This window comes from Myotis nattereri (assembly GCF_964212035.1).
Source record: "Myotis nattereri genome assembly, chromosome: 11".
Classification (NCBI taxonomy): Eukaryota; Metazoa; Chordata; class Mammalia; order Chiroptera; family Vespertilionidae; genus Myotis; species Myotis nattereri.
In genome coordinates, this window is record NC_138086.1 from 72,705,628 (window position 1) to 72,907,547 (window position 201,920).

Sequence of the window (201,920 nt, forward strand, 5' to 3'; positions counted from 1 at the left end):
TGAGATTTCTGAAGTCAGCATGAGCTTTACACTTTCCAGCTAGGTTCCTGGTCCCAGCAGCTGGTTACAAACAAAAAAGTACATGACAGGTGCTGTGGGGTGGAGGGAGGCTCAGGCTGGTTCCCAGCTGTGCAGCCTCTGTGGTTGCCCATTTTGAGAAGGATTTGGGTGGGCACAGACCTGAAGATGGTTCTTGTGCAGGTAATCCTGGCAAATCTAATGGGGTGTATGCCAGTCCAGCAGGCACAGAAGTACACGGCCTCATCTTCTTTTTCTAAGAAATTTATTCTCAAGGTGGAGGTGGAAGTGTGAAAATCTTTACTTGCCATAAGCTTGTTGTTCTTCCCACCAACAACAGTTGTGGAGACAACATACATTAAATGTTCCATACCCTGATCTGGTTTCTGCCGGTACCAGTGAATGGAATCACTGCTAAAGGTGCCAGAGGACACCTTACAAGGTATCTGGGCACTCTTATAGATTGCCCTGGAAATGGATATTTCAGGCTGCTCCAACTTTAACTGCCCAATGCTAACTGAAAAAAATAAAAATAAATTCCATGAACAAATGTCAGGTAAAGAGGTAACAGTAAAGAATTTCTTGGGTCTGTCTGGTAGACTGAAATGATGGGGACAACTCACAGGCCCAGAGGGAGAGGAAGATGACAGCTTCCAGTGGTGGCATCCTGTGCACCAAGCAGCTCCCAGGGAGAAGGGAAGACACGGAGGTCCCTGTTTGCAGACCAGTGGCAGGGGGCAGGGCTGGTTCTGGTTTCTCAGAAGAAGTGGTGGCTCAGATGCTCCCGTGGTTCTTCGTGACCTGCTACAGATATGACCAGTTCTAGGGCTCGCTATGTCCCATAAGTGCTGGGTAAGAGGGTTCATGATCTGGAAAGAAAATATTCTGGGATAAATGTGTCCATCTTGGGGTTGGGCAGGATTGGTTCTCATAGCCACTCAGCTGTTCCCCATGAAATACTATGTCATAGAAACATCGCTTGAGAAATATTAAGACTTACCTACTGTGTTCAGTCCCTACACCTATCTTTCTGTGATGTGCTGTTGATTCAGGACTTGGGTATGAAACCTGACCTTTATTTTTCTGTTACACAACAACACAGAAATCAGACATTGAAATGCCTCATTGACATATTCAGAAGCATGGAAGTACTTTTGTGCTTTTTAAAATTAATTAGATGTCACCACACAGATTATGACTCAGGGCACCCAAATTTCATTTATAATGTTGCTGCCTCCATGAAGGGACTGGACTGCAGTTGCTGGCAGAGTTGGGAGACGGAGCAATCTGGGCACTCAGCTTCTCATTCTGGATCTTGGAGCTGTCTCATGAACATAATTATCCCACATGGAGGAGTATTTTCACAGCTATATTATGGTTAATATGTAATAATAAGCTTTTAAATTATTGTGGCATTTAATATCTATTGAAGAATTGTTATTTGTAAGATATTACTCTAAATGTTTTCTTATTTATTTAATCCTCTCAACCAGTGGCAAAGAGAAGTGACTCATTCAAAGACCCAGATCTTGGAGACAGAAGAAATCACATAGGTAACAGTTGCTCATGAAAGAAAGTCTGAGTAAAATGATATAAAAAATGACAGTAAAAGGCACCTCTTCTATAATTTTACTTTTTATTTCTCTCTACTTATTTATGAATTGAAATAGAATTACTTGGTATTATATATAAATAAACATTTTAAGTAAGATTGAATATTTGTCTTTATATTCTCTTCTTTTGGCTAACTTTTGTTTTCATCAATATGGAGGTGTTTCAATAATCAATGTGTTATAAAATAACCAACGATTGTTTAACACCTTCCTATACCACTTAACCCTATCAGACATTTGTTGGCTTACTTGAACTTCATATCTCTCTTTGCACATATGTTCCTTGGCTGTATACGTATCTTTTTTTTCTTTTTTCAGAGAGGAAGGAAGGGGAGATAGAAACATCAATGGGAAGAGAGAATCATTGATCAGCTGCCTCAACAAGCTCCCTACTGTGGATCCAGCCCGCAACCAAAATGTGTGCCCTGACTGGGAATCAAACCCTGACCTCCTGGTTCATAGGTCAATGCTCAACCATTGAGCCATGCCACCAGGTTACATGTACCTTTTAGAGCTATTCAGAGATTTCTATTACACATTACATTACAACCAAACGCTCAAATATTAGTACCTGACGTATCAAGAGTGATCAACGATATCATGAAGTCTTATTAGCATTATTATCAAACAAGAGAAAATTACTTTATTAAGTATCCTATCTAATAATAGACAAACATGGTAATTGACCATACCTTCGCTACACCTCCCATTGGCAAATCATCGAGATATGCAAATTAACTGCCAACAAAGATGGCGGTTAATTTGCATACTGTAGGCAGGGCGGGACAGCGCAAGCCGCCAGCATGAGCTGCCATCCAGGAGCCACTGTGCAACCGCAGAAGCCGCCTGCCTGCCGTCAGTGTGCGCGGCCCTGTGGCCGGTGGGGCGGGGCGTGGCAGATCACAATCTGCCTGCCCTGCACCCTGCCCCGCCCCACCCTGCCACCCGTCAGGCCTGCAGTCCATATGCAATCTGCCCACCCTGCACCCTGCTCCGCCGCCCAGCCGGGCCTGCAGTCCGTGTGCAATCAGCCCACCCCGCGCCCTGCCCCACTGCCTGCCAGGCCTGCAGTCCGTGTGCAATCCACCTACCCCGCGCCCTGCCCCACCGCCCGCCGGGCCTGCTGTGGTGCAGCAGAGGGCCTGCCATCTGTGACCCAGCGTGGGATCCGGGTCTGCCATCTGCCACCCAGGGAGCCGGCCTAAGCCAGCAGGTGGTTATCTCCCGAGGGTTCCCAGATGTGAGAGGGCACAGGTCCGGCTGAGGGACACACCCCCACCCCCCGCCAGGGCACAGATTTTTGCGCACCAGGCCTCTAGTGTTTATGATAAAACCATATGAGCTCATTTAGTAAAATATGTAAAGTTAATCAAAATGCATAGAAGAAATAAAGCCACCTGGTCCCTCAGGGATACAATTCTCACTGTTTTGCAGAATTCCCTACCCCTTTTATTTTTCTGGTATCAGTACAGCTTTATTGTTGAGAGGTTACTATATACTCATTAATTTTTCTTTATATTATACTGTGAATATTTTTTAATATTACTAATCAATCCATAAATTATGGTTTTCAATGGCTGCATAATAGTCTATCCATTGAGTGTAATGTAAAATGGCCTCCCTGCATTAAGAACTAAACCAGGATCCTTAGAAGAGGAGATGGTGTGGATGCATGTGTTGCCACCACCTTAGAAATGATCAAATGGATAAGGGAAGGTGTATGCCACAGAAGCAAGGTGGCGTCCATATTCTTTCTGTGGGGCCCAGGATGTACTGAATAAGAAGAATGCATGGATTGCATAGATTAAAGTGCAGTCATTTGTTTCAATTATTTCAGAAGTGCATTATGAAAGGACAAAATTTTTATTTTATATTTAAAAAAAAAATTGATAACTTTTTGACATTTTTTTGTATTCTGTGAAGACTCCAGATCACTCCAATCCTGGTCACATGATTCAGTATAAAATAGTACATTTTGTCAGAAAATGTTTCACCAAGGTCAGTTTTGTCTTCTCCATGGGTGTTGGAACAATGCACAGCACTTCTTTTATCCTCTTATGATCTAGAGGTCAGACTCTGGAACTAGATTAGATGGGTCCAACCCTACTTTGCTTCATATCAGCTGTGTGTCTTGATAGGTTGCTGGGATACAGAATAAATATTTCACGTACCCCATGAGTAAAATGGGGCTCATAGTAATAATGGAAGAGACCTCATAGTAAGAAAGGAAGGTTGAAGAAGTTCCTATGTACAAAGAACTGAGAACACTAACAGAGATCTCTCTGACAGCAGCAGATTATTAGCTGTTCTTTCCCTTGACCCATTCTCAGTCTGGTGCATAAGCAGAATCAAGGGTTACTCACAGAAGGGTAGGCTCTCCTAATGGCCCCAATGGCTGTGACCTCCTTTCTGCTGACATCATGTTCCTACAGCCATGAATGTGAAGTGAGGAACTATCTTCCTCCGCCCCCAGCAAGAGGATACTTGCTCCATCCCAGATTTACCTCGAGTATTTTGCTTCTTATCGAATTGTGATGTTTATGCTTTCAAGGGAGTCTCATGATCCAGTTAAAAACACATGGACCTCTTCTCTTTGATCAAACATTTAAATTCTTAGAGCTTTAATGTCTTTATCTTTTAAATGGGTAAATAATGATTATATTTCTGGGGTGTGATGATAATTATATGTGGTAATGTGTATGTACCATATCTAGGCATGCTGGTGCACAGTGATTCCTCCCTCAGCCTGAGTCACTCTGTTAGTGGAGGTCTTTGGATGGTGATATGATCAATGGGGCCTGTGTCTACTCATTCCACGATGAGACTTTAACTCACAAGGAAGTAGTTTAAATGAAGATTTGGGAACATCATGGTCGGAGATGCCTCCTGCTCAAGGTGGGGCCTCATGTGTGAGGAGCACCGTTGGCTTCCTGGGAGCTCAGAGGTGCAGCAGAGAAGGCGAGGTGGAGGGTGGCGGCCCAGGCAGGGGTGAGTTGTGTTTGCACCTTGAAGGAAGGCTGGGTGGGGCCCACGCCCGGAGGAGGCTGTTGTTGGGCAACTTGGCACCTCTAGTGCTGTGGGTCCCACCGGCACAGTAGTCAATGCCCACATGTTTGACTGTGACGTTTATGGTCAGGGCTGAAGTAGATTTTTGAAAACTTTTTCTTGCCTCAAATTTGTTGCTTTTCTTAGCTAATTGAACTGGAGCGGGGGTTTTGTTGGGATGATTAACTTCAATTGTGTCCTAATTTGGTTTGGTTTCTATTGATACCAGTCTATAACTGTATTGTCAAAGGCTTCAGTGGACATCATACAAGAGATGAGCCCTTTTTCAACTGTTCTGAAAATTGGCATCTTAGGTGGATCCAGCTGTAACTGCCCATGTCCAGTTGCAAACAAAAAGTGGAAATTCTCCTGAACATCTGACATAGATACAGGAAACAATGAAAAATCTCTTTCAACTCTGATCCATGTTGATATAATTGAGAAGCAACTCACAAGCTCAGAGTGAGAAAAATATGAATGTTTCCACAGGGATATCCTGCTGTCTGCCAGACTGTGTCACCAAGGAGGAGGCAGGAAAGTGAGGACTCAGGCTGTCCAGGTCAGTGTGGGGAGGGGAAGCAATGGGTCAGGTTTTCCTTTGAGGTTTCTGAAGTCAGCATTTGCTTTACACTTTCTTCTTTTTAAATATATATTTTTATTAATTTCAGAGAGGAAGGGGAAGGGAGGGAGATAGAGACATCAATGATGGGAGAGAATCATTTATCAGCTGCCTCCTGCACTCCCTACCCTGGGGATTGAGCTGCAACCAGTGCATGTGCCCTGACCAGGAATCAAACCAGGCCCTCCTAGTCAGTGGTTGGCAAACTGCAGCTTGTGAGCCACATGCGGCTCTTTGGCCCCTTGAGTGTGGCTCTTCCTAAGCCTTAGGAGTACCCTAATTAATAACAATGTACCTACCTATATATTTTAAGTTTAAAAAATTTGGCTCTCAAAAGAAATTTCAATCGTTGTACTGTTAATATTTGGCTCTGTTGACTAATGAGTTTGCTGACCACCTAATAGGTCATAGGTCGACACTCAACCACTGAGCCATTCTGAGTGGGCTTTCTTTACACATTCTAGCTAAGTTCCTGGTCCCAGCAGCTGGTTACAAACAACAGAGTACATGACTCAAGTTCCATAAGGAGGGAGGCTGAGGCTGGGTCCCAGCTGTGCAGCCTCTGTGGTTGCCCATATTGAAAGATGTTGGTGGGCACAGACTGATGATGGTTCTTGTGCAGGTGATCCTGGCATCTCAAACGCTGTGTAGTCCATCCAGCAGGCACAAAAGTAAACGGCCTCATCTTCTTTTTCTAAGAAATTTATTATCAAGGTGGAAGTGGAAGTTTGAGAATATTTACTTGCCATAAGTTTGTTGTTCTTCCCGAAAACAGTGGCTGTGGAGGCCACGTATATTAAATGTTCTATACTCTGATCTGGTTTCTGCCGGTACCAGTGAATGTAATCGTTGCTAAAGGTGCTAGAAGACACCTTGCAAGGTATCTGGGCACTCTCACCCTTTGCCCAAGAAATTGATAGTTTAGGTTGCTCCAACTTTAACTGCCCAAGGCCAACTGCAAGCAAAAATAAAATAAAAATAAACTTCCATGAACAAATGGCATGTAAAGAAAGCCCACCTTGTAGACTGAAATGATGGGGAAACTCACAGGCCCAGAGGGAGAGGAAGATGACAGCTTCCAGTGGTGGCATCCTGTGCACCAAGCAGCTCCCAGGGAGAAGGTTAGACACTGAGGTCCCCGTTAGCAGACTTGAGGCAGGAGGTGGGGCTCAATCTGGTTTCTCAGAACAAGTGGTGGCTCAGATGTTCCTTGGGGTTCTTCATGATCTGTTACAGATATGATCATTTCTGGGGCTCCCTGTGCCCCATAAGTGCTGGGAAGACTGGGCAAGAGAGTTTATGATCTGGAAGGAAAATATTTTGTGAAAAACGTGTCTGTCTTGGGGTTGGGCCGGGATGGTTCTCATAGCCACTCAACTGTTCCCCATGAAATACCATGCCATAGAGGCATTGCTTCAGAAATATGAAGACTCACCTGCTATGTTCAGCCCCTAAGCCAGTGATGGCGAACCTATGACACGCGTGTCAGAGGTGACACGCGAACTCATTTTTGGGGTTGATTTTTCTTTGTTAAATGGCATTTAAATATATAAAATAAATATCAAAAATATAAGTCTTTGTTTTACTAGGATTGGAAATATCAAAAAATTTTTATATGTGACACGGCACCAGAGTTAAGTTAGGGTTTTTCAAAATGCTGAAACGCCGAGCTCAAAAGTTTCGCCATCACTGGTCTAAGCCCATCTTTCTGTGATATGCCGTTGATTCAGGACTTTGGGTATGAAACCTGACCTTTATTTTTCTGTTACACAACAACATAGAAATCAGACACTGAAACACTTCATCGACATTATTTAAGACTAGATGCCCAATGCATGAAATTCGTGCACAGGTGGGGTCCCTAGGCCTGGCCAGAGATCGAAGCACAAACGTCTGGCATGAAATGGCAGGTCCCAGCTGACTTCTGGGCCCTGGGCAGCACCTGGCCCTCTGGGCCTACACTGGCCTCCGGCTGAGTCACGGTGCCCGAGTCCCCACATGGAGAAGTGGTAAGTGTGGCTGGACACTGCGGGCCAGGGAGCAGTGTGGGCCTCTGGGCCACCCAGTCGCACCGCATGGAAGCCAGGCAGTCATTGTACTCTCTCCCGGCCCGCCGCGCAGACCAGCTCCTGCAGGAAGCCATGGGGAGCCTGACCAGCCCCTGCGGTCCCAGTGGCTGTGGCCTGGCTAACCCAGAAGATGCTGTGTGGGTGCGGGGTGGGCTCCTCAAGGGCGCCTGGCACCTGTGCAGGGGGCTTTCCCTGCACATGAACCCTGATGTCCCTGGGGAGGGTAACAACGGGAGTGGAGTGTGCTCGGAGGACACCCTGTGTTCTCACTGCACCTCAGTCCCTGTCACCCCCACCCCCAGGTAGCCTGCAAGAGGTCACAGCACATTACCAATGCCCACCATGTTCTGCACTGCCCCCTGGTGGTCAGCGCACGTCATAGTGAGCAGTCGAACTCTGGGTGGAGGGGAACAATTTGCATATTAGGCGTTTATTATATAGGATACCATATTCAGAAGCATGGAAGTACTTTAGTGCTTTTAAAAATTAATTGAGATGTCACCACACAGAGTATGACTCAGGTCATCAAATTTCATTTATAATCTTGCTGCCTCCATGAAGGGACTGGACTGCAGTTGCTGGCAGAGTTGGGAGACGGAGCAATCCGGGCACTCAGCTTCTCATTGTGGACCTTGGAGCTGTCTCATGAACATAATTATCCCACATGCAGGGGCACTTTCACAGCTATATTATGTTTAATATGTAATAATAAGTTTTAAAATTAATGTGGCATTTAATAACCATTGAGGAATTGTTATTTGTAAGGCATTTTTCTAAATGTTTACTTACTTATTCAGTCCTCTCAGCAACAGTGCTGTGAGGTAGCTCTTATGATAAACTCCATTTGGCATTGAGGACAGTGGCAAAGAGAAGTGACTCATTCAAAGGCCCAGATCTGGGAACCAGGAGAAATCAGATAAGTAACAGATGCTCATTAAAAAAAGTCTGAGTAAAATCCTATAAAAAATGACAGTAAAAGGCACCCATTCGATACTTTTACTTTGTATTTCTCTTTATTTATTTATGAATAGATATAAGATTGCTTGGGATTACATATAAATAAACATTTTAAAGTAGGATTTGAATATTTGTCTTTATAGTCTCTTCTTTTTGTTAATTTATCATTGTGAGCAATATTGAGGTCTTTTAATAATCTATATAAATATTATTTAATGACAAAACATAAACACCTTCCTATTCCCTTACCCCTACCTAACATTTGTTGACTTACTTGAGCTTCATACCTCACTTTGTACATATGTACCTTGCCTGCATAAGTATCTTTTCGAGCTATTCAGAAGCTTCCATTATAACATTACATGAGGGTAATGCCCAAACACTCAAATATTAGGATCTGGTCCATCATGAGTCTTCAATGATATCATAAAGTCTTGTTAGTATTATTATCATACAAGTGATAATTACTTTGTTAAATATTTTTGTAGAAATATATATTTTTTGTAAAATATATATATATATATTGTAAAACTGTGTTAGCTCATTAAGAAAAATATGTAAAGTTAATCAAAGTACATAGAAAAAATAAAGCCATCTAGTCCTTCAGATAATAATCACTCTCACAAATTGGAGGATTCACTTCCCCCTTTTATTATAATTCTGTCAACACAAACAATCTTATTGTTAAGAGGTTATTGTACACTCATTAATTTTTCTTTATGTTATATTGTAAATATTTTTTATTTTATTAATCAATCCATAGAATATTGTTTTCAAAGGCTGTATAATATTCTATCCTTTGAGTGCAATGTATTTCTGGTGTCTCTATCCCTGTTATTCACCACTTAGTCTGACATATTTTTATATGTCAGACTGCTGGAAAGTTTTCTTCTCAGCTCTGAGCACAGGAGTGCCTCACTGTCAGCACCTCACCACTGCTCTCGGAGGCCCTTTGGGGACTACATGAGACAACCATGTGAAGAAGGTAGCAGCGGTGTGTTGACAAGCTTGTCTGTACTTTCCTGCTGAAAGGGCTCATGATCTCAGATTCTTTGTGTTTCTCTCAGGTCTTTCCCTTTCCCTTTTCTCCTATTAAAAGTTTAGATAAGCAGTAAGGCCTTATGTCGGTTTAAGAAATCTATTGTGGTGCACACTGGGAGAACATGATGGTCAGGAATCCCAGGGACAGGATGGACTCACAAAAGGCTGCGTGCATCAGAGGTGGAGGAGCAAGGCCAAGAGGCTGATTCCATGTCAGCCTTTCCTGTCAATCTCCGTCTTTTGTCCAATGGCCTCCCTGCATTGATAACTGGAACCAGGGTCCTTAGAAGAGGAGGTGGTGTGGATGCATATGTTGCCATGATCTTAGAAATTATCAGATAAATAAGGGAGTGTGTATGCCACAGAGGCAAGGTGATGTCCATATTCTTTCTGTGGGACCCAGGATGTACTGTATATGAAGAATGCATGGATGAAAGGGCAGGCATCTGTTTTACAATTATTTCAGAGGTGCATTATGAAAGGACAACATTTTTATTTTATATTTTAAAAAACAAACTGATAACTTATTGCCATTTTATGTGTTCTGTGAAGACTCCAGATCACTCCAATCCTGGTCACATATTAAGTGCGAAGTATTAGATTGTGTCAGGGAATGTTTCACTAAAGTCAGTTTTGTTTTCTCCATGGGTGTAGGAACAATGCACAGCACTTCTTTCATCCTGTTATCATGTAGAGGTCAGACTCTGGAGCTAGATTATGTGAGTCCAATCCTACTTTGAGAATTTGTTGATACTTCTGTAAAAGTTTTCTTGTATTATTTTATTTATACAACATACTAGAGGCCTGATGCACGAAGATTTGTGCAAGAATGGGCCTTCCTTCACCTGGCTGCTGGCACCACCTTTGCTCCAGCCAGAGCCGCCTTTCCGCCTTTGCATGCTGCCTAGAGGCCTGGAGCGGTGCAAGCGTCCCGCCCTGCCTCCAACAGCTTGGCGCCTGCATATGCAAATTAACCTGCCAGCTTTGTTGGGCTAATTTGCATACTCACTTCTGATTGGCTGGTGGGTGTCACAAAGGTACAGTCAATTTGCATATTTTCTTTTGTTAGTGTAGATATCAATCTTGAGAGGTAGTGGTATTATTATCTCCCTTTGAGCATGGCAGGAAGGTGGACAGGTGAACAGAGGTGCCAGACCAAGGTGGGGCACTGGTCGCTATCATTTGGGCTAGCCTCTGTTGGTTACTGAAAATTTTTTGCTCCCATGCTCCACTGTCCTGCCTACCTTTCACACCTGCTGCCAGCAATGGCCCACTCGCACTTGCGGCCAGTGCCTGGCGCCGGCCCTGATTGCTCGGTGCTGTCAGCGGGTGCGTGTGGTGGCTGCTGGCCCCGATCACCCCTCAGGGTTTCTCCACCTCCCCCTGCTCCTGAGAGGCAATCCAGGCTGGCAGCCACCGCTTGCACCTGCTGCCAGTGACGGCCCTGCTCACACCCACTGCCAGCACTGGAGCCGCTGCTTGCACCCGCTGCCAGCGCCTGGTGCCTGACTCGATTGCTCAGCACCATCAGTGGGTGTGAGTGGTGGCTGTCGGTCCTGATTGCCCCTGAGGGTTTGTCCACCTCCCCCTGCTCCTGAGGGGTGACTGGGTCAGCAGCTGCTGCTCACAATCACTGATGGCACTGTCCCCGCTCACACCCACTGCTGGCGCTGGCCCCAATCACTCTGCGCCTCAGCAGGGGTGAGCATGGCTGGTACCGTCAGTGCAGGAGCGGGCTGTTGGCAGACAGGGGACAGAGGGCTGCAGTGGGAGAGGCCATGCAGGGGCACGGAGGATTGGCCATGACCCACCCCTGTGCCCACCACAGCCTCTGGGCCCACAGTTCCTTTCAAGGTACACGAATTTGCGCACTGGGCCCCTAGTGTGATAATAATGGCTCCAGCCATCCCTTCCCCTCTCAGCCTGAAACTGGGTGGTGAGACGAGGGACAGTGGCACAGACTGTGTGCGCTCAGTCCCCAGAAAAGACTTTAATTAGTTTGGACATAGTGTCAAATGAAGCTTTGGAAGCACAACTCCTGGAATCAGCTGGAAGCTGATGCGCAAGCATAAGCCAACGTGGCTTCCTGCGAAGCTGAGGAAGAGCTGCAGACAAGGTGAGGCCGAGGCCAGGAGCCCAGCTGGGGCAGCGGGTGCTGGTTGCAGTTGCCACTGTGGGGAAGGATGTGGGTGGGCACGAATCCAAGGCGGGGATCCTGGGTGAGTTGCCTCCACAGTTCTAGCACTGTGAGTCCTACCCACAGAGGACTGTGTGTACCACCCAGCACAGTAGTAAATACCCGTATCTTCTTTTCCTATGAAATATATGCTGAGGGTTGAAGTGAGAAGTTGAGAATTCTTTCTTGCCTCAACTATGTTTCTCTTTCCATCTACATGGCTTCGAGCAGGGCCTTTTGTGGAGCTCACATAAATCAGATGCTCCAAAGCCTGATTCGGTTTCTGCCGGTACCAGTGAATGATGTCCTTTTCAAAATTGGTGCTTGTTATCTTGCAATCTATGTCAATACTTCCCCCCACTTCTGTGGTAATGGATAGCTGGGACTGCTCCAATGTAGATAACCCAAGGCCAACTGTATGCAAAAGAAGAGAATTTCCAATGAACTCTGATCACATAAGAAACATTAAAGAATTTCTTTGCTCACTCATCTAGACTGAAATGGTCAAGGGGTGTGACTCACGAGCCCAGAAGGCCAAGAAGGTGAAAGCTTCCAGCAGGGGCATCCTGTGGACAGGCCGTGTCCTCCAAGAGAAGGCAGAAAGTGGAGACCTGGGGGCAGGGCGCCTCAAGTCAGTGGCAAGTGGGTGTGGCCTAACTGGGGAGAGAAAAGGAAGTGGTGGGTCAGGCAGGACCTTGGGCCTCTCTTGCTGGCTGCTGGTCTGAGGTTACTCTTTTCTGTGGGCCTCCTGGTCTCCAGAAAAGGCTCCTGGTCTCCACAGAGCTCTTTGGCATGAATGCAAAGGGGCCATGGAGGCACCTTGGGACATGCTGGTACAGATGCTTATTGAAGAAAGTTAGAGAAAGAAGATAAAATTAAAAACACCCATAATTATATCACAAGACCAAATCTGTTATCTGTATGGTGTTAACGTCTGGATTTCTTCTTTGCGTGTATGTGGATAGCAGTATGATTTTGTGGACTACAGTATATTGAACATGTGCAGGGTTGTGTGTCCTTCTCCTTTCAGTTCACCTGATATTCTGAGCTCCTTTCCATGTCATGAAAGCATCTCGTAAAAATATGTTTTAATTGATTTTAGATAGAGAGGAAGGGAAAGGGAGATAGAGAGGAAGAAACATCTACGTGAGACAGAAACTCGATCGGTTGCCTTCCATACACATTCCAGCCTGCAACCTGGGCATATGCCCTGAGCCGCAATTGAAATGGTGACCTTTGGGTGCCTGGGACAATGTTCAACCAACTGAGTCACACCAGCAGGGCTTAAAGCATTTTTTTTAAAAATGTGTGTAGCTAATCATTTTTTCATCTCTGTCACTTAGAAGCTGTCTGACCCTGTGCAAATTTCTTAATCTCTTTGTGCCTCAGATTCCTCACCTGGAAATGGATGCAATAATAATGCCTATTTCAAAAAGTTATGCAGATTATATAACTAAAGGCACCTAGTACAGTTTCTGGCATATAGTACATTTGTAGTAATTATTAGATATTATTGTTATTTACTACTATCATCTAAAAACTATCAACTGATTCCCTTATGGTTGCCTCTGAAATCTTTGTATGTATTAGGGCTCCTTTATCCCTGGACTGCACTTGTCCCTGAAACTTATGTCCAGCCCTGTAATATACTGTGTGGGGCAGATGTGAACTTAGACTAGCTTGGGTCATTTTTGGGAGAAAAGAGAGGAAAAAGCTGGCTCAGACGGCTTGATTTTTCTCCTGAGACCGCTGTCCTACTTTCCCTCTTGTCCAATACATACCATTTCTGAGATATAATACTGGGAAATTGATTATTGAGAACGTAGAGGGTGTAGTCCAGAAGGCCTGTGGTGATTATAAAGTTGTTTACATTTAAGCTTTTTTCCTGGGCCCTGTGCTGCTCTGTACCTTCCTGTGGCTTCCCAGGAAGCAGCAGCGTCTCCTGCTAGGCTGCAGCAGGACTGGGCCAGGCACAGGTTCCAGGGAAGTTGAGTGTAGCCCAGAAACCTCAACCAAAGCTTCGCATCTTGCTTGCTTTTCCCAAAGGCTCTATGGCTGCCAGGGGCATGTGGTCTCTGGGAACTTCTGGTTCAGACCAACTCCACATGGCTGCCAGCCTTTGAGACTTCCTTTCCTCATGAATGGTCCGGTCATGGGGCTCAGCCTGGAGCCCAGCTCGCTGGGCAGCCAACAACGTTATCTGATAAAGAGTGTGCTGGTCTTTCTCAAGAAGCAGCTGCCAAAGGGGGCACTTTGGAGAGTTTGGCGTGAGGCCACGTAATTCGGTGAGGGCATGTTGCTTTGCTTAGGCACTGCCACTTGGAGGATGTGTGTCCTTAGGAAAATCACTGTGAAATGAGAATAAAAATTCATACTCTGGATGTGTCCTCCACCATGTGCCAGGGATTGGATCAGGTTGTGTTTTTTTAATCAATACTATTTAATTCAGTCTTAAATACCATAATTCTTATAACAACTTAATCCTTATATAATACTTCAAAGTAGTTATAATCAACCACATTTGACAGTTGAACTCTTAAAAAGCTTTACCTGCTCTGGGTCACGTAGGTAATGGATTCAAACCCAGATCTAACAAATTCCAAAACCCATTCAATATATATATATATATATATGTAGATTTTCTTTTTAAACTATAGAGCATAATGGACCACGAAGAATATTCCAGAAAGATTGCAGAAAATCAAGAATAACTCTCATATGCCAGCAAGCAAAGAGCACAAGATATTCTTGAAGAGTGTTAATTAACTTAATATGGTGGACCTCAAAAAGTAGAAAATTCCTCTAGCACAGTGGTTCTCAACCTTGGCTGCACGTTAGAATCACCTGGGAATCTTTTTAAAATCCTGATTTCTGGGCCTCATCCTCCAGAAATTCTGTTTCTTTGTTACTAATGTTGTGGCCCCACCCCACTTCCCCCACCCTCTGCCCACCTCCACCCAGCCCGGCATCCTTTCCCTCTGGCCATCACCACACTGTTATCTGAGTCTATGGGCTATGTTCTTTGGCGAATCCCTTCACCTTCTTTCATCCAGTCCCTCTCTCCCCTCCCCTCTGACAGCTGTTAGTCTGTTCCATGTATCCATCCCTCTTGTTTTCAGTCCCATGCTTCATGCTTAAAAAGTATGTACAGTATTTTGATCGCATGTAGTTACACAAACTTCTAGCATCCCCTTCTGGCCATTGGAGGTATGTTATACATGTAATATTCCTCTGTATTGGAGCCCCTGTAAGTGATGTCTATTAGCAGCAAAGACTCGGCATAATGAATACAAGTGCCCTCAAACACAAGCAGGAAACAGGTTTTGCCAGTTGTATTCTTAATGTGCTTGGTAGTTGTAGGTAAGTGATTCCTTTTTGCCAGGCCCCAATTTTGCCAGCCTCAAGTGAGAGGATTGGGTGATGTTTCAAGTGTTTCCCAGTTCTAATAATTTGTGGTTCTGAATTGAACTGATACTGGAGATATTGAAATAACAGGTGCAGCAGAATGAAAAATGGAAGCTTATTTTTATTTTGATCAACCATAATGCAGGTTGCTTGCTTCCTCAGGACTTGATACTGCTCTAGGAGAATTCTATTCCGGGTGGATCTCTTGAAAAAAACCATATTAATTCCTATGAGTCCTGTGATTCCTGGGCATTGACGTGTTTACCTGGCCTGCTAATCTGCCACCAAGCCTAACCACCCCTTGAGGCTCTTACTCCCAAAGAAGGGTGTGAACACAGCTTTGGAGAGAGCGCATGTGCACACACTCAGGTGCACTTGTAAACAACTACAGTGGACTCTAAAGGCTGAACTGTGTTAATTCTTACAGGTAGTTGGTTCTTGGCCTATCTAGAAATTAAAGAGAATACCCTTAGTACATTTAAATATGTATACAAAGTAAAGTCTCTTGGGATTTTTGGAATTCTCATCTGTCTGCATCACTCCATTATGCTTCAGATTTAGTTTTTAGTAGAGGCTCAGTGCACGACATTCCTGCACTGGTAGGGTCTCTAGTGGCTGCCAGCTGCCAGCTGGGTACTCCCTCCCTTCCCCCAGTCAGTCTCGCCCCCTGATCCAACTCTTGGATGACCTCCCAGTCAAGGAGACAATTTGCAAACTACGCTTTTATCATATAAGATAATTTTTAAATATTTTAATGTGTCATGGTTTTTAAAAATCAAAAGGATACATTCAATAAAAAGGAAAAAAATCAAAATGATTTTCAGCAACTTAATATGCCTATCTCTGAAGGATGTGGTAGTTGTTTGAGGTTGGAATATGTCTTGGCTAAAAATAAATTCTCCTGCCTCCTTCCATTTTCATAACACTAAGCTCTCGAGGGCTTATTTCAATCAATGCCCGACTCCAGTGCTCTTAAATGCAGGAGCATCCTCATTCCAGGTTTGCTGGGAGAAGAACACTGTCTCGAGGGTGAGGGCAACCCCAAGACCAGTGCACAATGGCCGGAACCAGTTAGATGTCAGTTGGCAGCCAGTGTGCACGGATTTTCCCTGAAGAAGAAAAATGTCGCATTTTCAACAACCACTGGGGGGAAAAATCCCCTTGGGTTATCTTTATCTTAATTGAGTAGTTGAATCCATTCTCTGAGATTGAAGGGTTATGGGAAATTAAGTCTCAAAGCTTAAATTAGAGCTTTTAATGGGCTATCCTGAAATTAGCACTCTCTGAGTGTCTGCATGGTGTATATTTTCTGGTTTCTTTTCGTGTGTTATTTTTAACTTTAGTTTTGGTATTTTTCCTGCCAGATTTCTCAGTGCATGGCACATGATCATCATTACCCTGTGCCTGTCATGTTATATAGTATATATATTTGTTATTTATGTCATTCTTTTTCCCCCTCATTCCCCATTCCAATTCCCCCAGGGATGCTCACTCTAACGTTTGATGTATGTCCTTTGAGCCTATGTAACAGTATCTGTGGAAACTATAGGGTGCTGTTTGTCACGGGTGTCTTTTTACATTGATATGAACAGCTCATCATCCTTGTCTGTCTTGTCTGTGCACCTAGTTTACGTTTCCTATCTCCTGCTCATTGTTCCACCGCTTGCATGGGCCGTGTTTTTCCATCCATTTCCCAGTGACGGGCACGTCAGCTGCTGCCTGACCCGGTTGTCACCAGCGGTGCTGTGACGGACACCTAAGAGGGTCACTTCATGCCCAATAAGCATGGAATCCCCAGGCTTGCTGGTCACAGGGAATAGCATACACATTTTCATGAAACACTGCCACGGCAATGCTACCCAACATCTTCATTTTTAGCAGCCTGGTGACCACCAAGCAGTATCTCATGGTTCTCTGAAATTCCTGGCACTGGTCTGATTAGTAGGAAGCTGAGGGTCTCTTTTTACAGCTGGGATCCATGGAAGCATCTCTTTCAGAGACTTGCTTATTCATGTCCTTTAGGCAAAGCAGAAAGGAGATTGAAAAGCAGAGGATTAAGGCCCACGTGAGAGCCAGGCTGCCTGGGCGAGTGCCTGGGAACATGCAATGGATGTTAGTTATTTTATTTACTATTAACAGAAATTCATTAATATTGTAGATATAAAAAATAAAATTATAAACACCATTAAATTATTAAAAGAACATTAAGGTTATAGCAATTGTTATTAGCTCCTTGTTGACTTGAATGTGTTTCTCTTACACCTTCTAGATAATTATACTTTGTAAATTTGGGCCATTATACAAATTGCCTCTGCTCACTTTGTCCAAAGTAAAAAATACTGTAGTTAAGCTTTTTTGGTAGTATATTTTGCATACTTCGGAGACTTTTCCCACTTTAATGTCACAAAAACATTCTATGTTTTCTTCTCATATATAACTTTAGTCCATGCGGATTCTACGATTAGAATTTCTGGACTTCCCTGATCGAGTTGCTCACACAGTCTCTTGTGCATTTGCTCAGTGCACTTGTATATAAGGTCCCTGGAGCTGACCCAGAACACGGAGCAGGTTGATAGGGAGTTTGTCGGTTACTGGGGGAAATGAAGGGCTAAATGAAGAGAGCCGAATAGGTGCAGGCAGACGAGGGAGTGGTGAGGAAGGCTTTGTTGAGGAGGTAGGGCTGGAGCTGTGCCTTGAGGGAAGGGGGAATTGCAGAAGCAAACATGACGGGGAGTGCATTCCAGGAGAGGGCATTACACTGGAGCAGAGTGTAGAGGCGTGGTGGGAGGGCAGGATGGGACAGTGAAGAGACTGGTCTGAAGGAAGTAGAAGACAAGTATTAGTGGAGACAAGCAGCGGCACAGGATTTGATTTGACTTACAATAGATATTTATCATCAGTGTCGGGGCAACAAAGGGGGTTATATGACATATACTAGATACTCATCATCAGTGTGGGGGGACAAAGAAGGGATGGTAGTGTTTTGACATCAGTGTATGTAAGATGACTTAAGGAGTGCAGGCAAGCTGGAAGAAAGGGCATGGGAGATCAGGGAGACAAGAAGGATCACGGGTCTTGCTAGGTAGCAACGGTTAAAGGGCAATGTCTCCTGACATTGTGAGGGAAGAAATCGAGGCAGGTGTGTGTAATATGGAAAACGAAGTAGAGAGCGGCTCCCACGTTGCAGGCCTAGGGTTCTGAAGCAGGGAAACCTCCATGGTATGCTGCTGGGGTGGGGAGTGGAGGGGGGGGTGGGGGGGTAGGAGGAGGTGCCATGAGCGCAGTCTTAGTAAATGTGGCCCCAGTGCACAGTAACTGACACTTCGCAAGAGCTTGGCAAATGTTTAATGAAGAAACGAACATGCAGACTTGGAGCAGACATGGACGCCGAGTCCACAGGAAACATTCTCTGGAGGCTGGAATACAAACTGGGGGGTGGAGATTGCTATTGCCCCACCCCACGCCCCACTCCAGCACCCACTGGGCACAGCAAGAAAAAATGAGGACATTGAAGGAGCAATCAGAGAGGTAGGAGAACAAAGACAATTAGTATTTCAACTCTTGGAATTTGGAAAAGTTTGGTGGCATCATCCAATGCCACAGAAATCACTTCGTGGTCACTGGGAGGTGTTTGGCAAGCCGGGCACAAGGACACCGAGTTTTCTGATCTGTTGGCAGGGGAGGGTTAGCAGCGTGTGGCAATGGAATGCATCAGGAAGTGTTTGTCCAGGGCCCACAGCGGGACCCACCCTGCAAGCTCCGGCTCTGGCCCCGCCTGGAAGAATGAGCCAGCTGAGTGGTGGACCTGAGATCAGAGGAGACTGGGAGTTAACTGGGGTTTTGGAAACCAAGAGGAAGTTTAAATATCCTTTGAAAGAAAGTCCTCTCGATTTGCATAGACTTAAGGGTTGTGTTTGAATTACTTTTAAAGTGAAAATGTCAACATGTGCTGCCATTAAACAATTAAGAAAAGGATAGCCAATGAGTTGCAAGCTATTGGGATGGACTGTGAAGCTTATCTCGGCATTATTTGATTTGATTTGATTTGATTTGGCTTTCATGAACAATCTATCGCACTCCCACTGTGAGCACTGGGGGTAGAGGATGGGGTGTCTGAGGGGGGGGGGTGGGGGTGCTGCCGTGCCCAGCCAGGCTTCAGAGCCTGGCGCTGTGTGGTGGGATAATCGAGCAGGTCTGAGGCAGGTGGGGTCCAGGATGGGGCTCTCGATCCTCTGAGTTTGCTGGGAGAACTGGGTCGCCATCTTCTCCATGTAGCTACCGAATGTCCGATGGGAGTGATCCGGGTCCTGCGAAGAGGCTGCAACATGCTGGGAAGAGCGGGCTTCGCCACATCGGGTAACCGTGTGACCAGCTCCTCTGCAAGGTCTGGCACAGAATGTGTGTAAGGTTCTCCGTTGGGTTTCAAGTAAAAACCAGAAGGCAGCTTGGGCTCCTGTGCAGAGTAGCGGAGTCCCAGCAAGGCCATCAGCCCATGTCTAAGGCTTCGAGGTGCTGGGCCGTGCAAGTTGTGTGGCATAAAGCACAGAGCTTCAGTCCTCGTTAAACTCATTGACTTCCTGTAACGTTTGCAGCTTCCTAAGGGCTTTTTCTTTAGTGGACCATGAGAATGAGGCATGGGTCCTGCTGGCAGTTGTCTAGTAGCCTGGTTACAGCTCCTTCATGTGGTAAAGGAGGGCTCCGGATTCTGGACCTGCACCCCTGGCAGCCCCACACAGCACGGATGTGGTGTTCTGCTCCCTCAAAAGCTGCCCCAACTTTGTCAGAAGGAGCCGGCCGTGTGGAAGCACTGTGACAGCATGGTGCATAGAGCTCCTCCCATCCCAGGGCCCTGGCTATGCCGAGATACTGTTAAAATCCAAATTGCCAGAGAGCTTAGCAAGTAGATACATTGCTCAGGTCTAAATGCATGTCTGTAGGTGGTACTGGTAGGGATGCAAGCAAGGTGTGTGTTCAATAAAACCCACAGGCTTCCTTTTTCTTATTCTGTGAAGGTCCTTTAAACTATCTGAAGGTCCGAGTGCCACTGGGTTTGTCAGAAAATCCTAAAATACGAAGAGGAGGGTTGGGGAGGGTTCTGGGGTCAAGGCCTTTTGTGATAAAGGCCTAGCAACAAACTCACCAATACGTGACCAGGTGACGTGGCACAAGGTGGATTGGTGGCCTGAGAACTTGAATTAGGCTAATTGAGAAAGGGAGGTGGAAGGACCTTTCAAACTAGTGACCATAGGAAGTCCTTGAAACTAACTCCTCACAGGTCCCTTAGAAAATTCACTGAAATGGAAAAGAACGTTCATTCCATATCTATAGACATTTCTGGAGAATACCACCACCCATCACCTCCACTTCATCCTCTTAATTTTCACTGCTTTGGAAAATTTAGGATCTTGAAAATTCCTGGAACAAATAATCTGATTACATCTTTGGTGTTACAAAGTTTTTCATAGACTACACACTAGGGCAGTGATGGCAAACCTTTTGAGCTCAGCGTGTCAGCATTTTGGAAAACCCTAACTTAACTCTGGTGCCGTGTCACATATAGAAATTTTTTGATATTTGCAACCATAGTAAAACAAAGGTTTATATTTTTGATATTTATTTTATATATTTAAATGCCATTTAACAAAGAAAAATCAACCACAAAAATGAGTTTGCGTGTCACCTCTGACACGCGTGTCATAGGTTTGCCATCACTGCACTAGGGCAAAGCAGCTCATTTAAAGCGTGCCATTTTGGAAGAACTTGTTAAATTCCTCCAGGAATGTTACAGATGTGAGCTAAACTTATTGAAGGAGCTACGTCCTGCCAAGCTGTTCACTTTGGGATCGGCTATGGGAGGAGCATGAGAGAAATTCCGGGGGAACCACTCCAGGAGATGGGACAATTACCTTTGTAGACATCAGGTGCATTTATTTTAAGAACTGCTTTTTCAGTTGTAGCCTTCAAGCTCTTTGGTGAACCCTCAATGTGAGGGATGGCTTTCTCCTACACATCTCACAATGCTGCACGTTATTTGCTGAATCATCAGTTATGCTGCTGGGCTATGCATGTTCTTTTCTTGCATTAGACTAGCATTCATGATGACCCAGCTTCCCTGGAAATCAGCCTCCTCCCACCCCAAAATCTTGGGTGGATCATTGCTATTGCCCTATTAACACCAACATCAAAGTCAGTAATCCACCGGGAGAAGTCAAACCGTGAATCATAGATACATACCAAAATTCAAAGTCTAGCAATGTGCATCCTTAATCAGCTTCCACTATGTCTAAAATTATACTGGCAGAAAAAGAGTCTACATGAAACGAAAGGTTTTTGCTGTAAGCATTCTCTTCCTTAAACAATGATCCGCCTGATCTATTTTTCTTTGTATGTACCTAACAAACATAAATATGTCAAGAAGAAAAGTGACCAAGAAATGAGGCTGGTGTGAGAAGAAATCGCTGATTATGAAGGTCGTCAGATTCTCTGTGATACACAGGCCGGGGGCCACAGCCGCCACCTCTGCGGGGCCTTCGTCCGCAGCTGTTATTTGTGCTGTAGTGATTGTCCGGCCGCGGGGACGGCCCAGTGACCAGCAATCACTGGAATGAAGGGGTAGAGGGAAGCGAGGGGGCTGTGGAGCACAACCAAGGGTTACAAGCAGATTTCTGCACAAATAACAACTCCAACATAACCGTTTCAAGTAGAGCACCCGACTGAGACCAGCTTTCCGAACAAATGACTCATCAGAAGGAACTGGGGTGCTTGCTGGAGCGGACCAAAGGTTTATTCGGAATGACACAGCACTGAGAACATTATCGTTACAGATGATCTGCGAATACAGCGTACATCACCTAGCTTACTGTAGGACAATCTGTGAAGATGAGCCGCATAAATATAAGGAGGTGGGAATATAGAGGTGCTTATTTGTAAGTGTTCTTTTGGGGTGGGTTTCTAGGCCCCGTCATCTAGCCAATCTCTTAAAGGCAGAAGTTAGGAAGTTTGCTGCTCATCCCCACCAGCCTGCCTCCAGCCACAGCAGCCGGACACGTAGAGAATCAGACTCTGCTTTCTCCGAAGGGACAGCACCCCGAAAAATGCACGTTACGAACACAGATACTGTCGACTGTTTTGGCAATGGGGTGGCTGGTGTTGTTCTGAGGCAAAACTGCAACTGCAACGCCAGACAGAATAAGAGCAATGCATGTATCAATGACACTGGAGAGGCAAAGGGCTACAATGGAAAGAAAGCAACTATGCGTATGTCCTCTGGCGCATACACATAGATCCAGGAGTGATGGGAAGTAGCTCGTGCACTGTGTCCATATATATGTATATATATATGGAGAGAGAGAGAGAGAGAGAGAGAGAGAGAGAGAGGTGTTGGAAAAGAACACTGAAAACTTTTGCAGCACTTTCGTTTTAAACACAGTAAACTTGTAAGAGAGAGAGAGAGGAGCGTGCGCACGTGGGCACACCTGCCCTGGGGAATGAAACAACCTGTACTACAGGATAGTTCAGCACGTCTTCTGCAGGGCAGCCACTCCATACCACACACTTGGTACCAAAAGTTAAGGTTCTGGTCTGGAGAAAGCTACTTTAGAATCGGTGGGAAGGGGTCAAGTACAAGAGTCTCCACAGCTCGGACACAGCACAAACAAACTTGTTCTGAATAACATGGGAACCAGTGAGGACTTTCTCCTTCGTTTGCTTTTTTTTTTTTCTTACACTTTTTTTTTTTTTTTTGCACACATGCTCCATTGATATATCCTTCCAACCTGTATCTGGCATCAGTCTGCAAGTCACAAGAGTGTAATAGCAAAAGTGAATTCTTCAGGTTTTCATGAAGGTTTAGAAACCTCAAAACCAGGGTCTTCCTACAACCCTCTGGGCCCTACTCCAGGCGCTGGGTGAAGTTCTCTGGGAAGAGGCCTTTGTAGGTGGCGAGGTCTCTGTACTGGAGCCAGTCCGATTCCTTCACTCCCACCAGCCAGCCCGCATCCTGCAAGACAAAGACAGGGCTTTCAAGGTCCGAGCGCTGGGAAAGCCTGCACGGCCAGCCATTAGACAAAGTACTTTGTGTAGTTAGTGCTGTGGCTCCGCACCAACATGTTAGGTTACATGTAAACTGCTGTGCTGAGGTCCGTGGGAAGGCTGACTGAAGGTTGATATTAATATATAATTTTTTAAAATATATTTTATTGATTTTTTTTTACAGAGAGGAAGGGAGAGGAATAGAGAGTTAGAAACATCGATGGGAGAGAAATATCGATCAGCTGCCTCCTACACACCCCCCACTGGGGATGTGCCCGCAACCAAGGTACATGCCCTTGACTGGAATTGAACCTGGGACCCTTCAGTCCGCAGGCCGACGCTCTATCCACTGAGCCAAACCAGTCAGGGCTTATAATTTTGTATAAACTATAGTTAATTGATGGCAACTGGATTATGACTTGAGTTAAGGAAAAGAAAAGGGTTAGAATTACAGCCAGCAAAGTTCAGCCAGTGTGGCTCAGTGGTTGAGCGTCGACCTATGAACCAAGAGGTCACTCTTCATTGACCTATGAACCAGGAGATTACCAGTCAGGGCACATGCCTAGGTTGTGGGCTCGATCCCCAGTAGGGGGCGTGCAGAGGCAGCCGATCAATGATCTCTGTCATCATTGATGTTTCTGTCCTTATTTCTCTCTCCTTCCCTCTCTAAAATCAGTTAAATATATACATATTTTTTAAAAGAATGATAGCCAGCACAGAGAGGGACACATGTGAAAGGATGTCACGCACAGGAACACTTCTTGCCCTGTGGGTCACAGTGAAAAAAAGGCTGGCGGACCCCTGGGTTAGAATACAGTGCTGACAAGGCCATCAGAGTTCTTGTATTTCATCCTGAACCACTTGCTAATAACAAACAACTCTGTCATTCCCTCAGCTCACATCATGCAACCTAAATAAACCACACATACCGGGCTTATCAAATAATAACGGCTAGGTATGTTGCCTGATGTTACTGTTCTGTTATTATTGCTGTTATAACATCTATATTTTCAAGTTTATATAAAGTACAAAGCAGTCTGTTGTCATGATATTCTTGTTGGGAACATTCGTATATTCTTTATAAATTACTGCTTATAAGCATGTATCTATTTTATGGAACTGCAGACATTTAGTCAAAGAAAGGTTAAATAACCCATCCGTGTGGTCATACGGCATGGGAGATGACGTGTAAAACTGAGGAACGGAGGCGGCCATCTGCCCTTGGCCTATGAAGATAAGCAGATCCTACTTGGGAAAACCTGAGCTGAAGGAACAACATGAACATACAGACCATACAGAGCAAAGCTAGCGGGGAATGACTATCTTTATTATGTTAACCAACACACGAAAGAGATCCCTCTTAAGATGAAGGATGGCCAGATTTAATCTGAACCAATTCCCAATGAAGTTCAAGTACATCAGATAAATGGGAACTCAAAAATTAAAGAAGCTGAATACATTCTCTTGTGATATAATCTGAGACTATAAATTGATGCTTCTATAGAGAAGAAATATAAGCATTTAGACAGGCCAATTTCTGAAGGCAGAAATAATAACAGTGGGAAAATTTGACAATAAAATAACTGATAATATCCTAGGTGATGACAAAAATTATTCTCTTTAAAATTATGATGTTATATGTGTGAAGGACAAAGTTATACATAAAGTAAATATTTTCTTTCTATTTTATTTTTAATTAAATTTATTGGGTAAGCATACAAAAGGCCACGTTTCCCCCGCAAGTGTCTATATTTTATATTTGACTTTATTTACACTGAGTGAAAAATCTACTGGTGCCAAGCAGAGTCAAGCACTTTAAAACTGTTTCAACAAAGAACAAAAGTAAAGGACTGACACAAACCTATAATCAAGATATCTGTAATACTCCCAATAAAAATAAATGCAATAAAAAGATACATTGCAAGACATATACCTGATATAAAATTTATATAGTAAATTGAACTATTATTAGCCAGTATCAATCTTTAGCTGAGGTAAATAGAAAAGTTAAATTTTAACTATTTAAAATATGTGGTAGACTAAGAATTTCCAGTTTTGCTAATGGTAAAATAGCTTGTTGCAGACAAATGCTTCTGCACAGAGCAATTATAAGCACTAGAAAAACTATATATTTTTATAGACCTAATGTACGTATGTATAGATATATGCAACTATTTTAATATAGAAATGACTATTTGTTACAGAAAATATAGTATAAAATATAAGTTTATATAATGGGCTTGTTATAAATAAAGGGGTTGTACTTATATAACAACCATTTGAAGGCACTGAGAGTCACCAAAAGCAGGCAGAAATCAGAGACGGTTTAATTCTTGAAAGTAGGGTGCTGCGCGGGTGGGACTGTGCTGGTCCAGCCTTTCCCCTGAGAGTTCTCCTCAGTTTGTGTGATGCAGGGCATTCAGGGATAGAGTTAAGGGCTGTCTGAGCAGCTGTACTTTTATGGGGGATATCTTGAAAAAAAAAAAAAGAGAGAGAGAGAGAGAGAGAGATACATGGAAAGTCCCCGAATACACGGAGAAGCTTCTATGAAATCCTAAGCTGCCCCCAAACTATGAATGCATAAGGGGGATGCCCGAGGAGCCTGGGGAAAGCAGGAAGGCTGGAAAAGATGAGCAGAGATTCAAAGGAATGGCCAGGAGACAGAGTTTAGAGTTCAAACGCCATCAAGTTAGGGGGCTTGATAAAGCTGTCAGGATTTCTATTGAAATTCCAGATGGGGCATGTCTTAGGGGTAGAGACAATGGCCCAGGACTAAGAATTTATCCTAAGAGTATGGCAAACATGAAACAGACCCACTCCAACAAAGTGAGTAAAAGAAACTTCCATGGATTCAAGGTAATTATCCAGTGGCTTGAATGCCTGCTGGAAGAAGTAATCTTCAGAGATAGAAAACAGAGTCCAGACTCAATAATGAATTACCCACTGTAAGAAAATTTCCACAGGTGAGAAAAACAGGAAAATGTGACTTACTGACAAAAGTCAACCAATAGAAATGTGTCCTGGGATGCCTAGCTTTTGGAATAGGCAGTGAGGAATTTAAAGCGGTCATTACAAATATAGTTATGTACTTAAATTAAAAGATGGTAATAATGAGAATAGATAGGAAATCTCAGTAAAGAAATGAAAACTATATAACAGAACAACATAGACATTATGGAACTATGTAGATAATATCCTAAATAAAAAAGTCACAGGACAACCTTAAAAACAAATTCAAAGTAGTGCAAAAAAGGGTCACTGTACTATTAAACAGAGTACCAGAGAGAAGAAAATACTGAACAAAAAAGAATAGTCTTAGACATAAAAAGTCCAACATATGTATAATTGTTTCTTAGAGAAAAAGAGAAGCAAGGAAAAAAGTGAGAAATAATAGCTGAAAATCTTTCAAATGTAGTGGAAAATAATCAGGATACAAGTCCAAGGAGCTCAGTGAACCTCAAGCAAGAAAAGTATGAAAAAACAAGACCTAAGCACTTTATAGTTGAAATGATGAAAACATGATGCGGAGACGTTCTTAAAATCAGTCAGGGAAATGTAATGACTGCTTTAAATTTCTCACTGCTAATTCCAAAAGCTAGACCATCCCAGGACACATTTCTATTGATTAACTTTAACCAGTTAGTTACATTGTCCTGTTTTTCACAATATTAGTTGTGTAGAGACTGGAAAACAATGGAACACTATTTTAAAAGAGTGTCTGCATTTCCTGAAGACTGAATTTCAGAAAGACATCCCTAAAAAATGGATACATAGTAAGAAATGGTCATCTATGTGTATGAAAAATAAACAATGTAATAGGTAATAGCATCCCAAACATAATTTTGTGATGTACTGTGGTCATAAGCCCTTAGATCCTCTTCAGCATCTCAGAAAATGCAAACAACTTCAGGAAGTCACTATGCCCAACTGAACCTTAGGAAAAAACCAATAGAGCTTCCAGCACTTTCCAATCTCATCCTTTACCTGGTCAGCTTCCGAATCGGAGGGCACCACCAACACCACGTCACCCCTTTGTAAGGTAAGTTCATCAGAATTTGCTGCCTCGAAATCGTGCAGTGCTTCCACCTGCAAGGTTGTAAAAGAACTGACTAATGTTAGGAAGAAAAACAGGGGTCAGGTCAGATGGTCCCCAGGCATCTCAATAGCATCCCCAAGCTGATAACAATGAAGACTGTATCTCCCCAAGGGAGGAGAAGGCTCCTGAAGGCAGAAAGGAAATCCTCTCCTTTACTCAATACATCCTACTCTTACAGACTGAAACCAAGGCCCCTGGACGCATATTTAGTAATGCAATACCTTCTGCTAGAGCCGAAATGCCGTGCATTAATTAAAGTTTAATGCTTCATAATTTTGCTAGAGATTTGCATGTAATTATCACAGATGCTTTATTATTGTTTTTGAACTAAAAATGCCTAGCTGAATGTTCCTCTAACCACAGCTTGTGTCGCATTGGGAAAACCGTCGCTTGCATGTTATAATGAAATCAGGATTTAATCAAATCCTGTGCTCAATCTCCTGTAAATGAACTTCCTTCTTTCCCTGTCCTACCTTTTAAACAAGATAACCTATTTCTAGTTTCCTTTTTTGAAAGATTTCTTTAAACTTTAAGTATAGGAAATTTTTAAAAAGTAGAATAGTAAAATGAGCCCCATTATGCAGCTTCAATAACGATCTATAATCACACCCAGGTTTATTTTTCCCGTGTCCCTCCCCTCAACCCTACCCATGATATTAAATAATCAGCTCTTAAAATGTGTTGTTTGCATGTAGAATCATAAAATTTCAGAGCTGGAAATTACTATCTTATCCCCAAATTCATTTTTCTGATGAGAATACTGACACCCAGAGAGAGGGGTTACGTGGTCAGTGAGGAGGTTGGAGGGCCCAGCCGGGCCCGGCCTCCAGGGGCAGCCTGCACCCTGATTCCTTGTCCTCTGACACAAAACACAGTGGGACACATGCCTTCACCTGCCACAGGCTTAGTGTTGTCTTCACATAATTCATTCCTAAATGCATTATATCCACCCCGTCCCCACAGGAGGTAGCAACGTAGCAACAGTCACTGCCCAAGAAGCAGAGAGAAGAAAAAGATCAGGACTTGTCAATCCCACCCCCACAAACAAAAATCTAATACTTCTGAAAAGACAAAGAGCTGAAATTTGACACGTAAAATCAAACGATGGGACTTATAATTCCCAACAATGTTCTATTACGGAGGATGAGCTGCCTTTCACACGTGGTTGAAGCCTGTGTTTCTCGGTATCTGCTGGGTTGGTTTTTGTAAGGGCCCTTCAGTGTACGAAGGCTCTCTGAGCAAGACCTTCTGCCCACAAATTCTGGCCTCTTTTCTCTCTTCCATTATATAGAAGCCCATTAACATATTTATCCACTTTCTTTTAAAATATTCATTGGCTCCGGGCTCTGTGTCCTGCACTGTAACCAGGTGCCAGAGCTGAATGGGTGATTCCTGTTTCCTGCCCTCGGAGGTGTGTATAATCCAGCTGGGAGCAGGTGAGCCCAGCACGGGAGGCCCCCACGGAGCTCTGTGGGGAGCAGAGGGCACTCAGGTGGAAGGCATGCACCCAGCACTACCAAGGGGCACAGCGTTTAAATCTCCTTTGCTAAATATGGAAAGACATCACTGTAGGTCCCTTGCCCGCAGCACAGAAATCCTGCCCGTTGCAATGTGATGTTGGGAGGGAGGGGAAAGCAGTGCAGAAAAGGAGTCTGTGTGGCAAAAAAAAAGTAAACGTAAAAATCGGGAAACCAAAGGTGTGAGCAGAAGGGCCTCAAAGCAAAGGAAGGACAACTGGCCGCCCGATTTAAAAAACGAAGAATGGAAAGACCTTGTAGAGGAAGCCGGGAGGCACGTCCTGAGAGGCCTGGCTCGCAGGCGGAGCGGAGGGCTCGGGCTGGGAGTCCTCAGGGGCCTTCTGCTCAGCAGCCGGCTCGGGCACCTCACTGGGGGGGCCTGGAAGGGCCGAGTCTTGAGTCGCCTCCTGGGACTCTGCACCTGTCATGATTTCGTGTGCTCCCTCCTCTTCGTTGTTGGAAGCGGGCTCTATGATGACTGCAGGGATGACCTTCTCCTGGGGGAAGAAAAATGTGGTGGTCCTTCGGAAACACTCTCCCTGCCACACCCTCCGTGGCTCCCAGGTTCCCCACCTCCCTCATTCCCCAAACCCGATGTAGGCTTTCTGGCCCTTGGGCCTTCTGCCTTGCAGGACCTTCCTCCTTTCTCTCTCTCCTGAGAGAGATACCCTTCGTGGGATGAATTTCTGGATCCTTGAACAATCACCCAGTTTGGAGTGAGGTTTCTGTGTAAACTGGGAGGAGGGATAGGAGACTGCAGGGAGGGGGCGGAGTCATGGCGGGTGGAGGAGACAGTCCTGGAAGGAAATGCTGTGGGACTCCAAGGAGGGGCTCATTCTTGCCCTGGCCCATTTGCTCCTCTCCCAGAGTCTCATGGGACTCCCAGAGAGCCCGAAACCACATTGTCGGTAAAGATGTGGCCCCAGCTTGCTGGTTATGGTCAGAGCCACACCCCAGTCACAGTTTCCGGAATCATGACTCCCGCCAACCACTCCAACACTCTATTGTCAGGGACAGTAGACCAAAGGATCAAGACCTCCCCCTTATGTTTTGACAAAGGTGAGAGCAAGGAGGGAGAGGGAGATTTAACTCACATAAGGAAAGTCTAGAGATATTGATGGCTTTTCAGATTAATAATAATAATATAAGTTCTATATTCCCTCAGGCGTCAGTGGACAAAAGCACGTCCATTCTTCAATTTGGAGAAAATAATACACTCGTTCAACAAGTATAACAATATGTACAAAAGTATTCCTGGCACAGTGACAAGGAAATATTACAATGAATAGAACTGAGTTCTTCTCCAAACACCAATGCTACTGGCTGGGTTTCTAGTGGGAGGAAAGGGGCAATTCAGCTTCAAACTTCGAGTAACCCTGGAGGGACTTCTGGAAACTGACTCTGAGTAAAATAATCAGAGAAATGGAAAGCATGCATGAAGCCCACTCTTCATGGTTAACCTTCTAGAAAGTAGAGGATCCCAGCACGGGGGTTGGGAGAGCTGTGCTTGCTCCGGCCCCTGGGCTTGAGGCTCCACAGTCTCGGCTTAGGTGGCTGTGCTGCCTTTGAGCACTTGTCTGAGAAAGCCAGACCTGGGCGAAGCCCAGCTTCACGTATGTGTCCAAAGGCTCACATGACCCATTTTCCTTTTGAAAGTGCAACATAAGGATGGGCTTTTGGTAAAAGAAGCCTAATTTGGGGTGAATTTGGAGGTACTCTAATAATAATCACCACCACAAAGTAATAATCATAGCAACATGATTCAAGTATGAATATTGGGTTCTCAGCATGTGGTTGGCACCAGGCTAAGCACTTTCTGGCCATTTTCTCCCATAATCCACACAGCCACCCCATTATTCTAGTCTATTCCCTTTCTCCTGCCTCCATTCTCATCCTTTTTGTCGTCTGTGCTTCATTTTTTTCTCCATCACTTTACTGCATAGTCTCCTTTACCTCTATCTGTGCTTAATTTCAGCCCAGTCACCGTAGCCCTGGGGGCTTGCGTGGAACCCCAGAATACTGACACTGAGAAAATGGTGTGACCACTCTTTCTGAGAATTTCCACCCCTTCCCTCCCCCCTCCCCCGGCCCCCGCGGAGCAGCATGCCACAAAATGGCTACAAACCTATTCACATCCAAGAGTTATGGCCATTAACCAATAGACAGAGCATGCCAACGGGCACATCCCCCAGCACCCCCACGTCACCAGGCACTTACCGGAGGCGCTGCAGCTTCTGTTTCCTCTGGTGGACCTCTGTCACTGTCTGCAACCTCTGCAGCTTCTGTATCAGCCTTGGGCTCCTCTAAACTTGCTCCTTCCCCAGCAGGGAGCACGGCCTCCGGCTCCTTCTCTGCTTCCACTGCTGGGGCGCCCTCTGCTGCCGGCACGGAGGGTGCATCAGTCAGGTCAGCATCAGTTCCAGGTAGGATCTGCAAACCAGAACCAACAGGAGGGGTCTTTCTCCAGGGCCGCAGTAAGAGTCAGACTGGGCTCTGTCTCTTCTCTCCCCTCGGCTGAGGCTCATCAGGTTTTGAAGCTTTCTTTATAGTCTACGGAGGCCTAGGAGTTAGAGACAGCAAGCAGACTGCCATCTGTTTGTCAAAACTCCAACTCCTCTTTTTTTAAAAATATAATTTTATTGATTTCAGAGAGGAAAGGAGAGGGAGAGAAAGACAGAAACATCAATGATGAGAGAGAATCATTGCTTGGCTGCCTCCTGCACGCCCCCTACTGGGGATCAAGCCCCACAACTCGGGCATGTGCTCTTGACTGGAATCGAACCTGGGACCCTTCAGTCCACAGGCTGAAGCTCTATCCACTGAGCTAAACCAGCGAGGGCAATACTCATGTTCTTAGAAATTTACTTCCTTCTTTTATGAGAATTTCTCATTATGAGAATTTGGCTCTCCAAAGTGTACCATGATTTAAAGTAGAGTCACTAGCCACTGTGTAGCATTTATTTATCTTTTTCTACCCTGTCATTAAAGTACATAGGTTTCAGAAAAGTAATCCTTTCACCTGAATTGAGGCATACTAATTTGAAGTGAATTACAAATGTTGATAATTTTTGAAGTGGGATAACAGATTTATATTTGGTGGATGGCTGAACATTTCCATAAAGACATTTATGTAAGAGAATTGCACCTCTTGTTTTAAAGAAACATGGGCCTTTTAATGGAGGTGATTGTTGCCGTCGAACATAAATTAGGAGGGTATCTTGATTCCAAGAATACTGAACAATTCCTTGTAGTTTTATTGTTGGAGAAATGAACAAGCTTCTTCAGGGTCCTGAGTACCTCCCCAAGTTTCTTCACATCGGAATCTATACCTAAAGACTGCACACACAATGGCTTACCGGTGGGCTTAAATGCAAAGAGCAAGCTGTGTTGCCACAATTCTAAGTTATTTGTGATTTCTGTCTGTCTGGAAAATCACACTATGGAGTGTCCAGCCCACCGGTTTCCATAGCTTCACACCAGACGGACTCTATGTACATGCAGACAGTGTGAACTGACAGTGAGTACCACCACGTGCACACATGCGCACATACATGTTGCCACAGATCTGAAAGCAGCCACCATCACATCTGATAGGCTATTTCTCCAAGTGGTTATACATAAATCCTTCCATACATATATGTTCCGAGCACATACAACTAGTAATTGGATTTTATTCTCAACTGAACTGATATAGCTTCAGAGAGAATATATTTCTGTGAAGCATTGGTGGTGTTCTCAAAGGTAATTTTCTAACCCTCTCCATACAAATAGAATGTTAACCAAGAATTCCTTATTTATCCCTAGGGCTCTATACACCTATCAACTTGACTCTATCAAATTTCACTATCATAAGATACACATTATCTTTCCTTTGGTAAATGGTTTAAACAGGCTTCCTTGGCTGGATTTGATATAGACTTGACAGCATGGCTGCTGTGATGCCAGCCACCAGCAGGTGGAGGCCAAGTGCATGGTCTCTCTGTGCTCTGACTTTCCTTGACCAAATCGGAGCCAATTGCAGGTCAGCAATTGACCTGATATCTATCTCTCTCTCTCTCTCTCTCTCTCTCTCTCTCTCTCTCTCTCTCTCTCTCTCTCCACACACACACACACACACACACACACACACACACACACACACACTCACTCACAGGCATAGACCATGTGGAAAACAGTTGATAAGAATGATGGCAAATCAAAATCACCAAAATATTGGTATTAACAATGCTGGTAGAGTCAGGGTGCCAAGGAAACTGCCACTTGACTAGGAAGAGGAAAAGGCAAACAATTTGAATGACCTACTTAGGGAAGGGAAGAAATTAACAGTCCTCCATGCTTCTCTGAGTCCATGAGTGATGACTTCTGATTTCTCTAGTCAGATTTTACAGAGCCTATAGACCCCTGCAGAAAGAGGGGCGTGCCCACTGCCTAGATCCCCTCCCTCTTTCTGCCTCTGGCTTTGCTCTGATAATCAGTGGTGACCAATTCTCCCTTTATGTCTGGGATCTGTGCCACATTTTCTGCTCTTACCAACGTATTTCCACAGCATATTTACTGACTGCAATAACAGAATAACATTAAAATACAATGGTACACAAGAATCCTTTTGCTTAGATTAAGTGTTAACGATAGATAAAATCAAGGCAAGGTTGAAAAAGTTTTCAGTAATAGGGTTATTCCTCTTTTATTATATTTATGCATTCCAACTTGTTAGCTACTTGTAGATTTAGAAAAGAAAAACATTTTCTAGACTTTCCTTGCTACCGTAGATGTTACACCTGCTAGGAAAAAAAAACCCATAATGATTAATGACTATTTTTTTAAATGTATTATCCAGGGAGAACAGGGGACTGAAACCACTCAAAGTATTTCAAGCCTTTGTTATTTGATGTTATTATATTTTCCTCTTCACTACAAATGTTAAGGGATGCACCATTATCTTATCTTCTGCCAAAACTATACTATCTGTTGGCCAAATATATTTATAGTGGAAAACATTTAATATAAAGATGAATTTAAAAAATTTCTAGCTGCCCTTAGGCACATGATGATTACCTGTGTGCCCAAGTCCCGGACTATTGCCAATGTGCACCTTATTCACACAGAAACCACAAGGGTCAACAGGGGACCCATCTTTGAGATGGTGAGCGGTTCTCACTTTCTCACTCAGATCTGACTGCTTCACTACTCGGCTCCAACAGCCTCCTTGGGGGGAAGTGATAGGGTTATGGCAATCCTGTCAGAATCCTTTTAAACACCTCGCTGCATTAGAAGTTTTTCTGGAAGTGGAATGAAATTGATGCAATGCAACAATGGCCTCAGCAGCCTGCAAAGCAGGGAACACAACTTGCTGACAAAAACACAAGCAGTCAGTCCCTCAGGAGATGGTGTCATGAAAGCAAGTCAACGAGGATAGACTCCCAACAAGTAGGAGTGGGACTGGCTGCAGGAGAGGCTGTAATCTCTGGGATCTGTTTAATTGATTGCTTTATTTTACTTCTTCATTGTGTTACTTCCTTGGCAATATGACCTCTGAACAATGCCTGAAAAGCAGCTTGCCACTCATGTCACTGGTCTAGATGACCACTGCAGAGAGTCCCTAGTATGAAATTCCATACTTTTCTATAGGGCAGGTTATTTTAACTGAAAATAGGTCTTTTCTCTGATTAAAAAATAATGATGTCATTGGTTTAAAAATAAAAGAAATAATTTAATAGTAAGATTTTGAGGTATTTATTTTTATTCATTTCTATGCACACAGGGGCTTTATTTGTCTATTTAATTTGCAACATGTAGATGATGTTTCATAGAAAAATTCTATCAATAGCTATATAACACTTTATTTCCTTTTCTATTTAACAGGTTATTTAACAGTTCTCCTGTAATTGAACTGGTTGGTTTCCAGTTCTGAGAACTGTTATAAACACTGTGAGAAAAATCTTGGTTTGTAACCATATTTACAACAATTTTATGAGCTATACACTTAAATAATTTAACTAGCCCTGGCCTGTGTGGCTCAGTCGATTGAGCATCATCCCATGCATGTGAAGGTCACCAGTTTGATTCCTGGTCAGGACCATGCCCAGGTTATGAGTTCGATCCCCAGTAGGGGGTGTGCAGGAGGCAACTAATGATGTTTCTCTCTCTCTCTCTCCTTTTCTTTCTCTCACTCAAAATAAATCATTTAAATACTAAACATGCTCCCCCTTTTTTGGTGATGTCCTACATAAGGACTTTCGGGGAAGGGTTGCCCACATTTTTATTATGGAAAAAAGTCAACAGTGAGAAAAAGTTAAAGGATCATACAGTACACATCCAAGTACCCAGCACCTAGGATCCCCAACTGACATGTTGCTACCTTTGTTTCATCACATCTTCCCATCTGTCCACACTGACTTTTTTTTTAAATCCTCACCCGAGGATACTTTTCCATAAATTTTTAGAGAGAGTGGAAGAGAGAGGGAAAGACAGAGAGAAATATCGATGTGAAACACATCGATTGGTTGCTTCCTGCATGAGACCGACCAGGGCTTGGGTCAGGGAGGAGCCTGCAACCAAGGTACGTACCCTTGACTGGAATTGAGCCCAGGACCCTATGGTCCACAGGCCAATACTCTATCCACTGAGCCAAACCAGCTAGGGCCACACTGATTTTTATTCATCGTTCAGTCAGTCATGATACATCTTCAAAAAACGATTTTCAGGAGTTCTATGGATGCTATATACCTTAAATATTTGGTAATGTTTTCCTGCTGCTTTCAAACATGTTTGACTACTGCCTTTAGAATTGTTAAAATGTGTTTTTTTGCACTAAAAATCTGTATATCCTTCTGACAGCTTCTGACGTTTACTATTGGGAAGGACAGGTCTGAGGCCTAATTGTTGTTTTGTAGTGCATTTTCTCCACAATCTATATGTCTGCAGAACTTCTTTTGCAAGCGTCAAATTTACAAATTTTAAAGGCTAACATTTAGGTGCGAGTCCCTCGTGAATTTTGCCCCTTTTTGGTGATTCTCCGGATCTGCATGCAGGGTTTCCTTCAGCCAGGGAGGTCCAGCTGGAGCACGGGCCACGGTGCTCCCTCTCCCGCCCCCACAGCTTCTCCGCAGGAGCAGTAACCACCCAGGAGCCGTGTCCTCAGTCTCCGGGCTCCCACCCGCCTCCTCTGCGTGTGCTTCTCCTCTCCGTGTTGGGTGAGCTCCTCCAGTTTGTCCTCATAGCACGGCTCACCACACGGCTGCCGCCGGGTTACCACGCGTAGGCAAATTTTATTTCCAATCTGTCATCACCGAGACCCCTTCTCATCTACCTCATGGGCAACTCTTTTTATCTCATTGAGATGTTGCCTTACCTCATCTTTCATTTCTTGTTTCAAATAATCAAGGTCCTCTTGAATTTTGCTGATAACAAAAGGAAGACATTTTTTCAAATTTTTCTGATGTATTTTGGGTAATTTTTTTGTTGTTGTTCTCCAAAGAAAAGTTTGACTCTGTATCTATTATGCAATGCTTTCCTTCCATTGTATTCCCTTCTCTATAGGCCCTATGCTTCTTTATGTGTTTGTTATCTAAAATTAAAACACATTTCATGGGTTTGTGTAGTTATCTAAAATGAGGTAAAATCTCTCCAGGCCGGATGTTTAAAGTAGACATGGAAACATTTGTTCCATTTGACTCTCCTGGGGACTTGTAGATATCCTTTCAGAATAGGACAGTGATGGCGAACCTTTTGAGCTCAGCGTGTCAGCATTTTGAAAAACCCTAACTTAACTCTGGTGCTGTGTCACATATAGAAATTTTTTGATATTTGCAACCATCGTAAAACAAAGACTTATATTTTTGATATTTATTTTATATATTTAAATGCCATTTAACAAAGAAAAATCAACCAAAAAAAAAAAATGAGTTTGCGTGTCACCTCTGATACGCGTGTCATAGGTTCGCCATCACTGGAATAGGAGGTGGGGCGGGTTCATCAGGTGTCTACACCCAACCATCGGTCTTGAATCCCCCTAATATTTGTCACAAGCTGTACTGGTGTGTGAGTTTCAGCTCCAGGTGGTCTGGAGGCTTCAGAAAACTGCTTCCACACTCATGGGGGCGGCCCCAGATGCCAGCTGTCTTCTATCCAGGGTGGGGATGGGTGAAAAGCTCACATAGTTCTCCATACCAGGCTTAGTTATTAGACTTTAAGAACCATTTCCTGCCTTGGTTTGTGAAAAATTCTCCCGGGCTAGCCTAATATTTCTAGAATATAGTACTCTCGAAGTTTTGACTTTCTTTGTATATTTAAGTGTGAAGAGCATTAAAATGAACAAAAAACCCTGGTAAGAGTGAATCTGAGACCATTTTTGTGATTTATTCTTTAATACTTTCAGTTTTCTCATACACTCTTCATTTACGTGTGCCTGGGATGCACTTCATTTCATTAAAATTCTCCTGGGGTAAATGCCACAAGTGGTAAGTAGAGAATACAAGATACATATATTTTTAAATTTTAGCTAAGACATGGTTCTTCCGTGGCTAAAGGGCATAGAGTCAGAGAGCATCCGTCGTCTGACCTTTGCTCTTGGCAGAGGCGCTCGGCTGAAAGATCACTGAATTCTGGGCTCACCAGTGGACCCCGAACATGGAGTGTGATCTTTCTGAGCCACAGCCAGGCTTTCAGTATATTGTAGCCCGTGAGGGAAACTGACATTTACTAGGAATCTACAGCGTTCCAGGCATATCCCAGGTGTTTGACATTTACAGCACATTACTTACCCAGCAACCCTATCAGACAGTATTCCCATTTCCTAGAGCAGTGGTTCTCAACCTTGGCTGCACATTAGAATCACCTGAGGATCTTTTTAAAATCCTGATTTCTGGGCCTCATCCTCCGGAAATTCTGTTTCTTTGTTATTGGGGGGGGGGGGGGTGTGGGGCGGGCGCACAACATTAGTCACAAAGAAACAGAATTTCCGGAGGATGAGGCCCAGAAATCAGGATTTTAAAAAGATTCCCAGGTGATTCTAATGTGCAGCCAAGGTTGAGAAGCACTGTCCTAGACAAGTCAAATAATACTTACAGTTGAAGTAACTCACGCAGCCAGTTAACTGGAATCAGAACCGTTTAAATTCTGTGATTTTTCACACCAACCCACATCCAAGTAGACAATGAGAGTTCCACAGGGGTCCTGAGACCTGAGCGCCTCCAAGGACCCACTGCTTCCTACTGGCAACTCCCAACACCAACCAGGGGCGTTCCACAAAGAACTCGAGTGTGTTCTTACACACAGCCAGCGCATTCACTTACATGCTGGGAATGCTGCTCCTTAAAATGAGATTCAGAGATTACAAGTAAAATCTTTCTTCACTCAAACACATGTAGCATCTGAGCATCTAAGCAAACATGTCATAAAATCCCTCTTAGTTAATAGCAAATTATGATTAAAAAAAAAATCAAGATTGGCTGGATAGACTTTCACTACGTTATTTTTGCAACTAGGCCTGTAGACTTCATTGTTTAGAAAGATATGTACAGAATGGGGGACATGGAAGAGAAGGTGACCCAATCTTCTCCTGGCTCTATCCACTGTACAACACAGTTACAACCGAGGACGCTTAGACATGCGGCACTTGGACACACACAACTATGTTTACAAGCTAGAGGTGAATATGTTCCCAAAGCTGAAGGGCCCTGGGGCTCATCTAGCCCAATGCATTTTATTATTATTATTATTATTATTATTATTATTATTACTTTTGTTAATCGTCACCCGAGGATATTTTTCCATTGATTTTTAGAGAGAATGGAAGAGAGGGGGAGAGATAGAGAAACATCAATGTGAGAGAGGCACATCGGGATCAAACCTGCAACCAAGGTATGTGCCGTTGGCCGGAATGAAATCTGGGGCCCTCCAGTCTGCGGGCTGATGCACTATCCACTGAGCCAAACCAGGGAGGGCCCAATGCTTGCATTTTACAGTGGGGAAATGTGATAGAGTGGCAGTAGCACTGGAGGTGGAGCTGGAGACCCGAGTTTTAGTTCTGATTCTTCCACCAATTAGCATTGGAGCTGGAGTGACCCCCAGAGTCCCACTGGGATGTAACAAAGAAAGATCATGTCACAGTGGGAATTGTGGCTACAGGCCACCCTGGCTTTTTCTGCTCATCTCGTATTCTGGATCCAACTTGCGCTCTTGACTTGTCTGAACATCCTAGCAATTGTATAAAATTACAAATTTTTCTTCAGGATCCATTTTAAAGAAAAGCCCAAGATACAACTAGGGTCATTACGGCCCCAAGAGAAGATTCCTGTATTAAAACCAGGCTGGCGGCTAGCACTCCTCTTCACATGAACTATATTTAAAGCACCGAAGGCCATCATTTTCCTTCAGCATGACCGCAGGGTGAGTTCTCCCAGGGAGCGCGGACTCCGCTGGTGTTCCTTTCAAAGATGACACCTCGTATTACACACTTCATTTGATACATCTATGCGCTTCCTTTCCAATAAGAAACTTTGTGGATATTTTTTCCCCCTGACCTTCATCTCAATCATCTTTTTCAATCTACTTTCCTGGTATGGCCTGCAGTCCCATCATAAACCCTTAGCAGCCAGATCCCAGCGCAACTCGGCTGCTGGCGGCAGTGTTGTCATGGCAACATCTGTCAGCATTAGCTCCAGACTTTCTTTAAAAATTAAAGTCTGCCGCAGAAATGCCACGGTTAATGAATTTTTGGTTATTCTGGCCTTTAAGGTCATGGAAGAACATCTAATAGCAATGCATATTAAAACATTAACCTTTTAGTTGGAGATTTATTTGCAAAGTGTGTGGGACGAGCGGATTTGCCTTTTGAAGCAAAGGTAAATGTTGTGTACTGTAGACTCAGGGGACTGAGCAAGTACTGGTTGTGGAAGCAGCCATTAAGAACAACCTCAATGGGGGAGGGGGTCATTACTTATAGAATGTGGAACCATGTGCAGGAGCAGCAAGTGTTGGCTTTTAAAATGCGTCTTGCAGATAAACATGCTTGTGTAGGACCAACTAAAGGCAATGTCAGCTGTTGGGGGAATAAAACAACAAACACAAATGTAATAACTAAAGTTTTCTTGAAAGCCCCTGGTTTCTTTGTGCACCACTGCTAACATTTCCTGTGTTTGAAATTACATTTGCCTCTTTCAAAAAAAACACACACACCACAAACTTCACCTTCCAGAAAACGAATTCTGTCAGGACTCAAAGTAATGACTGTGTGGTGGCATTTCAGCAGCAGAAAGGATGGCCTCGAAAGGCCATGCCAATCCAGTCCTGACTCATGACAGCTACAGCCAGCCTCTTAATCGATGCTTGGGACACAGTGGAGATTTTTATGGTTTTACAACCAAACATCACACATCTAGCAAGGCAAGAGACCTTCCTTAGAAAACATAGTTTTTAATGTACCTTCGGTTACTGTGACCAGAAGAAGCTGTAAGTCTACATTAGAGAACAAAAATACATTCTATATGATCTTACTTTCTTAAGTAGAAGAGAGAGCATGAGGAAGGACTGACTTCATCCAAGGGTGCCAATTTTAAAAACAGGGAAGAGAGCCACTTTTAATGAGCTTAGGAAAATGGAACTGCTGCAAGCTGCCCCCTTTATTATTATTTTTCAGTCGATACGAGGATGAAAAAATAAACATTTTCTCGTTGGAGAGGGTGGCTCACATAGTGAGCTCTGTATGTGCTGTCTTACATCATCTCTGGGTCAGCAGGTGCCTGAATCCTTCATATGACTTTCCAATTTGCCTTGTACTTCACAAGGAATTTAAAATTTTTATTTTTTTCTGAAGTTCACCTATCTGTAGGGGATAAGATTTTTGAGAATGAAGAATTCTTGCAAATATCTATGTACCCAACATTAAGGAAGCTGGTTTTAGTGATGGTTGGTGCTTGTACCATAAAGTTTATTAAATATTTTACATATCACCTGTGGTTTAAAAGTTTATAATCTTTATATAATAGTCAATATGATATAGTAGGTACTTGGTAATTGGTAGCTACTAATATTATATTTTGGAAAAACAATGAACTTGGATTATGAAAAAAAAAAACACCACCAAAAACTTAGAATGGGTGTGAGAGGGGATCATGGAGAATCAACTGTCAAGCTTGTATTAACACATGAACTTGTCTATTTCACATCTCCAATCTATAGCACAACATCAAATACCCTTGTTCAAAATCATGGGCATTATGAACAGTAAGCCTTACATCGAATAGTCTGGGTCATGGAATCAATGTGGTTTAAAAGCACAGGTGAAGATGAAGTCTGGGCTGCTATTCAAAACAAAAATTTGATGAGAACTTTTCAGAATTGAAGTAATTTATAAATCAATATCTGAACCTATCCAACATTTCCTTAACTCCCTGGTATCATCCATATGCTTTTTAATATATATATATATATATTATTGATTTCAGAGAGGAAGGGAGAGGGAGAGAGAGATATAGAAACATCAATGATGAGGGAGAACCATTGATCAGCTGCCTCCTTCACACCCCTTACTGGGGATCGAGTCCACAATCTGAGCATGTGCCCTGACTGGGAATCAAACCTTGACCTCCTGGTTCATAGACTGATGCTCAACCACTGAACCACACCAACCAGGCTCCATACAATTTTAAAATCAATTATCTTCTTAATTAAACCGTAGTCAAAAATCCAACTGTGTCTTTCCCTTCCTCTGTTAAGGCTAAGGTGGGTGGACAGATCCTATTCTGACACCAGGTGAAAATGCCCCATTGGCATTGGGTTACTGCGGTCTCGCATGATCCTGGGAGTGACAGCTCAGAAGCAGGGAGCCAGCACTCCCCAGTCTGAGTCCGGCCAGAGGCACTTCCAGGAGGAACTCAGTCTGCAGGACGCATTTCTTGTTTCTCCTCCAAGACTTGGTCCAGTCTATGTCTTTCAATGGAAAATAAAATTATGTTTCTTGAGTCATTCTTCATTTGTATTTTTCATCACTATCTTGCCCTATTATTTATTTTTCTACTAATTAATAAACTGTAGATTTGACGGATGACCTACTCTTTTTCCCAGCAAAATGACCTAAAATACCAACAGCAAGAAACACTTTCATTTCTCTAGTTATTTCATCCAGGCTATGTAATGTTGGGAAACAGGGAGATTGGCTGCCTTCTTTGAACAGATTCTATAAAGGCTGTAGTAAACGGCACCCCGATTAAAAGTCTTGGGAGACATTTTAACTGCATTTCATAAGTAAGCGTTTCACTCCCCATCGGTATTTTGAATTACATTTTCCTTGGTATTAGTTTATGCTTTCACAGGTGTTACACAATCCAATTCCACATGGTGCATATAGAGCTCATCCCAGTTTGCAATGAGGTGTGGTTTCATTGGCCTTAACCAACCACACAGCTAATATTGTAAGAAATCAATATGTAGACGCAACCAACGAAATTATTATCGTTCTGTTTATCACCTGCAGGTTGCTCTCTAATTGAAGGCACATCTCTAGCAGTCGCAGGTAGAGCACCACATTAATACTAGTAGTTTTGATTATTTGCAATTTCTACAACCTACCTACCACGAATGGGAGAGTATCAGAATCAAGGCACCCTTCCTTTTTAAAGAAGGTAGATAAGATCAGCTCTCTGGATATCTTTCGTTTCAAAAATAAAAGAGAACAGAGTTTCACTGTCAAAGGAACAAAGGTTATTTGAACCTGTCAGGTATGGAGGTGATTTAGCTCAAGTGAAGCATGGATGAGAAGGGAGAAATGGGATCATGAGATGAGCATGGCTGTGACAGGAGTGGCCGGCGGTGGGTGGAGGGAGGTGGTGCTCACCACTGCCCCCTCTGGCTCCTCAGCCTGGGTGTCCTCAGCAGGCGCAGCGGCAAGGGGCTCCTCTGCTTTCGGCTCTGCTGGTGGAGTCTGTTCAGACTCAGCCTTTCATTGTTTGTGTTGAGAGTTAGAGGAAAAAGATGAACAGATGAATAGATAGCAGTACAGAATATTGGACCATTAAGACTTTCTTCATCATCCCACAGGCAACTAGCTTCACCAAATCTGTGCTGGGAAAAAGCCCTACACTTGGCATCATGGGCCTTTACCGAACTGGAAAGTCTAGGAATGAACGCTACCAACTTCTCTCTCTTTTTTTTGCCATCATCGAGGACTGTCATTTCCCTTGAAGTTAGGACAAGACTTACCATTTTGGCTATTCATTTTACTTACAATATTTAGGCTACTCCCTTCCTATGGCATCTGTAAGAGATGCTAAAATGGCACCTTGAGTCACCGTTGCCAGCTGGAAGAAGTGAGTAAGAGCTCACAGGGCACACACAGCACTGGGAACTCCCAGCTCTACCGCTTTGCATTACAGCAGAAAATGGCAGGGTCATCCCAACATGGAGATCAAAATGCATTAACTTGCACAGGATGGTAATCTCCATGGTATCAATTAGACCTTTCTAATTGTGTGGAAAACAGGGAGGTTTTCATCCTGTTGCATAGACGTCATCCTGATTCCAGCTCCTACAGTCTCTTAGCTCTAGACTGTTTTGGTTTTAAAATTAGCAATATTAAACAACAGTGGGCCGTTAAAAACACCACAGCCAGTGCATGTGACTATGGCTACTGAAAATGTTCTCTTTTTCAATTCTGATTAATATAAATAAGCATATTTATTTAGCAGGACTTTTTTTTGATTGCATGGGTGACCATTTGAGGGCACATTAAGATTTTTTCCATCAGAACATTTAAACTGTAAGAGTTTTCAAGTGTTTTTTAGAGGACCAAGAAGTCACCAGTAAATACTCTGAGTGGAGAAATCAGTAACTCTGTCAGGTACTCACCATAAGCAATCAAGTCACCTTTAGCTCTCTGCCCCCACCTAAGCTCATCATGACACTGAAGTTCCAAGGGGAAGTGATGGGGAAGTTATGCTGAGATTAGAGGAAATGAATAATGAATAGCTTAGTGTTAGATAAACAAAGTATTTGTCTTGTGGCCCCTACCAAATCCTCCACTGCGATGCACGCCATGATCACAGTGCCTTTCTCTTTAAAGGGCAGAATAAAAGGAAGGACACATTGGTAGATAAGTGTGCAGAAATTTTATATTTTATGTGCTTTTATAACCTTTAAGAGGTATTCTAATACAATTTTTAAGAGAGAATAAAATAAAATTCAACTAATATACTCTCAGAAGTTCCTTATGGGAAAAGATTTCTCTCAAAAGAATGACCTTCATAATGGAACAAGTTTTCATAGCAGCAGATACTGTAAGTCAAGATGATTTTCTTTGAGAGCATGCTATCAAATGACCTACACACGAAGGACAGGCAGGGCGACCTGACAAACCAGGAAGCATTCTACCTGCAGGTGGGCTGTCCCTCTGGGAGCTGATTCTATGAGATGAAGAAGTTTGAAGCCCAATGCGGAGTCAAGAGAAGTTTCAAAGGATGAGTTAAATACATACCACTGTGCCTTATAAAAGTTAAGATAGCTTAACATGAATAAACGATTTGCATCAGAGCCTGGGTTTCTTGGAAGTCTGACGTAGCTTTATGTGAGGCAAGATAAGTAGGGTGAGTTCATAAATGAGTCAAATTGCATTTGCTTGCTGAAATCAAACAACGCAACAGAGGCATAGCATGAAGAGGACGTCGAACCAAATATGTCCCCACAAGTCACAACATTTCCCCTATAATATCACACCAGTATTACAACTTAACACCTAAAATTCGGGGGGGGGGGGTAAGTGAATATAACTCACTGAGTGATGAGTAAGGATGGAACAGGATACATCATGACTGTACATAAAATCAGCTACTCAACTTTGGAAACACAAGTCGCCCTTCTATTCCTTCTAAGGTAATGTAAAATTGTAAATATTCTGTCAAGATAGAAAGGAAAACCCAGGCAAAGTGGGAATGATATCTCAGAAAAAGATCTAAAACAGGCATCAGAATTGTGCCCTCGTTCAACCCCTTTCTCCTATAGGCTGCATCCCTTGACAGACATTGCAAATGGGCGGAGTCCTTGCGCTCCCCGGTTAGGAGCACTGGTAATGATTTCCTATCATTTGCTCAATTAGCCATCATCATACATTAGCAGAGAGGATACTCTACACATTTATTAAGGCAGCAGGACGCCGCAATGGTTTAATTCAGAGTCTCAGAAATGGAAATATTCCTTTAGAGCAAAACTAGTCGTGTAAACTTGGCCCAGACTTTCCGATCTCTTCTGTGAGAAGACAGAAGGTGAGTCAATGCAGAGGAAGAGGGATGGATCAAAGATGGGGCTAAGAGTCTAGTCACATTCCAATATGTCATTTGCCTTCTAGTCTTACTTCTCCAATCTTGGGAGAACTAATGTTGTGAGAACTGCAAAGGACCAAGGAGGTAATTCTGAGCCCCGGGCAAGGTGGGCAGATTCCAAGGGTTTAAACCAGCACTCAAACAATGTGCTGTGGGGCTGTGCAATGCAGTCTGGCAAGGTGTGCCACTGACTACCAACTTCAACCTCCACCTCGCTCAGAACAGCCAGTGATCAAATGCTGGGAAACTGCCCTGCTCCTGGGGACATCCTGTATAATCACATCTCACCAGGAGATGCAGGTTCACTGTGCTTTCCTAGTTCCCCACAGGGGGAGTCAATGCCTGCAGCACATGCATCGCTCGACATGACAAGCTGGGTTCCCCAGTGGAAAGCAAGTGGAAGATACCTGCTTCAGAGACCACATATCAAGAGAAGGGAAGGGCAGGCAAGAAGTTCCTCGAACCAGCTGTCCGAAGTAGGAAGATGCTCAGAGAAACTTTAAAAACACTGGGTTCTGGGTTCTATGACTGGACTTTTTTTTTAATTAAAAAATATTTTTATTGATTTCAGAGAGGAAGGGAGAGAGAGAGAGATAGAAACATCAATGATGAGAGAGAATCACTGATTGGCTGCCTCCTGCATGCCCCCTACTTGGGATCAAGCCCACAGGCATGTGCCCTGACTGGGAATCAAACTGTGACCTCCTGGTTCATAGATTGAAGCTCAACCAGTGAGCTACACCAGCTGGACATCAAAGTAATAGATGTAAGTTTATGATACATTGTCTTTCCTTTATACCAGTATTTCCCCATTTTTCTTAACCCATTCACAACTGACAGTGAGAAATCTCATCCTCCAGTATCAGTATCATCACCCAGGCTGAGAACCACCAATAAACATAAAACGTGAGTCTTTCTGGTGCCATTATTAACACCAATGTGATTTGTATTTTAAACATTTCAATCTTTATTTGAAAGCCACACAGATTCTACCTTTCATTTGGTTACCCAAAAGGCAGAAGTATGACGATCCATGACAAGCTATTAGAGACACACTTGCCTTTGAAAACATATCAAATGAACTGTTAAGACAAACTTCTCAGAATAGAATTCCTTACTTAGAAATATAATCATCTAAAACCAAAAATTCATTCTACTTAAATCCAATTCCAAGCTCCAAGTGTAAAAGCCAGGAGCTGGGATAATTATACACTTTTCCATGGAAAGCCAGTGAGCTGCAAATAGCCCTTGTGTACTAATCCTCAAAGATTCAAAATCCTCTGTAGTGTATCAATGACACACTGACAAGTGAAATAACTCAAATTTCATCATTTAACTTAATTACTGAGCTAGAAATGCTAACGGCAACATCCATCATGTAGGATTTCCTCAAAGATAAGAGTAACTCTGCTTCCTACTCACTCTCTAGCTAATCTTTTCTTTCATCTCATCTCTCGTCAAAGTAGGAGTCACGTCTCTACTATGCATTACGTCTACAATTCGAAAAAAGACTGGAGATAAGAAACGAGGTAGCTTCAGGTTCAAGAAAAAGCAACGCTCTATTGTGAAACATGAATTTCTGAGGTGATTTCATTCTCAATCCTGTAGCTTAAGTTATATTCACGTGGAAACATCCATGTCCTTCATGGATAGATGGCGTCCCACTGAGGCCCATACTTAGGAGACCGGATTTGTGCTTTCTCTGTGCCTTTATAAATAGAAGCAGCCACATTCAAAGTCACACTGAGATTTTTCAGAAGCTTTCCTTCCTATTTTCTAGAAAAGAGGGGCTGTAGAAACTACATTCTGAATATTCAAGCTCCAGATAACTTAGATTTATCAACCTTAGAACATTTGGGAGTAACTATCAACTTCCCCAAAACACAAACCAAAATCAACTTACCAAGTTGCAGATTATATTCTGGTCTGTCTGCATTGTAAATAAGGGAGTGTCCTGGGGCTGAAAATCAAGGAGAAAATAAAAGATTAAAAGTATTAAGGTTCTAGCTAATTTTCTATAAAACAACGAAGATATCATTTAAATTAGTTCTCATTAACTGTGTCAATAAGCACACTATAAAGTTTTAAAAAGTCTCTTTGTATTATAGTCAGAAAAGCAAAAAAATGAAAAGAGTAATTTTAACAGTAGTTATTCTAAATATAAATCTGAGCTAGCAGAATACGAGGCTATGACAAGAGACATTAAATAAAGGGCAGTGTCCTCAGGGGTGTCTTTGGTCTGCAGCTTGTCCTCTGGACATCTATACCGACTTAGAATTTAGTGGCTGTAAATCACAAATTTAAACTTTTCAAATGTTGGAAACTCAATCTTATTATCATACCTCAGTGTGACTTCTACAGGTTAATGATGAGCCATAACTTAAAAAACTTCAAGACTTGGGCACTAATAGCATTTATATCTTAACTATAATATTGCCACAGATTGTCCGGATGGCTATGGTGGAACAATATCAGAGGAAGGGCATGAAGCAGAGGGGAGGGGAGAACTGTGGAGGAAGGACGATGAAAGTGTTTTTATGTCCTTACCTTCCAGAGAATGAGTCAATAGATAATGCTTCAGAAATCAAAGAGTAACATTATAAGAAAGTCATGCATCCATATGGGGGGGAGGGGGGTGGGGGATGTGAAACCATCTGTTAAAAAAATGTGGCGAAATATTTACCTCTAAGAAGCACGAAATGGAGAGGGAATATGATGATCAGGAGTTTTTAAAGAAAAAACTCTTATAGCCCCACCTGTGTGGCGCAGTGGTTGAGGGTTGACCTATATGACCTGGGAGATCAAAGTTTGATTCCTGGTCAGGGCACATGCCCAGGCTATGGGCTCGATCCCCACTAGGGGGCGTGCAGGAGGCAGTTGATCAATGATTCTCTATCATCATTGATGTTTCTATCTCTCTATAACACTCCCTTCCTCTCTGAAATCAATAAAAATATTTTAAAAAGAAAAATAACACTTATAAAATTTTGCACTCTTTAAGTTATAACTGATAAAAATAAAAATTTTTAAATGAGAAATGAATAATTCCTATGACTCAAACTTTCAAGAGTTGTATGCAGATGGAAGCAATGCACAATCCTTTATGTTTGTCTCTATCTGTATTTGGGTGTGGGTGTGTGTGAGTGGGTTTTATCTTTTTATAGGTAACATGGGGGAAAGTAATCAAACTTCTGAATGAAGAAATTCTAACTGTTAAAATTTGAAATTTTTCATGTCTAATATTCTGAGACAAAGCAGTAATCACAGACAAGCTTCTGTTTGAAGTCTCCCTTCAAGGTTTCCAGACCTTAATCCATGAGCTCCATAGCCAAGTGGTCTTGCCTGTTATATGGGTTACAGCTGTGCATCTGTCAGGACATATACAGTGAATGGGACCGTCCGTCTTGTGGCTCCTCTCCCATGAATTTGCAAGGAAAATACTGCCTTAGAGAGCCAACCTATGATATCTGATCTTCCACTTGCTCCTTTCTGGAGAACCATTGAAGAGGGATGGTTCTGTGTAGTATGTCTCATATGAATCTTTATAAAAAGGCTCCTAAAATGTATCATATTTTCTAAAAACCAATTTTATCAGTTCAAAAGGATCCCATCTCCTCTTTTCAAACAGTTGAACCTAGTGGATCTCTCAGATCAGGCCAACTTCTAGTTTCTAGTAGAGGAATCAGTAGAAGGCAGGAGCCCACAGTAGAGCTAACCATATTAACGATAGCTAATTACAATCATGGAAGACTCAATATGTGCTAGGCTGCTGGACATATCCCGTTTAATAGTCAAAACACCCGTACAATGTTGAAAATACTACTGTTTCCATTACTGAATTTGTAAGTAGTGGAATTTTGTGCTGACACAATCATTACGCCATACCAGTGACACTAAGGTCCTTGTTTTAAAAATTTGCATTATTCTCAACAGATGGATTTTGCCAGCAAGTTGATTACTTACCTGGGTGAATCCATTAAATGAACCATCAGAAGCCTAAACAGAAATAGAAATCAGAGTACATTATTTTTTCATCAATTTTGTAGGATCAGTGAATGCCCATTAGATAAGTTGGAAAATAATGACCACCATAATTTTTAAAATAATATAAGAGGTGTAAGTGCTTAGGAAATGTAAATGGCTGAACTGTATTATTTTAAATAGGCTGACCAGAAAAAAGAAAGCTATTTTTACAATTAATGCTGGTGTATGGCTCAGTGCTAACAAAAACCCACTTGCTTAATAATGAGAAGATTATTCTGGAGAAGAGCCATAAGGGATTAAATAGCTCTTTTTTTCCAGGATATTGATAGACTCTAAAAGAGGTATTTTTAGTATTTTTCTAACACATCATTTTGTTAGATTTTTTTATGACACCTGTCACTAGATTCTATAGTTTTAGGCTTGGCTAGAAACATTTCATGTGTACTTATTGGGGTAACCACTTAGAAACAGTAAATTAGTATGTTCTACATATTTTTCATAATTGAACAGTAAAAATAAAAATTAAACAGAGTAAACGGATAAATAGACTTTCATTAATTCCAACATAATCATTGTTTTTCTTGTTCTTTCTTTTTTTAAATATATTTTTATTGATTTCAGAGAGGAAGGGAGAAGGAGAGAGAGAGAGAAATATCAATGATGAGAGGAATCATTTATTTGGCTGCCTCCTGCATGCCCCCTACTGGGGATCGAGTCCACAACCCGGGTAATTGCCCTTGACAGGAATCAAACCTGGGACCATTCAGTCTACAGGCCAATGCTCTATTCACTGAGCCAAACCAGCTAGGGCGCTTTCTTTCTTTCTTTGGTCAACCTATTTGTGTTTGGTTTGCACAGATTTCAGGAGGTAAGAGGTACATGAATGACAGTCTGTCAGGGAGACAGGCAGGCCTCAGAGAAGACAGTGATGGACAATGAAGTGGGCAGGAAACATAAGGAAAAATAGAACCTACAGAAGTCTTTGTCTAGTCTATACTACATACTAGGTAAGTACCTCTTCTTTATCAGGCCCAATTTCTTGGTACAACAATCCATATCTCTGATTAGCAATTTCATCTTCAGATAAATCTGAGTTGTTGTTGCCATCATCTTGGGGACTAGTAGAAGTCTCGGTGCTAACATTCTGGGAGGTTCCCAGAAACAAAAGTCTAACTGTCTCTTGGCTTTGTTCCCAGCAGCTATCAATGGCTTGTTCCTCACATACATCTGCCAGTAAGTCCACTTGCAGCCCTTTCTTGCTCTCAACTATATCTAAATGTTCCCAGAATTTATCTAAGCCTCCCATATCACGGATAAGCCAGTGGTTAATAGAATCAAGACAACTGGCAAATCCACTTGCTTGTCCATCTGGTCTACCAGAGAATTCCAATATATCCATATTATTCATTGCTGAATCCAAAGTTGGCTGCAAGATTTGACCTGGATCTGTTCCCCAAGGGTCTGTTTTCGCGATTCGTGGCAAGTTAATGGTATGACTACAGTTCCCAGTCACTGTACTTGCAGACCCCTCTATTAATGAATCTTCTGCCTTACACAAACACCAGTCTCTTCTGTTTACATTCATCTCCAGAGCATAATTAAGATCTGTCCTAGACCGAGCTGCCAATTCATGTTTCATTGATAAATGAGCAGCCTGATTTCCACCCCTATCATCTTCAGGTGCATGTAACACAGGCTCACATTGAATCTCTTCAGCATCTGTACCCCGCTGTGCTGAATGGTATATCATAGCCTGGTTAGGAGGGTCTACTAAATTTTTCTTTATATCTTTTCTAGATAAATCCCATCCCTCAGGACTGGCATCTTCAATATTAGGCTCAGAGTCTGTCTGGAGAGGCAGATTCAAACAATCTGTGTGATTGCCAGGCGTGCCTCCAGAGCCTTCTATAATTTCACAGTTACTTGTTATTACTTGAATCCTCTCATCCAGCACTTTGTCTCTGTCAGTAAATTCATCTGCCATGTCTTTTTCTGATATGTCAATTTTCTCAAAATGCCTTTCATTGATCTTTACAATTTCCTTACACCTAACTCTTAGATCTTTCCTAGGTTCCTCTTCACTGATTTTTAAGGTCTCCTGGTCTCGCTTTCCTATTGTCTTAAGAAGATCAACCATCCCGCTTCCTGTACTTTCACACGCTTTCTCTTCACATCCCTCTGTACCTTCTCGTGTCTTGATAGCAATAGCTCCAATGTCTACCTTTCCACATGTCTCCACACCTGCCCACACAGAATCTTCTGTCTTCTGTTTCTCTTCCTCTTCTTCTGACTTCTTAAGATCTTCTTGACTTTCGTTGATGAGGCCACCGGTTTCCATGGCTGGCATCTCTGAGTCAGGTAAGTCATAAGGCTGCTCCGTTTCCATACAAGCAACAATGGCACATTCAGCCTCAGGCATGGGCTTTGGGGACAGTTGTCCATCTCCGCATGGAGGGGCTGGCCCTGGGACATGCTCCCCCTGTTCAGCTACAGTGTGCCCGTCAGCAGACGGAAACATCCCGGTGGGTAATCCCATGTCTTGCTCTGCTTCAGAGAGACATGCAGAGTCTTCCTGAGACCCACCGTACGTAGTTTTCTGGCTGACTCTCTCTGTACTAGCATCAGGGCCCCAAATAAATGCGCCTAGGTCAATCTGAGATCTTTGAATTTCTTCGGCCAACCCACTCTCTGGAGTTTCCTCCAAGACCAGGTTACACAAGGAAAGACTTTTTGAAGAGTCAGTCTTTAGAGTATGCAGAACAGCAAAGGAAAAAAAAAACACAAGATGAAATAGATCATGGTAAGAGTTGATGAGAAACACAGAGTTCTTTAGTAGAGTAGCACCAGTTACACAAAACTAGAGAGTATTAAATTAAATAAGTGGCTTAAGGTTACATCTGTGACTAGCAATGCCACAGGAAAAAAAAAAAAAAGCTTATTGTAGGTAATATACCATGTATATAATGCAGATTAAATTTTTAAAAATCCAGAATTTTCTGGATATTTACCTACCGGCTGGACCAAATCAGCGCTTGTCTGTATAAGTAAAAAAAAAAAAAAAAAAAAAAAAAAGTAATAATAAAAATCGTAAGACAAGAGAAAAAAAATTGCTCATACATTAAAATCCCATGCTCTCCAGAGTCAATGTTCTGCTAACGGCTGTGGCTTTCACTGGTTTGAGATGAAATTTTATTGGAATGAGTTCAGTCCCAATACTGTCGAGATTACCAGTATACCACTGAAACATACAGAAGGCCTCTGCCATTTTCTAGTATCAGCAACGTTTTATGGCTATTCCATGACTGTTGCTCTAGCAGCCTCTGAAATACAAAGTTTCCCATAAATCAGCATGAGAACAGCAGCAAGCTCTAGCAACCACGAAATTACCCAGCACCACCTGCTCTGACACAATATCAGGGTAAAGTCTTCCCCAACCAGCCTGCACTTGGTTCTGCCTTTGAGGTGGTTTTTGGATGGAGGATGATCTGATACTAGCTACTCTGCCTGGAGGATTCTCCTCAGGTTCTCCCCACATCCTACGAGCTTTGTCTGGATATAAAGAAACAACACTGGGGAGTGGAGAGGACCAAGAAACGGAGTAATTATGTCCAGGGAGCTATTATTTCGCAATCTTGTCACTTCTACCATTTCTAGCAGGTTTGCCCTCCAAAATAGTCAATATTCATTACAGAAGATACTTTCTCCCTCACCATATCCTTTTCAGGCAGGGAAAGAAAAATATGATATAGCTCCAAGTAAAGATATGAAATACTGGAATAACAAAAAAGTAGCATTTTCCTCTTACTCTCCATGAAAATTAACACACAGTTGAGACTAGAATCCAAATGTCCTGAATACCAATCCATGCATCCCTTTTTGCAAATATACAAGTCAAACATAGTATAGCTCTTGTCTTAAGAGCTTCCCCTGATGCTTTAAGGATCCTACGTAGACTATAACCCTGCTCCCGCGGCAGGGACTGGGATAGCCAGCGTTTTGTTTTTAGGGAAGAAAGTAGCAATGCCACTTTGGAAGCCCACAGGCTCATGAAGAGCTAGATCTTCCAAACTTTCCTGTTGCTGTATCACTAAAAAAAACAAAACAAAAAAACAACAACATGAAACTCAAGTTGAGTTCCAAAGACGAAATGACCAGAGCTGTTCTAAGACAGCGTAGTAGACCAAGGCTCCAGCCCGAGGGATGTGCGGCTCTGTATGGGTGTAGCCAATCTTCTAATTTCATACCACAGAGGCTGCCATCACAAAGCTCTGTTTGCGCCTTTTCTCAGCTCTGAATTCTGGAAGCACACATCCTTGCACTTCTACCTTTTATTGATACATCCAGACACTGGGCTAAATATTCTACAAACAGTATCTCTCTCAATCCTCACATAACACTCTGCAGTAGGTATCATAAGGTAGGTATCCCTTACTCTACAGATGAGAGAAGCTGAGGCTGAAAGACTTTTAGAAATTGCTCAAAGTCCTATTGCTATAAGTAATAGAGTCTGGACTCAAATCCAGGGTTGTCTGGCTCTGAAGCTCAAATTCTTATTGATTATGCTTCATTAAAAAGAAAAATGGGGCCCTAGCCGGTTTGGCTCAGTGGATAGAGCGTCAGCCTGTGGACCAAAGGGTCCAGGGTTCGATTCCAGTCAAGGGCACATACCTCGGTTGCAGGCTCCTCCCCAGCCCGGGCCTGGTTGGGGCTCATGCAGGAGGCAACCAATCTATGTGTCTTTCTCACATTGATATTTCTCTCTATCTTTTCCTCTCTCTTCCACACTCTCTAAAAGTCAATGGAAAAATATCCTTGGGTGAGGATAAAAAAGAAAAGAAAAGAAGAGAAAATGGTTCCCTATGCAGAGTAGCCAATGCTTTACGTTTTCCCATTTATACTTTTCTTGGGCTCTATAGGCAATAACAAATGTGCACATCCTTCACTACAGCATTTCTAGCCACCAACAATCCCAGGAAGAAGCATAAAGGGGCATCTCAAACTCTTGCTCATCCAGGAGTCTGGCACATGGGCATCCTTTTCCTCACCGTTATTTCTAGTGCTGGTAATACCTGGGACCATCAGGGGACTCCATCCTTGTTTAATTCCATTACAGATGAAATAAAATATAACAAGGTTGCTAAATTTCCAGGGACCCAGATACATCAACATATAGAATTCTTAGCACTCTTACCGTCCATAAGTCCCAGGGCAATGTCTGAAAGCAAAGAGACAAAAATACTGTTAGTATACAAATCCCACGCATGTAACAATTACTGAGATGATAAATGTTCTTGAAATAAAATAATAAGCATTTTGAAGCATTTAGGATAGCACTGTTCAATACAACACTCTTCGGTGATAACAACGTTCCCCATCTGTGCTGTCCAATATGGTAGCCACTAGTCACACGTGGCCTCTGTGAACTTGAAGTGTGCTAGTGTAACAGAACCAAATTTTTCATTTTACACAATTTTATTTTATTTAAATTTAAACAGCTAAATGTGCCTCGTGCTACCATATTGGATAGCGCAGTTCTACCAATACGCCTTTTGCTACACAAGTAGGAAACCTTATCTGAAACATGGTGAATGGGATTACTTTAATACACACACATATTAAATGATGTAAACAAGGTATCTAGATACCAGTTTATCACTTCTTCGAGGAAATGTGCAGATCCTAATAATTGCTAATGCTATTTCCTCTTTCCCCTACACCCGTGGTCGGCAAACTGTGGCTCTCGAGCCACATGCGGCTCTTTGGCCCCTTGAGTGTGGCTCTTCCTAAGTCTTAAGAGTACCCTAAATAAGTTAATAACAATTTATCTACCTAGATAGTTTAAGTTTAAAAAATTTGGCTCTCAAAAGAAATTTCAGTTGTTGTACTATTGATATTTGGCTCTGTTGACTAATGAGTCTGCTGACCACTATATTCTAGATGAGCCTCGACTGGGCTGACTGGGCACTTCAAGTCTCTGCCACGTATCTGTTCCATGCCAGTAGCTACCTCAGGAATGTCCTCATGGAGATGACAGAAACACAAGAGTGAGCAAGGCCTCTCGAGGTATAGACTTAGAAGCAGCATACTTGCACTTCTGCTTCATTCTATTACCCAAAGCCAGGCACATGGTCAAGTCCAGAGACAGAGGCAGAGGACACTACAAAGTTAAATGCCCAAGGGGGTGGATGCAGAGAGGGTAAAAGATCATTCAACCCATCAGCAAGACCTATCAATTCTACCTTAGAAATACTTTCCACACCTGTCCAATACTCCTTCTATCTTATTGCTCCCACCACTTCAGTTCACCATGATCTTTCTTACCTATCACCACCTGACTGCTCTGTCCAAATCTTTCTTGTCCATTCCTTCCCAGACCATTCTCAATGCAGCAACGAGAGTAAACTTAAAAAGAAAACCTGCTCTGACCACTCATTTAATTAAGTCTGCCAAATGGTTTCCTATTGTTCTCAGGATTAAGGTGAAAATCCTGAGTAAAGCCTGAATTGTTTTCAATTTTCAATTGAGAGGTTATTTTAAAGCAAATAGGTGGACCTGGTGAAAGGGAGAAAGAGTGAAGAGGGAGTGGGGGAAAGAGAGGCTTTGTAATGACTTCCATGTGAGGACAGCCTGGGACCCCTGTCTCCAACCTCATCTCCTTCCATCCTTTCTTTCACTTTATGGTTGGAACACATCATAATTCCCCACCTTGTACACTATTTCAAGCCTCTGGTGTCTTACTTGGACTGCTCTGTGCCCAAGTAGAGAAGTAGAGGTCTTTATACCTCCTTTTGGTACCCCTTGAAAACCCTCTGCCTTATGCCCTAAAAATAAAAAAAAGAGAGAGGAGAAGAGTGCAGATTGGTTTGGCTCAGTGGATAGAGTGTTGGCCTGTGAATTGGAGGGCCGGCAGTTCGATTTCAGCCAAGGATGAGGGGGAGGGGCTTTTTGGAGAGGAGAGAGGGAGGAGCTTTTTGGAGAGGAGAGAGGGAGGAGCTTTTTGGAGAGGAGAGAGGGAGGAGCTTTTTGGAGAGGAGCAGGTTTTTGGAGAGGAGGAGGCTTTGACTGAACCCACGTGCTTGGTGTGAGCCTGTTCTCACTGCACAGCCTGGTTGGTGTCTGGGTTAGCATCTACCTGTACAAGCCTGTAACCACAGCCTTTTCTGCCCATGTCTTTGTGACTAGAACTAATCCATGTTTATGTACTTGTTTTGAATCACTAAATGCGAACAGCAAGTTAGAGAATCTGGCACTCCCATCTTAAGAACAGGACAGTTTCCAGATGGGACTACAGATGTCTCCGTTAGAGTTTGCACTACAGAACGGAGGCCCTGTGGTTCTGACTGAACCCACGCGCTTGGTGTGAGCCTGCTCTCACTGCGCCGCCCCGCCCGCCCTGCATCTCTGCACAGCCTGGCTGGTGTCTGGGTTAGCATCTACCTCTACAGCATCTACCTGTACAATGACAGAGAGGGAGAGTAAAAAACAGCTCCACTGAAAACCACAGGTATGCATACAGGGACTCCTTTGCATTGAATATGCATTTTCTGATTATCCAGGTGGTTTAGGTTTTCTTGCTTTATAGCCCCTTAAAGCTCCTAACAGCATAATGCAGACTGTATTTTCTCCAAAGGAAGGCAGCAATGTAAAACGTCACGTTCATCAAGCCTTGGGATCATGAAAGGGTGTGTTAGCTTGTGTGCACACAGCAGAGCTCACAGGCGAGGTGTTCTGCTAGCAGCAAGAACATCGATTGAAAACATGGGATCAGGTGATGGGAATGGAGGTCACTTTGAGTGAAGGGGAAAGGAGGCAGCAGAATTGCGCAGCTGTGTTCCTTATGTTACCTCAGCCTAAGACTTCCTAGCAAAGGAGGAGAGCTGTGATTAGAGCTGGATCACAGGACAACTCCACAGTGTGGTGATTCAATTATTACAGCCGCTGGGAAGCCAGGACAGTTGCACAGTGGCACACACAACTTTCCTAGCTGCATAATGCTTTTTCTCCAGAATCAAGACTTTAAAGATTTAACCAAGGTCACCTTTTTTAAAAATTCTGAAAGAATCTTAGTCCTAGATCCACACAAAGTCCCACAACTTATGGATTCATTTAATCATGAGTTGATATAAAAGAGGCGTCTCTCGATTCAAACTTGCAGACAGAAATGCTGTGGGATCTCACCCACTAACCGCCACAGCATCCACTGCAGAACTTTCCCTTCTGCACTAAAGTAATGAACACCAGAGAGTAAGGCCGAGGAAGCCCATGATTTCTGCTGGCTGTCTGCACAAGAGCTCCGAGAAGGAAGTATTCTGGCCACCAAGACAGAACCGTCGAAGGTACTCTGAATAATCACTCTGAGATAGATGACTCCTGGGCAAACTGGAATGCATGGTTATTCCAGCTCTAGACAGAGAAAGCTAATGGTAGAGGGAACTTTAGAATAATTGATATTGATAAAGTTTCCATTTTACCCTTCCTTCCCAGCTTATTAAAATTTATGGAATATCGTCTCCAAACACCATACAAACCACTTCATACCTGAGACATGGGTGAGTGGGTCGCTCCAGCAGAACCTGCAGAGGCTACCTCAGGCTTGAAAGGGTCAAAGTCCAGATCCAACAGAGTCTCCTCTTTCTTCACCTCAGGGACTTCATTCTGTTCAAACAAAACAAAACAAAATATGCACAGCCTGAATCTGATAAGACTTCATCATATAACCCACATAATCCTCTAATATCAGTCAATATTCCAATGGCAGTTTACTGTTTAGGTGGCTCATCCACATGCTCCCAGAGTCACTAGCTACATGTGATGAAAGGGGAAATAACCAACTCTGGCCAAGGAAAACCTGAGATGCCCAGGAACATGGCCCAGGTTTCAGTTGCTGTCCTTTGCCAGCTCCAAGTTCAGCCAACATAGAGAATGTCTGAGAGGTGTATCCTATTGCCACAGACCTAAGGAATCTTCTTGTCTGCTAGTTCCTATATCTCAGGTCAAGAATTACAGATGATCAGATGGATAAAATGGGCCAAGGCATCAACTCATTACAGGAACTCACAGCTATGATGTCCCCTGTGAAGCTAAATTTTATAAGGAAGAAGGGATCATTGTCTACTGTGATCACATCCCACCTGGCTCACCCCCAATGGTACCCTATCCCTAGAGTTAGTTATCATGTATCCATTCCTCATCCATAATATTGTTTTTCTGGACTGTTGAGTATGGGGGAGGGAGAGTGAAAGGAAGAAAGGGAGGAAGAGAAGAGAACTATGTCCCCCCAATGTTCATCACAAAATGAGCTCTTCGCCCAATAACATTCTTGGATTAGAGAGAAGGTAAGTCAAATAGGACATAGAACAAAAGTCCTACTATGATAATAGCAAAAATTTATAAAAATAAATATTATCATTTGGTCATTTATTATGGTATCATGATATAGGAAAAATAATGCGGGCTTGAAGCTGGCCTAACCCAGGTTCAAGTTACACAGTATGAGGCAGAGCTGAAATAAAGTCCCCATAAACTAGACCATGGTAAAGAGAATTAGGATTGGTTTTCACACAATTCAAGTTACATGTGTTTGATATTTAATATAAGCTTCAATTTTGACCATCTGTTGTATAAATTGAAATTTCACAACAATGGATAAAGTATTATATGAGAACACAGCTATGTAGAGAAAAACTTTAAAGAACAGGAGTTATTTTAATTAATATCGGTCATAAACATAAAATAATTTAACTCAGGAATGTATGGAAAGCTTGGGACCATAATAGATAATATATTTTTTTAGTTTATCTACACTCACTGTAGAAGGAAATCTACTTAAATATCATGATGTTAGCTCTTTTTTGAGTTATCTGTTTTGCAGCATGATTACTCCTCACATATATACTTTTTAAATTTCACGAGGATAATGCTTTACCGAGATCCCACTTTCTTTACTAGTCACAGTCACAAAACTGTCAACTGATTCCCTTGGCCCCTCTTCAAAGTCTGCATGAGTTTTGTCACCGACTTTTATATTGGTTGGTACAAATTACATTTCTAACATTTTGAAAACACATATTACACTTAGAATGTGCTAGGCAGGCACTGTGGTAATAATTTTATACCTATGAACATTAACTCGTGTTCATGCACTTTGCTGCAGTCTCATGACAACACCACCATTGCCCTAAAAGAATTACTGTACTCTATTCCCCAATCCGCGATTTACCTGGCTTGTCTGATCATTACAGAAAATTGAAGGGCAGATGGCATCCTTTTCCCATTTGGAGATGAGGAGACTGAGCTGCTGAAGGACGTTATCTATGGCCCTGGGTCCCCGCCTGCAACGCCGCTGATCCATACAGCAGTCCGATACCTGTGACTCCCATGCTCTTCCAAGCTGCCACTGAGATCCGCCCCCACCTCTCTCTAACGGGGGTCCTCAAGATCTGCAGAGGAATTCTCAATGCTCTGTGAGTCCTCCATAACATTTCAGGCTGCACAAATATATCCAAGCCCCTTATGAGCCTAATGGATCCCCTTAAGGAGGCTCAAATGGGAATTCAGAGATCACAGGTGAGAAGAGGCATTAGACTACGATTGCTATGCTGAGCCTTTGATTGAGATAAATAAATCTGGGTGTGCAGCCCAATTTTGCCACTTACTAGTTGCGTCTCTCTGAGCAATTAATTAAGCTTCATTGAGCTTCATGCATACAATGAAAATAATTTTATCTACTAAGATTACCAAGAGTGAGTGACAAAGACAACAAATACCTTGTACATAAAATATAGGACATACTCAACATGGAAATGGGAGCTAATGTAGTTAATTACTATTAGTAATCATGTATATCCATGTAAAATTATTATCAAATAGCCATAATACTAGTTTGGTTGCCTTTAAAATGTGTAGCTGATTTTTTTCAGGCTCAATGTATATTTGTTTTTTCCCCTTAATCTTGAGAGTTATACCTTAAGACACTCACATCAAAGAGTAATTTGATAGAATTACACAAAGAGCAAAAAGGGGTTGCCTGTTTATGTCTGCCCTGGAGCCACACAGTGTTGCAGAAAGAGGACAGATTTGCTCATCTCTGAAACAGGGATAATGACCTGAAGATCACAGGAATGTCACGTATGTATCTGGGAAAACCTTCTCAGTGCATCTCAGCTTCCTAGTTTTCGATACTCTGCTTCTTGGCAGCTGGCATCTCATTTTCTCCTGAAATTTCTGTTTATTTTTGAATCGTTTCTCTGTGCATGACTGAAAACACCACCATTCTGATGAGATAATCTATTCACTGAGAATATTTACCTTGACATATAATCAGATCAATATACCTAATATCCTAAGCACACATGTCCACGTGTCTAAGTCCAGTCGCCCTAAGTATAGAACATGTACAGTAAAGTCACATTATATTTAAATGGACAATTGTAAATGGTCCATCATGACATACACTTGACCCAGTTGACTTTTGCCCTGGAAGAAATCTGTTAATTCGCTGTGGTACTTTGTTCATAGCCACAAAACTGTATCATGTGGAAGGAATCCTGATGCTGTAAAACAGTGGTTCTCACGTGTGATCTCAAGACCAGCAGTGTCAGCATCAACTGGGAGCTTGTAGAAAAGCAGATGCTTGGCCCCCAGCCCAGATCTGCTGATCAGACACTGCTGGATGGGACCCAAACGGCTAAAGCAACACAAAATGGCTACATCCTATCTACCGAGGAAGAAGCAAGGAAGGGAATTGTTAGGCTGCGCCACGGAAAGGCAGCACCTGTACATTTTAAAATAAAACCAGATTATGTCACTCAAGAAGCTAAAAAGTGATTGAAATATGAAAATTTGCTTCACTCCCTCCCTTGACATCATGACATGAGACTAACAGCTATTGAGTCTATGGAAATGCTGCCATGTATCCACCTGCAAGAGCAGTGATGGCGAACCTATGACGCGTGTCAGAGGTGACACGCAAACTCATTTTTTTGGTTGATTTTTCTTTGTTAAATGGCATATAAATATATAAAATAAATATCAAAAATATAAGTCTTTGTTTTACTATGGTTGCAAATATCAAAAAATTTCTATATGTGACATGGCACCAGAGTTAAGTTAGGGTTTTTCAAAATGCTGACACACCGAGCTCAAAAGGTTCGCCATCACTGTGCTAGGGCCATGCTGCTTCTCAGATTCAGAAAAAATGACAGAAACGCCTTTCTGCCTCCTCCCCATGTTAAAAGAAAATCATATAAAGGAAACGGAACTCCCAAACTGCACCCCCAAAATGTCTCCAGTAGGTAGTTTTTGCAAAATCGCCTGGCAGATTGATAAGATGGATGGACGTGACGTACAGCCAGTGAGTTATAAAGGGTACTGGGCCGGAGAGGTTCCCCCTCCCTTCCCAGCAACTCTGCAGCCTGCACAAGGACTGGCCATGCCAGCAAGTGCTCTACCAGCTTACTGTCTCCCTGCAGCAGCGGCTGGAGAAGGTTCTGTTTTGAAAGGTGCTTGCTGTCCCTCTCCCCCAACTCATGACTTTTCCTATCACACTCACTCAACAATACCAGCGAAAGTTAATGCTCTCAGAAGTACTGAGAGGCCTCTTCGGGCATTTGTAATTTTAAAAACTGCTTTGACCCTTTTTCACCCCTCACCAGGAAGGACCCTTACCTATGAGCCAGCAAACTGCAAATAAACACATTTCAAACTGCTGGAGCCCCATCTTTACTTCAGCTCTAGTCCATGTGTCATGTTTCCTCTACTTCAGTTGCCTCGACTGCTAATGGAGGTGTCCTTAGCTGAGCACACATGGTACCTAGGTGGCCACATTCTCGCTTTGTGGTATAATTGGAAGGATGTTCTCCAAGGGTCCAGGTGAAAGCAACGTCAGAGTAAGAACGCTATCACCTTAAACACTCTGACTGGAAACTGCAGCAAAGAGAACGAAGCTGGGCTGTTAGCAAGCAGCTCAAGTTTGGTGCCAGCAGGGTGCTGAGTAAGATCGTTTGGTTCCAGACAGCTATTCCTGGCAGCATCTGTGTCTCCACAGGCATGATTTGTCCTTGTGCTGATAAACATGCAACTCCCCCTCCTCGCAGGACCTGCTAAATCTTGTTTCAAACCCTAGGTAGCTTACCAAAATTCAGCAGTTCACACAAATACATCATTTCATACAGAAGAAGGAAAAAAATTAGCCAAAAGCATTGTGTCTCTTGAGAAATGGCCCCCCAAAAGGATGACAAATTATGATTTGCCACCACACTGCTTTTTATTTTCTGAACCCCCTGATATCAGTGCATTACTTCTGTTATTATATGTGATTATAATTAGGCTGTAGTATGCAGTGTTGCTATGGATGTGTTCAGTCACTAAAGTATTGCATTCACACATCTCGCAAAATGTAAATATTATATCTAATCCTGAGAACACTGGGAGGAATGATATTGGCATGACTGGGGACTTTTCATTCTTAAAACGAAGAGTTGGCTTCGATGACAGGAGGAGCAGCTCTGGAAGTCAAGACCATTCTCAAGGCAATGGGCCAGCCAAGCCACTGGCAGAGACAGGACTACAGTCCCCTGAGGGTAACCAGGGTGGAGCACCTGCACCAGGTGTCTTTGAAATCCAGGGCAACACTGATTGTTCCATTTGCCAAATCATGTGCACAGATACATTAAAGCCTGCTGAAGGGCAAAAGACTTTAAGTATTCACCACTTTAATTTCATCTTCCCATTCTTTACTGGGCAATCATAGAAAAGAAGCCATAAAGGTGCAAACATGACTTCATTTATATCGATGTTCACCAAAGTGCCGGTGAAATCATGGAAAAATCAAAAGCAAATTGTGGTCACAGTCAGAGGGTGCTAAAGCCACCCGATAGACTACACTTGGTTAAACATTAAAAAAAAAAGATAATCCTATGACATGAAGAAATGCTCAGTGAGATTACATAGAAAAGTCAGGAGTACATACAAATACAATTTGAGCACTGTGGGCAAAATCAATATATAACTGGGGGTGGCGGGGGGTGGGGGTGGGAAGAAGACCAAAAGAAATAAGTCAAAGCATATTTGTGACTAAATCAGAGTGGTATGTTTTTTTTTTTTTTTTTAAATATTTTTTATTGATTAAGATATTACATATGTGTACCCTCTACCCCCCCTCTCCCCACTCACCCCCTCACCCCCCCCATTGTCCGTGTCCATTGGTTAGGCCTATATGCTTACATATAAGTCCTTTGGTTGATCTTTCCCCCTTGCCCCCACCCTCCCCTACCTTCCCTCCAAGGCCCGACAGTCCAATCAATGCCTCTCCGTCTCTGGATCAGTCCTTGTTCATCAGTTTATGTTGTTCATTATATTCCACAAATAAGTGAGATCTTGTGGTATTTATCCACTCTCCAGTTCCATCCATGCTGTGGCAAATGGTAAGAGTTCCTTTTTCTTTTTCCTCTTCTTAAAGAATACCTTTCAGCATTTCATATAATGCTGGTTTGGTGGTGATGAACTCCTTTAGCTTTTTCTTATCCGTGAAGCTCTTTATCTGACCTTCCATTCTGAATGATAACTTTGCTGGATAAAGTAGTCTTGGTTGCAGGTTCTTGCTATTCATCTCTTTGAATATTTCTTGCCACTCTCTTCTGGCCTGCATGGTTTCTGTTGAGAAATCAGCTGACAGTCGGATGGGTACTCCCTTGTAGGTAACTGACTGTCTTTCTCTTGCTGCTTTTAAGATTCTCTCTTTATCTTTTGCTCTTGGCATTTTAATTATGATGTGTCTTGGTGTGGTCCTCTTTGGATTCCTTTTGTTTGGAGTTCTCTGCGCTTCCTGGACTTGTAAGTCCATTTCTTTCACCAGGTGGGGGAAGTTTTCTGTCATTATTTCTTCAAAAAGGTTTTCAATATCTTGCCCTCTCTCTCCTTCTGGTACCCCTATAATTCTGATGTTGGTACGCTTGAAGTTGTCCCAGAGGTTCCTTACACTATCTTCATATTTTTTGAATCTCTTTTCTTTTTTCTTTTTCGGTTGGGTATTTTTTGTTTCTTTGCATTTCAAATCTTTGACTTGATTCTTGGGATCCTCTTGTCTGCTGTTGGATCTCTGTAAAGTATTCTTTATTTCAGTCAGTGTATGCATAATTTCTAATTGGTCCTTTTTCATGACCTCCATGGTCTCACCATACTCCTTGAGGGATTCATTAAATTTATCGGCGGTTTCCATAAAATTCTTGACAAACCTTATAAACGTGGCCTTGAACTCTATATCCAGTCGTCTGGCCTCCTCCGTTTCTGCCAATTGTGACCTGTTTCTTTGTCTCCGCATTTTGGCTGCTTCCCTGTGTTGATAGAGTGGCCTGCGCGCCGGGTGTCCTGTAGGGCCCAGTAGCTCAGCCTCCCCAGTTACCTGGGGTGGACACTCTTGGTGCACTCTTGGTGCCTCGATTGTTGTAGGATCACTGGGAGGAATTGACCTCCAGGCCAATTGGCTGTGGGAAGCAGCTGTGTCTGAAGTGGGAGAATGGTCCTCCTCTGACCACTGGGTACAGTGGCTCCTGGATCTAAGGAGGTGCTAATTCAGCCCCTGCCTGAGGCCACACAGCCGGAGCCGCCACTAAGAGGCTCAGCTGTGAAGCAATGCAAGCCGCTGCGGGGCCTTGGGCCTTCTCTTGGAAGTTCCGGGTCTGGCTGGCCCGGCTGCAGTTAGGTAATTATCAGGTTGCAAAGTTCTGGGGCATTCACATGCAAAAGCCTCTGCCGCAGCCTGAGTGGGGCGGGACCTCAGGGAGTCAAAAGGCCGGAGAAAGAAGCTATGGCTGATTCTCCGCGCCCAGAGTCGCGCGTCTCAGTGTCCCGGCAACGGCTGCAAGCACCTCTGAGGGAAAGCGGCCCCCCAAGTTCGCCCGCTGCTGCCTGAGAGAGCAGCCTCTGCCCGTATGAGTCCTGGGTCCCCAGAGACTTCCCAGAACCGGAGATCAGAGCAGTCGGGAGCTTGTGATTCAAAAAGACAGCCGCGTCCTCAGGTGCCACCCCCTTTCCGCGCGCGCGAGCCGCCGCCGTACCTCTGCACTCAGCCTCCGCAGCTCCTCTGGCTCTCAGCGTGCTTTTCTTTTCTTCTAGTTGTAGAAATTACACTCAGCCAGCCTTCCTGTTGTTTTGGACGATGTTTGCTCCGTCCTTTGGGCTAATTTTCAATTGTTGTGGGAGGCGACTATTTCCCGGTGTTTATCTATGCCGCCATCTTAGTTTCTCCCCAGAGTGGTATGTTTTAAGTGATTATTAGAGTTCTTCATTTTATACTTTTCAGTACTTTCCCATTTTCTACAATAAGTATGTGCTACTTAATCTTAATAATCAAAAATAATGTGAGCATTTTCAAATACTTGAAAATGCGTTAGACAAGCAAACCCGAATAGCAACTGAAATTATATTGCTGGCTCTAATATCTGCCACTTTCTTTCTTTTTGTTAATCCTCACCCGAGGATATCTTTTCCATTGATTTTTACAGAGAGTGGAAGGGAGGGGGAGAGACAGAGAGAGAAACATCTATGTGAGAGAGAGAGAGATACCCATTGTTTGGCTCCTGCATGCCCCAACTGGGACAGGAGATCATGCCTACAACCCAGGTATGTGCCTTTGAATGGAATCGAACTCAAGACCCTTCAGTCCTGACACTATAACCACTGAGTCAAACTGACTGGGGCTCTGCACTTTCTTTAGAACTGGCCCCTGAGAGTCCCTCCGCCATGCTACTTTATGGACATCCCACCTCTGTACTAGGCCCTCACCTGGGAAGGGGTCGTCACGCTGATTTCTGGAACAAAGTTGTCCTCAAAGAAACTGATGATGTTCTCCTGCTGCAGTTCCTTTGTCGGGGTGACTTTAGGCAGAGGTGGGACAGGTGGTCCTTTCCTCGTCTATAAGGCAATAAACACAAACAATACTTAATTCAGCCAAAGATGACATGTGAGACATGCAGAAATCTCATGTGAACAGAGCTGGGAGGACAGATAGATCACTAACCGAAATGCAGATCTGCACATAGAAACAAACCTACCTGATTAAGGTAAACAACGCCATCTGCGTGGGTGTCTCTCAGAGCACTGACAAGCCCTGGTCCAATAAAAAAATTCGGGCTCTGAGGCTCCATTCACCCAACACAAGAGCTACACACAGGGCCCGGGGCAGGTGCCTTCGATTCCAAGTGTAACGAAGGCAATACCTCCTCTGAAGCAACTGAAAATGACTTCTCAATTCAGCAATAAATTAAAATTGTTAAATTAAAGTCAAGCAAGTTTTTCACTGGAATTGGTGAGACTACGTACAGGGAGCAAGTATCTCATTTTCCACTCCAATATTTTCCAAAGGATTTTAAGGGTCCATCTGTTCCATACATCTTCCTGGGACTCTCCCGACTTACTGTCAGTCATATACATGAAAGCTTGAACTGCACTGGAGATTTCAAGATTTCTCAATGGAATTTCATTTTCACCCAAAGTAGGAAAGAAATGGGTGGCAAATTTTCTCTATATTTGTCTTTCCCTGGCCTTTACAGTTTCTTTCAATCATTTGCTCCCTACACTTTTGTTGAGTGTCTATTCATGTACAATATAGGGCGGGTGATACAAAAAGTGTGAAGCCTGGACAGTGTGGCTCAGTGGTTGAGCGTAACCCATGAACCAGGAGGTCATAGTTCAATTCCCAGTCAGGACACATGCCAGGGTTGTGGGCTCAATCCCCAGTGTGGGGCGTGCAGGAGGCAGCCGATCAATGATTCTCTCTCATCATTGATGTTTCTATCTCACTCTCCCTCTCCCTTCCTCTCAATAAATATATATATATATTTTTTTTTAAAGCGTGAAATCGCATATACACAGAAGAGCTTTTCATGTCTATAAATTGCCCCAAATGTTACCTAAAGCACTACAGGAGGGAGGTTTCACAGAGAAGGTAGGATTACATGAAGCTCTAGGAAACAAAGCAAGAGATAGGAGCAGAGGGGAGTAGGAGAGCCTGAGATAAACGCTCAGATATAGGGTGTGCCAGGAAATAAAAATCCAAATAAGAAAAATGAGTTGACTCCTTAGTGACAATCACAATGCCTAAAGCTTCACCCCTCAAAATCTCCCAACCAGATACTCCTCTCCATGCCCCAGCACCGCAGGGCTTTCCCAGATGGGTCACCCCACCAAACGCTCTTCTAGTCACTGCAATGTATTTGCATTCATCCTACCTGAGAAGGTGACCGAGGCCGTGCTGGTGCGGGAGATGCAGGCGCCAGCGTATGATTGGGACTGGCTGTCGGGCTTGGGAGGGGTGAAGGCTCCTCGGGCGGTGATGGTGTCTTTGCGATGCGGAGAGGACCCGAGTCACTAGATGAACACAGGAGATGTGAGCAAGGGGCCTTCTAAGAAGCAGTATTTATTTACCAGGGGTCCTCCACTCCAGAGAAATCCTGAGCCCTAACAGCTATTATTTATCTACTCTCTCTTCCAGGTTAATACTGATGCTTATGAACGTTGATGTAATAACTAGTACGATTTATTGACCACTGTGTGCCAGACCCTGTCCATAGATTATCTCTAATCACCACAATACACATGCAGAGGGGTTAAAAAATCCCTAAAGTCACTCGACAATTTACTGGATCTGAATTCAGGCCTTACTAATGCAACCCTTGATCTTTCCACTGACCCAAACAGGCCCTGTAAGACTCTTTCAAACATAAGCTGAATTGAATGAACTAATCTCACTTTTGATTTACAGGAGAATCTTGCTATGTCGTAATCTATAGAAAAACCTTCCTTGAAAAGTATAACTTTTATGTTAAAAGGCATCCTTAGGGTTATGTTAATTAAAATTTCATAGGAGTGCTTCCTGATACCATTTGGAAAGTCATTTCATTAACTGTTTCTGCTTCCACACCTTAAAGAGCAATGACTCGGCTGAGGCACCTTGAAATGTGCAAACAAATTATGTGATGGACCAGAGTCAGAAATATTTACCGACAACCCACCACACCCATGGCCCCAGGCCAGGTGCTAGTGAACAGCTCAAATTTAATGACTAAGAGGGCATTTGGGATGCATTCTGCTCTCTAAGAATTTCAAAAGTCTGTAGCTGAGGGAACAGGACCCGCATCCCAAACCAAATGAGCATGTATACAGCAGCATGGTCTACAGGGAAACGGGTGCTACAGAGAGAATAAGGCCACACCCCAGGACCAGTCCATGGGCCAGCCATCACGGCCTCTATTGGGAAGCCCTGCCCCAGTCTATGCTTAACTGAGATAGATCCCACTGAGCTCACTCACCACCTCGTTCTGCAGAGGAACATTGAACAAAAAGTGAAAGGAACATTTGTTAAATGACCATGGCCCCACTCTCTCCATTTTATCTGACTTATCAACTTTGACGTTTTCAGATGCATTTATCCCTTTCATCTCTCCATAAGGGAGCAATCCTTAATTTTGTTGATGTATTTTATTTCTAAAACACCCAAATGCCATTTTGATATTACTTCTTACTTTGTTCCTAACTGTACTGGAAACAGTAGCTCTACCCATTTCATGTATTCTTTTAGGAAATATTCTTTCCCTTAGAAGGAGAAGATACACTTCATGCCCACTTAGTACATACAGAAGCCATAGCAGAGACTATGAATACAGCTAATGCAAAGAGCAACGATAAGAATATCAGCTTCCTCCAGAGAGACCTCACACTGACAGATGGAGATGGTAGGGCATATATTTCTATATATTTATAGAAATATATGTATTCACATGCTCTATATGTTTATAGAAATATATGTATTTCTATAAATGTATGCATATGAATGTATACATTGATGTTAAAATTGCAAATGTAGAATGTCACACTGCCTATTAACACTGTTTATTCCAATAGCATCTTTCCCCCCTACTGATTGAAAAAATGAGATCTTTAACCAGAGAGGCTCTTGGACTTAAGAAAAGCAATGCATGTTAACTACATGTAGAGTCATAAAACTGAAAGCTGGGTCTTTGGACTTCCAGCCCAAGGCCTGCATTCCTTGAGTATATAATGCCTGCGAAGGATAGAATAAAAGGGATTCCAAAATCACAGGAGAAAGCTGATATAAAGCCCAACGACCCTGGCAACACAGATACTTCGCCTGTGGATCACTGAGCCTTTGGAGTACTTACTTGATTGGCACACTCAAAATAACCATACGCAATACAAGCAAAGCAATGCTGTGTTTGTCAGGTGGAGTTAGGAGGTAAGATGATGGTGAGGTCTCACCTACTTTCTCTTTCCTTTCTGAAAATGGATTATTTAAGTATGTCACCACCAACGATAAATATCAGGGTTAACTGTTATGAGTTTGGGGAATTCCTTTCTTCTCCAAAGAAAGAACAAGTGCACAACTAGAAATGATATGTTAAAAATTTATACCATTGCTCTAGTTCCCATGGAATGCCAAGAGGCAGATAGTCAATTCTATGGTGAAGATGAGAAAGGCCATGGTGGGTAAATCTGGAGGCTGAAGGTAAACGTGAAAAAGCAGCCCAGCCGGCGTGGCTCGGTGGTTGAGCATCAACCTATTAACCAGGAGGTCAGGGTTCGATTCCCAGTCAGGGCACATGCCCAGGTTTTGGCTTGGTCCCCAGTGTAGGGCGTGCAGGAGGCAGCCAATCAATGATTTCCTCATCATTGATATTTCTATCTCTCCCCTTCTCCCTTCCTCTCTGAAATCAATAAAATATATTTTTTAAAAAATATGAAAAAGCATAAAACTTAGTAAGGCTGGTGTCTGCCTCTATATGGAAGGGCTCCTTCATTTTAGATTTTTATAGGATGAGTAAAATAGCATAGGCTGATCAGACTGCAGAAATTACAACAAGCATTGCATTAAAAGTGAACAGCCATGAACGTGACTCTGATGAACAAGGCCTACCTGGGAGCACCTTGAATGGTGAAGGCCTTGTCAGCATGCTGGTCGCCCAGTTTCGTCATCACTTCATACAGTTTGTGGCAAAGCTAAGGGGACAGAGGCCACCTGTCTATTAGCTGCAAATCATTTTGATGCCTACTCGGGCTATTGCCCCCCAAAAAGGTTTATTGAAAAGTTAGAATTTGTGTCAAAAAGGTCACAAACACAAACTTTTAAAACTTTAAACATATTTCTTAACCAGAGTACAGAACAGAAAACAACAACAAAAAAATAACTGTTTACATGGACTCTACTAGAGATAAAGTCGTACAAACACCCAGCTGCTAAACCAAGAGAACACCAATGGAGAGCACATCTGCTGATTATCTGAATGTTTGGAGACATACTTTCCTCAGCTTAAAGTATTACTTGAATCTCCAACATTAAAAACTGATTGAAAAACAAACAAACCCAAAACTCTGAAACTGTGACAATGACAAAAGTAATTTCAGAAGAGAAATCAAAGCAGCAAGTGATTCGTGAGAGCATGTTTGTATGCCCACGCACTAAAATCTTTGTCAGATATAGAGAACTATATGGTCATAACAAAAAATTTGTAGAAATATTACTAAGAGTAATAATACACTATTTAAAACAACATGCAAGTGAAGGCATTCTTTGTATAATGCTATGCCACTTCATTTGCTTCCAGAATAAATGTTCATTACTTTATATTCCATATGTAAAAGTAATCATCATTACTCACCACGGCAATTTCCTTATGAAACTTGGCCTCAAGGCTAGAGACATTTTTGAAGGTATTGACATAGAATCCAACTCGTCTACCATGTGGAGATACCAAGAGGAAAGAATAGAAGGGAAAGACCAGTGAGCAAAACTGTATTTTAAATAAATATTTATTGTTGAAAGTATTACATATGTCCTCCCACTTCCCCCATTGACCCCTTCTAGCCTGACCCTGCTCCAAGCTCAGGCCTTCACATTATATAAACATACGTAAACATATATTAATAAAGAAAACCCTGGTACAGGGTGCTTGGGAAATAGTAAGTACTAAAGAGAGTCAGACCAGAAGCCAAGGAGACAGAGCCTGGTGGTGTAGACCTGTGCTCTGAGACAGAGGACCTTCCTGACTGCAAAGCACAATGTTTATCTGCAGGCAATGGTTATTGGTGGCCTCTGGCCATGTTTGCGAGAGGGGAAAGGAGAGGGCCTGGAGCTGCATTTGAGAAAGTAACTAAGGCAAAAGCTGCATGGGAGAGGAGAGACTGCAGATGCCGACAACCGTGCAGGGGACCCGACTCATTGTATTGTTGGCAGAGAAGTCTTCTTGGGCACTTTATGTGACAACTCAGCACCCCTTTTCCAGGACCCCAGTTAACCAGTCAGTGATTCCTCATACCTCCCTTCCATTACTCAACAAAGGGCTTATCCAACACTGGGTGCATGCCTGGTGGTGGGATAAGGTGGCTCCAGGAACTAACAATCTCATTAGAGGAGACTGATTAATGAACACAGGCTCCATTAATACTGGTAAGGGAAAGAAGCAGGTTTCCAGATGGGGTGTAAGTGTTAAAGTTATCACAAAGGCCATACATGACTAAATATCAATAATAACTAGATCAGACAGAAACAGCTAAAGGAACTGGAGAGGTGAGGGGAATAAGGAGCCCTGTGCCAGCTGCAAACATCTGTTTGAGAAGACAAATGTAGGCTGTCCTGAAGAGCAGGTCTGATTTAAACAGAAGGTGGGTGCAGATGGGAGGAGGTAGCCGAAGTTGATTGATGAGTACTGTTTTATTTTCATTAATATGTCACTATGATGAACCAAACCCTAATGAAGATCTATGAATTAAAATGTGCATAGCTTTACCATTTATTTCCTTAGAATAAGTTTCTTGAGTGTAAATGCTATGTGAGAGGGTATCCTTGTAAACTCAGGGTTAAGGGAAATTCTCCTAATGCCTTTAGTTGAGATTTGAGTCTCCACTTGATAACTATATCAAGGTTTAACTGTGACATCCAATATGGCAACTGCTAGCTACGTGAGGTTATTTAAATCTAAGTGAATCAAACCTAAATAAGCTTAATTTAAAATTCAGTTACATTCCAAGTACTCAACAGCCAGCCATATGTGGCAAGTATCTCCCATATGGGAAAGTGTAGACTATAGAACACTTCCACTGACAGCGCTGAACTGTCACAGGCAACAAGGACAAGATACGGCATATTCACTGTATATTCACTGTTCTTAAACTTCTAAAAGGGACAGGTACAACCTGTACAAAAACATCTTTACCTTGACCATAACGATGGTAACTCCTCTTGCAAGTCAACGTTAAACTCTTCAAACACTTTCTGTGCTTTCTGAAATTCCTCTTCTGCCTAGAAATGACATATAACATGTGTTACACTAAAAAAAAATCACATAACATAAGCCATTGCAACTTAATCATCTATACTAATAAAAGGGTAATATGCAAATGGTCGGGGTGCCCTCACGCATAACGACCAAAGAGCTGGAGGCTGTGTGCACAGCAGGCACGGGTGGGCGGGGACTTGCAGCGTCGGGGAGGGGAGGTGGGGCATGGCTGAGGCCTCTCCACATGCCTGCATCAGGGGTCCGCAGGCCTCCGCCATGGCCAGGCCCAGGGGTCCACAGGCCTCCCTCAGCTCCAGCCTACCTCTTTGGGGCAATCCATCAAGGAGCCCCAGATGGGTGGGCGGGGCCTACCTCTTTGGGGCAATGGATCATGGGGCTCCCACACTGTAACAGGGCACAGGCCAGGCTGGGAACTCCTCCACCCCTGAGTGCACAAATTTCATGCACCGGGCCACTACTAGTTTAATATCAAATAGGAATAGCTTTATGGAATCCTGAAAACATTTTGGGTAGAAGAAAAACCACTCTGCTTATTACCCACTTTTTTTTTTTCAATAAATGTGAAATATTAAGTTTTAGGAAAACTGAATTGAGTACAATGGGCTCTTACATTCTCTGGCAGATTCATTCATTCTATAAAAATCTGTTAACGGCCTGTTACACACTGCTCTGGATGCGAATATGGATGCTTCCTTAAGAAATCCCCAGTCTAGTGGGAAGTCTATATTACATTGAAAGATAGGACTTGTAAAATGTTATGAAGTATGTTGTTGTGGAAGATGGTGGAAAGAAAGGCTCCATAGAGAAGGTAATATTTTTTTAACTGAATCTTGAAGAAGGGAGAGGCTAAAGCATTGCAATACATAAAGATAGAGTTCCTTGGGTTGGAATTTCAGTGCACTAACCTTGTGAATTTGTCTTATCACTTTTTATCTCAGCTACCTCATTCATAAAATGGAGGTAGTAATGCCCACTGACAGGTGGTGGGAGTATTAAGGAAAGGTGATGTGGATGAAGTGTTGAACATGTGGCTGGTATCTCTGAGGCCTCACATGAAGAACAGCTGTTATTGTGGCTGCTCAGGAACTGATATGTAGGTCATGGAGGCTCTAGCTCAGGATGAGTGCACAGAAGGAGAGGAGAGGAAAATAATTCATGGAAGTTGATAAGGATAAAAGGATGAGCCACAACCAAATAGAGAAGGTTGCACATGCTGTGCTAAGCAATTTAAAATTTTTCTAGAGGCAATGGAAGCCATTAAAAGACGTAAGCAATGAGAAACATATCTAAATATGTGCTGTAGGAAGACCAGGCAGCTGTGTGTAGGCAGATAGGAGGAAGCAAGACTGGAAGAGAAGGGAGTAGTTATCAGGTGTCATCAATTAAGTGGCATCTGTAAATGTATGATATACTGTAAAAGTTACTAAAATGGGTTTCCTAAAAGAAAATGAATGCTATGCAAATCTAGCACATGTCTGTACTCTCAATCACAAGTTATGTCTGAGATTTTCAAACTCGGTTCCCTATCTGCATCTGCACTTTAGCATCAGGGTGGAGCACAAACACAGAGAGAAGTACAGGAACACACTACTTTCTCTGATCTTACAGCATTGTTGGGGGGCAAAGTCTATTCTGATCAAAATGCATGAGTCGTGTCACCCATGAGAACTCTACAATAATATCAAAAACCTTATCTTTAACTGAAAATTATGGAAAGCAGCCCACAAGCACCATGTTTCAGTTTAAACTCCATCCTGATCCCAATATCCTTTAAAAAGGAAGTATTTCATTTTTAGAAGCAAAGTTGCTAGAGGTCACAGAATATGGAATGGTTTCAACAGAAAGATCACTCCCTACCTTAGAGATTCGACTCTCGTCCTTCCTCTTGGAGCTCTGCAAAGCCTCCAGGTGGTGGCGGGCACTGTCATAGTCAACCAGCTTCCTGCTGCGCTTGGCGATGCGATTCTGCCGATGGAAAATATGTGCGTGAAGAAAGAGACCTGGTGAGATTTTTTTTTTTAAATGTATTTTTTTTTTTTTTTTACTGCTAAAATGCTTTCTTTGTCCAGAGTAGCTGAGATCTTAGCTGGAGATCAAGGTGAACTGGAATTTTAGTAGATAAGTGACCCCTGGAAATCAGACTACTGGCTTCAATCATTTGTGTGAAAACCATTAGGTAAATAGCTTCCCTTCTAATAAAAATCAAACCAGTCATGAGGAGTGGAAAGTAGAATTTATAGTCAAAGACCAGAAAAATTCTAGTAGTGGTTGAGAGAAGCAGGTAAACCTATTCACTTGATTAGCCTGTATTTTAAATCTTTAAATGTTCTATTTTCAAAATAGTAGAAGACTATAGTAGAATTAGCTTTATAATTCTAATTACACTCACACTAACAGCAGTTCTACAAAGCAGATTTATAAATCAGCTCTATATTTATAAAGCAGTTCTCTAAAGTAGATTCTTAGGAATAAAAATCCTTTTTCTTAGACATGTTCCTCAATCTGTGTGTTCATTGGAGTCATCTCAGGAGCTTAAAAAAGACATTGATTCCTAGAGACTTCTGCCCTCAGGACACAGAGAGCTGCAAAGAATATCCCTCCCACATGAACAAGAACAAATATGAATAATCCATAACAACATAATTTTCTTGATTGTATCAGAGACCTGAGGTCACAAGGCAATAAAGTAATCTGAATTCTAAAGAGGGGCAAGTCCCTCCAATGAAAGACGAGACATGCGAGCCATTTCACCTTGGCAGGGCACAGGTAAAAGTTGTCTCCTAGATGCAAATGGGCAGGAAGAGGTCAATTAAAATTTTAACAAATCATCAAAGCCTTAGTGGGGGCTAACGTGTAGTTTAGAATAGTTGGGTGTCAAGACACAAGGGGACAGTGCATTTATGGGGAGCCCTTTCCTTGGGCCTCTACTTGACGTATCAGAAGGTTGAGGACAAGAAACTCCCTTGCAGTGCGGGGAGAATGAGGGGACCTCTGACTGCTGGGGGTGGACACAAAGCCCTAACCGATTCCACGAACCTTTTCCTCTTACAAAGGAAACGCTTTAAGCTGTTGGAGGAGACAGCAACAGATCCTCTCGCCTGCAGAGGCCAGATCTGCTGCTTCTGAGAAGTAGAAGCAACACCAATCTGCTCTGGTGACAGGATAGGACCCCTCTGGCCCCTAGAATGCCTGCAGAGATAACTGCTACAAGAGGGTAAGTGGCTACCCGCGTGGGAAAGACATAAAATCTTCTTGTGTCCAAGAATGACAGAGGGGGGTTCTCACGAGGGCAGAGGCAGAAAACTACTGCTCAAGACCAACCACAGGTACACGGTAAAGTCCACCTACCACAAGGACAAGAGCGAATAACAGAAAACAGCCCTGCTCCCACTACCAGTCTAGTACTGAAAACAAGCAATAGTTGCCCACCACTGGAGGATAGACAAGTTCATAGTGAAAGACCACATGCCCTGTGCAATGCAGGCATAAAAGGACAACTTAAATCTGATGGGGAGCAGGAACACTGAGAGAAACTCTCTGGCATCCATGGGCCCACCATACGTGAGTCAAAAAAGAAGCAAAAACTAGACTTCAACTTAAGGGTCTGAAAACATTATAGGTGTTTGCACAAGCACAAAGCAGTATAGCCCACAAAGCAGTGGTTCTCAACCTTCTGGCCCTTTATATACAGTTCTTCATGTTGTGACCCAACCATAAAATTATTTTTGTTGCTACTTCATAACTGTCATGTTGCTACTGTTATGAATCGCACTGTAAATATCTGATATTTAGGATGGTCTTAGGCGACTCCTATGAAAGGGTCGTTCGATCGCCAAAGGGGTCGCGACCCACAGGTTGAGAACCGCTGCCATAAAGGATTCTGAAAGCCAGAGTGCACTGAAAGTAACAGTGACAACAAAACCCAAACCCAGCTCAAGTTACAGTTACATTGATTTGAACTCCCACACCAACAGTCTGACAAAAAAGACATAAATATTACTTCAATCTTTACTTTTCTATATATGCTGTGAAGCATTCAATAAAAAATTATGAAATAGGACCCATAAGAAATGAATAACAACCCGTAAGAGAAGATATTAACCTCTAATTTGTCCAGAATTGCTTAGGAAGTCTGTTCCAAATGATAAATTAGATAACAGCTCCCCTACCCACCAGTGCCTAGAGGAGGGTGAGGCAAGTGAGACACCTAGGGCACACATCTTAAGAGGCTCGCACCCTCAGGATCACGTAAGTGCAGGATCACCAACCAGGAAGAGGTGCTTCCTAATCATTTTGAATCCTAATGGTCTCACTTGCCTCACTCAGTCCCAGACCTACTCCCAACTCTTGGTAGAACTTCTTCTACCAGCTCCCATGTTTCTCTGGCAGACTATCATTCAATTATTACCATCTGTCACCCTATGATATTCCTCTACACCCCCTGCAGGGCTGGTGAGAGGTGGGCTGGGGAAGTTCCTCTCATTCCAATCTCTTTCATTTTACCCTCTGTACCTACCACTTCCAGCTGTTGTTAGTAGTGGAAAGTATGGCTGACATACCACATTCACTTAAAGATATGTGATGAATAAGCCCAGACAGGGTAAAAAGAGTCCTTCAATAAAATATGGTGGATACAATGGCCTATGGGATGATAGAGCTAATCATTTTTAGCAAGCATCTGTTATATCCAAAGGAAAACTGTCCTTTGAAACAGTGGCCTTGTGTAACTATAGGCAAACTTATATAAAGCTCTGCTTTGTGGACTTTGCTCCAAGAAGCAAAACCTTGATTCTCTGAAGATGAATTAGATTTTCGAAAGCAGCCAAAATTCAATTACTTCTAAGCCTGGGAATAAGATGAAATAGTACACTGGGTCATCTTAGATTTTGTTCAAAACAAGAAGTGAAGTAAATAATGTGACTTATTTTCTTGTGCGACAAGTCAATTACAGAGTACAACTCACCATGTAGAAGTGACTATGTTGAAGGCCATTCCTCATTTTGGTGCAGACAGTTTTGCATTAGAAAAACAAATCAATCTTATTTCCTTATCTATCTGATACTTGGAAAACTTGAAAAAAGAGAACCGAATCTCCTAAGTAAGGGTCGAGTTAATGCACTTTAGCTTTTATATGGAAAATGATACAATTCTTATTTCATCCATCCAACCCAATCTAAATTTCTTTAGATTTCCCACTGTGTACTGACCTTATGCAGTAAAAAAAAAAAAAAAAAGTATTTTACTGCATTTTAAAAATTTCTATAATTACCCCAGTTTGAGGTTCATTTTGGCACCATGCTGTAAATATATAATTAGTTGCTCATGCTTGGTCGCTAGATAGAATCTAAACTACATTTTACAATAACTGCTCACAGCTGTAAGCCTGCCTGGGTTAGTGACAAGCTGGCTCTTATTACAACATTGGTTTCAGACATTAATGCTGCATAATAAGAACCATTACACTGGGTGCCCTGCCAATCACAGTTGGAGAAGTCAAACATATCCCCTCATGAATGGTACTCCATAGACCTCACTGATGAGCTGCAGTAAATATTTGGAAATTTGCCTGAAGTTTTAAGACACATGGCCTGTTGATTTTAATGGGAGGGAAGGAAGTCAACTGTGTTCCATGCTGTGAAAATTCTCCACTCAGTATTTTTAATCATAATCCTCCTTTCCATTAACAACCCATTCATTCCATAACCACTTGGCACTAACTTTTTAAAGAAATCAAGTCTATATCCACTTCTAACTTCCTTTTCACAGAAGAGAAGTCTTTCAAGTATCAGAAACAGCTAATCGCCCCCCTCCAATTCCAAATTGTTTCCTTTCCAAGTTAAACATTGCTATTTCCTCAACTCTTCGTCATAGGACGCGGTTGCACAATTTTCTATCTGGGTTGAAACTCTATGTGTATGCTACAGCAAGAGAGAGAGATTGTTTCAGCCTCGTTCCATCATACAGGGAAAACCATGACATATATTTCATTTATCTTCAGCGTATCAACACAGATATTATTCCCGAATCTCTAGTGTAAAGACATTTCAGTAACTGGAGGACCATCTTTGTGCATGACCTCAAGAAAAGAGCTGCTAAGTAAAAGTGCTACTGAGTCCTTCATCTTTCTGACATGGAACACACTAAAAAGATATAGTCCACCATGATTTTATTTTAATCTCCATATTGCAATGCAGGTACTTCTGTGTGCATTTGTCTTCTGAAATATGGCCAATTTCCAAGTAACTATTGCTGGGCAGTACCATAACAACTAAGATTAAGATTCTTTTTTGCTGTTGTTGTTAATCCTCCCCCAAGAATATTTTTCCATTGATTCCCCCTCTCCCCCCCTACCCCCCCCCCCCCATTAGGGAGAGTGGAAGAGAGAGGGAAAGACAGAGAGGAACAGCGATGTGAGAGAAACATCATTGATTGGTCGTCTCCTGCATGAGCCCTGACCAGGGCCCGGCTGGGGAGGAGCCTACAACCAAGGTATGTGCCCTTGACCAAAATTGAGCCCGGGACCCTTTGGTCTGCAGGCTGACGCTTTATCCACTGAGCCAAACCAGCTAGGGCAAAACTGAGATTCTTCACATTTTTTTGATGACACTAAATTTTTGTTGTGAAACTCAACAACTTGTCTTATGTGTCTTCTATAGTCAGTCACTACCTTCATTGGTTTTGCGAAGTCATAGTATGAGTATATATATATGAACAATTTAGACACATCGTCACAAGCTGCTTGGAAAATTTCAAGTACGAGGACAAAATTTTCCTTTATCCTCTTCTAATTAATTGGGAAGTTATTTTTATGGAGGTTAAATTGCCATGCAGTAAATGATATTTTAAAGTGTGATAATGATTCTGAGACTATTTTCTTCACAAATGCTATAAATTCCAAGATAAAATCTGAATATTATCAAATAATTTTGAAGATAGCCAAAAACATGCTTCCTGTAGGCTAGTGCATGCAGTCTTACAGAATTGAAAAAATGTTTTTAATTTAATTTTTTAATGTTTTATCAAATTAAGAAGACTGACATTTACCTTTTAATTGGATATATTTAGGCAATGGCTCAATAAAGCCTTCTGCTGCTGTTATGATAACTTCTTGAGAATCTATCATTTGGAATTGTTCTCTGTGACATTTTGCCAACAAGGCTAATGTATCTAGTCTGACCCACTTAGGTTCTTGACGGGTGCCCCTGGTATCTCAAAACACACTTTTGAGATGTTGGCCAATAGTGTTAGGAATTCTGGGTGGGCCCAAGAAAACTAATTTATTGATATGAAGGCTCTTTTGGCCAAGACGCTTCACTATGTTTCATGGCCAAGGCCAGTACACATTACTGCAGATGGTTCCCTGGTGTTTGGCAATGGCTCCAAAGAAGGCCAGGTAAGAATGGAACTGCCCTAGCCGGTTTGGCTCAGTGGATAGAGCATTGGCCTGTGGACTGAAGGGTCCCAGGTTCAATTCTGGTCAAGGGCACATGCCCAGTTGCAGGCTCAATCCCCAGTAAGGGGTGTGCAGGAGGCAGCCGTCAATGATTCTCGCTCATCACTGATGTTTCTATCTCTCTCTTCCTCTCCTTTCCTCTCTGAAATCAATAAAAATATATATATTTTTAAAAAAGAATGGAACTTCCCATCAGAAGTCACCTAATAAGAAATTGCAGATGCCCACGGACGCTGGCTCATGGCCTTCTCACCCTAGAGAAAGGAAAATAAGTGGCTGTCTTACCTGGTACTCTTTGATCAGGGAAAACAATTTTAGGCAGCGGGACAGCTTATTAAGGGTACCATTTGCTGTATACAACCCAGATGGTTTACAAACCATCTTTACCTCCAGGATAAATTCCATATCTGCAATATTCAAATCTTCACCTGTGTATTTCCCTTTCAATGGCTCCAAGTGTCACATAAGCCAAATGTTTTAGACAAGATATTTTTAGATCCAAATGCAAATGAATTTGAAATGCTTATATCCTATTACAATTGGCCCTTTAACAACAGATTGGACCTGCACAGGTCCACTTACTTATACGTAGATTTTGTCAATAAATATACGTTGGCTATTCTTACCCTCCAGTTTCACATTTTCAGATTCAACCAAACACAGATCAAAACAGTATTTTCAATCCACAGTTTTGAATTCACAGTAGAGAGCTGACTGTATGCACTGCTCACCACCGTTTTATATACCATAAGGCACTTGAGCATCCATGAATTTTGGTATCCTCAGAGGTCCTGGAAACAATCTCCTATGAATACCCAAGGTCAACTGTAGTTGAGTTTTGGGGGCACCAAAAGTTATATGTGGATTTTTACTGCATGAGGGTCAGTACCTCTAAATCCCATGTTGTTCAAGGGTCAAATGTCATTCAATTTGAAATTGAAATTTCAAGAGAGAGAAAAAATATGCAGGTGTGCTATGGACACATGCAAAGTAAACAGTTCACAAAGAAAGAACAGACTTGGCCCTCACATTTGCAATGAAATTTTTCCTGTCTTTGTAACTGCTGTTTATTCTAATGGACATTCTTGTCAAATGGTATATAATAAAACATTTTCAAAATAAAAAAGGTTAAAATTTGGTGGGAATCTCTGATTTCTGACTTGATAGCTATAGGATTAAAAAGACTTATGTAGAGAAAAGCTGAAGCAGTTAACGAAAGGGGAAAATGGAATTTTCTAACTACATTTTATTTCAAATGGATAGGACAGAATAAAAAATCTCATTAAAAAAATGAAAAGTTACCAACTGTCTTTGACTCCTCCTGCCCATGTTTCAATAAGCACCTGGGACCATTTGGTTCTTTGCTTTATAGACACAGAGTAAAATACCTTTATGTCAGGAAATTGGCCCAGATAGGTATCCAGTGTCAGCAGGGACCCATCCACTAGCTTTTGATGGAAGTCTTCCCATAGCACATCACATTTCTGAAAAAGAAAAAGAGAGAGAGAGAGAGAAATAAAGAGATAATTGAATACCTTTCACTAAACTTCCAAAAAATTCTGAAACTAAAAAATTAGGTAACTAATACGTCCCCAGATAGTAGATGCTAGAAAGAATGTGGATTGTTCAATAATACAATAAAATTTCTAGGCTGTTTGGCTACCAGTTCTAAATGACAATATAGGTTATTTAAAGGTTTAGCTCATTAACAAATTTCTGATGCTGAATTATAAAGAATGTTGACCCCAACCAGCTCAGTGGTTGAGCATTGACCTATGAACCAGGAGGTCACGGTTCAATTCACAGTCAGGGCACATGCCCAGGGTGCAGGAGGCAGCCGATCAATGATTCTCTCTCAGCATTGATGCTTCTATCTCTCTCTCTCTCCCTCTCTCTTTCTCTCTAAAATCAGTACAAATATATTTTAAAAAAAGAATGTAGATCCCCACATTCTTCACAGGCGACCTTTGGGACTGTGAAGAATTTCACGTAGACTGCTTCCAAAGCCTTCCAGGAAATCAGAAACCAATTCAAACAAACAATAAACCATTGCTGAAGCTTCCACAGAGAGAAAAGAAAATTTACAGTCATAATGGAAAAGCACCTTCCAATTATGATAAAGACACAATGAATAGTTGGTATTATTGTCATTATTATTATTATTATTATAATTATTCCTACTACGATTCCTATGTATAGGCATTGGGTTAAATCAGTGATTTTCAACCCGTTTCATCTTTGGCACACAAAAATTACTAAAATTCTGTGGCACACCAAAAATATATATTTTTGCTGATCTGACAAAAATAGGTATAATTTTGATTCATTCACACAGGGTGGCTATTATTGTGTAGGCTGTTGTTAATTTTTTTGACAGTCTAAGGAAAAAAGGTCAGTGCCTCTGACTAAATGGTCAGGTACTGCATGTTTTACAAATTCTTGCAGCACACCGGTTGAGGTACAGCAATTGAAAATCACTGGGTTAAATACGTATGCATGTACACACGTCATCTGATTCTCACAATAGCTTTATGAGGAAAGTCTTATTGTTGCCATTACACAAAAGAGAATACTGAAGCCCAGAGATGTTACATACCTGTGTACGTACATGGTGCCTGTGAATGTACATGGTGTCTGTCCCCTCATGATTAAGGCTGAGAAGTGGTAAGAGGGGGTTGGGGAACAGGCTGCGTGAGCAGCATTCGGTGGGAGACTCACAGAAGCCCCCCGAGGCCTCCTGTGTGGGGCCATCCTGGCTCTTACCTCACCAACCGTCTTCACATCTTCCCGCCCATACCAATCAGGCTCATAGACTTCGTGCAGCGACTCGGTGAGCTTCATCGAGGCTTCTTGCATGCCTGGTGTTGGAGAAAAGCAAGTCCTGTTAGATAGAAACAGGTGAGGAGCTTCTTCCTCCTTCCAAGTGCGAGGAAAATCTTTGTTAATCATTTAAGCAAAAATTGTGGAGGCACAACTGCTAATTGCATCTGTAATTATATCTTTGCTTGAGGGTCTATAAGACTTATCTGATGAGCCCTGACTGGTTTGGCTCAGTGGAGAGTGTTGGCCTGCGGACTGGAGGGTTCCAGGTTCAATTCCGGTCAAGGGCATGTACCTGGGTTGCGGGCACATCCCCAGTAGGAGATATGCAGGAGGCAGCTGATTGATGTTTCTCTCTCATCGATACTTCTAACTCTCTCTCTCCCTTCCTCTCTGTAAAAAATCAATAAAATATATTTTTTAAAAAAAGACTTATCTGACTATAGTGTGCATTTTCTGTTATTTACGTGATAATGATAGATATCGGGTCTTGACAATATGAACCAGGTGTCCTATTCTGAAAACAACAATAATAAAAATATGTCCTATTATGTGTGCTGTCACTTGCTAAACAGCATGGAACCATAAATGAATGGGACGCCTAGAATACTTGTCCATAAAACTACAGACTCCTAAAAATGAAATTAATTTAAATGACGTTAAATACAAGAAATAAAGCATTTCTTTAGAAGCAGATAGAAGCAAAATCAACACAATTTTAGGACATAACCGCTGAAACTGGTTTAAGTGGCCTAACAATTTTTAAAGGGGAAAAGAAAAGGTTTTCTTTTTCTAATATTATTAAAATCTATATATACTGTTTTAAATCAGAACATTTTTAACTCTATGGGTCAGAAGCCTCAATAGAAAGACATTTGACTATTAATAATAAGAAAGATATAAAGTTTCCAGGTGCAACATGGTGATATAAATGATCCCCAAACCTTTTCTATCCCTCCTTCTAAACAAGGAGATGAAGCGTGGGTTGCCATGGACAGCTCCGCCTGAGAACAAACAAGGGGCATCTTTGGCCACAGACTTGGAGAAGTGCCTCTCCAGCACCAGCTGGAAGGAGTTACCTGGCTGAGCTGGCTTCTTGGCCTTTGTCACGAGGGGCTAGGAAAAGGGGTTGGGCAGAGGGAGAGCAGAGGGCAATCGAGTGCTGTCATTGGAAGCAAAAACACCTCTCATAACTTAATGCCAGTGAATCAAAGAGAGAAAAGTTTTTGTTAAACTGAAAGCTGCAGCCGTCTAGACGCAGCCGCATGCTGGTTGGGTTTTAGGGAGTCCATTCTGGGTTCCGTCGTGAGAGGAAAAACAAAACAGAAGAAGATGTCTGAAAAGACAGAAGTATGTCCTTGCACAGGATGTATAAAAGTCAGTGTGTGCTTTGGTAGTTCCTAGTGCATTTTCACTCTCCAGGCACAGAACGCCCCCACTTCCCTCCCCCTGAAAAGGTGATTCCTATTTGGTCTTTGCACATTACTGGCTGGAATGTGACCCAGGGCCAGGCCTCGCTCCATGAAGCACAGCAGTGAGCATGTTGAAGGAGCCCTTTACAACAGGCGGGAACGCCTTAACACGAGAGGAAGCCCAGGCAGGCGAGGTGGGAAAACAGTGACGCCTCCAGTGCCTGGGGACTCCGATGGAGCGAGAGTCTTGAAGGTGCGGAAAGCCGAACATCATGCCAACAGCTGCATCGGTCCCCAGCGCGTGCGGGTGCGCTCTCCTGTACGTGTGGTCATTGCGAGGTGGCAGCACCACGGTCTCAGGTTTCCACACTCGCCCCTCCCGAAGTACAAGCGTCTGCACTAAAAACGTGCCCCTGCAGTTCAGACCACACGAGTCACGGGATGACCCCCTCCCATGTTTAGATGTGCAAGTCTTCTGAAGTTTTTTCCTATAAATAGCTGTTTAGAGAGGTTATTAATGCCTTAGCAGGAAGAAAAGGAAGTAATGGTATCACAGGACAAATAACCTTTGTGGTAAAAATAAAACTGTGAATGTAAGCTTAAAATAAAATTCATATGACCTTACTCATTGAGGTTAAAAGCAAAAATGTTGCAGTAAATATGCCTAGCAGCCAAAAATAACTACTAATGGCTGTGTGGCTCAGTATGATGGACAATTTGGAAAGAATCTGTTTTGACATGGAAATTGTTTCTAGAACACTCTATACAAAGTACTGGATGGATGTGCAAGTGAACAAGACACACACCTTGCTCTTAAGAAGCACAGAGACTGACAGGGGGATTTCAGGGACTCGGAATTTACTCTGCTGACAGATATAAGAGGAAAAAAGCTAAAACCTGTTTCCTTTAATACAATTTGGTGACATTAAAGCAGAATAGACGCTATGTGACATTTAATAATATCTAATAGCTAACATTTTCTTAAAAGATTTGTGATTTTCGTAGAAGAATTCTGTTTTACTATTAGATAGGGACCACTTCCCTCTCTTCAGAATTTTGGACTTTCTCCAAGGCATTTATTGTAACAATCTCTATTTACATTTGCAACAAAATCTCTTTATCATCAAAGATATGTTGCATAGATTACACTGCTACCTGAATCTTCTTTGCTTAAGCTGCCTAAGGGTATGTGTTTTAGTTAAAAACAATATCAGTTAAAATGATAACCAAAAACAGCTATAAACCACCAATAGGATATCTGAAATATTTTAAGTTTTACCCATTGTTTAGAAAAGAGTTGTTTAAGACGACAGGGGTTGCCTCAGGTAAAAGGAAGTGTTTAGAGCAGTGGTTCTCAACCTTCCGAATGCCGCGACCCTTTAATACAGTTCCTCATGTTGTGGTGACCCCCAACCATAAAATTATTTTCGTTGCTACTTCATAACTTAATTTTGCGACTGTTATGAATCGTAATGTAAATATCTGATATGCAGGATGTATTTTCATTGTTACAAATTGAACATAACTAAAGCATAGTGATTCATCACAAAAACAATATGTAATTATATATGTGTTTTCCGATGGTCTTAGGCAACCCCTGTGAAAGGGTCGTTCGACCCCCAAAGGGGTCGCGACCCACAGGTTGAGAACCGCTGACTTAGAGACAGATGTTATGTGTTCATTTCCCTGTGTCTGGTCTCCTCCCCTCCCCATATGCCAGTGAGTCCTCACTTCAGGTCCCCGCTTGGATGTCGTACCAGTACCTCTAACTTTCCTGTCAAAACCTGCTCCTCCTCCTCTTCCCCATCCTCATGAATAGTGCCCAGTGGTCCCAGTTAGAAACATGGAAGACCTCTTCCTTTCATCCTCCTACTGAACTTGTCAGCGAGACAAGCCAATGCTGCCTGATTCTCAGATGAAGTCCCTTCCTTCCAGGCCCACTGCCACAGCCCTCAAAAGGCACTCATCATCTCTTACTTAGATGAGATAAAATAATCCACGCAAACGGTTGAGCAAGTACCTAACACACTGCAAACAGTCAAATGCCAGCCTTCATAAAAACTACTTTTGGAGGCAGTATGGCATAGTAATTAAGATTATTATTTGCAATCAATCGGTCTTTATTAAAATCTTGGTTCCATCATACACCATCTGTGCGATCTTAGGCAAATTACCTAGCTACCCTAAATCTCGTTTTTCCAAAGCATACATTACTGAGCAATAATAGGACTTGCCACAGGTTGCAGTGAGAATCACATGAAATTAAACAGTTAAAGCTTATGTCAGTGCCTCACACATAAGAGCTCAATGAATGTTGGCTATTATTCTTACTGTGCTAGACTTCTACGTTTCCTTGGAGTTTCATTTCCTCTAGCCTGAATTCCAAACACCCACAACAATTATTTTTCTAAAATGCTAATCTGATCACATCACTCATTCCCTTGCCTATAATAATGTAATGACACTCTTTCCTCCCACTGGCAGAATAAACTCCCAATATAATGTAACACATTAGCACCTCTTTGTACATATGCTGCCTACCTTTCCACGTCTCATGCAGCTGTTTCCTGCTTGCCCCTCACTAATCTACTTGTTCCCTAAAGAGCCCCTGCTCCCTCCTGCTTCCGGAGCTTTTGTACATGATGCTCCTTCCAATACCAACCTCTTTCTTTGGTATATCTTACAACCTGAGGACCAGGTATGTTCTCTTTCTTGGTCCATTCAAGTGTAAGTTCCTAGGAAAGACAATTCCTGACCTGGCATCCTGTCCCTTACGTAGTAGAGCGGGGCTCTGCCCTCTGTTGTGGTGGCACATATGTGGACAGAGCTGACTCCATTTTGAAAAACTGAGTCCATCTTGAATCTAATACACCAGCTTAATTTTTGAGGGAATGTGCCCTAACCTTTGACCCCTGAGTAGACTCTGGAATATGTACAGTGGTTTCGGGCTAGTCTCAGAATTTCCATTACTCCTTCCTCTGGGGCAAGGAGCCTCATTGTTATCTCCCTCATCAGTTCACCCTAACCCCACACACTCCTTTCCTAGTACCTAGCCCCATCTCAAGGCAAAATAAGAGGATGGTTTAGAAGGTGAAAGCTGCAGAACTAGGAATGTCCTGCCACCACCCAGGACCCATTTCAGTACGTAAGTTCCCTATCAAATTCTCTAAATCGACACGCTGGACTTGTCTGCCTGGTTCTTGGGTCTCTTGGCTCCTTCAGCATCTGGGTGCCACTTGGCACACACAGCCTTTTCACAGAACAGCACACAATGCTTACTTCTGTTAAAATGCATATTACGATGCACATCTGCCTTTCTGTTTATTCAACTCTCTCCCCATCTCTCCTGCAGGCTCCCCGGCAGCAGGCTGGGTCTGGTTCATCTCTCATCTCCATCCTCTAGAACGGTGTCAGGCCCATAAGTGAGGCTCAATGTGATGGTTGCTGCTAAAATGAATGAGAGCATAAGATCTACCTTAAAAAGCCCAAGAATGCCACCTAAGATAAGTGATGATGAGTAGAGCTTAACCCAATTTCACAGAATCCCAGGGGTAGAGATTTGGGGCCTTCTAAGAGCAAGTGGAGGACTTTACAGATGAGAGACTTGGTGGTTTTCCCACGACGGTTCCTTTGTATATCTTATAACCTGATGGTATATCTTATAACCTCTCCAGGGCCCGATCTCGTTCCTCTCTAATCCTGCCTGCAGTACTAGGTGGCTAGATTTCTTTCTGTGAAAACAGAAAAATTGGCCATGAAAGCACTTTGAAAATGCAAATTGTGATCTACTTATCATATTATAACCCTCATCTTTCAGCGTGTTCCCCAAACCCCACAATGTGCTCCAAGAAATTCTAACTCTGTAAGATTTTGAAAAGAAAAAAGTATCCCACAGTCAAATAACTGGGAAATGCCTCCTATTCCATTAGGCCTTCTGGTAATTGCATTGATATGTTAAGGGTTCTGATAAACTCTGTAGTAACCTGTTTAAAAATTCATTTTAGCCAATCTTGGTCAAAGTAATGTACACCTGAGTCTCTTTTGTGGAGTACCATTTGTTAACATCACCCAGTCAGTGAAAGGCGATGGCGGGGTGGGGAAGGGGGGCGGGGGGACAGAGAAGTTCTTTCTCCCTCTTCTGGAGCCGTGGTCATTAGCAGTGGAGTGAAAGGTTGCTTTGATGATCCGCCCAGTGTCTCTTTGAGCTCACCCTTCACTAAGGGACTTTCCTTCTAGACCACGTTAAGGAAAAGAATTCTGCCAGTCTTCTTAAACAGCATTCTCCACAAAGTGGTAAACTAGACCAAAATATATAAATTTTGAGGAAGAGATCCAATTCACTCAATCAACAAATGTTTCCACCTTGTATAAAACCAGCTAACAGAAAAAAATTCTGTGTTTGAAATATTATCTAACTAATCCTAAACCAATAATTAAAGAAATTCATAGAGTGCCTTCTATTTTCTGACTGGACTATTCTAATAATAATAGCTGAGGTTAATTATTTAGTGCAGTTAATCATGAAGTTTGTAAGTTTGTGGGAGTAAAATTCTCTGAGCTTTACTTCTTTGCAAATGTAAACCAAGGCTAATGTCAGCCTTGGCTGGGTGGCTCAGTTAGTTGAAGCATCATGCCATGCACTAAAGGGTTGCAGGTTCAATTCCCAGTCAAGGGCATTACCTGGCTTGCAGGTTTGATACCCAGCGTGTGCGAGGCAACCAGTCAGTGTGTCTCTCCCAAGTTGATGTTGATGTCTCTCTCTCTATCTTTCTCTCTCTATCTCTCCCTCCCTTTCTCTGCCTCCTCTTCCTCCCTCCCTTCCACTCTCTCTAAAAATCAATGGAAAAAATTGGGTGAGGATTAATTTAAAAAAAAGGACTTTTGCCAAACTGCTCTCTTGAAAGGGGTCTGCTCCTACAACTTTGCTGATGCTAGGTACTATGTTTTCATTTTTATTTAATGTCTTTAAACATTAGGAAGAAAAATAAAATCACCTTCCTTTCGGTTTTATTTATACATCTATAATTCTTTCAACTCATCTTCATTTAGTTTACTTACTGAGCTCTTTATATTTTGGTTCATTTTCATTAAGTGTGTTGCCTAAATAATTTTTTAAACATACATATATCAGTTTTATATACTTATAAGGTTAAATTTCTCAATCTTTCCCTTTATGTTTTTTGTCTTTGGGTTACCATGGTAAAGACCTTGTCACCCAAGACTAGAGACTAAGTCTATTTTATTTTATTTATTTTATCTTATTTTATTATTTTAGAATACTTCTTTGTACATGTATTTAAATTTTAACTATATTTGGAGTTAAGAAGGAGGGAGTAGAGTATGAGGATGGGAACCTCACTTTTTTCTGAGTGTTTAGCCAGTTTATCCAAGACCCCTTGTGAGACAATCCATTCTCTCCCCACTAATCTCAAAATCTGCTTTGTGATCTATCACACCCGTGGGTACACTAAGATCTGACCCCTTGCTGGGAGCTGGATGACACATGGCAGAAAGCAATGAAACCCTCATCCCTAATACTCTCTCCTCCCTCCACCACTGGCCTCATTTCTTTGCTTCTTATGGCGGAAGCAGAAACCAATGCCAGCGTCCCTCTGTCTCCATACAGTGGCAGGAGTACAGGTGTGGCTGGTCCCCACTAATCACAGACAGTCCAGGGTTGTGACTCCTGATAATTCTCCACACCTGTCTCTGCCACAATTCTTGCCCCTTTCAACTAGAGCAGCGGTCACCAACCGGAGGTCTGTGGACCACTGGTGGTCCATGAGGTCTGAAAGGTTGGTGACTGCTGAACTAGAGGGCTGAAGTGTGACTCTGTGAGTGTTCTCCTGCGACAGTGGTCGGCCAACTGTGGCTCTTTATATCTTGCTTCCACAAAATACCAACTTCTGCGCATGGGCCACGAAGTTTCAATCGCACTGTACATGTGCGCCCGCACGTGGTATTTTGTGGAAGAGCCACACCCAAGGGGCCAAAGAGCCGCATGTGGCTTGTGAGCCGCAGTTTGCCGACCACTGTCCTGGGACATGCTCTCGCTCAGGATATAAACCAGCTGCAGCTTTTCTTAAACAAGCTCTCGAGCTTGCTCTCACAACTCTTCCTAGAAATCTCTTACATGTGGGAGGCACTTATTTCTAGCTTCCAGCATCAAGGCAGTCATATAGAGTGTCCCCAAATATGTATACACACACTTTGAATAATTATAAAGGCAGTGTTTCTTAAAATACATTGCAGTTTCACAATTGAGCTATCAGCTGTGAAAGTGTGTATACATTTTGGGGGACACCTGTATTTTTTTTCTTTGTATATTCTGATGATCACTCCAGTGGGGGTTTGGGAGTGGGTGGATTGGAACACCTGTGATCAAGTGCCACCTTGCCAGAAAGCCAAATGGTGGTGTAATTAACACTCAATCTTGTCACTCGTGAATTCCAAGAACAACCTGTGCTTGTAACATTCCGTAAACAACGCACACACGTTACCTTTGATAGCTGCTAAGTACCCTCGGAGTTCCCGCTGAAGTCTGGTACCCTCGGCCTGAAAAACACACAAAGAGATGCTGAGCCGCTTGTCTGTACTCTGCACTGGGACATGTACAAAGCAGTAAGCGTCGGAATTATTACTGTCAGGGGCTCATTCTCGAAGGAACATAAATATGTAGAGCCCAGCTGCTGTGGCCCAGGGGTTGAGCGTCGACCCAGGAATGAAGCGGTCTCTGGTTCCATTGCCCGTCAGGGCACATGCAGGCTCGATCCCCAGTAGGGGGCATGCAGGAGGCAGCCAATGGATGATGTTTCTCTCTCATAGATGTTTCTCTCTCTCTCTATCCCTCTCCCTTCCTTTCTCTCTCTTAAACTCAATAAAACCATATTACAAATATGTGGACACAGATTAAACAGGATGCCTATAAGTCTAGATATTTACAGATATTTCATTCAGTTTAAAAGAAAAGGACAAAGCAAGCACAATTTTTCTAAGAATGGAAACTGTGGCCCACCGTAAGGTTCTTACATATGCAAGAGCTAGCAAGTCTCTTAGTTTTGGCACATGGTCATAACAGTTGGAAATTGATCACCACTGTCCAACATGGTAGCCACTAGCTACATGTGGCTGTTCAGTGCTTGTAACATGACTAGTCTGAATGGAAATGCATTATAAGTGTAAAATCAACACCTGATTTTAGGGACTTTATACAAAAAAGTCATTAATATGTTTTATATTAATTGTGTGTTAAAACAATATTTTGGATACACGGAGTTAAACAATTGGGGTATTAAAATTAATTTCACCTGTTTCTGTTCACTTTTTAAAATGTGGACACTAGAACAATTTAAATTACATATGTGGTTTGCATTATATTTCTTTTGGACATAATCAGAATAGAGAAATTGGTAAAATGTAAATTTTGACATATGAATCTTAGTTTTGTTTTGGATTACCCTTAGAAACTCTGCGACTCTGAGATTAGGATTAGATTGCAAGTAGTTGAATATGGAATTAACCCAGGAAATGCCAACAGGGGCATGGAGAAGTGAAGAGGGTCTACGGCCATACCACCCTGAACGCCTGATCTCGTCTGATCTCGGAAGCTAAGCAGGGTCGGGCCTGGTTAGTACTTGGATGGGAGAAGTGAAGAGGGGAGGGAAGAGAGCCATCGCAGGTGCAATATCAGGCAAGTTACCCCGTAGCCTTCGTCCCCCTGGGGAATTCTGGGAGACAGTGTCAAACCCTGTAGATATCCTCAGTGAGGGGCATAGAAGCACGGGCATTCATCCATCAGCTCCTGACAGTCATTGGTTGAGAACTGCTCCTGGGACATGATTTCCCCAATATGTCCACACAAGGGTAGAGAGGTCTCCAGTTACCAGAAAAAAGCCTCAGGCAAAAAGTCTCCCTTGCTGGCAGTTGCAACTAGATCTAGTGGGCTCAGAAAAGGTAGGTGCTGGGGCATATGTGTGGCATCCACAGTGTGTGCTTTCACTACACCTGAAAATATAAAAGTATATGTACTTTAATTGCATAATTATTTAACAAAATTGCAGAATGACTCCACCTTGATAATTAATAATATAGCACCTATATTATAACTCTAACTTGATCGTTAATAATATAGTTAATAACATAGCAACTCTAATAGTCATAAATAAATAAACAATTATTTGTTAGTATTTACCAAAAAGCAGGGAGGGATGAAGGGAAAATACCTACTTCCTTCAGTGAATTATTATCTAGTAGGGGAAGTAAAATATCTAAATAGAAAACGTCAAAGTAGATTACATTTAGCTCTGCAACAGCCATGCAAAATATTTAGAGGACAAAGCAAATAAAAATATTCATCAAATTTAAAGGTAGTGATGAATACAAAGAAACTCCGAAAAGAAGCATTTAAGACAGGGGTAGGGAACGTCCACAGGCCGCATAAGGCCCACACAATCACTTGGTCTGGCCTGTCAAGGCATTAGAGATGAGTTAATTAAATGTTTGACCAAATATAGCAGGCTAATTTTTAAATTGGTAATTTTGTATGACCTGCAAATGATGTTATAAATATCCAAATGGCCCTTGGCAGAATAAAGGTTCCACATGCCTGGTTTAATATTATGCTGGTCCCCCAAAGGGATTCTATATAAGTATATTTTCCTAATACAGTACAGATATAGTGATATTATTTTTATGAAATATATGTAAAGCTCAGGTGAGGTTTTCTTTTTCTGCATTAAGCTCTAGCTATTTCTGTCAGCTCTGTAAATCCGGGTACTACCAGATAAAAGCTTAGGGTTAATTCATTTGCGAGCACATAATGAACTTCAACCAGAATGGTTCTATTCAGGATGCCAAAGAAGTAATCATCAAAGTTCTAAACAACTGACTCCCTTTCTCATCTCTCAACATGGTTTAAAATAAAAACTCTAGATTTCCCTTGTCTTGCTGAGCCATTTAGAAATGTAGTGTGAAGGCAAATTGCCATGAGCTAGACCAGTGATGGTGAACCTATGACACGTGTCAGAGGTGACACGCAAACTCATCATTTTTTGGGTTGATTTTTCTTTGTTAAATAGCATTTAAATATATAAAATAAATATCAAAAATATGTCGTTGTTTTACTATGGTTGCAAATATCAAAAAATTTCTATATGTGACACGGCACCAGAGTTAAGTTAGGGTTTTTCAAAATGCTGACACGCCGAGCTCAAAAGGTTCGCCATCACTGAGCTAGACAATAATAATAATAATAACAACCCAGGTTGGATTTCCAAAACATCAAAGTGCAATGGGAAACTGTAGAGAAAGGATGAGGAGAATAAAGAGAAAATGCTGATGATAAACACTTGTAAAGATAATGAAAGAGTCAGGCCAAGGTCTGCAACATCACTATAAAAAGTCAGAATTTGGGGAAGAAAGAAACAGGTCTTTCTGCTACTATCTATGATATGACGGGCACTGTACTAGATTCTGAATACATAAAATTTTGAAAAGCAATGGCTCTGGGATATTTTATTCTTGTCACATCTACACTGCATCTTTCTTCCAGATCTGTTTTGGGGGAGGATGCTACATTCTTCCCCATTAATATCAAACTTGGCTGTGGGACTTGCCATGTGAGGGGAAGTGGCGTGCGGCTTCTGAGCATCATAGTCTCACCACCTCTTTGCCTACCGAGAGCCCCGGGCTATTCCAGAGAGGGGTTACTTCTCCATCATGGGTCACAGAGCAAAGGCAACATGAGGCGCATCTACCCTTCACATTTTCATAAGTGAGAAATAAACAACTGTTGTTCAAAGCCACAGAGGTATTGCTACTACACCATAACCTACCCAAACAACCTGATACCATGGTTCGCCATCAACAGTGGAAACGCTGAAAGATGGAGGCTGAAATCTAACAGAAGAAAAAAGCCAATGGAATGAGTGAGCAGAAGAGCACTAAAGACATTTACAAAAACATTTCAGAAAGGAAATCAAATTGGGAAGATCAAAGATAAAGTGGATGGTTTAGCAAATTGAAGCTCTAGTGCTGGTCAAGTGAAGGAAAGAGGAAGAATGGTTCAGAGAGAGGACAGCAAGACCCAGAACCATTTGTCACAACAGACGGCAAATCATTGAGAGATATTAGTATCTGTAATTAGATATGTGATTTACCTGGACAGATCCAGACCACCTGGAAACCTAAAGCCCTAAAAGGTACAATTGGGATTTAAATAGGATTGGGATCCCTTACGGCAGTGGTTCTCAACCTTCCTAACACCGCGACCCTTTAATACATTTCCTCATGTTGTGGTGACCCCCAACCATAAAATTATTTTCGTTGCTACTTCATAACAGTAATTTTGCTACTGTTATGAATCGCCATGCAAATATCTGATATGCTATATGTGTTTCCCGATGGTCGCGACCCACAGGTTGAGAACCGCTGCTAAGGCCACTTTTCTCTAAGTGGTTAAGTGTAGACCTTGGGGGTACTACATGGCTTGCCTAGGGCACATGCGGCCACAAAATAAACTACAGCATCTCTCTGGAACAACAATTTATTGAGGCTGAAGGGGAGCACATGGGGAGAAACCGTTATTTTATAACCACCGGGCCACCTGTTGTGATGTAGAGAGAAAAACTGCATAGAGATGAAAAACAGAACTTCCCAGACATCTCCTGCTCTCCGCTGTCTGCTGTAGGGCCTCTGCTCTACCACTGCCCATGGGCCTCCCCCGAAAAATCTGAGAGGCCCTGAGCTAAGACAGGGCTCACTTCTCACCCAAAAGGATGTTTTCCCCTCAGAAAGTAATACAAAGCCAACTATGGTATGGCCATAAGTCACCACAATTGTCCAGAATATCGAAATAGCAAAGGAGTAGTGGAGAAGGGTATTCTTCTCCCAACTATTGAAGGAATAAAGGCTGTCAAGTTATGCCCACAATTAAGCCATTGGTTTTTCTTTCAGAACAAGAAAGAGAATGATTCATCTAGCCCAAAGAAACAATAACCATTTTTTAAATTAAATAAGAATCCCAAGAAGAGATTTTTTTAGCTATAAGAGTGGAAGAAAGTTCAAATTATGCAATAATGGCTTAAACAGATGAGTGCAATTTAAGTAGATAAAATTAAGTTCATTTAAATAACCTTATTCCTGCCCTGGCCTGATGGTTCTTTTGGTTAGAGCATCCCTGTACATCAAAAAAAGGTTGTTGGTTGGATTCCAGATCAGGGCACATACCTAGGTTGGGGGTTTGATCCCCAGTTGGGGTATGTATGGGGGAGGGGGTGGACCAATCAATGTCTCTATCACATTGATGTTTCTCTCTTTCTCTCTCTCCTTCCCTTTCTCCACAATCAATAAAAACATATCCTCAGGTGAGGAGTAAAATAACTTTCTTTTTTTCTAATTATTAAAATTCATAATTTTCCCCCTGAGTATGAAGGTTCATAAATCATTTGGTAATAACCATATTAAATTGCACTTATATTTATCTGAGTCAGAAAAAGTAAGAGACTCTCAAGAGAAATGTTCACCTCCTAGAATATGCCACAGAGTAGTCCTGCACAAAACCTATTGCACAATAAAGTTTTCTTAACACCATTATTCTGTGTGAGTTATAAGACGTTTTATGTTTGAAATAAATTCTTACAGCACTGCTATTTCACTGAAGTTTGTTCCAAATTCCTCTGAAAATTACCACTTTGGTAATGCAGCCTTGAATATTGCACGCGTGCGTGCAAGAAAGAGACTCAAAATTTCACATCCTTGAGACTATATGCATGTTTTCTCCCTTCTTACCTCTACAAGGTGAGATAAAATTATTATTCTGACTCATGGTCACACTATTCTCAGGGCATAGAGCCACATAACAGCAAATGAGTGCATTATAATTCAGTTGTCTGATTCCCAACTCATACTCCTCTTTGTCAAGATCCAAGAAGGATTCACCACCTACAGAATCCCTTGCCCTGGCATACAGTATAATAATGTTAGTCTGGTGTTAGAGGTTCTTCGTTTATTTCTTTTCAACTGAATCATTTATCAATGTCAGGAGCTACTACCTCTCCAGCCCAGATGGTCCCCCAGGCCCCTTTCTTCCCACACAGCCCGAGGGAGGAGGCCTGCTTTCCTCTCCTTATTAAAACTGCTCCCACCTGCTCCCTCCCTTGGGTGTCACATTCTTGCAGAGCTAGTGAGAAGGAAGCAGTCTCCCTACTTCCCTGCTTCCCAGCTATCCTGGAGAACAAGCCAGAGTCGTGCTGGGTTTCATCACGGAGATATCCAAAATTAACAGGCATGCAAAAAAGTACACATGGTTTTGAACCTTATGAAGGTCCGAGAAGCACTGCCTCCAGGCAAAAATTCCCTTCATTCCTTTGCTGAGCGGTATCTCAAAGCTGTTGTTTTCTTCTTATCCTCCTGAGGACTGCTCATGATATCCCCACCAAGGATTAGGGTGAAATTTAAAACCTAACTAAATAGTCAGAGAAAGAATGCAGAAGGTACATCATCACAGGAGGATTCAGATATCTTTGTTACTGAACACAAATAAATCACATTACATACCTAATTAAATGTTTCCAGCATCTTTTACAGCAGTTGGTTCTCAGTAGCACCAATTCCTTAATTATTGATGATGAAAAAAGATGATGAAGATGATGATGATGAGTGTATGTATCTTGGGGCAAAGGTGGGGGTGGGGGTGGGGTAAAGGGGTGCAGTTCCCTGACTTGCTGGGCTCAGGACATCTCATTTGTTGCTTCCCAAACTTACTGGGCTCAGGACAGCTGCCTTGAGGACCCTGGACAGCGCCCAGACATGTCTGTGGTTCAACCTTTAAAGATTTAATCTATGTAGTGTCAAAGGACTGGCTATAAATGCAACCTCATCAAGGTTTCCTATTGCATTCTGGTAAGAGCACAGAAGAGTAGAAGATTTTTCCCCAAGGTGATCCAGTTGGCTGGTAAGAAGAGCTACCATAGATGGTCACACAGAAAAGCTCTGGTAAACCTCTAGCATTGGGCATACACACAGGGCTGCAATAAATTATGTGTGAAAATTAATGAATCCAGTTGTTTATTATTTAGATACACTAAATTCTGATGCATTAACATATGCTAGTGTTAATAAATACTTTATGCCTACGACTGTAGGGCCTAATAAAGAAGGTATACTCTTGTTAGATCAGCCACTGCTGCCCAGAAGAAGCCATAGTTGAGGCATTAATTTGACTGAATTGTAGACACCATCCATAAAATGAATGAATACTTTCTAAAACACTAAGCTCAGGGCAGCAACCACTACAAATTCAGGGGCACCAGGCTCACACACTACCACGCTCATGACACTGCAGCCCTGTCTTGCAAAATCAAATACAATGGATTTTATTTATAAGGTTATACAGAGCTAGCAAATCACTTTAAGGCAATAAGTAATCAATGCTTATTAAACAAGCAATAGCTTGTTGAATTGACGTGTTAAAATATAGCAAATGTAGTAATAATTTATATTTATAGATCATTTTTGTTATAAAAAGAAAAACATAGACAGGAGGAAAAAAAACAACATATACAATACAGATGATTTTTTTTCATTAACTTGCCCCTGTAACTCAGAAACTCACTGTGAGCTGACGTTTGGAAAGGGGCTCAAGGAGAAAGCCAACAGTACTAATAGATATATGAGACTTGATCTGAGGAGATGTAACTTCACAAAGTGGTGATTTCACAAAGAAAAGTACAGTCATCTCATCTGTGGTCCTGAGCCGACAGAAGGTCCTGTAGTTCCATTATTATTTTTGCTCGATACTGACATTTTTCTCTTGAAAAGGCCAAGTAACATATTAAATTAAAATTGGCTCAACTTCTCAGAGTTCAGACAGGTCAACTCAATCTTGAAAGCCATGCTACTGCTTTCTTATATTTGAAGCTCAGAAGAAAATTAAATTGTCAAGGAGATGAGACTTAATGAAGCAATAATCAGCACCTTGATTAGCAGATGACTAATGATATGTAATATCAGAATCCACTTATGATCAAAGCCAACAGTAGTCTGCGGAACACTACAGGCATTCTTGGTTTACCAGGAAATGGAGCTCTCCCTATCACAAGTTCAGGTGCATGAAATGGAAGACAAGACTTTTTCAAAGGTAACAGTAGCAGGTTCTCTAAAATTTCCATTTTTTGTTTTCTTGATTTGAGATCTTTATAGTAAACAAGAGCTGCCTTAAGGACCCAGCACTGATTTCAAAAAACAATTTCTCCATTTTTAATAATTTTTGGTACACATTAAGGCAAAAGATATAAGATAGGAAATCAGAGAAGATTTTGAAATCTTATTCCTGGATGGATGGCATTAGGGGCTGGTACATGGGAGGGAAGTGGATATCAAAGAGAACATCTCAGCTTTCACAATTTTATCCAAGCTTCACGACCCAATGTCCAATTATCCCTGAGTCATCAACTCCAGGTATAGCTATGATATGAAGACCAAATAAAATATACTTTCTACCTTTCACCAAAACAAAATTAGAAAGCTCATTAGTAATTATACGTACTATTTTTCCATGTATTTCCCTTAAGCCTTGAGTTTATACAGACCTCTAGTCTTGTCTTTTGGAAAAGCTAACCCAGCGTGTGTACAAGGGGATGGAACTGCCTAGTTAGAACCATTCAACTCATCACACCATGCAGGCTGCATACAGTTTGAAGATATGCTTTATTGCCGTTAGGCAATTGAGTTTGTGACCCTTGAAGAGCCATTCCAATTTTTCCCCCTTTCATTGTGTATGAAGAGACTTGACTTATGAGGTACATTAGGGGAATTATACAAAATCTTTTCAACTTTTGCCTTAATACCTAGAGTACAGAATTGAATATAGTCGGGGAGAGACTGACCTAGAAATTAAGGCAAACTGCACAGGTGTTCCACCCCAACAATAACTCTTCCTGAGGCATACTGTTCAATGTCCCTTTCTGGGGATATGGATGCCAGCTCGCTATTGACACTGTTCTATCATGTCCAAATGAGACAGGATGTGGAAGTTCTAGAAAAACAACAGCTACATCAAGCTTCAGAGATGCATCACTGGGAGGGAAGAAGTGCCTTGCCTCTCATTACTCCAGTCATAATATAACAGCCAAAATGTTTCTGAAACTGCCATTTATGATGCTGCATTAGGGTATGAGGGCTGCTATAATAATATACCAGAGACTTGGTGGCTGAAAAAAAAAACACACAGAAATTTATTTCTTCACAGTTCTGGAGGCTAGAAGTCCAAGACCAAGTATTGGCAGGTTTGGTTTTGCCTGCGGTCTCTCTCCTTGGCTTGCAGACAGCCTCCTCTTCCCTGTATCCTCACATGGTCTTTTTCTGCATGTGGTCATCCCTGTGTCTCTCCTGCTTCTTATGAAAACATCAGTCTCATTGGGTTAGAATCCTTCCATATGACCTCACTTGATCTTAATTTCCCGTTTACTGGACCTGTTTACAAATACAGTCACATTCTGAGGTGTACTGGAGGTTAGTTAGAACTTCAATAGGTAAAATTAGGAGAGACACAATTCAGTCATAACACTGTCCTCAAAGCAAACCTTTAATATAGCAATAAAGTCTAACACTAAGTGGTCCCTTTGTTCCAGAGACTGTCGTAAGTCTCAAAGGTCTATTAACCCATCATTCTCCCAACAACTCTCTCCTGTTGGCACATTCTTACACATGAGAAACTGAGGCACAGAGGCTAAGAAATATGCCCAAAGGTCACGCATCTAGCAGATGGCAAGCCTGGGCAGTCTGGGATATCTAAATCCCATAATCTGACTCAAGAACCCGTATGCTTGACCGCTGTCCTCTATGCCCCAGGCTTTAAAGGCATGGACGCCAACTGCGGATGCATGAGACCGTCCCAGTGGAATCAACTGCCCATCTATGAGAATAATTTAACCAAAGGCATTCTCTGTGCTCTCATGATGCAGTTCTACTCTATAAACAAAACTACCAATTGTTCACTCTTTCTCATGATTCCAGAGTATGTTACATGTGACGCATAGCGCACAGTGGCGAAGTCAGTGGGCTGTGGGGCTGCACTGCCTGGCTTTAAAATAGGAGCTCTGCTACCTCTAACTGAGCAACTTTGGGCAACACTTAACTGCTCTGGACCTCTGGTTCCTCATCTGTAAAATGAAGATGATAACATCACTCACTTCCTGGGGCTCTCATGAAGATCAGGGGGGGGACAGTCCATGTAAAGTACCAGACACAGTGCACATTCAATAAATGTTGGATGACTCTCTCTATCTGATACTTTTTAAGTGATAAACTGTGCAAAGAGTGGGTGTTTCATAAAAGCTTAACTAAGTTCTGCTACATGTCATGTTACAAAGGGATATTTTCATGAGAAATGTACAAACCCGCCCCAAAACAAGTTAATTGGAATCTTAGAATGTCCCCTTGTGTTTCATTTATACTTCTAAGTCTCAAATACACAGTTACATTTCCAGAAAGTTTGTGTTTATATCTTTAAATATTGCAGTAACAGAAGATCTTAGAGTACAAAGAAATAATTTATGCAGATATATAAGAACCACTTAACAATGGATATGAGAAAAATCAAGCCAATGTCATAACATTACTGTGAGGAAATAAGAAAGCAATGAATACCATGGCCAAAAGAATAATCAAGATCATTCTCAAAATAAAAGATTTTGTAAAAATACTTGGTTTTCTTATGCATAAAGCAGAATTATAATTATGGATTGCTAGGAGAATCGAGTAGAACAGTGTACAAAACACATTATAAATGCCAATGCCTACTTATGGAAAGTCTTCAGAATAAAAATACTTCATTGCTGCTTTTATATAAGCCATTCAGGTGTGGCTTTGAAATCTGTAAATTTTTAAAGCTCCTTAGAAGATTCTTATAATTGTCCAGGTTTAGAAACATATTAGATGTGCAATTAAGGATGCCATTATCTTTATTATATCAGTATAATGTCAGGTTTACATTCAAATTGTTACCCTTATAGGACAGCTCTTTAGAGACACAAGTCAAATTTGTGAGCCAATTCAGAAGTCTGGAGTGGGGCCCAGGAATCAGTATATTTAAAAGTCCTCCAGGCAATTCCGATAGTTATGTGGAAACCTCTCCTATAATTTTGCACTGTGTCTATCACATAATTAAGACTAAATGTGTTGACAGACACTCTAGTATGTAGCTATAGTACGAGATGACCAAAAATTCCCTTAAAATATGTCTGGCTCCAGATCTCAGTCAGTCACCATAAGACATTCCTTATAACACATTTTCATCACTTAGATGGCAGCTCTAATGCAAAATCAGCCATGGGGCTTACAGGGTGACATATGAGAATCACAGGCAATGGGAACCAACAATATTGATGCGAATCTGAGCTTTAATTGCAACTCGTCTATGCAGATGCTCACAACACTTCAGACGGTCTCCTAGGCTTGGATGAGAGATATGCCTAATTCTCTGCATCCCATTGCCAGAACGGTGCAGTCAATCTGGGGACCATTTAGAGAGGAACATCCAAACTCAGATAATAAGCTCACTTCACAGGGAGAAGTGGAAGATACATGGAATTGGTCTCTAAATGAATGCGGAGGGATTAACCCCCGTTGGCATGTTGGTTAATGTAGTTAAGTAAAGTAAAATACAATTAAATATAGGGAACAGGATAGAATAGATGAAAGGAAATCTTCAGAGCAATAACAAAAAGAGCTTCCACTAGAAGTGAATTCCTAATGGCTTCCTAGGCAGTGGCACAACAGTGCTGCCTGGAACATCAGTAATTTGGGTCACATTTTAGTTAGGTTTCAACTAAAGCTTTTAATGTATACAGGCCATAACTGAGGAGATATTCTTGTAGATGGAATGAAACAAAAAGGGTAAAGAGGATAAAAGATAAAGATTCCTCAATGAACATTTTTGCCCCCCCCCCCCGCCCCTGCATCTGGCACCATGGACAGCAACACCCTAATATTTACAATTTCCTCTGTGGACACTGATAGCTACAATGACAGCAGGAACATAAACCCATGTCCTTACATTGTCCCATGTCCAAACATTTTCCAGAGGGCCTGGAAAGCCTCTTAAGGCCCAGCTTTCTTCTCACCTCTAGAATGAACTCTAGATTTGAAGCTTCAAACCGCAGAGACCCCACCTGTATCTTCCCTCTCCCTGACGCTCGTGCATGACCTCTAAAGAGTGATATGCTAATCAATTACCCAAGCCTTAGAGAGATAAACAAATAATTTTAAAAACTGCGCCTTTATTCATGTGTCTGTTAAACACATAGCAGCCCATTAAAGGAACAAGTATCACAAATCATGTTTCTCAACCGTTTTCCATCATGGCCTCCTCTGATGAGCTTTTTACGACATTTTTCTAATGTCAACCCCACCCCCCCACCCCCGCCCCATGAAATTTTAATACCACAGATACACTATAAATCTGGTTATGTAATATATACACATAAAACCAGTACAATTTTTTCATCCACCAAGAACCAATTTTCACCCTCGTGGGGGAGATATACTCCCCACTGAGAATGCATGATCTTGAAGCAGGCAGCAATTAAAGTAATTTTGCCAAAAGTATCTAACTACTGCTAATAGTTAGTGGAATATAAATCACCAGAAACATTATCTTTCCTATAAATCAATAAACTATATTAAAAAGCTCCAGAGAAGCGACATCTTAATCTCCTGAGATTCTCCTGAGAAGAAACACAAATCTCTCTGCAGTGCCTACTGCCTCTTCTTTCATCCTCCACAGGCAAGTCTTACAGAACTGACAAGCTTTACCCTCAGGTTAACACCAAACACAGTGAAGTTCTTTCTTCAGCCTTAAAGCATTTTAGCTACATGCTAAACCACAAACACTGTCCACCCATTTCCACCCCATAAACTAGATAAATGCACTTACCTCTTGCCGTTTGAAGTTCTGTACATATTCTTCAAACTGTTCGTCTTTTGTCTCATCAGCTTTTCCAAGCTTCTGAAGGACCTAATTTGCAAATACAACAAAGTGGTTTGATTTAATAATGGTTTCAAATAATAGAGCAAAGCTGTTGTTTTGCTCCTCTGAGAATTCACTCGCAGCCAAGCTAGTTTTTTGGTTCTGGAAGCATCTTGGCTTGGTGGCTTTGGAGCTGAACACACTTGGATTTCAATTACAGGTCCACCACTCACAGGCTGTGTGACCGTGAGCAAGTGTCATGCTAGGTTGAATTTGTTTATTTACATACTGTATCTGTTTCCCCCAACAGGACACAAGACTTAAAGACAAAAGCTAGTCCTTGTCCTTTTGTCCAAAGCATCTGGCACAATACCTGATACATAATAGGTGCTCAAATTTTTGTTAAGCGGTGAACCAAAGTTATTTGACTACAGTATTCACCTACTCCATAGGGACGGTATTAGAAATACTGGAGTTAGGCATATGGTAAGCTTGCCTCCACCATCTTCCAATGATATTTCTTTCAACTGAATAAATACTCGAAGGGGCACTGCGCTACACAAGGCCCCATGCTAAGTACTGGGTATCCAGAAATACAAAGACAAATAAAACAAGGCCCCAGCACATAATCATGGGACTTTTGCTGCTGACCTGCCCCCTGGCCCAGTGCTGGTAAAAGCGGGCCTTGGTGCACAGCTTGGTCCTTCCCACATGCACCCAGGCCCAGCAGAGGCAGCCACAAACTGTGGACCACTTGTAGCTCCCAACAGGTTGCCAAGGGCCCTCCACAGGCAGCGTCTTCCATTGCCCTGCACCAGAGTTCCTCCCAAGAGACCCAGAACCAATGCACCCCGTGGCCAGCGTCAGATTGCATCAGATCAGGGCCCAATAAGCTTTGCAAGTGGCATACCCAGAGGGAGATATGGCACCAAAACCTGCTGAGGTAAACTCCACTTCGGGTCGTCGGCACCCACACAGTAGATTACAAGCTATGGCTGGGGTTGATCCTCACAGTCAGCCAGCCTGAGGGTCAATCCCACACATGAATGGACCAATAGCAAGCAAGTCTCAATTACAGCATGAGGGCCAAACATGAAACATTCCTGGACTACCCAGCTCAGGTGATCAAGGAGACTGCACCACTGGACCCCACAAGAAACTACTACACAAGGCAACCCCACAAAGACTGGGAGTCATAGCAGCTCTATTCACTACACAGAAACAAACCCAAAGAGGCAACCAAAATGGGGAGAAAGTTACTTCAGAAAAAAAGAAGAGGATCCTGAGAGCCACGACTGGGTACATTATTCAATATTTCCATATCTAATTTCTAAAACACAAGTTACTCAAGAATATAGAAGCCCCACAAACATTGCCTTCTCAACATACCCACACCCAATGGCGTTACCAAATACGTTTCTATGAAACATAAACATTTGGGCATTAAAACATATACTCACGTATAGCACTTTCTATGGCTAGGTTTTATATCACATTATGCTAATTTGCTTCCTAAAATCAAAAATATAACCTTGTACAAATGAATAAGTCTTGATGATTCCTTTCAATGCAAAGACAGAGAAAAGTCACCAAAACTTAGGAAGAGACAAAAGAGATTCCTGGGCGTCCCCTTTAGGACAGTGCTGGACTTGCACTTCTGATTGGCTTCCTATCCACTGACTACTTACAGCTCCACAGAGATGGGGGTTAACCTGAAGATTTTTGTCTGTAAGAGATGAAAATAGTTTCTGCTCAATGGAAAGTTGAACCTCAAAAGTTTATAGCTTATGATCCTGTGGGACATTAACCAGTTTTGGATCTCAATCAGCAGTCTTACTCTAAAATCCCTTTATTAAGTAGTCACAAACACCCAGATCCTCAACTACACTTTGAATCAGTTTTAAGACCTTATGAATTAATTAGAGACCCGGTGCATGAATTCGTGCATGGGTAGGGTCCAGCTGGCCCACCCCAATTGGGGCCTATCAGGGTGGGCTGGCCCAGGGAAGGGGCCGCAGGAGGTGAGCTGGCCAGCCCCGCCCCCAATTGGGGTGGTTGGCCGGCTGCAGTGCGCATCATAGTGACTGGTCATTCCGGTTGTTCTGGTCGTTTCGGTCGCTTGGCTTTTATATATAGATGAGTTGAATTAAAATATATGGCACATGTTTATTTCATGTTTTTTAATGAAAATCTTGTCTTTAATTTTGAAACATCATACTTCAATAACAGGATCAACTTAGGAATGCTGGGAAAATGTAAAAATTGTTGTTATTATTTTTATTACTATTGTTATAAGAAAGATAGGGCAAAGCAAAATTACACAGGCCATTTGCAAGAGGAGTAAAATTCAATGACACAGGAATTGTTGGCCTTGTTACCAGATCGCCTCTCATCTACTCCCGTATTTTCATTCTAAGTATAATAACTTTAAGAAAGAAGAATTTTGCTTGATTGCTTCTATTTTCCTTTAAATATTTTTAAAAGAAACACTACGTCTCCCAAATGACCTCCCACACACAAAACACTAAAGTATCAGGGGAAAGACATCTAGTATTTACCACATGAAGTTTTTCCTAATTCTTAAAATCTACTTATTCATAAATGTTTAGTCTACCTAGATCAGGTTAGTCATTGAGAGGCAGCAATACCTCATCTGCTGTTAGCAGTTCACAAAGACCAGGAAAGGCTATCAAACTCTAATGAGCAAGCAGCACACAGCTCAGTTCCACAAGTTTATAGGTTAGTGAAAAGGAACTCTTGTCTCAGAGAGTGGGAGAAAAGGAAGAGACAAGCATTTATTGAGGATCCAGTGCAGCTGTGGGCAAACTACAGCCCGCGGGCCGCCTGTTTGAAATGAATAAAACTATTGAAATAAAAGACCGTACCCTTTTATGTAATGATGTTTACTTTGAATTTATATTAGTTCACACAAACACTCCACCCATGCTTTTGTTCCGGCCCTCCGGTCCAGTTTCGGAACCCATTGTGGCCCTCGAGTCAAAAAGTTTGCCCACCCCTGATCTAGTGTGTGCCTGAAGCTGCAGAAAGTGATTTACACATTGCCTCTTCAGTTCTCTCAGCAGCCCTGTCTGGCACTTACTTTGGATCACACAGTGAGAAGTGGCGTTTTAGATGTCCTCAAGAAAATGCCCATTCGGAGGTCTGAAACCTCTGTCGCGGCCACAGATAGCCCTTTCCTTCTCATGGAAAGCAAACAGGGATATGTCAAACTATGATTCTCATATTTTCGTTCAGGATTCTTACAGGCTACTCTAAGAAAGCGCATCTCCTAGGATGCACATCCACAACAGCGGAGGTCTTTGGCAGAACCCTTGCTGAAAGTCATTATTTGAATTTCAAATCATGATTCCTTGCTTTCCATTTCTAGCAACTGTACAGTGTAAATAAAACAGCAACCACAACAGAAACGAATCCCGAGTGTAAAAAGGGATAAATAAATTACAATTAGATGACACCATGAGCCTACACTTTCTCTTCTAAGGAAATAATAAAGGATCTGGAACTCCCTGACTTACAGCACACCCACACCTTGATGTCAGCTTCCTGACAGCAGCAGCCACAGAGGATAGATGACAAAGGAGAGATGGGACAGAGATTCTAGCTTTTGCTGAGAACCTTCTCCATGTCAATTACTAGGTTAGGGACTTTGTGTCTATTAGTTCAGCTGATCCTCACTGCCACTCGCTCATCCCCATTTTATGGATGAATAAACTGAGACTCAGAGAGGTCAGGCAACCTGCCTCTGTAAGTAACAGAACCCAGATTCAAACCAGATACTCCCACCCGAGTCCTCACAGTGCCTTCCTCACAAAGACAGCACGAATGGGCTGATCCAGCCAATCAAATAGGTGCCTATAATACGGTCCTAAAATATAAATGCCAAGCTTCTTTAAGATCAAAATTTTAATGTAGTCATAGAGAATGATATCCAACACAGGTGCTGAATTATTAGTCTTTATTTGCATATATCCAATGCATCCATCAAAAACCATGATGATTCTTCTTACAATAACAAAACTTATGTTTCTCTTCTTTTTCCATGCACTATTAACCTCTTACCTGAGATTAAAGGCCTACCTTGCAGAACCATCAGATTCTACCATCATTAGCTCTCTTCTCATTTTCCCAATGTTGCCAAACTCTCTTCTAACATGCCCCTTTGGGCCTGTTATTTCTCTTCTTTAAGTCCTATTATGGTTTTTTGAATCAAATTCTTATTTCTCAAGAAAAACCCTAAAGTCCCAATTCTTATAGATCAAGAGAGACAGCATATAATGGAAAGAGCAGAGGTTAGAAGGATGGTGAGAACCTGAGGTCCTAGTCCTTAGGACCTCATTTAGGGATGGTAAGGCATATGGTCGTTAATAAACAAAGATATATATTTTAAAAATAAAATTGTATACAGATTCACACACATTACCAATTATTCTATATCACTCAATTTCACAAGCCATCATTAAATATGAATAATATAAGAGATATATTATTCCTCATTGCAAATTTACTATTTTAAAAAAAAGCTGGAGGGATCCAGTAACATAAATATTAAAAGGACAAATAATCACTCTTATTAACTAAGTAGAGGCCCGGTGCACAAAAATTTGTGCACTGGGGGTGGGGGGGGGGGTGTGGGGGGGGTGTGGGGGAGAAGGTCCCTCAGCCCGGCCTATGCCCTCTTGCAGTCTAAGACCCCTCAGGGGATGACCACCTGCTGGCTTAGGCCTGCTCCTGGGGGATTGGGCCTAAGCTGGCAATCAGACATCCCTCTGGCAGCCCGGCAGCCCTCGGGGGATGTCCACTTGCCAGAGGGGAGCAGACCTAAGCTGCAGTTGGACATCCTTAGTGCTGCTGAGGAGGCAGGAGAGGCTCCCACCACCACCGCTGTACTGGCAGCCATCAGCCTTGCTTGTGGCTGAGCAGAGCTCCCCCTGTGGGAGCACACTGACCACCAGAGGGCAGCTCCTACATTGAGCATCTGCCCCCCGGTGGTCAGTGTGTGTCATAGTGACCAGTCATTCCCAGTCCTTTTGCTGTTAGGGTCAGTTTGAATATTACCCTTTTACTATATAGGATAGAGGCATGGGTGGGGGCCAGCAGGTTTGCCCTGAAGGGTGTCCCGGATCAGGGTAGGGGTCCCACTTGGGTGCCTGGCCAGCCTGGATGAGGAGATGGCTGTTTGCAGCTGGTCACACCCCCTTTAGGGTGGGGGTCCCCACTGGGGTCCCTGGCCAGTCTGGATGAGGGGCTGAGGGTTTTCTGGCTGGCCAAGCCCGCCAGCGACTGAAGCTCCCAGCCTCTCCTATTTTCTTTTTTTTATTCTGGGATTTATTTACCTTCTATAATTGAAATTTTGTTGCCACTCCAGCTCCGAGGCCACGGCCTGCTGAAAGCAGGTATCTGGGGTTTGTTTAGCTTCTATAATTGAAACGTTGTTGCTTTCGGAGCTCAGAGTTGGGCCGCAGCAGGCGGGGAACCTTGGCTTCCTCCATCACTGGAGCAAGCAAGCCTCCTGCTCACTTCAGCTGCATGGCTGCCGGCCACCATCTTTGTTGGCGGTTAATTTGCATATCTTGCTGATTAGCCAATGGGAAGCATAGCGGAGGTATGGTTAATTTCAATCTTTGTCTATTATTAGATAGGATAATATTCTCACTTATATACGGGTCTTTTTGAAAGGCAGCCCAAAATGCTGCCTTCTGAAAGAATTGGGCACTTGTAACTAGGGAAGAATTGGTAAGAAGACCCATGAGATTGTGTATAAATGTAAAAAAAAATGACTAATAAATATTTTAAAGTTAACAGTGGTAATTTCTAGATGGTAAGATTCAAGGTGATTATTATTTTTTTCTTTATAATTTTCTATATTTTCCATAATTTCTCAATGGTTATATGTCATTAAAGTAATCTGGGAAATCATAAAGACAAATAAAAAGGAGTTTATGAGACTGTTATCTTATATAACAGATTTATGGGTTAGATTTTAGTACAAGTAAGTTTATTTGTTAGTAACTAGTTGAAAGACTAGTGAGTGAATTAATATCAGCTGGAAGAAATCTTTCCAGAGGCAGCCCTCAGGAACCTATACCTGATTCAGTGGCTCATGTGTAAGGCAAGGTTATTGACTAATGTGTTGTGTGGACTATCTAGAATGTACATGAAATGCTAAGCTATGATGCCTGGCATATGTTTAATTTTCAATAAATATATATTATTACAGATATTTTTATCTAACCCTATTGCATAATTTCACCCATGGCATACACTTGCATTGACAAAAAGTGGGGAAGGATATTGGATATGTGATGTTATGATCATGAGAATTCACAAAAAGATCCTCTCTAACAAGATGAAATTCAAGAGATAAAATTAAGGTAAAAAATATAATTGTTCAAGTATCAGATTGATGTATTCAACTTTCAACCGAAATGCAACAGAATGGACGGTAGGAATACACAGTTTCTGTCCTTAATAAGGAAATGACTTCAGTTAAAATGAGTCAGCAAAGTGATGTTGCTGTCGGAGCCTCCAATGTAATCTCAGCTGCACTAATAAGCATGACAACGACCAGGAGAGAAGTCGGGGATGCTTCCCTGTGGTGGACAAGTTGGTAAACACGTGACTACAGGCAACTTGGAGCCAGCTAACAGCAAAGAGAGTTGACACCATAAGGTAAGGGGCATAGATTATGTAATTCGGCATATTACCAGGGAGAAGAGGAGGCCATGGGGGAAAGAGCACAGCTGTCTTCAAAAACCTGAAGTACTGTCATAATGAAGAAGGATTAGATTTGTCCCATCAGAAACCAAGGCTGAGAACTAGTCTTGGCAGATAAAATTTTCAATTAAAGAAAAATTTTCCATTAAAAATGTTTATCATGGTTTTCTGGAAATTAAATAGGTTGTTGGTAGAGGCAATTAGCTCATTGACCTAAGAGCTATTTGAGCTTAACCAATAGTTAGAGGCGTCAGAGAAGAGATTTATTCATCAAACAGGTGATGAATAATACCCATAATAAATACCCATAATAAATTTCTCATGTTAGACATTATCCCCAGAGAAGAATGCAAATCACAATGAGTAATAGGCAGAGAAGGAAGTCTGTTCATTTCTATCTCTAACTTATACTGACCTGCTGACAACTGCATGCCATGCACTGTGCTGGAGCTATAGAAACGCAACGCAAGCTGCAGTCTGGGGACTGGGACGGTGTGACCGTGGACGTGAGAGATGTGGAACTGGAGAAGATGAGGCTGGCCCAGCAAGCAGAGGGCAGGTTATAGAAAGGCTCCATCTGTAAGGCTAAAGACTGTGGTTTCCTTGTATAGACCAAGTATTGCCCTGGAGTCAGCTACATGGACAGATGCGTGCTCCTTAATGACATTAGGACAGATGAGGAGAGCAAGGATGACCTCAGATTTCTGCTGTGGAGGCTGAGTAGCTCATCTGCCCAGAATTCCAATTGGGAGGGGGCGGGGGTGGCGAGGGGAAGAAGGGAGCCCTTGGTTGTGGTAAAGACTCCAGCGGAGGGAAACGGTTCAGATGTGGGACTGGGAAAGGTAAGACCAGAAACACACCACAGGATTGACGGAACTCCAGGCCCAGCTGAGGCAGAAACCAGGGATGTGCCGTTGCCTACATTTAAGCAGTTTTGTGATTTTTCTCCAGCAGCTTCAATGAAGGTGACAGGATTGATCTGCTACACAAGCAAATACCTTTTTTAAAAAATATATTTTTATTGATTTCAGAGAGGAAGGGAGAGGGAGAGATAGAAACCTCCATGATGAGAGAGAACCATTGATTGGCTGCCTCCTACACAGCCCACACTGGGGTTCGAACCCACAACCCAGGCATGTGTCCTGACCGGGAATTGAACTGTGACTTCCTGGTTCATAGGTCGACGCTCAACCACTGAGCCACTCTGGCTGGGCTTCATAGCAAATACCTTAAGGCACCAAAGTCACAGGAGCCTAGAACTGAGATGACAAAATCCTGCCATTTATCTTGTTTTTTACGTCACAATATTTGACAGTGAGTTTATAATTCAGGTGGCCTCTCATTCGCCTCTCCACTGGTGTTGATGAAAATGCCAATTAAGCCTAAACAGTTTGGCACACTGATGTTACAGGAGGATCACTGGGTGTTCCTGCATCTGATACTCAGATGTTGACAACATGACACATCTTCCACCTACAGGCAAAATGAAGCAAATGCTATGCTTCCTGAATTTTTGTTTAGGACTTAGGTCTTTGCTTTCAATGCTAATTGTATCTACATGGATATGTTGCTATTTTTGAAACAATAGGCTTTCTTTTGTTACTTTTGTTGCTGCTGTTTTTCAAATGCAAAATAATACTCTAAGTTGAATCAGCTTTTCAAACTGCTTTTCTTTTCAAGGCGACTCTGAATATTCCTCTCCAAACATTCTTCTCAGGCTGGCTGTGTGCTTATCCCCTCAGCCTGCGGTTCAGAAGCTCCGAACTGATCCTAAAACACATCATGACTTAGGCAGATTAAAAAATTCAGTAGGAAGAAAAAGTAGGAATATGGAACTTGAATATTTCAACTAATAAATCTTCTTCCAGCATCTCCTAAAGCAGTTAGTTCCTCAGCGGGGGTTGCGAGGGCTGCTCCAATGATGTGCATCTCACATTCTTCTCTCGAGCAATTGCTCACATGTAATGTGTCCAAGGAGGTCCCTAAAAATTTAGAACTCTTTGATTTGGGCAGTTTCCCCATCCCGTAAAGCCAAAATTCTGATAGTCTCAAATCCTCATAGTCCAGTGCAAATTAAATACTATCATAGCAGTAAGAGAATAATTGCTCTCTCTTAATATTTTAAAATAAGAAGTAAAATACTATGTTGGCAGCTTTTTAAAAAGTTGTTGGCATTTTAAGTCAAAAGAAAAAATTCACAATCTTCCATTCCACGTGGAAATGACTTCTGTACTTAGGGGCAAAGTTCAAAGCAAGGTCAACTATGGTGAGGTGTGGCCACAAGCAAGAAAACAAATCCTACCATCAAAAATGGGAAAGCGTAGAGGAAAGGATACCGACCACAAAGAAAGTCAAGATGCAGGCCATGGGGGTGTCAGAGACATGTATTTATATATATACCTGGATACTGGGACAAGAGTAATGGTTAAAAGAATTTGGCAGGATTGGCCACTGGGGTGCCTTAAATTCATGCATCGGATGAAGGCTCAGACTAGACAAACTTCCACTCTGGGTGATTCATGCTACCTTGAGCCAGACTGTGAAAGCCAACAAGAGAGTCACACAAAGTAATTAGTCTTCTCTGAACAAGGAGGCACCTTTCTCATTACACTTTGTCTTGAGAGAGAGAGAGAGAGAGAGAGAGAGAGAGAATAAAATTATATACATATTATCCATTTAATCCAGGAGTCAACTGCCTGGGAGGACCGTGGTCTCTCTGCACAGGACCTGGAGAATTGGTGGCATACCTGCCCATGCCAAGATGACTCACTCACTCATCTGTTCATATACCCACCTATCTCACTGCAAATTCAGAGAGAATTATCAAGTGCTCTCTGACACTGTGCCAAGTGCCATAGCCTAGGACTGGAGGGAGGCCATGAAGACATGCAGGTACAGTGCAGCTGCTTGTCCTGAAGTGGCCTATGGGCATGTACTGCACTTCAGGATACTAGTTCATTGACTGCTTTCTGAGTAAGTTTCAGGATTTTTTCAAATATATTTTTATTGATTTCAGAGAGGAAGGGAGAGGGATAGAGAGATAGAAACATCAATGATGAGAGAGAATCATTGATTGGCTGCCTCCTGCACGCCCCCAACTGGGAATCGAGTCTGCAACCTGGGCATATGCCCTTGACTGGAATCGAACCTGGGACCCTTCAGTCCTCAGTCCAACGCTCTATCCACTGAGCCAAACCAGCTAGGGCAAGTTTTGGTATTTTAAAAAGTGGTTTTAATTTGTCCTAATTTGGAAGGAAAAGGATAAATCATCCCTTGGTGTGGTTCGTGTGCCCCTCAAGGTCCTGCATTGTCACCGCCATCAGGCGTCTGTGGGATGCATTTCTGCACCATAGATTTCAATAGTACATCAGCCAAAGGCTCTCAGAGGCTGGCATGAGCCTTCCTGCTGATTCTGGGAAACACTTTTGGAGAAGCAAGAACAGATGAGAGAGGGAATGTTCACAGCCTTCGGTCCCATTTGAGTGGCCTTAGGACTTTTATTGTTTGAGGACAACATATAGCACAGAGAAGTACAAGCCTCAGATGGGAGCAGGTTTATCCTAAGTGGGACAGGGGCAATTGGGAATTAGAGAGCAATGGAGGAAAGGAAGTCCAGAAGCTTAGAAGGGAAACTGTGTGAGAACAGCTCCCAAAATGCAGATACGGTAATACCGGTCACAACTGTTCCCAATCATGCACCTGCCTGCTGAGGGAGGTATCATGCTCCAGAATTCTGTTCTCTTCTATCCTCCCCAAAGTATAAAGGTGAGAACATCTTAGTCCTCTAACTTACACCCCCCAAAAATCATGTGGAAAAAGGGCTTGAGGAATACTGATCTAGCGAAGATGAACGGGTTGTGAGCCTGGCATCAATGCCTCTTCTTCTCCTGGGAGTCAGGTGCGTGCTCTCTCCCTCTGCGTTGGGTCACCTTGTCTCAGAACAGCTTTTCCATGAAACCTGATACCTCCAGTATCCAACCCAGAATACAACACTTACACCAAAATTCCATGAAGAGGAAGCCTGCTAAAGCCTCTGAGTCATTGCCTGAGGCTCTGAGAGGGACCAGATGTTCCTTCTCCAGTGGTCTCCTTCAAGGATAGAGTGCTGTCTCACGCCAATATTGCACGAGCTAATACAGTGATCTTCCAGCCTCATCAGATCATTTTAAATTAATCCTCATGTTCCTTAATGAGAGGAGAATATTCCTCCGCTTACCACCGGCCATGTATTTGAGAGAAAACATGCCTGCTGAACTAGTGGCAATCTACCCGTAGAGGAACTGCTGCAAGATGTGCGGCCAGGGAGCCAGGGAGGGCCTGCACCCAGGGAATTCACCGGGAGCAGCTCTATTCCGAATCCCTTTGTACGGACTCCGCAGGCAGTCTTCCTGACCTCAGGTACCCCCTGTACCAGCAGAAGATGAATCAGCAATTTGAAAACACTGAACTGCACTACAAATATGAAGGACATTGCCCAAGATAGAACAAAAAGTCCAGGAAACCCTACCCAGGATATCAATTGGGACTCTAAATGGCCTAAGGCAAGAGGGAGCTGTTAGTGTTAATGGGTCTGGAACAGGTGAAAAGGAGAGTACGGAACAGGAAAAAAAATGTACCTGCTTTGCTTCCCCTTGTAAAAATATCCCACCTTCATAACTCCATAATTCCCTAATTTGTTAGCTATCATCTATGGAAATTTAAAATATGCCAAGCACTGTTCTAAATGCATTATATCTAAACATGAATGAATCCTCCCAACAATCTTATGAGTGAGGTGACAATGATTATCCTCATTTTACCAATGAGAAGACTGGAGGTTGGAGAGGTTAACTAACTGACCACAGTCATTGAGCTGGTGTGTAACTGAGCTGAGACTCAAAGCAGTTTGATTACAGAGTCAGCTTCTAACCACTAGGCTACCATGCCCTAAAGCTAGAAACACAAAAAGAAATATGGCCTGGTGGCTAATATCTTCCCTTGAGAATGGAGTTATGTTTCTCCATTCTATATTACATTCCCACTAAGTGTATCACATGGTAAGGAATGTTAATATAATAACTGCTTGATCCACACTTTTGTTAAGCTATTTGACACCATCTCCATCCAAAATAGGTTACCATATTAATTCAAATACAATGGTGAGGAATGCAGGTTATAAAAATAAGTGTCCTCGCCACTCTACCTTCACGTGGAAAGAAACTTTCCCATTGGCCTCTGACTAGCAGGAGCCCTACGAGGACAGCACTCCTTATAAGATCACTAGAGATCAGGCCACAAAGAGTGACTCACAGGGGCCGCAGCAAGTGATGCTGGAAAAGAAAAACAAAACACCCTCACTTGACTCCATGTATGTCAAGGCAAGATCATTCCACTAGGACAAGCAACAAACCCCCAGAGAGCATAATGCAGAGTTGAGCTCACCACAGCTCTCCCCTCCTGCCTGCCCCTGAGCGCCCAGGCCCAGGTCCAATCTCATTACACCTGCTCTGCCCAACAGCTCTCAAGGTCCTGCCCTTGCCACCACTCACCTTCATGGGTTCCTTACAGCCCATAAGCTTTGTTTCTAACTTCTTCAACAATCTTTCTCTTTATTCAAGAAATAAACTAAAACGTTGAGATGGACAAATTTAAGTATGGCTGAAAAAGACAGTAAGGCAGTGTTTCGAGCCTCGACTAAAATCTTTAGTGATAGGTAGGACGGAGCACTGTCTCTTTGTAGGAATTTGGGCTTCTCTGCTTTGTACCCCATGTGAATCAGGAGCAGTCAGCATAAAAATGCCTGCCCCCTTTCTTCTCTGCAGGGATGTTGTAAGTTTACGTAAGGCTGGGATTTCGTTTTCAGCTGCCTTTCTGATTTAGCATGTTCTTTCTGAAGCACTGTTTCCCAAAGTGTGTTCTGTGGGACAATCTCAGAAATCTCTATGCAAAAAAAAAAAAAAAAAATTCCATGGCCAAATCTGTTAGAAAAATACTATATATTCCTTAGTAGATGATTAAGGAATATTGTTAAAGAATAAAAAGGGTAGATCAAAATATAAAACGAGCATATGTCGAAGATTATTTTAACCCATCAATTAATGAGGAAACTGGTAAATTGTTATAGCCAGTTCCAAGAATTTAAGGAACCAACGTATATGGGCAATAAGAAATGCTAAAATGAACTTAAATTGAGATGGAAAATTGACAATAGCCAATTACACACCCCCGACAAAATTCATAAGCTTTCATAATTTTCCCTACCACCATGAACATATTAAAGGTTCCAAGAAGTCCTGAAATAAAGAAACTTATGTGCATTATTTAACCCTGTTTTTCCCATACATATTTGCTCTAATGATGTCCACTTATATCTTATAAGGTTACTATTTAGTGGAGCACAATTTGGGGAAGTTTCTTTTCTCTACACACTTTATGGACTTCTCTGATCTTCCCTACAAAAACACAGGTGCAGAATTACATAGGAATCCAAATCCCCAGGTCATTTGTAAGGAGATGTTCTCCTTGTTCATACCAGATGTCTCCCGAGAAAATAATCAAATTAAAAAGCAAAAGGAATTCAGATTGTGGGAGGAAAGTAACCCTTGATTGATTAGCTTAGGTATAAGCTCCACTGAGCATGTGAATTTTGTGATTTTGAACTAGTTAGGGGGAAAAAATGAGCTAAAATAATGAATGTTCTTGTGGGTAGACACATAGTGACATGAAGCAACATATCAAAGTGACAAAGAGGACCCTGGGTTTGAAAAATTCAGGTTCGCATCCCAGCCCTGCCTCTCAGAGTCTGCCCTGGGCAAGGCTCTTCATCTTTCTATGGCAGTTTCTCATCTGTAATTAAGAATAATAGTCATAGTGTGGATTTGTAAATTAAATGATAAAATGCATGTAAAACTTTTATTTCAGTTCCTAGCAATAAGTGCTCAAGACTGTTGGCTATTAAAATTATTGATGTCCTAACACACAATACTAAATAGTCTTTAACTAGTTGTTAGGAGCTAAAGGAGTTCATCACTACCAAAAAAGTACTACATGAAATGTTGAAGGGTATTCTTGAAGAAGAGGAAGAAGAAGGAGAAGAAGAAACAAAAAAAATGAGCAATAAAATGGCAATAAATACATATCTATCAACAATTGATTCTACAAATCAAAATAAATGAACAAGAAATCTAATGAACAAAACAGAAGAAGAGGCATGGAAACATGGAACAGACTGACTAATCTCAGAGGGAAGAGGGTTGAGGGGGGTGGGAAGAGATTAACTAAAGATCTTTAAATGCATACTAGAGGACTGGTGCACAAAATTTGTGCACAGGAGGAGGGTCCCCACAGCCAAGCCTGCACCCTCTCCAAACAGGGATTGGGCCTAAACCGGCAGTTCGACATCCCTCTCACAATCCAGGACCACTGGCTCCTAATTGCTCACCTGCCTGCCTGCCTGATCACCCTAACTGACCCCCCTGCCAGTCTGATCACCCCTAACTGCCTCTGCCTGCCGACCTGATTGCCCCTAACTGCCCTCCCTGCTGGCCTGGTTGCCCCCAGCTTCCCCCTACCACCACCGGCCTGGTCGCCCCCAACAGCCCCCGCCCCCGCCAGCCTGGTTGCCCCTAACTGCACCCCCTGCCAGCCTGGTCATCCCCAACTGCCCCCCCCCCCACCAGCCTGGTCACTCCCAACTGCCCCCCCCCTGCCGGCCTGGTCGCCCCACACAGCCTGCTGTTCAGTTGTCTGTCTGGTCATTTAGGTCAGGATGGCCCCTGGCTTTTTATATATTAGGATATGCATTACCTATGGACAGAGCAATAGGTTGGTGATGGCCTGGGGCAGGGTGAGAAACACGTGGATGGGGGCAATGAGGGAAAAAAGTGAGACATCTGTATAATTTATGATATATAATACTTGGCTAGTCACAAAATTGAAATACTCTCAACAATAAATACTTAAAACAAATTTTACAAAGAAATATAAAGACACAGAATAGCTAAAATAATTTTTTAAAAAGGACTGAAAAATGATGCTAAATCCCATTCCAAAGCTCTTTAGAGCCTTGCCAAACTTTTAGAATAGAAAACTCAAAATGGGATGACTGTCTTCTGTCCCACTAAGATGGTAGTCTCATTCAAAACCTTTGATCTTGGTGTCTAGTACATCCTGAGCACAGTGAAATAAAATAAATCCACAAAAATAGCTTCTTATAAGTCTTATTCCATGTTCCTGGGGAAATCAAATCCAACACAGAGCCTTGGTGTAAGATAGAAATCAACACAGAAAAAAGCTGGGATTGTGCTTTTGGAAAAATAACTGACATGTTTCTAGTTAATGTCTCCACAGACTGCGTTCTCATGAGACAATTACTTTAGAGTCACTGGGTACACTGGTTCTGCACCTTATTATACACAATCTTGTAGAATCCTTTGCCCTTTTTTTAAAAACATCTAGATGTGAGTTTGATTTCTAAAACGTTGGTTCTTTCCCTTCTGCTTCCATGTGCCTGTTAAAGGTATAATTTACAATATATAATACTTGGCTAGTCCCAAAATTGAAAGAATACTATTGTCTGATCAATATAATGGCCAGGTTAACTGAAAGAAGTAATGTATAAACACTTTCAAATTTTTTTATTGCATGCCTTCCAAGAATTAGCCCTCCTAATAAATGTATTAAGGAATAAGTAAAACTGATCATTTGATGGAGTCCTTTCATCTTGTTTACGTTGCCTGCTCTGAGTCCTTGCCACTCAAGGTGGGCCCCCATACCAGCAGCCACAGCCTCATCTGGCAGTTTGCTAGAAATGCAGAATTTCCATCCTATCCCAGACCCCACTAAACTGGACTCTGTGGTTTAATAACACCCCCAGGCAATTCATCTGCACATGCAAGTTTGGGAAGCCTGTTCTAGAAATTACAAAGCCAATGTCAAATCCTACAGGTAAATGAAAGAACCAAAGTCATTATTCTTGACATTCATTATAAATGCAAAAAATAAATAAAATCAAGATTACCAGATTGAAGCTGTGATGATCACAGCATACACGTTGAACGCTGGTTAATAAAATGAACGCATGATCTCTGACTAGTGTTCCCCCATTCTCTTAAAGCAGACTACTGAAAAATGTCCACATAGTTTAATGTCCTGGATGGCTGACTGGGTTTTAGTTGTTTGCAGTTTAATTTGCTTTTAGTAAAATCATCACAATTATATTTTTATGAAAAGATGATCCTTCAAGCCATTCCATAGGAAGTAGAATCATTCTGGTTAATCGCATTTTTGTCCACCATATGTGAATTAGACTCAATTTTCTGGCTCAGGGACATTCAACAACTTTATATAAAGGACACGGGAACATCCATGAAGTATTTCCCGGCCATCCCCCAACATGATAAGTAATCGCTGGCTTGCTCACATCCCCTGATGGATGCTCCTGCTTTTCATGTGGAAGCAACAACTGAAAGCAGATGAGCAGTATCTGGTTTTGGATTTCAGAACCAATGTTTCAAACAACTCAGATTGCAAGCAAGGGGTTTTAACATCAGATAAACAGAGTTGCAAATAAGAGCAAATCTATATGAAATGCCCTGTGATTTTTTTTTTTTACATGAAATAGGCTTTAACCCAGGAATTTGCATGCGATAGCATCGTTAGCACTGAACCAATTCTGGCTTCTTCCTCCCAAACCTAACTAGCAATCATAACCAAATGCCCACTCAGCACCAGCTATGAACAGGACACCATGCTCTGTATCTTCAAATCCTAAGCATCACTGCCTCCTCTGAACACAACAGGGTTTTTCTCTCCCCTTCATTGTCTTCTTTTCTTTTTCTTTTCCCTCATCACCTCTTACTGGGAGTCTCATGACAGAGTTTGTCAGCATAAAATATACTTAAATTATGCTGTGAAAAGTGGCCAGTTTTAGCAAGAGGCAGTTCCATTTTTGATGAAGTGTCTCTAAAGAGTGTGAAGGACCTAATTCTCTTAGAGGGATCTGCAGGGCCTCAGAAACTCTGATTCCCCTTTTCTCCAGTGAATGTGAGACCCTGGGGAAGAGCCAAAGAAACCTGAGAGAAGAGGAGGGAGGGATGGATAGTATGCATAGCTGGACATCCCAGATAGGCTGCTTACAAAATATTAGGCTACAGACTTAGGAAATGGGAAAAGTAATGTCTGCACTATACTCAGATCTTGAAGTACACACACGAATGACGAAAATGTGCTTTCTTTCTGGATATGGACTGTACGGATGCACTCTCCTGGGGGGGTGAGGGTCACACTAAAGAGTTACATAAGTAGTTGGAAAGATAAAGGATAAGCGAATAAATGTAGATTTAAATAATAACTCAGTCTTAGAGAAAATTATCCAGGAAACTAGATGACTTCATATGCCTCAGTATGCCAACTGCATGTGGATTCTCCAAGAGGAAGATGCAGAATGTAGTTGTTGTCCAAAATATTTATGACCAGGCAACACGTTTGTCAACGGAGTAGCTCACAAGACCGATGCTCTACCAAACACACAGAGATCTGACTTGGGAGCGCTGGCACCTCTAAAACAGGGCTCCTCAACCTGGCCGGCACCAGGACCACCTGGCAGGTTCTGCTGTAGCAGGTCCATAGGGTGTGCTGAGGACCACAGAACTCTGATTTGTCAGATGTGGGCAAAGCCTTAAGCTTATTCCTAAGAAGTAATTATTTTAATTTAATGCCAAATCTACATCACACCAGGAAGTGAGCCATCTCTCAGGAACATAAGCAAATAATTAATGTCCTGGTCCCGCCTGGCACAAGCTCCAGCACCTGGATGAGTCACCGAGAGTCCAAGACTCCCCCTTGTTTGTCTCCTGGCCAGAGGCCCATGCAGGAGCCTGAGACCACTTATTCCCAAACAGAATCCCTATAGTGTAACCCCTGCCGGTTATTGAGACGCATACATCACTACCATCAATGGACCTGTATGAATGATTCAATGTAAACCAGGCTCAGATAATGGGTGAGGAGGGTTCATAACCAAGCTAAAGTTTTCTTGTCTTTTCCCACCATTTGGGTGACAGCTAATGAAATAAAACCATGTGATAAGCCACTCACATCAAGACCTTCCAGAGACATAACTGTATGTCAGCCCCACACCCATTCCCTGCAGATCCCTGCACCTTGCGGTACTGATCCAATGGGCTGGATCACACGAGCTCTCTGGCCTCTGCCCTCTGGGGCCAAAGGGAAGCAGTAGCAGGGGATGAAAGAGGCAAGGAAAGAAAGGCCAGGCTCTGATCTGTCCTGGTGTGGAGTGTGTTTCTGGCAGCGCTTATGTCCCTCACCCCTGCAGCTCCTGTCCAGAGACCCCCTCCTTGATGACCGCAGCTCTCACTGGGTCTGCCTGCACCACTTTCTCCTTTTCACCCCTCAGGCCTACAGCTTGGGTACCGCTTCTTGCTGTTGTGACTGGTCTCTGGTTGATTCCCTTAACACTTCCCACACTTGTGCAAACAGTCCCTTCACTAAAACCTCTTGAGCCATCTAAGCTGAACTCCGCTTCCTGCCAGGCCCTGGCTGATGGCAGGAGACCATCTCTGGCCGTGGTGATCACTGTTCCCATGTGCCCATCCTAAACCCATGGGGAGGGGCGGTATGTTTACAGTTTTATAGTTCACATGCACGTACACCTAGACATATAACAAAACTGGTCTCAGAACAGTTTGCTGAGGGTCTAAATACACCATTTGAAAGCACACCAACTAGTGTTCATTTAAATCTATCTTACACTGAGTCAAAGTTCTAAAGCCCCAGTTGTAAAATAAGCCTAAGCCCAAGTAAGGGTAACAGATATTTACTCAAAATGAAAGCCCTTAAAAATTGTTGTCATGCCAGGCTGGTGTGGCTCAGTTGGTTGAGTGTCAACCATGGACCAAGAGGTCACTGGTTCCATTCCCAGTCAGAGCACATGCCTGGGTTGTGGGCTTGATCCCCAGTGGGAGGCATTCAGGAAATAGCTAATCAATAATTCTCATCATTGATGTTTCTATCTCTCTCTCCTTCTCCCTTCCACTCTGAAATCAATAAAAAATATATATTTTTTAAAAATGATCAGTAAGTACCTTCTTTTAAAAACTGAGGAGAAATGTTTCTGCTCTTCTTACTATCAAAACTATCCCTACATCCCTTAAGTAATTAGGTAGATTCGGGCTATGGACAATGGCAGTCAACCTGCTTCAACTTCCTACGCTGCCTTGTCAATCACAGCTCTACTGTGGCTCGGCCTCCGTCATTCCTATACTGTTTCTACTTTTTCTTCTCTACCCTATCTTTACTAGTAACACTTGGCATTTTTCATTTTGATGTTACTGTAAGATGACATACCATTTATGAAACAAGCAGGAAAGAAATACATACATGTATATACACACATACAAACACTCAGATAAATGTTCATGAATAGTTTTGAGCACAGGCTAATAGCAACCATATATAATGTAACATAAATCCACGGCATGAGCTTTGGCATCGTGCCAAATTGGGTTTGGAGCCTAACTATTATCTCTTTATTTGTCAAACCTGTTGCAACTATTTACTTTGGTTTTTTAATGTAGTTCTTAATATGGTAAGTATTTTTTCTGTTTTCTTATCCTATCCTATCTAATAAAAGAGAAACATGGTAATTGGCGTATGACTGCTACCTTTCCCATTGGCAAATCAGGGCAATATGCAAATTAACTGCCAGCCAAGATGGCGGCCGGCAGCCAGGCAGCTTGAAACTAACATGAGGCTTGCTTGCTTCAGTGACGGAGGACTCCAAAGTTCCCCGCCTGCCTTGCCGGCCTCTGAGCTGCAACTCTAAGCAACTATGTAACAAATATAGAAGCTAAACAAAACCCCAGAAACCTGCTTTAGTCGCCGGGCTTCAGCCAGCAGGATCGCAACATTGTAAGCAAAGGCCAGAAACCTACTTTCAGCAGCGGAGGCCTAAGAGCTGGAGCCAAGCCTCAAAGCTAAAGCTGGCCCAGAATAAAAAGAAAAAAAGAAAAGAAGGAGCGGTTAGGAGCTTCAGTCACCCCCAGCCTAAAAACAGCCCTCAGCCCCTCACCCAGACTGGCCAGGCACCCCAGTGGGGACCCCCATCCTGAAGGATGTGTGACCAGCTGCAAACAGCCATCATCCTCACCCAGGCTGGCCAGGCACCCAGTGGAGACACCCACCCTGATCCAGGACACCCTTCAGGGCAAACCAGCCGGCACCCACCCATGCATCAGGCCTCTACCCTATATAGTAAAAGGGTAATATGCCTCCCAGCACTGGGATCAGCGGAGCCGCGAGGCCTCCCGGCACCGGGATCAGCGTGACAGGGGGCAGCGCCCAAACCCCCTGATCACCCTGCGGCTCTGTGTGTGACAGGGGGCAGGGCCACAACCTCCCTATCCACCCTGCTCTGTTTGTGACAGGGGAAGGCGCCCCAACCCCCTGATCAGCCCTGCTCTGTGCCTGATAGGGGGGAGCTCCCCAACCCCCTGATCGCCCTGCGGCTCTGTGTGTGACAGGGTGCAGCGCCCCAACCCCCCCATCCCCCCCGCGGGTCCGCTCTGTGTGTGAAGGGGTAGAGCCATAACCTCCCCATTGGCCCTGCCCTGAGTGTGACAGTGGCGGCGCCCCAACCCCCCTGATGGGCCCTGCTCTGTGCGTGACAGGGGGCAGCACCCCAACCCCCTGATTGGCCCTGCTCTGTGCGTGAAAGGGTATGGAACTCCAACCCCCCTGATGGGCCCTGCTCTGTGAGTGACAGGGGGCAGTGCCCCAACCCCCTGATTGGCCCTGCTCTGTGCGTGACAGGGGGTGGCACCGCAACCTGCCCATCGACCCTGCCTTGAGTGTGACAGGGGACGGTGCCCCAAGCCCCCAATCAGCCCTACCCTGAGCATGACTAAGGGTGGCATCACAACCTCCCGATCGCCTTGCTCTGTGCATGACAGGGGGCGGCACCCCAACTCCCCAATCAGCCCTGTTCTGAGCCCGACCAGGGGCTGCACCTAGGGATTGGGCCTGCCCTCTGCCACCCGGGAGCAGGCCTAAGCCAGCAGGTCGTTATCTCCCGAGGGGTCCTGCTGGGGTTCAACCCCAGCAGGTTCAGGGGTTCCCAAAGGTGTAGACGGAGTCAACCGGCTCCCGGCAGGGTCCCAGACTGCAAGAGGGCACAGGCCGGGCTGAGGGACCCCTCCCCCCCCCACCCCCCGAGTGCACAAATTTTTGTGCACCGGGCCTCTAGTACAATATAAACTTTAATGCTTATGTAGTTAAAACTACTGGTCCTTTGTGATTTCTTACATTTATTATACATGTAAGGAGCCTTTCCCACTCTTAAAGTCAAATAAATATTAATTTATATTTCCTCCTGATTGATTTAGTTTCTTTAGATAAAAATATTTAATTCTTTAAATCATAATAACAGTTGCAATAACTTGTATGAAACCTATTTTGTGCAGATACTATTCTAAATTATAGTTCTAAGTAGTAACTAATTTAGTGACTCATTTAATTCTCACAACTACCCTAAGATAGCTACCATTATCATCCCCACTTTACAGATGAGAAAATGGAGGCAAATGGAGGGGAAGTAACTTGATCCAAGTCACACAGCTAATGAGTGGCAAAACCAGGATTTGGAGCCATGCAGGTTGGCGCTAGACCAGCGGTTCTCAACCTGTGGGTCGCAACTCCTTTGGGAGTCGAACGACCCTTTCACAGGGGTCGCCTAAGACCATCGGAAAACACATATATAATTACATATTGTTTTTGTGATTAATCACTATGCTTTAATTATGTTCAATTTGTAACAATGAAATTGGGGGTCACCACAACACGAAGAACTGTGGTAAAGGGTCGCAGCATTAGGAAGGTTGAGAACCACTGCTCTAGACTAAAGTGCAAAGTGTAAAGCAAAGATCTCGTTATTTTTTTGTTTTGTATTGTTTTTTTTGTTCCTAAGGAGTCACCTTGCAATCCTAGCAACATTGCTGAATCATCTTTATTTTCACAATTAGGGACACCACTTTATCACAGACAGTCTCATTTCCCTTGACATCACAAATGTGCACGACCTCAGAGATGAGCAGTGCTTTGTTATTCCTATGGCGCACTTATGACCCCAGCCGATTTATCAAAATCCCGCAGCTGGAGACTTCTGCTCCTACACACAGCATCTGTGCACCAGTCAGTGTGGTCCTGCTCAAGCAGCAGGGTCCTCAAAGCACAGGTGAGCACTCACGGCGACACGGAAGATGAGAATTCCAGCCAGCCCTCACTCTCTCATTAGGACTTCCTGTAATTACAAGATTTAGAAAACTAAAACGAGACTCACAATCAGCAGCTGACATTCACACAGCCTTTGCCACTTACAAGGAAGAAGCAGTGGCCTGGAAAATGTGACAAACAAAAAAAGCCCCTTATTACAAAAATAAATATTCATGGGAGGAACAAAAGAATGATAGCGGAGCCCTAGCTGGTTTGGCTCAGTGGCTAGAGCATCGGCCTGCAGACTGAAGGGTCCCAGAGTTGATTCCGGTCAAGGGCACATGCCTGGGTTGCGGGCTCGATCCCCAGTGGTGGGCATGCAGGAGGCAGCTGATCAATGATTCTCTCTCATCATTATTGTTTCTCTCTCTCTTTCCCTCTCCCTTCCTCTCTGAAATCAATAAAAATATATTTTTTAAAAAATGATAGTGGTTAACAACAGTATCTTCACATGGCAGAACTATGGGTAAGTTTTTAATTCTATTTTTTCTAGGTTTTCCAAAATATATAAATAGCACTCATTACCATCCTATATAATAAAAGGCTAATATGCAAATTGTCCCCTCAACTGGGAATTCGACAGGGAGTTTGACCAGGAGGCAGGCCGGCCAGCCAACCACCCGCAGCCCCTTCCCCTAATCGGGATGGGCCAGCTGAATCCCACCTGTGCACGAATTTGTGCATCGGGCCTCTAGTTACCTACATACAAATCATTAAAACATTTCACAATGACTGAGTAGGGTAAGTACGAATTCCAGTGTCCTTAATCTGTGAGCAAATATGCACTCAGCCCTACTCTGTGCAGACTCACCATCGGGCACTGGAGATAGAGAACAAAAAATGTTTAGTCTTATCTGCAATAATTTGATTTTTAACCTGGGAAATATAGTCATGAATATTTGTATAATTAAATGTTAACTTTTTAAATGTTCAGTGTACAAACTAGAGAGTGGACATTTTGTGTCATAGCCAGGATTCTAAGGGAATGCCTCAAAGGGCAGCTTGATGCTTTTTCCACCTTGCATGCCCCCCATATCCCAGCCTCTGCGCCACCTTCCCTCTGTTCTTATGAGGTGCCGGAAGCCGGTCCATCCTTGCTGCTTGACACAGTTGCTGCAGGAAAGAAACATCTGCACAGCATATGTTTCAAGGGACCTGGCGTATATAGCATACTGTTCTTAATATGTTTGCTCCCCTTAGCGCTGTGTGTTTTAACCAAGGTCACCTCTCCGAGAAAGGTTGTTTCCCCAGGTAGAGATTTTTCCCTGAAGTCAGGGAGGGGATGAAACTCCTTAACTAAGTGCCAGGCGGGTAGCTAATCACTTTAACTACAAACAATCACGCTTAAGCTACATAATCTTTACTCACTGGAATGGAGATAAGAAACGCCCTAACCTTTGCAATAGAAATTGACAGGATTAAAATCAACTGGTATAAATACGGATGTAACAAGATAATAAACAGCAGAACCTCTCTGGAGATCCAGACCAGAACTTGGCTGGAGATCCTGGCTGGAGATCCTGGCTAGCCTGCTGATCAACTGAACACTGTCTCCGTGTCCTTCCTTCTTCGCCGACTCCGTCCACACCTTTGGGAACCCCTGGACCTGCTGGGGTTGGACCCCGGCAATGAGGCATTCACCTGGGATCAGAGCCAGGCAGAGGAGTGGCTGCATGCCTGTCCTCTCTAAACCTGATTGGAATGCAGTAGCAAAGACACCCCCGTAGCCTCCCCCACCCCCTGTAGCTTTTATCCACTTTCCTAAATAACTCTGATAGGGAACCTTCTAAACTGACAAATCTATAATAATAAAAGCGTAATATGCTAATTAGACCAGATGTCCTTCCAGACAACCTTCCGGACAAAGCCGGAGCTGCGAGGGAAGCCTGGGTCCCAGGTGCCTGCCGGCAGCCAGAGGGAAGCCCAGGTTCCAGATGCAAGAGGGAAGCTGGTACCAGCAGTTGGGGGGAAGAAAGGCCTACTAATGCACGAATTTCGTGCATCAGGCCTCTAGCATGTTATAAGCTTCTGGGCTACACTGCCACTAGAACTTCTTAATCTTGAGATGGGGGCACTGTGCAAAATCACAGTTTTAAAGGATACAACTGATAACTAGAGCCCCTAAACATATGCATCTAAACATATCCAAACATAGGAAAAGTAAAAATATAGTAGAGGTGATAAAGAATGGTATTCCAGTACAGGGCACTTACAATGAATGGAGCTTGTAGAGCTAGAAGTCGTTCTGGGTGAGAGTCAGTGAGTGAGAGCTGAGTGAATGTGAAGGTCTAGGACATTACTGTCCACTACTGTCGACTTTATAAACACTGCACACTAAATTTATTTTTCATCAATAATAAATTAATCTTGGCTTACTGTAATATTTTTAGTTTACTGGAAAAACTGTATTTTTTTTTTAACTTTTTGACTCTTTTATAATCACACTTAGCTTAAAACAGAAATGCATGCCCTGGCCAGTGTGTCTCAGTAGGTTGGAGTGTCATCCCATAAACCAAAAGGTGGCTGGTTCGATTCCTTGCAAGAGTGCATGCCCGAGTTGCAGGTTCTGCCTCTGGTTGGGGAGCATGCAGGAGGCAGCTAATCAATGTTCCTTTCTCACACTGACCTCTCTCTCTCTTTTTCTCTCTCTCTCTCTCTAAAAAAAAAAAAAAATCAATTAAAAACACATAAACACATGATTCGCGAAAAGATGGCAAAATAGATGGATGGTGTATTCACCACTTACCATATCACATCAAAATTACAACTAAATTATAGAACAATCAACCTGAATAACTGCCTGAAGACTAGCTGAACAGAAGTCCTATAACTAAGGACACACAGAAGAAGCCACAGGGAGACTGGTAGGAGGGGCAGAGACACCAAGTGAGCTGGCCCCCACTCACGTGTGGCGATTGAGAATCCAGAATTATATTTCAGCTGCAGAGGCCCTGACCTGAGGAGAAAAGGATTTCAACCCTACGCTGGGCTTCCAGCCTGGAACACTAGTGCTGACAAGAAAAGTCTATATAACATCTGGCTGTGAAAATCAGCAGGAATTCTGTCCAACCTGGTGAGACAGAAGGCTGCTGAAAACCCAGGTATACCCCAAAAGCTCCAGCTCACAATACCTTGGGCTCCAGGAGATGGGATGTTGGTTGGGGGTGAGGGCAGAAAGGAGGGGGGGAATCCAGGAAGATACCGAGTTTTGTGGCTTCCAGGCATGCGCTGGTGGAATGGCTGCCATTGTCCCTGCATTGAGCCCTCCGCCCACACAGTCAAATATGAATCTGCATTAGCCTGGTTAACTTCACTAGGTCCACCCTGACAAATCCCTGGAACCATCCCCCACTGAAAAGGTCCACAGGCCAAATGGCAGCTGGGATTGGTGTACCCTGAGACTTTTGCTGAGTAGTCTCAGGCCCAGCACTGGTGCCAAATCTGAAAATGTATTAACCTGGTGAAAACACTCACCCAACTACAGTGACTCCCTGAGACCCTGCCTTATCCAATGTGCAAATCGCCAAGGCTCTTGCAGCAAGTGAGCCTTATGGGCAGGCGACAGGAGAGGCAGGTCTCATGGGGACTTGGACCGTTGGTTGACCCGCCCAGGCTGGGCCTTAGCCAAGAGCATGGCCCACCCCTCCCATGCACATCCAGGCCCAGCGAAGGCAGCTAACAATCATGAATAACTTTGTAGCTCCTGTTAGGTAGCCCCAGGCCAGTCACAGGCAGCGTCTGACATAGACCGGTACCAGGATTCCTACCAAGTGGTCCCAGAAAAAACACACCAGTGGCTGGCTTCTGAGCACAAACACAGCACCCCCTCAGGGATATGCTCTTTCTCTCTGGTGAGTAATTCTTGGCATTTAATCATGAATCTCATCATGTAGTAGAGAAGGGGAAGGACCACCTAGGGATTTAGAAGGCCAGGTTTCTAGTGGAAAACCTGAGAAATTGATGTTCATGGGCAGCAGGCATTCCCTCTGTACTCTCTTGGGCACACAGCCTGATTCCATTGCTGAGTCATCAGGGACCTGAGCAGATGGAGCTGTGTCCTCACAACTTCTTCCTAAATAGAATGCTGTTATGTAAAGATCTGGGCTTGAATCCAGTGTGCAAGGGCACATGTGTAAGTTAGTCAAATAGCCGCTAGGGTCTACTTTTCCCCCATGTGCTTCTGGTTTCAGACTGAAAGTTCTCCTCCCTTCCCTTCCAAGTAAGAATTACAAAAAATTCATCTTTGAATTCTCCATGACAACCAAAAAAGATGGCAAGTTCCAACTTTGGGCAGCAGCAAGCAACATGTTCAAACACTCGGACTTCTAAGTCAATGATTCAGAATCATAATAATAACAACAGTTATTCACACAATTATTTACTGGGTGCCAGTTAAGTGAGGAACAGTATCTATTTCCTTTCACAATAGAGCTATGGGATAGATACCGCTATTATTTCCCATTTATGAAAAGGAATCTAAGAATTTGTGAGACCCAAGTATCATAGCTATTACAAAGTAGTATCAGGGCCTAAAACCGAGTTCTGTCTGACTCCAAGATCCAAGTTCTACACCAGGGGTGGGGAACATTGGCCTATGGGCTGTGAAAGGCCCACAAAGTCCTTTGGTCTGGTCCTGCCAAGGCAAACCCAGGCAGGACTCAAAATTCAACAAATCTAGGAGCTTTTTTCATAGCAACCTAAATTTATATTGTGTATTATATTAAATGAATGATGTTATCAATATCCAAATGGCCCTTGGCATAAAAAAGGTTCCCCACCCCTGCTCTGCACCATAACTCATTTGGAAAGAAGAAAACAAACACCATTTTTCTGGTTGGCATGACATAGGGCAGGAGATATAAGTTGACCACTAGCTTTTAGCTGGAGGGGAGGAGAGATGGGTAAACCATGTTAACTATGGCAGGGCACTTAGGGTGCTCTTGCAAAGTAAGAGGATGGAGCTTGATGGTGACTACAAGCCCTGAGGTCATCTGTGGCACCAAGTCCCATGGACACATTTCGGGCTTAAGAGAAATACATTCTATTTATAGATAAACATCCTTGAGGAAACAATGTGCCAAAGGCACTTTATATTAGGTTTTGATGTTATTTTACACACCACAGACCCAAATTTAGCCTAAGTCTTTAATACATGGATCTGTTAAACAGACAGTCCACTGTGCCGATGGAATTTTCCTGTAGCTACTCTAACAGGCTCTTTACTAGTAAATGCAGTGAGAGCTAGTTTTGAGCATCCTCTATCATTTAAGTGCCATATATGGTAGAATTTCTAAGTTACAATAATGCCTCCGCATTGATTACTTCTCCTGATGTGGAAGTTAAATATAAATGTATGCTAAACTAAGGATTTGGAACACATAGAGGATTTTACTTACAAAATCCTTAAATCAGAGGACAGCCACATTGCAGCTATCCTGAGAGATTTTTTTCTAAGCTTCATCTCTTTGCATTGAGATAACGTTCTCACATTTCTTTTGAAATTAGCGTTCACCTTTTTTTTACCCTTTTAAAACATCTCATCCTACAAATAATGACACAATACAAGAAGCAATATCTAAAAGGTGGTTGCATGAAGTCCAGACAGGGACTAAAGCATGCCTATTGCTTTGGAATATTTCACCAAGAAGGCAACCACCCCAGAATTTTTTAAATGTAGAAATTTTTTAATATGGAAATTCTCCAACCTACACATAAGTACAGGTAACTATATAATGAAATTCATATACCCATCACCCAGCTTCTGCCGAATATTGTCACCTCTCCATTCAGAATTCTCACCAGAATTTTTTAAAAAGGCATTCTTTGAGCAAAATAAACCTTACATGAGAATACCAGTGGTGTCTGAAATTTTGTGTGATAGTAATTCCTTCAGACTTCTATCCTGTGGTAGGAGTCACGAAGCATTGCAAGTCAAGAGCAGCTGCTCAATTTCAAAACTACTCTAGATAGTAACTCACACTTGCAACAAATCAAGCTATGAAAGTGCTAATTGCTAGTGAGTCAGCTCTAGAAAAGATGGTTTGATCTTTCTTCTACATTTACCACATTGATGTGAAAATACAAGGTCCAAGACGGAAGGAGTGGTTTAGAGCTAGTGCAGTATGCAAGGTGAAAGCGTGTGTCTCAAATCAGGAAAACCAATAGTTTATGTTATACCACACATGTTGTGACCACAGATCCAAATTTTACTTACCATCATCATCACCCCCATCGTAACCGTTTACTGCTGACCCACTCAATCCTGCATGCTAAGCACTTTACACATCTCTTGAATCGCCAAGAAAATGGGCACTTTGATCCATTTGCTGGTGGAGAAATAGAGGCTTGGCGAGATGACATCACTGGTTCAGTAGAATCTACATTATAAAGCAAGTCCTTCTGACTTCAAAGTCTGCATTCTTTCCCCTGTAACACACTTGGGTCCAACGTAATATTGACCCGAATATTAATTATATAAATGCACACACAAATATAGAATCCACACTATTCTGAAACTCTTGGGTATTAATGTATGGAATGTTAACTTTATAATTTTTTATGACTCCTTAAGGGGGCAAGTAAACCAAGGTGCCGAAGCCAAATCATTCTGTGCGCTGGGCTCCATGCCCTTCACTGCACCTCAGACCGTCACCTGAGATGTTAAGAAACAGCTCTGAACGCCAGTGTTCCCCACGGCGGTGGGACACGAGGGTTAGCAGTTATGACTATTTGGTGCCATCGAAAACAACAGTGACACCACCCGGAAGTACTTCAGAGGAGTGCTTCCAGGGGAAAATAGGAGCTTGATCTTCTTGAGTGACTAGTGGTGTGTAAATTCACGTAATTCAAGACCCTCTGGTATGCAGAAAACATTTATACTGAAATTCACTGACAAGGTTTTTGGAGAGACTCTAACAGTTAACTAATGAAAGCTTGCAAAAGGGAAAGCACTATGTTATAACCTCAGATATGAATTCACTGGGGGCTTGGAAATGCAAAACAGAGTCCTCTAAGGTTAATTCTTTAAACAAAATATTTAATTAACATATTTCTCAAACAATGAAAAAAGAAAAGTGGTGCAGTGATGATCCTTATGTGACATACTAAAACATCCCAATCCAAAAGGAAATCTTCATAAATACTGTGACTGCCAACTATTCTCACTCTCTAAGTCCTAAATGATAATATTGACTCTAATATAAAGCTCCTAAATAGTCTTGAGTAATCAGCTAGGTTTCTCAGCTGCAAAATTCCGAAGTGTACTGGTCTGGACTGTAAAACAGCTCATTGATTACCATGAACTCTCATGCTCTATAGTATCTTTCACGTTATCTCAAATAGTCTCCCCCCCCCCCCCAACGTTAGTTCTGTGCCATTCTCTCCATCACCTACACGTAATTATCCTTATTATCTTCAATCTTTTCCATTGAGGTTGGGTTCTGTAGATTTTAAAAGCAAAAGCAAAGGGAACTCTATGCATATGTCTAATCATTATTCTGCTCTTCCTCTTTTGGTGAACTGATCTGGATATGCAAAGAGCACTACAATTTATGATTTTCTAAATGTTTTCTGCATGTGCCAGACATGTTAATATCATGACATCAAAATGGACATGTCAAAATGTAAAACTCATTTTTTTCAATTAATATGCCATACACATATTCATGTCTTTATTCAGTGCCTAATCAACTACCTAATTATGGGAGGCTACATTGGATTATTTGGATTTTTATAATCAGGAAAAAGAAAACAGATATTTTCAGAAAACCTGCCAGAACTAGCTGTGATTTAAACACTGTTACTTCTTGATCATCAAACTATCAGGTTAAAGAACTATTGTGATACCAACTTGAATATATGTATTACTGAGGTTGTCTCTGTAATTGTTAAAAATTTAATGGAAAATTTCATGAACATCTGAAATTCAAATATGTTCCTCCACACCCTCTTTTGGCCCCTTAAAAACTGCTGCCTAGTAGCTATGCAATCAAATAAGATTAGAAGAATAAGGAAGCTTACAAAAAGTAGGTATGTCCAACCTCTACATTTTAGAATGGAAAGCATTAAAATTTGTTATTAATTAAATTCCACTTTCAATCATTAAGTTTATTAGTTGATACCAAAGTGTTACTATTAAATATGAAGATAGAAATCAAATGATCTAAGGTTCACACCAGGTAAGATGCAGCATGAGCAAATGCTTCATAAAGAATGACTGATGTCCCTTTCTGGAATAAATACTAGTAAGTATGATAAACACATTACTCTTGGTTAGTTGTAGTTTAGCTGCCAGATTATGTCTAACTCTTATACCAACACTTAACCCATCTCTGAATCTCACCAATTTCTCACTTCATCTCTCATCCCCCTCCCCACTTGGGCCTTTATCTTCATCTCAGGGTTGATGTGACTACAAAGCCTATGCATGGGGTGAAAATGACTGTTTTATATACTACTTGGTAACTTTTTAAAGCAACAGAATGTTTAATGGCTTGATTTCTAGACTATGTCAACCCACACCTGGCATCAAGACCACTGCATCTATACCAAAGGGGTCATGTCAGAATGTCATGTATTCGCCACGGTCTGAGTTCTTTCATCACAACAATCTTGTAGAATACTGTTTCTGCCTGACTTGAAAATGAGATTTTACTAAAATTATTCTTATAAAAATAAGAGCCTTGTATTGGCTGGTTAAACAGTAGTTCATATTATATAGCTCTCAGTTATTAAATGAGAACAAGAAAGTACAGTTTAGGGTAGACACACTAATTTGATGTAACATTACTCAATGCCATTTTTGTATGCACCTGTGAACACATGATCATAAATGTAGGACCTGTCATAGGCAAGATTTTAGAGTTCACTTACAACAATTCAGTGGGTGGGAATCACAGTCAAAAGCAGGATTAGTAAAACATAAAAAGCTATCCTAATGGGTTCTTATAACGAGATAAATGTCCAAGGACAGCACCATACAGGGTTCCAAAGGGCACTTCATCTCAAACAACTTGAATAGAGTGTTGAGATGCTCTGGGAAATAAAGTTAGAGAATTCAAAAAGTGGCTCCATTGGGAGCAAATACATTGAGGCCAAAGATATGTGGTACAGGCAAAAAAAAAAAAAAAAGGGTATCATAAAATGTAAGAGTAAAAAAAGCTATATCACTAAGGTAAAGTATAATTTTATATAAGATATTTTTAAGCTCAGCCAGATGGCTCAGTTGGTTGAACATTGCCCCATGCACCAAAAGGTTGCAGGTTCGATGCCCAGTCAGAATGTATACCTAAGTTGTAAGTTTGATCCCCAGTTGGAACATGTATGGGAAGCAACCAATCAAGATCACATATCGATGTTCCTCTCTCTCTCTCTCTCTCCCTTCCTCTCTCTCTCAAATCAATGAAAGTATCCCTGGGTGGGGATTTAAACAGAAGAAAGAAAGATTTTAAAAATATGTTACTAAATTAACACATTAATATCATAAGTTAACATTAAACTATTTTAATGGCAGCCTTATAAGTACATATATACATAGTGGGAAATGGGAGTGAATCTTCTCACTAGCTGCCTTATATTCAGAAGAACATGATAAATGTCATTATCATCACTGTGGACAGGGCAAAACATACCACAAGCTATCTACTGATAGCGTGGGAATCAATCCCCGGTTAACCTGTGTCCAAAACCCAGGGTGGTCTTTCCTCTAACCACAGAGCGCTCCCCAAACAAAGTCCCATTGCTTTTTGCCATTATTTGAGCCAAGGGCTAAATTATCAAGTCTCTTCTGATGCCCACCTCAAGCTCTCTAGTACCCTAAAGCCAAGGCAATTTCCACATAAAACTTACCTCACCCGAGAGAGAATAATGTACAAATCTTGGAAGCCTAATACTTCCGTTCTGTCAACTTTGCTCTTATAAGTGTGGGAGGGTCCCCAAACTGTGGAAATACTTTAACGTTCCCCAAATCCTTATCATCCTTCTCCTGTCCTGCCAACAAGGAGCCCACAACCAATCTGCAGACAGCCCCATGGCTGGAGTCAGCGTGCCCTTGTACCACCTCCTTTCTTCAGTTCATTGCCCTGACATTCAACTTTCTCTGTGGTTTTTCCCTGCACATATTTCCTTCCTCACTAACCATGGCACCTTCTCAAGCATGTTTGAATGGAAAGAGAAATGCCTTTGGGGGTCAAATGACCTTGGAGTCTAGTGACCTTGATTCAAATTTGGTTTCTCCCACTGTAGGATCCTATCTGCGTGATCTTGACCCAGTTACTTTAAGCTCTCTGTATCTCACTTCAGTAATCGATGAAGTGGGGATACTTGCCTCACAGCTGGTTAAATAACAGCATGTGCTTTGACCCACACTGAGAATGGTACCTGGCATATCCCAAGTCCCCAGTGACTATTAAAGCTGCATCTCTTTTATTGTCCTTACCTCCTCTTGCAATTGCTTATGGACGTACATTATCTCTTAATGAATTACACGTTACTGAAGTGCAGACATCATTTTAACCCTTCTCTTTATATCTTACAAAACACCTGGCACATAGTAGGGACATAATAAATCTGTTGGCTAAATGATATAAATGAAAGGCTTTCTAGAGGAAAGAAACCATGAAGCATCTCAAACATTTCATTATTGTTGTATGTCCAAAAGGATCCATTTCACTCTGGTGAAACAGAATCTACTATTTCGGTGTAGAACCTATCCACTAAATTGCTTTGACATTCTTTCAGGAAGAAAAGCTCCAGGAGCTCCCAGTGAATGTGTGTGCGAAGGGAGCGAGCCCTCAGCACCGAGGGCTGACAAGCAGTGCTCCCGGGTGGCTCTTACATTTAATCAAGGAAAAATATTAAAGGACCTAGAGTTTTCCCTTTATTACTCTCTGTTCTGTCACAAGGGCCTCTATACAAAATAGCAAGTGCTAATTTGCTGCATTACTTTATAGCTTCCCTTTGGAAAAAGGAATGCCGCATTAGGTTCTACATAGTTACATGTTTTCATTAACTTTCATTTCTTCATCAACGAGCATTTGTGAGGTACCCACTAAAGGCCAGGTACTGTTAACACTGGGGGTACAGTAGAGAACACACAGTCAAACGTTCCTTCCCAAAGCGTATATGGAACTGGCGAGAGAAATAATAAGACAGGTAAGTAAAATATGTAGTGTGAGATGGCAGAAATACGCAAGATGCAATAAGAGACCCAGAGCAGAGAAAAACGAAGTGGAGAGAGCAGGTGGGGAGGGCGGGGAGTGGCGGTAAGGTAGTAGGAAATGAGGTCAAAGAGATAAGGAAGAGCCAGATCACGAGGGCTGATGGGACATGGCGAGAACAATAGCTCTTACCCCAATGACATGGGGAGCCTTTGGAGGGTGTTGACCAGAGGCCTGACACTCTGGTGGTCCTGTAGAGAACAGATTGTAAGGGTCAAGGGCAGAAGCAGGAAGCCACGCTGGGAGCCTCGTCCCATAAGTAGGTGAGAGATGAAGGTGGCCTAGATCAGAGAGAGTGGTGAGGAGCGGTCAAATTCCAGGTATGTTCTGAAAGTAGAGCTGACATGACTTATTGATGGACTGGATGTCAGGCAAGAGAGAGAGAGAGGAGTCTAAGATGACAAAGTTTCTGCCAGGTCTGTACACAAGATACATGTATGATCCCAGTGAATTCCAAGATCTTTCCAAGTATCCCTTCTGATGGCCCCAAAACACATTCCCGAAGCATACTCACTTAACCCTACACACTAGCTCTTTGGGGGACAATCCGCCACACTGACTGCTTATCTACTTCAGATCAGACATTGTCCGAGAGATTTTGTGTGCACGTAATCCACACTGACAATGTATGAGGTAGTGACTGTTAGCCATTTTATGGTAAAGACACTGGAGCCTCAGCAGAGGTAGGTGATCGGCCTGAAGCTGGACAGGAGAAGAGAGCACATCTAAAGGGGGTACCTGTTCCGCTCCAGCAGTTTGCTGCCAGGAGAGAGCTCCAGGCCAGTATTGCACCTTCTTTATATTTCTCTAGAGAAATCTGAGCTCCGGGTTATTATGTGGGATCTCCTGACATTTAAATACGTGGTTTTAAAAAACTAACACTAAATGGGCTAAACAAAAACATCTGCACGCCGAATGTCACGTAAGGGCAGTCCACTCAGGGTCTTGGAAAGTACGCCCAGATGAGGAGGGAACTACTGCAATGTATTCCTGAAAGTGTAATTACTGGATCAAGGTTGAAAACATTTTTAGGGACTGCACTCCAAACCAGGAATTTGGGAGAGTGACCTTTGGACCTGGCCCTCACCAGCAAGTAATGAGTTGTTTTCATTTTCCTTTTTATTTGAGAAGGAAAATCCAAATTTAAATGCATTTCTTTTATTACCAATTCATCTGACCTTTTTCATATCTTTCTAAATCACATTTATTGCTGCTTTTAAGAACCATCTAAGCTAGTCATTGGTCCATCTCCCTGCTAGAGTATTTTAAATAATTCACATTAATTTTAAATAATTCACTTTAATTTTAAAGAAGTCACTTTAGCTTATAAGACCTTTTGATGTACAGTTGATCCTTGAACAGTTTGCGATTAGGGGCACCAAACTCCCTTGCAGTGAAAAATCCGGGTGTGACTACAGTCAGCCCTCGGCATACTCAGATTCCCAGCCACGAAGTTGACTCTTGAACAACACAGGTCTGAACTGCAAAGGTCAATCGGAAAAAAAAATCCACATATGAGTGGACCTGCATAGTTCGCACCATGTTGTTCATAGGTGAATGGTAGTAATATCATATGTTGCAAACGACATTTTTTAGTTATTTTTTAAGATTGCTTCATACATTTTAAACAAACTTATATTTAAATTTTTATGTGATCAAAACTATGTGATTGTTTTGTTGCTTTTATGTTTAAAAACTTCATGCTCTTCACAGACTCAGTTAAATATCCATCTTTAATTTTTATATTCTTATCTGATTTCATTTTTATATTTCATCCATCTGAAAAGTTTTTTATAATATAACTATATTTATAATGATCACTTACATAATTCACGGCCTCACCCATTAGCTACTTTTTCTATGACTACTGATGACGATGCCTTTCATATATTTTCAGAGTGTTCCCCTTTATCATATGATGATTCCATGAAGATTTGTTTTCCAATCTAATCTGTGTAAAGATTTTTTAACAAATGCCCCATTGTTTTAATTATTTTACCTTTATATTAAATATGAAGATGAGTCCTCTGATACTAATCCAAAATTTCATATGTACTCCTGTCTGACAATATTCTTCTAGGATTTTTTTAAATTGAGATTAAGTTGGGAAGTGTTGCCATCCTTAAAACATTGTCCTTCTAAAAGAACACAGTACATAGCTCTATGCATTAAGATCCTTTTATCCATCACTTAGCTAATAGCTATGACTCTCAGTATATAATTTTCTTTATATAATTCCCACACATTGCTTAGTAGGATTGCCCAGAGTTATATTTTTTGTTATGTTAGAATATTTTTTCTTACTGTATCTTCTAAATATTAATGACAAAACAGTAATTTTGTTTCTTTGTCTCATATGTACTAATGTACTAAATTTATCACTGAATAATTTAAATAGTTGCATAAGTTTTAGTTAAATATTTAAAATTTTCTTTGTAGCTGTTAATCATGTCACATTCATGTTATAATATTACTTCTATTTCATATCTCTTTGAATTAGCCAGAAATACTAGACCAACATTAAATAATATTATTAATTAGGGGATCCTTTTCATATTCCTGATTTTAAATAGAATGGCTATGATATTCACTATCAGTTTAATATTATCATTTTTTTATCATGGAAGGAAGAATATTTTGATCATGAGTGCTGAATTTTATCATATACTTTTATATACCTATTGAAATTGTTACCTATTAATTGGCTACATTTTTACATTGAACCATAGGAAAATGCCAATCTTTAACCATTTTTTTCCCTAGAAGACATGGTAATTCCCCATTGTTCAATATAACATATTAAAAGCTATGTTAAATATTAAACCATCCCTGCACTTAAGAGACAAATCCTACTGGCAGAGGATAATCCATTCCTCTAATGCTCTTCTAAATTCTGTTTGTCAACACTTTGATATGGGGCTTTTGTATCTATTTTCATCAGTGAGCTTGGGCTACGCGTTCTTTGCTCAATCTTGGTAAAAGGCAATCTGAATAAAACATGAAGACGCTTATAAAGGGACAGGTACCGCCCCAGACAAATGCTCCCCATGCTGACACTGAGCCAAAGGTACTGCACGTTCTTCTACCAAATGGCCGTTATTCAAAGGCCATTAGAAACGATTGCTCATTATGGCGATTTTCATCTTTTCCTTGAAGCTCATTAGCAGGAGACTGACCTCTCTCGAGGCTCCTGTCATCCAGTGGCTCTCCTCTCCAGCACCAGGGCAGCTTTTCCCACTGTCAGCATGGGGGCACCTTGCTGGCCATGCCCAGCCAAAACCCGTCCTGCTGTGATGGAAGTGAAGAGAGAATGTCCAGGCATCCAAACGCCAAGGCACAGTTCACAGCCGCCAGTGCAGGCCCCCCTCCCGTAGCGAGAGCTGTCCCCACAGCTCCTCCCGACACTAACTGGAAGCACTGGTCCTGCAGAAGCAGGGGTCTGCATTCCTTTGTCCGGATTTGCTAAACTAATACCCCATTAAAAGCAGCTGCAGCCTCCCTTGGCTGACAAGGCCAGAGACCTCTGCCATACTTCTGACTTAAATTCATTTTTTTTGTCTTTGTTCAATCCAACTTAAACTCCATTTTGTTAAGGGCCCTTTAATAATCAAAGTTATCTTTTCATGGCCGGGGCACTCAAAGGCATGCTCTAAAAGTCAAATTTATAAGACAGTTGAAATTCAAGCTGTCTCTAAATCATATTTTTATTCTCTCAAACCCTGGCCGTGTGGAGCACAGCACTGCTCAGTAAATGTTTGCTGGATTAAAAACATTAGCATAATCCCCTTTCTCTGAGGTCAGGTGGTACAGTGGAGAGACCAGGACCTCAGAGGCCCACGGCCCTGCCTTGAGACCCCAGCTCCACTGTGTGACTTTGTGCAAGTGAATCCAGCCCTGTGGGTCTCTGCTTCCACTTCTGGAATATGGGCTAATCCTAGCGCCTCTTCACACTGCGGGCAACTCTCAAGAAGAAAAAGTATAGTTCCTCACACAGAGCAAGCATGTTCCTCGCCTTCTCGAATCCCCATCTCAACCTAACATCCTACCAAAAAAACCCAGAAAGCCATAGAGGACCCTGTGTATTGCTTAGATCCCAAAAGCAAAAGTGATAACCTGCAAGTATCAATGCAAAACTACCAGCAAATTTTCTACATAGATAGATAAAGAAAACCCAGATGAAGGCAGTAACAAGTCTCTGGAATCCATTGTTCATCTTAGCCCTGCTCACGTTCTCCATAATGGAAAATGTTAAGAAGAGCCAGATATGTGAGGGTGACCAGGACGACTGTGCTGGCCAACAGTGGACTGTGCCGCAGAGCCCAGCAGGAGGATGGGACACCCGATCCCAAGGGCTACAGAGGCCCGTCCCGATCACCAGGCCCCCTTCCTCAGAGACCTTCTCCATATCATCTCAGGAGTCCAGCTTTCGAGGCAGCTCTCTGTATATTTCCTGCTGCTGCTATAATAAACTGTCACAAAGTAGTGGCTGAAGGTAATACAAATCCATTATTTGTTCTGGAAGACAGAAGTCTAGACAAAGGAAACAGGTTGGAAGGATGAAGGCTAATGGGTTCTGTTAGTCTAACACAGTGATGGCGAACCTATGACACGTGTGTCAGAGGTGAGACGCGAACTCATTTTTTTGGTTGATTTTTCTTTGTTAAATGGCATTTAAATATATAAAATAAATATCAAAAATATAAGTCTTTGTTTTACCCTGGTTGCAAATATCAAAAAATTTCTATATGGGACATGGCACCAGAGTTAACTTAGGGTTTTTCAAAATGCTGACACGCCGAGCTCAAAAGGTTTGCCATCACTGGTCTGACACAAAGGTGTCGGGAGCTGCATCCTTCTGGGGGCTCTAAGGCCTTGCAGCTTCTACAGGCTTCCCACATTCCTTAGCTAAGGGCCCTACATCACTCCAACCTCTGTTTCCTTCGTCACATCTCCTGCCTCTCCTGCCTCCCTCTCTCTTTTATAAGGACCCCTGTGAGGACATGGGGCCCACCTAGATATTCCAAAACAGTCTCCTCATCTCAATATCCTTCACTTAATCACATCTGTGAGGTGCCTTCTGCCAGATAAGATACATATTCACAGATTCCAGAAATCAGGATGTGGATAAACACTATTGTGTTGACTACAATCTCCAAGGCCTTGACGCAGCGCCCTGAGAACACTGCATCACTTCTGCGGTGTTCTTGACAATACCAGCGAATCCCAGGAAACAGCATGCCGACACTGAGGAGCGTCCTTCAACATAACTGACCGGGAGTCCAAAACCGCCAACATCCTGGTACAAAGAAAGGCTAGGATTACCGGAGATCAAAGGAGACTGGAAATATGCAGGGCTCTACAGGACACACCTGGCGAGGCCCGGACCAGGTCGATGGGTTGCATCGGTTTCCCGGTTTTGAATATTGTGCCACTTTACAATTTTTCTACAGAATTATGTCAAAATAAAACAAGGCAGAAAATAATCACATAAAATATCACATTAAAAACACAACTGTCATGTCTCAGAATTCCAAAGCAAAAAAGAAGGCTACTCAAACCAATTTTGAAATTCTTTTCTATTCTCTCAACCTCCTTTGGACTCGTGCCTAAACCATTTTTGTAATAAGCCAGGCATATTACAGCTAAGAATGTATGCACTTCCATGGTGGCCTAAAATGAGTGTGGTGGTTGATTTCTATAGCCCCAAACTACCATGGAGTAATTAAAGCCAGGCCTCTATCTATCCACCACACAGGCGCTGAGACCCAACATGCCAGGGGCTCATCAAACCCAGTGTGACAGCTCCGAGCCAGTACCGAGCCTCACACAGCTCCAGCTGGCCCCGTTCATCCAGCCCAGCCGTCTCTGTGACGCCACCCTGAGACTATTCATCGCAAAAGGTGCTACCAAGTCCAGCTCAGTTGTACGCAGGCCCTGATCTCATCCTGAAAACAAAAATAAGGAAGAGATACAGCAGGGCTCCTCAAACGTTTTAAACAGGGGGCCAGTTCACTGTCCCTCAGACCGTTGGAGGGCCGGACTATAGTTTAAAAAAAAAAAACTATGAACACATTCCTATGCACACTGCACATATCTTATTTTGAAGTAAAAAAACAAAACGGGAACAAATACAATATTTGTATTTGCATGTGGCCCGCGGGCCGTAGTTTGAGGACCCCAGAGATACAGGCTTCAACAACTCTCACGGAGTAGGTAAGTGTGCAATGTGGGATGGGCAATGTCTTTTCAGTGGACCAAGGACAGAGCATAAAGGACTTAGGTTATATGGCAGAAGACGTTAGCTCAGCATGAGAATCATATACTGTGCTGATTAAGATGTTAAGTGAATTTCCAGAAAGCTTCAAAATTAGGTAAATAAATGCCCCTGCACATATCCGGAAGGGGCAATGTGGTCATTTATGAAGACCACGGCTGGTAGATGAACCTTCAAGTGTTGGTCCTCAGTCATTTGTGCACTAAAATCTTTCTGAATGAAAAAAGGAGATATTTGCACTGACCTCAACAAAGCACACAGAAAAAAATAGATAGTTAACAGATCTAGAAAACTAAGAATAATGACACATCAAGGAGGCAGCTGAATTTTAAATACCAAGGCCTGAGAGACGGGAGTGTGGGGGAAGTGTAAGACTGCACACAGAAGCACAAGGGTGAACCCCAAGAAGTCTTTGAAAAAATGGGTCATAAAATCACTACTGGACATCCTCCCAGGTGCTCTGTAGCAAATACCCCATCATGGGTGGGAGGATGGGGTAATAAACTCTCCAAATCCCCCTCACCCAAAGCCCCCTGCTCCTTCTACACGTCCGACCACTAGGTCCGTGTGCTGGGAAGTGCTCAGCCTGAGGGAAAAGAAAGGAAGGAGATACATAGGAACAAGGATGAACACACTTCGCCTGAGGCCTGCACACAGCAGGAGGGCATGGGATCTGAGTCCTGTGGCCTGGACTGAACTCCTGCCTCAGCCACATTTTTGTTCATGAGCTGAGAAGGTCACCTCACCTCCCAGAGCCTCCGTGTCCTCAGTACCTGCCCCTAAGATTCCTGAGATCTGAATGAGATCATCACCCAAAGGCTAGCTCTTAGTATTATTATTACCAGGAACTCCAGAATAAAATCTCCACCTCACATGAACTACATTCACCCTTCACCTTTCGATGGGCCCATGAGGGCTGACTTTGTTGCCTAAAGCAAATGAGAGCCGTTCAAATCTTTCCTCCTTCCTCTTTTCATCACCTTCTGTCTATAGGAATAGCATTTTCTTTCATTTTTATCTAATGGTTTTCTCCACTTACAGGTACAAGTCAAATTAGATTAGCATTTTCATTTAGTAATACTTCTCCATCCTTCATAAAAGTGGCAAAGGATTCACAGAGGATTCATTTTACTAGTAGGAATAGTGGGGATTAATGAAGGACATTTACCACATGAATAGAAATGTCCTGTGACGGGGATAAAATGATACTTTTCCTCTTTGAAGTCTAAGGGCTTTGGGGCTACTGCTCAGGGGAGGTGTTTACTACAAAACTGAAGCAGCCTAGACAGAGGTCAAGGTGGTGCCCAGTGAGAAAGGTATGCAGTGAAGCCAGGGCGAGAGAGGGAAGCCAGACAGAGGTCAAGGTGGTGCCCAGTGAGAAAGGTATGCAGTGAAGCCAGAGCAAGAGAGGGAAGCCAGACAGGAAAGGTGGGGAGACAACAGAGGAGCAGGGACTGAAGTTTGAGTGTGGAGCAATAAGGCAAGAGGAAGATGAAATAGAGTTTTTAGGGGGCCAGACCACCATGGTAAATGGGATAATGGGAAATACTAGATGAGGTGAAAAACACCTCCAGAACATTCTGCGGTATATCATTCAAAGTACTCATCCCCTCCCCACCCCCCCATCACCTTTTGGCACCCTTCTGGGAGACTTTAGCAAAGATTTCTAGTGCTTTCTAAGGGTCTTTGGAGGTCACAGTAGCTCTCCATGGAAACCTAAAAGAAGAATGTATTTAATATCTCTTTTTATTTTAGAATTTTGATCCAATATCAATATTCCTTTTGGGATTTACATTGCTTTTTGTTGTTGTTGTTATTAATCTTTACCCGAAGATATTTTTCCATTGATTTTTAGAGAGAATGGAAAGGAGGGGGAGAGACAGAGAGAGAAACATCTATATGAGAGAGTCACATCGATTGGTTGCCTCCCGCTTGGGGATCAAACCTGCAAGGGAAGCGCATGCCTTTAACCAGAATCGAACCCATGACTCTACAGTCCATGGGCCGACGTTCTATCCACTGAGCCAAACTGGCCAGGGCTACATTGCTATTTTGAGTACTTGCAACCTAACCTCACTAAAAACAGCTTCATCACCACAGGCCTAGCACTCTCCCTTAGATGTCCTATCTCACGTAATCCTCACAACTGGGTGGTGTAGAAAATGCTACCTTTTAGAGAAGAAGTGAAGAAACAGAAACTCAGAGAGATTGCATAACACACGCAAGCTCACACAGTAAGAAGTAAATGGTAGAACCAAGACTCAAACCCAGGTCAGTCCAACTCCAACCCCCATACTTTTGGTTTTTGTTTTGTTGCTTTTTAAAAAAATTGTGTTAAATTCACAGAACATGAAATTCGCCATGTTAACTAGTTGAAATGGACAATTTGGTGACATTAAATACATTGATACCGTGTGCCAACATCTCCACTACCTAGTTCCAGAACATTTTCAAGCCCCCAAAGGAAAATGGACCCATTAAGCAATGAGACCCCATTCCTTCCTCCCCCAGCCCTTGGCAACCCCTAATGTGCTTTCTAACTGCATGGATTTGCCTATACTGAATATTTCAGAGAGAGAGAGAGACTCATCCAATAAATGGCTTTTTTTATCTGGCTTCTTTCATTTAGCATAATCTTTTCTAGATTCATTCATGTTGTAGCATGTCTCAGAACACATTCCTTTTTTTTTTTTTTCCCCTTGACCGGAATCGAACCTGGGACCCTTCAGTCCACAGGCCGACGCTCTATCCACTGAGCCAAACCAGTCAGGGCAGAGCACATTTCTTTTTAAGATGAGTAATATTTCATTGTATGTATATACCACTTTTGCTTATTCCTCATTGGATGGACATTTGAGCTGCTTCTACCTTTGGTTATTATGACTAATGCTGCTATGAATATTCATGAATAACTTTTTGTTGGAACACCTGTTTTCAATTCCTTTGGGAAACCCCATACTTGTAATCACTGCACTGCCGTGACTGTTCCAAATGGCACTGATTCCCATGACAAGCACTATGCAGTGAGGTGTCCAAAAAGGCTCAGTAAGTATTTATTGATGGAATAGTGACTTAAAAGTGACACATTCAAAAAAAGTCCTGAATCCTACCAACTGAAACTTTTTCAATTTCACTACTAATTTCTGAAGTTCCCAAATAATTATAGAAGCTGCCCCCAATACCAAAGAATCTAGCCAGCATTTAAAATCACTTCATATCCTTTTTTAAAAAAGGATTTTTATTTTATTTTATATTTTATCTTTCAATTACAGTTTACATCCAATATTACTTTGTATTAGTTTCAGGTGTACAACATAGTGGTCAGACAATTCTATGCTTTACAAAGTGGTCTCCCCGATATTTCTCGCACCCATTTGGCATCCTACAGTTATTGACCATATTCCCTATGCTATACTTTACAACCCGTGATTATTCTGTAACTACCAACTTGTAATTATTAATCCTTTCACCTTTTTCACCCAGCCCCTAAATCCCCCTCCTACCTGGCAACCATCAGTCTGTTCTCTGCATCTATGAGTTTGTTTGCTTATTTATTTTGTTCTTTAGATTACACATTTGGGAAATTATATATATTTGTCTTTCTCTGTGTGACATATTTCATTTAGCATAATTATCTTCTAGGTCCATCCATATTGTTACAAATGGTACGATTTCATTATTTTTTTATGGACAAGTAACATTCCACTGTATATAAGTACCACCAATTTTTTTAACCATTCATCTACTGATAGGACCCCAGGTTGCTTCTATATCTTACCTATTGTAAATAATATTGCAATGAACACAGGAGTGAATAGATTCTTTAGAATTAGTGTCTTGGATTTCTTCCGATATATACCCAGAAGTGGAATCGCTGGTCATAAGGCAATTCCATTTTTAACTTTTTGAGGAACCTCCACATAGTGGCTGTACCAATCCGCATTCCCACCAACAGTGCATGAGTGTTCCCTTTTCTCCACATCCTCACTAATACTTGTTTATTAATTTACTGATGATAGTCATTCTGGCAGGTGTGATTTCATTTTCTTACTAGTAGTTATAAACTCCACTGTAATGAAATTCCCAAAGCAGAACACCCAAAATGCTATAATAGTTACATGTACATTGGGTTATATATTAATGATGTGATGCATTTCAATTTTTGAAAGCAGAGTATGTTGCAGTGTTTCAAGCCAGCATGCAAGAGGCTATAGTAGTCAAATGTAGCAGTATGATACGGCCCTTCCTGAAGACATTAGGGCCTCCAGTGAAGCAAGAACTAGCTGCATTGAGAGAAACGAAGAGGTTTTGTTTCTATCTTTGGAGAATGTTCTAGGATCCGGCCTGTTTGAAATGAATAAAACTATTGAAAAAAAAGACCGTACCCTTTTATGTAATGATGTTTACTTTGAATTTATATTAGTTCACACAAACACTCCATCCATGCTTTTGTTCCGGCCCTCCGGTCCAGTTTAAGAACCCATTGTGGCCCTTGAGTCAAAAAGTTTGCCCACCCCTGATCTAGTGTCTACTAAGTCATCTATTTCCATGGCTGCACAATAAAATGAAAGTGCAGAGTATCTAGATGCTACAAGGAGGAACTTGCACCATTTTCCTGGTAATGGATTTTATTTTCATTGCATATACCACTAAAGGATCTAAGACTTGCAATATCTGGGCTTTTGTGAGACTAATTCCTAATGTTACAAACATTAAATCTATTAAAAACTCTATTTATAAAGCATTATGAAAATTACTTAAAAAACAGAACTTTCTTTTATCTTCTGCTTTGGTGAAAAAACTGATATAGAACAGCAATTTTTTGTTGCCACTCATAAAATCAGTGGTCACGGCTCCTGTGTTGGCTTGCATAAGACATGAGCTGTGAAGGTGTGCAGGACTGTGGGAGTCTGAGCATGTATCCATGGGCCAGCCTTTCTAGATGCCACCTCAAGGTCACACCAGCTGTTCTTACTATTTGCCACTTTATCTCTCTGCACCTTGATGGTCTCATCTATAAAAATAAGTGTAAAGCTCTCTATCTTCCAATACTGTTGTGAAAATTAAATTATAAATTTCCTCTCTTGCCTCCTTCTTCCACCTCTTCTTCACTGAGTAGCTCCCTGTCTTCCTACTTCTTCACTCTGAGCTCTGTCCAGGCTTTTTCCATTTGGTGGCAATTGCTATAACTATTATCCTGATCAGCACCCCCAACATCCCAGATTTTATAAAAAAAAAAAAAAAGGCTGATGGTCTTATCTCTGTCATGTATCTCCTCCATCCCCCAATAAACTGATGCCACTAATTGTCACTACCAACACCGATTATCAATACCGACATCAAACCAGAGACCCAGAGATGAGGACCACGTCCAAATAAATCAAGGGGAAGGCCTGGTCACTAGATGCTGTGACCAGCAGATGAAAGTGTTCTGCTTGCCTCTCTCTTATGCAAAATAAAAATGCTTCAGCAGCAAATCCTTTTAATCCACACGCCGGCCTGCGTCGGCGATCAAAATCATGCCAGGACCACTTTCTCTCAATCTTTCCAGCTCCCCTTGGCGAGCCTCCATGAGGAACGTTCCTGCAGAAAAGCAGGTGGCGAGAAAGGTTAAATGTGTTTTCTCAGCAACATAACGGGCAGCTTAAATGAGTATTTTCTTTTTGTTACTGTATGAACTGGGCCGTATGTCATCAATAATAAATAATCATGAAGCCAAGAGCATTATTTCAAGCAAAAGCCAAGCTTTGGTAAAAGACCCATCGGCTCTTGGCACCAACCTCATTCACTTGAAAGGTAAGATGACTGGTAAGAAGAGGCTAATCATCAAATTACAAGGCTGAGGGAGAGGCAGGCTGCTGAAATCGGCCCTTTGCTTTCAGGCTTGATTCTTAAACAGGAACTAGTCCAGGGCCAGTTAACAGGATCAAAGTCAGCACAGGCAGGAATACGTGGGCAGCACACATGGGGGCTAGGCACAGCCGCCTTTGGATGAACAAGGGCTCTCTTCTTCCATAGAGATTGTCTTGTATTTCTGTTCACTTAGTGCCAATGAGGCCCCTCAAAGCCAACTTGAGAAACATCTGCTAGGCTTCCTCCTCGCTCCTGATGCTTGATGAGATCCAGAAATCTCCTGCCCAGGCTCAGCAGCAGCAGTCATTGACTCAGAACACTTCTAGGCGTTTTGTCAGAAATATCTGGCACATGGAGGCTGCCTGAGGCCATCCCTAGAATTCCAGGAGCCCAGTCAGAGGAATGTGCTTCACGCAATGGTCCATCCCTACTGCAGCCATGAAAACCACATTCTATAAGCGCCTAAAACCAAAAAAAAGCAAAAAAAAACCCCCAAAACCCAACAACTATGGTCTCTATAATCTCAATGTTTTTCATTTCATTCCTTCTCAAGAAAACAGAGTCATATGGTATAGGGTATGTACATATTTAAAGAGTGGTTATCCCTAGTTAATGGAATATAGGTGCATTTCAGCAATGAACATGTATTACATTCATAATTGTAAACTAACTATTCTTAAAGAGGAAACTTAACTATAGATCAGACTGAAGACATCCATTCCATAGCCATTTTCTAAAAACTTACTCTGTTTGAAAACCAGTGAAAGGGGGAGAATGGGGAGAAGGGCATAATATAAAAGAAATCCAATGGTTTGCAGAAAAGAAAAATCCATAGAAGGGCAAATGCAAGTAAAAAGCCAATTAAGTTCATTTATTCTAAGAAAATGCAACAGACTCAACTTACACGATTTAAAAAAAATAGTACCTGCAATGTATGGAGAAGTTATGCTGTATCTCAGGCTCTGTGCTTAGACATTGTGCTTGCATCATCTACTAATTTTTTTTTTTAATCCTCACAGGAGGATATTTTTTCCATTGATTCTTTTTAGAGAGTAAAGAGGAAGAAGAAAGAGAGAGAGAAAGAAAGAGAGAAAGAAAGAGAGAAAGGAAGGAAGGAAGGAAGGAAGGAAGGAAGGAAGGAAGGAAGGAAGGGAGGGAGAAAGAAAGAAAGGGGGGAGGGAGAGAGAGACATAGATGTAAGAGAGACACATCGATTGGTTGCCTCCCACACTCACCCCAACTGGGCCTGGGATCGAGCCTGCAGCTGAGGTATGTGCCCTTGACCAGGAATCAAACCTGCAGCTCTTTGGTCTGCAGGCCAACACTCTAATCACTGACCCAACCAGTCTAATCTTTTCAATAATCCTTTAAGTGTTTTACAAATGAGGAAAGTGAAATTTACAAAAAATAAATGACTTCTCCCTAACTAAACAAGTAATTTGGAAGAGCCATGTTTTAAACATGGTTCTGTCCGTTTTTACTGGCTTTATAAATTGAAAGGATACATAAACTATTCAGTAATATAGTAAACAAAAAATATAATTTAATTTTATCTTATGAGCACATATAGAAAAGAGTCAAGGAACATAACGACAGAGTAACGGAATAGGAGAGCAGAAAGGAAAAAAAAAGCAGAAGCGAGGCAGCAACAGCCAATGTAGGTTCAATAATCCAACAATCCCACTTCTGGGTATTTATCCAAAAGAACCGAAATCAGGATCTCAAAGAGATGTCTACACGCCCATGTTCATTGCAACGCTATTCACAATAGACAAGATGTGGAAACAACCTAAATGTCCATCAACGGATGAATGAATAAGGAAAATGTGGGTATGTACATACAATGGAATATTAGTCAGCCTTAAAATACAAAGAAGTAAGAAAATTCTGCAAATGTGACACCATGGATGAACCTTGAAGACATTACACTAACTGAAATAAGCCAGTCCCAGAAGAGCAAAATACTTCGTAATTTTGTCTCCACCTGTGGTCTGGGGCACCTCCTTAGCAAACTTGCATGTGACCAAAGGAAATATATGTTATGTACCAGGTTTTCACTTCCCCATTTGGCTCAAATAGAGGTGCGGAGTATATACTTGGATCCTCTTTTTGCTATCTATTCTAAAGTAGGATTGAAAGCATAAAGCACTAAGTTGGCTCATTGAAAAATACAAGAAAATAAAAGTAGCCCTTTTTAAAATACCATGACCAGCTCTAAACAGTCCCCTGACAGCACCATCAGTGCCTACCACTGGCACAGGACACAATGCAGGTAGGTGGGCCATTCACATCAAATGCACGTGAAAATACCACCCAAGGTCAAACCTCAGGGCCAACCATTGATATATTTAGCTGTTAAGATGGCTGGCTGCCTTCCAACTAATTAGAATGAAAATATCTTACATGCTAACCCAGGAGGTCTTAACTAAAGGGATCAATCTTTTCAACAGACAGAATCTGAATAATTTCTAAGTTATCAAGCACCTGCTCATTATCCCGTGTTCTGTACTGAGAGTATTTTTCCACCGTGTCTGAGTCATCTTTGCATCTTTCATAAAACACTCTCTACTTTTACAGTATGCTTCTGCGGACAGTGGGTGCAAAATAATGATCAAATGATTGTGTGTGTTTTTACGTTGAACTATATTAAGTTGATGATATTTGACAATTTTTTATTCACAAAAAAAATGGCACTTTCAAACGGTTCAAACTAAACCTTAGTACAGAAGTTTAGCTATAGGAAAAAGCAAAAAAAAAAATCACAGAAGCTTCTACAGAGACAGAATTCTCTTTGCTGTCATGCAACTGTTCTAATGTAGGTAGCCCCGGAGGTTATAGTGGTTCCGTAGTGCGGAGGACCCAGGCTCCTTACATCTCATTTCCCTGCCACATCAGTTGGAATGTTCCTATGATTATGTGCAAAAAGTATAAAGATAGAAATCATTCATTTATCAAAGGATATGAGTCCTATGAGGATACAGCAGTGAACAAACACAACTTAGTTTTCAACACCAAACTTACCATTTGAAGATACAGGCCTTCTAAACTCTCACAATTGCTGATGAGAGTGCAAATGTGGTACACTGCTTTAGAAAACTTTTTGGCACTATCTTTTTTTTTTTAAATTCTTTATTAGTTAAGGTATTACAAATGTGTCCTCACCCCCCCCCCATTTAACCCCACCCCACCCCAACTCATGCTCTCATCCCCCTGTTGTCCATGCCCATTGGTTTGGCTTATATGCATGCATACAAGTCCTTTGGTTTACCTCTTCCCCTTGCCCCTCCCACCTCTACTTTCCCTCTGGGGATTAATATTCTGATCGCTGTTTCTCTGTCTTTGAATCTGTCCCTGTTCATCAGTCTATGTTGTTCTCTATATTCCACAAATGAGTGAAATCATGAGGTATTTATCTTTCTCTGACTGGCTTATTTCACTTAGCACAATGCTCTCCAGTTCTATCTCTTGATGCTAAATAATTACCCCAATGAATCGGTAATTCCACTCCTAGATATTAGCCTCAGTTTGCAGCTCAGCCTCTCCCTGGCACCTCCAGCCCAGTATGAGCGGTAACCATCTGCCAATCTCTTTGTAGCTCATGATGGGTGGCCCCAAGCAGGGCACCGGCAGCAGCTGTCCTTGGCCTGCACCTCTCAGGAGGCTCCAGAACCACTGCATCCAGTGCATAGCTTCAGACGACACCCACGCACCACCCAACCACCTTTATGAGCAACATGCAAGTAAGAGACTCATTGGGCACCAGAGTCCTGTGGAGTGAGCTCTGCTCTGTGAGGTGGGCCCTTGCACAGCATCTCCTCTGGAATAGTCTCCTGACAGCCTGGGGTCCATCCCTCCCATTGACGTACCAACAGCAGTCAAGGCTCAACTACAACAGGAGGGTGCACAGCCCACATGGGAGGATGGGGATGGGGAAGGGGTACCTAGAGCTTCCTGCTGGGATGATGGCGGAGGCTGTGTCACGGGGTCCCACAGGACACCTGCTGCCTAAGACCACCCTACCAAAACCAGCTCTACCTGATACATAGAAACAAACACAGGGGGAAAGCCAAAGGGAGGAGATAAGAAACACATCCCAAATGAAAGACAAAGAGAAAAGTCCAGAAAGAGAACTACACAAAATGGAGACAAGCAACCTACCAGATGCAGAATTCAAAACACTGGTTATAAGAATGCTCACTCACCCTAACCGGTTTGGCTCAGTGGATAGAGCGTCGGCCTGCGGACTCAAGGATCCCAGGTTGGATTCCGGTCAAGGGCATGTACCTTGGTTGCGGGCACATCCCCAGTAGGGAGTGTGCAGGAGGCAGCTGATCTATGTTTCTCTCTCATTGATGTTTCTAACTCTCTATCCCTCTCCCTTCCTCTCTGTAAGAAATCAATAAAAAATATTTTTAAAAAAAGAATGCTCAGCCGTAACCGGTTTGGCTCAGTGGATAGAGCATCGGCCTGCAGACTGAAAGGTCCCAGGTTCGATTCCAGTCAAGGGCATGTACCTGGGTTGCGGGCACATCCCCAGTAGGAGGTGTGCAGGAGGCAGCTGATCGATGTTTCTCTCTCATCGATGTTTCTAACTCTCTATCCCTCTCCCTTCCTCTCTGTAAGAAATCAATAAAATATATTTTTTAAAAAAGAATGCTCAGTGAATTTAGGGAAAGAATAGATTAACTCGGTGAGATCATCAAAAAGATAGGAAACATAAACATGGAGATAGAAAATTTAAAAGGACCAGTCAGCCCGGCTGGTGTTGCTCAGTGGTTGAACAGGAGGTCACGGTTCCATTCCAGGTCAGAGCACAGGACATGCCCCAAGTTGGGGCTTGGTCCCCAGTGGGGGGCATGCAATGATTCTCTCTCATCATTAATGTTTCTCTCTCTCTTCCCCTCTCTCTTCCTCTCTGAAATCATGTTGCTAATATATGCACCACCTTAGTCCCAACACCCTTTACCTTTCAAAATGCAGTAAAGAGTTTATGCCGTAAAGCCTGACAGCGTCCCTCCCTCCTCAAACTACAAGGTGCAGAAATTGATGCAACATTAAAAATAGGAAGGTGCTTCTTTTTCTTTGTCTTTTTTCCCCCAGGAATGTCAGGCTACAAACCATCCTTAGTGCCCACTGTTCTGAGCACTGAGGGTAGAACTAGCCACTTCCTCTGGGCCCCCACGTCACAGGTGCAGCCCGGCAGCCGTGTCTGTGGTGCCGCAGGTCCAGCACCTGCAGGGCAGCAGGACGGTGCTCCTCACATTGATAATCACAAAGCCTTCAGGAGGGCAGAGAAGGTCTGCCGGGGTCCAACCCCAGCGGGTCCAGGGGTTCCCAAAGGCGTAGAGGGAGTCGGCAAAGAAGGAAGGACACAGAGACAGTGTTCAGTTGATCAGCAGCCTAGCCAGGATCTCCAGCCAAGTTCTGGTCTGGATCTCCAGAGAGGTTCTGCTTAGGATCTCCAGCCAGGTTCAGTGTCCATGTTCTCTTGCTAGGTTCTCCAGGTTCTCCAGCCAGGTTCTGTAGCCATGTTCCCTCACTAGGTTCTCCAGCCAGGTTCTGTCCAGGTTCTCCTGCCATGTTCTATCCAGGTGCTGTAGCCAGGTTCTGTCTCTAGGTTCTTCAGCCAGGTTCTCTCGCTAGGTTCTGTCTCTAGGTTCTATTGACAGTTTCTGTCCAGGATCTTTTGCCATGTTCTCTCCAGCGAAGTTCTTCTGTCTCTAGGTTCTGTGTAGGTTCTGTCTTCTCAGTTCTGTGTGTAGGTTCTGTGTTCTTGGTTCTGTCTTCTAAGTTCTGTGTGTTGCTGTCTTGTTACATCTGTATTTATACCAGTTGATTCAATCCTATCAATCTCTATTACAAAGGTTAGGGCGTTTCTTATCTCCATTCCAGGGAGTAAAGATTATGTAGCTTAAGCATGATTGTTCATAGTTAAAGTGATTAATTACCCGCCTGGCACTTAGTTAAGAGGTTTTATTCCCTCCCTAACTTCAGGGGAAAATCCCTACCTGGGGAAACAACCTTTCTCAGAGAGGTGACCTTGGTTAAAACACATAGTGCCAAGAAGGTGAGCAAACATATTAAGAACAGTATGCCATATATGCCAGGTCCCTTGAAACAGCAAGCATGGACCGGCTCCCGGCAAAGGTCGCCTTTTCAGGACTAGAGATAAGAAGTACACATGGAGGGGGGAGAGGTCTTACAGTGAGAGTGGGGGGGTAGGTCTTTGTGTGTTTTTAGAATAGCAACTCCACAATTTCTTTGTGAATTTCATCAAATTCTATTTCAAAATAAGGGCTTACACTTAATCAATATGCTCATAAGACAGCTGACATGAAAGTCTTATTTATTTAAATAAAATTAGTCTTTGGAAGGAGGATCTGTTTACAAATTTAAATGAAAATAGGAAAGAGTTTTAATCCCAACTCTGACTCACTAGGTGTGTGACTTTGGATATATTGTCTTATCTGTAAATGGGTTTATAATGTTAGTAATGCCTTGCAGGGTTAGGGTGAGGCTTAGAAATCATGACACACATGGATTGTAAAATGTAATTGTTAGGAGCCCAGGAGGAAAGAGAATTCAGTCTAAGTGGAGAGACTGCTGAAAAACATGTGGGAACAGTTATGCGAACAAATGAGATGACAAAGCACACAGAAACAGCACAGCAAGAAGTTCATAGGAGACAAATTTGTGTTTCTAAAGTCCAGGCAGGACAGGTACCTTGGAGGAGGGGCCCAGTGAACATAGCTAAGAACACAGCTACTGCCAGAGAAGCAGTGGTATAGCAAGGAAGGAGCAGTGGAGAAACACTTCTCACACCCTCCAATTTCATGTTGGTATCTTACCTTGGCTAATCCCACCTGGAAAGTACTCAGTGAGGTGCTGGAGGAAGGTGATGAATCTGCGTGGGGGACCACTTAGTAAGTTACATAAATGTCTAATCACTGGGTTATACACCTGAAACTAATATAATATTGGATATCAACTATAATTGAAAAATAAAAAAAATATTTTAAAAAAGACAAAGACATCACACAAAAAACTACAAAACAATATATGTTAAGAATAGAGACACATAAATCTTCAACAAAAATGCTTCTTTAAAAAAATTAAACTTAGAATCCAATGGTCTAGTTTCTAGAATATGGGTCTGCCTCCACAGGAGACCAAAATCATCCTCTTGAGTTTTCACCTCATTTTCTACTAGGCACGTTTTGCAGTCTCACTACTATTCACCCCATAACAACATGGATGAAATAGATATACCAAACTCACCCACCCTGCTGTCACCTACCAAAAATATGCAGCAGTTTTTTTGAGGCAAGTCTTCTACCTTTGTGATTGATGCATTAATGGGCAGTACTCTAAAGGCATATATTTTTTACAGAATTAGATTACGCAGAATCCAACCTTCCATGCTATAAAATATTCCTAATAAGCCATTTGGCCTGGATGTTGGCTGATTTATTTGAAATTTAAGTAGGCTATTTTAAGCATGGGTATTTTTTTTCTGGTTTGATTATTATCTCTCTTTTTTGTAATCTTCATTTTAATTTTTTTTATTGTTTAAATTCTTACATATGTCTCCTTTTCCCCCCAATTGACCCCCCCCCCACCACTCCCACCCCTAAGGGCAAGTCCCCACTGCCCCAGTGTCTGTGTCCATTGGTTATGTTAATATGCATGCATACAAGTCCTTTGGTTGATCTCTAACTCCCCCACTTCCCCTGCCATTAGTCTCTGGATCTATTTTTGTTCATCAGTTTATGTAGATCATTATATCCCACATACAGGGAGATCATGTGATATTTATCTTTCTCCAACTGGCTTATTTCCCTTAGCATAATGCAATCCAGTTCCATCCATGCTGTTGCAAATGGTAAAAGTTCCTTCTTTGTTATAGTGGTGTAGTATTGCATTGTGTAGATAAATGACCACAGTTTTTTAATCCACTCACCTGCTGATGGGCACTTAGGCTGTTTCCAAATCTTAGCTATTATAAATTGTGCTGCTATGAACACAGGGGTGTATACATCCTTTCTGATTGGTGTTTCTGGTTTCTTGGGATATATTCCTAGAAGTGGGATTACTGGATCAAATGGGAGTTCCATTTTCAGTTTTTTGAGGAAACTCCATACTGTCTTCCACAGTGGCTGCACAGTCTGCATTCCCACCAGCAGTGCACGAGTGTTTCCTTTTCTCTGCATCCTCTCCAGCACTTGTCGTTTGTTGATTTGTTGATGATAGCCATTCTGACAGGTGTGAGGTGGTACCTCATTGTTGTTTTGATTTGCATCTCTCAGATGATTAGTGACTTTGAGCATGTTTCATACGTCTCTTGGCTTTCTGAATGTCCTCTTTCGAAAGTCTTGTAGTGTCTATTTAGGTCCTTTGCTCATTTTTTAATTGGATTGTTTATCTTCCTTTTGTTAAGTTGTATGAGTTCCCTGTAAATGTTGGAGATTAAACCCTTATCGGAGATAACATTGGCAAATATGTTCTCCCATGTAGTGGACTTCCTTGTTGTTTTGTTGATTGTTTCTTTTGCTGTGCAGAAGCTTTTTATTTTGATGTAGTCCCATTTGTTTATTTTCTCCTTAGTCTCTCTTGACCTAGGAGCTTGTGTCTATAAAGATATTGCTATGACATATGCCTGCTATTTTGCTGCCTATGGAGTCTTGTAGGGTTTTTATGGTTTCCTATCTTACATTCAAGTTCTTTAGCCATTTTGAGTTTGCTTTTGAGTATGGTGTAAGTTGGTGATCTAGCTTCATTTTTTTGCATGTATCTGACCAAATTTCCCAGCACCATTTATTGAAGAGACTGTCTTGACTCCATTATATGCTCTTGTCTCCTTTGTCTAATATTAATTGAGCATAGTGGCTTGAGTCGATTTCTGGGTTCTCTGTTCTGTTCCATTGGTCTATACGTGTTCTTGTGCCAGTACCAGGCAATTCTGAGAACCATGGCTTGGTAATATACTGGTAGCTTGATATCTGGTATTGTGATCCCTCCAACTTTGTTCTTCTTTCTCAGGACTACTATGGCTATTCGGGTTTTTTTTTAAAATTCCATATGACTTTTTAGAGTTTGTTCTAGGTCTTTGAAATATGCTGTTGGTATTTTGATGGGTATTGCATTGAATTTTTAGATTGCTTTGGGTAGTATGGACATTTTAATGATGTCAATTCTACCAATCCATGAACATGGTATGTTCTTCCATCTATTTATGTCTTCCTCTATCTCTCTTTTTTTTTTTCCAATATCCTGTAGTTTTCCGAGTACATGTCCTTTACCTCCTTACTTAAGTTTATCCCTAGGTATCCTAATTTTTTTTGGTACAATGGTAAATGGGATTGTTTTTTTTAGTTTCTCTTTCTGTAAGTTCATTATTGATATATAAAAAGGCCATAGATTTCTGGGTGTTAATTTTGTATCCTCTACATTGCTGAATTCATTTATTAAGTCCAGTAGTTTTTTTTTGATGGAGTCTTTGGGGTTTTCTAGGTATAGTATCATATCATCTGTGAATAAGGACAGTTTTACTTCTTTTCCAATTTGGATGCCTTTTTCTTCTTCTTCTTGTCTGATCATGGGTATTTTTAAGTATTCCATAAGAACCCTGCTTTTCACTTTCTTCTCTTTACTACATTGCAGATAAATTTATAGCCACTGGGTGGAAGAAAGCCTTACTCTTCATATTACCACCCTGCCGTGGACCTAGCAACTCATGGACCTAGCAACTCATAGCCACCACAAATCTCAAAACCCACTTCCTGAAAGCAGTGTGCTTTACAGATTTCATTAAGCTTTTGAATTACCAGAGGCACTTTCTAAAAATGCATATTTCCAAGTGCTTACTTAAGAAATTCTGGTGAATGTGTAACTGGGCCCAGGAACCTGCATTTTAACTCACCCCATCCCCAAATAGTCCTAATTACAGTTTAAGGAAACATTGCCCTGGAGTTATCTGATTTCTAGATTCATTCTCTATGCTTAACAGGAGCAACTATGGGCCCACATATGTCCCAGGAGAGCCCTCTCCATTGTTTCGGAATGCTGGCAGGCCCCCTGTTCACAGCATTGCCTAGAGAGGTGGGAAGAAAAGTCTGGACACATCTTCCTAGAGACTCAGAGAAGACCCCACTAGACAGAGAGCAGGCAGGAAGTTGATAGTGTGCTACCGAAGTATGTGGGTTAAACAGGCAGGATTTCTTATAAAAATGTCTCAAATATTGAGGAATTATAGAGCGTGAAAAGGTGTCACTTTGTTCTGGGCTGTGCTACCACAAAATGGGAGATTCTTCTCAGGACCGTCTATGTTATTCAACTGTTAGCAACTATGAGTAAGTAGAAGAGACGGTGCTGCAGAAGAGTCCCTGTCAAATTTAAGATTCTTTCCAAGCTACAGATCACTTTAAACAGATGATTCCTACATTCAAGACCACTGCCTGCAAAATAATCAAGTCCATGCCCACAACATAATTAAGTCAAGTTGGTGCCAGCTGTAACCATGTGTGTGTGTTCTCTCTCTCTGTTTAAAGGTTGGGAATCCAAGCACAATTAAATCTTTTACAGACAAACTAATCTTTCTAGATGTGTGACATTTAAGAATTTTATAAGGGCTTTCATTTTTATTTTGAATTTCTGATGGCTTAAGAGACCCTACAAATCCATGAAAGCAGACTGGGCTGGAGTTTTCTGCTGTTGTGCAAAAGGATCTCTGTATGACTCACAATTCGGAGAACAAGTCAGCTCTAAACCAGTGTCCTGCCACTGTGTCAAGGGGGAACTTTATTAATAACTATTTAGTTATTATGTTCAAAGCTTTGTAACTCTTGCTGGTCTATATGCTCAATATCTATGTTGACTGCTTATTACAAATATCTAGCAAGTGCCTTTCACACATTAAATTCTTAATAAATGACTCGAATGAATTGATTCTACCAGATTGACTTCACACAAGAATACACAACTATTAGAGTATGCAAATGTAGCATCCTTTATTCAAGAAGCATTAGGTGCCATAACAAAACTGCATCTAGGCATGGGCCCATGTGTATTTTATTAAATCATTATAAGCACTTTAAGGTTCTTTCCACTTCTGAACTAAACTTTCAACTAAATACCTATATGAGAATAAGATGGAAATGACCAAAATGGTGGTTTGGAATTTTTGTACATCTGTTCTAAGTAGCTTAAGGGTAATCAAATGTGATATATGATTATATCATAGCAACTATTTCAAAACTAAGATCTCATCCATAGCTTTATCCAACATCATTCCTAATAAGAAATTTGCACAAATGTATTCAGGAAGTACATCCACTTAAATACCACACTTAAATTTAGATTTTGAATCAATAAGAATGAAGTTTAAGCACTTCTACATTAAAAGTTGGCCCATGATGTATTCTCAGGAAATAGTGATCACTACCACTTTAATTTTACATAATACTATGTATATAGTCTTATAACAATCTTTCATTGGTAAATTCTTTGAACTCTATGATAATGGCACTTTCATTATGTAAATGTCAGCTATTATTGAGAATATCTGGAAAATTATATCAGCAACACAGAAATCTTTACATCTGTTATCCCCTTCACAGAACTCCACAGCCCACTTATTTCCTCTGGAGTTCTACTCAGATGCCCCCTAGTATAAATGGCTAGAAAATTAAAAAACAAACAAACTGTGTTTAAACAGTAAAATAAGAATTCCCAACTTTAAAAAATCAGAATAACATATTTTTTAAAACATCCTTTCCCTCCTATACTCATCCCCTCCCAAGTGCCTCACATTATTTTTGTTTGAAACTTAATCACACACACACACACACACACACACACACACACACACACACACCCTTGGATGGACTAAATGGTACAAAAGAAAGCCAACTTATAGAAAAGGATGCCAGAGTTCCTTTAGGATAATGGTTTTCAAATTGCTTTAAATCAATCTAGTATACCCACATGAGCATTTTCTTAAAAACGGAATAGAGTGGAGTGGAGTGGAATGAATAGCTCTAGGTACAGTGTTTGATAAAATCCTAACTTTAGGATCCTGGCAGCATAAGAAATCTTGGGCAGGGGAAGCTGTGGGCATATGTGCAAGTGTGGAGACAATAAGACCATTAATAAAGAGCTGAGACGATTGGAGCGCCAGCACGATGGGGCATGTAGTGCTGGCAGTAGAGAATAACCCTGACCAGAGAGGCTTCCTGCCTCGGCCTTAACCATGAGAACCATCAGAGAGGGCACTGTGTTCAGGGTTCCCCACAGTGCTCAGCCAGGGACAGGAGTGGCATCTGGATGCTTTGGGGACCTTTCTGGACCAATTGCCATACGCACAGAGTGAAAACCACTGACTTCTGTAGACGGGAAACGCCCCATGGGGTTTCTGAACACATCACCAGAGAAGGACTCCGGGGAGGAGTAAGAGGTTCTCCTGATATATTGGATGGGATGTCAAAACCATTTAATTGAATATTCAAATAGATGGGATCCAGAGTGGGTACGAAAGTGGGCCATATTGTTTGTACAAGTATTTCAGGCATTTTAAGTTGTATTGGTCCACAGATAAGCTGACTTTTAACATATGACTTACAAACCACACACACACACACACACACACACACACTATGCTAAGTTGTAAGGAAGAATAGTAACTTTTACTAATGTTAAAATCTGAGTCCCTACAGTTCTGAATCCCTACTATATTCATTCCTGGAGAAAAAAAGATGCATGGGTACACGTGAGTTTGACTGTAAAAAATATATTCTGTCAAGAATGTCCTCATAAGTATTATTTTTAATTTTGGCAATTTCGAATGCAGCCATACAAAATGATCTTGGAAGAAAAAGTATAAGCTTGTACAATTTAGAAGTAGGCAACAAGGAAGTCTTCAGATGATCTTCGGGAAAACCATGGCTATACCTCAGAGACTCTGTCTCCAAACTGCCCTTCAATGTAAACAAAGTCATATGAGCTACTCTTGTACGGACAAGGCCCTGGGCCCCATGGGAAGACTCTCCTCTACAGAGCAGGGTCTTCCTCCCCCCATTCTTTTTGTACACATATAGACACATGCACATAAGTACATGCACACACAAACACCACCCACCTGTTTCTCTTTGAGAACGAACCTAAATGTGGGTGTCATCAAGGCGACAATCAAAAAAACCCACAAATGTCACATCATTGAGCAAGGAGACTGCATTGTTTCTTGCTGTATCACACAATCAATATTGGGCTGAACTACATGACAATTTAGCACAGTTCAACCTAATATTGATGGAGCACATATTCAAGGGCACGTACCAGGGTTGCAGGTTCAACCCCTGGTCCTACTCAGGGCGTGTGTGAGAGGCAACCAATCAATGTGTCTCTTTCACATCGATGTGTCTCTCTTTCTCTCTCTCTTCCCTACCTTTACGAAATGAGAATGCAAATTACAGTGGTAAACAGTAAAACCCGTATGATAATTGCACAAAAGTTAGAGAAAAAGTAATGTGGAAGGATGCTTTAAGACAATGTGTTTGCAGGTGTGGGATATAAACAAGTAAGAACATAGAAAGTCAATTCAATACATTATCACTTGAATACCCACAAGTCACAAGACATTTTATCCTTGTTCTCAAGCACCTACAATCTAGTTGGGAAGATATAATGCATGAAAAAATTACACCTAAGACTATTATTTAATAACTAGTGTCCTGGTGCACGGATTCGAGCACATTGAAAGGAAATTAATTAGGAGGTGGCTGGCGGGGCGGGACTGGGCGAGATGGGCTGGACACGCCTTGGAGCCAACCTCCCAGGGCCCCTCCCTAGCATCTGTGGAGTGAGTGGGGTCCCTCTGGCAGGTGGGGTCCCTCATCCTGGCTTGTGGGGATCAGGCCAAAACCGGCTCTCCGACATCCCCCAGGGGGTCCCAGAGTGGGAGAGGGCACTCTGCAAAGTTGCTGTCGTACAGGGTGTGGAATGCAAACGCACGTGTGCAGTAAACCAGATTCGGGGCCGACAGTGCCCCAGCAACAACATAACCCACAGCCGAAGGTGGAATCACGTGGCCTCGCGAGGAATAGGGTTCCTCTTCTCTGGTTTCAGGGTGCGTCACTCAAGAAGCCTGAGAACCGCCACTGCCAAGACAGCTCCTGTGTTGAGCGTCTTCCCCCTGGTGGTCAGTGCGCACCATAGCGACTGGTTGGATGGGCGGAGGGACACTTTGCATATTAGCCTTTTATATATATAGATCATTTGGGGCAGATAAAATGTTTAAGTAAAAAGGTTGGGTAAACAGACTGACTGCATGTGTTTATTTCTATCTCTTCCTAAAATCCAACTAAAATTAGAATGAAGAGATTAAAAAATGGTATAAACATGTAAGGATAAAAACAGCAGATGCATCATTAGTGGATGAGAGAATTTAATACATTTTTGTGGAAAAGAGGACTGAAGAATGGAACCAACTCAGCAGAACAGAGAAACTATTAAAAACAAAAAAGTGTGACTCAAGCCCAATCCAACTTATGGTCCTGGCCCTTGTCCAGAGAGATTTTTTTTTCTTCCAGAGATAGTCATAAGGTCCACCTGGGCCAATAAGGGCTATACTGAGGAGCTCCCTGCATAGACATTCTATTACTTAGAACTGCTGGGAGCCATCTTGCCATCAAAAGAGAATTACTTGCCCAAGAATGGGGCTGACAAGATGCACAGAAGAGATAAGAGATGAGCCCTTCAGCCCTGATATCACTGGTTGAGACCCTAGGTCCACAAAGACCTGAAACTTGCATATATATACATAAAACATAAACATTCCCTATGTCAGAAAAAAGTTATCAAAAAATTAAAAGGTAAATAGAAAAGGAAGAAAAAAATGTTTGCAATCTTCAGGATTAATAGGATTTGCCCTAACAAATAACAAGGAAATATTACGCAAAATGGGAAAAAATATAAACACAAAGTTGGCAAATGAAAAATGTAGAAATATAAAAAAAAAATAACATTCAGTTTCTAAAATTTAAACAAATGAAATAAGTAGAAACTAATTTTTTCCAATGACATAGCTAAAGATTGTTTTGAATTTTATTATCCAGAGTTGGCAAGTGTGTCATTGACTGCTGGTGAGAAAATAAATTGATATAATCTTTCTGAAAGGCAATCTAGCTATAATAAAAATGAGTGTACCTTTGGAACAATAATTCTTCTTCTAAAAATTTATTTAAGGAGTTGCTTAAGGGTGTGTGCATACATTTCCCCTACTCATGTTCTCACTGGTTTTTATTTATAAACAGGAACATTGAAAACAGAATGTCCAAAATATAAGGGATTCAATAAAATCTATGCATTCCAATACTATTCAGCCAGCCAGTGTCGCTCATTGGTTGAGCATCGACCTATGAACCAGAACAGTGATGGTGAACCTATGACACGCGTGTCAGAGGTGACACACGAACTCATTTTTTTGGTTGATTTTTCTTTGTTAGATGGCATTTAAATATATAAAATAAATATCAAAAATATAAGTCTTTGTTTTACTATGGTTGCAAATATCAAAAAATTTCTATATGTGACACGGCACCAGAGTTAAGTTAGGGTTTTTCAAAATGCTGACACGCCGAGCTCAAAAGGTTCGCCATCACTGAACCAGGAGGTCACAGTTCAATTGCTAAGTGGAGCACATGCCTGGGTTACAGGCTTAATCCCCGGCAGGGGATTCTCATCATTGAAGTTTCTATCTTTTTCTCCTCCCTTCTTCTCTGAAATAAATAAAAGTGTATTTTAAAAAAATAAAATGTTGATTGAAAATATACATGTATTGAGGAATGTTCATGATTATTAAATGAAATAAACAGCTTACAAAACAATATAATAATATTCCCCTGTAATCCATGGGGGATACATTCCAAGACACCCAGTGGAGGCCTGAAATCGAGCACAATACTGGACCCTATATATACTATGTTTTTTTCTATACATACCTATCAATGATAAATTTTAATTTACAAGTTAGGCACAGTAAGAAATTAACAACAAAAACTAATACTAAAACAACAATTATAACAATATACTGTAATGAAGGTCATGTGAATGTGATCTCTCTCAAAATACCTTATGGTACTACTAGAGGCCTGGTGCACAGATTCGGGCACAGGTGGGTCCCTCAGCCTGGGCTGCGCTCTTTCGCAACCAGGGACCCCGAGGGCGATGTTGGACTGCTGGGTTTCAGCCTATCCCCGCCTGCGGCCCAAGGGATGTAGCACTGCTGGAGCAGCAGGCAGCTGGGGAGGAGCTCCAACCGGGGACAGGAGCAGCTTCACTGCTGCTCGTCCTGATTGGTTGACCGGCTGTTATGGTCATTCGATCCTAATGGTCGCTTAGGCTTTTATATATATAGATACTCACCCTTTCTCTTCTTGTGATGATGTAAGATGACGCAGTGCCCACAAGATGAGATGAAGTGAGGTGAATGATGTTGGCATTGTGACATAGTATTAGGGCTACTACTGACTTTCAGACAATAGAGGTTACTTGAACACAAGCACTGTGATACCATGTACACAGGTAGAGACACTAGACCAGTGATGGCGAACCTATGACACGCATGTCAGAGGTGACACACGAACTCATTTTTTTGGTTGATTTTTCTTTGTTAAATGGCATTTAAATATATAAAATAAATATCAAAAATATGTCATTGTTTTACTATGGTTGCAAATATCAAAAAATTTCTATATGTGACACGGCACCAGAGTTAAGTTAAGGTTTTTCAAAATGCTGGCATGCCAATGCTCAAAAGGTTCGCCATCACTGCACTAGACAAAGGGATGATTCACATCACGAGCAAGACAGAGCAGGAAGATAAGATTTCATCACAATACCCACAATAATGTCTGACATACAACTTATGTATTATTCCTGGAATTTTCCATTTTTAATATTTTCAGACTGTGGTTGACCATGGGCAACTGAAAACACACAAAGCAAAACCAAGAGTAAGGGGGAACTACTGTAGTATAAGTCTACATTTTTGCTGTATAAATGTACACATGGGAAAAGATCTACTAGGATACACATCAAAGGATAGTGAAATCCCTGGGTGGTAGAATTATGAATGGCCTAATTTGTTGCAGGGTTGTTGTTTTTTAGCCTATAGGCATATTTCATTCTGTCTCCAGTGAACTTTTATGGATTTTCAATAGAAAAAAATATATATATTTCACATTCATAAAAAAACCTCTCAGAGTAGTTGCACTTGTGCATTTGAAGCTAAAACCATGCAAGCTGTTAGGGAGAGCACAGATATTGAGAAAGCCAAAGGAGTGGACTCTCTTTTTAGAAACTTTGGTTGTAAACACAAGGAGAAAGGGCTTTAAGAACATGTGTGGCATACAGTTATTACGATGGAGTGCCTGTGCGCTGGAGAAGAGGAAGAGACAAAAATGCAAAAGAGAAGGAACCACTGGGGGTGACGTCTAGTGAAGCTGCACCATAGCGTGCTTTCCATTCCCCAGTAGCTTCCTTTGGGCTTGGCTGGGCTCCCTTCCCTGGCCTCACACATGCCCCTTCCCCTTAGGTTAACAGGCGAAGGGCACAGAACTTACCCAAAGGCAGAACCTATATTCCCAGCCTCTTGGTGTCTTAACCCCCTAACTAGGTGCAACAGGCACTTCTCGTCAGCAACTTCTGCCTGTGAAGAAAACCGCACACCGGAAGCCCTGGGCAAGGCCCCCTCACCCCCCCTCCCACAGAAGAGTGAGCACCGGCCACAACTGCAATCATGACGCACGCCTAACCTTCCTACTGAAAAAGGGAGTTTGCAACAACTCAGACGGGCTCTGTAAGACACATTCCGTTTTCTTTTCATTTATTTTTGGCATATCAACAGCTGGTGACCTAGATTAAGAAATAATATGTGAAAAGCAGACTGTATCGCTAAATTCCTTCACAGATGGAAAGTGGATTCAATGAAAAGCTTCAGTCCAAAGATTCAAGTTAATCACCTGGAGGGACGGGGAGAATACCCACAAGTGGGTAAAAGTAAGTACGAAAAAATGATGACAAAACCTAGCTCCCATCCTCGTAGATCCTGGCTGCTTTTTGGACAAGTAGCCAGGGGCTGGACGGGGGCAGGAGCCTTGCTAATTCAACTGCTGAAGGAGCAGCGGGAGAGGACCCCGGTTAGCTCAGGATGAGCTTGGCTAGATATTAAAAGAAATACAATCCTCTTACTGCACTGAGAGTGTGCATGTGCGGAGGGAGGGACCAGAGGCAGCCACCCAGGCTCAGCCTAGGGACAGGCTAAGGGACCAGGGCCCCGTTCAGCTCAGCTTCTAGGTCAGCAGGAAGTGGGGGGCATTCCAGCCTGTCACAGAGCAATGCAGTCAATCTGACTTTCAGTAACACAGGGAAGTGCTAGGTACCCAGCATCCCAGGGATGGAAAACCCTGCCACGTGAAAGAGAACACAGCTGGACTGATAGACACCGTGGAGTTCACTCGCCCGTGCTCATTTTCAAGTCCAGCGCTCAAGCGAGCCCATGAAGGTCCTTTGCTCAGGACACACATGGGGACCCCAGGGCCCTCAAGGTCTTCATGATAAGACGTCTCCGGGCAGCCAGGCCAGCCCTGTGCCTGGTGCCATAAATACCGCTCCCACTGCTCGGGGCTGTGCGGAACGAGCCTGGGATCCACTCGTGCACATGCATCCCTGGGTGAGGAAAATAAATGACCAAGCCAAGCAACTGAGGGTCTTGTGAAGCAACAGGGAATCAACCCGTGCGATACGGATTTTTTTAATGCAATAAAACGTCCTTCTTTGCACAAAAAAATGTGCAGAGCAGAACTGTTAGGCTCAGGTCAGATTTCTTCTGACCTTCCAGAGAAGGTCACCGGCGTCAAAGGGGGCACATACAGAGAGATCAAAAACGACGGGGGGCGGAGGGGGGAGTGTGTATGAGGGCATGGATTGAACTCCAGGATTCACTCCCCGGCACTGCATGAAAGCCCCGGGATTTTCCCCGATCAGTTCTATTGATCCGAACAGATTTGGGGGTATCTTCTGTGCTAAATAAACTGTTCGTTTCGGCCGCGCTCCGTAGCCAGTAAATCCCCGCAGAGAAAGGACAGCTGCCGCAATCTCCCGCCCGAACCCGCGGGCGCATCCCTACCGGCGGCTGCGGGCGAGTGGGGAGCGGGCTCCGGGGGCAGATGCGCTCAGCCCGGGGCGCGGGCGCCGCCTGCAGAGCGGGCAGAGCTGCCAGCCGCACGGGGGGCGTGGGAGCTGGGGGCTCGGCAGACCCCGCGCCCCGGGGACCGGGCCGCGCTCCCCTGGAGTCCCGCCTCCCGCCCGCTCCGGGTCCGCAGCGCCCCGACCCGCCGGCGGCGCCCGCTGCAGTCCCCGCGGCGCAGGGCAGGGCGTCCCCGCGCCCCCGCCGGCCCTGCCCCGCCGCCTGCCCGCTCCGCTCCCCGGGCCCTCGAGGCCCTCGCCGCCGCATCCCGCCACCTGCACCGCCGCCTATTCTGACCTTTTCCTGCGCGCGGTTGATTCGTTTCTGGACGTTCTTGGCGAAAATGCCCGTCTTCATGTCGGCCATGGCTGCGGTGCACCGAGGCTGCGAGGAGCTGAGCGGGCGCGGGGCGGCTGCGGCGGCGAGGAGGAGGCGGAGGAGGCGGAGGAGGCGGAGGGTGAGGAGCAGCGCGAGAGGAGGAGGAGCGGGAGAGGCGCGGGAGCGGCGGCGGGAGCTCCCGAAGCGGCCAGGGAGCGGCGCGGCGGCGGGGAACCGGCTTAAAGCGACAGCGCCCGCGCGGGATGCGCTGGGCCTGGAGGCAGCACCAGGCAGGGTGGGGAGAAACGGAGGAAGGGCTCCGAAGTCAAAGCGACCAGATAGTGCCTCAGTGATGGAGGAGGGGGCCCGGAAGAGAAAGGGGGTGAAGCCAGCAAGGGACCCAGAGCCTGGCGGCAGCTCAGGGATGCCTTTAAGGCGGAGTTTGTGTAGGGGGGGCGGTGAGAAGGGGTCCAATTCTCTCCAAGCCAAAAAAAAAAAGGAAAGGGAAAGGCAGGGGGATGTGGGAGCCTGGGAGCCAGCAGGATTGGAGCTGCCCTGAAGTGCAGGGGCCTGGGCAGGTCTCCCAGGAGTGCCAGCTGGGCCACCCTGGCTGGAGAGCGCGCGCTCACCTCCCGTGCGTTCAAGGAGAAGGGCTGGACTTCGCCTGCCAGGGAGGCGCACTGCTGGGGCAGCTGCTGGGAAACAGGTCAGCGCAGGGGTCAGAGCTGCAGTGGAGAGGCAGGTAGAGGGGAAGGAGGGAGGACCAGTCCTGGCACCCATTTAAACCTTAAGACAAGACGTGGGGCCTGCGTGGGCAGGGGATCTCTGTAATCCCTGCCCTGAGCAGAGACCCTGGCATGGGCACCCACTCCCCACCACGTGCTGCAGGGAAGGGAAGAGTCAGGTCCTTTAGTGCCTCGCATCAGCGTTGTAAACCTAGGCCTCCTAACCTGCTGCTTCTTGCAAACCTTCCAGAAACCTAAAAGAGAGGCACCATCCTCTCTGTGCTTAGCAGAAGTAGGAATGGTGGGGATAAACTTGTCCTCCGCCCACCTAGAGCTCTTGAAAATGCAAGAGCTGTTAGGGAGAGCACAGATAATGAGAGCACAAATAATTAGCTTGACTAATAAATAGTCAAGCTATTCGTGCCCCACAGGGGTAGCTCAGTGATTGACGTCCACCTATGAACCCCGGGGGTCAGGGTTGGATTCGCAGTCAGGGCACATGCCCAGATTGTGTTTCATTCCCCAGTGGGGGGTGTGCAGGAGGTAGCCGGTCAATGATTCTCTCTCATCACTGATGTTTCTCTCTCTCCCTCTCACTTCCTCTCTGAAATCAATTTAAAAAATATATTTAAAAAAATAGTCAAGCTATTCATATTCTGTTCTCTCTGAGAGAATAAGGAGAGCAAGGAAGGTTTCCTAGCAAACAGGTTAGGGTGAATCAGGCCCCTGGGAATCCATGTGAGCACCTGCACCTCTGGAACAGACCGTTACATTGGTAGCCCCCTATGAACTGCCCCTTGGCATTCACACCGTGTGCAGTCCCCCGCTTTGATTCTAGCATGGCACCGTGACCGGCTTGACCAATAAGATACGGTGGACTTACGCTGTGCCAGTTCCAGGCCTAAGTCTATGAAGGCAAGCAGGTTTTGCTCTCCGAAGAGCCCTGGGCCTCCATGTAGAAATTCAGCTTCCTGCTGTAAAAACCCCTTGGAGAGGCACTTGGCAAGGAAGAGGCTCTGAGGTTACCTGGACAGGGGACATGGCCCACCTGTCTCTGCATCCCAGCTGAGCCCAGCCTCCAGCCGACCCACTTGCTAAATGCAGCCATACAAATAATCTCCAAGGAGACGATCAGAAAACCTGCCCGGCTGACCCCAGCCGGGAGTGCAAAATGGTGAGCAAATAAAATGGTAGTTGTTTTAAGCCGCTAACTTTCCTGGTGGTTTGTTACTGAAACACCCAGTCTATTCACTTGGCTCTTACTTCCTTAGGAGGACTATTCATTCCAGTCTGCCTGGGAGCGAAGGGGTTTCCAGGACACAGGGCTTCCAGTGCCGAAGCCAGGAAAGTCCTCGGCAAACCTGGATGAGTTGGTCACCTGAGTCCCAACATTCCAAGAAAACTCCAGCCCTCTCTCTTGGTCAACATTCGGTAGGAAAGACGGCTCAGAAGCCAGGAATTTCAGCCAGCTCTCCGAGGCAGGGGGCTTCAGAACCTCACCTCTGCTTTGGGAGCTTGGCCGTGAGGATACAAGCCTCAGAATGCTGGAATATACCAGAATGTTCTGCAACATATCAGTTCATGGTCACTCATATTATGAGCCTTGGAGCCGGCTCTGCTCCTGTGCTGGGCCTGGGTACCACCCCCCCCCCCGCCCCGCCCGCCCCGGCACACATCACTGCCCTCTAACAATCGAAGGGCAGAGTTGTAAGCAGCGGGTGTACTTTCCCTCTGCTTCCTTCAAGCCCTAGTCATCAGTTCCCACTGTCCCAGCCTCTGTGTCTCCTTGTCGTTACTCCTCCAAAGATTTCTGAAACACAGTACCTATCTTTGGAAACAAAATCACAAATGGTTAACTTACCACTCAGATGCCCATATCTCGTTTTGTCATGTGGGTGGAAAAGGGGAGCTTGTCATTTCTTGATAATTCTTTTTGGAACACAGGCTGAGCACATTAAAAACTTATTATGTGCAAACTGTTATGGACTCATTTCACTCCAATTGACAAGAAAACTGGCAATCCATTTTCAGGTTGCCATGTGGCTCGTTCTCGCCGCTCTGGAATACCGACAAAGCCCTTTCAGTGGTGCGTAATAGGAGCACTACAAATATTTGTTGGGAAAAATGCATGCATGCATGAGACTAGCGCAGGAGCATCCATCCTTAGCTATTTCTTCTCATAATTCTGCAATACTACGGGGATCAGGGTTGGGGAAGGAGACCCTAACTACAATGATTTTTTAAACATTGTTATGCCATCCAGTAAAGTCTTTTCCATCCAAAGTCTTATGCAAGATCCAAATATGTTCATCAGATGGGCCCTCCCTGGTTGCGGAGAGTGCTGGGCGCCAAGTCCACCCTCTATTCCCTGCAGTGTCTCTACAGAAGAGCCTCAGAGCTGCAGAAAGCCCTGCACAGGGCGCGAGTCCGCAGGCCAGGTGACCTCGCAACACCTTCCATCTCCAAAGGCGTAGGACCCTGTGCGTTCGCGGGCCTTTCCTTCATTCCAACACCACGGGGCTCGCCCAGCAACAGCCTTGATTGTTGATTTCTCTTCCTCAGAGTGGCCACCCATTATTCTCCACAGTCAAGGAAAAATGTGGCACATGCAGTTCCATGTAGATTTCGCTATGTATGAAATGTCACCCCAATTCTCTCCAACATCAAAACAAGCTTGGCTGACAAATGATATTTTAACATTTATTCAGGTGAGATGCACAAAAGGCATCCCAACTGCAACCCCAGATCCTCATCCAAGCAGGACAGAATTCCTGAAATAATTTTAACTGCAAAATCACCCTCCTTCCTTCTACAGTGAACTTCAGATTGGTTGATTAGTGGCAAATGTGAATTGTGACAGGTTTGGACAATTGGGAATAAGCCCAGAATTACTATATCTTCACGAGACTCCTTTCCCATATCTTAATGGCACAGAAGTTGATCACCCATCTTTGAATCTTGTAAGTCCAATTTAGGCCCTTAGGAAAGAAGATTTCTGCATCCCCTTATTAATGTCTCTAGCTCTTTGCTAGCATTCAAGGCTGTTATCTATACACTATGTATTCTAGTCAGCCACCCCTGTCCTATGGCATACTTCTGGTCACAAAAATATCACCAATCCTCGAAACAGAGGCCTAAAACACTTCTGATATTAAATATTGAGGTAAATGTGAGCTATACATACGTTTAAGAAAGTTACTAAAAACAAGCAAGATAATGACTCTCCAAGCCATGTATTTCAGTTCTGAGTGGCCAGAACCTACCCCGATAGCTCAGGGCCCAAGGAGGAGCCCACTCTGAATGGGATGCCCTTCCATCACAGGGCACATCACCCACACCCCCACCCACTCACTCAGACGGGGACCACTTAGGCCTCCAGCTCACCTCACAGGCACATCTCTTGGGTGAGGGAGGAGCCAGAGTCTCCGGAGAAAACCAACGAAGACCTGGGAGAATGTGTAAACTCTTCAGACGGTGACCCAGGCTGGGCATTAATTTTTTTTTTCTCATCAACATTATAATGAAGCGACATTGAATAAAACAGCACTATTCCAGGACCTGGTTTATAGATAATTAAAGAGCCATTTCATTTAAACATTTAGATGAACTTAATCAGAATTTTTGGCCCAAACAAATATGACTGATCCTTATACTTTCTTAACTTCTTTATTTAAATATCCGGATGAGATTTTATTTTCTCTCACAAATGTTAAAATTTCAGTGAAAGGAGGATGCTCTGTAATATATGTATTTTCTTATACATTTCAAGTGAAAACATTCAAGTGTAGATTCACAATCAACTCTTCAAATTATGCCAGCTATCTGCATTTTAATTCCACATATATTTTTACTAAATTTAGCCTGCATGACTACTCTCTTCCTTTCTTAATTTAACTGAGTCTAAAAATAACAACATCCTGACTATATTAATAATGCATCATGAATGTATCCCAAAATACTAAATAGGAGGCAAAAGGTTTGTTTTAAATAAACAGAGCCATTGGCCACTAAGGAAAACAAGGACACTATTAAATTGCCTCATAATTTTAATGTATTTGGACGCCATGTTTGATGCTTTTATACAAAACAGATGCAAAACTCCTCTACTCCAACCACATTGCTTGAACACCACTTAGCTTACAAGCCAACTGAGAAGTCAGGGAGCAAAGCATAACGGAAATTCCAATTAACCACAACCCTTTCTGCAGAAAGGGACACGTTTCTACAAATAGTTTAAGCTGTTTTCTACTCACAAATAAGCGATAGAAGTTGCACACGCAATGTGGGAATCCGCACATTTGTCTGAGCTACCGCCAGACCGACCGCCAGACCAAGAGCACCCTCTTACTTGCTTACGCTGCCGGGCAGTTTTATCAGGAAGTGTTCCAGCTTGGACAAACCCCAACTTGGTAAGAGTGATCTATTTCAAAACCTCGTAATAAATGCTTAATTTTACCAGATGTTGGCAGAGACCCAAGTTTGTCCATATTTATGCTTTATATGAATATAGCTATCTAGATGTGCCTGCCTCTGCTGCTCCCCGCCCTCCCCTCTCCAAACTCTGCAAAGCTGCTCCCAGAGCTGCGGCCACCAGCATGGATGTGTTACCGTGAACAACAGGGTCCCTCCACTCAGAGCCTGCGCTTCAGCCGACAAGGCCAGCCCAGGGGCCTGGTAGGATTCCAGGTGCGGGAAGCCTGCACTAAGCATCGTGTTCTCCCAAACATCTGCCTATTCCCTTCCATAGAGCCCACTTCCCCTCCAAAGGCCGCATGATCTCCTAGGTCATGCGATTACATCTAGAATCCCTCACCCCCTCACTTCTCTAAAGCCCCCGGACACTCCCAGAAACCGAGCCAGTTGTGTGCTTGATGGTGGGAATAGTGCCTATGAATATTCCTTTCCGTGTTACTGCTGTGGTTCGGCGTCATTGGACTGAAATTGGCTTTGTAAACTAGTTTAGGACACTCTATCATGGACTGAATTGAGTCCCTGAGATATTGTGATTTATAATGAGAAATATTATATTTGGTCTTTGTCCTTGTCCCAGACACAGAGCTTCTAAATCCCTTGTGATTTCCCAAGTGATTAGAACAATAAAAGTGTTTTTTGCTATTCCCAAGAAAGCTCCTCTCAGCCACACCTGAGTTTATGTTAATGAGGTGACTTTTGGAAAGCCCCTAAGGATGGGGGTTGATTGGTTGTCAGGGGAACCAACCACATGATTAGAGGGTTGGAACTTTCAGCTCCCCACCCCTACCCGACCTCTGGGGAGACGGGAAAAGCTAGAGATTGAGTTCAATCACCGGTGGCCAATGAGTTGATCAGTTATGCTAGGTAATGAAGCCTCCATAAAACAGGGAAGTAGGAAAGTCAGAGAGCTTTCGGGTTGGTGAACATGTGGCTGTGTGGGGAGCGGGGCAGGCCTGGAGGGCGCATGGTATCTCTGCACCCCTGATCACATCCTTTGCCCTATGCATCTCTCCTATCTGGCTGTTCCTGAGTTGCATCGTTTTATAATAAACCAGTTATTTTGTAAGTAAAATGCTTTTCTGTGTTCTGTGAGCCATTGTAACAGATTAACTGAACCCAGGAGGGGGTCATAGGAACCTTTGATTTACAGCCAGTTGGTCAGACGCACAGGTGACAACCTGGACTTAGGATCTGAAAAGAATCTTGGAGGTGAGCTGTCTTGTGGCGCTGAGCCCTTAATCTGCTAAATCCAGGTAGTGTCAGGACTGAACTGAGTTGTAGAACACCAGCTGGTGCTGCAGAATCGCGGTGTTGCTTGGTGTGAGGAAACCCTTCCCCTACCTCCCATTTGGTGGCTGGAAATATTGAAAGTAGAGAAGAAACACCCTGGAGATTTTGGGTTTTTTCCCTTTACAATCCCCACAGTGTATTGTTCAAGTCCTAACCCCCTGGTACCTATAGATACAACCTTATTCACAAGTATGGTCTTTACAAATATAATTAAGATGTAAGTTAAAACAAGGTCGTAATGAGTACGGTTGGCCCTTAATCCAATATGACTGGTGTCTTTATTAAAGGGGGGGGGGGATGTGCATCTGAGAAAAATTTATCTCCTGATTTAGTAACTGACCAACAGATTTCCCACAGCAAGATTTTCATTAGTTGGAACAGCCTGTGTTCATCTGTTGCTTTCTTTTGGAACAATGTATTTTTGTAAGGGTATGATTTGTCTTTATTTTCCTTCTTAATTTGGTGGGGAAAAACAGGAGCTTTGGAGCAAACCTGTGGCAGGTTGGGTTCTCTGGAAGCAGAGGCTGAGTTTGGGGTACAAGCTGATTGGAGATCGATGAACCTGTGAGAGGCAGTGGGAGGGGGGAGCAGGATTGGCAGAGGGAGAAGCCCAACTCTCAGGTAGGCCTGACAAAGCTTTGGCCAACCTGGTGGGGGCTCTATTGTGAGCACTGCCCTTAGATGGTCTCCATCTGGTTGACAGGCTAAGCCGTTACACATCTGCCCACCCGTCACAGGGAGCGGGTGTCCTGGGACAGGGAGCAGGTGTCCTAGGAGGGGTAGGAACTGGGGCCAGGCAGCTCCCTGCTGCTGAGCTCCCTGCAGGTGGGCAGGAGGCTGCCGGGGCTGCACTCTCAGAGGTGAGCAGTAAGTCCTTCTTGAAAGGGGATCTGGCAGCAGCCCATCCCCTACTCTCTGTGGTTCAGATGTAGATCTCCTGGCACAGGATAGGCACGTGTTCTCCAGTCCTCTCCGAATATCTTCTGTTTCTTCACCCGCCATGTCCTCATGCCTCCCACCTGCACACCCCGAGATGTTTCTGAAGGTACCTTAATGGTGATCTGTTCATACTCCTCGAAGCCCAGACTGTTACACTTAAACATGTTCCATTTGCCCCCAGGTAATGACATTATAGTCGTTGGGGTTGTCAGGTTTCTTCATTGTAGAGGTATTGTTTTTCCATTTATAAAAGCAAAAAACTTGTAGGTAGATACTATAAGCCTATGTAAATACTGTTTCTTGTCAAACTTTCCTTCACCCAATTTGGTAAGCACGACTCTTGCCTGAATCTATTTTTACTAAGGTTGGTTTTAAATAATGATTTCCTAATTCCATCAGTGCTATTGTATTTACTAATCAGTATTCTACGGTATGAAAGAGCTTCCACTTTCTTCCCTTATAGTTAATGCATTATCTCTTGTCAATGTGGACTCATGGATTCTTGTTTTATTTACTCTATTATTTTTTTCTATTTACCTCGATGATGCCTAAATTATCCCAGATCTGGTCAAGAAATGCCCCTTCAAATACTATGCTGCTCTAAAAAGGAAGGAACTCTTACCATTTGCAACGTCATGGATGGAACTGGAGAGCATTATGCTAAGTGAAATAAGCCAGTCAATGAAGGAAAAATACCACATGATCTCACTCATTCATGGATAATAGAGACCATTATAAACTTTTGAACAATAATAGATACAGAGGCAGAGCTGCCTCAAATTGTCAAACTGCAGCGGGAAGGCCGGGGAGGGTTGGGGGGCAGGAGGTAGGGGGGTAAGAGATCAACTAAAGGACTTGTATGCATGCATATAAGCATAACCAATGGACATAAGACACTGGGGGATAGGGGAGGCTAGGGGACTGTCTAGGGCGGGGGGATAAAATGGACACATATGTAATACCCTTTGTAATACTTTAAGCAATAAATAAAAAAAAGAAAAAAAAAAAGAAAAAGAAATGCCCCTTCAAATTTTTTATATTTCCTTCTTTTTTGAGAGAGAGAGAGGGAGAGAGAGAGGGAAACATTAATGTGCTGGAGAAACTTCAATTGGTTGTATCGTAGGCACCTCAACTGGGGATCAACCCGAAACCTAGGCATGCACCCTGACTGGGAATCAAACCTGCAAACTTTTTGGTGTACGGAACAACACTGAAACAGCTGAGCCACTGGGTCAGGCCCTGAACCCATTTTGAAAACACATTGTTAGTTTTATAGCTATGGAGTTATAGGGGTTCCTTATGTATATTGGAAGGTAACCCCTTATCCGATGTGTGGTTTTTAAATATTTTCTCCCATTCCCTGGGTTGCATTTTCAACTCATTGTGCTGTCACAACTGTACATCCGCATGCACCAGCATGAATCTGGACGCAAACCTGGTACCCTTCCCAAAAATTAACTCAAAATGGATCAGAGACCTAAATATAAATACAATCTGTAAACGTCCTAAAAGATAAACCCCAGCCTGAGAAGTCGCTCTGAGCGCCTACTGCTGGAGAGGCTGTGCTGTTTGGGTCCAGCGGAGGGGTCTACGGGCTGCACCCAGTAGTGACTTTGAGGGACCCTTTACTTTCTTGAAAGGTGTTCTGCAGAGCCCCAGTCCGTGACTAAACTCTTTGGCTTGGGGAAAACGGAAAGGTCTCTCTGGCCTCAAGCCCATAGTCAGAGCCCTTCCCCACCTGTACAGCTGCCCTTCCAGCCCATCCTGCTGGTGACAGCCGGGAGCAGTGCAGGTCTGGGAGGGTAGGTTTGCACTGCAGAGTTTGGAGCCCGAGTGGAGCCCAGAATTTGGCCCCTACTTTTCTGAGACCAGCTGCATGGAGAGGTAAGGGTCCTGCTCCGGACTGATTTTCTACCCACTCCAGCTTTGTTTGGTGATGGCAGGCGCCAGTGCTGTGCAGAGCTGGAATTTTTGGACTGTATGCCCAGGGGGCTTCTGTAGGGGAGACAGACTGGTGAGTGCTGAGCTCTGTGATGGCATTGTGGGGAGACTGATCTGAGCTTTCTGTGAATTGCACCAGGTAACCCCAGGAAGGAGAGGTAGAACCTGCCCCTCCCTTTCTCCCCCCCCCGCCCCCCCACCTCATCCTCCTGCAGGCTGCAGGCACCACCCTCAACAGGAGACTGTTTGGTTCAGCCCTGTGAAGTCTCTGATACCCCTGCTGGGCGCACTTCTGTGGGGGAACAGGAGAGCAGCCCAGAGCGGGACATTCCAAGCATGAGACCTTCAGAGGCTATTGTCTGGGACTCAGAGGAAGTATTTAACCACCTCCTGTGGGCTGGGCCAGCAACATTATCAACCAGATACTCTTTTGATCCTGAGCCCAGGGCAGTTGAACTTGATCTGCAGAGGAAACTGCAGACTCTACCCAACCTGAACCTGTAGCACGCTCCCTTAGGGGAAACAAGTGTTGGCGTCTCTGGTAGAGACTGAGGAGTTTGGCTTTGAAGCAGAGACTAATTTCCCCTCATGGAGTGCCTGACTGCATAATCCCCAAGCAGGGAGCCCACTAGCCCGAGCTAGGCTAGCCTGGGTACCTCCTACTGACTCTCTTCAGACAGCTCTGGAGGAAGGCCAGGCAACCCCAGGGGAGAGATGGAGTAGCTGACAGGTGGAGTCAGACCTCAGGGAACCTCAGTCTGACCACAATTCTGCTCCCATCTCTAAGTTGAAAGAATCCAACCCATTTACACAGATTGGTCGTTCCATGCACACACAGGTCTTTTAGACACAGACACAAACAGAGAACAGAGTGGTAGCTACTCACAGGTAGCCCAAGGCCAGTTACACACAACTCAGACTGTGACTTGTACTGAAATGCACCCAAAAGGACCCAAAACCAACACAACCAGTAGGGTGCTACAGACTACACTAGAGCTCAACCCAACTAGAAACACAAGTAGCACACCCTAAGGTGGATCCTGGAAGGCTAGACACTTCTAGGAACAATCCAGCCTCAGGGTGCAGCTCCTGCCCATTGTCTCAGACAGGGTGATAAAGGTGTATCCAGCCTTAGGGTTAATGATTGTGCCACTGAGCCCATCAAGAAACCTTGAGACTGCACTTGCACAGCAATTTGCACTCGATGGTTGGGGTTGAGCCTCATAGCCAGCCAGGTGAGGGTCGATCCCAACCACAAAAGAGTCAAAAGCAATCAAGACCCAACTACAACAGGAGAGCCCAAACACCCCACACAGGACATATTCCTGGAGCATTCAGCTCAGGAGATCAAGGAGACTGCACTACTCAGTCCCACAGGACACCTATTATTGAAGGCCACCCCACCAAGACTGGGAGTCATAGCAGTTCTAATACATAGAAACAAACACAAAGAGACAGCGAAAATAGGGAGACAAAGCAACAGACCTCGAATGAAAGAACAGGAGGAATCTCCAGAAAAAGAGCTAAAGGAAATGGACACACACAATTTATCAGATAGAAAGTTCAAAGTAATGGTTATACGGATGTTCAAGGAACTTAATGAGAAAAACATCATGAAAAAGGAAATAGAACCCATGAAAAATAGTCAGTTGGAATTGAAGAATGCCATATCTGAAGTACCGAATACACTAGAAGGTATAGCCAGTAGGCTGGATGAAGCAGAGGATAGAATCTGTGAATTAGAGGACAAGATAGAAAAAAAAAATTTACTCAATCAAAGCAGCAAAAAGAAAAAATAATTTAAAATTAGGAGGATAGTTTAAGGGAACTTTGGGACAACATGAAACGTAACAACATTTACTTCATAGGTGTGCCAGAAGAAGACGAAAGAAAGAAAGGGATAGAGAAGCTTTTGAAGAAATCATAAAAGAAAACTACCCTAGCCTAGTGAAGGAAAATGTCACACAAGTTCAGGAAATAGAGAGTTCCAATCAAAATGAACCAAAAGAGACTCACACCAAGACACATCATAATCGAAATGGCCAAGATTAAAGACAAACAGAGAATCATAAAGGCAGCAAGAGAGAAACAGTTACCTGCAAGTGAGTTCCCATAACACCATCAGATGATTTTCAACAGAAACACTTCAAGCCAGAAGGGATAGGCATGAAATATCCAAAGTAATGAAAAACTGCAATCTGCAACCAAGACTGCTCTATCCAGGAATTTTTTTAAAACAAAGAGTTTCCCAGTTGTACCCCAAGAACCCCACTCCCACTAGTAATGGAGAAATTCCACCCACCCGATCCTCTGGCAACACTATTTTCTTTTTGCTATTCCTATTCCAACATCATACTGCTTTTATTGTAGACTAGAGGCCTGTTGCACGAAGAGATTCATGCAATAGGCCTTCCCTTTCCTTGGCTGCTGGCACTGGTTTGCCTCTGGCACCTGGGACTCAGGCCTTTGCTCTGGCTGGACTCCGGCTGGAGCTGGCCCCAGAGCCGTCCGGCTTCGCTGCTTCAGACCTGGGGCTGTCCAGCTTCACTCCACCGCTTGGAGCCTACGTATGCAAATTAACCGCCATCTTTGTTGGGTTAATTTGCATACTCTCCTGATTGGCTGGTTAGTGTAGCAAAGGTACAGTCAATTTACATGTTTGTCTATTATAAGGTTAGACGCTTCACCTGTTTTAATACGAGATCCTTTTTTTAAAAAAAAATGCCTTCACTATTCTCAAACATATATTCTTCTAGATCAGTGGTCCTCAACCTTCTGGCCCTTTAAATACAGTTCCTCATGTTGTGACCCAACCATAAAATTATTTTCGTTGCTACTTCATAACTGTAATGTTGCTACTGTTATGAATCGTAATGAAAATATCTGATATGCAGGATGGTCTTAGGCAACCCCTGTGAAAAGGTCGTTCAACCGCCAAAGGGGTCGCGACCCACAGGTTGAGAACCACTGTTCTAGATGAACTTTATTTAATTTTAAAACCACACATACCAGAGAGCTAGTTTGGATTGCACCAAATTTCTATACTAATGGGAGAATTCACATTTTCATGATAAATTTTCTCAGACAAGAATGTGATACAACTTTCAGTTTAATCATGTTTTATTTTAAATGCTCATATGGAACTAACCTCCATATGCACTTGATGAAGCCCTGAAGGGTATGCTTGTCTAAACTCTTTCACCTGTGTTAACCCCTAAGTAGGAGGAATTCTCCACAAACCTTTCCATCTGCCATTTGATCTCCCTAAGGATGACTTTAGCTGATCTCATCCCATACTCTTGGCATTTCTAAGACAATTTTATCTACTCTTGCCTTTTCTTGTTTCTTTGGGTATGTCTCCATTTCTGGCACTTTCTCCTAATCCTTAGGATGCATTCAGATCTCTCCTGGTTCTTGTCAGTCACCACCCTCCATTCTTTCACAGTTCCCTCTATTGTGTGCCTCAAGACCTGTAGTTCCTCAGATACCAAATTCTCCCTAGGGAGTGAATCAGCAGCCTGGCATCGTCCTGTGAGCTGCTTGCAGTGGTCCCTGACCCAGATCCACACGCATCTGAGGAGTGGAATGGCTCTGACACTGACGACCTCCAGAGAGACCCCCCCTTCAGCTCCTCAGCTGCCTGCTGTTCCTGCTATTGTCCCCCAGTGTTCTCATCGGAAGTTCTTCTCTGTATCTCTGGGATCCTATTTACTGAGCTGCCACAGGACACCTACAGCTGCCATTCACTGATTTGGGGGCCTTAAACATTTGTTCCTTAACTTTTCTGACACCAATGTATTTTCTGAGTATATTTCTGTTTCACTAACATAGAGGACTTTGGCCTCTTGGCAAGCCACTTTAATTCTGGATCTCTATGTCACTTGAGCAGCGAGTCAAACTAAACTAAGAATGTTTTTATTTATTTATCTCTATGCACTTTCTCTTTACAAAGAGGATAGTGGTCGTCTGTGGTATCATGTTTTCGGAGGCACATAGCTGCTAAGCCAGATGGCCCTTGAATCTAAGTGAAATGGTAACGATCCATGTGCAAATGGATCAAAGACTTGGGGTCACAATTCATGCTCCCAGATTGCAACCCACTCCAATTTTTTAAAATAAAAAAGTCAGTCCCCCAAGTGTCCGTCAGCCTCATTCTGTAGGCCCCCAGGGATTTGGGTTATACGTTCAATGTGTTCAGAAGACTAGGCAGAATGGTAAGACATAGCTAAGTGAATATACTAGTACTCACCCAAGAAGTAAGCAACCTTCAGAGGAGGCAGATTTGCAAACAACTGTGTGTCCCCAGCGCTAAGTCAGCAACCATTCCGTGAAGAGTCTATCTTAATTTTGGAACTCCTGGCAGGTTTCTCCCACTAGCTATCCTTTGTTCATTTTATGGAGTATAGTATGCTTTTCTTTTAATGTTTAAATTCATTTTCTGTTGAGAAAGTTTATAACCATGGCACAGACATTAATAATCGTGGGCAAGTTACTTAGTTCCTTTTCTGCCCCACTTTCCTAATCCCTAAAATTAAGGTAAAAATTGTGCTTCTTTCATAAAATTGTGTTGAAGATTAAACTAGTTCATATACATTAAACCCTTGGACTAGTACCAGGATTATGGTCAGTGCTACAAAAATGCTTGCTATCCCCATCCCGTTTGTCACTGAGTTTCATCCCCCTACCCTGTCTTCTCAATGTGGACTTCTTTACTTTGTCAGTCTCCTAATCCTGGTTTTAAGTCCCCTCTGTTACATTGCCAGGATGCCTCTTCTGTGGTCTTTCTGGGATCCTATGGGAATGGACAGAAAAGAAAGATCAGTCTGCTTATAGGACCTTAGAATATTCTCATGCTCCTCACAAATTCTTTCATATTCAGAAGCGTAGGCATTACAGCATTTAATACCTTCCTCAAAAGAAGGGACTTTCCCCCCAAACATGTATAGACTAAATTCCCTGTCCACATTATAATGTCCTCTTCTCAAATACCTGCCTGCCTCCATGTTACCGCAATACCTATATCCCATAATGTAATTTTAGCTTTTAGCAAGAGAGGGAGGCAATGGGAAGCTTTTAATGTTCCTCTTCAATAACAGTGTGTGTGTGTGTTTTAAATATTCTTCCTGTGGGCTCCTGATATCCTACAGTGCCTATACTGCTATAACAATTTCAGGTGCATCCGCACGTCCAGTATGCCACTGAAATCCACAACTTTCTGGACATTAGCCACACAACAAAATAAAAGAAGTACTGAATAAAATAATCCAGGCCTCAAAATACAACAAGCACCCAAGGTGCTTAACTTTTACATAGGAAGTAAATTAAATCACACTACATACTAATCATGTATGATTACACACACATACTTTAAACAAATATTATTGAGCCTGATCCATGGGTGTCAGACATTGCACTGGGCACTAAGGTCATACTGGGGCAATAACAAGGGTGATTCTGCAGGGGAGGCAGTGAGGAGTCCAGTGGGAGCCCAGAGACTTATCAAATACACATGCTAATTAATAAATGCAAACATCAAATCTAGATAAGTGTTTCAAGGAAATGGAATGTAATATAGAAAGTTGACCTAGGCTTGTGGGACATGGAAGATTCTCTGAGAGAGAGACCGTTGACGTGTAAAGAATGTCTGGAGCTACCCAAGGAAAGAGAAAAGGGGGAGGAACACTCCATGCAGGTAGACTGAGATATGCAAAGATCCCACGGTGGCTCAGAAGATGGCCAGTGAAAGGTACATGAGGGATCCAGGAAACAGGTCACTGGCAGAAGACCAGATTTATGGGGGAAAGAGCCTGTGTTTGGTCTTGGACATGAGGTGTCTGAAGTGTGTTTGCAATATACCGAGGGATGATATTAAAGGGGTGACTGGATACGTGCATCTGGAGCTCAAAGGAACCAACAGAGCCTAATATAGAACTGGATATAAAAAGATTAGAGATGGCGGTTATAAATCTTATGGTCATGGATGGGGTTGCCTAGAAAGAAAGTATTCACTGAAAAAAGACGTAGGCCGGACATGCTTCGAATCCAATGGCTGAGTAGAAAATGAGTGCATAAAGTAGGCTGAGAATGGGCAGGCAGAGAAGTAGAGAGGAAACCAGCATTCATCCAATGTGGTGGCATTGAGGGCAAGGGGAGGAAGAGTTGCATGAAATTAGAAGTAGCTGACAGTGTTCAAGAACATACTGAATTGTGCAGTAAGATAGAGTTTGAACAACGTCCACTGTACGAGGACAGGGTGGTCATTGTTGAGCATATCAGAGCTGGCTCAGAGGAGTGCTGGGAGAGAGGGGAGTGTGGAAACTGGAATAGGTTGAAGAGAGATTGGAAAGTAAGAAAGTGGAGACAAAATACAGACTTCTCTTTCAATAAGTCTGGTTGTGAAAGAAAGGAGTGCTATGGTTGTGGGATAAGGAAAGATGTGAGAAAGAGAGAAGGTTTGGTTTGGTTTTGCCTAGAAAATGGTGAAAATTTTATCCATACAAACGAACATAACATACACACAAAGTTTAAAGAATAAAGTAAACACACTCAGGGATTCAAGGCGGGATTTAGACTAAGCAGTTTCTTTGAGTAGTCATGGGTTTAGCTCCCTCAGAATGAGAAGATGAAATAACTTATTCCCAACAACTTCACTCCCTGCTCACATGGACTGGGATGGTGACCAAACCCAACGGTTTACAGTGAGCATTCATTCAGAGGTGGCCCTAGCGGTTTTAGGCCCAATGCCTGTGACCTGGGGCGGTGTCTCCCAGCCTAGGAGGGTGAACCCTGTGGCTGAAATCCCACAAAGTAGGCTGTATCCACCCCACCAAGGGCTCCCACACTGAACCCCTGTCCCACTGCAGCCCATTCTGATTTATGGACCCACACACACTAGCTAAATGGGAATATCTTCAGATGACTCTATCTTTAAGAAATTGAAATGCATCTAAGGAGACTATTATCCATTATAACAGCTGCTTTGTGATGGGCCTTAGGTAAGGCTTTGCTGTCCAACAGGACAGGTTTTCTATCATAAGGGCTTCTACCCAAAGTTATAAAGGGAACTGAGGAAGGCAGGCCATTTGGAAGTTTAGTATCTTATCTTCTACCCTTTAAACAGAAGGTGGGAATGGTGCTAGGTGCGTGACCAAGCAGATGTATGAAAAGAAAAGAAAATCATTTTTTCTAATGGATCTCATTTCCCTTTATGAGCTCCCATTCCTTCTCAGGAGCACCTAACTGGGTACTGATCTTGTCTCTTCCAGCTATTCTAGTCATTCCTGCTTTACAACTTCATCTCATTCAGGCATGGGGTGCACTTGGGTGGAATGTGAGGAAGCCACATACATCTTCATTTTCATCAGATTTCCTGGCTCTGGGGCACAACTGCAGCTGATGGCCGCTCTGGTCCATCATCCTGGATGTCCTCAATGTTGGCTTTTTCTTGTGGCAGTTAGATGAGTTTCAGGTACCAAGGTGGCCCCTCCTGCAGCCTTGTCACTGGCTGATCCTATGGAGACATGATCATTTCTCCCAGACCCTGGTGCCTGGTGACCTTCCAGTTTTGAGACCATGGTCCCAGCAGCACGGGCTGCCTGCTGATTCTGCTCCTCAGCAAATTCCAGCAAGAAGCTAGCCTCAGTCCTCTGTTGTCTTGAGTCAAATTTCTCAGAAAAAGACAGAGAAGGATTTGAGTGCAAGCGATTTGTTAAAGGAATGCATTCAGGGAAAAAAAAGCACTAAGGGAATAGGGGGCAAAGGGGAAGAAGGCAAGAAAGGGTGAGCTTTCAGGCGATTCTCAGGGCAGGATGGCTGCAGGCTGACCCCTCAGAAGAAGTCTGGAGGGTAAATTTGACTTCTTTAGGTACATCATGTAAGTGGGAACATACAGTATTTGTCCTTTTCTGAATAGCCTTTTAATTTAGCATCATGTCCTCAAGGTTCATCCATGTTGTAGCATGGATCAGAATTTCCTACCTTTTAAAGGTCGAATAATATTTTATCGCTGTACATATCCATCCATCCATCCATCCATCCATCCATCCACCCATCCAGGGATAGTTGGGTTCCTTCCACCTTTTGACTATTGTGAATAATGCCGCTATGAACACGGGAGTGCAAATAACTATTGGAGTCCCTACTTTAAATTGTGAGTATATACCCAGAAGTGGAATTACTGGATCATATGGTAATTCTTTTTTTAATTTTTTAAGGAACTGTTACATCATTGTTCACATGGTTATACCATTTTATATTCTCACTATAGTGCACAAGGGTTCCAATTCCACCACATCCTCACCAACACCTGCTATTTTCTGGTTTTGGTAGCTATCCTAATGGGGATGCGGTGGTTTCTTATTGTGGTTTGGGTTTGCTCCCCTCCTCCCCAGGGCACATGGCACCTGCTCTGCTCTTGGCCACTCTGCTCCTGTTCAGCAAGAGGTCATCTCCATTTCCGTTCCAGCCAGTGAGGCAGAATGGGTTTGCACTTCCCTGTTGATTATATCCTTTGATGCATTAAAGTTTTTCACTTTGATGTGATTCGGTTTACTTAATTTTTCTTTTGTTACCTGTTAAAATTAATTTTTACCAGAAAAACTAATTAAATAATTTATATCTATGATTCTTTTAAATATTAGTCAAATTTAGATGCTGCAAAAATAGTAGATTCTGCCTATCCTATATAATAAAAGGCTAATATGCAAATCGACCGAATGGCAGAATGACCAGTCACTATGACGCACATTGACTACAGGGGGCAGACACTCAATGCAAGAGCTGCACCCTGGTGGTCAGTGCACTCCCACAGGGGGAGTGCTGCTCAACCAGAAGCCGGGCTCACGGCTGGCAAGCGCACCAGTGGTGGCAGAAGCCTCTCCCGCTTCTGCGGCAGCGCTAAGGACCCCTCAGGGACTGCGAGAGGGCACAGGCCGTGCTGAGGGACCACCCCCCAGTGCACAAATGTTGTGCACTGGGCCTCTCTTAAATCAATATATTCCAAAGTATATAGAACTTCAAAATAAAATCTTATTTCTTCTTTGTGCTCTCGTTAATTTGTCCAGTTCCTCTATTTCTTTTGTAGAGTTACATGTCAACAGCTTCCTGTCTGCAAGTGTTGCTTTCAATCTGCAATTTTTAAAAAAAACTTCAAATGGTGAGAGCTCAAGGGCTTTAACAAACTTTATATTACTCAATTACGCAAAGTTTTAATACCACTTGCAGGACACTGAATTTGATTTACAAAGTACTTCCTGAGAGACTCAACTGTCTCTATGCTTCAGTTGATGACAGGCAGCAAAGACACCCAAACTTGTTTTGCCCTTCATCAGTGTCTTTAGTTTCCACTCTCAGCTTACACACACACACACACACACACACACACACACACACACACACACAGCATTTTGGTTGTACTGGTATATATAAACGTGTTTGAAAAATTTGACAAGTACAACTACTATTTTGATTAGAGGGTGTTTGAATGCATTTGTGAATTACAAGCTAAAGAGTTATCTTAATTTAGTAGAACATTGTTTGTTTTTGTTTTTTAATCTTTATTGTTCAAAGTATTACATAGGTCCTCCTTTTTCTCCCATTAACCTCTTCCAGCCTGCTCCTGTTCCCCCCAACACCTTCTAGGCCCTCACCGCCCCATTGTCTGTGTCCACGGGTTATGCATATATGCATACAAGTTCAGCAAAATAATAACAATTTTCTCTTTCCTAGTTGGATTTCCCCCAGGAGGAGATGCTGAAGTGCACACAGTTTATTTGGAGGTTCAGAAAACCATCCGTGGAGAGGAGAGTGACCATGGCCCTATGTCCCATGGTTGATTTTTTTTTTTAATTTGTGAATATGTAAACACTTGGGCACTTTCACCACATTAACATGGCTGTGCTATTTACCTTTTTTGCTTGAACACAAGCTGTGAGTTTCAGTGCTCATCTGGTCTACTTGGCTAAGAGGATGACGTTTATGCCTCTTAGGGATGGTTCATGTTAGCAGTAACTGTTGGAGCACTTCCAGGTTAATCTTGGAAAATTGGTTTAAATCCATTTTTTCCCCCTGAAAGGAATCATAAGAAACTATTAACAGTGTTGCCTCTTGGGTGACAGACCCATGGGGGCAGAGGAGCTGTGGCAGGCAGCTCTAAGGTGACCCCGCCTCCCAGTATTCACACCCTTGCATAAGCCCCTCTTCCCCATGGTAGGCTGCACTTACTGACTTGCCTCTAACAGAATTCAGCAGCAGTGATGATGACACTTCCAAACTGGGGTTATAGAAAGACTGTGGCTTCCACCTTGGGAGCTTTCTTTTGTCTTCTCTCCTCTGCTCACTTGAATTAAGCTGGTTGCTGCCCTTCACATAGGCTCGTGTGGCAAGGAACTGGGGGGCCTGCATCCAATCACCTGTGAGGACCGGAGGCCTATGAAGGACCAAATCCTGCCCACAGCCAAGCAAGGGAGCTTGGAAGGGGGTCCTCCTCTAGGGGCGCATTGAGAGGAGACTGGAGTCCCAGGCAATGACTCGAGTGCTTCTCCAGAGAGACCCTGAGCCAGAGACATTCAGCTAAGTGCTTAGATTTCTGGCCCAAGTCAACTGAGACGGTAAATGTTTTGGTTTGAAAGCTGCTATGTTTGAGGTAATCTGTTATGCAGCAGCTAATACAGGAAAAGAGAATGGAAAAGAGTGTAAGAAGGAGCTTTTTTAAAAATTTTATGCCTTTGTTAGGCAAAATGATTCCTGGTACTTTAACATGAACTAGGTCCCCATTTTAGGAAGCAAGGCTGACTGCCGGCTCACCGGGGGGGGGGGGGGGGGGGGGGGCAGGGGTCCCTGTCCCCTGAAGCGAATGTTCCTGCATAGAGAAGTGGGTCCCTTGCCTAGCTTACTGGTTTGGATTGCAGGGCTCCCAGCTACAAGCGCCCTGTGTTAGCAGAGCCCCTCGTAAGCCCCAAGCCTTGTTGGATACGAAAATGTCCTTCCTTGCTGCTGACCAAGATGCGGCTTCGATCCACAAATTCCCTGAATAGCCTCTTGATGTAATTCTGGTGTTGTCAGTTTCTTTGGTCTCTTGGCCTCAGGAATCCCAACAGCCTTCTATGCTGTATGAATTTTTTTTTTTTTATCTCTGTATATGCATTATTTGTATTCTTTAAAATGTTGTAACAGGTGTTATTTAGGCAGATAGAGTATGGCAGTTCTGCAAATTGGTTCACTCAGCACAAATGCCAACACTCTCTATTGCCTTCCTGTACTGTAGAATCTGGAAATCTTAAAAAAAAAAAAAAAAAAGCGCAAACCCACTTTTCCCAGACTCTCTTGAAGCTGGTGCTCCATCTGTGACCCAGCTTTCGCCAAGGAGACATGCTGCTGTGTACAACTTAGAAGGAAACTTGCAGTTTGAGGTGATGGGGTCTTCTGGCAAACCGGTGGGTGGAGATACCCATTAGTCTACACTAACTGTGGCAGAGGTTCTGTGGTCTAGGTGGAGCTTACACTCTAACTCAGCATCAGCAGTGCCAAGTGAGAGGCTGTGGTGACAACGGGGTTTCCAGTTCTGTACAGCAGCTGGCATTATATTTTGGTGCCATTGTTCCCGGTGGGGGTTAAATCTAAGACAAGGATTTAACTCACTTCAACACGTCTATCCCCTCTCCCTCTGCTCCTTCTAAATTTTTATTGTTAAATGATATTTAACTTTTCTTTTGGTATCTTCAAACCTTAACTAAAATACATAAAGCTTTACTTTTTTTTTTTTTTTGGTTCAATCATCTTTATCTTGACTTCCTTTAACCACCCTGTAAAACTATTCTTTTCTCCCAACTTTCCCCCCTTTTGCTTCAGTAAAACACTCAGACTTGAGTTAATCACACTTCTTGTTCCATTGATCTGCACAGATTTCCTGTTCAGTTTTATTTTTGTTGGTTTCATTAGCTCTTAGGGGCTGCATCACTGGGTGTGCAGTGCTCTCGGGAATGGCTGCCTCGGTCTTGGTCTTCCTCACACCTCACGCTCGCTGTGCACGTTTCTTTAGGAATCATCAAATGGCGCACTCCCTGCAGGATGTGAACGCCTTTCTCTGCAGTTCCTCTTCCTCCAGGGTCTTAGCTCCTCACTTCCTAGCCGCCTTGGTAGCTCTGAACTCCAGTTAGGGCTCCCCAGTGAGGTGAGACTGTCCCCCTCTAGTCCATGTTGGACTCTGTGGGGCCTCTTTGCTCTGCATGTGGATTAGCAAACGCTCTGCAGATAAAAAGCTCTGTCTGCACCAGATTCCTTTCTCTCTAAGTGCTGATGACCTTGGTTGCCCTCTGATACCTTCAAACAGCTTTGTTTTGTTTTGATGGGAGTTTGGGGGGATGCTGTTTTCCTGCTTTTATTGTTGGTTAAGTCAGATAGATATCAGCCACTCTGCCATAGCCAAGCGCAGCTCCTCCAATTAGCTTGTAATAAATTATCTGTATCTTTTCACTTGGGGTCACAATTGCAATCACATGTTCATCAAGTGAGAAACTGAATAAATAGATTGTCCTAGAACATGACCAGATTGCATGACCAAGCAGACATCTTTTTTAAGAATTTGGGATTTTGGAGAATTTTTTTTAAAATATAATTTTATCAATTTTGGAAAGGAAAGGAAAGGGAACGAGATAGAAACATCAATGACAAAAGAGGATCATTGATCGGCTGCCTCCTCCATGCCCCCCAATGGGGATCAAGCCTGCAACCCAGGTATGTGCCCTGACCGGGAATTGAACTGACCTCCTGGTTCATAGCTTGAGGCTCAACCACTGAGCTACCCCAGCTGGGCTGGAGAATATTTCTTAATTGAAAATTTAGCATTGGAGGATAGGTCTCTACCCTCTTTTCCCCCACCAAGTGCACTTCTTCCCCATGGTCCTGGCAAGTACAAAATCTCAGACACCTGAAAAGGCCTCTGATCTGAAACCCAAGATGAAGAAAGGGACAAACACTCTCTCTCACATAATAACACACAGAAGAGATGCCTGGGGCGGGCGGCCATGGCAGTGTGAAAGAGTTCATTATCTTTTAATTCAGTAGCAGCTCCCTCCATTCTCTGGTCTGAAAGGATCCCTCTCCTTTCCCACTGAACCAAACAGAGCTGAGTGGCAGGCAGCTCCTGTCAGAGGCTGTGCTCCAGCCCTGGGTGTGGGTGATAGGAAATGGGTTCAAATGGGAAGAGAGGCTGGGGAGGGCTTCCCTGCTGAGGGGGAGAGGTAGACTTGTGTGACTCTGAAGGGATTAGCTCTAGCAAGTTTGCTGGAAATCCAACTATTAGAAACTAATTGTAGGACCTGGTAGACAAATTGGAGTACAAAACGTCTCCATGTCTCCTTAGCACTGCGAACTCTGCGTGGAATCCGCCAACGGCTTTCTAAGTAAAGGACTGCGCCCACCTTCCCGACGCCATATCTGCCTGCCTGTCTATACTGACCACCGGGCTTTGGACAGGACCACCCTGGGTTCTGAGCCCAGCTATCTCATGGGTGTGTCTGGGTGACAGGCTATCAGATTCTTTTCTAAGTCTATCCTGGGAAGATAGGCGCTTCCTTTCCACACTAGGAGTTATTCAAACGCAGAGAGGGTGCTCAGGCGACTTCAGCACCTCTGAATGACGGACTTCCTTACAGATGGAGACCTCTGGGACAGAAGTAGCAAAAAGCGACTGTTCATCTTCAAGGAAAAGGAAGGCAAAGAGAATCAATTTTGAAAACATCCAGAAACACAGAGGCAATGGCATTTACTACTCACTGAATGGTTCTGTGCCAGGCCCATTGGGAACTTGTCCCCATTTGACAGAGGAACAAGCTGAGATATCAAGATATGAAGTCAAGTGTCCGAGGTCCCATAGGCTGAGTGTGGCAGAACCAAGAGGACACACACAGGTCCCCCCTCCTGAGCCCGAGCTCCTCACTGCACAGGCTATCGCTTCTCTGTGGTGCAGACCTCAGTGGCCCTCCAGAGAGTGTCACAATGCCGGGGTTTGTGACTATGACAAAGCTGTGATGTTTAGGGTACTCTGACAATAAAAGGCTAGCAGATTTCCACTGAACATTAACCTTCCCTAGGATGCACAAAACATTTTTTAAATTACTTTTGAAAATCATGTATGTGGATGGCTTCATTTTTGTGACAAATTAAGAATGCTCACATCTATATATATAAAAGCCTAATATGCAAAGTGTTCCTTCAGGAGTTCGACCAACCCAGAGTTTGATTGCTCGCTATGACATGCACTGACCACCAGGGGGCGGCACAGAACGAAGGAAGGTCCAACCAGGGTGAGGGGCCATGGACGATTGGCCAGCTGGCCCCGTCCCTGATCAAGGTGAGTGGGGCCAATTGGGGCCACAGTGCACATCAAAGTCACTGGTCGTTCCAGTCATTCCAGCATTCCGATCGCTTGGCTTTTACATATATAGATACCACAGACACGGCACTCACAATTATTGGAAGAGAAATAACCATTTACTAGTGCTCATGGAAAGTAGAAGACCAGAAGACGTTTGTTGTTAACCTCAAGCACTGGGCCCTGCACAAAATTTCATTCTGCATGGATCATATTTAAGTAGCAACCAGCATAGGAACCAGCTGGCAACAAGCCCGAATCTTCAGATGGCACATGAACTGCATGAACTTTCTCAGGCTCTGTGGGAAATCCGCCCATTGGGATCTATAATGTCTCATTGCTCCAATTTTAGAACTTTCCCTCTGAGTCTTCATGACGTGACAGAAGCCTGGGAGGAGGGGGGGCTGCAGGGAGGGATGGAAAAGGACCCATGCGTGAGGAGGCACTCAGTCAGGCCCGGTCTGGTGGGCATTAGTTGCATGGCTTGAGCAAGTCACATCACCTTTCTGGCTTTGGTTTTCACCCTGTGAAATAAAAGTTGATGTGACACGGAGATGCCTTTATTGCTGGACCATCAGGACTTTGAATATATTAATGTGCTTTTTTGTATCTCCAAGGTGAGAAGAGAATTTGTACTATTTGCTAAACTTATTTCATGACAAAGGCCCTTGTTTGTTTGCTTGTGTTTTTTTTTAACTGGATGAGAAATTGATGTTTCATGGAAACACTGGGCTGGAGAGAGAGCGCTCTAAAGACTTAATTCTAAAGTTTTAGGTTTGTCATGAAGGTGATGATGTCTCTCTTTTTTGTGTTCAGAGGCATTTATCCTGTACTCTGTAACATGCTGTGTCACTTTAGGTAGGATGAGCAGAACAGGAAGCAAAGGAGAACTTTCATTCATTCAGCAAACATAGAGTCCCTGCCAAGGGCCAGGATTGTGCCTGCTCTTGGTGTTGAATTACAGAGAAGTGAGACCACAATTGGAGATCTGCTGGACCTCCTCTGCCTGCCCACGGACCACACTACTCACTGGAGGACTCATTTGCCATCTGGCATTTCCAAGGAGTCCTGAGTGCCCGGTTCTGAGATTATGGGTCCATTGCCTTGTTTGAAGGATGCACACTGGGTTGAGTAGGAGAAAGTGGTAATAAGACAGAACAGCCTGAACCACTGCATCTAGACCAGGGAAAACTGGAAAAATATATTCAAGGTGTTAACAGTGGTAACTTACTAAGTGATGTGATAATGGGCAACTTCTGTGATTTTATTATTATTATTAGTAGTAGTATTAGTAGTAGTAGTAGTATTTTTAGTGACCAGGTATACTTTTTTTTAAATAAGAAAAATAAACCCAGCCAGTGTGACTCAGTGGTTGAGCATTAACCTATGAACCAGGAGGTTGCAGTTGGATTCCTGGTCAGGGCACATGCCTGGGGGGCATGCAGGAGGCAGCCAATCAATGATTCTCTCTCATCGTTGATGTTTTTCTCACTCCCTCTCCCTACCTCTCTGAAATCAATAAAAAGTGAAGAAGGAATTGAGAGCTATGGCTTCTGTTTTCCATGCAGCTTTCTCCTAGAGCGCAGGAGGGGAACCTCTGTCCTGGGCTGGCTGTACAAACCAGGCAGGCCAGCTCCCCATGCTGGAACAGGAGAGTGGACTGGATGGCCTCCCAGGTCTCTCCAGGGTTCACCTGTGCCCTTCAAGAGACAGGCTACTGTGAGTCGGGAAGGAGGTCGGGCGCTAGACTCACCAGATTTGAACCTCATACTGCCAGTTCCCACTCTGCCTCGCTTGTCTCGTCTTAAATAATAGATGGTTGTCAAGTTAAGTGACAATTCTTAACAGTAGCTATAATAATAAAAGGGTAATATGCTAATTAGACCAGACATCATTCCAGATGTCATTCTGGACGTTCTTCCAGAAGTCAGGGCTGGAGCAAAGCCTGGGTCCCAGGTGCCTGCTAGTGGCTGGAGGGAAGCATGGGTTCTGGGTGCCAGAGGGAAGCCAGTGCCGGCATCCAGAGGAAGGCCTACTCTTGCATGAATTTCATGCATCGGGCCTCTAGTACATAATAATTGCTTTAAAGGTAAAATTATTACATCTAAAAAAAATACCCTAGTGGCTCAAATCAAAAGCAATCCTTGTATTACCTTCCATAGTACTGCTGTGGGTTGACTGAGTTCAGCGAGGCAGTTCTTATTGGGGGCTGTGCTTCAATGGTGGCTGGGGCTGGAGTCACCTTGAAGAGTTCCTCACTCACACATGTAATGGTTGATGCTCTCCGCCTGCTGGTCTCTTAGCTGGGTTGCCAGCTGGGCTGCCACCTATACAGAGCTCTGTGTGTGTGGCCTGGGCTTTCTCAGAGCATAGCAGGTGGGTTCAAAGAGAATAGAGCACTTTTGTGACCTGGTCTTGGTCACCTCTGCCACATTCTAGTGGTTGAAACAGCAGTAAGAAAAGTACGGGAGACATACTGTGGAGGCCATCTAATAACATTCATTAGCAATTCTTCTCTCGTGCTCTCTTTCTTTGATTTAATTCCCTTATCCATGAAGTGTGTGAAGAAGGTAGATAACCAGGGTTTTCCAGATCACAAGCTGTCCCAAGTATGAAGCTGGACATATTCCTATTTTGTATGTAACGCAGTGTGCCTGTGTGTTATTTAAATAGTCGGCAATGGTGGTGATGCGTACATAAGAGTGAAACACAGCAAAGGGACAAAGTAACTTGGAATTTCTGTAGTTGGACTCAACAAAAGACCTTAGACACATCCTCATCTTTCCATATGCTGAGCCCACAGAGCTGCCGGGGACGTTTTCCTCCAAACCCCTGCAAAATGCTCTCCTCCAACACTCCTGTCCATTGAAATGGGTGGCTGCTCCTTCCCCTTTATCTTCTTAGGTTGTCTGTAGACTTCTTTCAGGAAAATATCACTGTTCACACCATAATTTTTCTGGCTGATGAGAGTTTCCAAATTATCTTCTTTAAAAGACTTCAGAAACATTTTATTTTCTCTTCTAATGTAACTTAAAATGAACATAATTTTTTATCATTGGTTCTAGCAATTTTCTCAACACTGGTCACAAAATGCACAGACTGAAAAAATAGAATTATGCCTTTCAAAAGAAGGCCAGCCAAGTTTTGCCGCCTTCTTAAACATGTACATCCCACAAGCCTGATGACATGGCAAATCCACAGCTTGGGTTGGCACTGAGAAAATGCCTTGAAGACCCATCATTCTAAAAGGGTGTCTTGTCCTTATTAGTCAAGACTACAAAGTTACACTGGTATCAAAACACATTAAAATAGTAGCTGATAGGAATACTTTCATGGTGTCATTAAGAAATACAGAAACTAGTGGCACTCAATACAGTTTTCCCCAGATCAGGGTGCACCTGGAATTGAGTTGTCAGTTGGAAGAACTGATGAGACAGTTCCATTTCTTAGGTAAAACACCGAGGGACCTACTATAAATCAGAAGATGTAAAACCACAAGGCATGTTTATGTTTAAGGAGAGAAAACTCTAAGAGTCATATCCAGCTGTTGCTCAACCTTTAAACATTTTCTTAATAAATTTTATTTCAGGCAACCAAGTAATGTAGAACTGCATTCTTATAAAAACAGCACAGAGAAAGCCAAAATACCTCTTTTTCAGTTCTTTCCCCAAAGTGTCTCCCGCCCCAGAGGTAACTTACTGCTGCTATTTCTGTGCATTTGCTTGCTTAGCTACATACCTGCAGGATGTGACTGCTCTCTGTGTTTGTTTGGTTAATTCTCACCCAAGGATATTTTTTCCATTGATTTTTAGAGTGGAAGGAAGAGAGGGATAGAGGGAAAGAGAGAAAGAGAGAAAGAGAGAGAAAGATAGACATGAGGGAGACACATCGATTGGTTGCCTCCTACACATGCCCCAACCAGGCTGGGGATTGAGTCTGCAACCCAGGTACATGACCTTGACAGGAATCAAACCCTTCGGTCTGAGAGCAGACACTCTAACTACACTGAGCACGCCAGGGATGACTGCTTTGTTTTATTGTACATAAGTGGAATCATTTAATATCTATATTTTGTGACTTTATTTATACTTCATAGTGTGTCTAAGAGATTGGAGCTTATTTGCACTCGAGGATCGCATAGCATGGACCCGTGCTGTGCAGGCCTTCACTTATTGATTGACATGTACAATGACCACCACTAGTCATACTTTTTGTGCACAAGTGTGAGAATTTCTCTAGGATTGAATTGCTGCGATGAGGCTATGTATATTTTTAATTTTAATTAATGTTGCCAAATTACCTTCCAAAATAACTGTGACCAATTTACGCCTCCAATCTACAGTATATACATGTATTTTTCCCTGTACGCATGCCAGCAGTCTTGGCCAATTTTATTGCATTTCCCTAAGTATTAGTGAGGTTAGGCTTCTTCTATCTGTCGTCTGCCATTTGTTTTATCATTGCAGTGACTTGCTTCTTATCTTTTGCCATTTTCTTACTTGAGTTGTTTGGCTCTTTTCTTTTTTCTTCTTAAAATTGATCTTAGTTGATTATATGCTCTAGATCAGTGATGGTGAACCTATGACACGCGTGTCAGAGGTGACACGCGAACTCATTTTTTTGGTTGATTTTTCTTTGTTAAATGGCATTTAAATATATAACATAAATATAAAAAATATGTCTTTGTTTTACTATGGTTGCAAATATCAAAAATTTCTATATGTGACACGGCACCAGAGTTAAGTTAGGGTTTTTCAAAATGCTGACATGCCAAGCTCAAAAGGTTCGCCATCACTGCTCTAGATATTTAGAGGAATTTCTAAAGTTCTGGAAGGTACGAATCGTGTCTTAATCCTTTCTGTCTCCCTTGGACCTACTGCTGTGCTAAATGATTTTTGTGGTGTTTACAAAATTAAACACCATTTTTGGTTATGCATCAGCCACTGTGAGATTGCAAAGCCACATAAAAAGTAGAGCATAGTAACTAGACCGAAAGTTTATACTCTGACAAGGACCAGCCCTGTGCAGAAATATCTCTGATCAGGAAATAAAAAAGGATTTGAACACATTTTTATGAGGAAATTGGCACATTCTTTGTATTAGAAATTCAAACAGGAGCAAGGGAAGAAAACCCCAAAGAAAGCTGCGTTCAAGGCAGACTCGCAGTTTGATGTGTGCCATCAGGAAGGCTCTGGATGAACAGACTGGAGCTGGCTGCGAGGCTTTCATCCTTGGTTGTCAAGACAACTCAGTTCCAGCAGACTGTGTCCGCAGAATCCTTCAGCAACCCTCAGCCTTCCTGCTGCTTACAAAGGTCCTTTCACTCTTAATGCCGCCTTCCTCAGTAGACCGAGTGTCCACATGGGTGTCTGATACAGAGCTGGCCACTTGACTCCATTCCCATGAGGGGGAAGCCCGCTGCTCTCCCTGACTCACCTTCCTGCCCATCTCCCTCAAGCCCTCTTCTGGCCTCTCTGACATCTCTGGATTCCAAAGAGCTTCCCTGACCTTGTCAAACCAACCCGTTTTCTATTCCAGCCCACTCACCACTGAGGATAATGCTCATGCTCTTAGACACTGCTATACCGTCGTATAGATGAATAGAGTCTTTCTGGGAGGCAATTTGATAATATGTTTCAAAAATCTTAAAAATGAGCATATTTTGTGCTGAGGATTTATTGTAAGGACATCATGCAACAAAGATACATTCATATATATATATATATATATATATATATATATAAATATATATATATATAATCTATTCTCTGTGTCCATGAGCTATCAACTTTTATCTTAACCCTGCTCCTAGGACACTACATTGAGCACAGTAGTCTTATGTGTGAGGATGTAGATTGTGGAAATTTGGGGCAGGTTTATTTTTAATGGGTTTATATGAGTTATTTAATGTACTAGTATTAAAAAAGTGTATTCACTTGAACACTTCCTCCTAACTTCAGCCTTCTCCCCACTCTCAGTGCCAATCTATGTGGTTAGGATGGGACTGCCTTTTATCCAGAGGCTCCAAGGATATGCGTATGAACCAGTTTGGGCCAATCATCCTTAATATAGAGAATTTTCTGGAACTATTGGAAGAGGGCCCTCTTTCCTCTGAGCTGTGCCTCAGATGGACTCTGAATGCATTTCTAGGAAATACTTTAGCTAAGTCTCTTGAGGTTAGTATGTCTTTTCCATTCAGGAACATCACCATTTGTTACCGAGATAATAAAGTTCCATTATTTTCTTGGCCTCAAGGAAAAATTATATTCATAAACTCTTACCTGTGGCTACTGCCAGTACCATGATGCTGAGGTTATTAAAGCTCATTTTTCTATATCAATTGAATACAAGAAATTATAGGCACTTTTGGGGGAAAAGTACAATCCATGATGTTCCAGTGATCTTGAAGTACCATACCTATCTACTAAGGGTGCAGCCTTTAATACAAGGTCATTTAAAGGTTATTTGGCAAAGAATCAAAGATGTTTCAGACAGGACTGAGGCTGCTGTTGAGGTGTAAAGAAGAAAGCAAGCTAAAAACCAAGCAGTTGAGTTCCTTGGTGGGTCAGCCATATTGTGCATCAAATAAAATGGTGTCCCATGGGAAACTGCTAATTTCATGAGCACTTTTTGGATAACCATGAAGTAGAATAATTCTTCCATGGCCTGGCTCTGGATTTGGTTAGCAAGGTAAGAGGACTAGAGAGTGACAACCCTTAGCAAAGTTGTCCCAGCACCCTTCAGGAGCATTTAAGTCAAATATAAATTCAGAACCTACTGTATTTAAAATACTTTGTTAGGCCTTAGCAAGGTGGCTCTGTTGGTTGGAGCACTGTCCTGTACACCAAAAGGTTGCAAGTACGATTCCCAGTCAGGGCACATACCTGAGTTCGATCTCCAGTTGGGGCGCATACAGGAGGCAGCAAATCCATGTTTCTCTCACATCGAAGTTTCTTCTCTTCTCTTCTCTTCTCTTCTCTTCTCTTCTCTTCTCTTCTCTTCTCTTCTCTCCTCTCCTCTCCTCTCCTCTCCTCTCCTCTCCTCTCCCCTCCCCTCCCCTCCCCTCCCCTCCCCTCCCCTCCCCTCCCCTTCCCTTCTCTTTCTTCTCTTCCTCTCCTCTCCTCTCCCCTCCCCTCTTCCTCTCCTCCCCTCCCCTCCCCTCCCCTTCTCTCTTTCTCTCTCTCTCTTCCTCTCTCTCCAAAAAGCAATAAAAACATATCCTCAGGTGAGAAGTATTTTTTAGTTGAGGCACAGAACACTCTTTAGGTTTCATTCTTCATTTTATTCCTGTGACAGGACGGCATGTTGACAGAGATTTAAAAATAACATAGAATAAAAATCTAGAGGCTGGACTGGCACAGAGTCAGAGACCCACTTACAACTGACTGACACTTTCCAACTTGAGCGGCATTTCTGCCTCTTTGGGTCTCAGCCACTATTTTTGTAAAAGGAAGATAATAGCACTTATCTCATGGACTTATTGTAACAATTTCAGGAGAGAATACATGTGCCTGGAAAATAGAACTGAATGTGAAGGAACATTCTCATCATGTATTGAGGGTACAACCTTGAATAACTGGTCATCTAAAGTCAGCTACACCCAGCTGTCTTGGGTACCACTGTCCTCTTCAGGATGTTCTTGTCCATCTACAGTGTATCTGTAAAACACTTACTAAGCCTGGAAGGTGTGGCAACCCCTTTCCATAGGCCCTGAGGTATATATATGAAGAAAACATAGACATTGCCTTCCAGCATTGCCATCTAGTTGAGCAGATGGACCCTCTGATAACTAGGATATGTTGTGGCAGAGATATGTGCAAGCTGCTGGGTGAGCACAGAAAGGGAGAGGCGAATTCTTATTCTGGAACTAAAAAGCCAAAGGCTCAGGAAAATGGCGATTTTAACAGAACTGCTCTATTATCAAAGTATTACAGTTCACCAGCTGCTGTTCTCTTCACTGTACACTGTAGAACTCCTGGACCTCCCAATTCTAAGGCCGGTATGATTTCCTGTTCCTTTTCCATCTTCCTCTCCTTTTTTCCTCCCCCTCCTGCTCTTTCTCCTCCACCTCCTTCATCACAGCACAGAGAGGATCGTGCCTGAATTTTTGGACTATCTTGAACCACAATGGCCACTTGAACAGAGCAGAGGGCAGGCTGAATGAGGATCGGCCCAAGATTAGACTTTTACAGGGGCTAACATGTCTTGCCTTCAGCTACTAGATTTGGGCTGGAGTAGACTACAGTAGATGCAGAATTAACTCTACTGTTATCCTACTGGTCAGTGAACATAGATTTGAATGTTTTTCACATTAATCCCAGGTGCATAACTAGGCACGAGGGACACAGAATTGACACTCCTTGCTACCTGGGAATTAATAGTCTAGTGAGAATCAAATGAAAAATTAAATAATTGCAAGAATTCAAGAGTATTGGAAACATCTAGGTTGCTATAGAGACACCTCACAGGGAAGCTAGCCTTGTCTGGAAAGGCAGAGAAGGCTACTCTAAGGAAGCGAGGCTGAAGCTGAAGGATATGTAGGAATTAACGAGGAGGCCCTGGGCGAGTATCTCCCTCTCCTGCTTGTCACCACTTTCTCAGACCTCCTTACTCATGGAGGAGAGTGCCTCCCCCCCCCCCCCCCCCCCACACACACACACAGTAGCTGACAGCATTCACAGCTGAGAAGCACTATGTGAGAATGCAGCTAAAGGTGCTGCTCAAATTCTGCCATGGGTTCTTAGGCTCATCAGTCTGTGCCTCTGGAGTGCAGAGGGGAAGTGGATTGTGGAGCCACCTCCCCCAGGCAGTCAGCTTTGTCTCCTCAGGTTGCCTGAGGTTCTGTTTTTCAGAGACCCTGCTGCCCAGCAGCTCATCAGCCTCCCAGTCCTGGGGCCCTCACAATAAATTCTCCATTCTGCCCAAGCTTAGTGTGAATTGTGCTTCTCTCACGTGCAGCTAAGTCCTGACTAATGTGGTCATATTACTGAATGTGTGTACAGGTGCAAGTACACATTTTGAACCTAAATCTTAGCGTAAGCACAGACTTAGGTTCTGCGCTTCTTGAAGTCAAAAAGAATCTTAAAAAAGCTACCTATGTTAAAATGAACTTCAAATTAGAGTAACACATTATCTACAAATATTTTACCGAGCTCTTAAGAGCACCTCTCCTAGGATTTGTGGAATTAGAAATTTATGTTCCTGAGTCTTCCCACATTGTTTTACATAAACAGACAATTCCTGCTATAGTCTCATCGATACTTTTGGAAGCCTGGCACCAAAGAATCGGAGAGAAAGCATGTTAAGTAATACCTAGAGAAATGACGGGAGACATCTGGCACTGTGGGAAGAGGCCCAGCGTGTGCGTGGGCTCCGTGGCGTGCGTGGTGTTTTTCTGCAGTGCAGGCAGTGGCCCCTCGGACAGGGAGCGGCAGCAGTCGCTGTGGCTGAGACAGAGTCCGCTTATGCAACGAGGAATGATGTTGTGTTCGTTTGCTTGGGGAACATTGACAGAATACCACAATGGATGGCTCACACAATAGAAATGCATTTCCTCACAAATCTGGAAACTGAGAGTCCAAGAACAAGGTTCCCTCAGGTTTTGTCTTTTGAGGCCTCTCTCATTAGCTTGCAGATGGACACCTTCTCACTGTGCCCTCCCACGGGCTCTCCTCTGTGCATGCGCAGGTCTGTGTCCAACCAAATTTCCTCCTCTTATGAAGATACCAGTCATACTGGATTGGGGCTCATCCATGTGACTTTATTTTACCTTAATTACCTTCAGGGCCCTGATCTCCAAATACAGTCATATTCAGAGGTACTGGGGATTAGGACTTCAACATACAAATTTCGGGGGAAAACAGTTCAGCCTACAACATGTATGGAAACATACTCATATTCATTTTCCTTTTTAGAAAACTGCAAGAATTGTTGGGCCCTGGCTAGCGTGCTAAGTGGTTAGAGTACCCCCCCCCCCCCCCCCACACACACACACACTGAAGAGTCACATGGACCTGGGCTGCAGGTTTGATCCCCGGCCCTGGTAGGGGTGTGTGCAGGAGCCAACCAATCAGTGTGACTCACTCACATTGATGTTTCTCTCTCTTTCTCTCTAAAAATCAATGGAAAGAATATCCTCAGGTGAGGATTAACAACAAGTAAATTAAAATAACAAGAAAAAAAGGAAATGTTGGCTAATCTGGCAACAAATAAAAGAAAGCTACAAAATGGTCTGATGGGAGAGACAAACGGATCTTACCTAGGAAAGGGGAGGTGAAGAGGGATTGGAGAAAGGAACTTGTAGTGACACTAAAATAGTAAGCCAGCCCGGCCAGTGTGGCTCAGAGGTTGAGCGTCGACCTATGAACCAGGAGGCCACAGTTTGATTCCCGGTTAGGGCACATGCCCGGATTGCAGGCTTGATCCTCAGTAGGGGG

At 42.9% G+C, this 201,920-nt stretch overlaps 1 protein-coding gene across 2 annotated transcripts; it reads right to left on the minus strand.

The window, feature by feature from the left end:
• Window positions 1-21,697: 21,697 nt before the first annotated feature.
• AMPH (amphiphysin) lies at window positions 21,698-168,301 on the minus strand. Of its 2 annotated transcripts, XM_081101825.1 has the most exons (21): window positions 167,725-168,301; window positions 102,810-102,890; window positions 90,376-90,430; window positions 82,407-82,501; window positions 81,032-81,127; window positions 74,048-74,155; window positions 72,107-72,192; window positions 70,553-70,628; window positions 69,811-69,893; window positions 67,109-67,247; window positions 65,664-65,792; window positions 57,420-57,536; window positions 54,073-54,096; window positions 51,894-51,917; window positions 48,861-48,893; window positions 46,801-46,857; window positions 42,422-42,523; window positions 30,805-31,017; window positions 28,842-29,084; window positions 26,959-27,060; window positions 21,698-22,942 (listed from the first exon to the last, which is right to left on the minus strand). In XM_081101825.1, exons 1-21 carry the CDS (start codon window positions 167,791-167,793, stop codon window positions 22,835-22,837), a joined length of 2,040 nt encoding a protein of 679 aa, XP_080957951.1. In that variant the 5' UTR covers window positions 167,794-168,301; the 3' UTR covers window positions 21,698-22,834. The 2 variants fall into 2 exon arrangements, with proteins under 2 accessions (XP_080957951.1, XP_080957952.1); XM_081101826.1 differs by lacking the exon at window positions 51,894-51,917 and having other exon boundaries at window positions 167,725-168,097.
• Between the last annotated feature and the right edge of the window lie 33,619 nt (window positions 168,302-201,920).

Bases quoted from the DNA above. Each gene is read 5' to 3' on its own strand.
- AMPH (XM_081101825.1), bottom strand. From the start codon at position 167,793: ATGGCCGACATGAAGACGGGCATTTTCGCCAAGAACGTCCAGAAACGA. The intron at 51,918-54,072 runs GTAAGAGTGCTA...TTACTTATACAG, and splicing joins TGCCCTGGGACTTATGGACG to ACAAGCGCTGATTTGGTCCA. The intron at 46,858-48,860 runs GTAAGTAATCAA...CTTGATTTTCAG, and splicing joins CATTTAATGGATTCACCCAG to CCCCAGGACACTCCCTTATT.